The 288,358-nt window shown below is 43.5% G+C and overlaps 2 protein-coding genes and 2 long non-coding RNA genes across 6 annotated transcripts; all 4 read right to left on the minus strand.

The window, feature by feature from the left end:
* Positions 1-77,672: 77,672 nt before the first annotated feature.
* Positions 77,673-157,998, minus strand: TGFB2 (transforming growth factor beta 2). The gene is made up of 7 exons (XM_083733639.1): positions 156,211-157,998; positions 99,730-99,893; positions 85,715-85,847; positions 85,489-85,599; positions 83,101-83,275; positions 81,412-81,565; positions 77,673-79,048 (listed from the first exon to the last, which is right to left on the minus strand). The coding sequence occupies exons 1-7, from the start codon at positions 156,554-156,556 to the stop codon at positions 78,890-78,892; spliced, it is 1,242 nt and encodes a 413-aa protein (XP_083589765.1). The 5' UTR covers positions 156,557-157,998; the 3' UTR covers positions 77,673-78,889.
* A 13,686-nt stretch (positions 157,999-171,684) lies between these two features.
* Positions 171,685-200,636, minus strand: RRP15 (ribosomal RNA processing 15 homolog). The gene is made up of 5 exons (XM_083733798.1): positions 200,329-200,636; positions 194,436-194,710; positions 190,895-190,992; positions 188,728-188,929; positions 171,685-172,220 (listed from the first exon to the last, which is right to left on the minus strand). The coding sequence occupies exons 1-5, from the start codon at positions 200,399-200,401 to the stop codon at positions 172,059-172,061; spliced, it is 810 nt and encodes a 269-aa protein (XP_083589924.1). The 5' UTR covers positions 200,402-200,636; the 3' UTR covers positions 171,685-172,058.
* Positions 200,637-209,186: 8,550 nt separating this feature from the next.
* Positions 209,187-254,133, minus strand: LOC310842190. Its single transcript, XR_014562981.1, has 4 exons — positions 254,067-254,133; positions 241,354-241,452; positions 217,774-217,969; positions 209,187-209,356 (listed from the first exon to the last, which is right to left on the minus strand). It is a non-coding gene; the product is annotated as an uncharacterized lncRNA (long non-coding RNA).
* A 7,302-nt stretch (positions 254,134-261,435) lies between these two features.
* LOC310842153 lies at positions 261,436-280,031 on the minus strand. Of its 3 annotated transcripts, none has more exons than XR_014562937.1 (4): positions 279,943-280,031; positions 277,232-277,479; positions 263,370-263,478; positions 261,436-261,520 (listed from the first exon to the last, which is right to left on the minus strand). It is a non-coding gene; the product is annotated as an uncharacterized lncRNA (long non-coding RNA). The 3 variants fall into 3 exon arrangements; XR_014562938.1 differs by lacking the exon at positions 279,943-280,031 and adding an exon at positions 279,001-279,605; XR_014562939.1 differs by lacking the exon at positions 279,943-280,031 and adding an exon at positions 278,322-278,475.
* Between the last annotated feature and the right edge of the window lie 8,327 nt (positions 280,032-288,358).

Raw genomic sequence — 288,358 nt, forward strand, 5'->3', positions numbered from 1 at the left:
CCAGCCCAACGCGAGTAGCACAATCAGTTAGGAGGCAACTCCTCACTCCTGCAAGCAAGGGTTTACTGCTGGCACACCTGCCCAGGGCAGTTGGAGAGCCTGTGTGCCACTAGCTCCAAAGCCGCTGGCCTCAGCTGCGGTTGGCACCCACTCAGAGTGGCAGTTCGGGCTTCCAAGGGGAGAAGTCTTGGGCGGGACCCCATTGGGAGAGTTCCTGTTTGCTCTTCCAGGTAGCATCAGCGGATTAAGATTGCTTCTTTAACAAACCACAAAAGGGGAAAGGAAGGTGGTGTTTTTTTTTCCTAGTGGGGGAATAAAAGCTTTGTATTAAGTCCGCCTCCCTAAGCATCAGAGTTGTTCCGCCTGGCCTTTGGCTTGGAATCAACTTGATCCCCTTCCCCTTTTTCCTTTCTCTTTCTGTGATGGAACTCCTATTTCGGGACTTCCCTGGCTTTGTTCTGGCCCACATAGGACCAGTCTGAATAGTTGGCCTTGGTGAAGATTTGACATTTTCATCCCCAAAAAGTTTTTGATTTGAGTTTCTACTGAAATGACGCTGCATTTAAATGTTGTATTTTAATCTTATTTTTAAGTTGTATTTTAATCAATTGTTTATATACCTGGTGTTAGCTGCCCTGAGTCTTGGCTGGGGAGGGTGGGGTATAAATTACTATTATTATTATTATTATTATTATTATTATTATTATTAGGGGGCCTGAAGAGTCTGTCTGATGCAGTGCTTTGTTTCCCGCACTGACTGAACAGATGCCTCTGTTAAAGCAGAGCCCTCCCTGGTCTCTAGGCACCTGCTCTTCAGAGATAGGCTGATGCTGAATGTGGAGGTTCCATCTAGCCACCTTGGTGGTACTCAGTGGTATGTAGTAACGGCTACCTTTTTTCTAGGAAAAACGTGCTGCATGCAACGCATGTCTCAGTTACATCTAGACTGGATTGCAGTAATGGGTCTGTGTGCTTTCAGACGTCGGGAATACTGTGTTGGTTTTCCTGGGGCGGATCTACACATGTGGTTTTTAACGTTAAGAAAAGGTTAAGGAATGTTTCTGATAACGTAGACAGACACATGATGTCCTACTTTTTATATTCATAATGTGTTATTACCTTGTATGTTTTATTGCATCAGTTTTAATAGTTTTATGTTGCTATATCAATGAAACACTGCTCATATGTCCCTATATAACATCTTACCTTTCTTTTACTGCTTTCTTTCTTTCTTTCTTTCTTTCTTTCTTTCTTTCTTTCTTTTTTGAATTTGCATTTTATTTATTTGTTAACATTCTTATATTACATCGGTAAATGTTGTCATATTACATTACAGGACTTACTATAATATAATTTCCCACATGTACACAAAAATTATATACAAATTTTATATACTGTCAGGGGTTCAGAAGGAGAGACACAGGAGGGGGAGCAAATGGAGAGTGAGGAGGAGGAGTACGAGGGGGGCGCAGGCAGTGACAGTGGCCAGAGTTATTCCACAAGCCTCTCTAGCGAATCGGAGGACTCACAGAAGGGAGCGCCGGTGGCCAGAGCAAGGGAGATTCCAAGGGAGAAACCTCAAGAGGGAGGGGCCAGCGGGGAGTCCCTGAACAGCAGCTGGAGATCAGGGCCAGCGTCTCCACCAGAGCGCAGTGGGGAGGGGGAGTCCCAGGAGTCGGGACCAGTGTCCTCACCACCAGAGGGAGGAGAGGAGTCAGGTTTGGCAACACCCACATCAGGAAGCGGGGAAACGGTCAGAAGGAAAGTCACCGGCTGGGCGCGCGCGCCAAGTTCAAATGTACAGGAGCGCGGCACAGCGGGGAGCCCGGGAAGGGAGCCAGGTCCTAAAGCCCGCCGGAGGGAGGGGCAAGACTCAGGAGGCTCCGCGTCAGAGGAGTCCAGGAAGGAGGGAACCCCAGAGGGCAGAAGGACCCAACGCAGGAAAGAGCAGCGCAAGAGGTGGAGAATCTTAAACTGGTGTGGGTGGAGCAGTGAGTCAGAGGGGACTTAGCCGGTCTAGCGTTAAGACGTGGGCATGCGCGTCAGCCACGGTGGACCTGGACGCGGTGCGCCGCGCGCTGCAAACGGACTCGTTCGCCCGAGCCAAGATGGAGGAGGTGTGCAGTGGCAAGGCGAGGGGCGACGAATTCCAAGTGCGCGACGGCCTGCTCCTACGCAAGGGAGTCCTCTACGTACCAGGAGACAGCCTCCGCGCGAAGGTCCTGCAACAGCTGCACGACGCGCCCAGCGCGGGGCACTTCGGCAAGGAGAAGACGGTGGACTTAGTAGCCAGAGACTTTTGGTGGCCTAAGATGCGGGGGGATGTCGCGGACTATGTCAATAGGTGCGACACCTGCCAAAGGGCTAAGCCTGTGCACCAGCCGCCGGCGGGCCTGTTGGAACCGCTACAGACACCGTTCGTACCGTGGGAGAGGGTGGCCCTGGACTTTGTCACAGATCTACCCAGCTCAAGGGGCAAGACGGCAGTGCTCGTGGTAGTGGACCTGTTCACCAAGATGGCCCACTTCATTCCGTGCGCGAAGGTGGCCACGGCCGAGCAGACCGCTAAGATGTTCATAGACCACGTGTTCAAGGTGCACGGCCTACCACGGTCTATTTTGTCCGACCGGGGGCGCCAGTTCATCTCCAACTTCTGGCAAAAGCTGATGGGATTCCTGAACGTCAAGGTCAGCCTGGCGTCGGCGAGACACCCGCAAACTAACGGGCAGGCGGAAAGGGTCAACGCCATCATGCAGCAGTACCTGAGATGCTACGCGAACCAGCAGCCATCGACCTGGGTGGACTATCTACCGTTGGCCGAGTTTGCCTACAACAACACGAAGCACGGGTCCACGGGGGTGACCCCATTTTTCGCCAACTACGGGAGGCATCCCAGAACCTTCCCGGGTCTGGACACAGTGCGGGAGGGGGAGCCACAGGGAGCAGAGGACGTGGCAGCGGAGTTGCGGGAGATCCACGAGCAGCTCAGGAGGCAGTTAGAGTTGGCAAAACAGGCTTACAAAGTGCAGGCAGATCGACACAGGAGGGTTGGGGAGGACATCCAGGTGGGAGACTGGGTCTGGTTGGCAGCACAAGCAGTTCCAGCCAGATCGTTAGCCAAGAAGAAACTAGGGCACAAGCAGCTAGGGCCTTACCAAGTAGAGGCGCAGATCAACCCAGTGGCCTTCCGGTTGACACTCCCGGAGGGTTCCAGAATGCACCCGGTCTTTCATAGATCAGTGCTCACGCCCTACAGAGAGCCCCACAGGTTTCAAGCACCGGGGAAGGCGCCAGACCCGCTCAGAGAAGCGCCCCAAAAAGAGGGGTCGCCGAAAGGGGAGCCACTTAATGAAGCCACTGAGATTTTAGACTCAAGGTGGGGGGAGGACGGGATTGAATATCTTCTCGCCACAGAGGACACCCCGGCCAGCGCCAACAGGTGGGTGCCGGATTACGCAGTGGAAGAGCAGTTGCTCAAGGAAGAATTCCACACACTTTTCCCGCACAAGCCTATGCCGGCGGGCTTTTTCGAGGATTGTTTGTTCACACCCACACTCTCGGCCAGCACTTTCCGGGGTTTCTCGTCAGCTGAGGACTCGGCTCCGGGAGGCAGCTCTCCGGAGGGATCACTTTCAGGTTTTGGCACGGGGGGATCTTATTGGTGGGAGGACCAACCCGAAGTGGGCTGGCGCAGAGACATGCCGAAGGGGCCCTGGGAGGTGGACCCCCATCAAGCAACAGGGGGAGGAGGGCTCTTGGGTGAGTTGGGGTCGAGCGCAGATTTCGAGCACACCGCGCAGGAGATGGAAGCGGAGGAGGTCGTCGTCGACGAGCCCATGGGGGACTTCCCGGACTTATCTCGATGGTTGCAAGCCTCAGGGGACGAGCTGTATCCTGGACTCACCCCTACAACAATGGAGCACCCGGAACCCGCACCGGAAGAGGGGGAGGGGGGAAGGGGGGGCTTCGAGGGGGGGATGGATGTCAGGGGTTCAGAAGGAGAGACACAGGAGGGGGAGCAAATGGAGAGTGAGGAGGAGGAGTACGAGGGGGGCGCAGGCAGTGACAGTGGCCAGAGTTATTCCACAAGCCTCTCTAGCGAATCGGAGGACTCACAGAAGGGAGCGCCGGTGGCCAGAGCAAGGGAGATTCCAAGGGAGAAACCTCAAGAGGGAGGGGCCAGCGGGGAGTCCCTGAACAGCAGCTGGAGATCAGGGCCAGCGTCTCCACCAGAGCGCAGTGGGGAGGGGGAGTCCCAGGAGTCGGGACCAGTGTCCTCACCACCAGAGGGAGGAGAGGAGTCAGGTTTGGCAACACCCACATCAGGAAGCGGGGAAACGGTCAGAAGGAAAGTCACCGGCTGGGCGCGCGCGCCAAGTTCAAATGTACAGGAGCGCGGCACAGCGGGGAGCCCGGGAAGGGAGCCAGGTCCTAAAGCCCGCCGGAGGGAGGGGCAAGACTCAGGAGGCTCCGCATCAGAGGAGTCCAGGAAGGAGGGAACCCCAGAGGGCAGAAGGACCCAACGCAGGAAAGAGCAGCGCAAGAGGTGGAGCCGGGCCAGAATCTTAAACTGGTGTGGGTGGAGCAGTGAGTCAGAGGGGACTTAGCCGGTCTAGCGTTAAGACGTGGGCCTGCGCGCCCAGAGCTTGGAAATGGAAACTAAACTTCAATAAAGACTTTTGTATATAATATCCACTGGGCGTTGGTCCTCTGTGAGCTGGGACCTAGCGGCAGTCCTGACATATACCTTTACTGCTTTCAAATTCATTTCCCCCCCCCCATTGTATTCGAGGGGCGGTGTTCAGTTCAGATAACAAAGGACAGGGAGGGAGGGAGGGAGGGGTAAAGGAAGAATTGACACCAGCGGGCGGACCAGAGCAACCAGCGACCAACAGCAGACAAAAAAAAAAAACCAAAGTAAAAAACATTTTAATTAACAAGAATGCCCTGTGATGTCTAATATTGTTCTAATAGGGGTAAATATCATTAAACAGGTCGGTGTTGATCCAGCCCTGGTTACAATGCTGGTCCTTCTGTCCAGTTTTCTAACATTCCTTTCCACCGATGTACCTGATCTGTTATGGAATTGTGGCCTTTTGAGCAACAGGTCAGCATGTTGTGCCGAATTTCATTCACACTGGTGGGTGTGGTGTGACAAAGCAACAAAAGTCATCAGGCAATGTAGCTACTCCCCCACCAGAGTGAAGTTCCCACCTTGGACTTGAGGATGGAGCTATGAAACAAGCAGTATGTGTAGCCTGACCCTGAGATTTGTTGACCCTATTCCCCATGTGTAACAAGAGCAGGTTCAGGATAGCAGCTCGTGCAGGATTATGGGGGCGGGCGGGCAACCTTTATTCTCACTATTTTAAAAAGGGTGTGTGTGTATGGGTGAAATGTGCCTCCAATTTTCATTCAGAGGGAAAGTGTGCCTCAGCTATCAGCAGTCTGAGCAAGACCTTCCTTAGCACCTCAGAGTCTCCCCACTCTCCCCCAGCAATGCTGGCTTAGATTGAGTCTGCAGCCTTACTGTTTACTTTATTAGTATCCTTGACATGGGAGCATATTGTCTACCTTTCTAATATAACAAAAGTGGGGTTTTCTCTGCTGATGTAAGTTGGCCTTGCTCCAGAGGAATCACATCTTCCATTTACGTGAAGTCATGATCCAAAAATAAGAGGGAGGGGGTATATGGATTTAGTCAAAAGGAGAAGGAAAACACACCAGTTCACGAGACTGTCTGAAACAGGCTAATCTGGATCAAATTTCGTCAGTGAAATATATTCCACAATCCATCTTGGTGCTAGAATAATAGCACCCGTGAAGACAGGTAATAACTGGAGAACCGTCTGGGTCTGGTAACATGAGGCTTTTTCGCAGATCCTTTGGCTAAGTCAAATGCACAGAGGGCTGTCGCTCTCAGACCAAGCTGTAGATTTGGTGTGATGCTCATTAGAGGGCTCCACATCTTAAGAGCAATTCACTACATTCCTTTTAAGGAATTGCTTCATACACAAAAGGAAGCAATTCGTCACTCAGTGCACCATTAATTTACAGAGTTCCTCACCAAAGGATGGCCAGTCAACTGGAATCAAATGGTAGGGATCGGTACTAACCTATTTCTTTCCCATAGCCCTCCTTTTCTCATGCCCCTTCTCCAGCCCCCACTGAACCGATTTTCTTCAACCCCATGAAGGAGTTCCAGCTCAGGTCAAGTCTTGGACAGTAACCCACAACCACACAGTTTCCAGGGCGGAGTGGCTGCCTCCTTGCCAATTTGTCTATGTTCCCATCTCTGTGTGGTTTCTCCTATACAACGTTCTTAGAGAACTGCTGTCATTTTGATCTGAAGAAAGAACTTGGCGATTTATGGAGTTGGATCTCCTTGTCACAGATGTCACTGCCTGTATAAAAATTAAAAACTTGTGAATGGTGGTTTCGGCAAGCCTGGTTTTATGGTAATCGGACAAGCTTTCGCAAACAATATGTCATTGTTCAGCAAAGGGCATGAAAATAATTAATTTATAACTTGGCTGTGGTGAGGAGTTTACAGGATCCATTTCATAAGACATTTTATTGTCAAAATTGTGTCTAACATCTTAGCAATGTGTTTGGCTTTTGTGTCTGGCAATAGAGAGGCAAAAATGTCAAAGCCAGAAATGTCCCCAAAGCATTAAAAATAAAGTACAAGTTTGTATCTCTATTCCTGCTGTAGGTCTTTGAGGTTGGAAAAAAAATTGCTCCAGTGGCTGTTTTATGATTTAGTTTGATTTGTATATGAGTAACTCTGACATTTCAGCTGTCAGACATTTCTATGTTTTACCTTGAATTACTAAAATACTGCCCAAAAATGATTTTCAAGAAGTTACGTCAGTTCTGGAAGCTAAAAAAAAAAAAGTTAGTTCGTTTTTTGTGAAATACATCTACCTACATGTCAATGGGGTGTGTGCAGAATGGGAACCTCTTTGACAGTTTATGATTTGTAGGCTCAAAATCAGACAGAATTGAGCTACATTTAAGAACCTAAGAAGAGCCCATGTGGGTCAGGCCAGGCCTGTGGGAAGTCCTCAAGCAGCCACCATGGGCAACTGAACTTTCCCTACTTGTTATTCCCATCAAGTGGTATTCACATGCATATTGCCTTCTCCCTGACTTGACTAAGAATGTTCATGTGCACACCAAAATAAATTCATCATCCCAAGCGTAGCAACCAACTCCTAGGAGCTGAGGGGTCTTTGAGCCCCCCCTCCGTTGATGGCCATTACCATTCAAATAGTGTCCGTGCACTGTGTCATGTGATCGATTATGCAGGGCGGGGGCTTAGGCCCTCTGTCCAATATTTTATTCAAGCTGGCATCCCTGGTCCCAAGTGGCCTCTTCCTGCTACTCTAGACAGTTCATTACCCCCTTGGGTCATGGCCGTTATATAATAATAATAACAATATTTTTTATTATTTGTACCCTGCCCATCTGACTGGGTGCCCCTTCCAACAGAATATTAAAAACATAATACAGTGGTACCTCGGGCTAAGAACTTAATTTGTTCTGGAGTTCTGTTCTTAACCTGAAACTGTTCTTAACCTGAGGTACCACTTTAGCTAGTGGGGCCTCCTGCTGCCGCCGCGCCACCGGAGCACGATTTCTGTTCTCATCCTGAAGCAAAGTTTTTAACCCAAGGTACTATTTCTGGGTTAGCGGAGTCTGTAACCTGAAGCGTCTGTAACCTGAAGCGTCTGTAACCTGAGGTACCACTGTAAAACATTAAGCACTAAAAACTTCTCTCTAGAGGTCTGCTTTCAGATGTCTTCTAAAGGTTGTATAGTTATGCATCTTCTTGTCAACTGATGGGAGGGCATTCCACAGGGTGGGTGCCACTACCGAGTAGGCCCTCTGCCTGGTTCCCTGTACCCTCACTTCACGCAGCGAGGGAACCACCAGAAGGCCCTTGGAGCTGGATCTGTGTCCAGGCTGAATGATGGGGGTGGAGACCTTCAGGTATTATATATGGCAATTATCTAAGGATGCTTTCAAAAGACTACAAAGAGTAATCAGTTTGCCTGTGTTCCACCAGAATGAATTTGTAGTGGGATAATTGCAGAATATGTAGCCCCTTGCAGACAATTGTCTTCTTCAGAAGGAATAGCTATGGCAGGGGAAACTTCATCCACCCTCCATTTTAACTAAACTGTATGCTGCTGCCTCTGCTTATGTAAAAAAAGGGGAAAGTCACTGACTACATAGCTAAATCACAGGGCAACTGCTGCTTCTTTGGAAATTTAACTTATTCAGACCTTCCCTTTAAAACCTCCTGTACCTTTACTGCTGGAGGGCCAAGAAAGGAAAGAGAAAAAATGAGGAGAAATTGACAATAAGAATGTCACTTTCATTGTTGTTGTGGTTGTTGTTGATATATTATTATGGAATAGGATGTTGGAGGTTATGCACGCTTGTTTAAATAAAGTGCTTCATTTTATATCACTCCTGCCTTTTGCTCCTTTGCACACTATCCCCCCCCCCCCTTCTTTTCCTCTTCTTGCCAGTTTAGTTGGTACCAGAGGTCCTCTTCCTGCAATGTGCCAGGAGTTTTCATCTCCTGGAGGGGAATTCTCAGCCCAATGTGCTCTACCTCCACTGTGTTTTAGAAGGCATTCCATAATTAGGAGGATAACACCTAAGTAAGCACAATTTCTGAAAGCGTGTTCTCCATCACGGAGAGTACGTGTTGCGGTTGGGGATTCCAAGACACCTTGCTGTTTCTGGGCAGATGGTTTGGCCAACTCGTAAGCAGGGGCGGGCTGTTACTGGGGAAATTTAGATGTTGCCATTTAGTGATTGACAGCCCTATCTGTTAAATACAAGGCACGCAGCAACGGACATCCTCTTTCGCTGCATGCTTCGGATCACCCGCCCTCCCTTCCCTAATGTTAGGCTGTTTGCTTGACCTTGCTATTGCTTGTCATGGGGTTGTCTGCTTTGGGGCAGGGGCCTAGTAGGAATTTTGCCTACCGCGTAGCAAATCATCACAACTTGTAAGGTGTGCGGTTAGGCATTGGTCTGGAATTGGTTGCTGGAGGGGTATGGATTCGGCTGCGTCTGCCCCCCAAAATGCTGCTGCTGGTGGAGGGGTATGGATTTGGCTGTGCCTGCCCCTCCAAAATGCTGCTGCTGCTGCTGCTGAAGGGTTTTACTGTTAAAGGAACCCAGGGGCTCCCCATGCTTTTGTCCGAAACCCCCTGGCAAGGGGCTAGGGCCACGCAAGCCCCTGGGATCATGCTGGGGAGAGGTGAGGCATGGTTCCCAGTCCCGTCTCTCTCCCCAGGTGACTTACCCTTCCTGACTTCGCGGGGGGTGCAAATGTCAGGGGCAGTTAGTGCTACCAATGCCTAAGCAACCACTCACATTGCTGTATTTGAATAAAGTTGTTGCCAAAATTATGCCAAAAAATTTAAACAAAAATTAAGTGTCAATTGTGTTTTCCTTTGGGGTGTATTGGGGACCTCAACACGCAAAAAGCTGAACTAGTACAGTTGTTATTCAAGTTAATCAGAGGACTATGTTCAGGGAAGCTGAGCACTTTGTCCTAATTCCATTGTATGCCCTTGCTATTATTATATGTAGTGCACAAATTCATATTGGCAGTCTGGAGACCAGCTGTTGTCTTAAGCCACTTGGAATCTTAGGCCTCCAGTTAAAATACGAGTTTCATCCTAACACTAGTGACTTTCAGCATGGCTAGTCAACTGAAGCACAACCTCCCCATGAAAGTATGAGAGATCTATTAATCATATTAATGGAGTTGCTGCTTTAATTAGCTGCCCCAGCTGCCATAACATGTCATACCTGATCCTAAGTCCAAAGCTACTTTTAAAATCCCAGTGAATTTGAGCACACTTTCTTTCTTGTTTACAGCAAAGCATGGCTAAAGTTAGTCATGTCTAAATCTTGGCTACCTTACAATAGAAAGCTAGATCAGAGTTTTCATTCTAATGATTCTTGTTCTGCCCCAAAGGAATTCAATAATTTAAGAGGAATGGTACTAATTGCAAAAGGGGTTCTGATCCAGTGCTACATCAGCTTAGAAATCCTGGACACATTAGAATGAAACCCAGTGAACTGCAAGTTCTTGGATGCTTAAGTCCTGTTGACATCATCGTTGTTGTTGTTGTTGTTGTTGTTGTTGTTGTTTTATTGGATTTAGAACCTTATGTACATTTTGAAATCCAAATCAAAGCATAAATGGGCTTGAGTGTATTCCTGCACAGCTAATAATATGACTGTAGAATTTATTCCTCTGGTCAACATTTTTCAGATTTCTTTCTTTTTCTTCCCAACACCTTTCATTTGGGAGAAAACCTGAACTGTGTATGTGCTAATCTAAGTAAAATCCCTGTTGGATCAAACAAAAGGCCAATCTTATCCAGCATTTTAGTAGATTCTATACTATACTATACTATACTATACTATACTATACTATACTATACTATACTATACTATACTATCTGTATTGGATTTGAAACTGTTTTGATATATGAAATTAGTTTATATGTTGTTGTTGTTTTTAAAGAATAATTAACTGTTTTACGTTTGTTTTTATTGTTGATAGTTTTTATTGTTAAATCACTTCAAGATGTCTTATAGAAAGCAATTCATGAATGGAAATAAAATGGTGTAAAAGAGTAGGCCAAATGAACCATAGGAGAGTAAAATTTTGCTTCTGATTTATAGCTGAGATGAATGATCTATAAGACATTTACAAAAACACACACACAAAAAAATACATACTATAATAACAAACAAAAGCAATAACCCCCCACAGTTTAAAATATAATAGATTGCTTAATTAGCCAAAGGCTAATCACTTGGTCACTGTAGCTATAATTGATCCAGATGGTCCAGATGTCAGTCAGATTCAATTGAGGTTCTTCATCTGAGGTGAGATGCAGCAGAAAATTGAAGTTTTCTTGGGGTTTGCTTTGTATCTAAGACAATGGAGAGATGTATCCTTTGACAAGTGAAAAAGAGAGCAGTCTTTTGCTTTCTATCAGTGCAAAGACCAACTGCTAAGAAGGGATGTTCTGCTGTTGTTGTTAAATTAAATACTGTAGCTGCTGTCCTGGAGTTTTTCCCTGGTGTCCCCCTCCCCCCGCCGGTTCAACTTCATTTTTAATGGGAAAAGAGCTGGAGATGTATCTGATGTTCACTTCAGAACTAAAGTTAATCCAGCTGGAAGTCAGCCTTCTGACCCTGAGCCTCTAAGTGCCTGTGATCTTAGCAAAGGCAGGAACATTCTAGAAGGCTGGATTTCCCATTATGGCTGGTCTGGCAGTTGCTGGGAGCTTTCTTCCGGTCTTCAGGCCAAACCATCCTGACATGATGGAAATTTATATTTGCTGCTTACTAAAGGAAGGGAATACTATTCAGATAATGGGAATTGTGGCATACCCTCTGAAATCCCTCAGATGAAAATAGGAACATTTCTCACCCCCACCCCAACAAACCTTCCTCAACACACACACACACACCATTTTTGTATCCTCCCCCCCCCACAATGCCTGCAGAATATTTCCTATCAGAAGAAGTGCCATCACCAGCACATATGCTCTCCACCCTGAGAAAAACCTTTAATCCCGATTTGATTTAATTCTTTGCGAAACAGTGTGAAGTTGTCTGTCATATTCAGAGCAGAGCCATTGAAACTAACGGCCATGATCAGCCCAGGCACGTTAATTTCAGTAGGCTTACTTTGACTACGGATTCTCACCACAGAGCAAATCCTGTAGGATGTGTGGTTGGGGCTACTAGCAGAGAAATACTAGAGAAAACCTGGTATTTAGCTTGGTATATAGCTTTGTTCCCATGGTTTAGGATGGGAATTGAAACCCAGAGAGAGAGAGAGAGAGAGAGAGAGAGAGAGAGAGACAGAGAGAGAGAGAGAGAGAGAGAGAAACTGTACTGTACCCTGCTTTTCACCATGTCTGGATCTCAAAGTGGCTTACAAAATAAAAACATCAAATAATGGTAAAGGCTTAGAGCAGGCTTCCTCAACCATGACCCTCCCGATGTTTTTGGCCTACAACTCCCATGATCCCTAGCTAGCAGGACCAGTGGTCAGGGATGATGGGAATTGTAGTCTCAAAACATCTGGAGGGCCGAGGTTGAGCAAGCCTGGCTTAGAGCTCCGGAGGGGGTCTGTGGGTCAGCTATCAGAGTCTGGGGGCCACAATTATCATATTTGCAAACTTTACAAATTATGCCAACAGAAGAAAGAATAACTTTACTTAAAACAGACAACAAAATAACTTTATAGTTCCTACCCTGCAGTTTTTTTTAAAAAAGCTGCTGCTCTAGGTTTTCTATGCCTTCATGGCGTTCCCCAGAACAACTTTCCTCCATACAACTAGTTCAGGAAGCACTTTGTTTCCAGCTATGCATCACTAGAAAACAATCAACAATAACAGCAGTTAATGGGACAAATAGGTTATTCCTTATAATCAGTGCAGTCAATGAAGGGTCGTAGCTCAGTGATAAATCAACTGCTTTGCAGGTTCAATCCCTGACATCTCCGGGTAGGACTGGCAATGTCCCTTGTCAGAAACCCTGGAAAGCTTCTGACAGTCAGTGTAGACAATATTCCAGGTACACCTTTATGGCGTATTGCAGAGATGGAAGGAAATCAATGACTGTGCCTATGAGTGCAAGCATATTTAATCTGTTAAAAATCACTGCAGTTAATAAAGTGTTTGGACTTTCCCTTCCATCCTGTTTGCTTCACTGGCTGTGATTCATAATGTGGGTGAAAGGAATATAAATCTGGCATTCCTCCTCCTGAAACCAAGTGCCCATATATGTGTGCAACGCATAAACAGCCTGTTTGGCGTGTCAAAGGTTCTCCGGCGAATTCCTTCGCTTTAGCTTGATGATGGCACGACTAATTAGAAGGCGCACTCTTGATTAGCAATGGCATGTGCACCATTGTTTCAGAGCACGTGCTGCTATTCAAAAAGAAGAAAGAAACTTCGAAAACAGCACGGCAGCGCTGAAAATCGTAATCACCAATTTTATTTGACGTATTACAAATGTCGGATGGAGCAAAGAAATCATTTCCAGGTGCGAGGGGAAATTGCTTGTCTTACTTCATCTGATTGTCAGGCAATAGTAGATTTCCAAAGTGAAATTATGTGTGCATCCTCAAGTGGAAATCCATGGGGAAAACTCACTGAAATATGAAGTCCCAACAGGTATTGCAAGTTTAGGTTTCTTGTTATTCCTATGTGATGATTACTGAAAGTCCCCTGGGGGCAATGCAGGCGAGAGGAGATGGACATTCTGTTGCACAAGCGAAGTCTGTTGCACTAGTGCAGTGTTTCCCAACCTTGTGCCTCCAGATGTTTTTGGCCTACAACTCCCATCATCCCTGACCACTGGTCTTGCTAGCTAGGGATGATGGGAGTTGTAGGCCAAAAACATCTGGAGGCACAAGGTTGGGAAACACTGCACTAGTGGAACAGCAATGTTGGATACAATGCAATGTGTCCAATGACATCCATGTAACTTTAGAGCTTGGGAGGGGGGAAACTCTCAAAGAATGCTCCGATACATTTCCTGAAAGATTTCTTGTTTGAGTTTCTCTTGACCTCTTGGAGAATTTCAATTCCTGCTCCCTTAGAGAATATTTGGTGAAATAATTGTTTTAAAAAGGACACAGCAGTAATTTCAAAGTGGTAGGGAGCTGCCCATGGCATTTGCAAGATTGCAAAGTCTCCGCAAAACAGTTCCATGCTTAAAGCTGAAAAAGAAAGAGGAAAAATGTTTATTTAGTTTTTAAAACCTATTTCTACTTCATCCTTTAGATTTAAAATGGGGTTCCCAAGGCAGCTCACTATTATAAATACCAAATATACAAATCGTACAATAAAAGCTAGAAGCATAAATCGTTATCTACCAACTAGGAGCAAATTAGTTCAAACTAAACAACGAGCAAAATGAAATGGCCTTAACAGCTTGTCTAAACACTATATGCAAAGAGGCCAACAGTGTCTGTCTAAGGCAGCGATGGCCAAACCTGACCCTCCAGCTGCTTTTGGACTACAAGTCCCATTATCCCTAGCTAACAGGACCAGTGGTCAGGGATGATGGGAATCGTAGTCCGAAAAACAGATGGAGGGCCAAGTTTGGCCATCACTGGAAGGAGATAGTTTTCCAATCTGGTGTTGCAACCAGAAAGGCCCTGTTTAATGTCCCCACCATGAGGTGGCACCATGGTCTCCACCTTTGTCTCCAAGGATGTGGAGGCAGTTGTGCTGTCTGCTTGCTCACAGGAGTTTCTGCTTGTTTACCCAGACCCGAGACTCAGGAAAATAACCCCATGACTACCTGCCCCCCCCGCCTTCACTCTTCTAAAGGGGAGCCTAGAGGACATGCCAAGTGTTGAAACAAGACAGGGGCATACTTTAGTAATATGGCACCCTGAGCGAGGACAAAATTTTGTGTAAACACCCTAAGTATTTCTTATTTTCACAATAATTCCCTTTTGTAAAGTTGCTTTTTGTGGATCTTCTGAGTATGTACCCTTAGATGGTATCATTATCATTATTTTCTCCCTCAGCTTGATGCCCTGTACTGTGGAGCTGCCCACAGTGCCAGGAACAACATATTATGTACTGAAGAGCTCTGCCATGCTTTAAGCAACCTGTAACCTGAGCTATATTGGGACACTGTCCTGATTTTGGAAATAAAGCTTTTAAATCAAAATATCCTAGCTGGGAGTCTGAGTCAGCAAGTGGGAACCAGGCAGGAACAGCCCAAGTCATTTTGCTGCCTGAGGCAAAGGACGAGATGGTGCATTCCCTCTTCTGTGCACAAAATCTGACTAGACTGGTAGTTGAATCTTACTTCAGCACTGATGATGAAACAGAGTCCTCCACTGCACCCTAGGGGCAGCAAGATAGCTAAGGGCTGCAGGGCAGACCACATCTGCACCTTCTAGCCACTTCTGCACCTCAGAGTTTGCTGCCTGAGGCACCTGCCTCATTCTGCCTCATAGACGAGCTGGCCCTGGAACCAGGACTGGTATAAACCTGCTTGTAATATATATATATTTCACTGGGGGAGGGGGCTATTTTTACAGATCAGGACAGTACAAAGAGTATCATTTCCACAGTGCCATTTCTTTTACCATGGCTGATCAGTCTAGCAGATGCAGCTTGTTAACCAAAGATTGGATAATAGCTGAGGTGATGATGCCATTACATATTGATTGTAATGGCATGGAGGTCAATCACTTGAATGCTCTGATAAGCCATGAGATAATGGCTCACATCCTTCTAATCTAATCCAGTTTTCATCCGCGCATCTTTAGGAGGTGATGAGTTTTGATCTCATCATGCATCGGTTCTGTGCCAGAGCATTAAAATGAACAGTCCCAGACCAAAACAATAAGCATTGTGAGGATGATTTAAGAGCTTTGAAATCAGAGCTATGCAGTTTCAAATGTTCACAATTCCGTACTGTAATAATCAACACAATTACTAAATATTTACTGCTGCAGCAATCAGGAGAGAAGGGGATTAAATCTTGTTTTGTACTCCTAATGAACAAGAATCCTAGCCTAATATTCTTCGGTTATTTAATATTTCTGATTGATGCCAAACTTTTCTTTAGGAAACAAAACAAAACCACGCCCAAATTTTAGATATTTGGACCAGGCGATCAAAGACAGTCAAATACTGTATAACTCTAGGGGTTAGGGGAAGAAGGAGAAAGTTGGATTAGCGTTCTGAAATTACTCACTATGATTCTGATGTTTAAAATCTTTTTTTCTTTGTTGAGAGATTCCAGGAAAATTTCCAGTATCATGGAAAGTTGTTGAAATGCCTTGCCTTGTTAACTGCAACATTTTTGGAAATTAATAAAAGACAAATGTTTGAAATAAGGAGTTCAAAAATGTAGGTGGGGGAGGAAGGTATTTATTTTCCTCACTATGATATCATTTTGCCCATTGCAGACAGTGTTGCGTTGGTTCCTGCTAGCTGTGTGAACTACAAGAATACCAGCATGGCTAAAAGCAGAATGTATTGTATCATCATCACCACCACCGATGATTTATTGGTTGTCTCCTCAACCACCATCTCAATGAGATTTACACATGATGTACACATGTTGGGAGATGACAATTTTAGGGGTCAGGTTGCTTGAGGAATGGGAACTTTTAGAATTCTAATACAAAGTGATCTGATTCGCACCTCATCAGAATCTCAGAATCACAGAACTGGAAGGGACCACAAGGGTCATCTAATCCTCTGCTAATATGCAGATCAGAATTTAGCTACCCGCCAGCTTTTACACATTTTACATTTTCAGAATATTTTACAGAAAGGCCGTAGCTCTGTGGTCAAGCATCTGTTCTCCACACAATAGTTCCCAGGTTCAATCTCTGGCTTTTCCACATGGGGCTAAGAAAGACTCCTTTCTGCCTGGAACCCTGAAGAAGCATCTATAGACAACGTGGACCAGTAGTCTTCCATCTTTTCAGACCCAGAACCCACCTCTAAGTCAAACATGCATTTGGGGACCTATTTCTTAATTCTTCTGCCTGTATTAGCATGGTGTTAGTACTGCTCTCACAACCCACTTAGATCAGGCTGGGTCCTGACCCACTAATTGAAGGCCAGTAGCATAGATGATGCTGAGCTAGATGGAACAATGGCCTGATTCTGTATAAGGCAGCTTCCTATGTTCCTGCACATTCAACACAGTTTTCGGGTAAAATAAATAAATAATACATCTCTTCCCCCCTTTTAAAAAATACATTTTGACAGAAAATATATTTAGAAATGCATACCTTGAGAGAGAGAAATGTGTTTTTAAAAACATATGGTACAAGAAGAAGAAGAAGAAGAAGAAGAAGAAGAAGAAGAAGAAGAAGAAGAAGAAGAAGAAGAAGAAGATATTATATGCCTGGTTCCCTGTAACCTCACATCTCACAGTGAGGGAACAGTCAGAAGGCCCTCGGAGCTGGACCTCAGTGTCCGGGCAGAATGATGGGGGTGGAGATACTCCTTCAGTATACTGAGCCGAGGCTGTTTAGGGCTTTAAAAGTCAACACCAACACTTTGAATTGTGCTCGGAAACGTACTGGGAGCCAATGCAGATCTCTCAGGACCGGTGTTATGTAGTCCCGGCGGCCACTCCAGTCACCAGTCTAGCTGCCGCATTCTGGATTAATTGCAGTTTCTGGGTCACCTTCAAAGGTATCCCCACGTAGAGCACATTGCAGTAGTCAGAGTGGAAGATACCGTAACTAAAGCATGTACCACTCTGGCGAGACATTCTGCGGGCAGGTAGGGTCTCAGCCTGCGTACTTGAATGCTTAATACTTATTTAAATCTGTGTTTCAACTGTAGATTAAAATCTGGGTGGGTGGAAGCAAAGGTCCCACTGGGTGGAAGCAAAGGTCATATGGGCAGGACTGGCCCATGATATTTTGCTTCCCGGGGTTAAGATGGACAAGTCATCACCTGTCGCCTCCATTCCATGTACAGAAGCCAACCGGGTCAATTTACTTCAAAACTGACACGGAGATGGTACAGCTGAAGGCAGGATGCTCAGCCCTCTGTCCGTTCAACTCCTCAATACCACATCTGACCGTCAAGCACCTGTTGCCTGCGGTGCATGCCTCACTCTGCCCAATGGTAGGTTCGGCCCTGTATAGGACCCAGAAATAGTTTCACTCATCCGTCCATAGTTTGCATGGCAGATTTTTGTCAGGTGTCTTAACAACCCTGAAGGTCGTATTCAGGAGGCAGCCCTTGAAATAAACAGGCTTGATGCTATTTGGATCAGGAAGAGGGTATTTGATGTGGGCCCAGCTGGCAGGCAATGCTGAACACAAAGCATGGAGAGTATGAGAAGCTCCCTTGGCTCCCCTTTGCTTCCCGTAATTAGATAAGGCTGACTGGCATGTGTGTGCTTTGCAGGCGAATACAGTGCACAAGCAACCTATGGCATATTCCAATGCACCCACTTTGGGGGGGGGGAGTGAGAGAAAATGATTACTGCCTGTCATATAATTATCATTCATTACTTAAAGCAACATGCTTTATGTAATCCAATAAATAAGACGGGTAAAACTAGACAAATGCATTTGGCACCAGTTGACTAATTTCATTCTCAAGCGTACAGTATTAGTTTAACACTTGAGAGTCCTAAAGCCTCGTTTCATTAATATTTATTCTTTGTCTGAAGTGGGTTACTTATTCTGTTGACAGAACGGATGGATATGCAAAACCAGGCTGGGCAAAGCAGCTGAAATGTTCCCCTGTATTATTGTAAGAATGCCTTAATCCGCTTTCAACCCCTCTTTCTTTAAACATCTGTCACATAAAGTTGCCTCTGGCCAAAATTCCACATAATGTTGGAAATTCTTTGCCTGGAACACACACGAAAATATGTCCAGTTCCCACTGGGGGGTGAGGGGCGGGAGAGAACCGATGCTCAACTTTCTTGGGAGGGTGCAAAAGAATTCGAGCTGCAATGTGGAGATTAACTGCCTTTCTTAGAAAACCCCTTCCAAAGTTTTCCTCGTGCATCTTTTCTATATTTACGACGGTTATGACGCCTCGGGTCTAAAGTGGATCAGCAGTCTTAAAAGATCTATTATATGTTTACATAAGGATTCATAACTATAATCTGAGTGGTAGCATATATGTACACCATTTTCTTGGAATGGCATATGGGGGGGGGGATCAAAATTATTTAAATATGCTCAGTGCTTTAGCAGAGTGCTACTAAGGAATAGCCTCCCCCCACCTTAAGAACACAAGAAGAACCTGTTGGCTCAAGCCAGTTGTCCATCTGGTCCAGCATCTCTTCTCACAGTGGCCAGCCAGATGTCTGCAGAAATCTGCAAGCAGGATAAGAGCACTCTCCACTCCCAAGGCTTTCAGCAATTGGTACTGAGAACCATTGACCCCTCTCATTGTGGAGTCAGAGCATAGCCAACATGACTGGAAGCCACTGGTAGCTTTACCCTTCATGATTCCAACCCTCCCAGCACCCCACTTTAAAGCCACCCACAACTTCAAACCATAATTTACACTCCTGGCTTGTTCAGATATACCCTAAACAAGCTGTAGTTCCTGTTTTGGACGTAGTAGCAAACTGAGGTTAATTGAAAACCCAGACATATGTTTCTGACTTCTTTCTTGTGGTCACACCGGAGAAAACGAGAAGAAGGGGAGCATACATGTTGGAGACATTGCACATACTGCCAAGCCATAGTTTAGTGTCACATACCAGCCGGTCCAATGAAAGGCGCAAAGCACTTATCACTTATTTCCGAAAAGCTGTTGTATTCTCTGAATGAAGTTCAGGATCTTAACATAATAAACTAACAAGCAAATAGGTTTAGGTATACTTTGAATTTCATCAAGAAACCTGTTGTAATGTTGCTGTTCAGGATGTCAACATAAATTGTAATGAATTTGTTGGTCTTCAAAATATTACAATATCAGCCTTGGTGCAGAAGCCATATGAAGAGATGATGGTGATGAACCTCACCATACATCAATCTAATCTTAGGGCTGAGCGATAAAGTCTAAATTCTATCTTCTAAATTCATAACATAGAATCAACTGTGACTGTGATGCTAATGTCAGTGTAATCAACAACGGTTTCCATCCAAGTAGGATCACCATGACAGTTATTTTAACATCTGCTTCATAATTCAACCAAATGGATGAATCATGCAGAAACACATTGTTTTGCTCTCCCCACCCCCAATATTTTTCCTGAATGCCAATTCCTTCCAAATGCTTGGCAGATTTTAGACACAGCTCTTTGTGTACATTGCTTTAAATTCCTTTATATACTATAAATTAGCTAATGGATACTTAGTCCCTGTGAGATAATGCTTTCATGAAAGTGTCTGAAAACAAGACATTGTGTTCTAAGAGGGGAGGAAGGAATATTTTGATTTTGAGAAAAGTGACTTCTGTCTTTGTGGGTGGGTGGGTGAGAGAGAAAGAACACACATATGATTGGAAGTACAAATGGTTTTTCTTTAGTTTGCATGATCTAAAGAGGGGATTTTAACCCAGTTTTGTCATCACAAATCTCATATTACTATAGTGTGGAACTTGGAAATTTATACCTGAGTAGATGTGCTGAAAATTCCTGTAAAAATCAAATACAAACCTGGAAGTCATCCCACTGAGCATTGTGGGGCCTTCCACTAAGTAAACCTGCGTAGGGTTGGCTGCCATCGTAAATGAATGGAGGATGAGTCTACTGTTGGGTCTTAGTCTAGGGTGGCCGTGTGAAACATAGGAACCTGCCTTGTACTGAATCAGACCATTGGTTCATCTAGCTCAGTATGGCCAACACTGACTAGCAGCAGCCTTCCAGGGTTTCAGGCAGGGAATTCTCCCAGCCCTGCTTGGGGATGCCAGAGGTTGAACCTGTGGCCTTTTGCATATGCAAGGCAGAAGCTCTAACTTTGAGCTACAGCCCTCTGTCCAAGCATGTGTCTTCTGCTTTACGGAAAACAGTCCTCTACTTGAAGGTCAGCTCAGTCCAAGACCAGTTTAAAGGTAAAGAACTCTAAGAAGGGAGGCCAAAGGCTGTGCAGTTGCCCATCAATGGTTACCCACCGCTAACACCTGGACAGCAGGCTGAGCAGGTCACCTGGACATAGTCTTTCCTACTATGGTGAGGTGTCTTTCTATTCAACCCATTGGAATTTATTTCTAAATTCACATCTGTGCACATAAATTACTACAGTGGTACCTCGGGTTACATACGCTTCAGGTTACATACGCTTCAGGTTACATACGCTTCAGGTTACAGACTCTGCTAACCCAGGAACAGTACCTCAGGTTAAGAACTTTGCTTCAGGATGAGAACAGAAATCGTGCTCCGGTGGCGCGGCAGCAGCAGGAAGCCCCATTAGCTAAAGTGGTGCTTCAGGTTAAGAACAGTTTCAGGTTAAGAACGGACCTCCAGAACAAATTAAGTACTTTGGGGGCGATGTGTATTCTCGTTGTGTGGTGATGTGTAAATGGCCACCTTATACAAGCTACAATAGTTCAATGAAGCTTCTGTGTTTGAAGGCAGCATATTCAGGATACCTCAATCAGCAGAGAAAGAGACTCTTGATCTCAGGGTTGTGGGTTTAAGCCCCATGTTGGGCAAAAAGATTTCTGCATTAGATTAAGAGTCTCATGCTCTACCGATGGAGGGAGTTGAATTAGATGACCCTTGTGGTCCCTTCCAGCCCTGTGATCTTGTGATTCCTTGCTTTCCACAGGAATCTCTGGTCGGCCACTGTGAGGACATGATGCTGGATTGATCTAGCAAGGTTCCTAGATGTTCTCCAGATGTTTTGGACTACAACTGCTGTCACTTGGCTGGAGCTTGGAAGTTGTAGTCCAAAACATCTGGAAGGCACCAAGCTGGGGGTGGAGTCAGTTAGGAGAAGACCATCACCCTTATACATTCCTCGGGGCATCTGGCTGACCAGTGTTACAAGCCAAAATCCTGGACTCAGGCTGAAATCTTATGCACACTTACCATTCAATTCAATGGGACTTACTTCTGAATGAACATGCCGAGGATTGCACTGTAAATGGACATTTGATCTGATGTAACTAGCAAATCTTACGTATCCATCGTGCACCTGCAAAACCCTGACCCTCCCTGGCCCCCCAAAAGCCTCTTCTTCTTCTTAGTGTGGCACCAGTCACGCCCTGAATGGAAACATCTTCCCTTGTTCTTATTGACTAAATATAATCTGTCTTCCTACGTCCTGAGTTGCCATGCATGGATGCTGATCACATTACTTCTGTCAAGCAACTGACTTCCATCTTCCTTAATGCCCTTCTGCTAGCTTCCAGACACTACAAGCAGTCCATCAACATCCAGGCCAAAGAATGTGTTCCGTTTAGTTCCAGCAGCGCTAGCCATTTGCCAAAGTGGCTCTCAGGATTCTTCACTTAACCCTGTGCCAAACACCAGCTAGTCTTTCTTGCAGCGATGACAGAGCCACCGCGTCTCAAAGCCAAACTGGAGAGAACAAGATATCCTCATTACGGCTGGCGGATTTGGGGATGATTGCTTGGCGCTGGTGCCAGCTGAAGAACTGCTCTTTGACTCCAGATCATTAGGCACTTATCGAAACTGGCAGAGTGAGTTCTTCTCAACGCGTGCCCATTTCAGATTCAAATACTCATCCAAGGAAAAGTACACCTGGGGTATGAACAAACTAACTACCCCCAGACATGTAGCTGCATCCAGTTGCCATAAATCACATCACTGTCATTTCAATCTGATGTGTTATTTCCGCATATGACAAGATGAATGAACACCACAATGGAGGAGATTGTTCTACTTTGACCATCTTGCTGTGAGGGCTAGAAGACTTGATCCCTGCTTTGCAGGCCTTTCTACCTGGCCTGGGAGGGTGGGGCCCGGACTGACTCCAACTAAAAAAAGCTGAGGCTGCTGAACAGAATCTTGGGCTGGAGTTCAGGGAGTTTTATTGCAGAGGGGGTGCTGTTATTGATATTATTAATTTTTAAATCTTTACTTTTGATCTTATTATGGTGTTAGCCACCCTGAGCCCGGTCTTGGCTGGGGAGGGCGGGGTATAAATAAAAATTATTATTATTATTATTATTATTATTATTATTATTATTATTATTATTATTAATGTGTAAATCTGGATCTCCCCCAACCTTGCTGCCACCTCACAGTGCTACCTCCCCACTCCCATGACTGACATCTGACACCCCTCCCTTGTGACCAGATTTCATCTAAGTCAAGGATGGGAAACCTGTGGCCCTCCATATCTTGTTGGACTTTAACCAGCCCCAGCATGGCCAGTGCTCAGGAATGATGGGATATGTAGTCCAAGAACATCTGGGAGTGGCAGATGTCCGCCTGCCCCTCAATTTAAGAGAAATCCCGAGACAAACTGGAAGATTCCTCCAAAGGTAGAGCATCTGCTGGATTTGCTCCCCCCCCAAAAAAATAAAAAATAAAAGATGAGGGTAAGATGAGTGACATTTCCTAGAGAGCTTTCACACATCTCTGCAACATGTGCTGGCAAGTTCTAAAAGGGGTGGTAACAGGTGATTTCTTGCCTCCCCTGAATTTCCCACCTCGCTGGTGCACAAATAAGAAAATATCATTTGGGAGACAATATAAGCCCAGAAAATGCTCTGAGACTTTGTACAAAGAGACATCCTATTCCTCCAAATCCCCTCACTAATCCAAAAGGCAAGCAAATCTTGATAAGCCCAAGTGGGAACCATCCATCTGCCACCTATTAATGTGAAAGCTGAAACACTTGATTCTTTCTGACTGAACTGAGCGAAGAGATAACCGACATTAGTTTTCTTTGTGTCTTCCCAGTTGCTGTAACCTCATTATTCTTCAAATTATCTTGCATTGTGGTCTCTCTTTTTTTTAACCTTTTTTTTTTTTAGGTTGAGCTGGTGCCATCAGGTCTGTAAAACTTTGCAGTCCACATTACAATACAAAGAAAGGTCAGTGCACCAATCATCTTGCATTTGGTGGGGGCTTCTTTTTTATTATTGTTATTATCCTTTAAAAAGCTATTTGCTATTCCCTACCAGCTATTTTTCATTCCTTGGTAATTGTCTGATATTATCCTGTCCAAGTAACTCAGCAATAATGCTATCTGAAAGCTGTAAAAGATGCCTTGCTTTGGTATTTAAGCCACTTCCATTACTCACTCCCATTTGGTTCCTGTAACTGGAACGAGATAACTAGAGTAGGACATCATGGCTTATCTCCCCAACCACATTCTCAGCATGTGGAGGGGGGGGACTTATTATCCTGTGGTTTTGTGATTTGGGGACATTTATCAGGGAATTTAACTGTTTGACCTCTAACTTTTAAGTGAAGCAAAAGACAGAAAGAAGAGAACTGATTTCAAGTAGCCCACCCCAGCACTTCTACATTTCCAAAGGGTCTTCGTTTTCTGATTTCTGTTTTTTTTTTAACAGTTTAAACACTACAAAAGAAAAAAATTTAAAACAAAACAATACAGTACAGTACAAAAACAAAGACACTACATAACACTAACACTAAGACATTAAATAACAAAACAAAACAAAAACAATTTCAAACACATCCAATAATTTCAATATCTTATCTTTCATTCACTTGTTTCAACAACCTCCTCACACCTTCCTTTTTGTATTCCACTTCAGTTAGCTGTTTCAGCAATTCCTTTCCTTCTTCCTCTGTTTTCTGTCCTGTAATTTATCTTAATATATTCTAACCTTGTTTTTTCCCTTTAATACATTAGTAATCTATTTGTACTTAGTTCCTTATAACATTTCTACTAAAGCCATATAACTTCATTCCAACATTTTTCTAACATTCATTGATTTTACAGTATTTCTGTAAATAATCTTTAAACTTTTTCCAGTCTTCTTCCACCAACTCTTCTCCCTGGTCTCGGATTCTGCCAGTCATTTCCGCCAGTTCCATATAGTTCATCAACTTCATCTGCCATTCTTCCCAGGTGGGTAAATCTTGTGTCTTCCAATACTTCACGATGAGTATTCTTGCTGCTGTTGTTGCATACATAAAAAAGGTTCTGTCTTTCTTTGACACCAATTGGCCGACCACACCCAGGAGAAAGGCCTCTGGTTTCTTCAGAAAGGTATATTTAAGTACCTTTTCATTTCATTATAGATCATCTCCCAGAATGTCTTAATCCATGGGCATGTCCACCAAAGGTGAAAGAATGTACCTTCAGTCTCATTACATTTCCAACATTTATTGTCAGGTAAATTATAAATTTTTGCAAGCTTGACTGGTGTCATGTACCACCTATAAATCATTTTCATTAAATTCTCTCTTAGGGCATTACATGCCGTAAATTTCATACCTGTGGTCCATAACTGTTCCCAGTCAGCCATCATTATGTTATGTCCAACGTCTTGTGCCCATTTTATCATAGCAGATTTCACCATTTCATCCTGAGTGTTCCATTTCAACAGCAAGTTATACATTCTTGACAAGTTCTTACCGTATTTTTTGCACCATAACACTCACTTTTTTCCTCCTAGCAAGTAAGGGGAAATGTCTGTGCGTGTTATGGAGCGAATGCTTGCAGTTAGCGGTGGGGATCTGCTGCAGTTGTGAGCAGAGGATCCATGGTTCCCCTTCCTTCCCTCCTCCGTGGTTACAAAGCATGGATCCACATGGATCCTCAGGATTTTTGCATTGGGCTACTCCAAACTCACTGTCAGATCACATGCCTGTGGCCACAGCATGAACCACAAAAATCATATATCCACTATTTCGTTTAGAATATTTTTTTTTCTTGTTTTCCTCCTCTAAAAACTACGTGCGTGTTATGGTCTGGTGCGTGTTATAGAGCGAAAAATACGGTAATTTTTGAATCTAACAATTGTTTCCAATTTTGATTTTTCCACCTGGAAATTGGTTTTCTGATTTCTGTTGCCTCCAGGCCTGCTGAGGTTACCCATTTCCAGCCATATGGGGGGAGAGAAATAATGATCAGTGGGCACATGCAAGATGCATGACTTTATAAGTTACACTGAGGTTCCCCAAGGAGGACTGAGGTGCATCTTGAAAAAGTGAGCAACAGTGTTGGGTGGATCCACCATTCTGTGCCACCAGATCCAGGAGATTCTGGCTGTGTACACTCTATGCATGTAAAGCACACATACACAGCCAGAATCCTGGGAACTGTAGTTTGTTAAGGGTGTTGGGCGTTGGTGTAAGCTACAGTTCCCTGGATTCTTGCAGGGTGGTAATGTTAAATGTGCTTTATGGTGTGAACATAGGCTCTGTGAAGCTTTGATCTAGAAGTGTTGTGGGAGAAAGAGGTTAAACTCCCAGTTGTCCTCAGTGTCCTGGCCCTGAATTTTATTGGGACCCCTTGCAGGTGCTTATAATGTGTGTGTGTGTGTGTGTGTGTGTGTGTGTGTGTGTGTGTTTAAAAAAAAACAAGATCCTGTTCTCTCTAGTTCAGTCTCAAAGGTGTAGAAAACTCTCAGAGTCTGGGATCAGCAGCACTCACGGATGCTGCCATTTCCGTTCCTGACACCTGACTTGGTTTATCTTTTTGTCCTAGTCTCACAAATGAGAGGCGGGGGAGACAAAAATCCTGATCCGGATGAATCAACAGGTAGCAACAGTTCTCCAGCAATTAAGTTCGAAGGCCTGAAAGTAAACAGGCGGGGGCTGAAAAGAGTTTTCTCACCTATTTGGCTTTGTTACAGCTGCTGATGAATCACTGTCTGGAAATGCATCGATTTGGAGAGTAGGTTATATTGTCTGATTTCGCTGTATGAGAACTGTATCTGAGCTGCATTCACTGCCCCAGCACAAAAGGGATTTTGCTGGGAATTACCTGAGTGTGTCTAATAAATAAATAGAGCCCAGGTGATCCCCAGCACCCACCTCTCATTTCAGATATGCACGTCTTAGTCATTTCAAAGCGTTTCTGTCCTGCTCTTTAGCCAGAAAGGCTCCCAGTGTTGCTTGCATCTTAATAAAGGTAACACAACCTCGGACTTTCTGGCATGAAAAGAAATGGGGATGGGGAGAGAAGACTCAGGTATCAGATTCCTAATGCTAGTTATGACGTTCTTATAATAACTAGCAGGGAGGACACAGGCTGCTCATAGTTCAAACAGACCTTCTGCTAGCAGCCTTTCTCAACCTTGGGTCCCCAGCTGTTTTTGGCCTACAACTCCCATCATCCCTGACCACTGGTCCTGTGAGCTAGGGATCATGGGAGTTGGAGGCCAAAAACATCTGGGGACCCAAGGTTGAGAACCACTGTGCTAGAGGGACCCATTAGTTAAATCTGACCTTCCCTTCTGCTCTCATAGTAGACAACCAGAAGCCCACAAGCAACAATGTTCTCTCTGCTTGTGATTCTCTGCAACTGCTACACTGCATCCGACAGCAGGGGTTCATGGGGAGGATGTGAAGAGACCCAATAAGGAGTAGGATGGGAGAAACCAGCACTGGATCCTTTCCCATGGTGCAGAACTGCTTAAGAAGCAGCCAGGATCTCTGGGTTGCAACCTGAAACCTATCTGCCAGATGGGATGAAATGACCGATCCTGTTCACTACATCCATCCTGTGGAATGGACAACCTGCAGCCCACGGCCTCGTTTCATGCAGGTGGCAAGGCGGGAAAAGCAAAGGAAAGTGGGGGCAGAAAGAGAGAAGAGGCTATAGGCTATGGGCTCCACCCAATGGAATTCCAACTCCACCCAGTGCCAGATTCCACCACTGACAGATTCTCCTCCAGGGAAGTAAGGTTTTCCGTTCCATACATCTGTGAGTAAGCTCCACTCCCACCTCCACACTGAGGAACCAGTGAGTGTGTTGCTATTCCCATCTCCGTGCATTTTGTTCTGTGTAAAAATTTTGTGTAAACAAGACTATGGACGCCCAGAGGGGCCATGGCCCAGCAACAGACAACACTGATTGTGCACAGGAGGCCGCTGGTTCAAACCGCAGCACCAGCAGCTAAGGCTGCAATAGGCCCTTTACTAGAGAAAAAGCTGGTGGTGGTCATCAGTGTAAACAATACCAAGCTGGATCATGACTGATTCGAGGCAGTTGGTTTCAAGCAAGCATTTGCTGTGGCAGAGCAGTCATAAATATCCTGGAACATGCAAAGGCCGTATGTTGTGAGGTGCATAAGGGAAGGGCCATTGCTCAGGGGTAGTATCTGCCTTGCATGCAGAAGGTCGCAGGATCAATCCCCAACATCTCCAGGTAGGGCTATGAATGTCCCCTGCCTGAAAACCTGGAGATCTGCTGCCAGTTAGTATAGACAAGGGGTTGTCAACCTGGTCCCCACTGCCCACTAGTGAGCGTTTCAGGATTCTAGGTGGGCAGTAGGGGGTTCTACAGCACAAGCTGAATCCTTCTTCCATCGAGCAATGGTGGGTGGTAAGGAAATTTTACCATCAAGAAAGATGCATTAGTGGGCTGTAGGTATAAAAAGGTTGACTACCCCTGGTGTAGACAATACTGAGATAGATGGACCAATGGTATTATGAAGTATAAGGCAAATTCCTATGTTTTCATGTCCATGCAAGAAGTGCAAGTGTGGATCAACCATGGGGAGAAAGTCATAAGCTCATTATCATTCACATGATGCTGCTGCCTTATTACAGAAGGAATAAAGCAAGAAACATATATAAGGAAGTTTTTAGCGTTTGATGTTTTACTGTGTTTGATGTTTTAATTTGCTGGAAGCCACCCAGAGTGGCTGGGGCAGCCCAATCAGATGGGTGGCATATAAATAATAAAATGATGGTGATGATTTATGCACACCTTTATACATATGTGTGTTAACTATTTCCTGCAAATCTGCAGTACTGATTTTTTAAAAACTAATGATTCTGTTTTCATTGCCTCACTTCTTGTGCAAAAGAAACTTTAATAATAAAATTGTATCTCTGACAGATGATGATGATGATTTTCCGGTCCTTTTGCTATTAGCAGATTTTTTAATAGGATTCTGGGATAGTTTTTATGTGGGGGGGAAAAAGAAGTATCTCAATGGTGGTAGTTTTATCAACACGTTTTGAAAAGGGCTTAGACTTCAAGCCAAGGCTTTTCAAAAAGATTAACTTTGCTCTGAAACAATTATATTTTCCAGTTATAATGAATTGCCTCATATATCGCAGTCCAAAACATTGTGACCTGAAAATAAGCCCTATTGATTTTTAATCAGAATCACTTCCAAAAACAAATGGGCTTCAGTTTGCTGCATTAGTGCCATCAAAAGCAAGACTTCATTGCAGACAGCAGAATCCATTTTTTCATGCCAACTGAGAATTCATCAAGTAATCTCAGTAGCATGATGAATGGATCCTCCCTGCCCCAGCAACAAATGCCATCAAATGCATTTGATTAAATCTTTATATTCCTGATGACCACAAAAGATGATCAGCAAAGGAAAAAGTCCCAGCAATCCTACATTATTTGGGATAGCATTTGCCGCATTGGCTTGCTAGGATATCTGAGTTCTTCAAGACTTTAATTGGATTGGCTAGAATTAAGCTGAGTGCCCATTTTTTTCTGAGAGGATAGGGTAAGAGTGGGTACTGTAGGCACTGGAGGGGGTGGCGCAGGCATGGGAGTTGGGGGTGAAGTGGGTGCAGCATGCCTGGGCGACATATACAGACATAAAGCAGAGTTGCTGGGAGGCTACTTCACTGTGATATGAGTCTATGTCCATAGCTCCCTCCTGAGGTGACTCCCCCCTCTCTCTCTTGAGGCTCTGACACAGGCTGCCCTTCCACATGTTCCTCAACTCATCCAACTCTTCCAACCCCCTCCCTGGTCCAACCAGGCCCTTCATGATGTCTTTTCGTGGGACTCATGACAGAACGAATGCCCCTCAGGATTTCATCTTCTTCTTTTGGACTAGCAACAGAGAGAAGTTTTATCAGGAAATCTTTTATTTTATTTTATGGCAGAACTATAAGAATATTATTTCTTAGTGAACTGTGTCATGGAGGAGGTTGCCAAAGCAAGGAAGCATCCGGCAAATGACTTGTAGGAAGCCTTTGCCTTCTCTCATAACTTTATAAGTATCCGAGGGATTTTGTCTCTGTTTTTCAAGATGGCTACAAATTCGATCCATGAATGGCGACGATTATTTATTTATTTATAAGCCAATGAGGTCATCGCACTTACAGGAGAACTCCTTGAAGCACTCACCACACGGCCGTCTGGTTTTGCTCAAGTCCTGGTGCTCAAGAACCGTCATGATGCGTCTTTCATTTCATTGCATGCCAAATACCCCCCAAAAGAAGCAAGAGCTAGCAGGGTGAGGAGGCAAGGAGCACATTTGTACCACATTCTTATATGAGGAAACCTATCTTTGGAAAGCTTCCTTGGAACTGAACATTTAAAATCTCCCCCACCCCTCAGCCCTTTTGCTTTATTATCCAAAGGATATCAAGTTAGAAGAAAGGAGGGAAGTTTCAGTGATGCCTCATCCGGAAAGATAAAAGAATAATATTTAATTGCTTCCTAGCCAGATACAAAGAGAGATACTCTCCTAGCGATTTATAAACTGTTTTGGAGCCCAGTTTTCGAGGAAGGAACTTTTAATTCTAAGCCTCCAAACAAAACAATTTTGGGGTGTTTTTTGAAGAAATTCCAGGGAATTAAAATATGTTTTAATGCTATTAGAAAACTTGAGCCTGGAACAATTTGAAATTACGGGAGGGAAATTAACTATTAATTGAATGCTCCGTTTAAGTTTGGAAGTCGAGACCAGCTTTCCACAGCCAGATGTCTCCTAGATGTCTCTTAGATGTACAACTCCTATCACCCTTGACCATTAGAATGCTAGCTGGAGCAGATGGGACTTGTAGTCCAAGCCAGCCTACCCCAACCTTGGGTTTGCTGTTGGACACATATTCCCATCAGCCCCAACCAGCATGGCCAATGGTCATGATGATGAGATGCTCAACAGCATCTACAGCTAGAGACCAAAACAGCCAATGTCTCTCAGTAAGCTGGTTCCATTCAGCTACTGTGGTGAACAATAGTTTATAGACAGGTTCGCCAGGTACCTTTGGTTAAAGGGGAAAGTCAATACAGTGGTGGGATGCGGGTGGCACTGTGAGTTAAACCACAGAGCCTAGGACTTGCCAATCAGAAGGTCGGGTTTGAATCCCCGCGACGGGGTGATCTCCCGTTTCTCGGTCCCTGCTCCTGCCAACCTAGCAGTTCAAAAGCATGTCAAAGTGCAAGTAGATAAATCGGTACCACTCCGACGGGAAGGTAAACAGCATTTCCGTGTGCTGCTCTGGTTCACCAGAAGCGGCTTAGTCATGCTGGCCACATGACCCTGAAGCTGTACGCGGGCTCCCTTGGCCAATAAAGCAAGATGAGTGCCGCAACCCCAGAGTCGGCCACGACTGGACCTAATGGTCAGGGGTCTTTTACAATACAGTGGTACCTCAGGTTACATACACTTCAGGTTACATACGCTTCAGGTTACAGACTCCGCTAACCCAGAAATAGTGCTTCAGGTTAAGAACTTTGCTTCAGGATGAGAACAGAAATCGTGCTCCAGCGGCGCTGCAGCAGAAGGAGGCCCCATTAGCTAAAGTGGTGCTTCAGGTTAAGAACAGTTTCAGGTTAAGTACAGACCTCCGGAACGAATTAAGTACTTAACCTGAGGTACCACTGTAATATCTATATTATTGAAAACATTGCACGTACAATATCTTGCAAATCCTTAAATCCGGCTAACTTTGGCTATTGTTATCTTTATCAGGGATGGAGAACCCGTAGCCCTCCAGGTGTTGCAAAACAAAAATTCCCATCATCCTTGATCATTGGTTAGTCTGGCTGGGGTGATGGGAATTGATGTCCAACAACATGTGGAGAGCCACAAGTTCTCCACCCCAACTCTAGGCCACATTCACGGCATACTTATAAAGCACTATGATACCACTCTATACAGTCATGGCTTCCCCTAGATAATTATGGGAGCTGTAGTTTCTTGAGGTTAGTTAGGACACCCTTATTCCCCTCCCAGAGCTACATTGCACAGTGTGGTTTAACAACCAACACCTTTACACAAAGAACAGTGAAAGAAAAGCATTCTTAGGTGTCTTTCTGGGGCTCTTTAACCAAAGTGGGGAAATGTTAGCCAAGTAATCAGTCTCTGGGCAAGTAACATTTTTGACTCTGAAAAGATCTGTTATGGCCACAGGTGGTTGAACTGGACACTCTTCACGGCACTTCCTGTGGTGCCAAGCCCAGACTGTAGCCACAGTTCGCCTAGTTCTGATGAAGCCAGCTGGCAAGGAAACTGGTTTACAGTTGAGTTCCTTCAGCTCAGAGCACAGCTGAGACGGGTTATTCAGAGAGTGCTGGAGCTCAGTTCCTGCAGCAAGTGAGAGATTTAAAGTGTTTTAAGTTCCACATGGGCATATGAACCAAAGCAGAAGTAGTGCAGTTCATTGGGCTTTTAGGAAGAAATGCAACCAGGGCCATCTCCAAAGAACTTCTGCAATCTACACCTTGTGAGGAGCTGGGCAGATATTTATACTCCCAGTTTCAGGCAGGGGTTCAGTGTCCTGCAGAAGTGACCTGTTCCAACTATGCAGAACTGGCAAAACTGGTGTAAATTGCGGGACAAAGACAACTGTGACTTTAAAGAAGAATGGGAAGCTTTTACAGTCTATTTTAAAAAGACAACAAAAGGAAACGGAACTCCTTGGCAGGTTTTAGCTGCTGTAAAGATGAATGTATTGCCGAAAATGTTATTTTTGTTTCAGGCCCTACAGATCGTGGACAAGGTGGAATGTTTTGGAAAGTGGCAGAAGGATATTTCTAAGTTTGTTTGGCAGGGCAAAAAGCCCCGAATAAAGTTTAAAATATTAACTGATGCGAAAGAAAGAGGGGGATTTGCCCTGCCAGACTTGAGGCTATATTATGAATCTGCAGCCTTCTGCTGGTTGAAAGATTGGATTTTATTGGAGAACACTGACGTCCTGGATCTGGAAGGGTTTGACAATGCGTTTGGGTGGCATGCATATTTGTGGTATGACAAGGCTAAAGTGCACAAATTGTTTAAAAACCATATTGTCAGAAGAGCAATTTGGAGGGTCTGGATAAAATACAAAGACTTATTGGAGAGTAAAACTCCGAGGTGGCTCTCACCGGTGGAGGCCAAGGCACGTAAGAGACCCAACATGGAGGCCCATTGGCCTAAATATTGGGAAATAATTGAAAAAACTGTAGACAATTGGAGGTTGCTAAGCTTGGAGAAATTGAAAACTAAGGTACGAGATTGGCTGCACTATGCGCAAATTCAAGAGGTATTTAAAATAGATAAAAAAGTTGGATTCCAGGTGGAAAAATCGAAACTAGAGACTGAATTGTTAGAGCCAAAAAGTAAACTACTTTCGAGAATGTATAACTTGCTGCTCAAGTGGAATACACAGGATGAGACAGTCAAATCCGCTATGATAAAATGGGCTCAGGATGTGGGGCATAACATTATGTTTGCAGACTGGGAAAGGTTATGGAACACCGGTTTGAAATTCACGGCATGCACTGCCTTGAAGGAAAATATTATGAAAATGGTATACCGGTGGTACATGACCCCAGTCAAGTTAGCCAAGATATATCATCTGTCTGACAACAAATGTTGGAAATGTGGAGAGGCGGAAGGGACATTCTTTCATCTCTGGTGGACCTGCCCGAAAGTGAAGGCCTTCTGGGAAATGATCCATAATGAACTAAAAAAGGTATTGAGATTTACCTTACCTAAAAAACCAGAGGCCTTCCTTCTGGGCATGGTGGACCAGAGAGTGCTTAAGAAGGACAGAACCTTTTTCATGTATGCTACCACAGCAGCAAGGATCCTGATTGCAAAATACTGGAAGACACAAGATTTACCCACGCTGGAGGAATGGCAATCGCAGTTGATGGACTATATGGAATTGGCTGAAATGACTGGCAGAATCCGAGACGTGGGAGAAGAAACAACTGAGGAGGACTGGGAAAAGTTTAAGGACTATTTGAAAAAACACTATAAGCTGTATGAATGTTAAAAAAAATGCACCTTTCAGGAAATTCTAGCTTCAGCAAAAGTAAGTTAATGAAATGAAAATTAAGACACAAGAATTCAGAGGTAAAATAATGAAATAACTTTATTGTGTTTAATATAAAACATATAAGAATTGAGCGATAGTAAAATTAAAAATAGGGAACATGATAAAATGGAAGTTACAATAAGTTTTGAAATAAGTTAACAAATTGCTGATGCTTTATAAGACAGAGAACGCAGGGTTCGGAGGATGTGGGGAAGTCCTATAGGTTAGATGGAAAAAGAATATGGAAATTTGTTATTTATATCTTTTTTTCTTATAACCACTCTTTATTCTTTTTTCTGTATTTCTATATTTTTAAAAAAAGCAATAAAAAAATGTTTTTTTTAAAAAAAGGAACTCCTTGGCAGGTTTTGAATAAACATACACAAATTTATTGGGTTAATATGTTGGATAGATAATATAAGGATGTGTACAATTTTATAATATGCAGAGAACAATATGAGATGAGAAATCAGAGAGAGGAGCTGAATGAAGTCTTGGGGGGAGGAAGGGTTTGTTGGGGAGGTGGGGGGAATGGAGAAAAAGATGATTTGTATTGTTGATTTGTTATGTTGAATTTGTTAATTAAACCTTTCCCATTTTGCCACCTGAGGCAAAAAGGGAAGATGCAGCTCCCCCACAGCCCCCCGCTGTCACAGCCCTCCACCAAATCCTCGCTTACTGGGGTCACACTGTGGTTTCTGGTGAGATCTCCTGAGATTTCATGGAATTCTTGTGAGATCTCGCCAAATGCCAGCTGCAGTCTTTCTTCTTGCTCTGGAAGTAGCAGGGGCGGGCAGGACATCGCCCCATGGTATTCCACTGCCCAAGGCAACCAGATCCTTCAAATGTCCATATTTTCCAGGGACAGTCCCAGATTGACAGGAGCTGTCCTGGTTTCTGATTTGATCCTGGAATGTCCCACTTTTCCTTAGGACGTCCCTATTTTCATCAGAGAAATGCTGGAGGGTGTGGAATTACACAACCCCTGAGCCAAGGAGATAAGTAACTAGACAACCTTTAGAAGACATTTGAAGGAAGCCCTGTATAGGGAAGTTTTTTTACTCTTTAATGGGTGGTGTATAAATAATAAAATTGTTGTTGCCGCTGCTGAATAAGATCTCCCTATTTTCATTGGAGAAATGTTGGAGGGTATGGGCAACTGGTTCAGTCCTTCTCATGAGCTGGCTGGCCCTGCCTGTGAGTCTTGGTTAGTAAGGATTTCACTTTCTGTGTGGATGCAGGATGCCACGTTAGAATTGTAATTTTTCCCAGGTTGCACCTTGCATCATTTCCTTGGTATTCATCATCTGAACTTATTTTTGGTTTTGCAATATAATAAATAGTGGCACAATCAGCAAATACATTCCATTAACTAAAAAAAATCTACTCAAAGAAACCTCTTCATTAAAAAAAGAAAGAAAGATCCTACCATCAGCAAGAAACCTGCCATAGTGTTAACAGTGTTGGACTAGAACCAGGATAAGCCAGTTTCAAATCTCCTTTGTCATGAAGTTCACTAGGTAACTGCAGGCCAGGCACTATCTCTCAGCCTAGCCTACCTTGCATGGTTGTTGAGAGGATAAAATGGGGGCGGAGGAAAGAAGAACCGTGAACACTGACTTGCACTTCTCAAGGTAGGGTAATAATGTAGTAGATTAATTTTTATGTATGTGATTTTATGGATTGTTATTAAAATTTTATGTATTAATTGTTGTGTCATTGTTTTCATTTTTAAAATATGGAATTGCTTTTAATTGGTTTTATACATGCAACGTATTTATTTCTGTTTTATAAACTCAAATTTTGTACATTTTATTATTGTAAGCCATTTCGAGACCTACATAGTAAAAGCCAATAGTCATACATGCTTTTATTTTGAAAACATTTCAGGATGCCCTGAAGTGATTCATAAATGAAATTATCACTATTACTATTATTACTATTATTTAAATGTGATTTGAGTAGCTCATTCAACCTTCATTGAGTTTATGGGTTAGGTCTTACACCCAGGAAACTGGGTATGGGATTGCACCCTTAAAAACTGGACAAGTAATTTTTTTTTTTTAAAGGCAACTTTCTGTGATCATTTTTTTAAATTAGAAGAATCATGGAATTGAGCAAGGAGAGAAAGATAGTTCTCTAGCATCAATGCCAAGTAATTAAGTAAATAGTACTCCTGGATCACACAAGCAATTCTGAAGTTCTGCAATGTCTGAAAATTGGACCCTTATTCCTTCTAAGAAATTAAAGATGACTGTGTGCTTTTGCAAGTATTGCCTGCATGCTCAAACGGCAACTTGACAAGTTTACTGTTCTGTATCTCTAGCAAAGCAGACCACAAATTATTTATACAATAAGCTTTATTAATGAGGTGTCTTCCCATAGCCCAAGTAAATACAGCCAACGAGAAAGGGCCTGCCTTCAAGGTGGCCCAGCCAGCAAGATGCTCTCTGCTGACATGAGGCAAACAGTGATCTTTGCTTTCCAGGGCAACCATAGAAACCTATTGCTTCCAACCTCACAGAAACTCGGATGACATTAATATCCCCCTTTTCTGGAATAAGCATGAATTTTATAGAAATCCTCTACCAAAGGAGTCCGTGATGAATTAGAAATGTGACTGTCTGTTGCCAGACCCAAACCCAGTACTTTTTCCACAGGAACACAGAGACTTTCAGTCTCTCAACAGATATTTGAGCACCTAGTCCTCTCGCTTTATGAGCACTTGTAAAAGAAAGGGGCGGGGGAAAGAATCCTTAACCAATAAGTACAAAAAAACAACACCCACCTGTATCTGTACTCTCTGTTGGCTGCTGCTGGTGAAAGAACCATTGATGGTGGCTTATTATCTGCTTGGACAGAGGTGGAGTTTCTGCTGCACTGAACTACCTATTAAAAGCAGTATTCTTCAGCACAGATGAAGGCTAAGTTACACTATGAAGCACAATGGATACGTACCCTCCAACATTTCTCTGATGAAAATAGGGACATCCCATTCCATAATGAATTCCATATTTATACCCCACACATCTTATTGGGTTGCCCCATCCACTCTGGGCAGCTTAAAACACATATAAAAACATAATAAAACATTAAACATTTTTTAAAAAACTTCCCTATACAGGATTGCCTTCAGACAGTTTGGGGGTCACATAACTCCACACCCTCCAAGATTTCTCCAATGAAAATAGGGACATCCTAAGGAAAAGCGGGACATTCTGAGATCAAACCAGAAACCGCAATGGCTTCTCTAAATCAGGGACATCCCTGGAAAATAGGGATACTTGGAAGGTTATTATTATTATAAGGTTATTAACTTTTCGTAGACCTCTGAAGGCAACCCTGCTTTGGGAAGCTTTTAATGCTTGATTGGTTCTCTCTCTTCCCATCCCCACCCCAACCTTTCCCTCTGTAATTCTGTTAGAAGCTGCCCAGAGTGGCTGGGCTTTAAGAAATAAAATAATAATAATAATAATAATAATAATAATAATAATAATAATGCAGAAAGGAAATGTCATTTTACAGCACCATCCTATACATGCCTACTCAGAAGTAAGTCCCACAAAGGTCAGTGGGCTTACCCCCAGGTAGGACTGGGGCAGAAATCTATTCAGTTCACATTGTATTACAAACCTACCTACCTAATCTACACTTCCTAAGCCAATACAGAGAGCAAAACAGAGTGCGTCTTCAAAAACTGAGTCTTCTCCCAGTTTTGCAGAGCAGTCAACCAAAAAATGCATCCATAAATTTATATGTTGAGGGGAAAGAGTGCATAAAACTGTCTATGTTGGTGAACATAACATACAAAAATGCACCACACTAGGGAAGATTGCTTGCAAAAAGGGTGGATTTGGATACAAAATACATACCGGTATATCAGGAGAAATGCAAACAAGAATGCAGGCTAGTTTTTGTGATGACTTTTTAGAAAGCACAAATGAAAGTGCAAACAGGATGAACTGAATTTAAGAACGGGGGAAGAATGAGAAACTGAGAGAGAGAAATGGCCAGCTCCACCCATACCTTCTTCCAGGTAAGTGGGTTTAGGACTGCAGCCTTAATGAGTGTTTTGTTCAATGGCTGCAATTTATTTTGCTAAATATTGGCTTTTCTCTCTGTGCGAATGTTGAGGGTGGCAGGAGAGGCTATACTGATTATTAATATCCTTCCTAACTTGCACTAGCAAGTTTCTTCACTTAGCAGAGTACATTTCCCCTTTACGCAGCAGAAAACTGGTTGCAGACTCGTGTGAGCCTCTTAAGACAATAAACAATGCAATCTAGCTTGTCCAGATTGAGCTATGTTCTATTATTCCTGGTAAGACCCCTTTGATCCCTCCTAAAAGAATAAAAACACAACAGTCTTATTCATAAGAAACAAAAAGTAGTTTTACTCACTATCAGGCGGAGCACAGTGTGATCCCTGAAGGCAGGCTTTAGGCTTAAAGTTACAAACATGTATGAACAGGTTTACCCCATATGGGAGAAACCTAGGGAGACTGCTGACCGGCAGCCAGCAGTCCAGTCCAGGTGAATCAGGAAGTTCGCAGGACGAAAAGGAAGATTGAAGAGAGGGGGGTGGCTGCGTGACTTGGCCTTTTACCAGGTCTGGAAAGGTCACACCCACCTACTAGTCACATGCAAGGAAGGATGCTCCAGCCAGGTGTAACAGGCGGTTTGACTGGCTGGACCAACATCCCCTGCATGACCACTCTAGCAAAACAGGTAATGTTGTACTTGACTGCTCTAGTGGTTTACATCCCACACTCTCTGCATTCACAGCTTTCATACATCTTCCTCTCGGTAGCCTTCCATGTGAATTTTTTGGTAGCAACCTCTTGATCTCTATGGAAACCTTGATATGGATTTCTGTTATTCTAGGCTAGGGGTTGGGTGGAGAGAAGAAAGAGAATGGGATGGGCAACAGAATAATCTTCAGAGTAACACGCAGCAGTTGTCCCAACCCTCCATCCCTTGCAAGCGTTATTTCTGCTGAACAGCCCTTGCACACAAGAATAGTTTTCTTAACCTGGTCCAAAGTACACTGTATGCACTGGCCGCCAAGACTGTATGCATGGTGCGTAAGAGCTGTGGAATCTGGCTTATTTTCTGTTCGAAGCCCAAAACAAATAGCAGTCAATGTGTTTTGTTTTGTTTTAATTTTGAATCTTGCCATCTTTGAGTTTGCACACTTTCTGCTAGGTCTTTCATGATGCGTGGCCATTTCTTTTCCACTTGGGGAGATTCTAATGAAGAAGAAAAAACCCCAAAAATCCCCCCAGAGCTGCCAAAGTGCTGAATGGCATAAAAAGGATGTAAATATGACGTGTGTCAAAGTTGATGGAAGTGAGGGGCGCAGCGAGGAAGGAAAAGTGTTTGAGGAGCACACTTATTGTATAGGGGGTATAGGAATCTGACAGGAACAGGATAATAGAAAATGGTTCTAACCCAGCAATGACTGCCACACAGAGAGGCAATCTTTGGCATGTACCAGTGATGAGGATGCACAGGTGCCTCTGAGTAATACCTCACCCATGGCAGAATAGTCCCCTATTGAATGTGCCTGGGCGTGTCTTCCAATGTGTATATTCAGGAATGTGCTTCTCCATTTATGGCCACCGGCTGTGATGTGTGATGAGTTGCACAGAACTACTGCTGGATAAAGACCAATGAATTCTATTAGTCTAGGGCTGTAGTATTTGCCTTTCTTTCTTTTGCCTTCCCCTTCTCCCACAATATTTTATTCTATTTTATTAAGAGCATTTCTAACCCAGCCTTCATAACAAAGTGATCTCATGGCAAACAAAGCAATTCCAGGACTGACATATCTTTTGGAGTGCCTCTTTCTGTATGAACCTACCTGACCTTACAGTCTTTAACTGAGACTCTTCTTTGGATGACCCTTTAAGGACATTTTGGACAGTAGCAACAAGGGAGAAGGACTTTTTGGTTATGGCTCCCAATCTATGAAATGCTCTCCCCAGTAAAGTCTGCCCGGTACCACCATTAACATATTTTGGGCACCATGTTAAAAATTATATCATCTCCGTGGCATCTGAAGGATGATAACAACCCAGTTGATGGCCTATTGAATAAAATGTTCTTGCTGCTGAGGTTCTGGCTGTTGTTGTTTTTGCTGGGTTTCTTTATGGGTTGTCGACATGGCTTTACTGGGAAATATTGTTTTATGTGTTGACCTCCCATAATCATCCCTGACCACTGGTCATGCTATTTGAGGCTAATAGGAGTTGTTCTCCAAGACATCTAGAGGGTTAGGGCTGGGGCTGGGGTATGGAAACTTGGGCATGGGATCTAGGGGTGGTGTCAATGAGTAAATGTGGACTTTTGAGCAGGATGTGAAGGAAATAAGAGTTATGGCATCTTGCACCAGGCACAAGGAGGCAGTTCCCAGCATCTGAGACAGCAAAGGAAAAGGATTATATATTTTGAGGGAGTAGATCTTTGGATGGGAGAGGGTGGTTGAGCTGGAAGAGAAAACTGCCCAGGCCTATATGCATTAGGACAGAGCCGGATTTAGGTTTGATGAGACCCTAAGCTACTGAAGGTAATAGGGCCAGCTGTATGTCCAGCTGTCCTTTGCCAACAACAAATTGTCACTGTTTTTGGTAACGGCAATTAACGGCTATACGGTAATTTATGGACCTAATAGGTATCTAAAGCCATTTGCACATAACAAAATATGTATTTTATCAAAATAATTGTTGAACTGAAATACAATTAAGAAGAAGTATATTAATAGTGAAATACAATTAAGAAGAAGTATATTAATAGTGAAATAATTATTAAGCTCTAACTGTATGTAGGTTTTATTTTATTAGTTTTTTATCTTATATTTTGGAAATGTACATCCAGGGTTTTTTTTTCTTTAAATTTTTTTTTGGGGGGGGGCCAACAGAGTAGGGCCCTAAGCTATAGCTTGTTTAGCTTATACGTAAATCCGGCACTGCATTAGGATGTAAATGCGCGGCAGAGGCCAGAAAGGGCTTTGAGGGAAAACACAAGGAGTTTTTGTAGAAAGTTAGGGAGGAGTATCACGTGATCAAAGCCCTAAGAGAAGTGAGAAGTTTGAGCTGTAGATTGCTGGAGAGATGGGGATGGACTAAGCGACAGATGGACCAGAGACTACTGCAGTAGTCTAGATGAAACATGACCAGGGGCAGGGACCAGAGTTATTACCAATGGAGCAGGGTGGAAATGCTGCAAGGTTGATAAGTGTTTTAATGGACTGAATATGGGAATGAAGAAGAGAGGGGCATCAGCGGTGAAGGCAAAGCAAGAGAGAAAGCTGTAGCTGGGTCTGAGCTATTTGCCTTCCATTCATCCCTACCCGCTCCCCTTGTGGAGTGAGCTTTCAGTCCGGGCTTTTATATACAGAATGTATCATTATTTGCTCTCAAGAGAAAGCAGCTTTTGATCTGAGGAAAGTGATTCATCCTTGTTAGTTTTGAAGAGGGATGTGTCAATGCTTGCCTTTTGTTGACCTTTTAATTTTCTATGTGATTATATATATATATATATATATATATATATATATATATATATATCCCAGACATTCCACCCGGTAGATTTTCTTTAATCATGCATCTTTTCTGTGTACAGAAAACTGGATTCTTATTCACATACAAAAACAAAGCATCTCCCACAAGTCTTGCCTCTATTCAAGATGATCCACACTGACGATGAGAGTCAGAAAAATTCTTTCCAGGAGGGGCTTTTTCCCCACAGTTATTGTATGAGAGAAAGAGAGAGAGAGTCCATGGGTCAGGTAATGTAATAAAGCAAGAGGATAGAAAACTGTTGCCAAAAAAAAGTGTAGCCACACAATCTGTTCAGGAGGAGGGGATTAACTGCAGTGACAGATATTCAAAGTGTTCAATTTAAAAACTCCCAAAACCTAGTGTTGACATCCAGATGTTGGAAACTGCCACATCTTAGTTAACAAAAATATTCTCTGTCCCCTCAGATCTCCCTTCCTTATTTTGATTGCAAGTCAAGTTAGAAAGAAATTCTTTCCCACTACTGTCCACTGATCACATTACGAAAATATTTTCAAAGCTAAACTCCTTTCCTATAAGGAAAGAAATGGAAAGCACACCCAGAAGTATTTATAGTACTGTCACTATTTATTACTGGAAGCTTATATCTGCCTGTTTATGGAATGGCAGCAGCACCATACCATGAAATCTTGTAATACGGTTCCTTCAAGCACTCGGGCACTGCAAGGCAGCCTCTCTATCACCAAAGCAGGGGAGGCTGCCGTACGGGACTTTCCAGAAGCTTCTGTCTGGCATTTAGAACATCCCTTGGGCCTCCTCACTGGGTTCAACCTGCCTGTGCTTCCTAAGTGTCCAGATTTTGAGAAGTGTTTTGTTGGCTTTGTGGACGTTGTGTTGGCACAATGGCTGTGCCGTACTCCACTGTCAGAGGCAGTATGCTGGGAATCACAGGTGAACTTTGATGCTTCCCATGGGATCTGATTCACCAATGTGAGGACAGGATGCCGTGCTAGATGGGCCCTTGGCTGGATCTGGCGGCACTGTATAGTTGTGGGTGGAAGGCAGTTGCTTGAAAACTATAGGCAATAGCCAGTAAATGACATTTTTTCCTCACTTCCTACCAAACTCACAGAGTTCTCCTTTGTGGATCTATAGCAGTGGAAAGTTGCATGGTAATTAGCTGGAGGGTGAATGGAACAGAGCAGCAGTGAAGAGGCAGGAAGGAATTTTCTGTTTTGGAAATCCAGCTCCTTAATATCCTTCCAGTTTTCTGTTTCCCACAATATTATTATTATTATTATTATTATTATTATTATTATTATTATTACCCACACTTCACAGCAAAGGTCCAATGCTGGGCTACAACAGTTTAAAATACAACATTAAAAACACTTTAAAAAATCTTACGCAATCACATGAACAGGATGAGTCCTGACATCTCAGGTGTCCTGACACTCTTCTCATAAGAGTGGCAGACTATGGGCATTAAAAATTTCAGCAGCACTCTGTGTAACACCAAAATTCAGGTAACACCTCCACTTCTTGCTTTCCATTGCTTGTCGTTGTTGTGGTGTCCTCTGCAGTTCCCTCTCAGCTGGGTGGCTATTGCGGGCACCTAAATCTGCCTCTGCTCATAAAGAGACAGAGAAGGGAGCTCTGGAACTTGGTATCGGTAGAAAAGAGGTGAGTTTTCCCTGCAGGGACACTTGTCAATGTGAGCATTGCTGCTTGAATAACTACAATCAAAATCCAAGGCGTGTAGGGCCTGGCTTGAGCAGGCCCCCTGCCTCAATTCGGATCAGATTCCAGAGTCCCAGCACAGCCCTTCAGGAAACACCATCAGGCCATGTAAAAGCAGGGTTCCCCCACCCCATGTCTGCCACCCCCAGTCCGTGTACAAACGTGAAACTGACAGGCGGTGGGGTCACAGCTTCCTCCTTGCTTGAGGGCAGCAGGCTAGTTCATGGAGCGTAGGACATGCCCTACAGCACCCACAGCTCTGTCTACCCAGGACAGGACTGGCCAGCAGTCATCCACTGCTGTCCGACAGCATCTGCCTAACTGGAAGGCTGGTGCCATCTGCAGTGGCGTAGCGTGGGTTGTCAGCACCCGGGGCAAGGCAAGTAATTTGCGCCCCCTAACCCGGGGCAAGGCAAGTAATTTGCGCCCCCTAACCCCTAACCTGCCGCCACTGCCAGCTTCTTCTTGCTGCTGCCTGGTCTGGTCTGGTGTGGTTCTCTCCTGCGCTCAGCGCTGCGCTGGGCGGCCGCTCCACTGTCCCTCCCCCAGATAGTCCTTCGCTCTCTCTCCGCACCGCACGCCTGGCACCCACCCCCTCCACAGTGGGCAGCGACCCGGCGGCTCGGATCGGATTCGCACAGCCAGCACTGCAGTGAGAGAGAGTGAGTGAGCCAGGTAGGGGCAGAGAGCTGCGAGCGTGAGCGCACTCCCCCCCAGATGTTGCGCCTGGTGCGGCCGGCCCCCCCTGCACCCCCCACGCTACGCCACTGGCCATCTGGTATGTCAGTGATAAACTGCTTCTGAACAGGAAGGTTCCATTTGAACAAAAGCTAAGCAATCAAACTTAACTAGGTTAAGCTGGGGTGAAGCCAGATAGAAGAGCTTCAGGTATAAGAAGTCTAGGTGTGGTGGTGAGAGAGGTTTGGTGGGTAAGGATAGAAGAGTCCCGTCTAAAGTTCTGGGCAGCCACCGCCAGTCACAGGGTAGGCAATGCTGAGCAAATGGATCAATGGTCTGAGTCAGAATAAAGTGGCTTCCCTGTGTTGCTATGACTTGCTAGTCTCAGCGTTTTGGAGTCCCCTGGGACACCAGGGCAGATTGAGCCGCATCAGAAGAAAGTAAGGAGAACCACTCTGCCTACGAAAGGTAAACTGTTCTGGCTGTCTCCAATATGCTGCTCCTGAGAAAGCAGGTTAAAAGCCTTCCCTCAGTCCCCCTAAAGGCATCCTGTTGCATTCTGGAAGTCTGTGGGTTTGATTTTGACACCGGATGTCTCTCTTTTAATCCGTCTAGCTGTGCTGAAATCGGGAAGCTGATGGGTCTTAATCATGCCAGCTGTTTGCCTTGGGGCAAATTTTTGTCTCAATTCCTGTTACAAGCCAAGCACCATCTTCCTCTCTTCTTCACTATAGACAAAATGTACAAAGGCTGCCACCAAGATCTCCCAGAGAGGACTTATCTATTGAGCATTTGTCCTGATTTGCTTACAGAACACTTATATGGAGGTTATACCATGCCTGCCTTTTACTGAGCATTCATTCTGCTTGGTTGGCAGTGAGGTTATACCGCAGTGAGCATCCATCCTGATTTACTTGTGCAGAGGTTACGCATCTTCTTGCCAATCATCCTCTTATCCTCACACCTTTTTGTGCATCTCCCTTTTGCTTTCCTAACCACAAAAAAAGGATATTGGTGGTTGTTTTTAAAGTGGATTTGTTGAACTGGAGCATTTTAATCTGCTTCCACTGTGCTAACCTAAACCTCTGGAGTCTGCGATTGAGTCCCTGTCATAAAATAAAGAGGCAATCACAGCCCCACATTCAGAATGCACTTTGTATAGATGAGACTGGAAAACTACTTTGAATGCCCCCATCCTGTTGTTTTGGACGCAAGCCAAGCAGAGAGAGCATAGCATAATGTGATGATGCATGCTTGGCATGCAGAATGTCTCTGGTTTGATCCCTTGCTTTCCATTTTTAAAAAGGTTCTCTTGTTGTTGTTGTTGTTGTTGTTATTTCTACCCCGCTCATTTGGCTGGGTTTCCTCAGTCACTCTGGGCGGCTTCCAACAAAAGATTAAAAATACATTAAAACACCAGTCATTAAAAACTTCCCTAAACAGGGCTGCCTTCAGATGTCTTCTAAATGTCATATAGTTGTTTATTTCTTTGACATCTGATGGGAGGGCATTCTACAGGGTGGCACCACTACCGAAAAGGCCCTCTGCCTGGTTCCCTGTACCTTCACTTCTCGCAGTGAGGGAACCGCCAGAAGGCCCTCAGAGCTGGACCTCAGTGTCTGAGCAGAAAGATGGGGGTGGAGACGCTCCTTCAGCTATACTGGGCCGAGGCCATTTAGGGCTTTAAAGGTCAACACCAACACTTTGAATTGTGCTCGGAAATGTACTGGGAGCCAATGTAGGTCTTTCAAGACCGGTGTTATGTGATCGCAGCGGCCGCTCCCAGTCACCAGTCTAGCTGCCACATTCTGAATTAGTTGCAGTTTCCGGGTCACCTTCAAAGGTATCCCCACGTAGAGCGCATTGCAGTAGTCCAAGTGGGAGATAACTAGACCACTCTGGCGAGACAGTCTGCAGGCAGGTAGGGTCTGATCACATTCCCGCCTTACCCCTTAGTGAAGTTGTCCCCTCCTTGTACATTTCCCAGCTCCTCCCTCCGCCCAGCTCTTCACATCAGCACAGCTTCAATTTGTTCCTGTCTGTGTGCACAACAGGGGTGGTTGATGTGGGGAACATGAATGCCTTTACCCTATACCAAAGTGTCTACTCATTGGCTAGAGGTGAATTAAGAACAGCTGAAGGACACCAATTTATATGAAACTAGTTGGAGAAAAACAGCATCAAACATTAGGATTTTATAACAAAAGTACGGGATACGTATGCATTTTGGTTAATGTCTTGTGAACAAAGATTGAAAATCCAGTGCTGGAAATGCAGTGAGGGCAGAGTAGACAGGAGCAGCAGAAATGCTAAGTGTGATGTATAATGCAGGCTACTGTGATCTCGCAACCGGAATGTATGATTTTTTTTTTAATAAGATATTTATTAAGATTTTTTAGAGAGATACCTAAGAACATATAAGAAATAAGACAATACAAAACATAAAACAAAGAAAATAAAGAATACATAAAAAAGAAAGAATAACCATTTTTCCCTTTAAGGTTCTGAGTTTCTTAACCCTGTTTCTGGCTTCCCCACACCTCCCTTCCTTGTGTTCCTGTTTACCATCAGATTCAGCAAATCCCTGTCCTCTTTCAAATCTCATTATCTGTTAAAATATTTAAGTAAGTCTTATTTCCATATTTTCATCCCTGTTACATTCCTTATTGCATAATCATAGCTTATTCACTAATGCCATATTATTTTATATCTCACATCATTTTAACATTCATGGATTTTACAATGTGTCTGCAGGTAGTCTTTAAATTTCTTCCAGTCCTTTTCCACCAAGTCTTCTCCCTGGTTTCGGATTCTGCCAGTCATTTCTGCCATCTCCATATAGTCAATTACTTGCATTTGCCATTCTTCCACGGTGGGTAGATCTTGCGTCTTCCAGTGCTTTGCGATAAGTATTCTTGCTGCTACTGTTGCATACATAAAAAAGTTCTATCCTTTTTTAACACTGATTGGCCAACTATGCCCAGGAGAAAGGCCTCTGGTTTCTTCAAAAAAGTATATTTAAATACCTTCTTCATTTCATCATATATCATTTCCCAAAAGGCCTTAATCCTTGGGCATGTCCACCAAAGGTGAAAGAAGGTACCTTCAGTCTCTTTACATTTCCAACATTTGTTATCGGGCAGATGATAGATTTTTGTAAGCTTGACTGGGGTCATGTACCACCTGTATACCATTTTCATAATATTCTCTCTTAGGGCATTACATGCCGTAAATTTCATACCGGTGGTCCACAACTGCTCCCAGTCCGCCGCCATAATGTTATGTCCAATGTCTTGTGCCCATTTAATCATAGCTGACTTAACCATTTCATCCTGCGTGTTCCATTCTAACAGCAAGTTATACATTCTTGATAATATTTTAGCTTTTGGATCTAGCAGTTCCGTTTCCAATTTTGATTTCTCCACCTGGAAGCCATTTTTTTTATCCAGATTATAAGTCTCTCTTATTTGAAAATAATGTAACCAGTCTTGCACTTTATCTTTTAATTTCTCGTAACTCTGCAATTTTAATTTGTCTCCTTCTTGCTCTAAAATTTCCCAATATTTCGGCCAACTGGCCTCCATATTGAGTTTTTTCACAGCCTTTGCCTCCATTGGTGACAACCACCTTGGGGTGGGAATGTATGAATTTTTTAAAGGTCACTTGTCCTGTTACCTCTCCCAACCTCAGCTGCCATTTTATTATTTATATTCTTCTTTTCTTCCAAAGGATTTGAGGAGGACATGTAAAGAGTTCCATCCAGCCTTCCATTCGGGCCCTGAGCAGCCCCAGATTTCTTTAACAGATCAATTAAAATAGAAATGCATACACTACTGGTGAGGAGGACACCTGTGAGCAAATAACAATATTATCAATTGGTTTCTACACTGCAAACCCGGAAGTAAGTGTTCCGGTTTGCAAATTTTTTTCAGAAGCAAAATGTGCTCCGTTTTGAGTGTTATGCATCCATTTTGAGTGCCACACTTCCGTTTTGAGTGTTCTGCTGAGGTCAGTCTGTTTTTTGTATTTATTTTGTGTTTTTGTTTTTGCGGCTCTTTTTGTTTTGTTTTGTGTCATTATGTGGAACCCAGTTCAGCTACTGATTGATTGATTGTGTGACTGCAGTACATTGTTTATTGCTTTCATTTTATGGATCAATGGTCTTGTTAGATAGTAAAATTCATGCTGAATTGCTGTTTTATGGGTTGTTTTTAGAAGTCTGGAACGGATTAATCCATTTTGCTTTACTTTCTATGGGAAAGCGCACCTTGGTTTTGGAACGCTCTGGTTTTGGAATGGACTTCTGGAACAGATTAAGTTTAAGAACCAAGGTACCACTGTATTAGTATTTTTTCCTCTCTATGCACCTTTTTTTGTCCAACAGCCCTCAATGGAACATGCAAAAGTTTCTTCATCATCATCATCATCATCATTATTATTATTATTATTATTATTATTATTATTATTATTATATTTCTATCCCACCCATCTGGCTAGGTTGCCCCAGTAATCAAATGTAATAAATTAATTTATTCAATTTTATTATTGTTAATTATTTTATAAGTAACAAACATGTAACCAAAATTAAACAAATCCACAAAACAGCAACAAATTCAACAATGGTTGAACATGCAAGGCGAAAGGAAAGGGAAAAGCAGGTAAAAAGAGAGTCGCTCCCCATGTATCCACTCATCTAACCTCAAGACAATGAATCAGAGCCCTATCAAAAGGTTTTCAGTGGACAAACTGGAACATATGGGGGCAAGTGGCCCTTCAGATTAGGAAAGGGCCACAGCCCAATGGTACAGCATCTGCTTTGAATGCCAAAAGTCCCAGGTTCAATCCCTGTCATCTCCTAGGAATCTTAGGAGGCCATTGTCAGTCTAGACAATACTGACTTGGTCTGACTTGGTGTAAGGAAGCAGCCTCTGTTCCTAAGGCAGCAACTCACACACAATATCTTCAGCTGACATGCAAGACAGCATTGGTTATTATCCTGTCCTGGGTAGTTCACTGAAGGCATTCAATGGGGAGACCAAGGAGACTGGGAACCTTTTATTTCTGGAGATTTGAGAGGGCTGGTTATAGGCGGGCAGAGGATTTACACATCACGGAAAGCCAACTCTCCTTGGTGTCACATCCCTGGGATTCTTCACATGTTGTTGTTGTTTAGTCGTTTAGTCGTGTCCGACTCTTTGTGACCCCGTGGATCAGAGCACGCCAGGCACTCCTGTCTTCCACTGCCTCCCGCAGTTTGGTCAAACCCATGCTGGTAGCTTTGAGAACCCTGTCCAACCATCTCGTCTCTGTCGTCCCCTTCTCCTTGTGCCCTCCATCTTTCCCAACATCAGGGTCTTTTCCAGAAAGTCTTCTCTTCTCATGAAGTGGCTAAAGTATTGGAGCCTCAGCTTCAGGATCTGTCCTTCCAGTGAGTACTCAGGGCTGATTTCCTTCAGAATGGATAGGTTTGATCTTCTTGCAGTCCATGGGACTCTCAAGAGTCTCCTCCAGCACCATACAGGGAGGTGAATTTGATCATCCGCATTTGCCAGCCTGAATGGAGTCACTGCCTTCCCAGAGTTTCTTATCAGGAACATCCGCTGTCTGAGAGAGATACTTTGGACATGACTTTCTATTTCTTAGTAAATGGTGTTGGGAATTTCTGAGTGCAATTTCTGAGTGCAACGAGATTAAAGTACAGAGAGCAGAGAGAGAGATGTCTTTTTTGTTGTTGTTGTTACCGACACAAAACCACCCATTCCCACTGTCCCTTCACTGAGATGATTTCTTGGTGGAAGCAGGAAATGAATAAGTTCTGGGTGCAGTGTTGGAAGTATTAGAAACACGCTGCAGAAATCAAAACCCCACACTTCTTTTTTGGCAGGTTTCTCCCATCTGTAAGGGGAAAAAACGCTACTGCTTATTTTAGGCAGTCTGGTTATATCATCATTATTTTTTTATTTTAAAAAGGAGCCAAAAAGACATTTTAAAAGGTTTAAAAATGCAAAAGGTTCTGGGATTTGTCAAGCTAAAAGAAAAGTGTGATTTCTCAAGGCTCTGTTTCACCCACCCGCCACTCTCTTGTGTTAAGAGTTTTGGGAAACTATCAAAATGTAATTTTAAAAAGTGTATTTGGTGGGGGGCTGGGGGAAGGGGACTTTCAGCTTCTTTGGCTAATGGAATGGAATGGATTCTGCTCAACAATGCTTTTTGGCATTCTGCTCACACTCTTTTTCCAGGCCTCCATTGCTCAGTTGCCCTCTGCTTCCCAAACACCACCTCCTTCCCCCCACAGACCCATAGATGTTGAACAGTACTCATGCAAACTGTGCAAGTAAGAGAGGCGCAGGTCTCCATTCTTGGCTCTGGGATCTAAAAAAGTCACACCAGGAAGCAGAATAAGCACACCCTTATTTTAAAAGGTATTTCCAAATATCATAGGTAGGTTCATAAAGTAGATTCCATTCCTTATCAAATGTCTGAGAAGCAGGCTTGTTCCACCACAAGGACTCATCACCACCAGTTGGAGCTACCCCTCGTACCTGTAAGACCAACTCCATCCCAACAGACCCTCGCTGGTGCTAAGATTGGCAGAAGGGGGCCCTATTGGCTGTTTCATCACCCTCAAAAGTTTGGTGGCTTGCAGCCTGTAAGTGGGCATTCTCTGTGGCAGCCCCCAAAGTTGTAGAATTCCCACAGAGGTGTGTCTGGAACCTTCATTATACAGCTTCCAGTGTGTGCTGAATATGCACTACTTCGCCCTGGTCCTTGAGGTGTACAGTGTTTCCTTGGGTTACATACGCTTCAGGTTACAGACTCTGCTAACCCAGAAATAGTGCTTCAGGTTAAGAACTTTGCTTCAGGTTGAGAACAGAAATCGTGCTCCTGCGGCACTGCAGCAGCGGGAGGCCCCATTAGCTAAAGTGGTGCTTCCGGTTAAGAACAGTTTCAGGTTAAGTACAGACCTCCGGAACGAATTAAGTACTTAACCCGAGGTACCACTGTATATATATTTTCAAGGCTCACCTCATTTCTGTGAGTGTCATTTGCTTTAAACCATTCTTATACCCTAGCCTAGGACCTTAGGGTGAAGCATAGGCGCCGAGTCTGAGGGACTGTGGGTGCTCCAGCCCCCCCAACATTCCCCATGAAGGGGCAGCGCACCCACAAATTTTTACGCGGGTCCAGCTGAGGAGAAGAGCGGCAACGCTGCCATGACTTTCCTTCCTCTCTCTGCCTCTCAGGTCAAACCTGACCCAGGAGCGGTGCTGAGACTGGGTGTGAGGGAGCTGGCTGCTCCCTCGCGTGGGCACCCCAGCGCAGGAGAGGGGCAGTAACGCTCAGCAGTGGAGGAAGCCCCTTGGGCACCAGGGACAGCGTACCCAGGGGCAGGGAGAACCACCCATAGGGGCCGGGCATGCGGCACCCATAGGGGCAAGGCAGCCTAGGGCTGGAACCTATTGGAGGCAATTGTCACCCATTGGGGGCGCTCAATGTGGCGATTGGCGCCCAGGGAGCAGGGCGGCAATCCACCCATGAAGGATTTTGTCACCCCCCCCCTCAGAGATGACACCCGGTGTGGACCCCCCCCCCCACCGGCCCCCTTCTTACACCACTGCAGCTGCCGCCGCCTCTCCTCCAATCCACCTTTGGGTCAGATTTGACCCTTGAGCGGAGCTCCGCCTGCCAAAGCCAGGCTCCAATGAGGGAGCGGGAGGGGGCACCTAGTCACACCCCCTCTCAAAAATGCAGCTGGCCTCAGTAGGCGTACTGGCATCAGACACACGTGTGTACACAGCCCTGGAGACCCACTGTCCCAGGACTAAGCCAGCAGGCCCTGGGGTGAAGGTAAAGGTAAAGGTACCCCTGCCCGTACGGGCCAGTCTTGACAGACTCTGGGGTTGTGCGCCCATCTCACTTAAGAGGCCGGGGGCCAGCGCTGTCCGGAGACACTTCCGGGTCACGTGGCCAGCGTGACAAGGCTGCATCTGGTGAGCCAGCGCAGCACACGGAAACGCCGTTTACCTTCCCGCTAGTAAGCGGTCCCTATTTATCTACTTGCACCTGGGGGTGCTTTCGAACTGCTAGGTTGGCAGGCGCTGGGACCGAGCAACGGGAGCGCACCCCGCCGCGGGGATTCGAACCACCGACTTTTCGATCGGCAAGCCCAAGGCGCTGAGGCTTTAACCCACAGCGCCACCCGCGTCCCTATGGGTGAAGGAAGGGTAATAAATTATCTTCATCATCTAGGAAGGCCATGACTACTTTGTAGAGGAAATTCCTGTTTAGGTGTCCTCTATTTTACAAGCTCTCCAGTTTCAAGGTAAAGAAGGGAGGTGGGCAGGGGCAAGAGCCCCCAGGACTTGCTTATTCTCTCTTCTCTGTTACAACCTGCTTGTTCACTCATGTCTCCCTTTGGACCAGCAGTGGTGAGAAGGAGGAGTGGCAGGTGGCCTTTCTGACTTCTTCACTGGCCCTCCGCCTGGCAAGCAAACAGGTGGTGGCAAGGATGAGGAAGAGCAGCCGCCTGCTGTGAGAATGGTGATGAAGAAGTCGATACACTGAGGGTGGGCCTTTCAAATCTTGGAGCCATCTCTGGCGGGGCCTGTGAAGTTAAGCCTAAGAGCAATTGCTCCCTCCCATTTATTGGTGCAATTGCTTGCAGTTAAGTAAACGAGAAAGGCAAGAGGCACTTTACACATTAAGAACAGCTTGTACTGTACTTTGGCCCTCAGAGACAGTATACTTGGCTCGATAAATTATTAATTCGTCCCGATTTAACTTCCTGTGGACTTTGTGAAATATATCACCTGGAAAATATTTATCAATAAAAGCAGATCACTGGTGGCAGCTTAGCTATGAACATGCTCAAAAATAAAATTTGTATATGGTCATTTTGGCTTGCAGGAACATTACAAGCTCATCTAGAGCTACGGTCATTTTCTGCTTAGATCACACCCTCTGTTTCCTTGTGCTTGTGACTATTTTCGACAGGTCTAATGTTTTGCTCAGGAAACTCAGTAAGGTGTCGCTCGCCTGCCCTCTTGGCCCCCAAATCTCACTGGCTTCCCTCTCTCAAGCTTTGTGCATTTGGTGTGAAAGTCTGAAGGGAGATTGGAACTGTGTTCCATTGAACCACGATTAGAATCTTTCCTGCAACCTGGAATCTGTTAAGTTGAATGTGATTAGGTTCTTTAGGATTTTCTGCAGATTTTTATGCTCACACAGAAAAGAGATGGGGATGGGGAGGTGAACACAGGAACGTTGGGGCACAGGTGTGTTCCCCCACCTGCTCCATGCCCCTATTCAAAAGGAGTCCTCACTCATTCATTTGATGCCTGAAAAGGGCTTAATTTACTATGCAGCCCTATACATATCTGCCCAGAAGGAGGTTCCATTGAATAACCTTAGAACACAATCCTATACATCCACTCAGAAGTCAGCCTGCTCATTTCAATGGGCTATACCCCCAGGTTAAGTGTGCATATGAGAGAGAACATTATATGCCATTATACACTGCCTATGATTTATGCTATGGCAAGATTAATTGTTCTGGGAAAAGTCTTGCCATGTGCTTATTTAACCTGGGTTTTTTTTAAGAGCCCAGTAAGGGAGATTCCCCAGGCTCCCACGGGCAATTTATTTTGTTGCCTATCTGTTCCTGGTAAGACTGTTACAGTTCCTAAGCTGCTGCCCAAGTTGTTCTTCCTATACCATAAATCCAGCTTGCCCTCTCCAAAGAGGCCAAGCAGAACAATTGTATTTTTGCATCATTTCATTCCAGATTTTTACATAACTAAAGACTGTGGCCATGTTCTCTTTCAGCTCTCAGCTCTTGAGACTAAACATTCCCATTTCTTCCAACCTTTCCTCAGAGGTCTGGCATTCTGAATCTTTTATCATCCATGTTGTCCTCGGAATTCTTTCCAGTTCATCTTCATCTTTCTCAAAAATGTGTGGAACAAAAGCACGGACAATTCTCGTAAAGCTGGTTGCTCTTATACATCATCGTTTGGTTAAGAGGACGTGTCAACATAGTAACTATTTTCTAGCAACAGCATCAAATGTTTAATTCCTCCCACCACGAACACAGCAGCTACATCAGATGTACCTGAGTTCTGGCCTTCATGTGGGAGCTTTGGGTGTATTATGTGCTGGCACATGTGGCAGGAGCCCTGATGTTCTCTTTCCTGAAAGTAAGTCCCATGACAACCATGGAATTTACTCATGTAGAAGATGCATAGACTTGGGCTACACCTCTCGCCATCACACCACTTGGAGGGAGCTTCAGTGGCCTCTCTAGCAGGGTAGGAGAATGTTGTTGGACTTCAGATCCCATCAACCCCAGCCAGTATGGTCAATGGTCAGAGATTATGGGAACCAACCACATTTAGTAAGCCATAGATCCCCAAAATCTGTCCTAGAGTGCCCCTTCTTAAACTGGAATCTTGTTACAGTGGTACCTCTGGTTACGAACGCTTCTGGTTATGAACGCTTCAGGTTACGAGCTCCACTAACCCAGAAGTAACTGCTCCTGCTTGTGAACTTTGCCCCAAGATGCAAATGGAAATCGCGTGCCAGAGGCAGGCCCCATTATTGAACGTGTGCCTCAGGATAAGAACGGTTTCAGCTTAAGAACAGACCTCTGGAACAAATTAAGTTTGGAACCAGAAGTACCACTGTACTTATCTTTTCTTTGAAAATTCAGATAGACCAGTTTCTCTGAAGTCTGGAAGTGATCTCTAGATTAGACTTCCTATAAACTTTTAAAAGTTATGAATTGGCCTGATGCTTGTCATCTTAACACTAATTACCCTGGCTTAACCGTGTTGTAGTTCTCTGGCTAAAACTCTGATACAAAGAACTAAGGAGCCTTCTGAGTCAATGGTGAGAATTGTCTGGTGACATCTTCCTTGGTGGGTCTTTTTAGTTTTTTAATATAAAAAACCCCCAATGAATAAAGTGGTAACATAACTGAAGATCTTATTGTGCTAAAGTGTTTAAGAAAAAGCAGTGTGTAATCCCCCTATCATAGTTCCTGTGCCAACCCAATAATTGCATCCAGATTATTTGCAATTTTCTTTGAACATTAGTGGCGCTGGAAAGCGTTAGTGATCCTAATTGCAAAACCTACCATGGCTCAGGAGGATCAGCAAATGCACTTGCCCTGCTTAAATGACAGTGTTAAGTATGCACTGAAAATACCACTAAAATAAACCTAGTCAAAAGCACACAAAACTACTAGCCTGTTCAATATGCTTGCTCACCCAACTTAAATCAAATTTACTTCCATTATTTTCCAGCCCTACAAGCTGCTCCCGGGGAAAACAGCAGGTTAGATAAAGCACAATGACCAAAGTGCCAAAGCAATGTCACAAACTGTGGCTGTTGCACTAGCACTGTAGACTATGTTATGTGTTCCACCATTTGGGTCAATGCTACCATTCTGGCAACCACAATTTTCAAAATTGCACAGTAAAAAAATAGCAGTTTTAGAAGGTAGAATTCATATTTGTGTTAGGTCTTTAAACTTCAAGTGTGCAGATTCTGATAGGGGAAACTACATGTTCTCTTTACTATTATTCATTAGAGTTTTCCTCCAAGTCTATTACTTTCCTAATGCCATTTTTTTAAGCATCAGCACTATATGTCAACCAATGGCATTGTAGGTCACTAGGCCGGCTTTCGGCTTAGTGACCATATAATGGATTGTTCATGTATGCACAGGCAGTTCAAAACTAGCAATGTCAGAATAGCCAAGGGGCAGAGGTCAGTATGCAAAGCAGATTGTAGGCAATCAGGAAATTGTTTGAGTGATCTGGATCCAAAGCATCAAACAGAGTCAAAATCAGTTTCACCAAACCATACTCATAGTCCAGGTGAGAAAGAGGTGATTTAGAGTTAATGGCAGGAATGGCCAGGTTGGGAGGGGGAAGAGGCAGCATGCAGTACTAAAGACCTGTATACAATGGTGATTCTTAATAGTATTCTTATGACCCCTAAATTCCTGGGTCCAGTAAGTTTTGGTTTTAATCAAGGTTTGTATGTGTTAAACTGGATTCAAAACTCCTAATCCCTGGACCCAGCTTCCCATGTTCAGGAGATCGCCTGGGAAATGGACCATTGAGAAAACAAAGGAAAGGTAATGGGTCATTAAGAAAGCAAAGGCGATCAGTGGACGGGGCCATCTCAGAGTCAGCTGGAAAACAAAGCCAGAGTCTGAAGTAGAGATGAGAGGTGGCTGTGATGTGACCTAGAGGAGGAAAAAGTTGCAGGCTGGGAAAGGCCGGAGAGAGGATCAGAACACAATGGTTGATTGATGCTTGAATCCAAGGCTGCAGCTATAGGAGAAACAAGACCTTCTTAATGCTGCGAATCCCTCCATCATGGGCTCAGGTTGTATATATGTATAAATAAACCATATATCATAAAGAAACCACAGTCTCCGCTGTGCCTCATTCCCGAAAGGAAACACAAACCCTGGGTAAGCTTGCCTGGAATCTCACACTGCTGGGAGACTAGGGTGGCGTGTAGCAATATTGATTATCTTTCTTACTCATCCACCCTCATAAGGGCAGGTTACCAAAAAAAAAAAATTACAATTTTAAAATCCTGTAAAACAAATTACAGAAATGACAAATTACAAGAACATAGAGTGAGTCCTAGCAAGAGAGAAATGGTGATGAAATAGCATATCTGGAAAACACATAAGGAGGAAGGAGAGGAAGAGAAAGTGTTTCCTTGTAACCTATAAGACTGGCAGGGCAACTGACAGGCACCAGAGCAGGGTGTACTCATGCAGAGGATGTCATCACAGCTGCATTGATGGTACCCACTCTGTGCACTCTCACATATAAGTTTTGAACTTATATTGCCTTGCATATAAGTTCAAAAAAGTTTCTAGTCCGCACGTTTACCTCTCCACCTGTCCCCATATACCTGTATTATTTATATGTAGCATACTGACAGTCTAAGTGGAAATATGAAGAAACCAGTTCTTTTTCCAATTTACAGAAGATTCCTTGCTGCTCACTTGGGGAGGATTTGTACTCACCACTGGTGACTATGTGAAGGGCTATTTACACACCCAATATAAAGTTAATCCTTGTGGACTTCACCATTGGCCTGGGCATCTCAGCGAAGCTAGATGCTATTGAAGCCAAGAACTGTTCCCCCCCAGTGCATTCTCAATGGAGGCAGCATCTGAAATGCAAAAGTATGGAAAAGCATTTAGATATCATTTTGCTGAAAGAATTACAAGGAGCCTCTTGCCACACACACACGGGCTCTGTTGACATGAAAGAATAGCTGACCGTTAGTCTGAATAAACTATTACATAACAGCTAAGCTATAATAAAACCCTGATTCCAAATCAAATAAGTCTCCCAGACTGCTTTCAATGAGTCACCAACAGCTTTATAAACATACAAAATACTTGACAAGGAAGTCTCTGATAATTTTTTAGCAATTATGTCTGCGAATTGTTCCTTGCTGACATCACCGTTTGAAATGGTTTCCCATAAGTTTGTGTTCCCTCTTTATGTCTGCTCATTAATCATTACAGCTTGGAATATTTCTTTTTCCTACCAACAGCCCCCCCCCCCCAACAAAACCCATTATCAGAGCGTTTTCATGGCTCTGAAGCCAGCTGATGTGTCAGATTCTAAATTATCAGTGGCTCAGGAGAAACCATTTCCCCCTTTCGGCTCTGTAGAAGGAGGAGGCTTTTGTCTATACAAATAAAAGGACTGCATGGTTAGAGCAGCTCCATTGTAGTGGTTTGCAAACGTTTCACGATGAAATAGATCTTTCTGCATTGACCTGTCTTGCCGCCCACCTGTCAAAATTGCTTACACTGCATTGCAAATCTCCTGCACTCCTGTCTGAGCAAAAACACTCTTTGAAGCAGCTGCCCCTTTTCCTTTAAACACCACTACCCATCTGCTTGCTCTAATGTTTAAAGGAGGAGGTGGCTGCTTCAAAGAGCACATTTGCAAAGGGCTTCTTCCTTGCATCTCTGGTGTCAGAGGTGCAAAGCAGAATGGGGGAGGATCCCACAGGGTTTTCACTTCATTCTCATGTGGCTCTTTGCCACCTCTTATGTGACAGATGCACCCCATTTCCATCACAGAGCTACAATTCCAGGAGTTCACTGGAAAGAGGGATGGACTGTTAAACCACCCTGAGAACCATAACTTTCTGAGGGGAAATGAATCACCTAACAACTCTCAGCACCCTTAACAAACTACAGTTCCCAGGATCCTTTGGGGGGAGCCATAACTGCCTTGGCTTTGAATTCCTTTTCCCCACAGCATGTGTGTAAGTGGTAATCGTGGTTATGGAGAGACACTCTGCATATGTCCATTAGGAAACCTCATTCCGAATACTCCACAAGGTTCTCTAGCTAAGGCCCCTGTAGCCCTAACTCCAGTTACGCTCCAGGAGAGTGGAGCACAGCAAAACATCGTCTGATTCCTGCACAATTTATCTCCCTTATCTTGGACAAGCGGCTTGACATTTTGCAGCAACATACAATTAAGAAGCAAAATCAGAGCCGCCAGCCCCAAGTGTCAAATGGTGAACTCCATAATATGGCCTGACACAACCGATGCAAAGGAAAGAGAATTTTAAAAAGCACACCAAAATAACAACAACATCAAAGGCAGAGCCATAGGAAATGGCCTCATAATGTTGAATGTGGACTAGAAAGGCCCACGCAGTCCAGTCATTCCTTCAGATCTGAGCTTGGGAACTAAGAAGTTGCTGAGTTCAAATGGGGGACTGAGGCACCAATCAGTGTGCAACCTCAGGCAAGACATCTGATTCTCGCTGAGCCTCGGTTAGCCCCGGATTCAACTGGAAACCAGATGTTGCCTGTGCACTGAACCAAGTAAATAAGTTGTAAGAACATCATACTTTCAAAACATGCCATCACTGGGGGGGGGGGGGTTACTAATGGCAGGCCAAGTTGTGCACATTTCTTATGGACATGTGAATGCTTAGTAATGGTTTGAGCCAGGGATGGGGAACCTGCGGCTATAGTGAAGCTGTGCTGGTCCTCAAATTGCCTGCTCATTCCTGTGCAAGAGGCTGCTGTTAAAGTCACAGTGGCAGAGGCTGGCTGATCATTTGGCAACAGTGCCCAATTCAAAGGCTGAACCCTACCACCATTCCAACCATTTTCAGTTACAACTTAAATGTACTTCATAACACAGATCTTCAACAGTCAAGGATTATAGTGTCTACCATTTTAGGTTGCAGGCTGTTGCCTGTAAGACTCATTTTTTATCACTGCACACACTCAGTAAAGCTACTGAGCCAGTGTGGTGTAGTGGTTAAGAGCGGTAGTCTCGTAATCTGGTGAACAGGGTTCGCTTCCCCGCTCCTCCACATGCAGCTGCTGGGTGACCTTGGGCTAGTCACGCTTCTCTGAAGTCTCTCAGCCTCACTCACCTCACAGAGTGTTTGTTGTGGGGGAGGAAGGGAAAGGAGATTGTTAGCCACTTTGAGACTCCTTAGGGCAGTAATAAAGCAGGATATCAAATCCAAACTCTTATTCTTCGTCTACAAGAACATAAGAAAGCTTCTTACTGAATCAGACTAATGACCTATCTAGTCCACTATCCTGTTTCCCACAGTAGCCAATCATAAGCCTCTTTGGAAGCCCAGAAGGAGTTCCAAGTCACAAGTATGCTCAAGTGTGTCCAAGGCTCCTATCTTGCCCAGCCAGTGTAGCTTTTCTGGTCTTCTTCCACATTGTGACACTCCAGGACCTTTTGCCCAGCCAGGCTCTCACCTTTTAGGAATAAGTACAACTCAAAAGATCAGGAGTGGGGAAGCTGTGGGCCCTCCAGTTGTTGTTGGACTCCAACTCCCATCAGCCACAGCCAGCTGAGCCAATATTCAGAGATGATGGAGGTTGTAGACCATCAACACCTGCATACCCTCCAACATTTCTCCAATGAAAATAGGGGAAAGTGGGACATTCTAAATCAGGGACATCCCTGAAAAATAGGGACACTTATCTGGAGAGCCACACCATAGCATAGGTGATCTCAAAGAAGAATGACTTGCTTTCTCTGAGATACTTGATTTCAATCTTCTTTCATAAGGGCAAGCTAAGAAATATTGAGTGAGAAGGAAGATTTTTACTTAAAATCTAGCCAGGGCTGTTACCAGAGGCCAAATTCAGTAGCCAGTCTTAGCCCACCCTTCCTGAAAAGATTGCCATTGATTTCAGGGGTGTTGCGACTATTTCCGAACGAATTACCATTGCTTATTGGAGAAGAACTTGAAATTCTAGCATAGCATTGGCTTCGAAGATTCTGGAATTTTTATGGCGATGATGACTGAAAGGCCCATTTTCACAGCAGCTAAGGTCAGCTCCGCATGATGACTCACTTACACCACTGATCTACACAAATAGCATGTGCTATGATTGTCATCTGGTATAACAATCTGCATCACAAGACTCCACATTTCCTGTTCCCCAGCGTACATCCACTGCAGGCCTGAGGGAAAAACTTAGCAAGTTTCCCAAGTATCTTTACAGAGTGAATAATGTCGCTTACATGGTGTTGGAGGAAGAGTGATGGGAAGAGAAAAGGGGGGAAATTATGAGGTAACTCCCCTTTCCTTTGCCCCTCCTCATGATGCTTGCCATTTCAGAGAAATGAAATCTATGTAATCAACATCCTACCTGAACAAAGAAACTCTAGAGTGGTGCGGAGTGACTCCTTCCTTAAACCCTGAAGGCCTGCTGCCAGTCAGTGTAGGTAATACTGAACTAGAAGGACCAATTTTCTGACTCACTATATGTTTCAAAATAAAGAGAATGCTTTGCCAAGAAGGATAAATTACAGCGTTGTATTGGAGAGGTTCTCAGACCATGGTCTATCCATGCAGGGGGAAATGCAGAACAGTTGAATATATATATATATTTGACAACACACTTGATTTATTTATTTTGATGACAGAGATTGAGGCTGTTCTGTCCAGGGCCAGATTTAGCATGCAGCATAACAACACCCAGAAATGAGGACCTGTGATACTTTCACAGTGTAACTGGGGCACTCTACTAATTTCCTCCCCTGAAAATTATCGGCTAAAAGGCAGAACTATGGTTATCAAAATATGAGTTATGGATATAGGTTGAATTGTAGACACCCCCCCCAAAAAAAAAAAGTTTATTAAGAGGTCCACCACAGCCCCCTGCAAGAAGGTTGGACTACAGTTCCCATCAGCCCCAGCCAGCATGGCCAAAGTGAAGGATGATGGGAATTGTAGTTCAACTACATCTGGAGGGCCATAGGTTCCCCATTCCCTGCTTTAGGGCATAACCTCTGTTCATATTAGATTCTAAACAAGGAGAACATCACATAGTTCCAGGCTCTACTGAAGACATGACAGAACCATGTCATTTCAAGCCAGTGTGGTATAGACTGTTGGACAAAGACTTGGGAGATCAGGGTTCAGATCCCCACTCGGCCAGGAAGCTGACTTGGGCCAGTCCCTGCCTTTCTGACTAACCTACTCCACAGGGTTGTTGTGAAGATTAAATGAGGACAGGGGAACCATGTATGCCACCTTGAGCTTCTTGGAGAAAAGGTGGGATATAAATGAAAGAAAGAAATACAAGTACAGAGAATTTCTTTTACACTACCAAATTTCCCTCCATGGGCTCATGACGCCAAAAGACAAGAAATTCCTCCTCTGTCAAATAAAATAAAGTTAGATACGGAATGAGGTAAATAGAAAACAAGCTACTAAATGTCAGGCATTATGCAAACAAATGAAGATTCTGGAAACCTTGTAGGTTTCTGGCAAAGGACAGCCCTAAGCTCAAGAGGTCAATGGCGTCTTTCAGGGAACAGCTGTCAGAGCACGTCGACCCAGGGAAAAGGCCTCACTGAGATTTCAGAGATTTCATCTTTCATGAACATTTCAATCAGGCTCTGACTGAGGAAAAATGACCCTTTTAAGGCTGGCTTAAGGAAAGGCTGCCTCGTCCACTCGGGATCCAAGAAAACAATTTAACTTTATATTAATTATATTATATTATTTATATTATATTATTTATATATATTATATTAATTAGAGGTGGTGGGTGTTGATTTAACATAATTTGTGTTGATTTAACCACACTGTGCAGGTGAGGGATGCAGTGGCAGAGACTCTGCCTTGCAGTCAGAAGTTCCCAAGTTCCCTGGCATCTCTCGGTAGGGCTGGGAGAGCATTCCTTCCTGACAGCGCCACAGAGACACTGCCAGTCTATGTAGAAAGACTGAACTAGATGACCCAATGGTCTGATTTGGTATACGGCAACTTCCTGTGTTCCTGTGAGGGCTACTTGTAGAGGCCATCTTTTCAGGAAGCCCCTTCCACACAATATAAGTATTGGGCCTTCAGTGTTGTGGCACTTTTACCTCACAGTTGTCTGAAATGGCATAAAGCCTGTTTTATTAGAAAAGCAGAGAGGAACTTGATGTATGCACCTATCCACCCCTAGACTGGGAGGTGTGGGGGGGGGGGGGGAGAGAAACTAAAATATATTGAAACAAAAAAATTCCTTCCAGTAGCACCTTAAAGACCAACTAAGTCAGTTCTTGGTATGAGCTTTCGTGTGCATGCACACTTCTTCAGATACACTGCACACGAAAGCTCATACCAAGAACTGACTTAGTTGGTCTTTAAGGTGCTACTGGAAGGAATTTTTTTGTTTTGACTATGGCAGACCAACACGGCTACCTATCTGTAACTAAAATATATTGTGCACTTTTGAGTTGTCTTCTGAAGCATTATCCACAATGATACGCTCAAGCAGAAAACAAACAGCCAGAAAGCCAGCAGCACTGCCAGTTAGTCAAGCTCCTACGGCGCCCAAACCAATTTGTAACTCCATCCCCTTCTGCATCTGTCAAATTTCGTTCAGAACGGAGCAGTCCCTGTATGAAACCCTCTATTCCCACGGAGAATTACATTACAGAATGATGCTCCATGCGAGTAGTAATTTTGTTTTATTTGCCTTTCGCATATGGGAATATTTATCTTCAAAGTTTTCTCCTCTGGCTCAGAGGCTGCTTTGTAAACCAGATGGTCTTGTGTGGCCCTAATTGTACGATGATTTGTTGTGTGATTCAGTAGCATTGTTTATTTGTACAGTGGTTTGATGGAATTTGTACACTGCATAATATTGTTCCACTGCGCTTTCTTTCAGGAACAAGTCCCATTTCACTCTTAACGTTTGTGGCTGCGCTTGTAATTAGATGGGGTTCTGAAGATGCTTTCATCTCGGTTCATTTGCAGTACTGAACTGGCAAAACTAAGGCAAGTGAGTCCTTTGGGAAATGTTGGCACAATCTAGAAGTCGCTGACATTCAATGTTGTTCAATGTGGAGCTGCACTTCTGGACAGTACATGCATCTCTATAGATCTTTCAGTTTGGCAGCACTTATACTTTGAAACTGCCTGCCTATTGATATCAGGCAAGCGCCTTCCCTGTACTCCTTTCCCTGCCTGCTAAAAACATTTTTGTTTAGACAAGCCTACCCACATTTCTAGAAGGTTGATGCATGTTTTAATCTGTTTTTGATGAAATTTTAATTTTTTAGGTTTAAAATGGTTGTTCTTAACTGTGTTTATGGATAATTTTATTCTTTTTGTAAACCACTTTGAGGTCTTCTTTTTTTTTTTTTACACTCATGTGGTGTAGGAATTTCTTTTTTAAAAAAAATCCCCATAATTTTATTAATCTAGATTTTCCAAGATAGCCTACAAAAGAGAACCATAAAACAAATATAAAACAGATCAGAAACATCAGAAACAAAAGTAGTTATCGTAGCAACAGTAAAAATACAAAAAGTAGTAGATATTTTATCAAAGTTACCCTGCTTGCCATAGGGCTGAGAAAAAATCCGCCAGGACATGATTCCCAGATGTATGGCAGCTTTGGGCAGCTGTGTGGGTGAAACCAAGCTGATGGGCAGCAGTGACTGTGTGAAGATGAGGAGCAGGCCCGACTGAGAGCTGCAGGGCCTACTGAGATCCTCTTGCCCAAGCATTCACCAAAGTTGGATCCATCACTGATAACAACCTTCACTTTCAATCCAGCAGAACTCACTTACACCAATCACCTGCTAAGTGCTGTGCAGAGAACAAAAACAGGTCAGTCTCTCTACCTGTGAGCTGCATTCAGTCTTGCTCAGTGTTCCCCGGCTGTTTTTTGGACTACAACTCCCATTATCTTTAGCTAGCAGGACCAGTGTTCAGGGATAATGGGAGTTGTGGTCCAACAACAGCTGGAGACCCAAATTTGGGAAACACTGAGCTAGCTGATCATCAGTAATGGCCAACAGGGCAGCGTGACCAACAGGGCTTCCCAACATGGAGGACGTGGCCAGTAACCAAGAGGCAAAGTGGGAGAGGTGAGGTGGACTGAAGAGCTGTCCCCTCACCACACTGAGCTCCATAGCACCTTGCCCTTCTCCCTCTCAAAAACTGGCAACAACCTCCACGTTCGGAAGCCAGGTAGGAAACACAGTCTCACCCCTCTCTGCTCTGCCAGCCACTACCACTAGTCATAAATGTTGCATGGACGTCTTTTTGAGGCATAAGAATTGCAGCCTCTTTTACAGGCCAAGAAAACTTTTGAGAAGTTGGAGAACAGGTTTCGGCACAGCACTAGGTGTCTGGTGGGCTCAACAGGGGTCCTGGCAGCTACCCTAGGATACCAGGAGCTGATTCTTATAAAAAGGTCCTGAAAGAATCTGGCTGACCTCCCACTTTTCCTTGAGATATATACACTGTCGTTGTTTTTTCAGCTCAGTCTACAAGCCGGTACCATGAGGAGTTATCATTGCCAACTGGCAGTCTTTCAAAGGAGTCCATCAAACTGAAGGGACAGGACTGGATTATAAAAGAGGTGAGAGGAACTCCAAGCCAGGCTGCATTTGCTCCGTGAACTTCCCACCCTGATGGGAGGCTGTCATGTCATCCTTTCATATGATACAAGTAAAAGAAGAAGTGGAGAAATGTGTACTAAACTGTTGACAAATTCTTGAGAAGATTTTTTTTCCTTAAAAAAAAAAAGCAAACTGATGTTGAAATGGTAAGAGCTGAAGTCAAGATTGGAAGAGTGAGAAACTGAAACCACAATTGACAGCATCATCCATCCCTTCGCGCAACCCACAGCCACCTCTCAACAATAAGGTAAGCTCAGCTTTTGAAATTCTTCACACATAAATTCTTCAAATACAGATCATTCCCCAGCTTTTCTGCTATGGAGGAGCCATCCAGCTAACACATTTCCCTACTGTTGGTCTTGAGTTGAGAGACTGACTACACGGAGTTCATTCTAAGGCCTCTGTCAGGCTACCTACTGGGTCAAGTTTTGATATGTCTTTTGGGCACATCCACACCCAGAGCAGCCCGTGTATGAGGCAGGGGGAGGCAGCTGCCTTGGGTGGCACTCCGTAAGGGACGGCACCCCCCATTCTGCCATCAAGCTTTGCCGCTGGTCTCCCAAGTCTCTGGGGCAGAGAAAGGCCGGTGACAAAGTTCAACCCTCCTGCTGAGTCAATGAAAGGGAGGCATTCTGCCACTCAGATGTACCACTGGGTGGGGTGGGGGGAGTCCACTCACCACCTAGCAGGGTGACAGGGCTTTAAACTGGCTTCTCCTGAAGGGAACAGCCAACACAAAACCCCACCTCCAGGCAGAAGGGTCCTGAAAGGATCTCCCCCCCCCACACACACACCTCATGGAGAAGCCCTTGTGGAGTTTGCTCCCCCTGTTGTGGGGGCAGAAGTGGGGCAAAACACCTCAGGCTGCCCCTGTCCACACTACAGAGGTCAACTGGTTTAGCAATCAATCCCTCTTCCCAGGGAACTCTGGGAGTTGTAGTTCTGTGAGGAGGGTCTCTCGACAATTCTCAGCACCCTTAACAAGCTACAGATCACAGGATTCTTTGTGTGTCAGGGGAGGGGACAACCATGACTGTTAAAGATAGATATAAAATGTATAATGTGGATGCTACTTTCCCAGGATGGAGGCCACTTTGAAGCACGCAGGTGTGAGAATGTAAGAAGGCATTGTTTTCTGCCTGCCCTGCATTCATCACATAAAGCACTGTCTCTGTTCTACTGCATCAGTCATGAAATTAAAAGACGCCTGCTTCTTGGGAGAAAGGCAATGACAAACCTAGACAGCATCTTTAAAAGCAGAGACATCACCTTGACGACAAAGGTCCATATAGTTAAGGCTATGGTTTTCCCAGTAGTGATGTATGGAAGTGAGTGCTGGACCATGAAGAAGGCTGATCGCTGAAGAATTGCTGCTTTTGAATTATGGTGCTGGAGAAGACTCTGGAGAGTCCCACGGACTGCAAGAAGATCAAATATATCCATTCTTAAGAAAATCAGCCCTGAGTGCTCCCTGGAAGGACAGATCGTGAAGCTGAGGCTCCAATACTTTGGCCACCTCATGAGAAGAGAAGACTTCCTGGAAAAGACCCTGATGTTGGGAAAGATGGAGGGCACAAGGAGAAGGGGACGACAGAGGACCAGACAGTTGGACAGTGTTCTCGGAGCTACCAACATGAGTTTGACCAAACTGCGGGAGGCAGTGGAAGACAGGAGTGCCTGGCGTGCTCTGATCCATGGGGTCATGAAGAGTCGGACACGACTAAACGACTAAACAACAACAAGAATACCTATTTAGCTTGGAATAAATCCTATTAAACTTCTGAGTAGGGATAGATCTAAGAGATTAATATGCATGGCTGGTTGATGTTATCATAGACCAGTGAGATTGGTCTAGCTCAGCCACCACATCCTTCAATTTACAGTGGAATCCAGTCACATGTATGGACTTTTACAGCCCACTAGTTTCAGTAGGAGGTCTAAGCACATGGGGAAAATGACTTTGGTTATTTGAATTCTGGCTGAATCACGCCTCAAAAAGAGAGAGATCCCTTTGAGAACTGGAACACTGAGATCTTGGCACATTCGTCTTCTTCAGTAGCATCCTTACAGTGCCAACTTTGTACATGTTGGATTTGCAGTTTCATAACAGCCATGTAGTTTGTTCATGGATAAATTATAGAATCCTAATGGCGGGGGGGAAATATTCCTCTATTTTCTTCTTCAACTGGGACTTTGAAGCAGCCAGTTCTAAGCGAGATCAATATTGCACAGGGGAGAGAATTTTAAATAATGATTAATAGTAACATAATATGGTCTGGGATTGGGTAGCAGCATTTACATGTCCATCACCTACCCCTGAAAAAACCCTTCTACTGATTTATGAAGGCCTGGATTCTTACACAGCCACTGGATGTTTTTCCCAGGTTGTGCTTAATCTTCCATATACAGAAAGTAGTTGAGTAATTCTTCTTTGAATAGTAATGTATTAATAATCTGAATGCTCTCATTCCTTTTCACAGAATTACATGTTTTGTAATATCCTAGGCTGCATCAACAGAAGTCTAGTGCCCCTATCAAGGGAAGTCATAGTCATAGTTCTGCTCTATTCTCCCTTGGTTGGGCCACAGTTGAAGTACTATTTCCACAATTTAAAAATATTATTGACAAGCTGGAACGTGTGCACAGGAGGGCAACCAAGATGATCAAGGGTCTGGAAACCAAGTCTTATGAGGAATGGTTAAGGGAGTTAGGTTTGTATAGCCTGGTAAAAAGGAGATTGAGAGGAGATATGATAGCCATCTTCACATATCTCAAGGGCTGTTACATGGAGCAAGTTTGTTTTCTTCTGCTCCAGAGGCTAGGACCCGAACCAATGGATTCAAGTTACAAGAAATGACCTTCTGACTAAACATCAGAAAGAACGGTAAGAGTTGTTTGACAGTGGAATGAACACCCTCAGAACGGTCATGGACTCTCCTTCACTGGAGGTTCTTAAGCAGAGGTTGGATGGCCATCTGTCATGGATGTTTAACTGAGATTCCTGCATTGCGTGGCATTGAGTAGATGACCCTCGGGGTCCCTTCCAACTCTACAATTCTATGATTGTATCCGAGTCTTCCTAGACTGATCCAGGCAACTGATCTAGCATAGAAGGTATCTGTATAGAATGTCAGTTTATCAAACAGTTACAAATAGGTAGCCGTGTTGATCTGCCATAGTCAAAACAAAAAAAATTTCCTTCCAGTAGCACCTTAAAGACCAACTAAGTTAGTTCTTGGTATGAGCTTTCGTGTGCATGCATCTGAAGAAGTATCTGAAGAAGTGTATCTGAAGAAGTGTGCATGCACACGAAAGCTCATACCAAGAACTAACTTAGTTGGTCTTTAAGGTGCTACTGGAAGGAATTTAGTTTATCAAACAGTTCTATAGAGTTTCCATGTTTACATTTCTCTAAGTCTGAGAAGTAAATTGTTATCATGTAATTAATTATGTGTACTTGCACCAGTGTGGGATTTTCGGCAATAGGGTTTCTCTGTCTTCCGAGTAGTGCCATGGGACCTAAAGTACAACACCATATATCAAATCAGTGTATTGGAAGGAAGGTACATCTACAAAATTGTCAGGTTATTTTCAGAGAAGACGCCAGGCCAAAATGGATGCCTAATAGAACAACAACTTTATTGCTAAAAAATAGTCTAGAACAGCAGCAATTCAGATACAGCACCACCTGTGGTTGGCATAGCAGCATAACAGTTAAGCTCTCCATTACATCTCCTTTCCTCCAGTTACATTTAACCCTTGCTATATAATCATGTCCTACTTTACTAATTCAAAATGTGTCAAATTAGTAATTAATAGTCCTCAAAATGAACCAATGTCCTGAAATCCCAACTATCATTAGTAACAACTTGGTCACCAGTTTTTAAGACTTTAAGTCTCTTTTAAGATATGAACTGAGAAGCATTGTCTGCTACAAGCTTTTTCAGAAAGTCCACAGTGTGCAGATATGCTCTGTAGCCTGCCTGTTACATTATTGACATGATTCTCAGACATACTATTTCTATATAGTTTGTGAAATAGTCCACCATCACCAAGTACCGATTGCTATTTACATACACATACACCATCTGCTAGCCTCCCCATTACAAGAATGATGTTCTGAATTTGGCAAGAATAAGGGTGTAGAATACTAAGGACCACCCCATACATTTTACCCACCCCTCATTCTGTATTGTGTAAGCACTCCAGACCCTACTATTTAGTTGGCATGTGGCTAGTTTAAATAACAGCAACAAATCTCACAGCTTTAAGACACAAAAGATGAATTACTTAAACACTGTAAAAAAAGGGGGGGCCTCTGGATTCCAAATCTACTTTATAAATAGTAAGCATTGCTGAAGTATGTGCAAGCAGAACAAAAACCCAGGAAATAGTGGTCACAGGACCTTTCTTGCCAACTTTTTGGTTTGGCATTAAATGGTTCATTCAAAGGCAAGATTAGATTGTTGGACCAACACAACATGGTTTCTTTTATTCCCCTGAGACTCACTCTTGGATTCCAGCAGGTTACTTCATTAAACTAGCATATCAAATTTGATTGGGAGTTCTCATAGTTTTCTGTTCCGTTTTATTTTATTTTATATACAGATGAAGAAATTACTGTTACACCCATACCCAGTGACAAGCCAACTACATGACTTCACATCTACTTTATAACCACATATAATTACATAACCTTGCAGTTTATTTTCTCCCAGAACTCATGGCTCCTGATAGACTTTGTTCTGTCTGATCTAAGAGGCAGATTCTGGACTTCTTCTTCTTCTTCTTTGGAAAAAGAAAGTTTTCAAGACACTTATACAATTAGGTCCCCCCCCCACCCTCCGTATCAAATATTTTACTTTTATTAACGACATACTGACTCAACCAATATAGAAGGAGTGTAGGGAAAGCGAAAAGACAAGCACTGCTAGCAGAAAAATTGGCACATGCACCCACCTTTTAATAACACATAGCTGCTTGTTCACAGTGATGGGACAGTTCTCGTATTTCCAATCCTACATCATAAACTCTTTTCAGAGTACATTCTGTTCCCCTTATGAAAGTCCCCTCCCCCACTTATATGTATTGCATGTTTTGTGTAGCTTATATAGTTTTGGACATGATCTTAACCTGTAGTGGCAAATTCACAGTGCTATTTTTCTAGAAAAAGAGGTGCCGGAACTCACCATGAATGTTTCCCTTGTTCTCTTATAATGACAATGGCCCCCCACCTGAAAAGTACTGAAACTGAGTTCTGGCTGAAAAAAAGCATTGCAAATTCAGAAGTGGAGGATCCCTTTGTGGTAGTCACGGCCACACCCCTTCTAAGGTTATATACAATCTTCTTATTTTTTAAGAATTGTTTAAAATTAGTTTTCTAATATACCCCCAGGGAGGCGGATGGCGCTGTGGGTTAAACCACAGAGCCTAGGACTTGCGGATTAGAAGGTCGGCAGTTTGAATCCCTGAGACGGGGTGAGCTCCCATTACTCGGTCCCTGCTCCTGCTAACCTAGCAGTTTGAAAGCACGTTAAAGTGCAAGTAGATAAATAGGTACTGCTCTGGTAGGAAGGTAAATGACATTTCCGTGCGCTGCTCTGGTTCGCCAGAAGCGGCTTAGTCATGCTGGCCCCATGACCCGGAAGCTGTATGCCGGCTCCCTCGGCCAATAAAGAGAGAGGAGCGCCGCAACCCCAGAGTCAGTCACGACTGGACCTAATGGTCAGTGGTCCTTTAATATACCCCCAATAATAGCCAAATTACAAGAAAAACAATTAATTCCCAAATTATACAATTATCAAAGTGCCAATCAACTTCCAGTTAATACATTTTAGTTAAAGTGGCTCCCGCATGATGATTTGGGTGTATTTCTGATCTTATATCACTGCGTTCCATAATCTTAATGAATGTCAGTCACATTTCAGTTATAATAATAACACCTTAGTCTAACAGCTACATAATTAATGATTTCTATTTGTGATGCTACAATATATACATTTATAAAGCTTCAAGTGAGGAACTCAAACTATTATCTGTCTTCTGCCCTGCCCGTGAAAACTGTTATATCCATGGAGATCCTTCTCTCCATGCATGGTGTTGTCGCTTTCACTTCCTAGCTTTTGTTTTCTCTCATTGTGACTTGGGGCGGAATTGAATATCGGATTTCTCAGAGGTCTTATCTTTCCGTTCCTTGCTTCGATGTCTCGGAACAGGCAACGGTCTGCTATATATACTACATACAAACTTCTAAGATTAGGAAATGCATTGCTAAATCAATGCAGATCTCCCTGTGCTTCAGTGGGATCTATTATTTTCTGTGGTCATACATGAGCAAATGATTTAAAGTGCTCTGGTATCTTCTTTCAGAGTGACTTAAGTTGTGTTTTCCATGTAGTTCCGTTGTACATATTAGAACTTGCATGTCATTGTCTTGAAACTGAAGCACCTCGTGTTTTTGGTGTTCCTATATGCTAAGTTTTTGAGTATAAAGCTCCTCTTTAAATGCTGATTGGATGCCTCTAGAATGCTGGTGAGGGGGTCCCTCCTGCAGAAATAGTAAGGAATTGTGACCTCACATAACCAATGACCTGATCTCAACACAATTATTATTATACATATTTTTGATTAGAGATTTCTTGGTTTACAGAAGTATGTGCAATGTCTCTTTTTTCAAGTTACATTTTCTACAGATCAGTTTCATTTGTTGAGACATTAGTGTTACATTAGGAAGAAAAGGGGGGAAGAGGCATGGTGAGTGGGGGGTGACAATGTTTCTGTTCTTCTTGATGTATGTGTGGGGTTTTGTGTCAGTCTCTCAAGTTGACTAACCTTTGGGAAGACAAATCGAAGCCCCCGTGTATATTGCCTGCTACTCTTGAAGGAAGGACAGGATACAAGAAGTGCTCACTTAGAACACCGTCTCCTGCATTAACTTCTTTGTGCACTATGTTCAATATCTGTCCTCTGCTTCCAACCACCTTAGGAGATGTGTTCAATGAAGACATGAGAGCAGACCTTCTTGGCACTGTCGCCCAGATTGCAGAACTCTCTCTCAAAATAATGTGGTTCATGAGAAGGTGGAAAATACTTTTATTATTCAGCTCTGTAGCTGACCCCAGCAGTAAGTGTAGAGTTGTGGAATAATGTATGGTAACTGAAACATGCCTTATTTATTTATTTATTGCATTTACATCCCACATTTCCTCCCAAGAGAGCTCAAGATGGCATACCTGGTTCTCCCTGCCTTCATTTAATTCTCACAACATCCCTGTGAGGTAGGTTAGGCTGAGAGGCTGTGGCGGACCCCAGGGCAGAAAGCTTCATGGTTGCGTTGGGGTTTGAACCCTGGTCTCCTAGGTCCTAGTTAAATACTTTAACCATTACACCACACTGGCTCTCTCCATACTGACTGTCTCCTGTAATTAAGAAGCACTTTGTACACTGGGGTCAAGCGCAAGCGATGGGCAATAATCACACTACACTTCCAACATTACAGTGCCAGGGAGAGAGGATTGCCAAGTGTCAGGGCACGTGTAACCATGCACACTCTGCATTCCCAGTTAAAAAGCAGCTGTGCTAGCAATGAATCCAAAATCAAGTCCTGTTTCTTGCCTAAAACATCCATTGCCATTATTCTGATATTTGATTTTCCATTTTAAATTATGACACTCATTGATTTTTTTTATCAGTTGTTAAGTTATGCCAGAAATCCATTCCCAGCAAAGCACAATTAGCTTCTTGCTTTTCCAAATTGGAAAAGAATAGCAAAAATACACAAGCTTTGATTGCTTCAGAAAGGTTTATTATCCTTTATCTCTACTTCAGCAAATCGTTTTCATTTCGGTTTTAAACTAAATAAAGGGGATTCCGCTCAAGGAATAAAGGGGATTCTGCTCAAGACATAATGTAAACCTGTGAAACCCCCCCCCCCCCAAATCTAAACTCATCTATTCATGGTAGTACACTATGAACTATAGCAGGCTTCCTCAAACTCAGCCCTCCAGATGTTTTGAGACTATAGTTCCCATCATCCCTGACCACTGGTCCTGCTAGCTAGGGATCATGGGGGTTGTAGGCCAAAAACATCTGGAGGGCCAAGTTTGAGGAAGCCTGGACTATAGTAGTACATTTTGCTGTTTGGGTCACTTAGGCAAAAATGCATATATATCCTTCATGAGCAGTGAGATGTCAGGATGGCTATGGACTTGTGTGGGACCACATTTTGGTCTCATTGAGACTGGCCTTCCACATAAATCCATTTTCACAAGAAAAAGCAAATTCATACCCAGTTCAGAATCTCATGTCCTGCTTCAGTCTGAGAATCATACATATGTTAATTGGAGATACACAGGTTGAAGTGCAACTTGTTTAAACTTTTCTTTAATGGCATAGGAGCCGAGATTCCATTGTCTCCATGTCAACAGAGCAGGAGGGGTTGGAGCTATCCTGTGACCCTCCAGATATTACTGGACTACAACTCCCAATACCCTTCCCCAATGGCAGTGCTGACTGGAGCTGAAGCCCTCAGAAATGGCTGCAGGGCCTCAGGGACCCCATCTCAGCTGTAGGCAGAAATCTCTCGAATTTAAAAGGATCCAAACGGTTTTGATTACATACAGTGGTACCTCAATTTTCGAACGTAATCCATTCTGGAAGACCGTCTGAGTTCTGAAACATTAAAAAACCAAGGTGCAAAGGGTGGTCCGCAAATTTAATAGAGAAAATTGAGAAAAATACAGTGGTACCTCAGCGGAAGCCATTTGACTTCCGAAGTGTGTTCGGAAACAGAAGCATTTACTTTCAGGTTTACGGTGTTCGAGTTCTGAAACGTTCGTCAATGGAGACATTCGAAAACTGAGGTACCACTGTACTTCTGTGCCAGTCCTTGAAAATAAACCATTACAGAATCTGACAGACCTTTTCTATATGGAGAACATCCAAGACAGAACGACCAAGCTACCTCAAATATCTAAGTTATGTCCACTAATATAATGTGACAATCCAATATCTGTAGTAATAAACCATTTTTTGTGGAATTTAACCCTGTTGCTAGAAACAGGCTTCGTATGAAACTGAGCTATTAGATACCTATTCCAGGTAACCTGCACTGACTTCAGTAAGAGTTACTGCCAAGACTAGAGTTGGAATCGAAATGTCCATCTGGTCTTCTCTTGGGGATTTTGTACTTAGACCTCCAGCTCAATGTGGAGAGTGTGGGAATCCACATGGCAGCCATCACAGTTGGAAACCGCTTTTCAAAAGGTTGTCCTGAGGAATGTGAAGAGCTTCCACATCAGCCTCTGCGGCTGCCAACTCGCAGTGTTGATTCTGAGCATTTACACATTATTTGGTTGAACCATGAGGAAAGCAGCTTTCAAAACATCACAGCCGGCATGGAGTGCAACGTTTCTCGAGCCATTTTTTGGCAGTCTCCGCACAAGAGCTGTAACATTTGATCCAAAGCTTACGAGCCTCCGGAGAACGAGAGTGTGGCCATTATTCTGGAAAACTTGTTTCAGTTTCCAGTCATTCTTATTGCAACAACATCCCTCTTCACAAGAACTACCCACACATTGAATCAATGTGCGAGTGGAGTCATGCCAAGCGACTCCTCCCCGATTTCCTGGTGCTCATGCTGTGCTAAGGATGCCAAGAGCAGTCAAGTCAGCATGCAGGATGCTGGGGGCAGGGCTGGTTGGTGTGGCTTCAGCATGCAAACATGGCTTCAACGTGTGAGTGGTTCTTGGGAAGAGGACTTATTTGTACCTGTTTCAGTGTTTCATGAACCGATTCAGCATATATCATGATTTGGCCCAGGGCAAATAATCCTCTTCTGTGAGAAAGTTAGAGTATGGCTAATGTACCTGCACAGAAGTAAAACCCAACAAAATCCCCATTTCCAAATAAAATATTTGGAAGTCTATTTCGGGACTGTTTTCTTAGAGGGAAATGACATTTTCATTTCATTATCATATTCCTATAGACACTAATGCAGAACCATTCAAATCATTAATGTACAGTGGTACCTCGGGTTACATACGCTTCAGGTTACAGACTCCGCTAACCCAGAAATAGTACCTCGGGTTAAGAACTTTGCTTCAGGATGAGAACAGAAATTGTGCTCTGGCAGCACAGCAGCAGCGGGAGGCCCCATTAGCTAAAGTGGTGCTTCAGGGTAAGAACAGTTTCAGGTTAAGAACGGACCTCCGGAACGAATTAAGTACGTAACCAGAGGTACCACTGTAATAGTGAATGTCTGAAAGTTGGTTGATCTTGACAAAGCCTTAAAAAGGAATGTAGTTTTATTCATGTCTTTTTAAGAGGTAAGTTCCATTTTGTTCAATTGGGCTTGCTCCTAAGTAAGTATGGACTAGGCACACTAACCTGAGAGCAAGCCTAACTGAATGCAGTGCGACTTATTTCTGAGTAAACATGCACAGGATTGTACTGTGTAGATAGATTTTGGACACTGACTGAATCCTTTTGGAATGGTCAGAAATCACATATGAAAGCCAACATTTATTCACATGTCTTCCTAAAAGTAGGAACGGAATGCATTTGATAAAAGCCAATGTACTACTTTCAAAATAGTATAAAATAATTTGAACAAAAAGGAGCTTTTGTGTGGTTCCTTTTGCACTTTAATGAAGAAAAAGAAAAAGGCGTTATCAGGGGAAGCAATGAATAAATTATGTAAGACAAAATAAAAATGCACAGATGGAAGGCCTGATCCTATAAATCATTTGAGAAACTGGTCATTTGCGGACAACTTTGAAAACAAATGTTCATCATCTCCAGATAAGATAGGCAAAGCTGAACAATAATAACCCTGGGTTCAAATGACTGTCCTACAGGTATATTTTGTCATTTTGCGGGGACAGAGTTTGTAGCCCTCAAGTTGGCTCTCAAAATGTAATCTGTGTAGCCTTGTGGAAAAGCACTTTAGCAGTTTGGCACTTGGGTCAGATTAAAACTATTTAAGGCAGTGTTCCCACTGTGGCTGTGTAGGCCCAACCAAACACAGTGGGACTTACTCCCAAGTAAACATATGTAGGATTGCACTACTGGTTACAGTTTAAACAAACTGAATGTTATTTACTTAAATTCAGAGTTAAAATGATGTGATTTTAATATGGATTATTTTAATAGCATACAACCATACAACTAATGATTTATTTACCTCATTGTGAACCCCCATATGCATAGCTTGTGTTCCCCTCAAACTCAAACCTTCCTGAAAGTATGAATCAAATCTCAATCTTGAAACCGAACACACGCTTGACTGTATCAATTTAAAGGCACTATTGTGATTTTTTAAAACACACCCTGGATTATTTAGGACTAAAGACTTGGGCATGTGATGCGCAAACCTAGCTGAGGCTGTATGTGCAGGGAAGCAGGTTTGGGCTATGTGGGGAAGTGTGAGCACAACTGTGCGGTACAAATGCCATTCCCCCATTTGAACCAGCTGCAAAACTTTTCTTTAAAAACAAACCTGAAATCTTCCCAGGCAAGCTAGATGCTTCTCCTTCCCCATCTAGCAGCTAAGTTGGCCACTTAAAGGTAAAGGGACCCCTGACCATTAGGTCCAGTCATGACCGACTCTGGGGTTGCGGTGCTCATCTCACTTTACTGACTGAGGGAGCCAGCATACAGCTTCCAGGTCATGTGGCTAGCATGACTAAGTTGCTTCTGGAGAACCAGAGCAGCGCATGGAAACGCCGTTTATCTTCCCGCCAGAGCGGTTCCTATTTATCTACTTGCACTTTTGGGTGTGCTTTTCAATTGCTAGGTTGGCAGCAGCTGGGACGGAGCAACGGGAGCTCACCCTGTCATGGCGATTTGAACCGCCGACCTTCTGATCATCAAGTCCTAGGCTCTGTGGCTTAACCCACACATCACAAAAAAAGACAAGAGATTTGCATGGACTTTGCATGCGTTAATTTATGTCGCGATGCAAATTTTGGAAATAATTTCTAATTTAAATAGACATACAATACATATTGCCAATGTGTAGAACCCTGCATTCAGCTGCTAACAGTTATTGGGCATCTTTATGGCCCCGAGTCTTCCTGTTTTTATCTTTAAGCCAAGCTTGGCCTAGACAAGAGCAACAGAGGACTCCTTCAAATAGAAGCCTATTCCAGCAGCCCTTCAAATACAGGGCTGTATGGGATTGCAAAACAGAATGCTTTTTCCTCCCAGGAGCTCAAGGCGGCACACATGCCTGTTATAACCCTGTGAGGAAGGCTAGGCTGAGAAAAGGCAACTAGCGCAATGTCTACAGCAGAGCCAAGATCCAAACCCCTGCGGCTGCTATATCAGAATGGGGGTGTAGCGTGTGACTTTCCTCTTTTCATTTTGACTGCGGCTGAACTGACTCCGATAACCCGTTATGGAATTAAACAGAACAGGAACTAATCAATCCCCCTAAGTGGAAGAAGTGAGGCTGCATGTGTAAGTGGCCTTTCCCCTGCATATTGCTGATGCATATACACAGTCTCATGCAGACCCCCAGCACCACCGCAGCGCTAATCCGAAGTGGCTGGATGTGCCCTTTGACAAACTATGGGTGACTACAACTTGATCAGGCCAATGAATGGCTTATTCAAGCAGATCAATGTTAAGTCCAGAAGTGCAGAAGTCTTTGCTTCTGTGTTGTCCCTGCCATCTGGGGAAAAAACAGAAAATTGCCTTCTGTTCCAGCACCCAAAGAGAGGTTTTAAACTTCAACATTTTGAAGCCTCCCATTTTCAAATGTATGACTAAGGGGGTGGGGGTGGGAGTTTGCCTTGCCTTTTGTTTGCTTTGTTTTTACTGTACCTTATTTTCTTCTTCTGAAACAGAATGAAATTGGAGTCAGGTAGCTTATATCGTCAGGATGAAAAACAACATACAAAGCTCATGTATAGCAAATATTACAAAACATGTATTTGTAGTGCAAGTTGGGGGGAAAAAACAAAAAAAAAAACAGGGGCTTCACTCATACTGGCCAGCTAGAGGGAAACACACAATTCCAAGTGATCAACAAGAGCCCCTAAGTTAAAACTCTTCAGAGTTGACAGTATTAACAGAGTACAAAAATATGGTGAAAATTTACACGTTACACATAAAGTACTTAATTTTTTAATAGTTTACAATAGAGATCTACAGATATGTTTCCAATTAAGCTGGCTTCTTACTACCCACCTATTGTAATACTATAGGTACGGTTACATATACAAAACAAAAAAAACAAAAGAAAATCCCGCGCACACACAAATAAAACAGACAAACAATCCCAAAGCAATAGCTATACAGCAACATATTAGGGTCTGAAGATTAGACCAGTACATGTTAAATATTTCACTGGTTTACTAAACTGACAGTTTAGTTCATTTACAGTCACCGGTGGTGGTGTGTTTGCATGTTTAAAAGAATCTTAATAGACTTGTCTTTGAGACTGAAACAAAAATGTCCTTTATTGTTAAGATTTTCAGTATAAAAACAAATGGTGCGAGGCTTTGCATAGGCTCTCGGCAAGAAAAACAACGGTGTATGTGGCTTTTTCTTTTTAAGGCAGACTTCCTGAAAAATAGCGAACTACTGTTTTAACTGAGCTAAACAAATCATGGTTTGCAGGATTTTTTTTAAAAAATCTCTTTTTTTGAGCTCAGGTTTCTAAGGAATGAAACCAGGTTTCTTGCAGTTTATTTGGTCTGCTCGTTTTTTGTTTGTTTTTTTGCTCCCTCGTTCCCCCCACCCCTCCCCAATGGTAATAACATGCTCCCTCATTTGATCATATAACACAAAAATAAATAATGCGCTGTTAATTCCTAAGAACTACAGGGAATGGGTAGAGCATCTATGGCATAACACGGAGGTCAAGTAAGCCACGGAACAGATACAGCAACTCCACTGAATGGGATATTTTTCCTGTTTTTTTCCTTTCACATAAGAACTCTATCAAATTCTTCCAGTGTTTATTTTTTTAAAAGGTTTTTTTTTCATTTTCTTTTCTTTCTTGTTAGTATTTTTTTTTGCTTTTTTTTAAAAAAAGAAAATTCCTTCTTGTCTATCTCACTAACCAAGTAGTTGAAATGTAGGATAAGGCCTTCACGGTTTTTGCTTCAGATGATGGTGTGTGGTTTTTTTGAAAACAAAACGCAAAACAATGAAACAAACTCTCAAACGATTTGGACTAGTACCGCTTTTTTTTCTCCTTTGTTTTTTTTTTTTAAATCACTGCTTGACCCTATGTGTTCTTTACATTTCTTCTTCTTCTTCTTATGTTTTGTTTTCTTCCTTTCTTTTCCAATGCACTTGCTGTGCTGCTCCGGAATATCCCTTAGCTGCATTTGCAAGACTTTACGATCATGTTAGAAAGTTGTTCGATTTTGGGTGTTTTTCCAATGTAATACAAGATGGTGAGGGGCTCCAAATCTTGGGATACACAGCATGGAGATGCAGAGGCTTCTGGGTTGATAGTGTTATACAAGCTGAGAACCTGGAAAGAGAGGAAAGAGAGATGAAGGCATTTCCTCCAGATGGTCAGCAACACATTTCATAGGTTCCATAGATTTCAGCTTTGTTTTACAAATGTGAAGAACTGGGACACTGGATCAGACCAAAGGCTTATCAGCCCAGGATCCTGTTTTCATAGTGGACCGTAATTAATCAATTCATTCATTCCTAGTAGACAACCAGTTGCTTCTGGGAGAACCACAGGCAAGACACGGGGCCAACCGCCCTCTCCCATAGCTGCCATCCATCAGCTTTTTATGCAAGAGTATACTAAAAGCAGGGACGCCGGTGGTGCTGTGGGTTAAACCACAGAGCTTAGGACTTGCTGATCACAAGGTCGGCGGTTTGAATCCCCGTGATGGGGTGAGCTCCCATTGCTCGGTCCCTGCTCCTGCCAACCTAGCAGTTCGAAAGCACGTCAAAGTGCAAGTAGATAAATAGGTGGCGGGAAGGTTAACTGTTTCTGTGCATTGCTCTGGTTCGTCATGCTGGCCACATGACCTGGAAGCTATACACCGACTCCCTTGGCCAATAAAGCGAGATGAGCGCCGCAACCCCAGAGTCGGCCTCGACTGGACCTAATAGTCAGGGGTCCCTTTGCCTTTATACCTTTACCTTTATACTAAAAGCAGCATATAGCCATTGTCACGCATAGCCACTGAGAGTTCTAACCCCCATTAACAGTGAATTCCACAATCATTTATACCCACTTTCAGTTTAGAAAGGGGCGCAGCTCAGGGACAGAGCATGCGCTCTGCAGAAGGTGCCAGGTTCCATCACCCAGAGGTAAGGATCTGGCCATAAAAGGTTCCCCACTCTGAGATAGATGGACCAATGGTCTGACTCTGGATGAGGCAGCGTCCTGTGAGGATTTTGATCTCTTGAAACCTGGGCTTATAGTGAATTTCAAATTCAAATTTTATTAAACGGTCACAGACCAGATTAACTCGTACAGCTAGTCAGCGAAGCATAACACCGGAAAAAACAAAGGACAGTTTCAATACAGATTAGGCCATAACAGCAATTTAGAATTAAACAGCATAAATAAAATTAAGTATTTGCCTTCGCCTGCATATTGACATTGGAAAGCTCTTGTTTCCTGCGCCTAATAGCGGCTACACAGAATTTGGCAACATTGATCGTAATTTCAGGAACCTTATCTTCTACCAAGGCTCTCATACGTTGGGGTTCTGGTTCATTTTTAAGCTTTTGTAGAACTGGGGCAATAAAGGTCAGGCGTGGATCTCTTACAGTGAATTAAGACTGTTTCCATTTAAAAAGGAGACTAGGATGGCACTGGAATAGGACGGAGAGAAAGGGTTGAGGTGGCACTGGGACAGAGCAGAGGAAAAATGGCAAGGGGGTTATAGGTTATAGGGTGTAGAATTGGCGGCAGAGGAATTACAAATGGCAGAGCGAGAGCCACCCTTCCCAACCTTTCCTTAGCTCCTCAAATAAGCAGGCGCTGCCCCAAATCTTTCAAGCTTTCTCTCTGCAACCAAGAGAAGCTGGCTTTTGTGTTAGTGATGAAAGCCAGGATTTTCAGGGTGCCAAAGTGTGTGCCAGACCCTAGATTCTGTGCTGGGTTTTCACAAGCCAGCACATGGAACACACCCAATCCTGATCACAGCTGCCCAGGAGAATTCCTTTCCCTAGAACAGGCCTCCGCAACATAGAAGTCCCATGTGTTGTGCAGGCCTGCCCTAGAATGACTTCCATGGGTGGAGTCAGTGCATTAGGGCCGTGTGGAAGATCAAAACCTGGCCTACAGAAGGGCCTAAACTGATTTTAGAACAGGATAGGCCCAGGAAACTGTTGCTGCTACTCCTCAGACATCTGCTTCAGCAGGGAGAAGGCACTGAGGTTGGAATGAAATCGCCCTGGCCCTGCTTGAACACTGACTGTTTTAGAGCATGGATGGGGAACCGGTGGCCCTCCAGATGTTGCCAGACTCTAATTCCCATAATCCCTAGCCACATGATGGGAGATGGAGGATATTCTGCCAGAGAGTGTGCTGTGCAACTGGACTTAAAATTACAAGGTGTTAAGGCAGACCTGTGTTTGAAATATGTTCAGTTGGTGTGCAGACTAGACATGTTGCACCAGTTATTTTTAAAAGACTTTGGCAGCGCCAAATTTCATTGTATTGGAAATGTATTGTGTCAATAATACACTAGTATAATGCACTAGCTGTCAGGGGGTTTTTGCAGGGGGAGGACAAAGAAAGACTTATTTTTATTATCAGACATCCTGCTTTTCTGCACCCACCCCCACCCAATATAGTATTAATATTCTATCAGGAAACAAATATAACCACCCCCGCCCCCTGCAAAGGAAGAGACTTACTCTACTATGCTGAGTATCTGAGCTCCATAAATAAGGACAAGCTCCTGCACAGAAATTTGCATGGTATCCTTTAGGTTCATGTATCCATTTCCATCCCAGATCTCTCTTGAAGTCAATATAAAATGGGCGCAGGCAGCAGTTGTCTTGCACGTTCCTGAAAATGCAATTGCAGACAAGCATATTATTACAGTCACAGCCACCAAAACTGGGCTGGGGAGCAAGAAGCTGAGCTCAATGCAACTCTAAACAGAGATTCTTTGTAAGCCCTATGCAGTGTTTCATCAAACTTGGGTGGCCATGTGCCATGGATGCTTTCGTCGAGATTCCTGCATTGCAGGGGGTTAGATCACATGACCCTTGGGATCCCTTCCAACTTTACAATACTATGATTCTCAAAACGGATGCTTTTTTTTTTTTTTTGAATTAGGGGTACACTTCTGGGCCAGTAATCAATCCAGCAAATAATTATTTACATAATTAATTCCATAAAGTCGCACCACAGCAGGCAGAGAGATGACTTTACTTCAGAAACTGAACTGCAGGAGAACAGAAACAGTGCTGGATGCGATGAACATGGGTTGGAATGGAAATCAATGCCTTCTTAAATCCCTACTCTTTCCATCAGGAGTGAATGGATGATTCAAACAAACACAATGCAGAAATGTGACAGCATTATTCGTCTCCAATGGAGGCTGATCAGTGGGAAGCAAGACTAGAACAGCAAATAATTCAGAGATACAGTGGGCAGCCTGCACTGCAGAGGGACTTAGAGGAGACTTTCATTTTTTTTATATTCACTTAAGTTTTAGGGGCACACCAGGAGGTTCTCTCTTGGCATACTGCAGCGCCTTCCTGTGCACTGTATTAAAAAAGAAAATCTCACAAACTCAGTGCGACTTTCTCCTAAGCAGGTGCACATAGGATGTGGGCTAGCTTAGCTTGCTTCCCATGAGACCAGAACTCAGGGAAAGACAGCTTATTTAACTTATGGTTAGTGACGACACATCAGGTTCAAACTGTTGTTTCAGATCCTGGGCTATTAGAGCAAACCAGCAGTAGAAGAGAGATAGAAATGTATATGCAAGCCCAAAGCTCATCACAGGTTGTTCCATATTGCCAGGAAATACTGTTTCCTGCTACAGTGGAACCTTGGTTTTCGAGCATCTCAGAAGCCGAACAATTTGGAAGCCGAACGCAGAAAACCTGGAAGTAATTGCTTCCATTTTCGAATGTGCTTCGGAAGTCGAACAGCTTCAGCTATGTGTTTTCCCATTTTTTCAATGGATTTTACTGACCGTCCTCGGTTTTCGAACGTTTCGGAAGTTGAATGGTCTTCCAGAACGGATTACATTCAAAAACTGAGGTTCCACTGTACATCTGTGCATGGGCTTCTTGTTTTCTGCGGGGGGGGGGGGGGTAGTGGGAAGTAAATGTGGTCCTTTCATTACAACTAAGGCCAGTAAGAGATAAAGGAATTTACTGGGAAGAAAATTCAAATTTTGTTACATTAAATCAGTTGTAACGCGACTATAAGAACCCAGGTGTTCAACTACTGCTCTTTGTTCATACCCAGCAAGAGGCATTTTTTAAAAAATAGAATCATGGAATTATGGGGCTGTATTTATATTCTATGAATGTTAACCTATTTCTACGCATGCAGGCAGAGACAACGCCTCAATCCATAATTACCTAAAACAATAGGCAGCATCTAGAGCACGCTTCCTCCGCCGACTGGACTGTTGCGACTCAACTCTGTAGGAGGGCAATAACATTAGCAGAAGATGTGGGGTCTTCCCACTGTTTTTTTTCCTACTGGGCTTTAAAGATTTCTCACCACTGGGATATGTGTAGTAGTCATCAATACCTTTAAAAAATACATTTTGGTAATAAATATTGTGCTGCTCTTCTGGAACAAATTATATAAACCAACTTTTTACAAGAAACTCGAACCACAGAAAAAAATCATCATAGGGCACTGGCATTGGGTGGGAGCATTTATCGCATGCTGATATGCATATGTAAATTTCATAAGAAGTTCTCATTATCTTGATTGCTGTGGCTCCTTCGAGACAACCTTCCAAACCTTTGTTTGGGGAGTTTTATAGCACCGCCTTCCTTCATCACACACCAACACTGTTTATTTTACTATAGTATGATGTCCGAGTTGTAGAAACTATGGTTAATGCTGAGCCCCAAACCATGTTTTGAAATGTGCTTGTAAACCATGCTTTATAGGTTAGCCCTAATCATGGTTCGGCATAGGATATCATGGCAAACTATGGTTAGAACAACCCAGAAATGGAAGTTGGAACTGGTGTACAACAGAAGATAGAGGCTGTGTGAATCCATGGCATGTTCCTAATCTGTCAAGTTGTGGTTTGGAGAAGTATCCAAACTGAACACATATTCTGCCCTCAATCAGATAAAATAAAATAAAATGCAATTTCAGCACATAGCAATGCCAGGAGATGAACTATATCATAAACTTCATCTGCATTCATGATTAGTCATTTAGTCAGTTGTAATACAATATATTAATTTTTTTCTTTCTTTTGCAGTTATTTCAGTACAACATGCATTTAGATATTTATTTAACTCAAATATTAACTCTACACTTCTGATACACTCTACTAATCTAAGCTAAAAATGCTGTGCAGTCCAATCCTAACCATGCTTACTTAGAATCAAGTCCCACTGAGCCCAATAGGACTTAAATCCTAATATGTATGCTTAGGACTGCAGTCTAAGGCTGAAAACAATAGTCTGACTCACTGATTTGTATGGGGTTAGATTGCACTAGAAGATAACAGGAAATAAATTTTGACAGCATACTGAAACCCACCCAGGTATCATCACTAAAGGAAAAACAACAACCCAGTCTCTGTACACAAGCACACACTCATCCTTCCAGATCCCATTACTGTATTTGAGATCCTGTAAACAAAAGCAGCAAACTCAGAGGTGAGGGCTTGAATTAAGATGGACAACGGAATGGGGACCCTTCATCTTGCTTTCTCAGGCAACTTAAATTATCACTGAGTTTGACTCCTCTCAATTTTGTTGTAATTTTTTGTTAAATCGATTTATGGGTTCCTTTATTGTTGCAAGATGGATTTTTAATTCCAATGTATTCCACCCTGAAACGCTCTTGTGGATTGCAGTTTTTTTTTTTAAAAAAAAACAACCTATCCACAAATGTTTCCTTTGTTCTCATTTGCTAGTACAGTGGTGCCCCGCTAGACGAATGCCTCGCAAGACGGAAAACCCGCTAGACGAAAGGGTTTTCCGTTTGGAGGTGCTTCGCAAAACGAATTTCCTACGGGCTTGCTTCGCAAGACGAAAATGTCTTGCGAGTTCCTGCGGGTTTTTTTTCCTCCCCCCCCCTTTTCCCCAAGCCGCTAAGCCGCTTATCAGCTGATCCACTAAGCCGCTTAACAGCTGATCCGCTAAGCCGCTTAACAGCTGATCCGCTAAGCCGCTAAACAGCTGATCCGCTAAGCTGCTTAACAGCTGATCCGCTAAGCTGCTAATCAGCTGATCTGCTAAGCCGCTAATCAGCTGATCCGCTAAGCCGCTTATCAGCTGATCCGCTAAGCCGCTAATAGCGCTAATCCGCTAATGGGCTTGCTTCACAAGACGAAAAAACCGCAAGACGAAGAGACTCGCGGAACGGATTCTTTTCGTCTTGCGAGGCACCCTGTACTCAATAACCACGACCCACTTGCTCCCACTTGATTCAGTTGACGAATCCACTTGGATTTGGGTGTGGAGCTGGTCAGGGATTTGCATCACACTTCTGGGGAATCCCAGTTATCATCCAAACAATATTTGGCTTCAATAAACTTTGGTGTTACCATGAGCATTCCCTCTTAGCTGCACTGGAGAAATCCTTTCTTTCAGGAAGGAGACCAAGATCACTCTTTCTACACACACACACACACACACACACACACAAACACACACACAATAAACACACAGAGCTCAATCTTTTCAATGAACTGGGTTTTTGTATTTTCCATGTACTGTAAAAACTCCTCTTATCACATAACAATTTTAATTTTTATGTTTTGTCATTACCTGCAAATCTTGCCTCTAGCTCTTCACTTTTATTTGGGATGATATAATTATTTGAAGGCACGAACGTGCAACATGGACAGTGTAAACTTATTTTAAATCCAAGATTCCTGTCTGCAAAACATAAGGGAAGGAAGGGGAAATTGCCTTTAGATCCAGTGCAGACCTGAAACCATTTGGATTTAGCATAGGCAGGCTCTAAATGATCAAAGGCTTAGGATATGGTCACCTCGGTGGTGGAGCCACTCGTGTACTGCATCAGTTACATCGAAAGATAGCCACTCGCCTTCAGCTCTGGTTTTAACTACCTTGCTATCAATGTAGCGCTGCATAGGTGATGTTAGATCTTTGGTTTTCAGAACCTGCAAACGAGAAAAGACAACATACATTCTGTTGGTTATGGGCTTTCAGGATTTCACTGAGAAGAAAAACTAGCTCAAACTAGTTCAAAACAAGATGGCAATGGTACAGAAAATAACTGCAGCACTCAACAGGCTACAAACAATCACATACAGTATAGATAGATATAAATACATTGAATGAAATTGGATTCCAACATTGAGCCTGCAAATTTTGATGTTGCAACCAGACCTGGTGGCATCCTGCTTTTCATCTGAGCTGCTGCGTATGTTCCTGTGTTGCAAATGAATATGGCAGGAAGGTTAGGGTTTTAAAGATCAGAGTAGCTTTAACTCATGGCTCCAAGATTCTTTGCTCATCCCAGAACTGTTTCCCTCCTGGCTCGATCTCTCTGTGCATTACAAAGAGGTAACAGAACTGAGATCCAGGCTTTCAAAGCCAGAAGTTACTACAAACCACAGCAAAGTGGGCTAGAATTTCATCATTGCCGGGACACTGGAGGAAAATAAAAGCACATTTCAAACCCAGACTACATCCTCTTTTACTTGTGTTGACCTGCTTTACGTATTTCTGATATAACCCAGAGTGTGTTAGTTTTTCAAAAAGCATATAAAATTCTCCACAATGTGACTCAATAAGATCTTGGAAAATAAAAACGCTAGTCTTGCTTTCACTGATTTATTTACTAGCAGAATGTCCATCATGACCTGCTTAGCTTTAACAGTGTACCAGCATCTCTGCCCAGATACCATTTTCCATTGCCCAGAGCCAGATTTAGTGGCAGGTGCCCAGGTGACTGCCAAGGTGCCAGGCTTGCATTGCACAGGGCTTGGGAAATGCCTTTCATGGGCTAGATACTCCCCTGTCCAGTGATCAGCTGAAGCAAATAGTACTAACAGTTTGAACCATGGTTCATTCATTTACATCCCATCTTTTTCTCCAAGGAACTCAAGGCATACATGGTTCCCCACCTTCTCATTTAATCCCTACAACAACCCTGTGAGGTAGGCTGGGCTGAGAGGAAGTGACTAGCCCAAGGTCACCAAGTGGGGATTTAGACCCTAGTCTCCCAAACCGTAGCTAACCATTACAGCACACTGATGGGAAAGAGACAAAGTGAGTCGGGGTCTCTGACTTTCATTTTTTAAAAATTAACCATACTTTCGTGTGCTGTCCAAACCCTAATTTTAACCGTGGTTTGTTAAAGCAGGCTAATTTCAAACCACAGTTTGTCGGAATCAGGCAAAATGAAATCTAAAAAGGAAACAAGACCTTCCCCCCCACTGCCTCATGATTGCATTGGAAGAGGAGGTGGGGAACAGAACACACCAACCCAAGGCCCACAGCTGCTCACTCTTGTCAAGATAAACCATGGTTTGTTGTGATATCCCAACTTGCCCAGTGCTTTTGCTTGTAAAACTGGCAATCCTGACCTGCGCTGCCAGTGTCACATTGACATGTTTTAACTTGCAGGGAAAAGTGCAACATCCATGCATGCAAATTTCCCGTCTTATGTGGCAAGGGAAGTATAATGAGCTACAACTGCAATACTGTACGATGCAATACTAAAATAAGATACAGTGGTACCTCGGGTTACAGACACTTCAGGTTACGGACGCCGCTAAGCCAGAAATAGTACCTCGGGTTAAGAACTTTGCTTCAGGATGAGAACAGAAATCGTGCAGCAGTGGCATGGCAGCAGCAGGAGGTCCCATTAGCTAAAGTGGTGCTTCAGGTTAAGAACAGTTTCAGGTTAAGCACAGACCTCCAGAACAAATTAAGTTCTTAACTCGAGGTACCACTGTACTTTAAAGCTGAATAAAGGAAGGGCGACAAACTGGTGCTGTACCAAGTACCTATGTGGGCAAAGCTGGGTTAGATCAGTTCCATCTAGATCTCAGTAATACATGCCAAGTCACCTCCTTCATCTACAATCAAAAGGTGGAGGAGTAAGACTTCATTGTTAACCAATAGAATACTAGCAGGCCAGAAGGCACAGCAGCCATTCCACAAGGTACCTGCCTAATGGGATGGCCTGTAGGCCTCTGAGTCTCCCCACATAGTGTCTCCACCTTAGTGCCCCATCCCCCTACCCACAACCACCATTATGGGTACCACCACCCCTCCCTCTGTCTCACACCCAAAGTACAAAATGATGACCTCATGCAAACCTCCAAAACCTATACTGTAGAAGAAGAAGAGGAAGAGGAAGAGGAAGAAGAAGAGGAGGAGGAGGAGGAGGAGGAGTTTGGGCTTGATATTCCGCCTTTCACTCCCCTTAAGGAGTCTCAAAAGTGGCTAACCATCTCCTTTCACTTCCTCCCCCACAACAAACACTCTGTGAGGTGAGTGAGGCTGAGAGACTTCAGAGAAGTGTGACTAGCCCAAGGTGATGCTTACTTGGTTATATAAGCGACTATTTGTGAGCAGTGTATGATGAGAATACAGAGTTCAGCTGTACATTCCTTAAGGTCACTAAGGTGAGCAAAAATCCCCAGGTATGCGCTTCTGAACCCAGCGTCATCGATAAAGACATGAATGCAACTTTCAACTACAAGTTGACTTCTAAGTTACATCGGTCACACCATAAACACATAAACAGATTTTATACGCACAGGGGTGGGGAAAACATGTTCAAAGCAAAATTGGCAAGTTTAACTTGCTAGTACCTTCATCTACCATCTTAATTGCTAAAGGCTGGCCCATGCCACAGCTGGGTTGCAGTGGTTGGAGCACTGGACTATGATGGGAGCAGATCCCGGTTCCGCTGCCCACTCAGCCCTGAAGCCCATTGGATAACCTTGGGCCAGTCTCTATCTCTCAGCCTAACCTGCCTCAGAGGGTTAGAATCATGGAAGTGTGGAGTTGGAAGGAACCATCTAGTGCAACCCCCCGCAATGCAGGAATCCTTTGTCCAACGTGGGACATGAACCATGAGCCTGAGATCAAGAGTCTCATGCTCTACCACCCAAACTATCCCAGCTGTTGTGAAGATAAAGCGGGGGTGGGAGAGAACCATTTATGTTTCATGAAAGGAGGGGAGAAACTTGAGGTTTCAGCTCTGGTGTCAACTAATCCTATGTGTTTGCTTCTCTCTTCTGGGAAAGTGACTCAGGTTGTCCATCACTTACTGCAAAGCCACTCCAGCACATTTTGCACGGACGTCATTCAACAGGGGTTCAAGCAGGCCTTTTTAGGCAACCAGGCCTACCTGCCAAACCCTCCAGGTCCTGCTCTTCTGTCGGCCAGCCTTGCGTAATGGTGTGCGATTGCAAAGGGGAATGGCATTGCAGCCACGGAAGCCAACAGGGGTCTTTCCCTTGGCTTCAACGAGGTTTGGATCTGGCAATAATTGAGAGCAGAATGTGGTCCTTATAAACTATTGTACGAGGTGCAGAGTTCTTGCCAAAATACAAAAGGTACATATGACTTGCCAAATGTTTTAAAGCCTATAGTTCTGTGATCCGCTTCCTGAGAAATTGCCAAGCACGTTCATCATGCAAGTTTGCAAATAAAGAGTACATGCTGCAGACACAGACCAAACCCAATTACGGCTTGGGTGGGTGTAGCAGCCACATTAGTTCACACAGTCACAACAGGGTTGCTTCCATCCTCTGCACCCATGTTGAACAATACTAAAAACCAGACATGTTTTTAAAAATTGAGTGTTACTAGCCCTCATGACTGTGAGAAATGGTTTTCAATGTGTGCAGAGATCTGTTGACAAACTACAATGGGCTGGTGGGTTTCCTGTCCCCATCCACAGCTCATTTCTTTCTTTGGGTGCCCCATCTTTTCACTGCCAGCTCTTAATGCTGGCTGTTATGAATAATACACTTCAGGGCCTGCTATCTGCAAAGGTAACACTGCATATACAGAACTGTTCTGTGTCAGTCTTTTTCCTGGAGCGGACAGTCTGATCAAAGAGCCACATTTGCCAACAATATCCCATTTTCATTGCCTGCTACAACACTACACTGTCTAATTTTAGCCTATTTTGGAAATGATAACTCTCGATATTGCCAAAGAGTGTGTTTAAGGGGCAGGTATATGGAAAGTGTGGAGAGCAATAAAGAATAAGGAGGGGTTGCAACTGCAAGGCTGTATCCTTACACATGACAACTACCTGTGTGGCAGAAAATGTAGGCAGTGGTACTTCAACAACCATAGCACATCAGTAACACAATCATATGGGCTGCTCATATGTTACCAAGCCAAGTTCAAGGTCCAATCTTGGGTCCAGGACATCATAAGGCCTGTTTGGTGCCTTATATCCCTGCCTGATCACTGAGATATTCAGGGGAGTCTCTCATGGGTCAGACACACAGCTCGCATCCACCAGAAACTGTGTATTCAGATTTGTGGGCCTAATTCTCTGGATTTCTCTCCCGGCTATGATCACACAGGTCCAGAAGTCAGAGCTTTCCAAACTTTTCAAGTTGGTGACACTTTCTGGACAGGCATCATTTTGAGACACAGTAATTCAGTTTTGCATCATTTCATGACACAGTAATTCAGTTTTACTAGCAAACTGGAAGTGAAACGAACCCTTTCCAGCCCCAGGAGGAGTGCGGGGAGCATTTGTGCGACATACCTACACACTGCAGCTGACATACTAACGTGTCGCGCAACACGCAATTTGAAAAGCTCTACCGTAGGTGCTAGTTCCTGGGGGCGGAGGCACTTTGGGCCCCACATTGTTCAGAGGGCTTTTGGTTCTACCCTCTGCCTCCATGCATGATATCAGGGCCCCCTCAGTAATCCCAAGAAGCTGGTGCCTCTAGACAGGTCCCCTTCCTTTTGAACACCAGGTGTCTGATGAAGACTTTTAAAGATTTCAACAGGCATTTTAAGTAAGCTTTTCTGGTTTAACAGTACATTTTAACAAATTTTATCATTTGCATCTCTTTGTATCTTCATTGTACACTGCTTAGAAACAGTAGAATCTCGACTTACCACCACTCCTACTTACGAACAAATCGACTTGTGACCGCAGCAAACCCAGAAGTAAATATTGGGTTTGCCGTGATTCACGTACATGCAGAAGCGGCTTCTGCCATCTGCACATGCTCAGAAGCGGCTGCCACTGTCTGCACACACGCAGAACGGCGCTTCTACCAGCAACCCGGATTGACTCACGAACGGACCTCCGGAACAGATTCTGTATTGAGTAGAGGTTCCACTGTACTGTATAAATTTGCTGAAACTGATAATTAATCAAATAAATACCACATGACATCAGTGTTCTTCCATGTGGACTAGGTTATTTCTCACTAACCTCCATAATCTGGTACCAAAACAACAAGTGGAGATCCATGCAAAACATTTTCCTTAATCATGTCGCAGGATAATCTCATGGTAATGGAATGAGTTATCGATTGTGGGAATACATTGCAAAGAAGTCACTAACCATCTGGCTTTGGAGTAGGCAATATTATGCCCTCCAGATGTTGTTGCTGGACCTCAACTCCCATCATCCTTTGCCTGCATGGCCCATGGTCAGGGATGATGGGAGATGTAGTTCAGTAACATCTGGAGGCCACCACATTGGTTGGCTGCTACCTCTGATCTAGCTAGCGGAGCAAAATAATGTCTACAAAGCTGGGAAGGCTTCCCAACAACTCGCCCTTGTTTCTGTCTTCTTCACTTTACAGTTCAGCACAAAGCAGTCTCAGTACCGTCAAGCAAAAAACAGACAAACAAAGCTTCACCCCAGGAAAATGCCGAAATGCTCGGTGCAATTTCCTGAAGTTGAGGGAGATGTCGAGATTGTCAGGAACGAAGATGTCATGCAAAGCAAAACAAATAAATCTCGGCAAAAAAAAAGGCATGAGCATTTAGCTGTAGCTCGCCTGAGGCGTGGTAGGTTTTATTAAAACATCAAGCCATAGAAGGCAAAGCCACTAAACTAGAGCAAGCCCTCTTTTTGTTTTGTTTTTAGGGATGCTGATTGACACACTTCTTCCAATATCTGGAGGTCACCATTCAGTGCCATCGCATCCCAACATGAGAATTAATAAATAAACTAGGGTGATAATTTGATGCTAGATTTTATGCCCAATATAAAGCCTGGTGTGGAATGGCTCTTGCACAATCCTGTCTTGGCTTTCCTCTAAGTCACATACATTTGCTGCAGGAAGACTGAATGAAGCCAAGAGACAGAGCTTAGTCATCAGCATTTTGGTGACAAACAAGTGAGGCTACACAAGAGGAATCCTGTGGACAGTTGCAAAGTCTCACAGCTGTATTAACACCAATATCTTAAGGAGCAATAGTAGCAAACACTTAAGACGATCAATGGGTGCAACCAGCAATCTTGATTTCTAGACAGATGTCAATAAACAAGGCCCCTGTATAGCATGTCTAATTTCAGCTGGTAACTTATTCCAGAGGGCTTATTCTTCAGCAGCCTGTGTCATCTCTGCCTCTTGGCTGCCCTCCTCTCCAGCCCGCACTTCTGCCTCTGATTCTGGATTGACCTCTGCCACAGCCTCTTCCTGCTCACTAAACCCTGTTACTTCTTCAGATTCTGACCACTCATCGTCGACCCATCACCGATCCCCTGGCTCTGAGCCTTCTTCTTTGTGGGTTCCCCAGCTGGTGCCCCCCACCAGCGGGTGGCGCAGTGGTCTAAACCACTGAGCCTCTTGGGCTTGCTGATCGGAAAGTTGGCGGTTCGAATCCCCACCACGGGGTGAGCTCCCATTGCTCTGTCCCAGCTCCTACCAACCTAGCAGTTCAAAAGCACACCAGTGCAAATAGGTAAACAGGTATCACTGCGGCAGGAGGGTAAATGGCATTTCTGTGCGCTCTGGTTTCCGTCATGGCGTCCTGCTGTGGTTTAGTCATGCTGTCTGTGGACAAATGCCAGCTCCCTCAGCCTGAAAGCCGAGATCAGTGCCACAACCCCATAGTTGCCTTTGACTGGACTTAACCGTCCAGGGGTCTTTTAGCTTTACCTTTTACCTCTCACCACTCCTCTGCATCCAGCCAGTCCATTCCTTGCTGGTGCAGGGGAGAATTCAAAAAAATATGGCCCCCACCCACTCCCAGCATAGAGTGGTACAGTCCATTCTACAACACCCACCCACCAAACTATTCCACCTTATTCTGCTCTTTCTGGAGCCCATCACGCAATCATGCTCCTCCTGAGCGGTCTCTTCCCGTCTTTATTTGAGCAGGATCTGAAGGAATCTGGTGATCCGAAACCCACACCAGTGTAACTGAGAGCAGAAAAATGCCTTAAACCTTTTGCCTCCTCAAGTCCTTCCTTGTAATATAATGTCCCCCCTGGGGTCCGAGCTGCCGCTGGAAGCCCAGTGCAACTCAATGCGTCCCCCTCTCCTCCTCCTTCCCTGTATCATCGCATTCCTCCCTCCCAGAAGCCTATCAGGTACCTAAGCAGGCTAAAGCCTCAGATAACAGTAGTAATAAAACCCAGAATTTCAGCTCCATTCCTCATGATGCTTTATGATGTGTTACCAAAACATGGCACTGTTTCCATAGGAAGTCATTTGAACACGTTATTGTTTTATAGTCTGTAGCTAATAAACTGCCATAAAAACAATCTCGCTGCAACCACTCCAAACAACGGATAGAATTTGTGCCCCGCTCTGCTTCCTCCCTCCACCCCACAGCTTGTCCTACTCTGCCAGGGGTACCCTTTCAGGATGCCTATTCATAAAAAGAAAAAAAGGAAAAATGGGAGCAGAGGTTTATTTCTAAATACAGAAGCACCGTAATAAAATAAAGATGTGGTGAAGGCTACCAAAGGGGCCGCCAAGTCGACGGGTTCAAAGACATTCCCACAACATTCAAATTTTTATCTGATCAAATTCCAATAAATCCCGCATTTGGCATCAATCTTTCAAAACATAGCAAGAGACACTGGTGGATGCTTGAGCTTGTTTGTTTAATCATTTTATTTCCCTCCCCCTTCCCCCTTTTAAAGGACTTTTATCCATCTTATATTACCTAAAGTCTTGGTCTTTTGTTAGAACTTATGTTGAGTACAGTCTCTTATGTTGTTGTATAGTCGTTGTGTCCGGCTCTTTGTGACCCCATGGACCAGAGCATGCCAGGCACTCCTGTCTTCCACTGCCTCCCGCAGTTTGGTCATACTCATGCTGGTAGCTTCGAGAACACTGTCCAACCATCTCGTCCTCTGTGGTCCCCTTCTCCTTGTGCAATCAATCTTTCCCAACATCAGGGTCTTTTCCAAGGAGTCTTCTCTTCTCACGAGGTGGCCAAAGTATTGGAGCCTCAGCTTCAGAATCTGTCCTTCCAGTGAGCACTCAGGGCTGATTTCGTTCAGAATGGATGCATTTGATCTTCTTGCAGTCCATGGGACTCTCAAGAGTCTCCTCCAGCACCATAATTCAAAAGCATCAATTCTTTGGCGATCAGCCTTCTTTGTGGTCCAGCTCTCACTTCCATACATCACTACTGCGAAAACCATAGCTTTAACTATACGGTAAACTCCCGTTAATGGGAAGAGACAAACACAGGAAGGCTCTTTAATACATTTCGGTTTCCACTGGACAGCTTACTATTATGAGGGACAGGGGAATTCTGTGCACCCTGCCTGGATGGAGCAAGCTTGTTTTCTCCTGCTCCGGAGGGTAGGACCCGAACCAATGGCTTCACATTATAAGAAAGGAACTAAACATCCATAATAACTTTCCATCAGTAAGAGCTGTTTGGCAGTGGAATGGATCTCTTCGGTTGGTTGTGGACTCTCCTTCAGTGGAGGTTTTTAAGCAGAGCTTGGGTGGCCACCTCTCTGTCTTGGATGCTTCAGCTGATTCCTGCATCATGGAGGCTGGACTAGATGACGCTTGGGTCCCTTCTATGATTCCTTAACAACAATGCTATGTAGCTCTGAGGCTAGAATGACATATTGGGACTGAAATATGGCTGCCAACAAAACAGTCTCCTGCTAAATCTGCTTCATTGGCTGATGACTGTGAAACACATTGGCGATGATGTCATGGCATAGCATGATGATGTCATGGCAGGCATGTTTCTTGAGACACATTCTCCTTTATCGTCCATCCAGGGCCCTTGTCTCACTGTTAAGCTTGTCCCACTGGGTTGTGACATGTGCAACAGCTACCTCTGTTGTGGGTCCCTACCTATGGAACACCCTACTGCCAAAAGAGCAGACTACAGACCCTGATAGATTTCCACCATCAAGGGAAAACATTCCTATTCTACCAGGCATAAACCAGCGAAGCTGCTTTCTGTTTACAGTAATTTTAGGATGCTCTGGGGTGTTGTTTTTTTAAAAAAATTAGTTTTAAAGGGTGTGCATAATAAAATTGCAAATAATACACAGCTAAAATCCACAAAAACTATTAGAAAACCAAATATGCATAAAATAATCATCATTAAAACAATTAACATTTAAACAAAAATAAAATTGGTAAAATGTTGAGAATGAATACAGGTAACTAATTCATATGTCTGGTTAGGCTTTAAAATGGTTTTAGGTGCTGACACAGTCTACAGACTGATTCCTTGAAAATGTGGAATGAACATTATTTGGCACTTGTAAAAGGGCAAGTTCTGCAGGCTGAAATTGGTTGAGAAGGAACGTCTTTATATACCAATAGTAAAACACTCAACTTGGCCCTGTAACAAAACAGCAGCCTTTGCAGATCTTTGAACAAAGGTGTAATATGCTGACAGAATCTTATTCCTGTCAGCAATTGGGCTGCAGCATTTAGCATTAACTGCAATTTTAATGATAGTTTTAACTGGGGTGTGTGTGTGTGTGTTTAAATGATGTTTATTTTATGATATTCTGGAAACTGCCCTGAGATCATTATAAGTGATGAAGGGTGGTCTACAACTCTAGATAAGGAATAAATAATATAAATAATATAAATTACTAAACATTACTGGAGGGGAAAGGAGACATAGCCACTGTTTTTGGTGATTGTCATAACATCTCGTTGCAGCCTGATGATGTATGTACAGTAGTCAATGGGACTGTACACAAACGGTCCCTATTTGGAAGGACTAGCATTCACACATCCGCATTCTAGGATTACTTTCCATCCATGGAATTGCCGCTTCTCCAGCCTCAAATAAATGTGGAAGTGGTAAAATAAATCATCTGAGCACATTTATCAAAGGCCGAGATGGCAACTGCAAGTGGCTTTTTGCAGACAGTAAACCGGTATTAGAGTCCATGAATAAACCATGAGATGGTCTCATTCTTGATCACTTCCATATTCAGTTCAGGCTATGATCGTATTGACTGAAACGTTTGCTAATTGTTAACACTTGTCATTACGGCGAGTCACTCAACACTTCGTTGGAAAAGTGGAATGCAAATTTTAAATCAAGTTTTATTATATCCAACTAAAAAGTCACTGACTCTTTCACACAAACCAGGGGCTGTACCCCCGCTTTCCTGCCTGCCAACCCTACCTATCCACACAAATCCCCTACCTCCCCAAAGCCACACACCCCCCAGAGCTTACCAAAGTCACCCCCTGTCCTCCCCCCTCCCCGAAGCCAAGATAACCCAATATGTTTTCGTGTCTGAAACATAAAAATAGAAATGGTATCTCATATGGTGGTGAATTATAACAACACAGAATATAATCAACAATCTGTAGTCTGAAGCCTGGCAGCCATGTGGTAAAGAAAACAGAAAACAGGGTTCAAAACAAAGGGCTTAAATTATATGAATTAGCTCAGGGGTGGTGGTGTTATTATTATCTGGTTGAAGATGTAAGAACATAAGGCAGGCTCCTAATTTCAATTAATCATTTCACAAATGTCGTTTGAGGGAAATGGCTAAACACAAAACGCATGAAAAATCACAGTGAAGTTAAGCTGAAAATGCTGTGTCCCTGTTGCTGGTTTCGGGGGGACTAAAAAAAAGGTAAAGGACCCCTGACAGTTAAGTCCAGTCGCAAACGACTCTGGGGTTGTGGCGATCATCTCGCTTTACTGGCTGAGGGAGCTGGCGTTTGTCCCCAGACAGCTTTTCCTGGGTCATGTCGCTAGCATGACTAAGCCGCTTCTAGCGAAACCAGAGCAGTGCATGGAAACGCCGTTTACCTTCCCACCAGAGCGGTACCTATTTATCTACTTGCACTTTTTGGCGTGCTTTTGAATTGCTAGGTTGGCAGGAGCTGGGACCGAGTAACAGGAGTTCACCCGGTTGCGGGGATTTGAACCGCCAACCTTCTGATCAGCAAGCCCAAGAGGCTCAGTGGTTTAGACCACAGCGCCACCCGTGTCTCAGATCTCAGCACTAATCCGTCTCAAATCTCAGCACTCTGATTTAACTGAATTGCATATGAAGATGCAAGTTCACTATATATGAAGTGCCACAGACATCGGCAAGAGAGGAGGGGTAACTCCATCAAACTCCCATGAGGGAGAACTCTAAATACCGTCACAATAGCTGTCTGAGGCAAGAAATGTATGGCAGGAACTGCCCTCCTGGCCTGGACACTGTCACCGACTCTGCTCCTGGATCTGAAGAGGGAGTAGGAAGAGTGCGTCAGGGAGGGACTGTGCTTTATCGTGGGAAAGACAACCACTGACACTGGCAAGGAGCTGCTACTTTAGACGGCCAAAATCTGCTTGAATAAAACTATATAACTGTGTTGAAAGCACTTGTTCTGGAGCTTGCTTTTTCCTCCTCCCACCCACTCCTTTTTCCTTATGTGCCATGTCTTTTTAGATTGTGAGCCTGAGAGGGCAGAGATTAATTTAGTACTGATTTTTGTAAGATGCTCTAAGAGTCTTTCTTATTTTTATTTTTGCTAAAGGGTGGGGTATAAACGTGTTAAACAAACAAACAAGTGAGTCAATGCTTCTTCTTTTTTTAAAGTCAGTTAAGTGACGGAATGGTTAGAAAAAAAATAAAACAAACTCCCAGGAATGTATAGCAGCATCAATAATCAAAGACGACAAAATGGGGTCAGACGGGTTGAGGATGAGATAAAGACTCCACCCAGCTTTCGGCTCTGATTTTTAACAAACTAAGGCTGCAATCCTGAGCACATGTCCTTGGGAATAAGAACTGGACTGGCTTCTGAGTAAATGTTTATAAGACACAGCTGTAAAGCTGGGATCCCATCCTTGCTTAACTGTAGAAATCAGTGGGGCATAGTTCTGAGTATAATATAAATGCATGACATTATTTATATGTATTTATATTATTATACTTAGGGACGTGGGTGGTGCTGTGGTCTAAACCACAGAGCCTAGGGCTTGCCAATCAGAAGGTCAGTGGCTCAAATCCCCACGACTATTGTGCTTTATTGCATTTGTTGTACGCAAACATATTTTATGGGACGTGGGGGCGCTGTGGGTTAAACCACAGGGCCTAGGACTTGCCAATCAGAAGGTCGGTGGTTCAAATCCCCACAACAGGGTGAGCTCCCGTTGCTCGGTAATTGCTCCTGCCAACCTAGCAGTTCAAAAGCACATCAAAGTGCAAGTAGATAAATAGGTACCACTCCGGCGGGAAGGTAAACGGCGTTTCTGTGTGCTGCTCTGGTTCGCCAGAAGCAGCTTATTCATGCTGGCCACATGACCCGGAAGCTGTACGCTGGCTCCCTCGGCCAGTAAAGCGAGACGAGCGCCGCAACCCCAGAGTCGTCCGCGACTGGACCTAATGGTCAGGGGTCCCTTTACCTTTTTATATTATGGATGCAGCCTCATTAATACTATGTTTGATATTAGTTCAGAATTCTTATGAAGTGCTCACCCTAAACCTCACTGTTCAGGGGTGCTGTGCTATCACCATGCCAACAGGAGAAAGACACAAGTGAAGAATGAAGTATTATTCAAGCAGAGGAATATAGGAGCTGCCCTATACTATTATTGGTATATCTAGCTCAGCATTGTCTACGTTGGGTGTCAGCACCTCTCCAGGGTTTGAGGAAGGGTTCTCTTCCAGCCATACTTGGGGTGCTGGGGTTTGAACCTGGGGCCTTCTGCATGCATTGGGTTGACAAGACGCCACCATTTCCCTGTTAAGGGCATCTCTTCAATAATATAGTGCAGTGTTCCTTAATAAAATACCCAGTGCAAAATACTCACACAGCTACTTAGTTTCAGCCCACCTAATACAGTGGTACCTTGGGTTACAGACGCTTCAGGTTACAGACGCTTCAGGTTACAGACTCCGCTAACCCAGAAATAGTACCTCAGGTTAAGAACTTTGCTTCAGGATGAGAACAGAAAGTGTGCGGCGGCGGCGGCGGGAGGCCCCATTAGCTAAAGTGGTGCTTCAGGTTAAGAACTGTTTCAGGTTAAGAACAAACCTCCAGAATGAATTAAGTTCTTAACCTGAGGTACCACTTTTTTAATTCTACCGTAAAAGCGTCTTAAGGAGAAACCTTGTTTTCCAGCTCCCAAGAACCTAAGACAATCCCTTCTGGATCAAACCAAAGACCCATCTAGCCCAGTGAGAGGGAAACCATCAGCTCCAATCAAAATAATTCAACAGACTATGGCTGTTTTCACATCTGAGGCTTAAACTGTGGTTTCTAAAGTAAGTGTGAAACTGAATTGGCTGGGATACATTTTCAAGTTGTTCTTCCCATTTCTCTCATATCTGACAGAAAACGTGCAAGAGTTGCTTGAATATGTTAATACATACACTACAAACTTAGATCTGCTTTATACTATTTTTATTGGTCTGGCTTCTCCCAAAGGATCCTGGGAATTGTAGTTTGGTGAGGTAGTGAGAATTCTGTTGCAGATCCCCAGACCTGCCTCACATGAACTACATTTCTCACAGTTCCCTGTTGAGAGAGAGCGTATATTAAAATCAGCCGAACTCTACATTGCGCAGAAAGGGTCACACAGGTAACAGTCATGAGATAGCAATGATCACCACAGTTTTACCTGATACAGTTCTATCCGTTGTTCCGAGACACGAGCCTTTGGATTCTGCAATCGAAAGACTCTAAATTCTGCCTTCACCAGGTTGGAAGCGTTTTTTTCCATCGCCGAGACATCAAATCTCACTCGTCTAAAATAGGGGATGGGGTGGTTTGTTGAGATGAGATCTGCAAGAAGTTAGTGTAATGGTTTAAAATTATGAATATATTGTTCTTTTACAGGCCACAGCACAAGGCAGACTCAAGAAACAGCGACGGAAATGTCTGCTGGATGATTCAGCTTCCAGCAGCCAATTTCGATATCATTAACAATTTAACCAGATAAACAAACACATGTGTTTGATTATAGAAACAGCAGATTAATAGAGATCAGCAAGCCATTTCCAACTCTCTTTCGGGGCATGCATTTAACCCTGTTCTTTGAAAGCAACGTGGAAAATCCTGGATGATTATAAATTGGAACAAACTCATGACAGCTGATGTTTCACAAATGACTCCAGACTTGCATACGCTTAATAGCAACTGCCAAGAAAATAGAATTTAATGACAAGCAGTTTGCTGTGGGTAGCTTTATGAAAGAAAGAAAAAAAGTCTGGAGGAAAAAAATATCTAAACTCTTGACAATATGTTTTGTCTTTTAAATATTTCGACTGAATCTCAAAGAAGAGGAAAGGAAACAGACAATTGTATAACAAATCTAAGACTTTACACAAAGCAATAAAGTCCCTCTCCTCTAAAGAAGGGGGGGGGATAACCAGTTGTATTTCATCATGAAACTGAAAAAATCATTTCTGCACGCTGATGGGCATCTGAGCAATAATGTAGACTCCTTCTTTTAACAATTTGTGTAGCTATACTTAAATATTAAGTGCTGGTTTAAAATGTTAAGTGTTTTAATGTTCAAGTGAGCCTCACTTTAGATTAAGAGCCATTGTCATATTAGATGGTAGTGAGCCATATTGTCTCCATGGCAATTTCTAAAACAGGAAGTGTTCCTTGAGGAGAGGTGATTAGAAGTGCAAGGGAGGGAAGAATTAGGCCTTTCTCTGTACATAATTTCCCTGCACCAAACTGCCCTGTCCTACCCCTTGACATTCCAGAATGTTTCAAATGTCCCAAAAAACAGATCTGGAATTCCATAGGGAGGAAAGCTGCTCTCTGAAGGATCTCTCTGAATTAAGTACTAGTAAAGGAGAACGTGCAACATGATCAAAAGAGACTGACAACAAAAATACCTAGCGATTACTATGAGCTCCTCAGTCAAGGATTCAGAATTAATTATATTTATTTAAAATGTTTCTCAGACTCCTTTAAAGCAGGGGAAACTATCTCAAGTTTTTTTTAAAAAAAAGTATACGAAAACACGGTTAGAACAACAAAGCCATGATCAAGAATGCAGTAACAACACACAACCCTAAAAATCTGAAAGACAAAAGTTATCAATAACCAAAATTAGCATTAGAGAAACACAGCAACTTAGGGGAAAGGCTACAAAAACAACTGATTCTGTAGGGGTCTCCTAAATATTTGTAGGAATAAAACTTGTCCAATTGCAGTTGGTAACGTGACTCAAGAGATGTGGGGCTACCATAGAAAAGGTCTTCTCTTTGTCTCTCATACCCACAAACTTGGTGACACTTTGAGGCCTCTGTTGCTATCTTCAAGTGCTGGCAGGCTGACAGAAGTGAAAGTGGCCCATCAAATAGAGAGCAATGGTGCAAAGTTTTTATTCCCTGAAAACCAAGAATCCCCGCAACTGATCTGTAAAATGCAAAGCCCACTGATAGATCTGATTTCAGGGGATATGGAACTTAACCCAACCCTCCCTTGTGCCCCTCAAATAAATGACAATGTCCCTCAGGAATAGACCTCTGGATCAAACTGTAGATCCTGACTGGCATCCAGCAGGTGCCCCTACTGGGATTCTTCACCTCATCTCCTGGAACATTGCTGGATGGGAGGGGTATATTCAATTGTATATTACTTCAAGAAACCTGGTTAGTGACATTGCTGGGTTCTCTTCATACAATCTACCCGCTCATAGACAATTCTCCAAAGGTCTCCACAAAGCTGGCTTATTGATCTTAATCAGATCTGGCCTGCCATTCAATACAACTCCTTTTGGCACTTATCCTCCATTAGCCCAAGCTTACCTAATAACTATGAATAATCAACTGGTAAATTTGGTAAATTTCTACCTCCCTCCCTCAGGAGATGAGATGATTCTAACTGCTAATTGGGACAAGCCAATTGGGCTTTGAACAACCAGATATAATACCCACTCCATTGTCTGTTTCCTGCCCCTCTAAGGATAGATTAACTAATAGAGCAGAGTGAAAACTTATGGATTTTTGTATTGCCCATAATGCAGTTATATTAAATGGACCAAATAACTTACCTGGTGATGATGAGTTTACTTTTATCTCAACAAGGGGTCAAAGTGGAGTTGACTATTCTATCTATTCTCTAAGCCAGGAATGGCCAAACTTGGTCCTCCGGATGTTTTGGGACTACAACTCCCATCATCCGTAGCTAACAGGACCAGTGGTCAGGGATGATGGGAATTGTAGTCCCAAAACAGCTGGAGGGCCAAGTTTGGCCATGCCTGCTCTAAACCTATATTCTGATGTCAACTTCTTTTCTACTGGAGTCCATACAGAAAGTGAACACCCCCCCTTACTTCTGACTATACAATGCGGCCCAGCTAATACGATCTTGAAGCCTGCTAACTCATATCAGGCCTCCCATAGTATTCTAAAAAGGATTAGATGGTCCCTGCAATTCGAAGGGGTGATCACCAAATTCCTGGACATGGACAAAATCTTACAAAGTCGTGGTTAACTTCTGAAATAATCCCAATTTATTTTAAGAAAAAAGGCGATCCTGGGCAGCTGTGTAATTATTGCCCTATTAGTCTTCTGTCCACTATAAGTATACTCTACTCTAAACAGAGTGCTTTCTATTGGATTGGATTAAAATGAACAGAATTATTGGCCCTAAACAGATCAGATTTACAAAACAGAAATCAACTATTGATCACTGTCTCTCACTTGCCTTTTTAGCAGATAAGTATATGAAATCCAAAAGGGGAAAGTTCTATCTAGCTTTTATTGATCTGTAAAGTGCTTTTGACTTGATACCCAGGGGGTTGTTATGGGAGGAATTGAATGCTATTGGGCTAGAACGCCGACTACTTTTCTTGATAAAAAAAGCTGCATACAAATATTATGTGTCAGGTGAAGATTTCCCTGGACGGTCACTTATCACCTAGCTTTACAACTACTAAAGAAGTCAAACAAAGCTGTATTCTTGCTCTACATCTATTTAATGAAACAACGTCTACTTGTTGTGAATGGCCACCCTCCTAGATTAGGACCTAAGGCAGTTCCCATAGTTTTATATGCTGATGACACTGTCCTCCTCTTCTGCACCAGAGTTGGGCGCTTTTAGATGTCTAAAAGCATTCCTTCATTACTGCCAAGGAAATCACCTAGTGATTAATTACTCAAAATCCAAGATCTTGGTATTTTCAAAGAGTTGGCATTCATCTAAATGGTGTATTGGTGAGCAAGAAATCAAACAAGTTAAAAGCTTTAAAGACTAATGGATCACCTTTTATTAAAATCTAAAATGGGTGACCCCTTGTAACAGGATAACCGACTTAACTAAATGCTCTGCAGCATGAATTAAACAATTCTAATTTTTGATGGTAGTATGCCTGCAGCGGTTAGGGGCTATAGTGCAAAAACTGTTTCGCAACTCCTTTATGAATAACTGACTTTAACAACAAAGTCGAAGGTGTACAGGCCTCCTTTCCCCCCCCAAAAAAAATCTAAGAGTTCAAAAATACATCTCCTATCTTGCTATTTGTGCAGAGTTATGCCAGCATCTCTTAGAATCTAGGGGCTGGATTATGACTTTCAAATACTGCTTAAAAAATCACTTTAATACAGACCCAGAAAGTTTACTAACTTCTTTGTTGAGAGATACACATCATTTTACATTTTCTTCTGATATTACCTTCAAACTCAGGCAAATAAGGATTGTAATAGATTCCCTTCTTCTATTGGATGAGTCACAAATCTTCTCCCTCATCATGCAGAGGCTGCTAGACCATGAAATCCAAAAACTCTACCCCTCCCAGCCTTTTGTATGTTCATCTGCTTACCTAGGATTGCAGCCCCACCATGGAGCAATGCCTAATTACCTTTATAATTTAGATACTCCATTGCATCACAGAGCTTTTAAGCTAGCTCATCTAAATGCATTCCCCTCATCTGTTTTGTTTGGAAGTTTTCAAAAAATCCCCTTCCAGTACAGATTTTGCTCCTGTAGTAAGAAAACACCAGATCACAAAATTTTGGATTGTCCTAGATAGATAGATAGATAGATAGATAGATAGATAGATAGATAGATATAGATAGATTAGATAGATGATAGATAGATAGATACATGATAGATAGATAGATAGATAGATAGATAGATTAGAGATATAGATAGATGATAGATAGATAGATAGATAGATAGATAGATAGATAGATAGATGATAGATAGATATAGATAGATAGATAGATAGATAGATAGATAGATAGATAGATGATAGATATAAAGGTAAAGGGACCCTGACCATTAGTTCCAGTTGCAGACGACTCTGCGGTTGTGGCGCTCATCTCGCTTTACTAGCTGAGGGAGCTGGGGTACAGCTTCTGGGTCATGGGGCCAGCATGACTAAGCTGCTTCTGGCAAACCAGAGCAGCACACGGAAACGCTGTTTACCTTCCCGCCGGAGAGGTACCTATTTATCTACTTGCACTTTGACGTGCTTTTGAACTGCTAGGTGGGCAGGAGCTGGGACCGAGCAACGGGAGCTCACCCCGTCACGGGGATTCGAACTGGCAACCTTCTGATTGGCAAGCCCTAGGCTCTGTGGTTTAGACCACAACACCACCCGTGTGGTATATACACACACACACACACACACACACACACACACACACAAATTCATAAAGAAAACATCAAAGCGGTTCACAGCAAATATACATAAAATGGTACCATAAAAACAATATTTAAAAGTTAGACTCAGAAATCGGATATCTGTTGTGGAAATATGTATCAGTTATGTTCATGGTTCCATCTCAACTGACTGGGGTAAAAACACCTCAAGTAAGAAGTCAAAGCCCTGGACAACTAAGATTCTGGCTCAGTATTTGAAGTGGAAGCTCCCAAACCACACTAAACAGGAGTTATGAAGTCTGCAAAGTCACCGCAACCAAAGTTCACCAAAACTTGGAAAAACTCCACAGAACAACACTTACAGATGCAATAGCAGACAAGGAAAAAAAATTATTTATTTATTTTACTACTGTTTTAATGGGATATTGAGTGCACCATCCACATGCACACATGAATTAAATTCTAACAGTTTCCCTCTCAAAACATAATAGCTCAAACTGCTACTTATTTAAAAGCAGCTAACTGATGCTGGTGCTAACACTACTTATATTCACAGTCTGAAACTGTGAGGGGACAACAATGCAATTTCCTAAGCATGTGCAACTTGTTCTGTCACCGCTCCTGAAGCAGAAATCCAGCTGGTGGCCTACTGTGGGCCCTTCCCCTCCAATGCATGCTAATCTGCAAGGGGCACAATCTGCCAGAAAGTTTTCCTGTTAAAAAAAAACCTTGTGAAAGGAACAAGAGCTGTGCAGGAGCACGACACTGCGCTGGTTTTCCAGTTGTTTATCTCCACTGGGCTTTGTCTCGTACTTTCTGATAGAGCACACCAAGTTCTTTCTCTGTCTCCTAGTTTGTCATTGGTGGCACCCATAAGGAGCAACCACTTCAATTTGTCTCCTGGTACAGTCACCTCTAGTGACAATTTGAAGCTGCTTAGACCCACTGCTTAGACCTTGCCAACAAAGGTCCATATAGTAAAAGCTATGGTTTTCCCAGTAGTGATGTATGGAAGTGAGAGCTGGACCATAAAGAAAGCTGATCGCCGAAGAATAGATGCTTTTGAATTATGGTGCTGGAGGAGACTCTTGAGAGTCCCATGGACTGCAAGAAGATCAAACCTCTCCATTCTGAAGGAAATCAGCCCTGAGTGCTCACTGGAAGGACAGATCCTGAAGCTGAGACTCCAATACTTTGGCCACCTCATGAGAAGAGAAGGCTCCCTGGAAAAGACCCTGATGTTGGGAAAGATGGAGGGCACAAGGAGAAGGGAACGACAGAGGACGAGATGGTTGGATAGTGTTCTCGAAGCTACCAGCATAAGTTAGACCAAACTGCGGGAGGCAGTGGAAAACAGGAGTGCCTGGCGTGCTCTGGTTCATGGGGTCATGAAGAGTCAGACAACAACAAGACCCACTGAATTGCAGCCAAATGCCACGGTGCTGGTCCACAAGGGTTCCACATGAACAACAACGGCGAAACAAATGATTATTGCTATTATGCCCTTTGGAAATCTTTCAGATTTGATGAGAATCCCTGCTGATGTGTGTCTGGTCCACTTCAACTGCAAGTGCAGCTTTCCCTGCTAGAGAGCAGACACATCAGCTACTCTTTGATAGACTATCCTAAGTGAGTGGAACTAATTCAATATGTTTCCTGTTTTGGGGAGACATAAACAACTTTCTCTTTGTTATTTGGGCGGGGGAGGGGGGAGTCAGACCATCCAGGTTGATTTTTTTACTATTTTGCAATCTCGCATCCACACACACACAGAGGGAAAGCTGAGAGCCCCAACCCGAGCCTTCCAACGAAAGGGGGCAATAAATGTTCCAGAGATTTATTTTTATTTCTTTTCGTGTTTGTTAAAACTTTGGCGGGCTCCCCTCTTCCTCCGCATGTCTGCTCTCTCCTGGTGCTCTGCCCATCCTTAATCCAAGCAGCCACAAGCCACGGCGGTCCTGCTTCTTTCCCCTTTCTCTTTCATGACTGAATCACATGAACGTACGAGGCTTTGATGCGGCATATATGCAAATATTTATAAGAGTCACTTGATTGTGATTAAAAGTGGTTTGCAAAGCTCTCTTTGCTCTGGCTGGCTTCCCTAGACCTCTGCCTTGTAGGGCTCTTTCAGCTGTTTAAGTTTCAGCCGATAAAACACACACACACACACACACACACACACACACACGAGTTTCAAAAACAAAGCAGAACTTCTGTACAAGGTGGAAGAACTACTTCCCGCCCTCTGTTTTTAAAGCCTGCTCCCTGATCTGCATATGGGATTCCATCCAGAAACATCTTCTCCTTCCATAACAATGAAACAACGGTAACTGATACTGCTTGCATAGAAGGCAAATCTAAAGGAAGAGGTTATTAGGCCATCACCACATGTCTTTCCGGCAAGATCCTCTCCTCGCTGTGAGGCATGCGAGGGTCACGAACCTTCTCCCCTTTTTCATAGGAGGCTTCTCCAAGAAATGAGAAGTGTGTGTAGCGCAGCTGGACTTCAAAAACTGCTAATTACCACTGTTCACCCCTTGTGACCCTGATGCTAATAGAGGGGCATGCACAGGGCTATTTTTCTAGGAAAAGAGGTGGCAGAACTCACCAGGAACACCTCCCTCGTTCTCTTAAGAGTGACAATGACCCCCACCTGAGAGAGGTGCTGGAACTGAGTTCCAGCGAGTTCTGGCTGGGGGGTAGAGTGCCCTGGGCATGCATCATATATGAAAATAAGTACAAAGGGGCCAAAAACCCCAACCCCCACAAAAATTCTGAATTTCACATATATCTTAAGGACCAAATCACACACACAGATGCCTGTGATGCCATCCCAGTTGTCATTTTTGAAAAAGAAGGGCCACTTCTGAAGGGGCGATTGAGATTGGACAAGCAGCGGGGAGGTGAGTATTTTAAATTCCCCCCCAACTTGCCATTTTCAAATCCCCCCCACAGCGGGTTCACCGCTTCAAATGAGTTCCAATAGGAAATTTGCATCAGCAATCCTTGTAGTGGAGGGCTACTTTGAAGTGTGGGGGGGGGGACTACCAAAGGAGGTTTCTCTGTTTTAAAAGGGTGCAATGCAGGGGTGGGCGGCCTGTGCCCCTCCATATGTTGCTGGACTCGAACTTGCATCAGTCCCATCCTGTAAGGCCAGTGGTCAGGGACGATGGGACTTGTAGTCCAGCAGAATCTGAAGGGTCACAGGTTCCTCATACCTGATGCAATAATACATGTGTCTGAGGGTAACATCTAGTTTGGATGTGTATATAGACTTGCTGTGACTACCCAGAAAAGAGAAACTGGGGTTGGGTTGGGTAGTTCTGTGAAACTGACTGGTACTGGGTGCAGGTTGTTTTTTCCTTTGCAGGCACCTACCAGGGAGAATGCAGCTACCTGAATGGTTTCAGGGCATGGACACATATACGTGATGGAAGGCAAACAACTAATTTAGGGCAAAAGATTTCATTTGCCAATCCTCCATTTGGCTTTTTTCGAAACCTGCAAAACCGATTTGGCTAGAAATGACAGTGGGACAAAAGAATCGACTGTGTGAGCACCGAGAAACAATGACAACCTCCTCCAAGTATCTTAAAACCTATTGTCACGTGCCAGCCTATGTGTTTCAACTGTCTTCCAATGGGGGGGGGGAGAGAGAGACCACATTCCCAAGAGGACGGGATGTTTTTATTTCTCTCTGGCGAAATCTGTGATTGGCAACTGAAGAGATGCATCCCTAATCTGTTTACAGTGGCAGCAAAGCATCTGCCCACCAGATCATTCAAATTTAATAACCACATTTCCAGGGACTGTTGTTTTGAGTTAAAAATAGCTGCTCCCTACTTTACACGGCACATTCACCATATTCACAAGCTGCTGTTATTTTAGCTAAAGAGCTTTTAAAAAAAAATTTAAAGGCTTCTGTGTACATCCCAGTGGTTGCTTTGAGTAGGCGTCTTCAGAATTAGCAAACACCCAGGAATTGATGATGTGGTCTCCACCATGTTCTAAATTACAGCTGGGGGACAAGTGGTCCTCCATATGTTATTTTTTTCCAGGTCTCTTTGGCCTCAGCCAGTACCAAAGGACAAGAGGGTCCCCCATCCCTGTTCCAAGTCACCTCTCTCTCACTGAACAGTAAGTACTTCTTAAACGGATAATAAATTTTCACACAGTGTACCTGGCCATGCACAGACAAAACACAGCACTGTTAAACACTGCTCCTTCTCAGGTGCCTTTGCACCTAGTCACATGGAAATATTTACTCATTAGTAGAGCTGCACGGTCAGAGAAAAAACAATGCTGTCCAGGGTTGTAAAGACTGCGGAAAGAATAATTGGGTGCACTCTTCCCACCTTGGATCAAATCTACGCTTCCAGGTGCCATAAGAAAGCTGCAGAGATAGTGCAGGATACTGCACACCCCGGAAATGATCTCTTTCAGCTTCTGCCTTCTGGAAGAAGGTACAGGGTTATAAAGACTAGGACTAGCCGCCTGAGAAACAGTTTCTATCCAAATGAGATTTTGGTTTTAAACGCAGTGTAAGGTAGTCTTTATGTGAGTATATTGTATTCAATTATGGGGTATCAGAGTTTTTAGGGGCTAACCAGGCTGGGATAGCTGGGACAGCGGGCTTGTGGGTTTTTGAATGTCTGATGTAGATTTTTTTCAATTTCGTTGTTCTGTATGGGACAATGACAATACAGATTATTGTATTGTATTTGCTTCCCCCAAATGTACACTGATTGGCTCACCAACAACTTCTGCCCAAGCTATTATTCCCCTTAAGACTGGAATTTGCTTGGTCAGGATGGGTCGGGGAGATGATGGCATTGCTTTCAGGGATCTTACACTGAAGATTCCCTGCCTGTCTCATCAAGCTGCAGGCTGGCGCTCGTCTCACCCATGGACCTCACACAAGCATGTGCCCCAGGCTGCCACCTGACAAGTCATTCAGGGCTGCCAACTGCAACAACAAAGAAATTTGCAAGAGTCTACAGGGGAAACGTTTGCTCTTCCTTGACCTAGAAATCATTTCGTAAGGGAAAGCAGGTGTGTGGACCCAGCCCTAAGAGGAGAGGGCTTACAGGAAAGGGACACCACCATGGTTCTGTCTCGATCCTGAGATGCAGACAGACCTACATCTTGACTCTTCTAAGCACTGGTTGCCAAATATTTGCAATCCACTGATGGAACTGATAATCCATTGATGCATTCACACAATGTAGGTGACTAATTTTTGTATACACACACACACACAGAGAGAGAGAGAGAGAGAGAGAGAGAGAGAGAGAGAGAGAGAAATATGAGAAAGTGTGGAAAGAAAACAGGAAGTAAGGATTTTCCCATTCGGAAAGTTAAACAGGCAAATGATTTGATCTTCCAAAGGTACAACGGATCATATTACATGCACTTTACATTAAACTTGGCAACAGTTGTCTTTTCTGTAGCTGGCTTTCCTCACTAGATTATAATGTACAGCAGAAGTGTTTGAAGACTGTTTCCAATTCTCTGTCCAGTAGCTGGATATTCAGGGTGGTCTGACAAAAGCTTCTATTTGGACCTCCATTAGCACACTACAACATGCAGAGTTATATATTGATCAGCAAGTTTTCACATCTCTCCTGCAGTTCTCCTGAGCTTTATGTGGGTGTGCTCTTTCCTGACAAGCGCTGTGATTTTGCGTTCTTTGATTTCCACCACAGAAGTTAACAGCAGTGGTCTCAAAGCGAGTAAGGGGGGGACACACAGTAGTAGAATGGAAGTGAGATAAATCTGGAGCTTTTATTGTTTGCTGAAATCTGTCTTGGCCCATTGGCTATATGCCTGAGATATATGGCAAGTTGGTCTAAGTCAACTTAGATTGCAATCCATTTACTGGGCAGTAAACCCTATCAAACATAGTGTCTATTTAAGCTACATAAGACCAAAACCCTGTTCAACCCAGTGAGACTTGCTTCTGTGTGGACGTGTATAAGATTGTGTCATTGGTGGATTAATGCAAGAAGGACATTTGGTACAGTCTTCCCCAATTTGGTGCTCTCCAGACATTTTGAACTACAGCTCCCTTCAGCCCCAGCCAAAATGGTCAATGGTTAAGGATGAGAGTTGCAGTTCAGTAACATCTGGAAGGTGCCAGATTGACGAAGGACAATTTATATTATTATTATTATTATTATTATTATTATTATTATTATTATTAAGATAATTTCAGAGCTAGATTTTCAACTGAGAATAAATCAACTTGGCAATTGTCAAGGAAGCCCAACAGTCACTCCAGAAGAATGAACTCTCCCAAAATGAGGAGATAGGTAAAAAGGAAGGTGAAAGGGAAAATGAAGATGGCCAAATCTCTCCAGAAAGCCTGGGTGTTGTTCAAAACAACAATAATAGAAGCTCAGCTGCAATGTACACTGCAGATCAGGAAATGAACCACCGGGACTGAGAAGATACCTGCAGGAAGCTATTAAAGGCAAGAAGCTTTCCTTCAGAAAATGTCCAAGTCTTGTCCAAATGGGGAAAACAAAAAGGAATACAAACTTTGGCTGAAGAAATGCAAGCAGGCAATAAGGGATGCAAAAGAAGAAGTAAGGAACACATACATACATACGTGTGTGTGTGTGTGTGTGTGTGTGTGTGTGTGTGTGAAAGGAGGCCAGCAAAGGAGACCATTGGACCTTTGGATAACAAGGGAGCCAAAGGCGAGCTAAAAGAGGAAGAGGAGATTGCAGAAAGCTATGGTGTGGCTGCACTTGGAATACTGTGCATAGTTCTGCTTGCCTCAACTGAGAAACAATACTGTCAAGATTCAAAAGGAAAATGATCAAGGGGCTGGAGCAACTCCCCTAGAAGGAAAGGTTACAACATTTGGGGCTTTGTAGAACAAGGAGGTTAAACCAGGTTACACAATGTAGGGCATTACTGTTCAAGTAATGCTACAATTAAGTAGACAATTGGCATTGAACATAAACAAGTAACTGGTACAATTGGTGCTACTTTAAAAATTACCTGAGTGCCTTAGCAGCAGACATGTGTTTCTGCTACTGGGGAGATGGAAGTTGCAGTGCATTACTTTTGTGTTGTCCCTTGAATAGAGATCCCCGGACTCATTTTTTTTGGGGGGGAGGCTTTTTTGAAAGCAAGCGCTCATTAGGCCTTGACTGATATTATTTGTGATCTGTTGGCAGACCACAACAAAACAATAACAAACAAGGCGGCCACCTTTGCAGTAGTAGCTCAAAAATTCACAGTCTATTAGTCTGAAGTCTGTCATTTCCAAACAGCAAAAAGATGCTTTATCTTCCCTTTATAAGTCTGAGCTGTATTTTCCAGTGAAGATTTCTGTTTCTGGTGGTGGGTGGGGAGCAATTAAACAAACACTCTTTGCTCTAGCAATATAACGTTGATTTCTACTAGGGCCAGAAACGTACATTTAAGAGGACAGATTCGTTATAAAGCAAAACATTTACAGCTATTGAAAAACAAAGCAAAACCCTGAGTTCTGGATGGTTACGAGCAGAACTCTTAATCAATATTATGTATCCAAACATTTCTAGAATGCCAGGTCTGTGGATTTTCTCATTTTTGAACTGCGAGCGGGAAGTTGTCTGCAGTCTCCTCCAGAAAAACTACGTTTCTTTCCCCAAGTTATCCATCTTCTAAGTCTCATCTTTCTTCACCACTGTGCTAGACTATTATATTTGCCATGTGAGTGATGGATAATGTTACATCTTAGGGATTACAGAATGATTAATGAAGTTCTATATCCCTGCCCAGTGAACAGGGAATGCATCTGGGACTAAGCAATCACTACTGGTGGCGCAGTGACAGATTGGAGAGTTGGCTTGGCGTGGCCAGTGGTGAATGTGGAGCCTTTCCCAGGTTGTGAATCTCCCCTACTACATTACACTTTCCATGCTGAGCAGGACAGGGAAAGCATTCATTGGAGGGCTTAATAATTATGTTCTTTCCCACACCTGCCCCTTCTCACCCCCTTCGCAAACCCAGAAGGGTCAATTGGTGGCCGCTGTGTAAAGGCTTGTAAATTTCTTGACAACCAAACATGGATTTTTCCTTCTTACATCTGCCAACATGGTGTGTCCTCCAAATGTTGTTGGACTACAACTCTCGTCATCGGCTGTGCTGATTGGGGAGGAGGGGAGTTGAAATCCAACAAAAGCCAGAGGGCACCACATTCACTACCCCCGTTCCACATATTCTGACACTGTCTCCAAAACAGTTTGGTAATAATAAGAATCCTGAGGGCCTGTTGCCTGGATCAAAGTGGCCTAGAATTCTATGCCACTCAAATCTGATTGGTTGAATGGTAGGCGGGCTGGATAGTTCTTACTCTGTTCAGAGGGAGTGTGAGACTGTCTGACACTATGGACCACAAGAAGCAGCTAGGAGAGAAGGCTGGATTTGAAGCAGGTGGAAGATAGGAAAGCAACTATTGAAGAGGCTAGGAACAGCCTGGTAAAATAGCCTGCCCTCCCCACAAAAGAGCCGAATCACTATCTTAAGCTGAAGATTGGCAGAGAGGTCATCAAAGGACTGTGAGCAGCAAGGAAAAGTTCAGCAAGGACCAGAGAGAGAACTGCCTGCAAGCTTGGCTAATAGAAAACCAGCAGAAGGCCTCTGTGAGACTGACTCCTGGCAAGACTGACTATCCTGAGAAAATGGGCTACGGGTAATTACAGACGCTCCAAGGAATGTCCCAAATTTAGAGAAGCCGCCCCGGTTTCTGATTTGATCCCAGAATGTTCCACTTTCCCTTAGGATGTCCCTGTTTTCATTGGAGAAATGTTGGAGGGTATGGAATTATCCTACCCCTGAGCCATCTGAAGGCAATCCTGTTTAGGGAAGGTTTTTTTTAAAAAAAATGTTTCATGTTTTATTATGTTTTTATATATGTTGGAAGCTGCCCAGAGTGGCTGGGGCAACCCAGTAAGATGTGTGGGGTACAAATAGTAAAATTATCATTATGTAATGGGATGTCCCTATTTTCATCAGATAAATTTTGGAGGGTATGTAATTAGCACAAAGGATTTAATAGGAAAATAAACTAAGATTTTAACAGCAAGCCTCATGCAAGCTTTTGTATTTGCAAGCTGTTGCTAATTATAACAGTAACCTTACAAGTGCAAGTCTTAAAAGAAACTGTAACCAATATACGGTATGTATAGTATTTACATTTCCCCCTCTTTTTATGGTTAATAATAATGAAAGAGCAACTTCTTCTTTTTTTTACTTATAACTTGAGTTGGGCTGATTTTGTACCACGTCTACTGGGTTATAGATTAAGGCTTTGACAAACACCATGGTTTAGATACATGGCAGCAGCAGTTAGAAGGTTTTGAAATTCAACTAACGTGGTGGTGGTTGGCATAAAATAACAGCACACACACACACTGGACTTATCAGCAGTGACAAGTAGAAGCTGGTCCATCACATACGAAGTGGGAAGACTCTCCACAATGATTGACGCTACACCTGTCCTAATGAACAGCAGTTGATAAATAAGGGATATTAGGATGTTAATAACCCAAGATTTGGGACGCAGGTGGTGCTGTGGGTTAAACTACAGAGCCTAGGACTTGCCGATCAGAAGGTCGGCGGTTCGAATCCCCACGACAGGGTGAGCTCCCGTTGCTCGGTCCCTGCTCCTGCCAACCTAGCAGTTCGAAAGCGCGTCAAAGTGCAAGTAGATAAATATGTACTGCTCCAGTGGGAAGGTAAACGGTGTTTCCATGCACTGCTCTGGTTCGCCAGAAGCAGCTTAGTCATGCTGGCCACATGACCCAGAAGCTGTACGCCGGCTCCCTCGGCCAATAAAGCGAGATGAGCGCCACAACCCCAGAGTCGGTCAAGACTGGACCTAATGGTCAGGGGTCCCTTTACCTTTAACCCGAGAGTTAGGCTCTCTGGAAAGGGCTACAGCTCTGTGATGGAGCAGTAGGTCCAAGGTTCAATCGACGTCATCTCTTATGTAGTGCTGGGAATGTCTCTTGTCTAAAACTCTGGAGAGCCACAGCCAGTCAGTGTGGAAAGATACTAAGCAAGATGACCCAAAGGCTATAAAGCAAAGTATAAGGCAGCTTTTCTTGCACCTAAGTCAAGTTCTTGGCAACTGAGGCTGGCAGAGGCATTTCTAGCACTGTCTAGGCTGTCCATGTTCTCCTCTGCTATTTCAGACGAGCAACAAAAAGTCCTTCACGTTTTGCCAGAACATCTGAGAAAGGCAAAGCTCCTTCCAAATCACCATCAGACTCGCATCCTTGGCCTGCAATATCCCAGGCTCTCATGTATCGCTGCCGAAATCAAATATGCAAGTCAATGTGTGTTGTGTTTGGAAAATTCTCAGGTACGCACTTTGCTATTCTGCTTATGCTGGAATCTTCTTTTTTTTTCTAAATCAAATAAAAATATATACCCAGAACACTTTCATCTTCTTCCATGAAGCGCTGCTCCTTTTCCATCTCGGATTAATGTGTGTGAGTCACAACCCTGTCTCCTATCTGCTCCTAGGAAACAGGAGGAGGAGGAGGATGCAAGCTGAGCCTCCTTTTACTGGCAAAAGGTAGATCTTCAAGCTTGGTTGTGCAAAGTTGGTTGAGCTGGCCACTGAGCTAGTGTAGTGTAATGGCTGAGAAACTCAGTTATGAACCCATAAATGCCCATTTCAAACTTTTACTCTGCCATGACCTCACTAGGTGGCCTTTGGCAACTTATTCTCTCTCTCTCTCTCTCTCTCTCTCTCTCAACATCAGGGTGAGTATGGATGATCATATATTGGCTCAGAAACTGAGATATGACCTTCTGACCTGGACTCTTTGCTCAGGCCAGCCAACTAGGATTTTTTTCTTCCATTATCTAAAGTTTCCCAGTTTGTTTGAACTATTGCTGTGGTTTACAGCTTCAGAACAAGCCAGGAAGGCTGCTACCCAACTTCAAACCATGAGTTAATATTCAGACTTGTTCCAAACAGTTAGCCATGGTTTACTGATTCATATGAAATGGCAAACTACAGTTAATGGAAGAATCCCTGCCTAGTTTGCTTCTTTGCACAAAGGACTGCAATATGCTTTATATCTTGGCTTTTAAACCAAGATATAACCATCCAAATGCAGTTCCACTCTCCCCCTCTGCAATGTGGGGAAATAATAATACTGGCTTACTTTACACTGTGGGTAAATCTAATAATATTTGACATCTACTCAGTGCTTTCGGGTGTTCAAACTGGTTCATGTGCATTAGCTAGTTGTAATCCTAAACTTGACAGGGTTGTTAAGGATTACAACTACCGTACATAATGCACTCCAAAGTGCTAAACATATGTTAAGTATTATTATTATTAGATTCACCCACTGCCATATTTGCAAGGAGGAGAAATGTTCTAAAATAAAAGCCTTTTCTTAGTGGCTTGATGGCATGGCATCTAAAATGACATTTTCAAGGGTTCTCTTTCTCCGCTGAAAAACTGGAACAAAGAAAGCTGTCCTATAACAGGTCAGACTACAATTTGTCCATCTGTCCCTGTGTTATCTATGCTGAACGATTCTGGCTTCATTTGCACATTATGAGAAACCACACTTTAGGGCTTCACCACAACTGCACCTTTCAGGTCCTTTTTACTCCACCGTGCTCTTGTATAGATGGAACAAACCACGATCCTTGGCTTAGTGTTGTACCCAAACCAAAGATAGTGGTTGCTTTTGCTCCAACAAGCCACGATCGGTTAGATCAGAAAGAGACTGTGGTTTGTTGGGAGCATATTAAACATAATCCCCAGTTCAGATGGTAAAACAAGCAGGAATTAAGTCTCAACAAAGCCCCAAATTTGTGTGCCCCTTCCTCTCCTCCTGCCATGTGCCCAAGAGAAGGCCTGTGTTCACATTTAGTGTCACTTTCCATGAATGTTGGCTTGTCGTTACGTACGCACAAAAGATTGCAACTTAAATTGTAGGGAGTTTAACAAGACAGTTTCTTGAACGGTAGGCTGACGTATGCTTGCTTGTTTTAAACCATCGTCTCTAATTTGTACATCTCAACAAGCCAAGAATTTGGAAAGTGAAGCTAACAGCAAACAAACCCCTTCTCCGGCCAGTGTGGAAAGATAGAAGGCTTAGGCCTTTTCCAGCTCGTGCACATAGCACTAAATCGTAGTTCAGCATTACCTGTGAACTAGCCCACTTACAGAGCTAGTAATGTGCCTAACCTCTTTGCTAGCTTATATAAAATCATCATTTTACTTTTTGCTGGCTCCTTCCTGCCCATTTGCTTATATGTTCTAGATATAGGGAGTCATGAAGCAGAGAAAGGGAACATAGCATTGGGATTTGCTTTTTGAACTAGCCGAAATCTACACAAACATTCTCAGTTCAGTATGTAGGTCATAATATTTGAGGATTCTGGGGGCCATCCAGCAGGTTGGGAGGGAACTTCCTCAAGTCTCCAGAAATTGCACCACTCCTCTCGGCTACAAAAGTGAACACATGCCTCAGCCCCGACTTCAAACGCTAGAGGAGGAGATGAGTGAGGAACTTGGGTTTTTTAAAAGAAAATAATGAATTAAAACCAGAAGCCCACTTTATTCTTTCACCTGGACATTTTTCTTTTAGAATACGCAGGAGTAAAAAAACACCTACTCTCAAAGGAAGCGGGGCCCTGCAGTGCTCTGGGCTTGCCCTCATTCCAATCAAGGAATCATGGCTCAGTGGTAGAACATATGCTTTCAGGCGGTCCCAGGGCCAATTTGCAGCATCTCTAGGCTTGCGTGGTGTCAGGGACTGGCTGGACAAAGAGGAGTGGGGTGGCCCCAGCTGGAGAACCCCCAAGGGAAGGGGACTGGTGGTGGGATGGCGATGAGTGGTCAGATAGAGAAGAGGGAGCAGGCTGGAAGGAGGTGTCGGAAGGTGAAGAGGTAACAGGGTTTAGTGAGCAGGAAGAGGCTGCGACAGAGAGCAGTCCAGAATCAGAGGCAGCTGAAGAAGCCAGGGAGGTTCCTCCTCCTCTGAAACCAGCTTCCCTCCCCTGTGGTCTCCCAGAACACAGAGAGGAATGAAGAGGGAAGAGCAAAGAGAGGCAAGACGAAGCTGCCTCAGGTTGCTAGAGAAGGATCCGAGGGGGGAGTCTTAGAGAGTGGTTGGAAGGCAGGGACCTTCAGTCCTTGCAACTGCCTTCTTGGGACAAGACCTACTGTGATCACTAGGCCTGAGCTGTTTTGGATTCTTTGAATAAAGAATTAACTTTACAGACACTGGGTGTTTTATTGCTGTCTTGCCCCTGACTCCGGCTTCTGACAGCTGATGCAAAAGATCTCTGCCAGAGTCTGCAGCGTTGCTACCAGTCAAAATGGCAAATATTGGGGAGATGGAAAAAATAAGTCTGGCCTGGCACAGTGCAAGTTCCTATGTAGTCCAGGTGCAAAGCTGTGAACCCTGGAGAAATGTATTTGTGGATGGCTACTCTGGGCTCACAGGAGTTCTTTATTCCAATACACCTCCCAGAAGTAAGTCACATTAAGTTCAATGGGGCTTACTCCCAGGTATAGGGTCACAGCCTGCATAAATTTATTTTCAGTCAGTTAATTGCCTGACACTGACAGGTATCTTGCAAGCACAAAGTTATCTGGACTGAATCATGATTCCACCACAGATAAAACTCTATGATGCTGAAACTGGAATAACCTGGTTCTATAAGGTTAGGTAACAGGCACACCATGCATTTAAAACACACTGCTTCCTCCACAGAATTCTGAGAACTGTGATTTGCCAGCGGTGCTGGGAATTGCTGTGAGGGATAAACCACAGTTCCCAAGATTCTTTGGAGCTTTAATAATAATAATAATAATAATAATAATAATAATAATAATTTATACCCCGCCCATCTGGCTGAGTTTCCCCAGCCACTCTGGGCGGCTCCCAATCAAGTGTTAAAACCAGTACAGTGTTACATATTAAAAACTTCCCTGAACAGGGCTGCCTTAAGATGTCTTCTGAATATCTCTTTGACATCTGATGGGAGGGCGTTCCACAGGGCAGGCGCCACTACCGAGAAAGCCCTCTATCTGGTTCCCTGTAGCCTCACTTCTCACAATGAGGGAGCCGCCAGAAGGCCCTCGGCGCTGGATCTCAGTGTCTGAGCTGAACGATGGGGGTGGAGACGCTCCTTCAGTTATTGTGTAGATGTGACCCAAGTCTTACAAATAAGGCATGAGAGTAGGGTCCAGGCACCTTACTCACTATGCCACCAGGACAGCACTGAGGCTTGGGGAGTTAATAGCCTGATCTTTGCTGAGGAACAGTGTCACCTATATAATGGCCAAAAAGGGCAGAGTGACTCATCAGCCCAGCCAGACCATGTGACATTGGGATTCAAGAGTGGTTGGAAGCACTACAGATACTTCTTCAAGGTTGCTTCCAGAATTTGACCACCAGCTCATTTTAGAGCAGCCGCCCAGAGTGGCTGGGGAAACTCAGCCAGATGGGCGGGGTATAAATAATAAATTATTATTTGTTATCTTTAGCCCATGGGATCCTTGTCTGTCCACTCTAAAGCCTGACCTCTGACCTCTCCTCAACCATGTTGCTTGTCTGTGGTCCTGCCATGACCCAAGATCAGGCAATCTGACTTACTTCACAGAGCTGAGTTTTTCTTATGTATTGCTAGGACAGTGGGCTCCCTCTTTGAACAAACACTCACAGCTTCATTATTATAGCTGCCTGTGTCAAAGGACTTGTAGCTACAAGTGTAGTTCCACATCCAAGAAAATGCTTTGAACACCACTCTCTCCCACATCACTCCTGGGAAACCAAACCAAACCCGGAGGTAATAAGAAGAGGACAGATAGTTACTCTTCTTACATTGTATGAAATATAAGGCACAGTTGAAGCATGCTGTGCTGGGGGAAAGACAAATTGAAAACATTTTGAATTATTTAGAGAGCTAAATAAACTTTCTCCAAATCCAATTTTCTCCAGCAGTGTCACAAGAACCACAAAGCCGTCATCCATGACAAACTTGGTAGTGTTGAAATCAAGGAAATGGCAGTAAAACGACATTCTCAAGCTATTTCACAATTCAGCTGGGCTCATTATACTGTTGTGTTTATGTGTCTCCACCTTAGTGCAGGGGAGTCCACCCCAAATCTGCTTCTTTCAACCCTCACAATGTTCTTGCTTTTGTAAAATGTTTTTAAACAATAAAACCCTAGAAACATTTTAACTGTTTCTTGATTAACCTCCAGGGACATCTGGATAACTGGAAATAAATGTGTGTGGGATGGAGAGATGAATAAAATCATGATGAACAGCATGCTGGTGATAGTAATTATTATTACTAAAGTAATAATTTACATTTACGGAAAACTCAAGCCTTTAGCTATATAGCCAAATGAACTTCAGTTTGAGGGTTCTCCTGAAAACTAAACTGAATAAATTATTTTTATAACTTTTTAAAACCAAGGCCCGTGCCTGATAGGAGTGGGGGTAGAATATAGCTTTAGTGATTAAAAACAACAACAACTGCTGGACTGCATCCCTCTATTTGTCCATAATGCAAAACTGTATGTAATACTATCCTGCCAACATCCTTCAATAGTGTACTGCAATACTACTCCACAGAGCACAGAACGACACTCTGCCAGCATGCCATTTAACCTGTCTACTCTAATTCACGGTTTCTTATCCTTCTTCCATGGTCATTATTTCTTGATCCCTTTCCCGTAATCCAGTCACAGTATCCAAATCCTTCAGTATCCATATCCTTCTAGCAACGTCATGAAGGGGCATGCATTGGAAGCTTCCTTAATAAAGGACTCAGACCAGTGGTCCGTCTAGGTCTTTACAACGACTAGCTACAGATCTCGCTATGGTTTCAGATTATTTCAAAGAACAATGGAAACTGTTAGCTCTATCATAGTAAAAAGGTAAAGGTACCCCTGACCGTTAGGTCCAGTTGTGGACGACTCTGGAGTTGTGGCACTCATCTTGCTCTATAGGCTGAGGGAGCCGGCGTTTGTCCACAGACAGCTTCCAAGTCATGTGGCCAGCATGACTAAGCCGCTTCTGGCAAACCAGAGCAGTGCACGGAAACGCAGTTTACCGTCCCACTGGAGCAGTACCTATTTATCTACTTGCACTTTGACGTGCTTTCAAACTGCTAGGTTGGCAGGAGCTGGGACTGAACAACGGGAGCTCACCCCATTGCGGGGATTTGAACTGCTGACCTTCTGATCAGCAAGCCCTAGGCTTTGTGGTTTAACCCACATCGCCACCCTTCTATCATAGTAGTTTCTGTAAATAATTCTTACTCCAGAGCTTGGTTTAACTGTAAACCCTACGAACGCAAGATTTTTAACTTTAGCATGTGCATTTCTCATTTCTTCTGTAGTGGCGTATATTAGATACATTTACTAAAGGAAAAGGAAGCCTGGGTGTGTGGTAGGTACCTGGACAAAGAATTTGCTTTCCAGCTGTAGCCTGGGTGCTGCTTTGTTTGGAATGTGAGGCAGAAAATAGCCTGGTCAGGTAACCTCCAGGTGACATTACTGCAAATGTGTTGTATGTGGGGCTGCCTTTGAATCGACTTGGGGATGGGGTAGGGATCAGTAATACAAACAAATGTCTACATCCACCTGCTGATGCACTTCACATTATCTGCAGAAGCCTTTCCTGAATCTCCCTCCTCAACTGTCTGAGGTAAGGCTGGCAATGACTAGGAATGGGTCTTCTCAGATTGGGTTCCTGTCTTCTGGGTTGTTCAATGCAAGGAGACGCCTGCATTTTCAGGAGGCTGGAGAGGAGGAGTGCCAAAAGGCAGAGCTGAGGAAGGCTGCTGAAGACAAGGTGGCGAAGTATCAGATTGCTTGGGAAGTAACTGGAGGAAGGAGGAGAATTAGGAAATTGTGGGGAGGCAAAGGACTTCAGCCCCACATTGGGGCAAGATCTACCAGGAAGAGTTGCTGTGCTCACTGGGTCTGGCCTCCTGAGCTGTCTTGCTTCTTTGAATAAAGAGTTAACTTCACTGGCACCATGTGAGTCATTGCTGTCCTGCTCCTGACAGTTGTTTTGGTTTTTAATCAAAAGCTTTTATTGTTTTTTGTTTGTAAATAATGATGATGATGATGATGTGACTTTGTTAGTCATGCTGGAAACACATGCATTGAATGGCAGGATATAAATGTATTAATTAATTTAAAATATTTACTGGTCAACAATACTATACAGTGGTACCTCGCAAGACGAAATTAATTCGTTCTGCGAGTTTTTCCGTTCTGCGAGTTTTTTCGTCTTGCGAAGCACGGATTCCCTGGGTATTAACGGTTTTAAGAAAAGGGAAACAAACTCGCAAGACGTTTTCGTCTTGCGAAGCAAGCCCATAGGGAAATTCGTCTTGCGAAGCAACTCAAAAAACGAAAAACTCTTTCGTATTGCGAGTTTTTCGTCTTATGAGGCATTCGTCTTGCGAGGTACCACTGTATAGACTAACTTCACTGCTTGTTGGGCTGCCTGAGTCCATGTAAAAGATGACTTCCATCCTTGAAAGCAAATCAAAGAACTTAACAATACACTTTTAGTTTTGAAGCAGAGTTGGACCTGTTTTTCTACCTTTTCCGAAACAGCATGTGTTTCTGGGTTTAAAATGCCATGGTATACCTGCATCAGCAAAAGTGGCCATCTTCATCTGCTCCACCTGCAATAAAACATGTCTCTCCCGTATCTCTACAGCCACAGCGGGAGCTATAACTCTCCAACAGTTTAACTTCATTCCCAAAATGTGAGCTCTTTCATTGTCTCCTGAGACAGGCGGTTGCCAACCAATATGCAAATATCAATAGTACCTGCTGGGCTTCTATCTCCCCTTGTAAGGTTCCTTCTTAAAGATATTTGAACTCGACTCTGGCTTTTGGCACAGGTTAGGTTTTCAGGTGTAAATCTAAAAACGTAGAAGGTAAAAGAAACACGTGGATTCAGGTTTGCCACTGTGTAATGGCAGCTTTCCACAGTTGTCTGCACTGCTATTAAAGCAGGAACATGAATCTCTGTTGAGAAGTTCTCCTGCACTGGCTCTATTTCAACTAAGAAGTTCTTGAATTCTGGGGTAGGGTAGTCATTAGAGTGGTATAGTCAATTTCAGTAGCAATTATTCCACTTGACCAGTGGTTCGACTGAGTTATGAACCCATTTTCCCTTGGAAAAGCCTTATTCCCAGGATATGGTCTGAAGGCACATGAGGCCACCACCTTGTTGAAGCTAAGCAGATCTGGATCTGGTCAGTGTCTGGATGGGCGGCCACCTGGAAACCACATGTGTGCCAGCTTGGAAAAAAGGATGGTCTATAATGGCAGGAAAATAAATAAATAAATACATAACTAAATGTTCCTCCCTCTGAGCACTGAGTCACTTCCCTCCTTAATTAATTCCTTACAATAAAAACATCCCTTGTTCTTTGATTTATGAGTTATTTTCAATAAAACTTTTTTTTTTTTTTTTTTTTTTGCAGCACCTTCCACAGACTGCAGTTTTGAAAAAGCTAATATGTTTGTCTTGTCTGGAGATAACTGGCAACTTGCTCCAATTCCTTTCAGTTCTAAAGCCTGGGAAACGGCCATATTTCTTCTTTTAGAACTGCAAAGATGGTCAAACACAATGCAGGATTCGTGACATCGGACTGTCACAAACAAAATCAGCTTATGGCAGCCATTTCCAGTTGTTGTAATTCTAATTACTAAAGCAAATGAACGGAAAATGACTTGGGCTCATTATTCATTTGCTGATCCTATTTTTGAACGCAAATGTTCCAGCGATGATCAAAGAACTACCTTCCCCATTTCCATCCTTGGAAAGTATTGTGGCTAGATGCGCTATGTGCAAATGTATGCTTTCGCATACAAGGTTATTTCCTACAGAGTTTCAAACCAGCATAATAGGAATTTTGATTTTAATTGTTTGATCCAATAAATTTATTCCACCATCAGCAGGGCACTGTTTCAAATTCCTTACTCTGGAACAGGCAACCCTTTCAATAAATGAAGATATATAAATGAATATAATCTAGATTTCCTCCACTTCCCCCACTCCCAGAGGAGAGGTGGCAACCCTAGTTACAAGGACCAATCCAATGTTGCTTATGTTTGACAGCAGTTAAGGCTATCCAAGACACACATAGAGTTTGGCAATAGCTCTGAATACCTGGATAATAGTACTGCATCTTTAGGTGCTGACCCTGCCAATGCAGCTGGGATGTTATTGGGTTGTTTTTGTTTTCATTTTGATTATGTATTTTGTGGTTTTGTATTCTGATTTTATCCTGTGAACTGCCCTGAGACCTGCGGGCATAGGGCGGTATACAAAATTTAATAATAATAATAATAATAATAATAATAATAATAATAATAATGCAATTTATTGGGCAGTTTGTAACAGCCCTTTTGTGAAAGATGCAAAACTGCTACCAAGGGGACAAGTTCGCATCCCCTTGCCTCTCTTCTACCAAGGCAACCAGGCTAATGCTCCCCAAAGGTCTGGCCCACAACGTTCTGCTATTTGAGGAGCACCAGCAAAGTTCTGCATTCCCACATCAAGGTGCACAGTACCTACAGTTAGCCAAGTTAATTCCACAAGTTTCTCTCCCATCCCTGGCAGTAAAAAAAGCAATACAGTTGTACCTTGGAAGTTGAATGGAATCTGTTCTGGAAGTCCGTTCAACTTCCAAAATGTTCGGAAACCAAAACATGGCTTCTGATTGGCTACAGGAAGCTCCTGCAGCCAATTGGAAACCGCGGAAGCCCCGTCAGATGTTTGGGTTCCAAAAAACATTTGCAAACCAGAGCACTCACTTCCGGGTTTGCAGCATTCAGGAGCCAAATCGTCCGAGTACCAAGGCGTTCGGGATCAAATGTACGACTGTAATACTAAGTTAAAAGGTAAACAACTCCTTGCCCTTTCATAACTGCCTAGTGAGATGGCTCTGGTTCATCCTCTCAAGGACAGAAAGTGAATGTGGGTGTGGATCTAAATATACATCCCACTGGATGTTGATGGTGGGGCACTGCAACGCTGGGTTTTGGGTCAGTGGGGTGGCCTTGCTCCCCATTTTATGTATGGTGGTCCAATATGTGACAAATACATGAAAGGGGCGTGAGGTGTAACCCCATCAAGTTGTAGGGAGTTGAACCAGATCACCCTTGTAGTCCCTTCCAACTGTACAATTCTGTGATTCTATGTTCGCTACAGGATTCCTGATGGCTAATAGGAGACAGTGAAGGCACCCTTTCATGTATAAAAAAGGAAGGAGGAAAACAAAGCAAAAACTAGGCACGTAACCACTATCGGACATGAAAAAATGTGAGAAAACATGGAAGGTAAATTCATACACATCTCCCCAATCCACTCAGATGGGATTATACTAAACTTGTGACATGCAGATTGGCCCTGAATCCCTACCAGCCCACACAGCAGAAAACAGGAACCACAGATTGCAATGGATGGCACTCTCCAAATAAGGAAAATGGTTGTGCTGCCACAGGAAGCCAAATCACCACATTTTTGTTTTAAGTTAGGCCATGGCTTATCTTTCCTTCTTTTTGAGAGAACTGTTTCTCACATTCTTTTGCTGAAGTAGGATCACAGTCCCTAAGTGAATGTTCCCCTTGCCACTCCTCCTTTACAAAAGGAATCAGCAATTGGAGGCTGTAAATGAGGGGTGAACATTGTAACCCAAGAAAACAACACAACACCAATTTGACAAAAGCACCAACTCCATCTATATCAGAGCCACTCTTTTGTTCTCTCCCTGCTCTCCTCCTCCCCCTCCCCGCCCCCAAACGGTCTTTCTGCATTCCCAGCTGAAGTGAAACCTGGTAAATATTACACTTGCAAGAAAACAGGTTTGGAATTTAAAGCATCCAGGCAGAGTCTCTTCTTGGCATTCAACTGCACAGACATGGTTGCCTGGTGCCAGACTGTATTCAACCGGCTGCAGAGAATTCAGATAAAGACATTGAACCTGTGGCCATAAAAGCAGCTTCTGTGCTCAGTGATGCAAAAGTTACTTCCTAGTGACTTTACACAGCAATACCAGTTTGTGCACAAACTACTTTTGCTGTTGCCTAGAAGAATACATGTTTAGGAAGAAGAAGAAGTGTGCATGCACACAAAAGCTCATACCGATAACTAACTTAGTTGGTCTCTAAGGTGCTACTGGAAGGAATTCTAATTTTTTTTTCCAACTATGGCAGACTAACAGAGTGCTCACTGGAAGGACAGATCGTGAAGCTGAGGCTCCAGTACTTTGGCCACGTCATGAGAAGAGAAGACTCACTGGGAAAGACCCTGATGTTGGGAAAGATGGAGGGCACAAGGAGAAGGGGACGACAGAGGACAAGATGGTTGGATAGTGTTCTGGAAGCTACCAGCATGAGTTTGAGGAGTGCCTGGCGTGCTCTGGTCCATGGGGTCACGAAGAGTCGGACACGACTAAACGACTAAACAACAACAACATGGCAGACCAACATGGCTACCTACCTGTAACAAGAAAAACCTTGACATGGAAGACCAGATGTCTTTCCACATGTACCTACCTGGGACCTGAAATCTATATTCAAAGTTCTTCTTTGGGGACCTCTTTTACAAGTTAAAGGGGATTTTCCAGTGGTGGAACCCTGGTAGTGGAATATACTTCCCAGGAAAGCTCACCTGGGACCCTCTTTGGACTGCAATTCTATACCACTACCCAGGAGTGCAGCAAAGTCTTGTGGCTCCTTGCCTGGAAATAATTCTAAGTGACACAACTGAGTAGACATGTCTAGGATCATACTGCTATTGTCTTTTCAGGACCAAGTGAAACTCCTCTCTTCTTAAGCTTTCAAAAGCTAGCTGCAACTTTTTCTTAGCTGTTTTATTCCCTGCTCTTTCATCTTGCTCTGTATTTTAGCTTGGAGCTGTTTTAATGCTGCAATCTGCCTATTGCGCTGCATATTTTTATAGTTGTCTTTAAACTGTTTTTATTTTGTGAGCTGCCCGGAAACTAGCCCTGGTGTATGAAAGGGCAATGCAACCAGTACGGTATACTCCCAGCAAGCAGCCCCAATCAGAGTCCCCCAAGGGAGTGCAGCCTTTGACAGGAGAAATAAAACCCCACCTCTACCGTTCAGGTTACTAAACAGCTCTGGAGAAAAGCTTACCCTGCTGAAGTGAGGAGGGATACAGTACCCTGAAATATAAAGGGCATCCTTCAGTCAGCTAGGCTGGGAAGCATGAAATTGTGCTAGAGGTTGGAGAACTGATGAGCTCTCCCAACATATGAGCAAGGACCCCCTGACTGCAGTGCTCTGAAAATTCACATGATGCTGTCATGAAATTCATCTTATGCATCATGAATATTTACAACGACGTATGTTTCAGAAGTCCCTTTTCTGGTATTTTATGTCCCGGACCTGGAAAAAAATGCTGTCTAATTCAGCTACATCTGGAGAGAATTAATCTCCAACACTGGCACTCAGTGGGTCAGAGAAACCTAGAGGGAAGGCCTGGCTTGCACACCGGGTGTCTGTAGCAAATCTCCCACTGAGCTGGAAAGTGAAGAGAAGGGAGACCCCAGTGTTTGACTCAATGAGGCTAAAGCAAACAGAAGAGGAAAGCAAACAAGCAAAAGATAAGGTGGCAAACTGAATGCAGATGCAAGCTCCTAACGTTTTGTGCTGTGGAGCACAGGGCAGTCGACACTGGGCTTTATTCAGGAATCCTTTAAATTAAGTCAAACTCCTGCTCCCCAAAAACAGTGCAAAGTCATGGTCTTCTTTCAAAGCTGAGAAGTTATTCAGATGCAGAGGTAAAGGAAACCTGGGCAGGAGAAAGCTCAGGAAGCACTCCAGAGTGCAGCAGGTGAGTTACCTGTAAAATGTCTTAGGCAAAGAACCTGACTGCTAGGGTAGGGAAAGGAAACACCCCTGTGTTGTCAAACTCCAACTGCAATCAGTCCCTGCCAGCATGGCCAATGGTCAGGGATGATATGAGTTGTGGTTTGGCAGAGAGTTGCAGTTTCTCCATCTCTCTGCTAGGGAGACATTAAATACCATTATACTGGTGATTCAGAAACCCTTTGCAGAGAGGAGTTTTGAGGCCTTGGAAAACCTCAGTGATCCTGGGCCCTATCAAGGAAGGTTTGAGCAAAACTAGATAAAAGAAGACCACCACCTCAGTGAGCCAGCTGCCATCCCATTTCCAACTACCATAGTGTGTCATTAGTTTAAGGCAGTGGTTCTCAAACGTTATTCTCTGGACCACACTTTTCTCTGATAGTTCATATTTGTCAGAGTTGAAATTCCCTGTTCACAACAATATGTCATGGGGAACTTTAGAAGAATAGCCAATGCTCTTGGAGTCATGTTTCTGGTTGTAAATCCAGATTTTTAAAATTTATTTTGATACTATACTACAGGCAACTCCCAATTTTTGTGGGGTTACGTTCCAAGGCACCTCATGTTTAAATGAAATCATGTATATTTGAAACACCACTGAAAATGCCAGCAAACCCCCATTCCACCCTGCACCTCCCCTTTTTGTGACATTTTCTGGTCACTTCCGGATTTGGTGTGATGCGCATGTGCGCAGTGAGTCACATATTGGATGTGCCTAAACTGGTCGCTGCCTGTATACTATGCTATATTACAGCTAATGTAATAAATCAATTCCAAACTGGCTTGTCAGGATAAGCCATAGTTAAAACTAGCCACATTTCCAAGTTTTGACATGATGACAAACCATATTTAGTTGAAGAAAGGAGCAGATGCTTCATTTCTCTTCCTCATGGCCATTCCAGAGGTGGGACAGTAGGTTCACGCATCTAACACCAAACTATGGTTTACTAATATGTTCAAATGGAAACACTGAATAAAGAGGAAAATAAACTAGTTTTACTTTTTTATTTCTGCAACCTGACTTGCATATATATTTCCACAGAAATTCTATCCTTCCATGACAATTTGCTGAATATGCACATTAGAACAAGCCTACCCACTAAAAACCACTGGAGCCCACTGGCTAAAAAACAAAACAAAAAAACCCAACCAAAAGCAAACTCTAAATGGCCTCTTTTCATTATTTATCTATAAATCTCAATTGCCACCTTGAGTTGCACTTTGCCCATTCAAACCAATCAATTCAATGCACATTTTGTCAAAGTTACCCAAATACCTCCTTTCGGCATGTTCCTCGACACTAAAAGAATTACGTACAGAACACTGCTGATTTGACAAGAAGAACTATTTGTCCTTTGTAAAGAAAAATGGCGACCACAGCAGTGGAGACAGAAAAAGAAAACAAAAACCTTCCCTTGAAGTGAACGGGTGAAGGCAAAGTAGTGCAGGCCCCAAATAAGGCTGAAGGGATATGTTCACAGAAAGCGAATGCCTCTCCTAGCCCAGCCCCCCTTTCCCTCAAGTGGATGAAAAGTTAATATTTCAGGCAAAGGCTCCAGGGATCTTGGTTAGCTCAAGGTCAGGCATGATATTCTGCGAGACTACTGGGTCAGCAGCTGGAAACTTAAACAGCTGCTGAATTCATTCAGTATGCAACTATCAAAACAGCACCATTTATGCTTCTATCAGGGTAGATTCATCCCTTGGATAGCCCCGCACACCCTTGAGATCTGCTTCAAAAATGGAATTTCCATCCTAAAGAAAGTTCTGGTGTGCCAAAGGTTTTCTTCGTTCTTAATGGGGACAGAATGTCAGAACATTTCCATTTAAAAAATAATAAATCACAGGCCAAGCGCATAAGAAATGGAGAGGTAGGGTTTCTCTTCCCACACTGTTTGACTAAAAGCATTCTGAAGTAACTGACTGCTGCTTCTGATCTAGTGTGCTAATAAAAACACCCAACGTTGGATAAACAACTGCAAATAGATTTCCTTATGTTCTCTTTCCCAATTTTCTCTTCTACTTGGCAGTAGTACAGTGATCCCCAGCTTAGAGGACACCCCACAGATAGTGGAGTTAAAACTCTCTTACACAGAAAATTTATAAAGGTACTCCCTGAACCCACACAAAGACATCATACAACAACCTTTAATAATCAAGAGTACTTTTGTTTTTAATTTATTTCCCAGGGACATAGTGTCATGAGACATTCGTCTGAGATAACCTGACCACCTCCATTTTGATAAGGTTTCTAAATTTAAACATGTCTTGGAGCCCAGCTAAAAGAGTTCTGTGGGCTAACTGAAGGTGATAGGGATTTAATTCAACATAGATCTATGGTCCATCCCACAGCTGGGGTAACACAATGTATTTTTTTAAAGTTTCTCCATCACACATAGGGTTCTGGTATCAACACACGTTGGGGTGTGAACCACTTTATCCTGTCAGCTTAACATACATGCAATTCAGACTCTCATGCAGATTCATCTTCAACTTTGTTGATAACACAACTCGAGCAACAAACAACTAGTAGGTGTAGCTGATCAAATACTTGGTTGGTTAACGGGTGGTTGAGTCTCGGTGACCCAAAAGAGATAGTATGGATGAGGAGAAAAGAAAATGCAAGGCCAGGTCTTCCAGGCTGCAGCTCAAGTGGCCGAGAGCAAGGCCATTGGGAGTCTGTTCTTCTGAGGAGAACTGAACTGATCTAGATATCCTCCACAGGAACAGCTAATCAATGCAGGGCACTACATAAGAGTACAGTGGTACCTTGGTTTACAACCATAATTTGTTCCGGAGATCCAGTTGTAAACCAAAACAGGTTGTAACTCAAGGCGCGATTTTGCTAATGGGGCCTCCAAAAAGAAATGGGTTGTCATCCAGAAAAGGGACACACACTTCTGGGTTTGACATGGTTGTAATCCAAAACAGTTGTAATCCAAAACGGTTGCAAACCAAGGTACCACTGTAGATCCACAGGATGCTAACAGATCCAGAGGCGAAATGAAAGAAGTTCTAAATACAGAGACTGAGGGGGCAACATAACAAATAACAATGCTAAGCAGGGGCACAACATTTGCACATTGCATTCATTTATTCACCTTGCCTCATCCAAAATTCTTTGAGGCAACTTACAAGTACAGTCGTACCTCTACTTACGTATCCCTCTGGATACGGAATCTTTGGGTTATGGCCACAGCAAACCCGGAAGTGTATACTTCTGGGTTTCGCTGCACACACATGCGCAGAAGTGCTCAATCGTGTTGCGTGCGTGCAAAGAGCACCTCTATTTACATAATTTTCGGGGTGCGAATGGACCCCCATAACGAATTAAGTTCGTATCCAGAGGGTCCACTGTATAAAAATGAAGCAGAAAGAAGAAAAGGGCATTTTAAAAAAGCATAGTAGTGACAAGACAAAACACTCAAAGCAGTATAGGATTAGATGTTGAGTCCAAAAGGTGTTTTGAGTTCAGATCACCTGCTATGGATGCAAAGGCAAGCCTATCCTCTTCTTCCCCTTACAGCTCTGAACTGTGGGGTGCAGTGTTTTGTTTTCCCTGGGATCTCCAGCAGAAACTGAGGAAGACCCATGTCCGAAACTCTGGAAAACCATTGTCAGAGTAGAGAATACTGAGCTAGGTGGACCAATGGTTGGCTTGGTATAAGGCAGGTTTCTATGGTTCTATCCCAGTTATTAAATCGAAGTGGCTGGATTTAATCTGACTTAGTCCTGGTGATATCCCTCACCGCAATTCAGGGAAACAGCTCCAGGTCTTCAAGCGGCAATGGCGTTGTGCAAGAGAACACAGACAGCTCAATGTGCTTGTAAGGCTGTGAGCCCCATGCATTAGTATTCTGTTCACTGCATCACAGCTAATGGAATAAATTCAGGCTAAGTGCTGCTAGCATGAGCTTCACTCCTCTTCCTCCCTCTCCCCAGTAGACTGGGGACTAGAAAGAGCAAGGCAGAGGGAGAAAATTCTAGAAACCACACCTGGAAAGTATGCTATTTGGTACTGGCTGAATCCCAGCTCACCTGTGGACTCAGTGGGTCAAGTTACCATGCCTCAGCCTTATCTGTAAAATGGGAACAATAAATATGGTCTGTGGTGAGGTAAGGACACACTGGCACCCCAATCCTCAATGCACTGGTCTCCATCAGCAGGTGCCTGTCTGTGAAAGGACTTAGGCTGCTGAATTCTAATCCCCAGGTTTGCTCTGACATCCACTATAGTCCCACAAATTTCAGTGGAGCATATTTCCAAGTAAATATATTTAAGAGCATGGATGCTGACTGTAGTTTTGCACTGCAATCCTATACACGTCTACACAGAAGTTCAATGAACTCAGATCAATGGGCCTTATTCCCAGATAAGGTTTGCAGCCTTAAGCCTACTTGGAAGTGAAACAGAAGTCTGACTTTCCTGATAGAAGGGAGTTGGTTTAAGGAAAGCTAAATTATCTGCTAATGGCTGCTTACTTCCCTTACAGGTGAGCGTGGTTGCGGCCTGACGCAGCACCTCCTCCATCGGCCCGGACGCACCGCACCATTTTGTCTGTGTGCGTCCCCCTCTGAGGCTCACAGGTTCTCACCAACCCCCATTTCAAATTGGACCAATCCATGGCAGCCTTGGGGTGTGTTGCTTGGTGAGCGGACCTGAGTCAGGCAGGCTTCACTCAACTCCTACTATATATCTTGACTGACACTGTGCTCTTTATACAGTTGGCCAGGAGCGTCACTCCCCCCTTCCCCTCCCTACTTTAATTCCAGTGTGGTGTAGTGGTTAAGAGCGGTAGTCTCGTAATCTGGGGAACCGGGTTTGCGTCTCCGCTCCTCCACATGCAGCTGCTGGGTGACCTTGGGCCAGTCACACTTCTTTGAAGTCTCTCAGCCCCACTCACCTCACAGAGTGTTTGTTGTGGGGGAGGAAGGGAAAGGAGAATGTTAGCCGCTTTGAGACTCCTTTGGGTAGTGATAAAGCGGGATATCAAATCCAAACTCTTCTTCTTCTTCCTTGCTGCTTTAACCATTTTATTTTCAGCTAGGAGGGCTTTGCTTTGGTCTGATTTGGGACCAGGAAGGAATTGTCTCTGTGCGGCAGGTTTCGCCTTCCCCATATCACTATTCACAACTTGGCGGTTTAGGCCTTGGGCAGAATCCTATAGTCTTCCATCCAATCGGGGTGTGGTGAAGTGGTGACTCAACCCCCCCCCCCCAGTCTCTGCAATGGCGATAACAGGGTACCCCGTTAAATGGGTTTGTTGGGAAGCCTCTGTCCAAAGAACCAGTTGCGTGGGGCCAGTGGGCCACAGAGTCGCCATCTGCATAAACCTGGGGTTTGCGATGGATCTATTCCTGAATAGTCCCTGTCATGCCTCGGTTCCCACAACCCCAGTGTGGAGGGGCTGAGAGGGATATACGGCCAGTGCCTATGCCAAGGCTTCCTATATCTAAAGTCAATAAAGTTGCGGCCATTTAAAATCCCAGACTGTTGTTGTGTCCATTCATTTCCCCACTTTAGCAGTTAGGTGGGGACTCTGCAGCTGGGCACGCAATCACATGTGTTATCACATTTAGCTTGGCAATCTTTGCACACGAGGACATCTCAAAGGACTCCGACAGTGAGTGGGTCAGTAGCTCACCAGCATCTGACGAAGCACTCTTAATTCACAATGTTTGGAAAAACCCACACAGAGGAGATTATGGACATTGCTGCAGCTACTTGTGTGAAAGCAGATGCTAAATGCAAAATCTACTTTAGTCTACCAGAGGCATGCACGACTTGCAAAGCCAAAGAGCAAATCACTAGGCATGCCATGTAGCCTGCCAGGCGCTTGGCAAAACCTTTGCCATTTCTGCAGGCGACAAAGCCAAGCGCTTTATCGAGCTTCTGGTGTGCCACCATGGCTAATGGGCTATGTTAAGTATGGCACTGTGCTCTCTAGTTCTCCTGTTATCATGGTGCCACCCACTATGATTCCCAATAAGCTCACCTGGCAGTAAACAGTGGTGGTCCCACAGCTGCCATTTAATTCTTCGAGAACGCCCTGAACACAGTATCTTCCAGAGCACTGTAGAAAATCTAGCCAGACCTCAAAAGATCCTGGGAGAGATTTCCCCACTCCAAACCTCCTCAGCAATTAATACTGCCGTGTGGTTTCCTGAAACCCGCAACTGCTATAGTCTTGCCTGCTCATATCCAGACCAGGGGATACATTTGCATGTTCAAATTTTTCCCTACGGCCATGAAAGCAAGCCAGGGGCATGCCCTCCTGCTCTTGCCCCCACTGAAATGTGGCTTCCCCAGAAGACCCCCCTCAGGGGCAATTACTCCCATGTTCTTTTATTCACATAATAAAAAGAAGCTGCGATTTTAGCCATTTCAGCACCAGGGTCTTTGAAACACAAGCATGAAACACAAACTGAACTTACTTGCAGTGCAGTTATGACAACTGGCAGCACGATAGGAAAAAGTGATTCTGAATTCAGGGGCTTTTGCCTGCCTTGAAATGTACTTATACTTGGTTGCTGTTTATTTTGAGCGACTTTGATTAGCATGGCATTTTAAAGAGTTAATGTAAAGCAATAAAAGAGAGATGCACAAATTATACCACTGTTACTATTATCAGCGAGACATTTTGAGCACAGCCGTTTGAGAAGAGCCAGTTCATGCAAGGTGATACTGATGGTACTGTACTTCACAGCGACTTGGCATAGCAAATTTTCCCTTAACGAGTCCTCAAAATCACACTCAGGATGGAGAAATTCACTCTTAAGCTGGATGCCTGCCCCTTTGGCACAGGCTAACTTAACATTTTTACTCAATTACTATTTATAAAGGGGGGGGGTGGCGGCGAAGGAGAACCAAGGAGCTTTCCCTTTGTCTTTTTCAAAACGGGACCTCGATTGTCTAGTAATTTGTGAACAGAAAACGTTAAAATCGTCAGGGAAAGCGTAGCATCCTGATGGAGAAAGAGATAGAATGATGCAAGAGGTTTCTGTTGCACAGATAAATTCTGTTCATCAAACCTCCGCTCCCCGCGCTCTCTCTGCCAGGAAGAACTCCTGTTCTCTTTGGCACGCTGCAGCAATGCTGGCTTTGGAGAGTTCTCTAAGGGCTCCAAAGAACAGAATTTCCAAACCATTCCCTGGCTACAGAAGGAAATGAAAGTCAGTCATTTTCAAGAAAAGCAGGTTGGACTGTCCAAAGTTACTATTCTGCGCCATTAAAACCAACACGAAGTTTGCCACCGATGTCTATAGGTGTAGGACCGCACTCCAAGCAAACTTTAGGGGAAGTTTAGTATGTCAACCAAAGAACCAAATTCGAAAAGTTCTATGAAACTGAAAAACAAATGTAGGTGATGGCTAACTAAATGATGAATAAACCCAAGCCAAGTCACACACACACACACAAAATTGCAAATATTTTAACAGCAGTATAATCCTGGTGCTTTTAGTTTCTTTCCAAAAGTCACCAAAGAAACCAATGTACACTATAAGTAGACATTGGATTTACCTGTTTAAGGGGGGGGGGACTTGCTTGTAAATTTCGCCGTGAATTTTCCAAATGAACTATATCTCAGGCATTACCAGTACCTTTCATGACAATACAGAGAACAAATTTATAAGCCATGCAAATTCAAGTAAAAACAAGGGCAGGAGTCACCTAATGGGTCCCATCAGTAGAAGCCCTTTGTAAGGACTTCTGCTTGCTCAACAGGGTTTCCCCCTTGCTCCCTGCATGCCCCCCCCCCACCATCAGGAGAAGCCCAAGAACAGCACAAGGAGAGGGGAGAGGGGGAATCATTCCATCTGCACTGATGGAAGGATCAGAATAGCATGACAATGAATTCCTCCCCAAGTCTATAACAATTTGGATCTGCCAGCAAAACAGGGTTGTAGCCCATCCAATGCTAGCCTCTACCCAATAGTAGAGCCATTGAAATGAATGGCCGTGACTCATTTAAGTCCATCAACTTCAAGGGGTCTACACTGAGTAGAATGAGCAATGGCTACAACCCAGAGATACTGGTTAGTTACAATATCACTCATGGCTATACAGTGTTGTATCCATTTACAAACTGTGCATCAATAAAACCTTCTGTTCACACACAAGAGGGGGAACAAGGTGTCCACTGACCCCACCCACTGCATCACCCTGGAAAACTGTTAGTGCAAAGCCAACCACGGTTCCAGTGCACGTTCAAATGAAGTGTGTCAAATTACTTAAGTGTAAATGCCGGCCTTTGCATTATTATTGAGTTTGTATGGAGCTAGCCACTTCCAGCATTTGAGACCCAATTTCACGGTGTCAAAATTGCTAATGAATTCCGATTCAGCGGCTTCAGGTCAACATGTCCTTTGAAACTTTTTATTATTTTTTTATTGCTGGCGCACAGCAGCTACAGAATCTCCTGGAAGATCGAAACGCTCCCCAGCGGTGTTTTTCATGTTACTGGTTTGTGTCCATGTATAACGAGTGACCTGTTTGGCCTGTGTATAAATGGCAGAATGACACGGTTGGCAGGCGGTGCCTTGTATCAATGCGAATCCCAGATCATTTCAGAGTTACAATGTATTTGTTACTGTTTTGGAGACTCCCTGGTTGTACGCTTGGCTGATGTACGCACATGCACAAAATATTTTCTTCCATTCCAAAACAGGAATGATGTCAGTTAATTAGCAGCTATAGAAATGGCTGCTTTGAAAGTGTTTTGAGCAAAGGCTGCAGTCATTAAGTAGATTAGTGTGCTAGTCAGTCTTCCACTAGAACAGGAAACTATAGGGGCCTTTCCCATTTATATCAAGCATCCCCACATCAATCCAGATACATGGGACATCATATTTAGACTTTAAAAATCCTGTGCTCTGCCAAAAAAGTAACCATGAAAGCAAACAATTTTTAGACCATCTATGTATTCCAACATGGAAACCAGAGACAGAGGCTATACACTTCTTATTACAGGGGAGAGACCAGGAGCTCACCAAGACAGTAGCTAAGTTCCTCTATTTGATTTTTTGTCACCAAAGTACGCTACAGGATCCTTGCTGGAGACCCACAGAGATGAAATAGATTGCTCGCCTCTTCTTCCCTTGCAAATGACTGCACTGTACTGTTGAAATGGCGATGAGATCACACTGGCCTATTTATTCTGAATGTTTGTATGTGATGCCAATAAAGGTTTGATGATGATGATATAGACCAGCATGACTTTTTTCAGATGGAAATTCCAATGGAATCACAGAGTTGGAAGGGACCCCCAGGGTCTTCTAGTCCAACTCCTTGCAGTGCAAGAATCTTTTGCCCAGTGTGGGGCTCAAACCCACAACCCTGAGATTAAGAGTCTCATGCTCTACCAAATGAGCTGTGTTGGGGTAAATGCCTACCAAGAAGGACCAGTTCTTGACTTAGAAATGCTTCCTCACCCATCCCTCATTGGCGATCACTGGAAGTCATTAAATCAATGGTAACAGAGAAGTACTCTCTCACACAGAGTTCCTTTATCACAATATACCTTAGAGGACTGATCCCTGACACTGCACCCAGGTTTTAGGGTTAAATCCCTGTATGTCACTGGGACTGATTCACAATATGCCCAGAAGTCCTGCTTTGAGGCAGCCCAGGAAGCTCTGGTAGGTCATTCATAAAAGGTACCAATGGCAACCAAGCTGTTTGGTTTGTTTGTACCCTTAACAAACCTGATACTATGGACTTGGCTGGAATGGATGATCCCTTGGTAGGATTCAATACGCAAGGTTATGCAAATGGCCCAATGTGGACTACCATTTCCACTGCATCAGTTTACTTCCCAAGCAACTTCCTTGATATTATAGACCACGTCATGCAACTATCATCACGATTATCATCTGTTTATCCCACATGTTTATCCCACATAAAGCCAAACAACACATTTCTCCTTGGCACACATGCCTCGTTCTGAAATCATATTGCTTCTAAGATGCCTGGCAAGGCTTGTACTTCTGTTGCCAGCTGACTCCATTTCTCTCAGTCAAAAGAGGCTGGCGGATGTTATCCTTGCTTTTCTTTCTAATCATAGTTGCCTATTTGTAGCTCTTGGAAGATTTAATGCTTATGCATGTTAAAAAGGTGCGAGTTTGCATTTGTTCCTGGAGAGCCTTTCAGATATACAGCCCACTTCGACTCTTAGATGAGTAACAGCTTTGGGAGAAGGAATGATGGAAAGACATTAAAACATGTTTATTTGGAAGGTCTTCACGGTCAGATTATCATTTATTATGGGAAGGAGTGTGCGTGTAGAATACCAGAAAGGTACAGTGCATAAACTTGTGCTTATTTCCCTGAATTCCGAAACCACACGCCATTCCCATCTTGCTGCCATATGTTGCTACCAGATGACAACTGCTATCAAATGCTGCTACCAGTAACCTGCCACTCTGTTTATTTTTCCTTTATTTTTTTAACAGCTCATGTAGAACTACAGCTCTGATGGTAATTCATCAAAGGCAAAGAACCACATTTCAAAAAGGTGTTCCAAAATACCTCGCAACTGGGGCTCTTTCTTGAAAGGGTGACTACAAATGCACGGTGCCATTTCTTCAACAGGAGCACAACCAAGCCCAGATGGCACTCATTTTACTCCCTTTTGCCTGGCCAGATTGTATCATTGAACTGTGATACGGCCTCTCATCTGCCTGGATGCAGAGATTTTTTGAGGATGGCGGATAGAAACTTCTGGATTTTGCTTGGCTAGAATGTCACCTGTTGTACAAAGGTAAACATCGCATGCATTGCCCCACCCACCACTGGGCTAGCAGCTCCCCAAAGTCATGTGGCCTTCAGACTGAAAGAGATTCCCCATCCCAGCTCAAGTGACGCAATGAAGGCCTCACATGAAGCCACCTTATAGAAGTTCAGACCATTGCTCAGTGCAACAGAGCTCTATATTGTCTACGTTAACTGGTGGCAGCTTCCTAGGGTTTCAAAAAAGGATGTCTCCCAGACCTGCATGGAGATGCTAGAGATTAAATCTAGGTTCTTCTGCATGCAAAGCACAAGCTTTTCCACCAGGCTACTGCCAGGAGGCAAATGGCCACACCACTGCAAACCCATCGTGCCTCTGAATGGCAGTTGCTAGGAGTCACAGGTGGGCAGCAAGCAGGCATCCTACAAGTATCTGGTTGGCCACTATGAGAACAGGACACTGGACTAGATGGGACATTGGCCTGAGCCAGCAGAACGGTCTTATGTTCTTATGGTCAAAAATCCAGGGGGAGGAGAGGACATGGCGACGCTTATCTCGGCATCAGATCTACAACCAACCAGAACTTTGTGCAATCAGAAGTGCCATGTGGGTATCAAATTGCAAATGGCTGTTTGGAACTATTCTGAGAATAGCAGATGCAGATGGTGCTACAAGTATTCAAAGGAGTTGTGTGAGGGTTCAAACTGTGTATGGGTGTGAGTGGCCACCCACTCCCTGTGACCAGGAACCCTGTGCAATTGGGATTCCAAATTGTGGGAGAGACTACTGTCCCTGCTGAACTTCATTTTCAGTGAGCAAAAGGCCAGGGGAAGGAGGGGTTGGGGCAGTACACACAAGGATGGGGACAGGAACACACTGCACCACAGTTAGAGCTCTCTCACACATCGTTTTGGTTCTGCATGACAATTAAGGGCCAACTCTGATATCTGAAAGCAGCAGAAGGAAAAGAGATAGACATAGCTTTGAACGTCTAGAGCCTTGCTTTCTCCTCTTCTCTGCATGGGCACTGCCATAAATGAATGAGGGCAAGAAAGACAATACTGTGTGGTCATCCACTGACGGAAAACCGACACAGAGGAACTTCCTGCTTTTTACTGTAGCCAATATTCTACCCCCTAGAAGAGGTATTCTCAACCTGTTTGAGTTTAGAGGTTATAAATTGAAGCCAAATGTATAACAGTCCCTGATAATGCATGAATTAGACTTAGCGGTCATGGGTAAGAAGAATATCTACTTTTAAGATAGCAACTCAATACTTTCTGGCCTAGTGGAGATGTTCTTGTGTGCTTCATTTTTAAAAAGGGGGGATTGGGGCCTTTTCTTGCAAGATATATGAAAGTCCAGTGATCCCACATTTTTCGTCTGCTATTCTCCTTTCACCATAAATCTGCTTCTCCTGTTCTATTCTCTGCCCGCTGTCTTGTGTAACGCTAAACCATGGTTCAGTGCTATGTAGCCAAGCCTGAGTGAAGAGTCAGGCTCACAAACTACCCCACGTGGCAGGGAGGAATTCAGCAAGTATTTAGTTTCACTTTTTTAAGGATCTCGGTTGAGCATTAGTAATGGTTAGTTGCTAAACAACATGACTTCAAACCATGAGTTATGATGCTGGCTTTTTAAACTAACCATTGTTTGTTTTAAACAAGGATCCCTAGGTTTGAACATAAGACTAAGCTGGGATCCTTTCAAAGGTGAATTTTTATCTGCCAAACCCCTTCTCTTGGCCATGTGACAGGTAGAAAACCCAGCACTTTCCTTGTTCTCACTCAGGCTCATCCATGCACTGCTAAACCACAGTTAAATGTTACATGGTTAAAAGGCATATGGATACACCTTAGGTGTTACTGTGGTACCTCGGTTTTTGAATGTCTCCATTTTTGAACATTTCAGTTTTCAAACGCCGAAAACCCAGAAGTAAATGCTTCGGTTTTCAAACACACCTCAGAAGTCAAACATGCCATGCGGCTTCTGTACTGAGTTTTCCGTCTTGAGTTTTCGAACGTTTCAAAACTCGAACGATCTTCCTGAATGGATTACATTCGAAAACCAAGGTGCCACTGTATCTCTTTTTCTTTCCTTTGGCACCCCCCCCCCCATCGCTTTTGTGCATTTTAAAATGTGCCAGTTGGATATCTCAATTCTCTCAGTTGCTTCAAGTCAGTTTGCAAACTTTTTATAATGTACTGGGGTGGGAATATTTACTGCTTCCCTCGAAGGTTTTTTAGGCTGAGTGGAAATGTAAGTTTTGATCGCATTCCATTTGTATTGACCTCTTTGCCTCACAGACCATGTTGCTTTTCCTGGTGCGTTTGTCCTGTGAATCTTTCAACTGTGCACATGCACACGATTTCTCCTCTTTTTGCGCTTCCTGTTTTAAAATGAAGTAGATGGCATCTTCACACAAACACACACACAGACACACCAGATACCAGTCACCTAGGGATCTGCTCAAACCCACTTTGGCACTCGGCTCTTGTGTGTGCCTGACATTCCTAGTGCCTCTATTGGTATCCCTAGTGTTTCTATTGATAAGGGTGCAAATCATTTCTGTGGACCTCTGTGTTAAGTATCAGAAGCCTGTCACACTTCGGAACATGGCACCAGCGTTTTCCATTCCTCACAGACCAGATACTATCCTCATATTTGTGAAGAGATGTAGACTGCTTTGATTCCCTACCTTCCAGGCAAGGCAGTGTGACAGATGCTCTGTTTTTTACCCACAAAACTCTATCTGAGCCGACCAAGCTGCTGACTTGCAAATGCTAAATGTAAACAAAAAACAGAATCAGAAAAACCAAAACGCCTTCAGCAGCAGTTGGGCTGCCTTTTAAAATTCAGGGCAGAGTTTTGAATGAGAGCATGCCAGTGTAAACACCCTGACACTGGCCAAACAAGGAAAATATCATGGATTTCTATGAGATGGAGAAAGGGAGTTTGAAAGAATGAGAGATTTACTGCTGCATTTTGCTGCGGTTGTAATAATCACCACCGGCAGACTCTCCCCAGGAAGTGTCGAAATTCCCATCCATCGCTGACACTGATCCAACCGCTAAAAATTAAATTATCTTTCCCAGAACATTCCAATTTGGGCTTTGGCAACAACATATGTTTTGATGCTGTTAAACAGATATACACGTACTATCTAAAACATATATAATACAGTGCTCTCTCCCAGGCAAGACTTCCCTCTTGGATTTTTTGCAACAACTTTTTTTTTTTTAAAAAAGAATCAATTGGACATGAAAAATTGAGTGGCGATTCAGATCACAAGATCTGGATCCAGCCCCAAAAGATGCAATCCAAAATTGTGAAAGGAAGTAACGAATGGATCCTTATGAGAACCTGGCGTTATGAATGAACGCCTGCAGATGTGTCAGGGCAGATGCGGCATTTGTCAGTACAGTGTGAATTTGACAGTGAGGCAAAGAGCCAAACAAACGTGGCCAAGGTCAAATTCACAGCATTTTTCCTCCCCTCACTTTCCTCTTGCATTTGACTTAGAATAATGTTACCGGGGTTACTGAAATTCAATGTGCAAGCCAGTATTTTTTTACCATCAATGACGGGATTTTATTTTCAATCTTTTAACTTTACAATAAACGCCATTCAGACAGCTTATAGAAATTTAAAGAGGGAAGGTACCTCAAAGGACATCGAGCCTCACCCTCCCTGCTCAGTGCAGGAATCTGCAACATTCCTGGCAGGTGGCCATCTAGCATTTGCTTAAACACATCCTGGGAAAGAAGTACAGTGGTACCTTGGTTTAAGAACAGCTTAGTTTATGAACAACTTGGATTAAGAATGCTGCAAACCCGGAAGCAGGTGTTTTGGTTTGTGAACTTTGGCTTGGAATAGGAACATGTTTCGCTTCCTGTTGAGTGTGTTCCATTTGTAAATTGAGTCCCCCGCTGCTATGGGAAAGCATGCCTTGGTTTAAGAACGGCTTTCCAGAACGGATTAAGTTTGTAAACCAAGGTACCACTGTACTTGACTTTATAATATAAAATGCAAATGGAGCTCTAGACTGCTACTCTGGAGTTGACCGCAGGAACAAATTGCCAAGGTAGAAAAGAGTCAAGCACACTAAAATTTCCTTTGGAATGATTTCCTCAAGGCCTGACTGACCTTGTACATAAATGATTACGTACTGGAATCTTACCCTTAAGTCACATTGGCTACACATGATCAGAACCCTGTGCTTTCCTCTACAGCAGGAAACATCCAGATGTGGTTAGACTACAGCTGCTGGTTCAGGCTGATGCGAGGTTGAGTCCCAACAACATCTGGAGAGCCAGAGGTTCCCCATGTCTGCTGTATACCATGCTTGAAGTACCTCAAACTATTTGCTCTGCAATTCCCTCTCAGGTTCTTATAGCACACGTGTGAGGAACCTTTAGCCTTCCAGATTTTGCTGAACCATAACCCCTATCATCCCAAGTCACTGGTCATGCTTGCAAGGGCTACTGGGAATTGTAGTTCAGCAATGCCTGGAGGGCCGAATGTTCCCTGCTCTGGTTGTGGGAGGGTTCAAGTCCTGTAGGGGTATGCATGTCCCTTGCTGTTTGAGCTGCTAGAGTGCTGAAAGCAACGATGGCCCTGCCTTATTATAATGCTTAACCTTGCAATTCTTGCAACCAGGAGCCCAGGATTCAGAGGACTGTGGAAATCTGTGAACGCTTCCCACCAATTGCCTTTCAAGCAGGACAAATGTCCTCTGAAAACTCCAAGGTTTTATCCTCTAATGTAGTGCCATTATGGAGAGGTTACCTGAAACAGCAATTTCTCTTTTTAAAAGACACCAAGCTACTTGAACAATGACAGAATACTGGCCAGTTCTTGGGGAAATAGCTACAGAATTAGGCACAGACCCCATGTTTACATGAATACAATATTTTAAAAAGATACCAACACTCATCGCACACCAGATTGTCATACAAAGATGCTGTGGCCACCATCAAGGATTTAGCTACTGACCCCGCATCTGCCTTGCCTCTCAAAACTCTAAGTCTTTGAGAGGCGGTTCCCTCACTGCAAGAAGTGAAGTTACAGGGAACCAGACAGAGGGCCTTCTCAGTAGTGGTGCCCGCCCTGTGGAACACCCTCCCATCAGATGTCAAGGAAATAAACAACTATCTGACTTTTAGAAGACATCTGAAGGCAGCCTTGCTTAGGGAAATTTTTTATGTTTGATGTTTTATCACATTATTATTACATTGACTTTACTTCTGCCCTTGCAAATTATACATATATGCATTTACAAGGTGCACCAATCCATCCTTCCACATGTTCTTGTGTGTGCGCAGAGCTTCCCATTTCAAAAGGGTGGTCCTATCCCATTTCAAAAGGGAGATCCTATCCACAGGCACAACAATGAGCTCCCTCCGCTGAAAGCGTTGCTCCTTTCCAACAGAGTAACCTTCTGCAAGTATCAGAGCTCTCCTGACTTTTAGCAATTGATGACTCTGCAGATGTGCATTCAATGTTCGTCACTGGCATGAAAAGCCCAGCAGTTCTTAAAATGGCACTCTGGTGCAGAGGTAGACAACGTGGTTTCAGATGTTCTTGGGACTCTCAACTCCCATCATCCCTGACGACTGGCTATGCTGGCTGGACTGATGGGAGTTGTAGTCCAATCTGAAGGGCACCACTTTAGCTACCCCTGCTCTAGTGAATCACAACAGGGATGGAAGCATTGCTTGAGAAGTTAAGCATCCATCACCCTAGGCTCATTGAGTTCTGCCACTTCTCAATATATGGATAGTGGCATTTGTCCTGAGGCTCCTGGCAGGATTCACTGACAGTTCTTTTTATACCTGGTAGGGAATCCCAGAAGCAACACAACTGTATTCAAAGCGTATACCTGAACCTTGACTTACCAGGCAAAGGGACACACAGAACACCAGGAGGCAATTTTAACCAGTACCAACTTGCTGAGAGCTGATTAAGGAAATGCAGGTGTATCTTTTTGAATTTTTGAATTTAGCAAGTGAAGTGCTATTCAAGTTACAGCCTAGGAAAAAGAAATACGCTGCTGGTATGAAAAATTTAGGAAACCAGCTCAGCTCAGTTCATGTTAGGTGAATGAATCATGGATTCCCACACTCCCTTCCTTCTTGTCCTGCAAAAAGACATCTGTCAGAGATGCTGTGGGCTTATATGTTCATTGTAGATTCTGCACTGAGCAGGAAGTTAGGTTGCTTGACTCCCAAGGTCTTTTCCAATGCCCTAATTCTTTTATTCTATGTAACCACAGGCTAACTCTACATGGGTGGTCTGTATTATTTTATTAATACTATTGCTACGAGTTTGTCATGGCCTTTGGCTAGAATAATAAATTTATGAACTAGATTGTAACCACAGTTTGCATTGAGCTGAGCAAACTATGGTTTGCTTGTGTACAAGCCAGTACTGGAAATCACACTGTGTCCATTTATGATTTACAGACGTACTTTAGTTTGTAATTACTGGACGTAATTAGGATTTGCCATGACAGAGTCAAGGGTGCAATGAGAGAGGGAGGAAGCATGTAAGTCCAGGACTTCTTTCTGTAACACTAAACCATGGTTTAGTGTTTGCATGCAAATTGAGCTAAGGTTCCCATCATACACATTCACTAAACGGCACCCTTCCTATAATCTCTTTGTCCACTGCAGATGTTGCATTCTTAGTCATTAAATCAAAATAATGTGGGAAAATTGATTTTGTCAACAAAGAGAAACAACTATTAGAAACTGAACCATGCTGAAAAGCACAGTGATAGAAATCATGCCATTAAGCACTCGAGTCGTGGATAGCATCTTTGCAAAAAGAAGCAAATAAGAAAGAAAAAAAAAGCCCACAGTTACAATCGGGAAGCAAACACACTCTAAGCAAACGAGCAAAGAAATGTGTTTAGTCTAAACAATGCTGTTGATGCACTTATTAAATTAAAATAATACCTGGGGAACATATCATTCCCATGCTGAAAAATGCCTTTGGGGAGGGCAGTAAGAGAAAGAGAGAGAGAGAGAGAGAGAGAGAGAGAGAGAGAGAGAGAGAACGAAGTATAGCATATGGTTTTGCAACAGAAGTGGAAACATTTGTGTATTCTCACTAATGACTTGTTTTGTCAAAGATGAACTGGGAACTTCCACTGAATCTGTAGCAGAGAAAGACTCTGGGGAGAGACACTATACACGCCAAGGCAGCAGCGGGCCAACTGGAAGGGGCTCCTTAGCTTTTCCCAACCTGACCCCCCCTTCAGATGTTTCAGATGGCAACAGCCGTCAGCCCCAGAGGGCACGGTCGTTGTAGTCCAAGATATCTGGAGGGCACCAGGTTGGCCAAGTCTGCTCTCGGATCACACTGTCCCTGAAAGCAGAAAAACTAAAAACGGAAGACCTAGTATTTCATTTCCTATGATGTTGATGGTTAGCAGCCCATGCTGTGTGAGGCATTTCGCTAACTGTTCACTCCTCAGAAGGGAGGTGGAGTTCTCCAATAGATTCATCGTGCATATAAAGTTCCTGGGTTCTCTGTCTACACTCTAGAGCAGAGGTGAAAATTAGGCTCCGGCCGTGCCTGACATCACAGTGGCACAAAGTGACCTGAAGTATTTTTTTACCACTTTGAGCAGCAGATTCCATTGGGGCTTCCTGTGTAAGAAGTCCTGCTAGAAGTCCTGCTATGGGCAGGGGTTGGCTGCACTGTGGAGTCCCATGATTCTCACCACCAATCAGCTAGAGCGGGCAAGAAAGAGAACTGAGCGCCAGGGTAGCAAATTCAGGTCTTCATGGTTTTCGTGAAATTGAATGGGACAGCTTTAAGTGGGTGACCCCCAGCAAGAATGATGGGTGGGGGAACCCTATTTTCTCTCCCCCCCCAATGGATATGCCAGGGACAAGGGTAACCCCAACCACAAATGGAGCCCCTCTAGGCACAGACTTCTACTTTCTCCCATATCAGGGAATGGCTGCCATTCACTCCTGTGATAAAAAGGAAACTGCTGCAAAACCTGCCCCCTTCCCTCTTGCGAGGTGGCCCAGGCTATCAGATGGCCCTCTCTAACTCTTAACGCTTTTGCAGAAACGGCAAGGTTTTTATTCTGTTATTCTGTCTTCATGAGCACTAGAAACTTTACAACACACACATTTTATTGATGGGCATTTTGCCAATATTCTTCTCGGAAATGAGTTAAAACTCAGAGAGTCTTGTGATTCTTTATGAAATGCCAGGTTCTTATGAGCTACAAAGGTTACTTCAGGTCATGCAGAATTCGACACTCCTTGCTCCCACTCCACACACATAAAATCATTCTGAAGTCTCAAAAGTCAATGGGAAAAGTTTGGCGAATCATGACTAAATCCTAATGATTTCAATGAACAGCTCCAATTCCATACACATCCACCTGGGAGTAAGTCTCAGTGGACTCAACAGACATGTCATCTGTCATGGATGCATTAGCTGAGATTCCTGCATTGCAGAGGGTTGGACTAGATGATCCTTAGGGTACCTTCCAACTCTACAATTCTATGATTCTATGCACATGTAGCTTTAAGCACATATATTTAAGTCACGCATAGGCAAACTTGGCCCTCCAGATGTTTTGGGACTACAATTCCCATCATCCCTGGCCACTGGTCCTGTTAGCTAGGGATCATAGGTGTTGTAGTCCCAAAACATCTGGAGGGCCGGGTTTGCCTGTGCTTGATTTAAGCACACCTAGGCTATGCAGAATAGCTATGGTTATCAGGGTAAGGGAGAAAGTCCATCAAGCCCCAACAGTAAGAGCAGACCCCAAGTCCATTTAGTCTGGCATCCCTTTTCCAACAGTGGCATGTAGGCAATAGCCCTCCAGGTGAAAACGACGACTACTTCACCCAGAGACAGCTCATACATTTGACGGCTGGGATCTTAGAAAACCGCAATAGGGAACCTGTGACCCACCAGATGTTACCATTTCTATTAAGACATTCTTTATTGGAGATCCAATTACTCTTTTCATAATTTAATAAGGAGCAGTGAAGAACCCTGACCCTCTTCTTCTAAAAGCCTCAGCCAGTTTAATGTGAAGGCACTTTCCCTCTCAGCAGATCACTGTGCCTGGTGACTATAGTTTTCACTTTTTACACTAGAGGGTTTTGGTACAAATTGTACTTACAGCCTATAAACCTTTCCCAGATATGACTCATTTTCAAGTGTCTGGATTTAAGTCTCTGTTCCAAAATGAGAGAAGCTCATCTGAAGCCAATTCCCCCAATAGGCTCAGAATTAAAGACATGTTCTACCATTGGCACGTGTGATGGTGTCCCATGAAAAAGTCATAATGCATGTTTTGCGTAGCAGTGCCAACTGCAGACAATGGGGAGAAGATGCACTTCATTTTTCAAGTATCTGTATTTAAGTCTCCACTCCAAAATGAGACAAACTCCACTCCAGGCAACTTCTCAGGAGGATCAGAATCCAGGTCCCAGCATTGGTTAGCTTCCTTGATTGCAAGCCACCTTAGATATTTTGTTTAAAATGTATAATATAAATGCTAACAATGAATAGTAAACTGCCATGCATGATGATCTCCTATGGGCAGCATTGCCAGCTGCAGAGAATGCTGCAAAAGGACTAATCAAGTATAGTCACCTGATGAAGATGCTTTGAGTGGTGGCTGGTGCCTTTTGGGTAGAAGGCAAGGAGACTTAGAGTAAGTGGACCAGCCTCCACTGGTTGAGGTACCAAATCTAACAATGTTGCATAGTGATAAAATACATAGCACAGGAAATCAACATGGGGTTCTTCAGATGTTATTGGACCCATGTTCCATCAGCCCCAACCAGTATCGGCAATGGTCAGGAATGATGGGTGGGTAACTTCTGGAGGGTCTCACACTGGATGCCCCTTATACAGAGACCTGAAAGACCTGAAGGCAGTGCTATGCATAGGAGCATCAAGATGGACTTGCCTTGCTATATGGAATCTTGAATGCAGCCAGCACCACCTGTGTCATATCTTGTGGGACATGGGTGGCGCTGTGGTCTAAACCACCGAGCCTCTTGGGCTTGCCAATCTTAAAGTCGGCAGTTCAAATCCATGCAACAGAGTGAGCTCCTGTTGTTTTGTCACAGCTTCTGCCAACCTAGCAGTTCGAAAGCATACCAGCTCAAGTAGATAAATAGGTACCGCTGCAGCAGAAAGGTAAATGGTGTTTTCATGTGCTCTGGTTTCCATCACGGTGTCCAACTGCACCAGAAGCAGTTCAGTCATGCTGGCCACAGCTGTCTGTGGACAAATGCCAGCTCCCTCGGCCTGAAAGCTGAGATGAGCACCACACCTCATAGTCAATTTCAACTGGACTTAACCGTCCAGGGGTCCTTTACCTTTACCATATCTTGCAACACAAGTGGGATGTATGGCGGCCCCAAGAGCCAGCTACTTCACTATATGTAAAGGATTCACTCATGAGCTTTATGGGCAAATGCATGAAGCTAGTCCCTATTTATCTCAAAATATGATTCAACAACTCGTGGGCTCTGGGCAAAGTTTAGCTCTCTTGAGTGATACCACATCAGAACGAGTGGAGGAGTATAGAGGAGTAGCATCTGAGGCAATGGGGTGACACAGCAGACCACTGTGGGGACCCCCATGCTTCACTTACTTGTCAAGGTGGTCTCTCTGTCTCACAGGGTGTTCAGAGTTTCAGAGAAGATGGTCCCACAACTTTCCTAAGCAACATATTAATACAAACGTAGCCAAGTTGGTGATCTTCAGATGTTGGTGGACTACAGCTCCCATCAGTTACAGCCAGCATGGCCACCGGACAGGGATGTTAGGGCATGTTGTCCATACACCACCACTTTGGCTACCGTGTATTAATGATTCAAAATCTGTTTTGGCAAAACTTGAGAACTCATTGCACCTTACCCATCTCCTTCAAATGTGCTGATCAAAACTTATGTCCTCAAATTCCAACAGATTCCTGACTAGTCTAGCCTCTGCATCTTAGTTAAATTCTAGAATTCACTCCTGCAAGAGGTAGTGCTGGCCATCAACTTGGATGCTTGGATCAACTTGGATCAACTTGAATTTAAAATAAATTCAGAAGGGTTTGTGGAAGATAACGCCTGTCAACGACTACTAGCCATGATGGCTATGTTCTAGCTCCACTATCAGAGGCAGTATGCCCCTCAAGGCAAGTTTCTGAATCACAATTTGGGAGAACGCTGTTGGGCCTTGCTTGCAGGCTGGTTGGACCTTGTGAGAACAGGATGCTAGGTGGACCACTGGCCTGATCCATCAGGCTCTTATGTTCTTTGCTATGCATCTGTCCACCTATCTGGCACCTGTTACAAGAAGCACTTAATCTTACTTCCACATGAAGAAGAGGAATGTCACTCCACGCCAATACGTCCCCCTCCTCCAAACACCAGAGCAGCAGCACACATTCTGAAGCTGTGATATCTCCCATTCCCTTCAGCCACTTCTCATTCCCATGACCCAAATTCCCCGCAGCCCAAATCCTTACTGGAAGTGAGTTCCACAGAATTCAGTTACTTCCCAGTAAGTGTGATTAGGGCTGATATCTTAATTCCCCCATTATCCATTCCACCCTGGTGGGGCTGTGTAACCCTCTGGAAAACAAAAGCCCACAGCTACTTCTGTACTCTACTAGTAACCCAATTCCTCTGAAGACAAGAAACCTACACACATATAAACACTAGTAAATCAATTCCTTGTTGATAAAATAGAAACATGCCATTGTATGTAGCTGGTTTATAATGTTTTCTTTCATTAGGTAAAATACTCAGCAAAGGAAGGGGGGGAGACTACGTGAAGCAAATATTCATGCAACAGAGCTAATGGAAGGATAAATCACACCGGTGGCTCTCATAAAATTGAGGTGTAGACTAGAGATTCAATTTAAGGAGTACGGTTGTGCAGGGGGTGGTGAACTGTTCTGAATTAAATTAGTTAACTTTCATGTGGAACTGCTACGAAAAGTATAAACAGTTGCAGTTTTTCAGGACTCTGTAAATTTATATCCCAACGTCCAAACTTCAAAGGGGTAAGTTATTCTCTAAACTTAAGCCCAGCTCTTACTCAAGCAAAACTCTCATTACAGAAAGCAAAGTTTTTCCTCAGCGAAAGGAGAAAGAAAATACATAATTGGTCCTTTTATAGCTATTAGAAACAAGGTGTACAACTCAGGCTCTGGAAAGGTACATTACTAATTCTCTGGAGGAGGAACTAAATTCCCATGTCATCCTAATTTGCTTTCCAGTGTTTGATACTAACACAGAAACCATGAATGTGGTCCTGGTTAACCTCAGGGCTAAAAGAAGTTATGAAAAAGATGCAGTCCCATAATTTAAAGGTCTCTAATGGATCAGAAGATCTGGAATGTTTTTATGTGGCTACACGGTGGGAATTTTTTTCTTATACTTTTGGAACCAATACACAAAATCTGCCCCAAATGAGGAAAATCTGGTTGTCCTGATGGACTCTTATCCTCAATGCCCTGTGTATGATATGAGGTTTGCTTTTATATTCCACTCCTGTAATCCTGTTATCTTTTCAATAAAGTTTATTAAAGGAAGAAGAAGAGGAAGAGGGGAAGGAGAATTGATACTATAACTAATGCCAAAAAAGCGAGGATGCAATTCACATCCATTAAAAGCTAGAGAGGCTTTGTTGTTGCTTTCAAATGGGTAACTGATGCTTGGAACCAAAATGCTGCACCAGATTTTGCTTCGTCAGCACTTAAACTACCAAGACCAGCCCTATCACACACAGTTCTGCTTGTGATTCATGCATCAATGTTTGTGGACTGCCTCTCAAATGATGGCCTGCATCTATCAATAGCCATCAAAGATGCAATACCCCACATTTCGTCCTTCCAATATCATGTTTTATATCCTCTTATATCATTTCAAACACAATACTTTCAACAGACTCCATCTGCACACTCAGGGACAAGTAATCAGGCGTGCATTTATTTCTTACTCATTTAAAAGCTGTTTAGGGTCATGCTACAGGACAGCAATGGGGAACCGGTGAACCTCTAGATGTTAGTGGGCTACAATAATTTCCATCATCCCCGACCATTTCCTCTGCTATCTGAGGCTGATGGGAGTTGGAAGTTCAGCTACAGCAGAGGAGCCCAGGTTGCCCATCCTTGCTATACAGGACAGCTTGCTCTCTGGACATCTTCCAAATCACCAGTCATGAAGGCATCTTCTGCTTGCAAGATGCCCATAGCATCTGGTTAGCCACTGTGGCAGCAGGATGCTGCACTAAATGGGCCTTTGGCCCGATCCAACAGGTCTCCTCTTATGTTCTTAAAATCATAATTCCACACACAATCAACACAGGTTTTGCAGCCAAAGAGCAACAAGCCCCTCAGAGCTAAGGAGGAACACAGATACAGTGGGACTGCAGGGACACATGTTAAGCCCCTCCCCCAAGGCTTCACAACTGTTGTATCTATGGAGGCTCCAGGGGGATTGAGAAAGCCTGGGAGATCAGGGTTCTCAATCATGTCCAACTCTTCCAACTCTACAATTCTATGATTCCTAGATAAAGAGAACTGCTATTTATGTTTGTGGTGTTTATCTAGAGCAGGTGTGGCAACCTTTGGCCTTCTAGATGTTCTTGAACTACAAATACCATCTACCTTAGCAAACATGGCCAGTGCTTTTTTTCTTTAAAAATGTTTAGGGGTACTCTCATTTTCCTACTCATGTTGAGGCCAAACTTAGATTCACAAAATGTTTAGGGGTATACGTACCCCTGTGTCCCCTCAGAAAAAACAACAACACTGACCATTGGCCAGGGATTATGGGAGTTTGTCAGTAACATCTGGAGGAACAAAGGTTCCCATCCTTGATCCACAGCTATAGGACCCATGGAAGTCCATTAAGCTTTTTTCATTGACCTCCATGCAATGTACATTATAGTTGTGAACTTTGTGTAACCTCAATTGCAGCAAATTTGAGACTTGTAAGGGAGACACAGAGCACAGCTAATGAAAGGATGCCCCAAGCCACTCAGGGATATTCCCTTGCCTGTATCTTAGAAATCTAGGCCTGTTAATTCCTGATACACATTGATTTCCATGCCCGACCCGAGTCACTGTCTCCTTTTGTGCTCCCACAGACCATCATGTAAAAAAAGCCCAGTGCCCTTTGATTCCCTTGGTGCAAACTATCGGCAAAACCTTAACACAACTTCGCTTTGAGCCTTAAACTAACAGCACGTGAAAAGATTAATACGAATAAATTCTGAGCTAATCAGATCCCTTCTTTAAATGTTGACACAGTATTATTTATATCCCATAAATACCTTCTTGACTAAAATTCATCCCAGGAGATTGGCAACATGCCAAGGCTATTCATATTTACTGTATTTATATAGTACAGTTGGCCAAGGATAATATTTAAGACAAAATATGCCCTGGGATATATACAATATCTCTTTGCGTTTTCCTTTTAAATCTCTCCATTGCTAAAAATATTTAGACTGAATGTTACAAATGTCCCACAAAGACCTATCAGGGATCTGCTTAGTGATATATAGCCGACTGTGAGTATAATTAGAGCATATTTGCAATACTTGGGCCATAGTCAGTTACCAAATGCTAACATCTCTGTGGTAAAAAAAGAGGGGGTAGTTTTTAAAAAGAACTCTGAATGATGGCTCTTTCCCATGCCTTTCACTCTATGACCTCAGTGTGTTTGCAGAGATCTCCTTTCTCTTCCCGCATCACTGCCTGCTCAACTAATGCAGGAACTGGAGAGTTTAAAAAAAAGCGAAAAAAAGACCCACCACCCCGTAAGCCTGAAGGAAAGTGTACAAAGCAGTCCAAACCTGCATTTTCAATTCACTCATTCAGATTATATATTTCTTCTTGGCTGTATATTTTTTCTTCCTTAGAATGGCTTGTCCAGCCCAGCGTATATAACTAGACAGTGGAAAAACAGTTAACCCACTTACTGTGATCTTCCCAACCAAGCATTTCCACAGTAAGGCTGGCTGAAGCTGGAGAAGGGGCCTCAGCTCTTAAACTCATGATGCTCTCTATTGGCGGGTACCTGCAATATCCGCACTTGTCCTCCAAGAGCTGTTTTGCCTACAGCCCCAGCTTTGGAGGAGATTCTCACAGGGTTTTTAATTATTCCCCGGATCGCAGCTTGGATCGTTTACATTCTCCAGAAGGCAATGTTTAGCCAGGCTAGCGTTGCCTCTTTACGGGGAGGAGAAGTGTGGTTAGAAAGATGTCAGAAACAAAACAAAACAAAAATCTCCAGCTAAAAGGTGATAAGCCTAGATCAAGATGCTGCTAGGATTATGGATTGGCTGGTAAACAGTCTCAGAGCACAGACTCCTGTGGAACAAACAAAGAGATCTCCAATGAGCCAGCGGAAGATCAGTGTGGGTGGGTGAAACGTCTATTTAAGAAGGGGGGGGGAACCAGCCTTGCCGTTCTCTTCTGTGTCTCAATGTTATTGCTACAAATTACGCTAGAGAGTTTGCGCATACCCACTTGGCTCCAGCACACTTGACAAAGTCTTCCTTCCCTCGGGGCAACAAGGGTGGAGCACATTTATCACAGACATTCTGGGTGGTGCCTTAATTGCAATAATAAAACCCTTTGATTGCCAGTGGTGTCCTCTTCCAGAGATTGTCATTTTTAACAAATAAAAAAGGGGGAGGCAGCAGCACAAGGAGAAAATGGGGGGGGGGGGGTTCTGAGTTCTCTGGCTGGCATCCTGGGACTCGCGCTAGCAAGTTCCAGCAAGCCTCAAAAAGCTACACCTTGGTTGCCTTCAAAATAAATAGAAGAGGCTACAATTAGAAAGTCTAGGTTAAAGCTGCCAAGGTGGCTGCATTACGCATTTCGGAAAGAGGTATGCGCTTTTCAGAGACAGACCAAGTATATGAGTATCAAATAAAGTTATAGGGGTGGGGGGGAGGGGAGGGGGAAGACTGGAAAACAAATCAGGGAAAAGAAACACTTAACCTAGGCATATAGTAAAGCTGCCTTATTTTTTTTCTCATACGAAGTTTCCTACAATGATCGACATTGGGGTTTGATTTTCTATGTATTCTTCCCTTCCTACCCACCCACCCCAGCTGGCAAAAAAGGTGAACTGACTACAGTGGAATGTGAATGGGTCCATTTTACAGCTGAAGAGACTAAGGCTGCTATCCTTGTTGAACGCAGTGGGACTGACTTCGGAGTAAGCTTGTAAATTACTGCACAGCAAGGCTGGAATCCTATGCACACTTACTTGGGTACAAAACCCACTGGGCTCAATATTCTGAGTAAATGCATAGAATTCCTCAGAACGGCTGCTAGACAAGTCAGCCGGCCAAAGCCAAACCAGCAAGTCCAAGTCGGAGGTGGGATTTGAATTCATGTCTCCCACCTCCAAACACTAAGTCTCTGGACCACAGTGGCTCTGGCCCAATGCACAGAGCCAGCTCTTTCAAGCTCTAATTTATTTTTCAGAAAAGAGTGCACATAATCAGTTCCAGCTGAAGCTTTCACAGACTGTGTCCAGGAAGCTGGACTTTAAAAAAAAAAAGAATTAAGGGAGTATCATTTTGTACCTGGAAATAAGGTCATCACAAACGGGAACGACTAAATTGAAAATAGGATCTAAAGAGGCACTTCCTGGAGGATCTGTCCTTTTTTTGCTTGTACCAACTGCAGCAGCCAGCTTCAAAAGAAACTTGGTTTTGGGGTGGATACACTACTGAGCTAGATTGCTCCCCTCTCTCCAAGGTACATTGGAATGGACCACTGCCCATATCAGACACAACCCAGCAGTGGGAAGTGATCAGCTTTGGAAGCTACCAACTGAACTGAGGGGGGGGGGCTAGGCAGGTGATAAGAAAAGAGCTGAGAGAATACTTTTGGGGTGGGTGGGGGGTGGCCTTTAACAAAGTAAACTAATCCTATTAAGGGGAAAGTTTGTTGACCCAGGTGTTGGCCAAATACTAAGGGGAAACATACACTGATTGCTGGCTGGCTAGAGGCAGGCAAAGACTGGATGGAAAGCATCCAGGGAGAACAGATTGAGAAGCCACTGTTCCCACCCAAAGTGGGGGCGGAGAGGAGGGCTTTGAAAAATAAACAGAGGGAATTTGAGGATGAGAACAGATAAGGAGGCTTATTAATGTATCTGGCATCGGAAGGCACCAGGCACTGCCAAAATTGATGGGAGTGAAGCAGGAGAACTGCCAGATGTCCCCTTCTTTTCGAAGGGTGATTCCCGGGTGCTTAGATTCCAAAATGAGAGGTGCCAGAGACAAAGATTAGGTGGGAGTCGCACAGTATTCCCAGGAAGTCCTGAACTCTGGATCTCAGATTTGCTGTCCAGTAGAGAGGCAAAGGAAAAGCACTCTGTATATGCTCTGGAGAATGCCCTTCTAATGACTATGTGTCATGTGCCAGGACTGAGGTCCCACACAGAAAAACAAGGGGGGATCCCCAAGACAGAGGAGCCTGATCTCAACATAAACCCCAGCAAGGATCCCAGATTTCAGTTCGTTAGACCTCCCTCTGGTGCAAAGGTGCTTCGTTCACCTGCCCTCTCCTTATCTCATCTCCACCCTAGCATCACAGAACCAGATCTGGGAAAATATTTTAAATGCGTAAATATTTAAAATTGGGAGGGGCTTCGGTATTCTTAGAGGCAACCCCAAATTTTATTTCATTCTTGGGTAGCTGTACCACTGGGCTGTGTTTAAACAGGCAGGACAGCCTATATTCTTTTCTAGAGATTTTGATCCGGCGGCAGCAGCACTTAGCAAGGCTCGCTTTGACCGCGTGCGCGTTTTTCTGCCCCCAAACAGCCGCAGGCGCGCGGCGCGCATTCGCACTTACTTGCGGACTGGAAAGTAGGCTGCATGTCTACTTTGTAAACCTCTTTGGCGTAATACTCCTCGTCGCTCCTCTCCTTCTCGCAAGTAGCTGCCCTGTGGTTCGCCTTCTCCTGCAACAGGTCCCTGGTGCTGTTGTAGATCGAGATGACCTCCGGAGGAACCTCCTCGGGCTCCGGGTACTCTTCCGGAGGGCTGTTGAGTTTCAGTTTGCTCAGGATCTGCCCCCGGATCGCTTCGATCCTCTTGCGCATAAACTGATCCATGTCGAGGGTGCTACACGTCGACAGGGCGAAGGCCACCGTGGCCAGATCCAAGGTGAGGAACACGCTCCACAGGTAGCAGTGCATTTTTAGGAAGGTTGAGAGAGAAAGCACCAAAAAGCACGTTTTCTCACTCTTCACCTTCTCCCCTACCCCAAAAAAAAAAAGTGACCGGTTTCCCCCCCTCCCCCCTTCTTGCTTATGTGGGCGCGTGAGAATAAGGCTGAGAATTTATATATATATTATAGATTTTGGAGAGAGGGGAGGAATGCAACAGATCGCTAGTCCAAACAGTAGCTTGCACCGGATTTCTGGCCTCCAAAATGCTGGGATTTGGGTCGCAAGATTGCGAGCGGCCGTGGCGTTGCAGCAGAAGCAGCAAGTTCAACCCGGCAGTCGCTTCTTATTAAAAACTGCAACAGGTTGATGAGCGGTTTTTCTTTTTTCGAAAATAGCTGCAACAGGTTGCAAAGATTTTCTTTTTAAGCAGGTTGTTACCACCACAGCAAACAGATTGCAAATCAGCAATGGTAGCTGCGCTTCCGCCAGGAAGGAAAAAAGAAGAGGGGCGATACTGATTAAAAAACAAACAAACCCGAAAGAATAATAATAATGATAATAATAATCACGTCAATAGTTTCTTAGAGAGCTGAAGGGCTTTGGGCGGGTGGAGAGAAAGAGAGGCAACTGGCCACCAATTCAACTGCGGGCTTCCGAGACGCGGATCTCCGGCTTCCCACGAGCTCTCGCGCTCCTCAAGTGAGATGGCACCGGCTGGTAGTCGGAGGGAAGCCCGTCCAGGGGGGATGCCGCCCCCCGGTCCTCCTCCTCCTCCTCCTGCCGGAGACAGTCCGCAGCTCCCCCTTTGGCCGAGGGGCCGGCGCCCCAGCGCGCTGGGAGGCGGCAAGCGCCCACGTGTGTGCGTGTTTGTATGGATGCGTGTGCGCGCACGCCGGGGGAGCAGCCGAGCCGTGCCAGGGGCGCGCGGCCGGGAGCCTTAAGGTGGCTGCGCCGGGTTCCCCGCCGTCTCCTGCACCCGCGTGGAGTTGCTCCTCCTTTTCCCCGGGCCCTCGGGCTGCTCCTCTCGCTGCTGCTCCCCAAGCAGCCAGCTAGTCTCCCTCTTCTCCTCTGGCTACTTCTGGCTGCCCGACTTTTCCAGGAGCTCCCTCCTCTTCCACAATTAAAAAACAAAAGGAGAGAAGAAGGGGGGAAAGCCAAGACACAGTCAAGCGAGCTGAGCTGCTCCTTCCCCAACCTCTTTCTTTTTTTCTTTCGAGTGGACTGCAAGAGTTGGAGTCTTCCAGGCAGCCTCTCTCCTCCTCCTCTTTTGCTTGGCACCTTCCTCCCCCGAGTAGGTGCTTTCTTGCTGCTGCCCAGGACTTCTTCCTCCTCCCCGGCTTGAAGCGCAGCCCCAGGTCCGCCCCTCTCGCCACTCCTGCCCTAGCGAGAGAGAGACCCTTTCGCCGGCCGAGAGCAACATCGCGGGCTTGGGCCGGCAGAGGGAGAATTTATAAGGGCTGCCCGCACCGCGTGTGTGCGCGTGTGCTTGGCCTCCCCGGCGAGGTGACGCGCGGGGGTTGCCGGCGGAGGCGGCAGCGGAAGATTCCTCCGCCGTCGCTTTCTGTCACTGGTGGGGCCGAGGCGCCCCTCGACCCCGGGGCCAGGGAAGGAGACGGGGAGCCCCGTCCGCGGCCAAGGGAAAAGAAGTTTCCTTGGGCCAGGCCAGCTCTCAGCTTCAAGATTTCCTCCTTTATGGAGAGAAAGGGCACACAATTTCACGCGTCTTGAAATAAAGGAATTCGGTGAGATTTAAGGAGCCCCTACTGTTAAAGCCAGCTTCGAAAAGATAAGAGAGACTACGCAAAAAGTTGATTTCCACCAGGGGTGCCAACTTGAATAATATATTGGGGGGAGGGGGTCAGGTAAGCCCCGCCCTGCATAATTGGATACGTGCATGCACATCATTTAAATGGCAAAGGCCATCAATTTTGGAGGGGGAGTAGCCCTCTCAAATATTTTATTGGGGGGCCAAAGGGACCTCGGCCCATAGGAGTTGGCTCATATGGTTCCCACCTCTTTTTACCATCTGAAGGAGCCATATATAGTGGTACCTCGGGTTAAGAACTTAATTCGTTCTGGAGGTCCATTCTTAACCTGAAACTGTTCTTAACCTGAGGTACCACTTTAGCTAATGGGGCCTCCCGCTGCCACCGCGCCGCGATTTCTGTACTCATCCTGAAGCAAAGGTACTATTTCTGGGTTAGCGGAGTCTGTAACCTGAAGCACCTGTAACCTAAGGTAGCACTGTATATGACATAAAATATGTCTCCTGCATCTGTTTTTAGAGCCACCGCAGGTGCTACAACCTACCAACAAACTGACCGCACCTCTCCATTGCCTCCCAGGCAGTCGGATGCCAACGAGGAACAATGAGCTGTTTGGGACTTTATTCAGAATTACACACATACAGACAGTGCTTGGGTAGTTATTGTGCAGTAGGATCCCAATAAAGGTCTTCCCTCCAGATGTTTTTGCCTGCAGCTCCCATTAGCTTTAGCCAGCACAGCTCTTCTGGCTGGGGATGGTATGGTGGGTTGTTCCAAAACATCTGGAGGGCACCAGGTATGGGAAGGCCGGCATAGCATGTAAATCTTGTTTTTACCTCTTCATAGTCAAGACTGTGGAACTCATTCTACCAGGAGGCAGTCATGGCCACCAACTTGAATGGGTTGAAAAGAGGCTTAGACAAATTCATGGAGGAGAGGGCTATCGGTGGCCACTAGCCAGGATCACCACGCTCTACCTAGAGGCAGCAATGCTTCCAAATACCATTTCCTGGAAACCACAGGAGGGGAAAGGGCTCTTGTGCTCATGTTCTGCTTGCTGGTTTCCCATAGTGGAGGACAGTGCGCACCCCGTAAATGATCTCTTTCAGCTTCCGCCTTCTGGAAGAAGGTACAGGGTTATAAAAACTAGGACTAGCCGCCTGAGAAACAGTTTCTATCCAAATGTGATTTGGGTTTTAAATGTAGTGTAAGGAGTTTCTAGAGGGACACGGGTGGTGCTGTGGGTTAAACCACAGAGCCTAGGACTTGCTGATTGGAAGGTCGGCAGTTCGAATCCCCGCGACGGAGTGAGCTCCCATTGCTCGGTCCCTGCTGCCAACCTAGCAGTTCGAAAGCATGTCAAAGTGCAAGTAGATAAATAGGTACCGCTCCAGCGGGAAGGTAAACGGCGTTTCCGTGTGCTGCTCTGGTTCGCCAGAAGTGGCTTAGTCATGCTGGCCACATGATGACCCGGAAGCTGTACGCTGGCTCCCTCGGCTAATAAAGCAAGATGAGCACCGCAACCCCAGAGTCGGTCACGACTGGACCTAATGGTCAGGGGTCCCTTTACCTTTACCTAAGGAATCTCTATGGGAGTATATTGTATTTAAAAATGGGGTATCAGAGTTTTTAGGGGGCTAACCAGGTTGGGATAGCTGGGATAGCAGGCTTGTTGGTTTTTGAATGTCTTATGTAGATTTTTCAATTTTGTTGTTCTGTATGGGACAATGACAAGAAAGATTATTGTATCATATCGTATAGGCATCTGATTGGCCACTGTGAGAACAGGATGCTAGACTATTCTAGCAGGCTATCCTTATGTTCTTATATTGGTTTGGTTTCATTTGTAGAGTGGTGGGGTGGGGTGGGGGGGAGGGTTGTTACAGCTTGCCCCAAGTATAAATGCAATAAAGCCCATCAGTTATTGAATTCTTACAAACTTCCTAATGTCACGGGAGATCTCTTCACATGAACAATGTCTGCAAATGGTTGCTACCTGGAATAAATATAGATTTATCGTCCAACAACATCTGAAGGATCACAGCTTCCCCTTACCGGACATATGTCCTGATCATCACTTACAGACCACTTGATGGGACGCAAGGAAGAATTTAAATGCAAGATAGGATAGAGAATCACATGGAAACATTCCAGTTTAAAGCACCTCGCTGCACTTTATGGTTCAAAGCAGGGAATTCAAGTCCCCCGTCAAACCGAGGGATAAAAGGAAGAGCAAGCAAATCATCGATGCAGACACAAAAGGCTGGCATATTGTGGCTGTAAACCATTCATGAATCCCCCACTCCTGCTACAACTACAGAGGGTCTGTGCATGAATTAGGCCTGTGAATCAGCGTGGCTGCTGACCTCTTCCTAAACATAGAATCCAGAGCAATTATTTGTTATCTTTGGCAGAATCCTAAATATCTCAGCACTCAGAAATAGCAGCCGAAGTTTAGTCATACAGCCATACTTCTTGCATGACAAGAATCCCACAGTAGCTTGATTTGGTAAGATAACGTCAAGCCATAGGTGAGCTCTTGTAGACTTAAGTGAACCCTAAAAATATAGACCCTTCCGAAAGAGAGGACAGCACAAATTGCATATACATCAACACGCACATTACATCCCAAACATGATGGGTGGCAAGCCTATGTGCCCAATCCTGTACTACATCTATAACAACAAAGAATCCTGAGGTACATCTCAAGATTAGCAAATTTAGAGTCGGGGTGCCAACTTGAATAAAATATTGGGGGGGGGTCAAGTAAGCCCTGCCCTGCATAATCGATCACATAATATTGAGCACGGACACCATGTGAATGGCAATGCCCATCAACTTGGGGGGCAGCCCCCTCAAATATTTTATTGGGGGCCCAAAAAACCTCTCGGCCCTTAGGGGTTGGCTCCTTAGGAGTTGACTGCTAGAGTTTCACTCGCTTCTACTTTTCTATCAGGAAATTATATGCAAAGATCTCATTTCTCTGTAACTAATATAAGTTTGACAAAAGAGGAAAGAACTCTTGACATGAAGGCTGACATGACATTTTTCTGTTTGGATGATGCCTGAATGCAGGCTTTGATGTCCTGAAAGCAAATGCCTCAAAGGACAGCATAAGTATCCTCAAACTAAGCCCCCCATTGCATTGCAATATGTTCCCCAATTAAGCAGTTAGCGGCAAAGCATTTGCTTTCCTTTAATTTCACTTTCCTTTCACTTGTTTGTTTTACATTTAGGCCTAAGCAGGCCCCAAAAGAAGTATGGGTCTTGACTTTAATACATTTCTGAACTCTGCATTCTGGAAAGAGATGTACTTTTCTAAAATCAACTTCCTAACATACATATTCCACCACAGGCATGTGAATACAATGGTGTCCTTTTCCACATACTTATTATTATTCTCTCGCTCTCTCATGACAAAAATAGGGACACCTGGAAAGTTACTTTATTGAGCATAAGGATCTTCTGTTTCCTGTTAACTTAAAAATTAAGTGATCCTGATTTTTAAAAACAATCTTGTGGTTTCTTTTTACATTGCTAAGTGCAAATGCACTATGTAAGATGTAAAGGTAAGACTCCTTCTGCATCTGCTGACGACCAAGTCATTACATAAGAAGGCTGGCTATGTTTCGTACACTAAAGACCATTGTTGGAGGAAAAATATGTTTTGGAATTTAAGAGGTAATTTTCATGCGCTGCACAATGACAACAAGCGTCAGAGAATTGCACAATTTCCCTTCTCTGTGGCAAGGTAGTTACAGTCCTAAGGCAGATTGAAGTCTTATTCAAAAAACTTTAATTTGTGTTCTTTCTCTCTCACTCTCTCTCCAAGTTGTATGCTGGGACTAAGATGGTTCTTGTAAACAGTTGAAAAGTTGAACAGTTGGCTCTCCCCAACAAATACAATTTTAGAACACAAAACCCTCATTGTAATGACATAAGATGAAATTTGGCAGCAATGTGGAAGCCTTCCCAATCATTGCCTGTGACGCTGTGTTGTCATCCTCATGACCACTCTAACCGCTTAATTCTAAACAATGGATCATCTGCCAACAGCTTCAAGTGAGGGAGGTGGAAGTTTGTCTAGGAAAAGCTTCACACTGGCTTTAGAAAGGTAGGTATGGAAACTGAATAGTGGAAAGCCTCACGAGGAAGAAATCCTCTCTTTGCCAGTCTTAAAAGGCAGAAGATAGTCTTGGCAGGGCCTGTGAGAGATAATCTGCTGCCCAGGGGCAAAGCATAAACTGGGACTCCACATCCTGCATACAGAAACTGACAAAACGGGGAGTGAAATCTTACTTGAACACTGGTAATGGGGCAACATAGCTGAGGGGACCAGGCTTAGCTTGATCCTACAGGGCAGACCATGTGGTATAAACCAGGCATGGGGTACGTTTGGCCCTTCAGATGCTGCTGAACTAGAACCCCCATAATTCCCAGCCATTGACCATTCTGGAAGTTGTAGTCTGGAGAAGCAAAGCTCCCACACCTGGTACAAACAAAATTGTCCACACCTGCTATAAGCTCTGCTCCACACTGCTGCCTGAGGAGGCTGCCTCGCTCTGCCTAATGATAGGGCCCGCTCTAGGCAATTCAAGAGCACAGTGTGGTTCAGGGGACAGCAGAGAAGAGTCATGACAGAGGCCAGGCTGATTCAGATATGCTGCCTCAGCAGCTTACAGCAAGCTGGCATAGTGGGCAATGGAACCAGCATTTCTCTCATGACAATAATAGCTTTGCCTTCTCAGCAGCACATCTCTCATCTCTTTCACATATCCTTTTTTTAAAACAACAACAACCCAAAAACTAAACCTGTCATATAAATCAGTATTTTCACTTTCATTCAGCTGTTCTGCTTATTCGGTTTAGAATCCTGAGAGATTGTTCTATAGCATTCCCAAATTAATCCACCTTTAAAATAAAGTGGCAAACAGCTGCAAAGGCCACCCAAGCTTATAGTTGGCTCTCAGCTGTCCCTCGTTCAAACCTCACATTTACTCCAGGCTCCATGACTTTGGTGGAGCTACTTTTATGGCCTGCAAACCAGTTTGCATGTGGAGCACAAGAGCCAAGGAACGAAAGTAAGAAAATGCACATTAAGTCACCAGATTTTGCTAAACGTGGAAACTGGCTTGAAATCTGGGGTTTTCATAGCCCCCCTAGTGCCAATATTTCAGAATACAGTGGTACCTCGGGTTAAGTACTTAATTCGTTCCGGAGGTCTGTTCTTAACCTGAAGCACCACTTTAGCTAATGGCGCATCCCGCTGCCGTTGCGCCACCGGAGCACGATTTCTGTTCTCATCCTGAAGCAAAGTTCTTAACCTGAAACACTATTTCTGGGTTAGCGGAGTTTGTAACCTGAAGCATATGTAACCTGAAGCGTATGTAACCTGAGGTACCACTGTATATTGATGCGACTTTAGAAACCACTGACCACCTTCATCTACAACCTACAAGTCACTTCACCCAGTGGCCTAGCATTGCCTTGGGCCTGAAGAAAGTGCCCCTAAACAGCTATAAACAGACTCAAGCAAGCTCCTGATCCATGTATTTCTCAGAAACTCAGGTGCTGCTAGAAGGGCCAAACCTCTTCATTATTTAGAAACCTGGGACCAATGAAGAGCCAAATGAAGCCCAGGTACCTACTTCCCCACGAACAATAGTTGTAATAAATATTTGTTTTTAGATGGTAGCCTGGGAGACTTCAGCTGTGAAAAACGAAGGGTGGTTCCTATGAAGCAGTTCATAAAAGGGCTTCAGGCTGCAGAATGGACTATCTCTACCTTTCCCACACACTGCTGTATGTATATTCTGGGAGTCCCCCAACCCTTGAGAGCTGATGGCAGGGGTGTAAGGAGGGGGAGGGGATCATTGCTCTAATGAATCTGCTTCATTGGATACTACTCTTTAAGTATTTGGAAATGTAGGGAAGTTGGTAGTTCTCACATGCTATTATCTCCCATCCTCAAAAAACTACCCCTTGTCCTACCTTAACCTATTGGCCTCTTGCCTCCCTTTCCTTTGTGTTCAATTTTAGACTGTAAGCTTCTCAGAACAGGGACCTATCCTTTTCTGGTCCAAAACATGAGAACATTACTGTATCCTTATTTACTAAATGTTTGTGTGGCCATCATTTAGTGCTCTGGGCAGCTCACAGAATACGGCCTATTAAATGCCAATTCAACAGTTACAGCAGGCACAATAAAATAGGGGGGTGGGGGGAATATTATTATGCAACGTATTTAGTTTTCCACAAATAGATCTCCCATTAATGAGAGTTTCCTCAGGAGGTGATAGTGAACAATGTAAGGAAGGCAGGGTTTTATTTTTGCAGTACAACATATACTTTGCTGTTTTAAAATATTTATTTATTTAATTTATATACCACCCTTTATCCGAAGACCTCATGGCAGTGTACAACATTTAAAATATTTAATTTACAAAGCATAATAATAATACTGAAAATTAAAATCACAGAAAAATGGTAACAGCCTTTTTAAAGGCCATAGATTGTTGGGTAAAGAGGAATGTTTTCGCCTGACACCTAAAGACACGTAATGATGATGCCAGACGAGCCTTTCTGGGGAGAGCATTCTACAAATGAGGAGGCACCATAGAAAATACCCGTCCTCATGTTGTCATTCTCCAAAACGCTTGGGGACACACAGATAAGAGCCTCGGATGACAAGTGCAGGGTCTGGGCGGTTCATATGGGGAGAGGCAGTCCTTAAGGTATTGTGGTCCTCAGCCCTATTTAGAAGTGTCAAGATGTGGTTGAAATTTATGATGATTAAAAAAAATCTTTCATCATGTCCATTCTTTGGAGAGCACAACATAAAATAGTGGTGTCACTGTAATATGACTAGGGTTAAATAATATAGCAAACAAACAAACAAACAAACAAACAAACAAACCAAACAACCTGAGATTTAATTGGGGGAAATGCAAAGCAGATTTGAACTCCCCCCCCCCAATTAATAGTGTAGGTGCAACAACGTTCAAGCTTACTAGTTTCAAACATTAGACATTACTGGTAAGAGTTTAAGAAGCTTGTAACTTCCACCTTGACTTCCATCATGGAAGAAAGGCAGTTCTATAGATGTAATTACATTAAAAATAAATACCATAGGTTGAACTGGCATATTTCCCTAGCTTCCAATGCAGAAAGGACAAAATGATTGAAGGTATCATTACTGGCAGAATGATTTGATTAATCAAGGAAGTAGAATAATTTGGCAGAGGAAACTGCTGAGCCAGGTTTGCACAAATGCAACCTCAGTATCAGGAACTATTTTAACCAGTCACTCCAAATGCAACATAAATATATTGCTTTATTACATCTCAACAATGTTTTAGATATTCCCCGAACCTGCTTTCAGGGGCGAACAAAGTACTTCCACCTGAGGCATCCCTGCCACCCACATGGATGCGGTCAAAATAATATGCAGCCTGGCACATCCAGGCACAGTTCAGCCTCCTGATGGCAACTCTTGTGGTTGCAATGCACTGTAAAAGCTCTCCTAGGACCGCAGGTATCATTGCCGGGCCGCATACTGGGAGAGTTCAGATTATCATTTCCCATCTTAACAAGCCAAGATATGAACAATTTTGGCCAGCCTTGCAGCCCTTTCGCTCCTCACTTTATGGCGGGAACAGACAAACCAAGGCTGTCTTCCATTAGCTAGAGTTTCCCGTTTCACTCAAACTGGGGAGCCGCGGTTAACAGCTCTAGAACAAGCCAGGATGTTAAGCCAACTTCAAATCATGGCTTAACCTCCTGGCATATTCCAGTGATGTTAACCATAGTTAACAAAATGGGAAACTGTAGTTAATGGGAGACTTGGTTGGTTGGTTGGTTGGTTGGTGGTACAAAAACCGCATGCATAGCCAAAAGGATCATTACTATCTTGGCTTAGTAAAGTGAAATAAGGTCATCTCCCATGGCTCAATGCCTTGGAAAAGTTACACTGGACCACAGGCATCATTGCCGGGTCACATAATACGATTGTAAGTCTGGGCAAAACTGATGACAAACCACGTTGCATTGTATGGAAATGCTTTTGACTCTCTGCTCTGGCCCCAAAACATCCTTCATTGTTCGTTTAAATTAGCCAGCATTAATACAAACATCCAATGAATTATTCCCTGATTAACCCCTAGTCTTGCACAAGCAGACAAGTATTTAGTTTTTTATCAACAGGTCTACATGTGGGAAACAGTGAAAAGACCAAAAGTTTATCCTTATCTGTGTTTCATCAAAATCGGAATGGCCAACAATCCCCAATTGGGTCTATACATGTCTTCTAAAGAAAATGTTCAGATCTGCTCATTGCGCTCAGTTCCTGACCCAAATGGTCTTCATTTGGCTTTCTTTAATTCTTCTGCTCCCTGCTGTTGACATAACATTCACATTTACTGTCACCAACCATGCATGCTATCTGGCTGGAAAATCTAACTACTTGAATAACATGACTTGCAGGGAGAAGCAAATTAATCTAAATTACACTTTGCCATTTGGATAACTTTATTAGGATGATGAAAGCAGGTTAATTAGGAGGAGGAATGGCCTGGAATTCCGATGATTGCATCATGACTGAAAGATTCTTTAAAAACATAAAACAAAACAAAAAACGAATGGCTGAAAGGAGTAAAATAATTAAGATTTATTCACAGCCTTTTAGGAACTGAAAAAGCAATGCAAAGCGTCGATTACTGGTCTCAAGTTGGCTCATTACAGGAACACCAGGACTGATTTCATGATGCGTCAGGGCAACAGACAAACGCAAGATAAAAAAAGGAAATGGCCCCCACATCCCACCAGATGTTGGACACGGACATGGGATGTCTGGGTCTAAATCAGGGATGGGGAGCGTTTTCCAGTCAGAGGCGGCAGTCAGCCATGGGCAGCCATCAAGTGGCAAAAATGGGCTAGGACGGCAGATGCCACCACTGTCTTTGTACAATTCTCTCCATCCCAGTCACACAGGAGCCAGAGGTTCACAGACACACATCCCTCTCTATCTTCATTTTCCACCCTGGTCCAAATCCATAGTCAGCCGTAGCCTTATTTGTAATGGTTTCAGCACCTTGTCAACATCAAGTTATTCCCATTTTACAGATGAGCAACTATTTCACAAGGTTACTGCAAGGCTCACTGGTGGCCAAATTACTCACTACAGACCTTGGGTTGTATTCAACATAGTGTAAATTATTGCATAAGCAGAATGACTTTTTCTTGCCCAACAGATTTCCCCCTTCCACTGCATGCTTCTTAAATTTTGTTTTTTGGGTCCCTGCCCCCCAAGTCTCCAGAGCAAATTTGGGTGTGGCGCAAGATGCAGGCAGGGGTAAGGGAGGAGGAAGCAAAGCGAAGTCGTTCCACTTGCGCAAGGATCTGATTCAATGGAAGCCCCTTGCTTCCATTTACAGAACCCAAATTGAGCACCTGAGCAATGCACATGCCCACCCAAGGATGGAAATCACAGGAGAGCAACAAAGAGGTCAAATACTATTTGGGCATGCCGAACAAAGCAAGGAATGCTTCATAAACCATCCCAAAGAAGAATTAGCAGTATCAGCTACACACATTTCAGTAAAACTAGATAACCATGTATTAGAAGTCAAACTGCCTAAGAATCAACCATCCCTTTGACAAATATGCTTTCCAGTTTCAAATCACTGCCACCATGAGGACAACCTACCCTTTCATTATACGAAGAACATCTCCTAGGAAATCAAGTTCTGTTCCAGAATCTATGTTCTACAGTGCAGGTGCAGACATGCAGTTCTTAAAACTACTCCTTTTGGGGAAATGTCTTATTCTAAATATGTTTAACTTTGCTTTTTAAAGATTGTACTCCTTTTTATTTTATAGCTTTGAAGATTGCTCCAAAGCAAAGTACTATTTGTTGCTGAGCAGCCTATCTGTGAAGGGATCTGATTCACAATCTGTTCCAGAGCCACTATACAAATGAAACTCACAACTTGAAACTGGGTTTTAAATCCCAGCACCTTTTATACATGCCTCACAAATGCATAAACTAAGCTAATGTTGGGTCGATACTACAAGAACTTGGCCCTAGCTCAACTTTTCAAAAACTGATTATTTTAGATCAATATGTAAAGGAACAAAGAGTCCTATGGCACCTTCGAGTATATTTATTTAAAAGCATTTCTAAGTGGCTTAATATTTAAGAATCTTTAAGCAGTATGCAAAAATACCAACATAGAATCTTAAGAGTTGGATTTTGGAGAACTATAATTCAGGTGAACTATAATATGCAGTTGATTAAGATATTTAAAGGACCCATGGAGGGGAGGCCTAAGATTCAGAAGAATCTTGTTTGATTTTTAAAAATGTAATTATGTTAATTGTGTGATTTATTTTGTAAGACCAATAAAAATTATTTCAAAAAAAGAAAAAGGAATCTTAAGAGTTGGAAGGCACCCAAGTGTCATCTAGTCCAACCCCCTGAAAAAACAGTATCGGGGGGAAATTGTAATAACAGGCTCCAAACTTATAGGTCAGAGCAAAACCATAAAAGTAGCACAGTTCACTAAAATTAGTAGGGTAATCCTGGATGGATCATGGAGGCTTAGGTGGAAAGGTCCACACAAAGTGGCTCTCACTATTCTAGAAATTTCACAAAATATAATTTCAATGCACTGCATGTATATGTGAGTGACTGCTTATACTCAAACTCGTAATTACTTTCCCCACATTGCTAGGGGGCTACCTTGCTTTGACCACACCATCCATGCATCAAGCCGACAAAGCAAGGGTGTTTTTGATGTGTGTGTCCCCCCTTCCATCTTTTGAACATTCACACAGAAATCGTCCCTTGAAGAAGTGCTACAAAATGGAATCTGGGTTGCCCTAGGGTTGGTCAAAAGCTGAAGCTGGTATTTGGAATTCTGGTATTGACATTGTCTGGGGTTTTACTCTGATGTTTTATATTTCAGCTGTTTCCGTTTAATCGTTTTGCTTGTAAGAACAGTTGTAACCTGCCCTAAGCCCTTAGTTAAAAATATATATATCACGAATTAAAGAGCGCTTGCATCTGCTGCTACAGGAGACGTATACTGCAATACCTGGCAATTTACCATCCCATCCAGATGCTCAAATGTAATTTTCCTTTGGTGCCCTACTAAAGAGGAAGATTAACCTCACCTCTCCATGCATTAGGAACATCAAACAAGGATTTCACTAGGAATAATTGGTGCCTTTCTACTGAATTCAAAAGCAGGCTTGTTTATTGAGAGCAAGTTTCTTGCGGTTTAAATCAGTAGCGCCATATTGGCACTAAATGATTAAAGATGCAGGAGGCTGTTTTCAAGCTCATATAAAAAAAAGCACACCTAGAAACAGAATCTAGTTTCAGATAGGTTACAGTAGGAAAATTGTAGAAAATTTGTCCATCCAAATCTCCCAGCCATCAAGCATGAAGGCCTATTATTATAACAGACATTCCCATCCATCTACTTCATTATATAGTGATCCGCAAGTGGGTTTTGAAGCCTGTGCACATGGGGGTCAAATCCAAAATAACTGTTGCTTTTAATCCTTAACTGGTACAATAGATGGGCCCTGGTACATCTGCAGCAGCACAACTGGACACCTTCACCTGCCACAGTTGCAACAAAGCAGTCTCTACATCAGGAGCTGCCACCGCCCAATGGCTTGACCTCACCCCCAAAGATTCATTGTCTCCAGAGACAGACGGGTGCCAAGAAAGAACCTATTACAATCTTTAACTGTATTGGTCTATCATAAAGCTGCGTTGACGCAGGTAGCCAAACTCAGGAGACACGCGAGTCTTATCTTACATTTTAACAACTGGTAACTGCTCTCTGGTTGTAGAGTTGTTTTGAGTGGCTGTTGCAGCTTACCTCTGAGGTGAACCGCAATCGTCACTCAAAATAACTCCCTGTACAAGCGCCTTGAGGTAAAGTGTCACCAGTGCTTTTCTTCTAGAAAAATAGGTACTGGCACTCACCATGAAGCTGTTACAGTAAGCGCCACACATTTTAACAATGACGAAAAAGAGTACCCCCTGGAAAAGAAAAAAGCCCTGAGTGTCATCACATCTGCCACCAGTGGAGGGGGGGGGAGGGGGGAATCACTGAATAGTTTGGGATGGACACCTGAAGGGCTGAAAGTGGCCAGCTGCTCCCTCTACTAAAGGAATGTCGAAAACACCGGCAGTGATCTACCCATTGTATGGACCAGAATTGTTGAGCTTCTTTTGGGGGGGTCCAAAGATCGACCAGGGGCACCCTTCGATCAACCAGTAGATCACGACTGACCTGTTGCGACAGCCCTGCTCTACTTGAACCAAGACAAAGACTCTGCAGTGGAGGGAGGTTAATCTTGCTCATCCTACTGCCCTTCAACTCTTAGAGAGTTCCTTGAATTAGAGGGATCTTTCCACTCAGTGGATAGACCCATCAAGCAGTGGTCAGGCACCAAGACCAAGACGCACCCAGTCAATTTCTGGCCAGAAAAGGGAGCAGGAGCAATTCACTCCAATTCCATGGCCCTGCAGAAGAGGACTGGGGAAGCCTCAGCGAAGAGTGTGTTCTCCAGGCGTCATGTTGCTATTGGGTTAGGATCTCAGACGGGAGATGGGACAGGCACAAGAATGCCAAGTTCTGTCACCTTCCTCCCTTCGGTTTTTCTGTTGTTATCATTGCCCCAATCCATTGGGATCATTTTCATTCCAGAAATGAGAAAATTCTGAGGACTCAAAAAATTTAGCTAGGCCCAACAGATTCCGCATGCCTAGATGGCTTTTATTTGTTTTTTAAAAAACCCAACCACTACAGATTATGGCGGCTTTTATTTCTTGCTGTATCTGCTGAAGGATCTGCCTAATTTTATTTGCAGTTTAACACACTGTTGTTGCTCTTGTTTTATTTTGTTTGCTATTTACCCAACAAAGCTTTTGAAAAGAAACACAAAAACAGTCGTTTCGCAACAAATTGTTTTTGAAACTCCGCTCGGCTTCTAAAGGGATGCATCACGTAGCATAGAAATCCCAAAGTCTCCCTGGGTGTGTGGAATTAGTTACACAGTCTTTTGGATCCCAGCCCTGGTATCTCAAATTTCAATTAACTTTCAGAGTGCAAACTCAATATATTAAAGAGGATTCAAAGCCATTGCCCCCTCCACACGCAAACACACATATGGAAAAAGGAGAGGACACAGTATGGCTACATTTCCTGGCTTTTCCTCCTCCTTTTAAAATTAAGTTTTCATGGTCGTCTCCAGTTATATCAACGCTCAGAGACCAAAATCACACATTAATGGTTGCTTTATTACCTACAAAGCCTTACGAAGCCAAGAAAAGTTAAGTCTCTATAGAAGCAAATAATTTTACATGGTAAGGATATTTCACTGTTTTATTTTATGAACTGATAAACACCTAGCAAAGTTACAAACAGAGAGGTGGAAATGCAAGCATCATGTTAATATTTAAACTCATAGAGACCTTGGCAAAAACCCCTCCCTTTTTCCGACTGGGCAGGTGCTGCTGTTTTGACTGTACAACTTTTGTTTTGGAAATATGTATAAATTAGACATCTTTAGAGAGGAAATACTGCAGATTTCAGGATTGTTGAACGATGCTTTGTTAAAACGAGTTTCCCCTCAACCTTCAAAGAGACTGTCTGTAAGAAAAAGGCATCCTTGCTTGAACCAAGAATCTTTATATTAACCACCCCCCAAAAAACCCCCCACTAGTTTTTGAATCACTTTGGATTTCATCTGTCTGAGTCACTTTCACTCTCCTCCTTGATTCCACTGTCTTCTCCAGCAGCGTTTTCCCCATCACTCTGTTTATCCCAGTCTTTCATGGAAGCTCCCATCATGAAGTCGTCTCGCAATATACTCCACGCCGGTCCATCTTCCGATCTAGATTCATCCTGAGGGTTGGGAAAGGAGACGAGTGTGAATGGTAATATCAAGCAGAAGCAAATTAAGTTTCCTTAACTGGAAGCATCCAAGACAAGACTATATTTAGAATTATAGATATGCTACCTGATCCCTACAGGGATCTTGCTTTAAAAAGTAATGGAAACCTTTAAAAAGTAATGAAAGTACCCCCACGCAGAGGGCCTTCTTAGTATCACAGTAGTCTCTCACCTACGGCTGTGGAACACCCTCCTCTCAGATGTCATGGAACTAAACAACTATCTGACTTTAGAAGACATCTGAAGCCAGCCCTGTATAGGGAAGTTTTTAATGTTTGATGTTTTACTGTGGTTTTCTAATCTGTTGCAAGCTGTCCAGAGTGGCTGGGACAACTCAATCAGATGGGTGGCAAATAAATTGCTATTATTAATATCTTCACTCAAACCCCACCTTGCGTAGCTCACATCTGACACCTACTCACATGGCTAGAACTTACAAAAGAAATATCCAATTTAAAAAAGAAATTAATGTACGTAAGACATTAAACCATCTTAAAAGCAAGAAAATCGGTAAGTCAAAGAAGCATCAAAGGGGTCTTTTTCTCCAGTAGCTACCCCTGACATCCCATAGAGTGGCGGTACTCAAGAGAAGACTTTCCTCTACTGAAGGTCTTAGCAGGGAGTCCTTCACAGTCCTGAAGTCAACTAAACCCAGCTTGCAGAGCTGACAAAGCACTGCTACAAACCGATCATGTTGCCTGGCCCAGGCAGCCCCGTTTATGGTATTACAGTAGCCCAACCATCAGGTTACTGAAACATAGGTTATCAGAAGAACATAGAACACTGAAGTTGGGCTATATCTACCCAAAGCAGACCTATACCTGGCATGCCTGCCAACCTAAGCTGGTGAAAGGCAACCTGGCCTACAGAGGCAACATGTGGCCTCACTGACAATGCTGGAACATCCCCCAGGCAGCCCGCCCCTTTTGGGGAGAGCACAACCCTGTTAAGAACAGGGTGAACCACCCACCAGGAAGACACCAAAACATGAACGCAACCGAGTAGAAGAACAGTCTGCCAGCACATCTTTTGGAAGAGGCCACTGAACAAAAGCACTTGAAAATGGTGCCTCAAATTCCAAGCCATAGGATACCATGGTCAATTGCATTTAAAGCGACCGAGGAGAATTGCACGCAAACTCCTGGTGGTTTTGGTCCCTTGAGGTGACCAAAAGCAGGCCTAAAGTCTACATGAAATGTCTCTAGAAACTCAGCCCTCATCCAAGAGTGCTTGGCACTGTATGGCAATCACATAAGCTCCGTGAATCCCCAAAGAAGGGTGATTCCCACCTCTAAAAACTGAAGATGTTTAACCGGAGACTTCTTCAGTAAATAGTTTACAGCGTACTCCATTATCCAACATGTTAGAGAGCTTATTTTGACATCTGTAAGAAATGCAGCATTTTACTAGTAATCCGAGGGCTGGCTCATGCATGACATACATCACTTAATCTCTCAGCACTCAAGGACTAGCAGATGAACGCAAAAACTACATCTGGGATCTACAGGAGAGCACTGCAGAGTGTACAGGAATGCACAACGACATCTCCCCCATACTCCCAAATCTCTCTTGGTGGATCAAGTTAAAAAGCTTTTGGATCATGCGTGCAACTCCCAACTCTGTGTCATTCCAAGAGATTTCAAAATACATGTGAACTGAGGACCGGCTTCATTTTATTTCTGCAAACAAGGTGCATGCAAGGACACAGCGTTGGGTGCTTAAGTAGCAAGAGTGCTGGCTATTTTCAGACAGGCTACAAGCATGGCATGGTATACTTTGACCTCCCCCCCCCCCCATATGGATTAATCTATAGTTAACCCAGGGAACAGTGTCTTTTTAAAAAAGCTTCTATGTGGCAATCTAAGCTGCCTCTCTTTAATTACTCTCAAGATACAGCTTCATTAAGACATTACCTGGCACATTGCACCAACACAAAACATGGGTTTCATAAAGCCCTCAAACAAACAACTCACCCCAAAGTTAACATTTAGTGTATCTGGTTAGTTACCCAAAAGCCTCCTTGGTGTCAGTCAGTCATATGGGGCAATATCTGATGATAGTCACACTCAAAGGAGACCCACTGATTTCAATGGGTCTATTCAGAGTATGACTTAATTGTCTATCATAGCAGAAAGCTGCCATGTTGTTGTTGTTCAACAAGTTCATATCTGGATAGCAATACACTGGTAATTTTACTCTGAATTTGTTTTTTTGCTTGGAAGCAAGTGGTATAAGGCTACTTAGAGAAGGTATAAAAAAGACAGAAGTTTGGTTTTTACTAAGGATTTAGAACTTCATTAGTCGTCCGTTATTTGAGAATGAAGAAGCAAAAAAGACATTTTCTACAGTGCAACAGCACCACTTTGTGGTGGCTACAATTCAAGCAGCAGCATACCAAAACATAGCCTTTGCAGCAAAAGCTAAACGTGTCCTGTGGCTTAACAAATTTAGTTTGCATTCCTATATACAATTATGTGGGGGGATAAATCCCACTGAACTCAATGGAGCTTACTTCTAGATAGAAACATATAGGACTGCAGTGCTATTGCATCAACAAGGCATTTAGCGCTTTCTTTTTAATAAACATTTACCAAAGAAAATTTACAGAGAGATCCACGGTTATGATTCGTTTTCAGTCCCATTAAATACAGCTCAGCTGTGTTCAACATCAAACTAGCAGCATAATTCTAACCACATCTAATCAGAAATTCCCAGGTCCTGTTGAGTTCCCTGGTATGCAGGTATAGTGGGACTGCAGCCTAAATATTTTTTTTAACTTAAAGGTAAGTATTAATGAAATACCTCATATACATGACTGCTCCAGAAGGATGTAATCTTGCAAAAAAAAAACCAGACCCATCTGCATTCTTCCTTCCCCCTGCTCCTCACATCCCACTATTAAAATTAAACAGCATTTTTTTACAATTATTGTTAGGTTCCATTGTAATTAATTCTATGGATTGGTTGGTTTGGTAAGCTTTGAGGCTTACACAAACCCACCAAGAGAGTTCTTGCTATTACCAAGAACCATTGTCAAGCTGTAACGCTCCCTCCTAACCAAGCCCCATCACCATTAAAATCACTTCCTTTCTTTCCTGCAGGGTAGAAACCAGCACAGATCTCATGTGTCTAGCGTTTGATGGGTGCACACATGAATTCATGAAATCAGCCAGGCACTAGGTGCAATTCTTCAGCTGGCTCTTGGCCACTTGCAACCAAGTCAAGATGCCTGGGCATCTCCACCATCGGGAGGTGCCTGCCTGGGGACCAATGGATCTGGACTGTTTTCACACACTAATACCACATCCTGTAGAATTCTACTAGTTACAGTGGTACCTCGGGTTACATACACTTCAGGTTACATACGCTTCAAGTTACAGACTCTGCTAACCCAGAAATAGTGCTTCAGATTAAGAATTTTGCTTCAGGATAAGAACAGAAATCATGCTCCGACGGCGTGGTGGCAGCAGGAGGTCTCATTAGCTAAAGTGGTACCTCAGGTTAAGAACAGCTTCAGGTTAAGAACGGACCTCCGGAACGAATTAAGTACTTAACCCAAGGTACCACTGTATATTTTTATCTGAACAATCAGAATGAATGTCAGAAACCAAAATGCTTTTTTCTGTGCAGCCTGAGCAGGAGCAGTGAACAACATTATAGTTAATTGTTGTATCTTGTCTTCACTTACCCCAGCCCCTGCTCACAGTTGTGAAGAATATCCTTATACTATGAATTGTCTGTGTCACCCTTAAGAAGAAGGGGATAGGAATAGGCCAATAGGTATGTGGACTGTCCCTGGATAAAGTGACTTTTCTTATTTTAGTTCTCAAGGGTTGTCATCTGAAGTAGCCAGATGTTTAACTGATAATCAATCAGAGTCAGTAAAACATTTGAAAAACAAGGCTTTAGAGCTGTCTTGCCCCCAAATGGCAACTAGACATTCTATTTTGGTGACTGTAACCTTGGTTTAAGGAGCTATTTGGCATCTAGCTTATATATCTGAATTTCTAACACTGATCTGCTATATGTACAGTGAGAAGTCCTGAGTTTCTGCACATCTACATAGCAAAATAGACATATGCACTTTTCATACATCACTGTGTATATGAAGAGTATATGTGATTTTCTACATGGAAGTGACAGCCACATGGAAAACTTGTTTTGTGGGAGGACACCCACTGACAGAGAAGCACCTTGGGCCACCTAACATATTTTTAAAACTCAAAGCCCACAAACACAAATCAGCACGTCTGATGTGCTCATTGACTTCACCCCATGGGCCAACATGTGAATCGATTCTGACCCAGTTCTCCTAAAAGAGAAGAGAAAGAGTCCAAAGAACACAATAAGGTCCTTGTCTACATGATTAGCAATTAGCTCACATCGACTCTCCCTCTGCAAAAGCGTATTATCTAATGCCAGAATCCAACTTCCTCTAACAAACTTATTCCTGGCACCTGCAACATGACGCAACTTTAATTCTACCTTATTAAGCCAAGGCCTACATTCCTTGCCTTCCAAAATGGCACATTCCTGAGAAGCCAAAACAATCCGTATCTTGGCACAGCAGTGCAGAGAGGTGTATATTCACAAAACCCCACACCTACATAGGCACTTCTTTTTGCATTTTTGTAATAAGAATGATACCATCATATGGCTGAAGGAATAGTGTGCAAAATTCCTTACCCACCCACCCAGAAAAGAAGATGACTGGTCTTCTACGTTTGCTTCATTGGTGCAAAGCGAAAAAATTGTAAATTTCATTTGGTGCTTAGATGCAGTGTCTCATCTCTGTTCATGTTTTCAACAAGTTGTCATTTACTAGGCATCAAAGCATGCAAAATTTCAATGGGGACTGGATAGTCTTGTCTTATTTCCTAACATTATCCTTGCAGCAAAGGCCTGCTTCTGGTTGAACAAACTGCAGTTTCTTCTACACCAGAAGTAGAAGCTTTACCTCTCCTCTCCTCATACACACAGAGCACAATGGAGGGCTGAAATCCCAAGACTGGTGCTCATAACAAACCATTGTTTATTGTTGCTTCCCAACCAGTCCAACGTGTATGTGAGAAATACTTCTTAGAAACGGCAAACTTAAGCTCTTGTACTGAAATCAAAAGGACTTACAAGTAAACATGTTTTGCAGCAGCTTTTTGCTCATTACTCTGAGGACTCATTTACCAGGGCAAACTAATCTCCATTTAGTAGAAACATATTGGCAGTCCAAGCTCAATTAGTAAAATAAAAATAGAGACAAGACAACCCTTTGGAGGCAATAAAACCAGCCCCAGTTGGGGCACTGCAATTTTTACAGGGGGGCTGAATGCCAATCATTGGAAAGCATTCAAACCTTCATCCAAAAAAAAAAATTCTTTGGGGGGTGGGCTTGTGACTTGTCTAGTTAGGTATGTACCGTATTTTTTGCTCTATAAGACTCACTTTTTCCCTCCTAAAAAGTAAGGGGAAATGTGTGTGCATCTTATGGAGCGAATGCAGGCTGCACAGCTCTCCCAGAAGCCAGAACAGCAAGAGGGATTGCTGCTTTCACTGTGCAGTGATCCCTCTTGCTGTTCTGGCTTCTGAGATTCAGAATATTTTTTTTCTTGTTTTCCTCCTCCAAAAACTAGGTGCGTCTTGTGGTCTGGTGCGTCTTATAGAGCGAAAAATACGGTAAAATCTTCATTTGGCCTTGCACAGGATTGTGACCAAACTTTGAAGCTGGGAATTTACCTAGGAATTCTCTTGTCACTGAGTTTGCCAAACCACAGCACAAGTGAGCTTCTACCCATTTCCCCCGCTTTAATTCTTGATTGCATGAGCAGTCTTTGGATGTAAAAACAAATCAAGTTTTTGATAGGCAAAGACATCAGCTGGGACATTGAGAGAATGCTATATACTAAGAATGGCTAAATACAACCGCTGCAAGCTTGAACATTTAAGCTCCCTATGAATCAGTGGGACTGAGACTGAAAAGGGCATTGCTTTCCCAGCTGTATCGACTTAGCAGCTCTCCATAGCAAAAAGAGATTTAAAGGAAATCTTACGATGGCTTTTCCTTCCCATCTGCATTTGTAGCTACCATGTACGTTGCACATCAGCAACAAACTTGACCTCCCTCACCCACCCCCCTCCTCAGTAAAAATAGGTAACTGAAGCAAACAGCAGGCAGTGGGAATCAATGGCAATACAGCATTTAAGTGTTCCCTAATGCTGGCTGAAAGGCCTTGAACTTGCTTCATTCTTAAGCCATTTTGACTTCGGTGCATTACTATAATAATCACTGTATATCCCAGGTCCCCAAAATGAGGAGGAATATTAAAGACAACTATTTCTTTCATGTGGCAACTTTGGTTTATCAGGTCATTTAGAATTTCTACGATGAAGAAACAAAAATCCCTCTAGGGCCTCAAAGGGGCATTACAGCTTTGGAAATAGGCAAAATGCATTTAGATTTAAGCAAAGGCAAGTGATAAATCATTTAAAAAAAGGCTTCAGTCAGTTGAGAGCCATACTGAAAATAAACTCCAGTCCTCTCTGCAGAATGCAATTTCAGTTGGTGGGTGGGTGATGGAATTGGCCACTGCTGTCTTGGAACAAAACCCAAGCAGCAAGTTATACTGGCTTCAAAACACAAATGTGAAAAATGATGTACACAATTGAACACCCACATCAGCAGCTCTTAATCAGGAGGCTCTGCTACAGCTGCTGGAAAGCATTCCCAGTAAGCAAACATCGCAGAGAATTGTTTACAACACCTGGTCTCCATTCTATTCTGGATAACTTCATCTCCAGCACACAGAAGTGTTGTGTTTGTCCTGCTTTAATTAGCCACAGAGCTGTGGAATTACAGGTTCGCCTTCTGAGTCTTTGCTGGGGGACCACCCAAGAAAGGCAACCTGTCTCCATGTACACCCAATATTTAACAGCCTCACTTGGGTTCTGTTTCAAACCAGGCGAATAAACGCATGCTTCATGTTGACACTGACCAAGGATGAAGCTCCTGCAAGCTTAAGCCCAGCACTTAATCAGAAACATGCACGGAGGGCATCAATGGGCCATACAGCGCTTCTAGGATCAGAGGAAGCCTGCCTCTGAATGCCAGTCACTAGGGAATTGTAGCAAATCAGGGATATCGTGCTCATCGCCCGCCTGGGGTGCTTTCCCAAAATATCTAGTCTCCCACTGTAGGAAACAGGATGCTTTGATGGACAGGTCTTTTGTCTGATCTGGCAGGGCAAGCTAAAGCACGATACAGGTGGTGGACGCCACAATTAACATCAGGCCTTTGGATGCAACCTTACTTACTCCCAGTTTCATCCCACCTACCTTGCTTATGACAGAGTTCTTCCCTGGCCACATTCACTCCTTATCAGCTGGAATGTGCACAGTTTCTATAGCAGTTCTTTGACTTGGAGGCAATGGCCACTTTCACACCATGCTGCTTTAAATGTATGTGGACAGAAACTGCACAATCCAACTGACAGATGAGTATTCCCAATTAAGATTCAGTTGCTTCCAATACTATTCCTCTCCAGCTGCTGACTCTTCCATTTTTGGTGTTCAGGATTCAGCAGCAACCCAAGACCATCACCCTTGGTTTATGCACTGGTACATGTCAGCGGCGGCTCATTTAATCAGGTCAGATATTCAGCACATACATAAAAATGGGCAAATAGCTCATGTTTTCCAACCTCCAGTCCAGTAGTGTTTCATGCCCTGGTTTTCCCTGCTTCCTCCTCTACAAAATTAATACTAAGCCCAAGGAGCAGGATGCTGATGGGCAGTGCCAACCCCTTGACCTGGTTGCAAGGAGGCAGACAGGTAGAAATTGAGGGCAGAATGTGTTTGGTGGGGCAGTAAACAGGGATAAAACTAGACTGCTTTCCAGCCTACAGAACTTTACTTTGAACAACAAAATGGCAGTAGAATTATAGAAATGAGCATGCATAAAGTCACGTCAAAGAAAATACAGTTAAGCAGCAGCAGCAGCTACAATGGCTTTCAAACTACAACTCAATGAGCAGACAAGTGGCAAACTGCATCTGCAAATTAACCTGGGGGGCCTTAGAAGCAGCGTCCTAATTATCCTTTTCAGTCCCATGGCTCTATGAGATTTGCAACATTGCCAGATAATTTCCATGTGACCCACCAGTGTTCAGCGCTGTTCCACCCCTGGGATTCCATGTTTGAAAATATATACAATTAGTACTGGGGCAGAAAAGCTTCATTGTTCCATAAAGGAAAAAAATACTTATTAACTTAAATCTGCATCACTAAACTTGAGATGTTTTCAATAGACCAAGATTCTCTGTAGAATTCCCCCTACTTTTAAGAATGCACTCCTTATTAGGGGAATATGTGCAGAGCCAGTTGAGAGACTGGCAGTACTAGGGTCTAAATTCTCTGTTCATGAGCCAGGTAGGGTTAACGAAGGCGTAATGCTTTGTTGAACATCTTAATCCCGACCTGGAAAGATCAGACTGTCTATCGGAAAGAATCCATTTTTATGCTAGCTTAGCCCTTGGCCTCCCTGGAGAAGAGCCTGCCAATCCTGGCCATTCTGTACCAATTCCTAAAGTGTGATATGGACCATATAAAAGGGCTTGGACTGCGCTTGGCCAGTTAATTCAAAAGCCTCTATGATCCTTCCAGGTTGTTACTAAGATGCAAGCTCAATAAGGCAGGCAGGCAGGCAGGCACACACACACACACACACACACACACACACACACACACACAAAAATCAAAACTGCTTCCCAAGGTGCATTGCTTACTGATGGCTAAACGTGAGGCTCTGATAGCAGCAGGCTGGCTACTGAAAAGCAAGAGGATGGTGGGTGCAAAGTCTCATAAATGAGGACACACACAGCTCGATGCACTACAAGCTAAGGAGCAGGGGAAGAAAAAGACATCTTCCTTCCTTCCCATCTTCTTCTGACTGGTTTGCCAGAAAAGGCCTTTTCTTGACCACCTTCTTAAGAAGTAGGGGGGTAAAGTCACACCTTCACTACCAAGGCCTTTCACTCCACATTGCTGAACAAATTTCCATGACCCTGAAGAAATTTGAAGGCAACTTTATGCAAGAAAAAGGCATGTTGTCTATCTATACAACGGAGCCCAAAGCTAGAAGTCAATTTGGAATTAAAATGATACCTAACGAAAGCTTGGGAAGTTTATATTTCAGAATTTACTATCGTTACAGATGTCCACAGCAACATGACTCAACAAAGATCTGAATGGTGCCATTTTCAGCTTCAATGTAAAAGACAGCTTATGGTTAAAGGTAAAGGTAAAGGGACCCCTGACCATTAGGTCCAGTCATGGCCGACTCTGGGGTTGCGGCGCTCATCTCGCTTTACTGGCCGACGAAGCCGGCGTACAGCTTCCGGGTCACGTGGCCAGCATGACTAAGCCGCTTCCGGCAAACCAGAACAGCGCACGGAAACGTCGTTTACCTTTCCGCCGGAGCGGTACCTATTTATCTACTTGCACTCTGACGTGCTTTTGAACTGCTAGGTTGGCAGGAGCAGGGACCGAGCAACGGGAGCTCATCACGTCACAGGGATTCAAACCGCCGACCTTCTGATCGGCAAGTCCTAGGCTCTGTGGTTTAACCCACAGTGCCACCCGCATCCCAGCTTAGGGTTAGGGGAGCCTAAATGAGAGATAGCGCAGGTGAATTAGCATTCAAGACAATCATGACCACAGGAATAACGGAAGCTGTTAGTATAATACTGTCAAGTTAAAACTCAAATAAAATATATGTGACTATCATGCTTCTAAAGTTCAATAAAGCAGTCCTAATTGAATTAGAGATTTTGGATGTCTGTGCATAATGCATGTACTAGATCAAAAGGTGTGTATCGCAGGTTGTTCCAAGTTGTTTTATATACCATTGCTATATTTAAACAAAAAAACCATTCTGGCAGTAATACCGGGGGAAATAAGGTAACAACCCGAGTTCCCCTTGCAAGATATTTCGACACAATGGATAGTACTGGTTGTTAATTTAAGGTCATGCATTACATATGAACACATGCACAAAACAGATCATGTAATTGTTGATTTATCACCACTATGATTTAATACACTTTTTTCTCTTGCAAGTTTCTACAATGCAGTCCTGTTCTTCAGGCTACTTAACAAGTTCCAAACATCTCCCTAGCTCATATATTATAATAGCAGAGGGAGATTCTGGTATGCAGACAAGCAGCTACAGTGCTTCTAGCAGAGACACCCAGCAGAGGCACCTCCACTTTTGCACAATTGTTAGGATATATGAGGTTCAGCTACACTTCGCAGAACAAACTTTTAAAAGCACAGAGGAGCAAGCCTGACTACAGAGTGCAGATATGCAGATACTGACGTACAACAGAACTGCAGGAGCAAGGGGAGCAAAAACACAAACTTTTCCAAATTGCAGAGAGGATCAATTATGATGAACAAGGGAGGAAGATCCTGACAGTAGGGAGGGAGACGCTCTCTGAATCTTGCATCTAGCCTCAATAGAAGAGGGGAAGTGTAGAAATCAATGCTACGGCACAGCCTGCCCCTCTTCATTCTCCACTGCCAAGTTCTTGCATTATCTCCCTCCAAAACCACGCTGTGCTCATCCTCTATCTCCCAGAAGATTGTATCTTAGTACTCCCTGTGCAAAGGGGTCCAAGGCAGGGTTGGTATTCCTGGCTGGCCCTACAGTGGGCACTGGAGTGGTGGAGATAAAACTCTTCAAGTACTGGGGGATATCCAATAAAGATAGAGTAGACTCAATGGACTTAAGTCCCCATTATGTCTCTGTGACAGGCCATGCTCAGAATAACTCAACTCAACGCTGGGAATACAAATGTTCCAAGCCTGCCACCCCTCAAAGCTACCACACTCTAAATAGCACGGCACAAACAAACCCCACTGCCTTCCCCAAGCAGGCTTTCCAGATAAGGAAGATGGGAAGGAGGCAGAGACCACAAGATCCTACCCAGAAACAAGCATTATGTACCTTGGAGAGAGAAAAAAATATATTACAAAAGTCAGCAGGTTCAGCGAGGATTAAGAAATACTTTGATAAACCGTTAATGATATGAAAGGCAAAGTCCTTGGATCCCGTTCAAAAAAATAATTACTCCCATCTGAGCACAGAAAATCTGCAGAGAGGGCTACAGTTTTTAAAGAAGCATGAACAAGTTTTCAAACACCAGACTGTGAAACCTCACTGGAGCTGTAGAGGAGACAGGCGATAGGAAAACCCTTCTCTGCTGGTGAACGTGAACGAGCATGCACAGGATCTGCACAGGCAGCAAAATTAGGTGGCACGATAAAGATGGTATCAGATTGTAAGCAGGGGTGGGGAAGGAAATCAAACTGTGGTCTCTCCGCCCCCCCCCAACACAAAACGCTGGCTTTCTAGCTGCATACAATTTTAGGCAGGGAAACTTCCCACACTTCCCAAATTTGGGACTTTACCACCTTATTCCGCTTCATGTAAAGATCTGCCTTCCATCTTTCCTTTTTCCTTTCTCCTTCTGTGATGGAACTCCTATTTGGGGACTTCCCTGGCTTTTTTCTGGCCCACATAGGACCAGTCTGGATAGTTGGCCTTGCTGAAGATTTGACATTTTCATCCCAAAAAGTTTTGGATTTGAGTTTCTACTGAAATGAAGCTGCATTTTAATGTTGCATTTTAATCTTGTTTTTAAGTTATATTTTAATCAATTGTTTGTATACCTGGTGTTAGCCACCCTGAGCTCGGTCTTGGCTGGGGAGGGCAGGGTATAAAGAAAATTTATTATTTTTAAAAATTGTTGTTGTTGGTGTTGTTTTGCAGTTGTAGAACTCCAAAAGCTACAAAAAAATCAAAAAAATCCAGCTCACAATGTAGCGAGGAAGATGTACCACAAACCCTTCCTAGGAATGTACCCTCCACGGCATTAAATTCCTCTATTAAAGAAAAAACAAGGCACTTAGGTGGCAAGGCTGGTGTTCAACTACTTCAGACCCTGCTTGTGCTGCTCTCTTCAACCTCGGGTCCCCAGATGGTGTGGGACAACTCCCATCATCCTTGAAAGCTGGGCAAAGCTAGTCATGGATCATAGGAGTTCGAAGCCAACAACGTCTAGGGCCCAAGGTTGAAGAATTCTGTGTTACAGCATGCTCTATTCACTAAGGATCACATGTGCTACTTTGAGAATATGGTGAGATATGGTGTATGCTTGAGCACAAGCAAAGCAGTTCTAACCTGCAGCATGCAGTTACTATATGGAATTGCAGGCACTGGAGAGGTCTTGCTCTCTGTTTCAAGGTTTGTTCAGCAGCACATCTGCTGCCCACACGACTGTTCAGGCTACGGTGTGTGCTGCTGAGTAGGCAGTGTCATAGCGGAGAGGCAAAATAAATACTTTCTTCATGACGAGGGCTTCTGAATGATCTGTGGCTGACCTTAAGCTACCATAGTGTAGGAACTGATAAGATTCCTTCCCTGTGGCCTTGAATATCGACACTTACAATTTGGCCTACCAGAGCATTCATTCTTCAACTTCAATCAAAACATTTCAAGTTCAATTAAGACTTGTTTTCCAAAGCTGGACTTGCCAGGTTAAAAGAGAGAGCGAGAGAGAGATGCTCAAAGCAGTTTAGAAACCTAATAACCATGCATTTGCAGGCATTCCCACACCAACAAAAGGACACAAAGTGGTGGTGCACACTTTTGGCAATGCACGGCACAAAAATGTGCACAGTTCTGACATCTACTCATTGCACGGAGCTGGAGGAAACTTTGTGTTCCCCACTTCTCTCTGATCTATGGCCACAATCAAGCTTCATAGCCCACCCCCCCCCAAAAAATTAATACATTGAAACAATACTTCTCCATTGCAGACTGATTACCCTGGAGATATTCATGCAAATTCCATCTTTCGCAGTTCCACTCAAGAGTTTAGATGCATTAACAACCTACCTGTCACATAAAGGCTGCAGAAATCCATAAGGAAGGAACGCTTAATATGCATGTCCCCAAAATACCTCCATCCACAAATATTTGTGTTCTGAGGTCAAGTTCCTACCTGATGCTGAACATGTCAATTCCCATTTATTTCTTTAAAATGTGAAGGGTGGGGAACAAAAGCAAAACCAAAGCCAGCCTTGACTGAGAGCCACATGGCAACCCCTCCCCCCCCCCAGAGTTGGTTTAGTTGAATAGTAGGAAGAGATTTAGAGTTCAAAAAGTTGCAGGAAGTGAAAATGGGGGGGGGGGGGGAGAGGAGAGAATAGCCACAAATACCAAGGCATTACTATAAAGACAGATTTTGCTGCAAATGCATATGATCTAAAAATCCAGGATTTTGCACACCTCCCCACCAGCTTTATAACATTATTTCAACTAAGGGGTTGAGGGGAAGGTATCAGATGTTAGGTTTGGAAAGCTGACAAAAGCTTCTCCCATCCAAAATTGATTTTCTGAAATACCTACCAAGCAGGGGGTGGGGGGTGGGGAGAGAACCAAACACCCCACATCGTACTTTTTACCATGCAAAAAGACAAACAGGACATTTCAGCCGTACAGAAGCAAGATGTCCTCCAGCACCCATTTCGTTCATCAGTTCCACGGGTAAAATATGTACGGGGCCTAGTCAAACCACAGGAGTCTCTGCCTGGCAACTGGGCATATTGGCTAGATACCGTGCACAGCACACCTGAATGTGCTGCCGAGTTGTGCACAGTCTCCATTTAACCCACAGTAAAACTGAACACACAGAGACACACACACAAGACTTCACAAGGGAAGAGGAGCTTGTTCTCTTCTCATTCTGCAAGTACTCCAGGCAAAAGGAGAATGAAGACCCTCCCAAATGGGAGCCTGCCCAGTCCCCATCCCCCCCCCCCCAATATACCATAATGGCATGGGTTTCGTTCTCCTTGGCTAGGCCACGCTTGCATATTACCCCCTCCTTACTTCCATATAGCTCCTGGTCTGCCTTCCCACCCAACCTCAATGATGTTTAGTGACAAGACCTGCTCTGTCAGCAACCAAAGCACCAGCTCTGACCACAGTGCTAGCTATGCAACACGCCCTGTAAGTCAGTTTTAAGTTTCTGTGTACCAACAGATTACGAACAGCAGCGCTGGAGAGCTTCTATTACAACATCAAGCTTATTATTCTAATTTTTCCAGCCTTTGAAATCAAGCAAGCCGGACAGATTTAAGGAGAAATGGAACACTTGGCAACAGTCTAAGTTACTCTTATTACCCAATGAATTTTTAAAATACTTTAATCGTACACTTGCGTGAAACTCAGAGGGTTCTTCATGCCACGGAGTGTTTCGGCATGCTTCCCGAAAGCACACTAAACAAAGAACGCATGACAAACTGTTGTCTCTCAACTGATTAAAGTATTTCTTGCTGGCACAGGAAAGCGCTTAGTTAACTCCAATGGAATGGGGCCAAGAGAAGTATTCCACCCACTAGCGAGCACAAAGTTCAAGCATGAACGCAAATATGCATTATGAACATGCAGCTTCTGAAATTCTAGATTCCGAAACCCCAAGTCCTGCTCCCTTTCGAATCTGACTGATCCAACATCTTTGCCCTTGCACGACTTTTTAAAAGCAGATTCCTCTCGGAAGGAATTATTGTATCGGCAGTAACCTTGCAGCTAGGCTGGAACACAGGTATCTCGGCAGAACTTTTAATGAAAACTAAAACACTGCAGATAAAGTCTGTCCCTGATTCAAACCAGTGTGAACAAATGTCATTCTGAAGTCTGAGGTCAGCCCCAGAACCAAGTCATTCACAAGCCCACCACAGATACAGTCCTACCTCGGGTTGAAGTTGCTTCAGGTTGAGCCTTTTCAGGTTGCGCTCCGCGGCGACCCGGAAGTAATGGAACGCGTTACTTCCGGGTTTTGCCGCTTGCGCATGCACAGGCGCTCAAAATGACATCACGCGCATGCGCAGAAGCGGCAAATCACAACCCGCACAGATGCAGGTTGTGTTCGCTTCAGGATGCGAACGGGGCTCTGGAACGGATCCCGTTCGCATCCAGAGGTACCACCATAATGGTAAGTACCAGATGAAACGTAGGAAAGACAGAATTTCTAACCTCCAACCTGTCATTTCAAGTTTTCAACAGTCTTAATATACAGAATGTAAACAGTCCTTCTGGTTCAGATCAATGGCCCATCAGTCAAGTATCCATAGCCAGAGTGGTTGACATAGGCTGGGTTGATACACAACACAAACCCATGATTTGCTTATTTGAAACTGTAGATCCATAATGTCTGAATGTGAGCCTACTCCCATTTGGAGCTATCGAACTCAAAGCATGGCTTGAAGCTAGGATAAGCTGTGGTATACTTTTATGTTTGAATTGACAGATCACTGATAAGCTGCTCCAGCTCATGAGGCTACTGCAGATAGAGATGGGAGTGAACTTTTGAAGCTGGATGATGGGCAAATAGGAAACAATTCAGATAAGAACCATCGGTTGGCTTCTTAACTATAGCTTGGCAGTATGCCTGAACTCAGCCAATGCCTGTCGCAAAGATGTGCGGAGAAGGACAACAGGGGATAGGCAGCACCATAAAGTGGACCACTTGAAAGCAGAGATGGTAGCTTGGAGCAAGAACAACGCTGCCTAAGATCTCATTTTCCCTTTTCAACCAAGATGAGAGAGCCAAGGTTTCCTGCAAGTGCTGACATAGTTTCTAACTCAAATTTCAATACCATTTCCCAGAAAAAAATAATCTGTCCAAGACTGAACACCGAAGGACCAAAAAGGGGAAATCTGTCTTAGAAAGTTAGCAGTACTGAATATGTTCATCTCTCCTTAAGATGCTCCAAAAGAAGATACCCAGAAAATGTGAAGTGGGGACTTCCAGTGGGGCATTTGGTGTCAATGGCTGTGTTCTTCTAAGCTCCATTGCCCCACCAAGCCCATTCAACGCTATCCAGACCCCAAGGAGGACAAAACAAAAATGTGAACAAGGTAAGGACTTTGCTTAGGGAAAACCTTAGCAACTGAAACTGTAAGAGCACTTTGAGAGTGGACTAGACCACCTTGGGAAGTGGTGGGCTTTACTTTCCTAGAGGTATCCAAGCTAGACTGCCATCTGTCGGGGGTACTGCAGCTGCAGAATCCAGCACTCTCTAAAAGGCAGCAGCAAGGGTCATGAAACACAGCATGTCTAGGGAACCTTGGGCCCTCCAGGTGTTGCTGAACCCTCATCATTGCTGGCTACGTTTGCTGTGGCTGACCGGAGTTTTAGTTCAACAATATCTGGAAGGCCAAAGGTTCCCCAGACATGTTATATAGCTTCCAAAACTGTGAATAACATTCAAGCAGTAACGTACCTGACACTGAAGAAGTTCCATAATCATTTGAAGCCAGGAGAGCAAAATTACACAAACACGCAAGTTGAATGGCTCACTCTGCCACATTAGAACCACTGCTCCAAGAAGTGGTACCTACCTGTTTGCTTTTCAAGGTCTTCCTGGCAGCATTTTGCTCTGTTTCCATCCCTTCCATTCCTCTCAATACATTGATAAAGTCTCTCTTTGAAACAGACGAGATCAATTTTGCCCGTTTTCTTTCGGAACTCCCTGCTTCTTTCACCTTCTCACTGACATTCTGTTGATGCTTCCGGACAGCATTAAATAGCTGAACGACGCCCCTGGCAGATGAAAGGAGGAGTGGTTAGGCACCTGTTGTTTCACTGCCACACCTGCTAGGTAGCATGGCTTTGATAAAGCGTCTCCTCAGCCCCACTGCGCCAGACACACGAGATAACGACAAGAGGAGTCAGGGTAATAAGTCAGAACGCAAGTGGGTTTAAGACACCATTCAAAAGCCAAAAGGGATCCAAATCATGCACTTTTCGTAAAATCAAAGAACAGTGAAATGTAAGGACACCGCACACAGTCACCGACCCAAAGGCTAAGAGACCTTGGCCCACAATTTGTGGCGGCAACAATGTGTACTCCTTCTAGCACCCAGTAAACATTCTAAGCCCAGTTTCACACCACACTACAGTTTGCGCTCGGAGAGTAGCATCATGATAAGGAAAATCTAATTTAGAGACACCGCAATCCCATGCTAATTGAGTTTCACGAGCATCAGTTATCTTCAGGCTTGCTTGTAGCCTTAACCAAACACACAGACCAGCGTCGCCACAAAAAATGATGAAAAAGCAAGGATTATTCCTACCAATGGCAGTGTCCTATGAACCAGGCTGTTGATGCCCATTTTGTGTTAGTGATTTTGGTTTGAGTGCCGTTTGCTGTGACAGAACTAAGCCTCATTTCCAACACTTTTGTCCAGTAGGTTGTGTGGAATTATTTTCAGTAATTTACAGTACCTTTCAGATGGCCTATAAAAATGTCTTATTCCTGAAACTATTTATATGGATGCGCAGGATTCCTCCCCTTCTTTTATAGTGCCCCTGGGTAACCGTTCTCGAAGAACACTGGGCTTAATTCATAAGCAGCATATTTTTAGTGCACTGTAGGGGTCACCTCCCCTATTGTTTTAGTGCCTCTTCACTCCCCCCCCCCCCCCGTTTCTGGGAACCAGGTGGCCTTCTGTGGCACCCAGTTTGAGAAAAGACTTAGTAAAAGTTACTGGTCCCACATTTTAGCAATTACTGGAAGAAGTGTGGATGCCTCCCTCACATTCCAGAGGAATCTCAAGCAGAGTTTTTTACCATCTCCCTTGGTCTGAGAGAAGTAGCTATTATTAGCTGCATCCTCCTGTCCTTAAGTCAAGATGCAAGTCGCATCTTCCTCCAGGACAGAAAAACCAAAGAACCCAAACACGCTCACATACCTTAGCTCTGTAAGCAAAGTCAGCACAGAAAAGGTATTTGCTTCATGCAAAACCTCTCTTCTTGGCATGGAGTGCACTCACTGGGAGAGTATCTGTGTGAATGTCTACGCAACCTGTCAGGTGTGTATATGCACACTGGAAAAATTATCAAAATGCTTTTATTCCTGCTAAGGGTCAGTGCATGCAAAAATGACAGAAGGGAATAGGAACTCTGAAGCAGTTCGGCCAGACACCAACAAGTAGTAAACAAACTGAAAACTGTGACACTAGGTTTTGGGACATGCCAGAGGAGTCAGCCAATGACTTAGCACACCCACCTACGCAAAGTTCAGAGGCAAGCTTTTAAAGCAGTCTCTGTGGAGGTAAGGATGTCAAAAACAAGCCCACTGATATGATCAAGAAAATGCACTGGTTATGTGCTAGACCAGAGCCATGTGGTGCAACGCTAGGTTAATGCAAGACAGTAATCTGACCGCAAGAACAGCGAGTTTTGGTGAATGCACTTTAGAGAAATACAAAGAGTGGGAGAAGTGATTGATCTGTGTATTTTCTAAGTATGGAATTAACAAAAACGATGAGCTCAGGCCCAGAACTCCTGCTGGGCGAACACTTAACACGTTATAGTCTTGTCCAAATTTTAAGCTTTCATAAGACTTCTGAAATCTTTTGTTGAACTTGATACTGTACGAGACAGAACTAGGTATAAATCATTTGACTCCCACGAGTCACTTCTTAAGAGTTCAATTTGATTAGAAGCAGATTACTCAGGCATGCCTTTAGATCTGTTTTCAAAAGCCCAAACACACACTCTTACCTCGTGGCAATTCTCTGAAGGCTTCTCTCCATTTCTCTGTCTTTCGCAACATCTGGCTTCACTCTGCACATCATTTCCCACTCCCGCTTTTTATCAAGCTGCATCATAAATATTGTTATGCGAAAGAGCATTAGGCATTTTAAAAATGCAGCATGCACATATAGATATTTCTTAAGAAAACCAAGCTGATAAATCATGTAGGACGACGTTAGGTGAGGATGGGGAGAATACCACTACGCTTAACAGCATCACTCCTCTAGTGCCAAGCGATAGGCCCAACAGGTCAGTGGTGTGGATTTTCACATAACAGGCTCTCCAGCGAACCTTTCCAACTACATTAGAGCCAATGGATCAAGCGGATTCCTGAGCAGGGATGTTCTGGGCGTTGAGTTCTCCTGCCAGTCAAAGTCAACAACTGCAGTGTGACCTGGACATTTGGATGCTCACCCAGGCAGGCGATTATTTGTTCTCACCAAGAACAAAGAAACTCAGTCAAACAACATCACACCTACTTTGAACCATTTATCCTGGGCAAGCAAAATGTTTAAAGCTGATCGACAAGGTTGAAATAGTTAACCTAGAGCATAGCCTCTTATGAAATGAATTCTAAACTAGAGTTGAAGGGTATGCAGGTCCCAACTTATTTGTGGGGCATTACCCCCTTCTCAAGATGGTTTGCAGCACTATCTGACCACCACAGATGAACAGCGCAGCTCTTCAAGAATGACTTGAGTACGTTTGCCCGCAAATAAGCAGTGGTGCCCAGTGATAGTGACCTTGTATTCAGACTCTAAATATTTTGGGAGCAAATGAGCAACCTCAGTACTCTGACAATACATGCGACTATTGCATTTTACGGGGAACCTTGAACAATCTCCAAGACTGGGAATCATTCCAATGGTACAACCATCCAAGCCTGAGACACTGGAAGCAAAGGAGCTTCTAGATACACTAATAAACACAACTTTAAATTGGAGTATAATACATACTATAGCTATGCTTAGCTATTGTCCAGACCTTTCTTCAACTTTTAAGGAGGTATGACAGATAAGATACTTCCTTCCAAGACTCAACTCCCAGTGTCTGTTTTGAAATCTACCTGTCTTAATGAAGCCGAAACGTTTTTCAGTTCATCCGCTATTTTGTCAGACACTTTTAAAGTTGTTTGACATAGCTCAGAACAAATGCAGTTAGTTTTTCAAAAACAAAAGGATTGCCACAATTTTTAAGTAGGGTAGAGCCATCAAACTTCTTCATACAGCCAGACTTCAACTTTAACACAATTATAGCCGCTTGCTAAAAGTTTATATTAAATGTGTAACACTTAGAGAAAGTTATACAGTAGTACCTCGGGTTAAGTACTTAATTTGTTCCAGAGGTCCGTTCTTAATCTGAAACTGTTCTTAACCTGAAGCACCATTTTAGCTAATGGCGCCTCCTCCTGCTGCTGCGCCGCCACAGCACGATTTCTGTTCTCATCCTGGGGCAGAGTTCTTAACCTGAAGCACTATTTCTGGGTTAGCAGTCTGTAACCCGAAGCGTATGTAACCTGAAGCGTATGTAACCCAAGGTACCACTGTATATTTAATATAACATGAACAAATTGTTTTCCAGTAATTATATACAGTTTATGCTTTACATGGGGGATCAGGCAGCTTCAATGCCAATATGCAGATCTCTGAGCTGCAGTTCCAAAGCAAATATGCAGAAGCTTGTTCATTAGAGATAAAGAGCACTATCATGATTTTTGGAATACTGGAGACATTTCCCACTTTATTTTAACAACGTAGCACTTTACTTATGAAGATTAAGACTGGGATTTATTATATTTTGAGATAGCCCAATGTTTTGTGAGAAAAAGAAACCAACTTCAGCGTGTAAAGATTTCTTGATTTAGACACGAAAACCAAACCCAATCACGGTTCCTGTCTTTATCGACAGCAATGTCATACACACACAAACACATTTGTGTACACATCTATGTATATTATCCTGCCTTTCCCTGCACTCTGCTTTAGCAAAACTGATGGCCATGCTTCTTAAAACAATTGAACAGCAAGTTAACATTGTTTGAACCCTCTTAACACTAAGTCTCCATTACCCACAGCCTCTTTTTATGAAGTTATAGAAAACTCTTATCTTTATAATTCCAGGCAGACCGCTATGAATTCATGTCTTGATGACTATGCTCTGGCCTCTGATCAAACAGCTAACCCTATTTTAGTTTTCCATCAGCATGGAATCAATAAAAGGCAGGCTGTTTCAAGTTTATCTCATGATGAACAAATCAGTTTATAGACTAACAGCACACCACCAATTTGTGGTACCCCACATATTTATCTGATAAAACCAGATTCAGAGAGCAAACAGTGACTGAATAGATCCTATATTATAGCCTTACATTTTCATCCGAAAATATCGGGAGTAAGAAAAGCAGCCACCGTGGTCTGGTAACACAGTGCTATTGAAATGAAGCCATTTCAATACACATTAGAGCTTCATTAGATTCATACCAAGTAAGAGCAGCTGACTTACTTGGTACCCTGACTTACTTGGGTAGTGAATCACACCATATAAATCAGTTCAGTTTATACAGCACCACTGTGCAGTCATTAAAAGATGTGAAACACCAGACCCTAAAACTTTAGCCCACCCTATCCCAGATACACTGTCAATAACAGAGTGGAAAACCAAAGTGCCTTTCTAAAGAGACTAGTACTTTGTTCACCAGGTGTATCAGCGGTGACCTAAGGATGTCTTATTAACTCCCTGAAAAGCACTGCTTCCCAAAACTTTACACTTTAACACAGGGAGCACTGACAGCCGTAAGGACCAGGAACCATGCAAGCCCCGGTCCTAAAATACAGGCTACCACATTCTACACAAATTATTGGCTCATTTACAGGGCCAGGAAACCAGCATCCTTCAAACAATAAATAACTTTAATTCACCAAGTGGCAATCAATGGCCAGCTTTGAATTCTGATTTAAGAGTTGGCTTACTGAGGGGAGGGGGCTGCTCCTTCCTGGACTCTGAGACACAACAATGCAAAGGTGAGTATGCATCATCTGTTTTGAGCGACATGTTCATTCTGCATAGATAACTTGCCAGAACTCGTCCCAGTTTCGGTTTTCCCAGTGCTAATATGCTAACTGAGATGGAAACCATAGTTCGAGGTTGAATTCAGATGGTACTTTTAGTAAATTACGGGTACAGTCCCAGGTCAGCAGCTAGGGAGCAAGCTTGCTCCTCAACGAGCTTTGAACTTCTGCACAAGCATAATTTTGCTTATGTTTTGGCTGCTAGTTTTTACCCCTGGAGCACACTAGCAATCCTACCATGACAAGCCAAAGCATATGCACAGAGCGCAAGCTTCATAGTAACCCAGAGGCGTCTCTCAAACTGACATTTCATAAATCACTGCCTGCAAAAGTTTAGCAATCTGGCTACTGAGAGTAAGTGTGAATAAATACTAAAGGGGGGGACTGTTTTTATGGAGGACATAATGTATGGTATCACGATGTTGCATCTAATTCCTTACCTTTCTCCTCTTCTCCAGCCTCTCCTGCTTTTCCTTCTCTCGTTCCTTATCCCGCTCTTTGTTTTTAACCAGTATGGTGGGCTTACTCTTGGGAACTTTCTTACTGAGCACTTTTGCCATGGCATCAGCCCAGCCAGCATTTCCTGCATCTTTCGACTCTTCTGCATCTTTGGCTTTCGTGTCTGGAGTCTGAGGCTCATCCTCATCGTCGCCATCAGGTTCTTCACCCCCCGAAGAGAAGCTGTCCTCTGGAATGCCAGAGCTCCACTCAGAACCTAGAAGAAGAGCAGAGTGGAGAAAAATCAAACTCAGTAAACATGTCTGCAATGGTCTTGCTCTGCTAGCAAAAGACGGAACGGAACGTTCCTCCACAGCCCCTGGGGGCGAACTCAGAAGCAGATTTTAGGAGCACAAAGCAGGAGAGGAAGGCGAAGTCCCACTACACTTGCAGAGTTGCAATTGTAGAGCTTTGGATGCAACCCTTCATATTTCAAATGGATTTTCCCCCCTCCAAGTAAATTACAAGTTTCCCTTAAAGGATACCAATACAGTGGGATAGCTTGGTTGGTAAGAGCATGAGGCTCTTAATCTCAGTCATGGGTTCGAGCCCCACATTGGGCAAAAATAATCCTGCATTGCAGGGGTTTGGACTAGATGCCCCTCATGGTCCCTTCCCTTAACTCTATGATTCATGTTAAAACAATTGAAGATAAGTGTGTTAGTCCTAAAGTTCACCTCTAAACAGAACCAATGCCTCTATTACATACACTGAGATAAGGAAGGGTTTTCTCCACAAACAACGAACCAATCAAATCACTTCTTAATACATAAACTTCCACCTACCATCCACACCCAGCCAGGTATTTCACGTTCACCTAAGAATAAATAAAGTGTTCAAGTTTGTCCAGCAACTACTCAGAAAGTGCTTCAATCTGTCACTCAGAGGGTTTTGTAATGTTTTCTTTGCTTTCTGTTTTTGTGAGGGTGCGATTGCGCCAGCAGAATGGAGCAACTCTGGGAAGAGGAAGTAAAGTTTTCCAGTGCTCACGGTTCCTATATTCCTAGACTTTGCCGCACAAACTGCCTTGGCTGCAATATCCTATATGGCAGAAGTCTCTATCCCAAGGCTACTTCCATTCTGGACAAGCTTCCTGGGGGCACATGCCAGGCAAAAGTGGGCAGAGCGATGAATGTGAGTTCTGCCTTTGTACAATAGGCTGGCTTCTACCCACACCCCTCTCTACCCTCCATCCAAACAAGCAAGAGGCAGAACGCGAGGGCACATTCCAGCCAGGCAAAAATGCTTAGGGCGCAAAGCAGAGTTATGGAGGAGAGCATTCCTAAGGGCAGAAAAAGAGGCTGTGTATTTGGCCCCCAGGTCTGATGTTCTCTAGCCCTACCACAGTCATACCTTGGTTTTTGGAACAGCTTAGTTCCCAAACGGTTTGGCTACCGAACGCCGCAAACAGTGACTGTTCTGGTTTGCAAACTATTTTTGGAAGCCGAACGTCTGAGAGGGCTTCCGATTGGCTGCAGGAACTTTCTGCAGCCAATCAGAAGCCACACTTCAGTTTTCAAACGTTTTGGAAGTCGAACGAACTTCTGGAACGGATTCTGTTTGATTTCCAAGGTATGACCCTATTTGGAAACATTTAAAAGATATTCTCTCTAGAGGTAGAAAAGCAAAGCACGCAAAATTAACACATACCATACAACAAAGCAATGTAGTGGCTAATTGTAAAAATGAAACAATAGTGCAAGTAATTCTCCAGTAAGCTTTTTTGTTTAGTGGTCAAATTTTCACCATTAAAAACTATCTACAGGAACCTTTATTTAATTAGACAATAAAAATTGGCCTGTCTCCTTGCTGTTAAATCATGATTTAAACAGCAATTCACCCTGAGAGGAGGTATGCCCAGTTCCTTGCTACTTGGACAACATCTTTAACCAAGGATAATTTGTCCCAAGTTACTGGAATTCAAAGGACCAGTCACCACTTCCTGCTGTAACTAATCTCCAACAAACTATTTGCAGCAAATTGAGCAAATATGAAGATCCACATCACGCAAAATAAAAACAAAAACAAAATCCTCTTCAGAACAAAGATTTCAGATGAATCAACAAAACCCCAATATTTTATTATGGAATTTATAATGTTTTGGGTAAGAGCAGAACATTTGCGGGGGAAATGTGCTTCTGGTTTATTTTAAAGAGATTACAATCACAACACTGACATCTAGTGTTGAAATGCCAAAATCAAGATAGATTAAAATAAACATGTGATACAAGCCAATTCAGCATATACATGCCAAGTGCACCACTGATTTCACTTGGTGCAAGTTTGATTAAAACGGTCACTGGTATTTTCTCCATACAGAGAAGATAATATGAGGCTTCGTTCTGCTGCAATTGTCCATCCCTTCTATTCTGATACCTCTTAAAGGAATAAAGCTAAGGCTATTAGAGTTGATTAAACATGAGCTGTGTTTAGTCTTTTCTGAAATGTTGTTAGCTAAGGGTTGTGAGGATTTTGATTGGTGGTAGGCTGTGGCTGATGTTGCCATGTACTCAATCTGTCAAAAAACAAGAAAGCTGTACCAAAGTGTGTTGAAAGGTGTTTTGGCTATCTTTTCAACCTGCTTCCCTGTGGGGTTTTCTGAAACTATTGGGTGGGAAGAGCAGTAAGAAGATGTGTCCTAGTAATCTTTTCTCCTTTCCCAGTGGACTGCTGGATGTGTTCTTCCCCTTATCAACCACTAACTAACTATAAATTCTTATAGCCTGATCAACTAAATTCTTACAACATAAATGTTGAAAAGATAGCCAAAACACCTTTCAACACACTTTGGTACAGCTTTCTTGTTTTTTGACAGATTGAGTACATGGCAACATCAGCCACAGCCTACCACCAATCAAAATCCTCACAACCCTTAGCTAACAACATTTCAGAAAAGACTAAACACAGCTCATGTTTAATCAACTCTAATTCTCATACAAACCTCAGTCATTCTACAACACAAATGATGGGCAGAAGAATGTACTTTGGCACACAGCACAGAATTTGCTCCCACAATATACAGCGGATAGCACTTTCAGTCTGTGAACTGGCTGACAGACATCTGCCACAAGAAATGTTAAAGTGACAATGCAGTAATAAAAATTAATAATAATAATAATAATAATAATAGTAGTAGTAGTAGTAGTATTTATACCCTGCCCATATGCCTATGTTTCCCCAGCCACTCCCATCAATAACATTTTCTCATAAATTTCTGGCTACAAACAACATATGCAAGTCTGAGTAACACAGCACTCTACATGATGTGCCTGACCTATTATGTATGATATGTTTTCAGAGAACAAAGTATAAATTGTCCATATTATCCTGTCATGATATTTACTTGCCAATCATCTGGGAACAAAGTCCCTCCAATACCCAAGGTGCAAGCTTGCTTACAAGGTACCTACTAAAATTCAAATACAGTAGTGTAGACCACGGTCAATCTGTCCAAAAGCAGACATGAAAAACACTGCTTAGCATCTGGTAACACTGAATGACCCCATCCATCTCTATGAAGGCCAGAGTATGCAGACTAACACTAGCCAGCCACTAGAACCAAACCAAATTAACCATGAATCCACCTTTGACATCCAAGGGGGTTGCGGGAGAGAGCATTTTGCCAGTTCAAAAATATTAAATGGTTTCATTCTAGTGAAAGAGCATCAGATTAATTCTGCATCTGCACACATATCTACAAAGATTAGCATAAAAACAATATGTGTTGGGTCATAAGAAAAAACCTGCTAAGTCCTCATGTTTGTAATACTTTTATTTGGGCCAATCAAAAAATCACAAAAATGTGGAAAGTGACAACCCAAAAATGGACTGTAAGAATTAGCCTATTTTCCTCACTGCAGCTGAGCAGCACAAATATATTCCTAAGCACAATAAAATCATTTCCTCAGCAGCTGAAGTTCAATATTGGCAAGTACAAGCAGTTCCTGGCTCAGTTAATAAATTCACAACAGGATGCCGATTTATCAGCAGCCAAAAAACATCCCCTGACCTAGGAGAAAGTTAACTCATGAGTTTCACCATTATTTCTAGATTGCAGTACATGCTTTCAAGCACTTAATCCCAATTATCCTTAGCGTCAAGGTATTTCTTATCACCATTTGACAGACTGTAATTTGCCAAGCATCAGGTGATATCACTTAAGTAGATGCCAGCCTCAGCTATAAAGTAAGAGAGAACTTGTATAGAAAGCATGTTCAAGATCACAAGTATATAAAAACATGAGAAGAGGCCAGCTGGATCAGAGCAAAGGCCCACCTAATCCAGATTTCTTTCCTCCCAGCAAACCTTCCTTTGTGTAGGTAACTGTCTGTACAACACAAGTGCATGTCTGATGGCATGAGCCTATACAAACCTATCAAGGAGTAATTTCCATTGTGTTCCATGGAGTTTAACTCCCAAATGGGTACAAGACTGCAGAATTAAAATTAGGGGTTTTAACAGATAGCCCTCGGGGTCCCTTCCAACTCTACCATTCTTGGATTCTAAGTTACAGAATCAGTACACAATCACACACCAAATTTGTCTTCACTTGTTGCACTCTATATCACCTTTCATACCAAAATTTTGTAAGGTGTAAAACAATCCTGAACTAGCTAGTAAGTTTTTAATAAGGGCTAAATCTCTTTTGACACTGGCTACTGCAGTAGTATTGGGCCAATAACACACTGGGTGATCTTCTATTTGCAACTACCTTTACTTTTCCTAGTCGACACCTGAGTGCTGCTCCATTTTTGTCCATTAAAAATGTGTGAAATCTAAAGGCTTTCAACTTCATCAGTAATAAAAAATAAAATAAAAAATAGTACAAATAATTTGAAGGACTAAAAAATGAACCAAGTCATCAGATTCTGTCTCCCAAAGCGATTTCTATTTCTACAGAATGACGATATGAACCAGAGCAATAATACGGCTGCATCATTAGGGAAAGCAAAGTTCATTATTGTTCCCTGCTATTCAGAGGAGAAAGCCATCCTACTATTCTTTCTCCTTCTACTACCCACAGCGCGGCTGGTGCTGTCTCTCCGAGTGTGCTGAGAGAGATAGAAAAGGGGTATATGAAGAGCGGAGAGGGTAAATACATAGCAACCTTATCTTCGGAGAGGGAGAGACAGAAATCATAGAATTGAACGCCCCCCCCCCCCAAGGCTCATCTAGTCCAACTCCCTGCAATCCAGGAATCTCAACACGTGGTCCCCGATCCAATTTGAAATCATACCCGGCCCTGTTTAGCTTTGCAAATAGGCTAGCAGGTTTTTCTTCTTGTTTGCTGCACCACATAACCCAGGAAGCTTAGAAAAGGCAACGGCGATCAAGATTCAGGCATCCTGGATAACAAGTTCGCGTTAGGCACAGAAATGAAACCAGCAGTGCTTTTTTTCCTGGGGGGACGAATACCCCTAAACATTTTGTGAATCTTTGTACTTCTGTCCATTTACTGTATTTATTTCCCCCGATGTGAACTATATAATGGTGATTTTCTTGAGTCAAAATGAGAGTGCCCCTAACCATTTTTTTTAGAAAGAAAAGAAAAAGCACCGGAAAGCATCAAACAGTGGGCAGAGAGAAGAACACGGAACTGTGCAGAAGGCAAGAATGAGGCGTAGAAACAAAGAGAACGGGGAACTGGGGCGAAGACCGTACTCGATCCCAGGCACTTTCGCCCCATTCCACCCTTCGGCGGTGCAGAGGAGCGAGTTTCTCCATCGCTGCCCATCCTCGCGCCCCGTAACTTCTCCCTTTACAACCCCTGGCCGCCACCCCCTTCCACCACCGGGGCTCCCCACCCAGCGCAAACAGGATCCTCGCGCCCGTTACCGCTATCGCTCGCTTCGACTTCGGCTCCGGCAACCTCGGCCTCCCCACGTGAACCCGCCATGGCAGCGGCCATCTTGCCTAAGGTATGTCCCTCTTCCTAAGCGGCCCGGGTGACCCGCGCGGCTGTCACGGACGTTCCGGGAAGAAACGAGATGCCTGGAAAGGAGCGGCGGAAAGGAAGCTCTCGCGGGCAGCAAAGGCATGCCTCGTTTTATTTTAAAGCAGCTACCAACGCAGACGCGCCTCCGCTTCTCAGTGAGACGTACTCGGGGTGACGGGTACGAAAACATGTTCCTTATTACGTCGATGGGAACATAGAATGGATTACCATAGAGGCATGGGGCTAGACCGGCTCCCTCGCGTACGGCGGTACATATTGGAATATGACACAGGAAGCGAGGGCTGTGCTTCCACTTCTCCTTCCCCCATCTCTGTGGTGCTTGGAGGTTTCCGCTTCATGCAGAGATGGGGCGAAGCTGAACCCCTCCAGATGTTGCTGGACTCCCAACCCCAACCAGGAGTGCCAGTAGTCAAGGATGGTGGGAGCTGTAGCCCTGCTGCAACATCTAGAGCAAGGATGTCGCCCCCTCTCCAATCCCTGATCATTGTACTAATTGGAGCTGGTGGGAGTCGATGCCCTGGCCATATCAAATACTATATCATATTTATACCCCGCCTTTCCCCCCAACAGGAACTCCATCCCTGGATTAATCCATGCAAAAATCATAAGTGTTGCCTCAAGCCTGGGTGGACACTAAATTGTCCATCTATTCTAGCATCCTTGTTACCCATCTATTATGGCCGTGCAGATGCATGGGCTGTTTTGGGGGCTCAAGGATACAAGCAGGGCCAGCCAAGGGTATGACCTGGGAAATGTTCTGGCCACCAGAGACAGGCCCAGGATTGAGGTCTCCCACACTGCACAGTAGATCTCCACATTGATATTGTTCAGGCCAGATAACTCTCGGTGCCTGAGTTGTAAAATTCAAATAGTGTCCCCAGTTTACAGTGAAAATAAATAAATACCACTTTACACTGAGGCGGCTACCAAAGAAAGGGCCCTCGTGATTGAGGCACCCCAGTTACGAAGCGTTCTCCACAAAGAGGTTTGCCTGGCATCTATTTCAATCACTCACTCATTGTTAAAAGTACTTGCATTCTGCTTTTCACCCAAAGGCCCCAGGGGAGAAAATTACAGAGTCCAAATCAAAAGTTCAGTAATAAAATTTAAACACAACAAAGCAAAATACAGTACATAGTTCAGCTCTATAAGCAGCAGAAGAAGTTCAAATTCCCAATATACCTCTACCCTTCTTCAAAAGGCAAAGAGGTGTCTCTTCACCTGCTGACAAAAAGGCATCAGTGTCTTGGTTAGATGCAGGCGTCATGAAAGAGAAAGCTTGCCAGTGGGCCCTCGCACCACGAATCTCATAAGGCTGTTGGGACCACCAGCAAAGCTTCCCTTGCAAATCTTAAAATGTACGTAGGTCGATGGAGGACAAAGTTCTCCTTCAACTACTTGTGGCTTAGGTCATTTGTGGTCTCAAACACAAACACATTAAATTGGGACTGGCAACCACTACAATTGTTTTCAGAATTTATTTATTTATTTATTTATTGTGTTTACATTTCAAATATCCTCCAAGGAGTTCAAGGTAGTGTACATAGTTCTTCGCCCCATCCCCCATTTTATCTTCACAACAAACCTGTGAGGTAGGTATGGCTGAGAAATGAGTTAGATTAGAGGTAGGCAACCTAAGAGCTGAGGGCCGGATGCGGCCCAATCACCTTCTAAATCCGGCCAGCGGATGGTCCGGAAATCGACGTGTTTTTACATGAGTAGTATCTGTCCTTTTATTTAAAATGCATCTGGGTTATTTGTGGGGCCTGCCTGGTGTTTTTACATGAGTAGAATGTGTGCTTTTATTTAAAATGCATCTCTGGGTTATTTGTGGGACATAGGAATTCGTTCATCCCCCCCCCCAAAAAAAAATATATATATAGTCCGGCCCACCACATGGTCTGAGGGATGGTGGACCAGCCCACGGCTGAAAAAGGTTGCTGACCCCTGAGTTAGATGACTGACCCAAAGTTACCAAATCAACTTTATGGCTGAGTGGGGATTTGAACCCAGGTCGCCCAGGTGGAGGTCTGACACTCTATAACCACTACCCCACACTGTTTATTCCAGGACACTCGCTAGCAACCTGGCTGCAACAGTTGCAACTTCCAGACCATTTTCAAGGACAGCCCCATATACAGTGCATTTTCATAGTTCCATCTAGAAGTTCCCAGAGCATGAATATCCCACCTGCCTCTGTCCAGAAATGGCTAAAGCTGGTGTACCAGCCACTGGAGCCAAATGGTGAGCCAGTGTAGTGTAGTGGTTGAAGTGTTGGACTAGGATGGGAGACCAAAGTTTCCTACTCAGCTGTGAAGCCCACTGGGTGACTTTGGGCCAGTCACCATCTCTCAGCCTAACTTACCTCACAGGGTTGTTGTGAAGATAAAATCGGGAGGAGGAGAATTCCTTGGAGGAAAGGTGGGATACAAATGCAATAAATAAAAAGTGACAAAAATGACTCAAAGAGCCACATGCCTGTACCTTCAAGGGGAAGGCAGCCCTGTATAAAACAGGCTGCCCCACCTATGCCTGTACCCACCCACTCACAGAATCTCCATAAATTTCCACCCTTGACCTATGCGCATCCATTTGAAGATTGAAGAGGGCCTGCATGGGTACAACTTTAAGGAGAAATATTGCAACTCAGTGGGAAAGCATTGCTTTGTAAGCAAAAGGTACCAGGCTGAATCCCTGGCATCTCTAGGCAGGGCTTGGCATGCCCGGCTGCCTGAACTCTGGAGAGGTGCTGCTAGTCAGTGTAAACAGATACAAAACATGGTACAGTGGTACCTCAGGTTACATACACTTTAGGTTACAGACTCCGCTAACCCAGAAATAGTGCTTCAGGTTAAGAACTTTGCTTCAGGATAAGAACAGAAATAGTGCTCTGCGGGCGCGGCGGCAGCAGGAGGCCCCATTAACTAAAGTGGTGCTTCAGGTTAAGAACAGTTTAAGGTTAAGAACGGACCTCTGGAACAAATTAAGTACTTAACCCGAGGTAACACTGTACAGTTCTCCCGTTGTTTTGGCTGTGGTGGGAGTTGGGGATGGTGGGAGTCATGGCCCCAGAAAACTGGACGGCTGGGCACCAGATTGGAAAAAGGTTTCTGAACATTGAGAGGGAGCAGGCTTCTGACTAACAGCTGCAGCAGAACAACAGCAGAAGGGAGCAATTGCCTTTGTGTCCTGCTTGTGGGCTTTCCAAAGGCATCAGCCTGACTACTTTGGGGCAAAAGGAAGCTGGGTAGATGGACCACTTAGTGTGAGCTGGGAGAGCTGCTCTGAGGAACAAAGGAAGCTGCCTTTAGCAACTCAGGCCATTGGTCTATCTAGTTCAGTATTGTCTCCAGGGTTTCTGAAACGGGTCTCTCCCAGCCCTACCTGGAGATGCTGGGAACTGAATGTGGGACCTTCTGCAAAGTGAATCCTCTAACACTTAGCTACATCCCTTCTCTATTCTCCCCACACCATCATCTTAGATTTTCAGCAAAATAACTGCTCCTATCTTATATGCAGGGCAATTTGAGTGCATAAAATTTCACTGCTGGACCAGGCCAGTAGATATTATAGCAAAGGACTGTGTGACATCATTCCCAGATCAAGCCTGAAAATTAGGCTCTGTGCTTCCAGGGCTGTGACAAAGATAAGAAAATATTATCCAGACCCTTTTAAAACTAATTATGAGAGGTGTGCGTGAGAAGCCCTGATGGAACCTTGCAAAAGGCTGCCTCCTTTTTGTCTTCAGAACAGGGTATCCCTTTATATTCTCTGTACAAGTCGATGGCATGTAGCTACGTAATGGATTCTCGCCTATCTCTCTCTTTTTATTTGCATGTGTTAGCCTTTTTTATTGCAAATAGGGTTCTAAATCTTACTTTCGAAAAGAAAATTGCACTGTATAGGAGTGTGTGTTCAAAGGAAGCTATCAATAATGTTAGTTATGAAAACCTGATCATAAGTGTTTTTAGTCCATTAGCCATTCCGGTTTATTTATGTCCCCTTTCCGGCAGAGTTTGGAGCCAGTAATTCAAGAAATGAAATTTGGAAGAGGCACACAGTGCACAAGGATATAAAACACTGACATATCCTTTATGCTAGAAGATCCTTTTTATTTTCTTTTAACTAAACTCTGCAGACACCTACTTTGGAAAGACCACGGGATATTAACCTTCATCTAATCTTTGTTTTTCCTGGTGCTGTTAAAGCATAATACCTCTCAAGGATCAACTGGAAGAATTAAATCCAAACTAAAGTAATTTCCTGTACAAAATTAAAGCAAAGAAGCAATATTAACCAAGTAAGCCTCTCTCCATCAGACCTGGTGGCTAGGACAGAATTGCTCCTTACTGCCCCTCTCTGGTGCTAGCGGAAAATACATTACAATGACATAGCAATACTGTATCCTTATTTGTATTTATTTAGTTTAAGGTAAAGGGACCCCTGACCATTAGGTCCAGTCGTGGCCGACTCTGGGGTTGCGGTGCTCATCTCGCTTTATTGGCCGAGGGAGCCAGCGTACAGCTTCCGGGTCATGTGGCCAGCATAACTAAGCCGCTTCTGGCGAACCAGAGCAGCACACGGAAACGCCGTTTACCTTCCCGCCGGAGCAGTACCTATTTATCTACTTGCACTTTGACATGCTTTCGAACTGCTAGGTTGGCAGGAGCAGGGACCGAGCAACAGGAGCTCACCCCGTCATGGGGATTCAAACTGCCAACCTTCTGATTGGTACGTCCTAGGCTCACAGCGCCACCCACGTCCCTTATTTATTTAGTTAGTTACTTAATTATGCTGTTGGTGTTTTTACTGTTGCTATTGTAGCATTGTGTTTTTATGTTGTATACTGCTTCGCCATATTTGCAGTGCGTTTTACAAATAATTAAGTATTTATTTAGTTACTTAATTATTTGTAAAACGCACTGCAAATACGACGAAGCAGTATACAACATAAAAACACAATGCTACAATAGCAACAGTAAAAACACCAACAGCATATCAACAAAAACCGGTTGGTTAAAAACACACACAAAAGAAATAAATCACATTCTAAATGTGAATTACAGTTTTTAATCATCATCTGAGAGAAAACTGAACTTCTGTTAGCAAGAAGTTCCACAAGGCAGGAACTCAGTAGCTCTGACGGATAAACTACATTCCTCTGTATGTATGAGTATGTGTGTGTTTGTGTGCGCTTTCAATGTATGGGGGGGGGGGGGAAACAAAATTCCAACACCCTAAACCAGGACCATGCAACAGAAGACAGGTTGGGTTGATTTCTCCCAACTCCACATTTTCCGAGGCTGTGGTTATGTTTTACGAAGGGTAGTAAAAGAGAGGCTGACAGCAATTAACGAAGAAATGTTGCTGTGAATCAGATTTTCTTTGAAATGTTACCTTTATTCCCCAATTCAAGGATGGTCTTCTTTTTTTGCTCTTGTTGGCCTGAGGGCTTTCAGGGTTGGTTTGTTTTTTGTTTTTTAATGCTTTAGTTAAATACTATACAATAACACAATTTGCCATTTACAGTGGTACCTCTGGTTACATACTTAATTCGTTCCGGAGGTCCGTTCTTAACCTGAAACTGTTCTTAACCTGAAGCACCACTTTAGCTAATGGGGCCTCCCGCTGCTGCCACGCCGCCACCACGCAATTTCTGTTCTCATCCTGAAGCAAAGTTCTTAACCTGAGGTACTATTTCTGGGTTAGCGGAGTCTGTAACCTGAAGCGTATGTAACCCAAGGTACCACTGTATTCCACTGGGCCATGTTCAAAGGCACAGTAACCTCTTGCAAGTAAGGGTCATACCAAGCGTCAGCTTTAAAGTTTGGTGGATGGGAGTGGAAAACTTGTTGGACGGAGCCTCTCTTAGCTCCCGTCTTGAACTTCTCTTCGCTGGTCTTGGACTCAGGAGTCTTGGCCCTTGGATTTTCAATCAGGGTCTTCTCCGCCAACCCTTTGCCTCATGAGAGCTCTAGGTCTGGATTAGCTCCTTTCCTGCTGCTGAGTCTGTAACATTATTTTGCTTAATAAAGCTCACTTCCTTGTTCTTACAGTATTTCATATCAGTTATATACCACTTGATTGTAGGGGGTTGGGAACCTTAAAACAGTTTACAGTGGTACCTCGGGTTACATACACTTCAGGTTACAGACGCTTCAGGTTACAGACTCCGCTAACCCAGAAACAGTACCTTGGGTTAAGAACTTTGCTTCAGGATGAGAACAGAAATCGTGCTCTGGCGGCGCGGCAGCAGCAGAAGGCCCCATTAGCTAAAGTGGTGCTTCAGGTTAAGAACAGTTTCAGGTTAAGAACGGACCTCTGGAATGAATTAAGTTCTTAACCTGAGGTACCACTGTACAAGTAAGAGCGTCTGCTGACATGTTTTGGGATGGGAGTTAGGAGAAGCACCACCAAGATGGTGGAATGCATTCCCAAGTGGGACTCATCGTAACTCAGAATGCTGCAGCACGATTGCTGACAGGAAGGAAGCCTTCATGTTACACCAGGCCAAATTAAAGGTTACTATTTGTATTAAAAGTGTTTAATTGCTTGAGACCAGTTTGCTGAAAGGATCACCTTATTTCATATATGCCCACTCAAGTGACTTCGATCTGCGGAGCTGCCATTTTAACATGTAATGTTTATTCCACACTTATAAAGAACCAATCTTTTTGCACCCATGCTCTGAAACTCCCTGCTCATTGACATCATGCAGATGCCTTCACTGTACTGTTTACGGCGGCTGCTAAACACCATATTTAAAGGCAAGTCTACCCAGATATGTAATGCTAATATGTACTTTACTATGCATTTTTATTTCATTTTTTAAACTGCTGTGTGTATTTCTGTTTTGAAAAATCTTTTACGCTTACTTGTTTTCAGCTTCTGACTTTTATCGATAATGTTAATGTATCTTTTACATAACCCACTTAGAAGTTTTTACAATTAAACAGGAAACAAATTCTGTTAAATAAAACACACAAATAAATCCTGATTTATCTTTTTTTTCCTTTTTAGGTGATGTATGTTGCATCTGGGTTCTATTAAGTCTGGTTTTGGGGTGTATTTAACTGCTGTTGCTTCTGTTGGTTTATTTATTTTTATTTAAAAAATCAGTCACTTCAATTTGTTTCTGACCTATGATTTTCAGTTAATCTATCATGTTAAAACATGGTAATGTTGTTGTGAGCCACTGTGGGGGTCTGTTTGAGTCAAAGCGCAGAGAGATATACCCTATACAAGAAAGAAGATTCCACCTAAACATTAGGAAGAACTTCCTGACAGTAAGAGCTGTTTGACAGTGGAATTTGCTGCCAAGGAGTGTGGTGGAGTCTCCTTCTTTGGAGGTCTTTAAGCAGAGGCTTGACAACCATATGTCAGGAGTGCTCTGATGGTGTTTCCTGCTTGGCAGGGGGTTGGACTCGATGGCCCTTGTGGTCTCTTCCAACTCTATGATTCTATGATTCTAAAGGAATAGTATAAAGACAGACAGACAGTGTTTCAGGGATGCTAGTGTTCTCATTGAGGAATCCTTAATAAGCTTCCCAAACTCCTCAGGCACTGCTGGAAAACAATCTGAAGACCCTTCGTACACAAGGAGATCAGCTGCCCATTGGACCTGGGAGCACGTCTGATTAATACCTACTTAAAAATCCACATTTTAAATCTCCAGTTAAATCAATTGATTAATTACACCAATTAATCAGATAACGCTGCCAGCCACAATAAAAATTGCATTTGGGTGACATAAATGGCACAGCCAGCATTTTTGTGATGTGTCCAGCTCCAAGGCGGAAGTGCAGGGCATTTTTATCTGCATGGGGATAACTTCCCATATAACTTCCAAACTCGTTTCATTGATGCCACACTTCTGGACGCATAATTTAGACGAAAACGAACGCAAAGGCAAGATCCTTGAGTCACCTAGTCCTTCTCACCGGAATTGTTTCTAATTGAATGTTAAGATCAAAGTTTAAGTTTATAAGAGTGAAAAACAAGCACAGATAAATAGTTATTATCTGACATCCTTATGAAAATTCATGACCTGCAGCTTTATCGGGGACCTTTTAAGAATTCTAATTGTGAAGTATGCAGAACTGTTAAATGGCTAGTGCTCCAGTCTCTTGATAAGAAGCGAGTTAAATAATTGTCCTGTTTAACTTGTGCTTGTTAACCTTTAAGGTCAACTAGTTTGAACATACGTTTAATGAAATCCTGGAGCCAGAATTTATGATACTGCTGCTGAATGTTAAATTGGACAATTTACATAAGCAGGACATTAACCTTCTGAGTACTAAATAGCATTTTAGCACTTAGCCGCTGGGGACAATAAGGGACATGTTCTATATATTTGTGATTAGCTTGCCTGGAAACTCTCATGATGACCAATTGGCCTACCAAGTTTAGCAGCATAATTAAATGAATGGACTCAGCCTAAGTAAATTATCATTGCTGTGTACAGTATATCATTATAGTCCTAAGGAGGAGGGGGAGGGGGGGAGAAAGGATATGAATAATTTAATATTACATTACTAATTTATCAATGCTAAGTGACTGTGAGGAGACTCTCTGTAATTCATTGGTTTAAATTTGATATTTGATTTACTGGTGGTGTGATTAAACTTGAGCCTACTTAATTTCTTTATCAGAAATTTATGGTAACTCAGAATTTATGATAGCGCTCCCAACTGCCCCCTCCACACACACACACACACACACACACACACACACACACCTTCCCATTCTGGCAACGGATGCATTTTTCGTTTTCTTCTTCTTTGTTAATAACAGCAAATGCAAAATATTACGCATAATCAAGCTTGTCATTAAGCCATTTTTCACAGCTCGCGGCAGCTACTTCCCCTCCCTGGCTGAATCTCTCGTAAGAGCCACCTTCAGCTTCGCCTGCGGGGAAAGCGGGATACAAATTTAACATGTTAGCCACCTGATAATAATTAAATAAATGAAGTGCCAGCCTTGGAAATCCTCTGGGCTCTAAGCTTTCCCTATACAAAAGTCATGTCTCCAGGGAAAATGTCCCAATCGGATCTAAAAGATAAAGCCAGCCTGATAACCTGCTCCCTCTCCCTGCCTCACACTTACCTTTTCGGCTGCTCCTCAAAGAGAAAGCTCATTGTAGGTGCCAAGTTTGATGAGTAATCAAATTTGTCATTTTTCACAGCTGGCTGCATCTTGCTCCCCCTGGCTACACACGGCTTGAATCATAGAGGTGGAAGGGACCCCAAGAGCCATCCAATCCAACCCCTGCAATGCAGGAATCTCACGTAAAGAATCCCTGGAAGATGGCCATCCAAGCTCTGTGGGAAAATCTCCAATGAGGGAGGTCATTCCAAGGGAGTCCATTCCACAGTCATACATCTCTTACTAGGGCCATCTTTACCCGGGGGTGCAAGGGGTGCAGGGCACCCAGGCGCCGAATTCTGGGGGGCGCCAGGCACCCGCCGCTGAAGCCGCCTAAGCATATTGTATTGGGCTGCTATGTGGCAGCAGGGTCAGTGGTGCCTTTGACATGACTGCTCTCCTGCACAGGCTCTGGAACCTTCCCAAGAAGGTTGTGCACTCGCAAGGGCCCTCCCAGCTCCTCTAGAAATAAGGTTGCTCCAACAATGAAAGGCTACCCAAGATGGCTCTCCCATGCATGCGCACAATGCCCACCCGTCTCATCTTTCAGACACCTCCCTACGACCGTAAGCGCAGGCCTGGAGTTTTTACACTGACTCCCAATGTGTTCTTTGTCTTCTTTGGAAAAGCTGGTTTAAAACACAAAACACAAAAAAAACCCTCCTTTTGGAGCCGCACAGGCGTGAGCACTATTTATCAAATGATAATAGTGACATAAGCATAATAAAAGTTAATTTGGGGGCTAAACTAAATTTGGGGGCGTTGGGCGGAACTTTGCACCCCAGTGGCGCATATCCTAAAGTTCTGCCCAGACGCTGAGGTCCAGCTCCGAGGGCTTTCTCATTGCGAGAAGCAAAGCTACAGGGAGCCAGGTGGAGGGCCTTCTCAGTAGTGGCGCCCGCCCTGTGGAACGCCCTCCCATCAGATTTCAAAGAGATAAGCAACTACCTGACATTTAGAAGACATCTGAAGGCAGCACTGTTCAGGGAAGTTTTTTATGTGTGGCATTTTAATGTATTTTTAATCTTTGTTGGAAGCCGCCCAGAGTGGCCGGGGAAACCTAGCCAGATGGGTGGGGTACAAATAATAAATTACTACTACTACTACTACTACTACTATGGGACGCGGGTGGTGCTGTGGGTAAAACCTCAGCGCCTAGGACTTGCCGATCGCATGGTTGGCGGTTCGAATCCCCACGGCGGGGTGAGCTCCCGTTGTTCGGTCCCAGCTCCTGCCCACCTAGTAGTTCGAAAGCACCCTTAAGTGCAAGTAGATAAATAGGTACTGCTTTATATAGCGGGAAGGTAAACGGCGTTTCCGTGTGCTGCTCTGGTGCCGGTTTGCCAGAGCAGCTTTGTCACGCTGGCCACGTGACCCAGAAGTGTCTGCGGACAGCGCTGGCTCCTGGCCTCTAGAGTGAGATGAGCGCACAACCCTAGAGTCTGTCAAGACTGGCCCATACGGGCAGGGGTACCTTTATCTTACTACTACTACTATGACGGCCTTGGCTCTTAGCATTGGAAAGATATTCCTAATGCTGCAGACATGACTCCTTTGCACACCCAACTAATCATTGTGCTGTGTGGGAGAGGACATCCTACAGATACTATCATATCAAGAGGTCCAATCCACATTGGAGCTTTAGTGTGACAGCACCTGCCCCACATTGCCTGTCAGACAAGCACCTTCTCTATTGACTTTCCATTGGCTGCTAAAATATTCCACTTGGTTTCTGTCCTGGATCTAAATTAATCTTATATATGTACTGCTGTTGTTTTTTATCTTTTATATTTATAGTTGTTTTCTTAGATTGTTTCAATATGCAATACGTTTTTGTTTTTTGTTTTTTACTTTCCTATTCAACAGCAACCCCAGCTGCTTTTCACCACCTAGAGAGGAAAACCCCTATGTATTCCCCCTCCCCACATGAAGAAAAGCAGCCCAGAAGGATTTTGAGTGGGAAAAGAGCCCAAAGGAGAAAGGGCTGAGTAGCCCTTCTCCGTAAAGTGTTCAGCTCAAAATGGTATCTTCCAACCACATTTCTTTCAAAAGGGGGGCGGGCGGGAGGGAGTGAGAGAGAAGACTCAGGTAAATTTACTTGCAATTGCATGCTATGTATAGTTTGGCCCTCAGCCATTAAGGTGACTCAGGAGTCCAAACGGAAGAACTGAGCAAGGCATGATGGATGGCAGTTCAAGAAACCGTGCAGGCTTCCCGGCTGTTGCTGCTGTTCCTTATATAGGCAGAGCAGGGCAGTTATTAGGCCCTGTGTTCAGGTTAAGCCTTTGTGGCTCTGATGAAAGGAGAGACGGTGGGAAGGCCATGACTTGCTCCCTAGAGTCTCCATTTACGGCAGACATGGCGGCGATGGGAAAGGAGCGCCGAGGCTCCATAGCCTAAATGCTCTTCCCAGTGCCTGCTGCTGTTCCTTAGTCATAGGGGAAGGGGGAAGCCAATGGGGTTGCAGGACCCCGATGAAACCGAATCTGTCACTGTCGAAGCACGAGAGCAGAAACCTCACGAGATGATTTATACGCTTCAGCCTGGATGTGATGGATCATGCAGATGCCGAGCCCAACTGCATTAGCCCAGCAGCCAGGGTGGGCGAGAACCAACCAGAGACCAACAATGGCACTTGACAGGGAGCGGGGGTGGGGAGGAAGGAGATGTCAACATAAAAAATGGCAGTGTTGACATTTATAGTCTGAAACCGATGCAGTTTTGCAAAAGCTCAACAAATTGCTCCAGGATGGATGCATGATGTTAATAATGCTTCTCTCAAAAAACCCCGCTCATTTATAGTGGGGTTTGAAGTTATGCAAAACGATCCTATTTCAGAATCAGAATACTACATGCATTGTTTATAAATGCATTGTCTCAGCGGCCGTATCAATACTGGAGGAACAGCTTGTCTGTGATGTTCAAATAGCTCCCTCTCTGACTGCCTTCCTCTGGCTTCTGAATGCTTTGCAATTATCATTTCTGCGGGCTTTTAACTTGACACACTGGAATAGATGTTTTATGTCCTGGCCTTTGCTTGGTTGATTTTGCGCTTCTGATTTCATATTGTGATTTTAACCACCGCAAACCTCCTTAAGTAATGCATGCGTAAATATCAGAGTATACATTTTTATAAGAAAAAACAAACACACTCAATCAAGGCTGGATTAAAGGGGCAAGGGCTTTAGGCTGAAGCATTTTCTTTCGTCTCTCCCATCGCCAATCCAAACGCTATACATTGTTTTCATTAATTTTCCTGAGACAAATGCCACAACGAGCACCTATGTGTGTATAAGTGCACACACACATTTTCAACTTCACAACTTCTCCTCTCGCCTATCCTGCTCTGTCTTCTAGAATGTTCTTTGGTGGGTTCTCGGATTCAGACCATTTGGGAAGGAGGCCAACATTGATTTTTAGCATCTTTATGCCACATTTCTCTGCTACAAACGGTACTCAGAACTGTGTGCACATTTTAAAAACATATAGTAGAACAACCCAATAAAAACCAGCACAGCTAAAACAATTTGCAGTCAAAGTTAACAACACGACAGGACGACAGCAAAGGAAAAAGAATGTTCAGTGGGCACCTTCTTAGGCAGCATGCAAAAAAACCCCACAATGACCGCTCCCAGACGGGTGGAGATTTTGCAGGCATATTCTGCTGTGTGTCACTGAGCTGTGCATTTCCGGGGGGGGGGGGGCAGGACGGAGGGCCGGGTCCCCTCAAACTCTATGATTCTATGGTTGTTTCAATAATAGTGCATTAGTGCTGTATTCATACTGGATCATCCAAACAACGGCTACATTCATACCATACATTTAAAGTACTGTGATACCACTTCAAGCAGTCATGGCCTCCCCCAAAGAGTTCTGGGGACTGTATTCTGTTAAGAGTACTTATCAGGAGACTCTCTAGTCTCCTCACAGAACTACAAATCCCAGAGTTCCCTGGGAAGAGGAATTAATTGTCAAGCCGTTCTGGAATTATAGGTAGCTCTGTGAGAGGAATTGGGAGGCAGACTCTCCAATAAGCAACCCATGGATTATTCGGGATACAGTGATTTCTTAATTGCCTTGGATAGGGAAGGGATGGTGAATAAATAGCATAAATCCTCAGCGATGACCCACTGACCCCACGTGAGAGTAGAGATCTCTCCACTCATTTGCACAGGGGAAGGCACAGACCCATGTAAAAAGGGCAGTTTTTAATTCCTCCCCCAATTGGGGGCCTTAGGATTCACGGTGATGAAAAGCTTGACCTGTTCCTCAAAATGAAAGATCTCCCACTTCTCCACCCCTCCCTTCTTGGGGTCAGGATGTTTTTTCAGCCTGCTTGGTCTCATATCTCAGAAGGTGGGGTGTCCATGCACTTTCTGGACAACCAAGTCATACATCCTCCCAGAAGCTTAAGAAGTCCATGATCTGCATCAAGACACTTAGTTAACAGTGTGATTCAACTCAGAAATGTGAAAATCACCCCCAATTCAGCCCAGTTCACCTGGTATGGGTTTTTTAAAAACCTTTTCATTTCACCAGCTGTTGGCATCTGTCTCTCTCAGGAGACAGTGAAAGAGCGTGCCCATACTATCCATATCCACCTGAACCATTTGTTAATTATTTGTTTCTTCAATGTAACTGTTATGTACTGAGCTGAATCCTAGAACGATAGGATCCAGAATGCAGCAGTCTGATTGGTCCACAGGAACCACCCAATCCAGCTCAAGGTGGAAGTGAATCAGCGACCTGATTGGCCTGCAGGAGCAGCCAATCAGGCTTCTGGAGGAGGTGAATCCGCAACCTGATTGGCCTACTGGAGCAGCCCAGAAATAGCCAATCACACAGGGCCCATTGTGTAAATAATGTATATATAGCTAGACGTTTTGGGGAAAGTTTCATTCATTGCTACTATGAGCTGAATAAAGAGCATGAAATTCACACTCGACTCTGAGTATATTTCAGTAACATCAACTAAGCCTGTGCAGCGTTGCAATGGAGATAACAAAGAACAAACCAGGGAAAGACAGGAGTGCCATGACTTCCATATTGCAAACTTAGTTTTATCTGTTTGAACAGTGGGTTCCTCATTAGTATAAAGGGTAATGCCCTTTTACTTTTCTTTTACTACTCTTTTACTTTTACTGTGACAGCTTCCCAGGTGAAGTGCAGCCACATTTTCAACTAACCATTCTAGGTGCTAATTCCTGTTTAAGCCCAACAATAACCTTGGACCACATTCTAAATATTTTTCAGGGCTCAGTCCTGAGGAGCAATCCGGAGTAAGTCTTAGAAACTGGGAGTCTGAAGCCAAGAGACAGGGTTGGAAAACAGGCCTGAGCGGCCCCATCCTCCTAGGCACTCTCTGGCTGGGAGGGATGTGGCAGCTCGGGCACCCTGCAGGACCAGCGCTGCCAGAAAAAGCAGCATGGGGCTGGCACATGCCAGCCATGTCCCTGCTAGGTGCTGCAGTCACTCCAGCATGCCCCCTGCCCCCTAGGTGTGCCATGCCCTAGACACCAGTAGGGCTTGCCATGCTCCTGATGAGACACAGGTAGACCATGTTGCTCAAGCAAGACTCAGATGGAAAAGGAAGTCATTTTATACTCCTTCCTGCAACTTGGCTCCCAGTATGTTCAAAGTGTTGGTGCTGCCCTTTAAAGTCCTGAACGGCCTCGGTCCAGTATACCTGAAGGAGCCTCTCCACCCCCATCGTTCAGCCCGGACACTGAGCTCCAGTGCCGAGGGTCTTCTGGTGGTTCCCTCACTGCGAGAAGTGAGGTGACAGGGAACTAGGCAGAGGGCCTTCTCGGTAGTGGCACCCTCCCATCAGATGTCAAGGAAATAAACAACTATCTGACTTTTAGAAGATATCTGAAGGCAGTCCTGTTTAGGGAGATTTTTAATGTTTGATGTTTTATTGTGCTTTTAATTCTGTTGGGAACCGCCCAGAGTGGCTGGGGAAACCCAGCCAGATGGGCAGGGTATAAATAAATTATTATTATTATTATTATTATTATTATTATTATTATTATTAGCAACAGGATAAACCAGTAGCCAACCTGGATGGGTAGGGACCAGCCATCTTTCCAGACAGGCTGCAGTTATGCTACAGTTGTGCAAATTGGTGGTGCTTTTTTCAACCCAAAGGGAGAAGGCAAGCAAATAGGGAGTACTATCAGGGGCAAGGAGAAGGTGGCCCAGTCAAACTGGGGTTGGAGGAGCTACTGAGGATACCATGTAACTGGGCCTCCAAAACAGGAGGTGTGCAACATTTTTGCTACTAGATTGTTTCCCTCCTGTTATGAGACTGAAGCTGATGAGGGGCAGGGTGACATATTTTAACTAATTAATTTTAACTGGAATTCAGTGACCCAGCAATGGCTTAAAAGCAGTGTTTGAATCTCCCGTTGTTCTAGGTGCATTTTGTGACAGGGAATTTCATTAGCCGTGAACAGCTTCTGAGCTCTGCGCCTAAGATTTCAGATTAAAACTTGCAGAATGGAAGGAGAGGAGGACCTTTTTCTGCCTCCCCACTGCCACCTACTCTCTGAAGACCGGAGAAGAGAATATTAGGGGGGTGGGGGTGGGCAGAGGAAGGACTAGACCATGTGAAAAATGAAGATAATATTTTAGCTGCAGTTCATTCATTTTGAGCTTTGTATTCTTGTTATCAAAAAAGCGCACCTAGACATTCTTCTACTTAAAAAACAAAAACAAAGGAAAACCCACCACCTTCTGAAGTGTCAGTAGCTTGCACCACCAGGAAGCGCTCCCTCATTCACTTTCTTGTAATTCAAAGTCTTACTCTCTGGAGCCACAGAAAAGCCACTTTCACCTCTGGTCCTGCCCCATGGAGGTTGTGCAGAAGGGAATGTGCACCTCCCAGCTGAAAAATGCCCCCTCCGCCGCCCCAGACCAAAGAGATGTCCACTGGCGGTTGCAGTAGAGAGAATACATCTAGGTCAGCAAACTTTTTCAGCCATGGGCCGGTCCACTGTCCCTCAGACCTTGTGGGGGGCCGGACTATATTTTTTTTTGGGGGGGGGGGGTAATGAACAAATTCCTATGCCCCACAAATAACCTAGATATGCATTTTAAATAAAAGCACGCATTCTACTCATGTAAAAACACCAGGCAGTCCCCACAAATAACCCAGAGATGCATTTTAAATAAAAGGGCACATTCTACTCATGTAAAAACACACTGATTCCCGGACCGTCCGTGGGCTGGATTTAGAAGGCAATTGGGCTGGATCTGACCCCTGGGTCTTAGTTTGCCTACCCATGATCTAGGTGGTCAGATCATGGTCTGACATGTTTGAGTTTGAAAGCAACTCAGTGAAGGGAGCACATTTTTTCTTATAATGACACCTCAAAGGAATCAGGGCCGAGTATATTTTGTACTAAAAGAAATCCAGAATGCTGCAGCAACATTGTCCAAATTATTTGCTCGAAAAGACCAAATTCTCAGAACAGTACAAAACCAGAAATTCTGTTACTGTATTTTTTTAAAGAAAAACGAAAAACATGTACACACTTTAAAATGTCAAATATAGGAAGCACATCTGAAAGCACACGTGCCGTCCAATGAAAACACACTATCAATACTTCCAGTAATCAGTCACCGTTTCACAGAGTATAAAAGGTAAAGATCTAAGGATTTATTACCATCTTCTCATTAGTCCCATTTCATCGTCAAGCAGAATTGAGATAAGCTATATGTTTGGCCTAGTCATAACCACTAAGGGAAAGGGTTGTGATTGTTTGCTCCTGTACCGTTGGCTATATGGGACAAATTGTCCTGGATACTATTTCTAATTACCGTATAAGCTGTATATAAATTTATTGACACCAACTGGGAGCTTGCTTCCAATGCTAACTGCAGTATGTGTGGGGTGAGAGCAATTTCCTGCAAGATCATAGCTATTAGTGTCTAGATTGATGTTCTTAGATATGTTTAAAACTGCTGTGTAAATGATGTTTTTATCAATCATACTCTCCTTTGCACTCATCTGTTTGTTGCACATATTCATGGCACTGTTTGCAAAATGTATGGTTTTGCATTGACGTTTGAAATGAAACTGGACTGGACGGAACCCCCAAGTCATACATCAGCCTTCTTTAGCTCAAGAAAGTGGTGTGTGTGTGAGAGAGAGTTTTAAGATACATTGCCTGTGTTACCTGGCTCTATTTTTCTCCTTTGTTGTTGATGTCACTGCAGTGCATCGGTGCTTTCAATCAGCTGTCACCAGGAGTACAAGGAGCAGGGGTCCTCAGAAACAATTTGAAAAGAGCTGTTCCATGTCAGACGTTCGCCTTTCCTTTCCCTTGCTCCGCCTTCCAGGTTATTCTTCACTTGAGACACTTCTTCATACGTCTGGAAAACGTTCTCAATGAACAAACAAACAAACATCACAATTCGATACATCAAAACTTTGCACTTTTCCACAGAGGTGAAGAAATCCCCAAAGCAATGCATGGACAGAATGTGTTCAGCAGTTATCCCAGTATGATGAGCTATGAGAGGATATTAGTGTGTTGTGGGAAATTATGCTGAAAAATTAAGAGCATTGACGGCCCATCAAAGGCCCCCGTCTGGCCCAGCACCCTGGCAGAGTATTTAAAGGCAGATGCTCTTGCTTGGAGGGCTGCTCAGTGTGCTGCCTCACACACAATGACCAGCCAGGTGCCTCTGGGAATCCCCAAAGCAGGGCAGTGAGGCAGTAGCTCTCTCCCACCATTGCTCTCCAGGGACTGGTTTTCCGGTTCCTTACCACCAGCCCATGCACGAATCACAACTCTCTGTGAGTCATTGCTCTGGCATTGAGCCAGTGTGGTGTAATGGTTAAGAGCGGTAGTCTTGTAATCTGGGAAACCAGGTTCGCGTCTCCGCTCCTCCACATGCAGCTGCTGGGTGACCTTGGGCTAGTCACACTTCTGTGAAGTCTCTCAGCCCCACTTACCTCACAGAGTGTTTGTTGTGGGGGAGGAAGGGAAGGAGAATGTTAGCCGCTTTGAGACTCCTGAAGGGGAGTGAAAGGCGGGATATCAAATCCAAACTCTTCTTCTTCTTCTTCTTCTTCTTCTTCTTCTTCTTCTTCTTCTTCTTCTTCTTCTTCTTCTTCTTCTAATTGGCATCAGTTGGAGAAGAGCAGCTCTAAGGGAGATTGAATGGCTTGGCCAAGCCTGTCCAGTTTACAGAGATGAAGCAAAATTGCATGTCCTTGGAGGAGTTTGCCAGTTGCATCTCTGCATGATTTACTGCTCTGGACTTGTCCCCTTCCAATCAGCTTTTGCTGTGGGCAGGTCATTCTGCAACACACCTCTGAACTGGTAAATCTGGCTCACACAGTCGCTCCCAGTGCAGAGACACAGTAAACAGGTTTGCCCTCAGCAGAGGTTGCCCATCTTCTCTCTGCCTGAGTTACTGCACTGAATTTGCCTTTTTCCAGTCAGAAGGCACATGCAGAACCGTGACTCATGCAGGACCAACTGTGCTGTGTTGTGGCAGTTCTGTGTATTGAAACATAGAACCGCACTCGTCACTTAGAAAGGGAGGTGGGGTGGAAATCTGACATTTCCTAGTGAAAGGGACATGACTGCAATACTTTTGAGGGACCCAGGAAAATTCAAAAGAATATTTAGCTCCATATTAACTTGTTTAGAATCAGCATACCAGTTTTATTAGAGGACATTAAGTTTGTCTCCCACTTCCTCCCCCTTTCCCTTCATTTCGAAGAAATTATTCATCTGAGCAAAAGGTTATGTTTTCCTTCTGAATCTCTCTCTCCGCTGTGGTATATCGAAGTATTTTCCAATGACGCTCCTCAAGAATTATTTTAGATAAAAGCACCCATGTAGCAGATTGATGGAAGGTAATGTTTTTTTTAAATAAAAAAAAATCTCTCTAATTCTCTTCTCTGTAAAAACCCTCGCACAAAACAGGCTCCCCCTCCCAAAAGAAGAAAGAATCTCCCTCACACCCAGCCTGCCCCCCCCCCCCCCGCTTTACCATGTAGTGTTTAAAATGCATAATCTCTTCTGTTGCTTTGGCAAGTCAATCACACTAACAGGTACAACGGCCTCAGGCTAAGTACAGCAAGTGACAAAAATGCTTTCAGGTTGTCATGTCTTAAAGCTGAAAGGTTGCCCCCCCCCTTCAATCCCCACTGCTTATTCATCTTCATCGGCTTGAATAATGCTTTTCCCATGTTGTTACGTGTTGGTAAATTAAAGAAGCCTTCCAGACAGTTCTGTCAACAATTTACTGAAATGTACCTCATTAGTGAGGTTGAGCTGTCACATGAACATAATTTAATCCTACCGAATTATCACTCAAAACTACTAGAATATCCAGACGAAGGAGGCGAGGTTTCGGGGAATGCTGCCACATTTTCCCCATGGATGAAGTTTCACATGTATTCCTCCCCATCCCCATTCCCCCCCCCTTAAAAAGGTTCTTGCAGTTTAGTTTACAATACAACACACACCAGCTCCATATTTCACAGCTTATCAGTGCAGATTTATGTGTTTTTACTCAGAAATATTCCCCACGGTAATCGATGGAGTTTACTCTCAGGTAAGTGTGCACATAGATATGCAACCTGATGGATGTTTTGGTTCTGTGCTCTCTGTGCTATTTTATCACACTGGTTTTGTATTTGATTTTAACATGTGCTTGTCTCTCAAGCTACTTGTGAATTTTTATTGCAGTGTGGTTTTATTGTTGTTCGTTTATTGTGGTGTTTTATTCTCATTTCTTATTTTGTATGATGCCTACAGCATTTACTTTATGAGGTGTCTCATAAATAATAATAATAATTAATACATGGCTGGTTCAAATACAATAGATTTTCTGCTTAGTTCTGGTGGTAGTGGGGAACAATGTGTGAAGATCTCACACGTGTTTAATTTGCCTCATGAACATGGTTTGGGAAATAGTGGCTTCTCAAAATATGCACAGTCTTTACACATGACCATCTGTATGGCCACACACATATTTTCCCCTGTCTGTTGTACTTTGTCTCCAAACAGGCACTAATAACTGGCTCATTAAGTAGAGGCTTTACAGAGCACTCAGGCAGGCCTCTAAATACAGGCCTGCAGCAGGGTTTGTATTAGACTAGGGATGACAAACTTGTGGCCCTCCAAATGTCACTGGACTCCAACTCCCATCAACCCCAGCCAGCATGACCAATGGTCAAGTATGCCGGCATAAGAATATCACATGTGTGAAGTGAGCCAAATAGCACCAAGGCTATGTGTGAAATATATGAACCGCTGACGCCCACTTGGCACAGCTTGTCACCTAACAAACTAAACACAGTTCACCAAGCATTGCTGCCTATCCTACATTTATTTAATTATTTTCTCACAGAGGGGTGTACACGAGACTTTCCAGATGGTTCTCTATGCAGGCACTGACTGGATATAGGCCCACTTAGCTTCAGCAAGGTGGTAGCCCCATGTGCAATGCCCTGAAGGGTATGTAGCTATGGGCTGCCTCTGAAGACTTCTCAGAAACTTTATCTCTCTCTCTCTCTCTCTCTCTCTATATATATATATAGAGAGAGAGAGAGAGAGAGAGAGACATAACACTCAAAACAGTAACACACATGTAGGTAATCTGCAGTCTGTGTGTGGCTCCCTTGGGTCTCTCCTGCAGGTCCTTGAATGTATTCGCACTACAGCAAATATGGCCGACATGGAAAACCAGGTGCAGGGTGAAGAATCGAGAAGAGCCTGGTAAACAATGTTCTTCCTGCTTTCTCCATCACCTCTGTGGAAATTTTCATTGTTGTGGATTGACTGCTGCTTTGCATATCAGGAAGGGCAAATAATAAATGATTCCCTCTACTTTATGCCGTATTTCAGCTGAGAGGCATTTGGCCTCTTTTGTGGAAATGGCCGCTCATCCCTTCTCAGGAGGGTGGTGGTTGTGGACCCTGACTCTGTCCATCCTCCCCAGCAGCTAGGACTCACATGTCTTGTTGGACTATAAGAAATTCCCTGGCCGGCAGAATCAAGGAGTGGGGATTCATTGCCAAAATGTGGGCTTTAAATGGGCCAATCGGAAGCCCCAGATGGGCAGTACCTTGCTGGCTGGCTGGCTGGCTGGCTAAGCATTGTTGGAGCTCATTCTATCACACCTCATAGTACTCACTGCATAGGGGAAGGTGGTACTGCGACAGGTACAGCAACCAGGAAGATAGGAACACGGGAAGATGCCTTATATTAAGTCAGAGCTTTAGTCCGTCTAGCTCAGCATTGTCCATACTGCCTGGCAGTGGATCTTCAAGGTTTCAGAAAGGGGAGATTCCCACCCCTAACTGCAGATGCTGTGTAAATAATAATAATAATAATAATAATAATAATAAAATTTATTTGTACCCCGCCCTTCCCAGTTCAGGAAACCAGGCTCAGGGTGGCTAACAACAAATTTAAAACACTTAATTGATGCTACAAAAAACCCCAGCATAAAATACGATATAAAGTGTAAATAACAATAAAATCAAAAATCAATTTAGGGGGAAATCCATCCAATAAACATTTGATGATCACCAGGGATAGCTGGCTAAATTACCGGTAGTCCCACTTGGGCCAGCAAGGAGACCGGGGGAGAACCAGATGTGGGATCCCAGAGTGGGGAATCTTCACAAAAAGGGGAGGGGGAGGAAAGGAAGGGGAACAAAAGATCAGGCCAGGTTCAAATTGAAAGCCAGGCAGAATAGTTCTGTCTCACAGGCCCTGCAGAAGGAACTTAAATTATTTAGGGCCCTGGTCTCCTGGGACAGAGCATTCCACCAGGTCGGAGCCATCACTGAGAAGGCCCTGGCCCTGGTGGAGGATAATCTAACTTCCTTAGGGCCCGGGACCTCTAAACTATTAAGGTCCTCTGCGGGGCATATCAGGAGAGGCAGTCCCGTAAGTACGAGGGACCTAAGCCACAAAGGGCTTTAAAGGTCAAAACCAGCACCTTAAACCTGACCCAATACTCCACCAGGAGCCAGTGCAACTGGTAAAGATGTGGTCTTCTGAATGCAACGCAGATTCTTTACCACTGAGGTGTGGCCTTCCCCATAAAGGGCTGATTTAAATAGGGACATAGGAAGCTACCTTATACTATCAGTCCAGGGAGCTCAGTATTATCTGCAATGACTGGTGATGGCTGTCCCTGGTCTCAGGCAAGAGACATTTCCAGCCCTACTGGGAGCTGCTAGTGATGGAACGAGGGACCGTTTGCATCCAAAGGTCTACCATTAAGCTACAGCCCTTCTCCCAAGTCCTCAACTGCACAGAGTATCCCTGCATAACTTTCGTTGCTGTTAGCTCTGCTGGCATTTTTACAGTTTAGGGGTTTTTTTAGGCATTGTAAATTAGCAGCCTTCCAAGCCCTTTCAGACCTCCTTCCACCTCCTCGCGTTGTACCTGCCAGGCTCCACAGGCTGCCCTCTAAATTGCAGAAGGGAGAATTGCTGGCTTAGCATAACATAAATTTACAAAGTTAACAGAAACATTGCGTTTCCATAAAGATTGCACAAGGAAAGCCTCAGATGCTTCTCCTAACTGGAGGTGAAAGAGCAAAGGTCTGTCTTTGTGTGACTCTCAGGCAATGAAATACATGCTACTTTAAAAAGGCAGCTGGAGCCTAGTACCACATACTTTCCAGTGGGAATGAACTTTCAAAGCTTTTATTCAGGAAAACTGAACTAGCGTGCTGTGTTTTTTAAACCACTGCTTGGAAAAATTCTGAGGTTTTTCTAGCAAGCTTATCAAGGGTTTCTCAACGGACTACATGTCCTAGGTAACAAAGGAAAGCCCTCTTTTTTACATGTCTTTATCGGGTTGTTTGCAACTAACCTTTACTTAGAGTAGACCCATTGCAATTAAAGGACCTGTTAGTCTACTCTGAGTAAATATTAGTTGAATACAACCTAATAAAGACAGACCAATTTAAAGGGTGTTTCCTGTTTTTGTTATTAATTTTAACTGATTTATGCAATAGACGATTATAACTTTTTTGGACACTGCTTTGGAACTTTGAAGTATATAATTATATATATAAATAAAAATGAGTAATATAAGGTGGTATATAAACACCTTAAATTATATATATAAATATCAGTCACAGACTGAAACCATACCACCTTTTTAGGTTGTAAACTATTTTGTTTACTGTTCAACCAATATGGAAATTTCATATCACAGTTATTCTTCAAGGATTTTTTTCCTTGTGCAGATTTTGTTTGTTTTGTTAACTAAGGACCAAAAATGGTCAGCTACCTCATGATTCTTCATTGCCGGTAGAATGATATGGTTTTACAGGCACACCAAAAAACAGACCTTTCCACAATAAACTTTTGTGTGCATAGCATCCAGGACACAAATTTTGCCAAAGGTCCACTTACTATTAGTGCTGAACTAAACCAATTTTTTTGCTTTTTTAAAAGAAAATCAAAAAGGTTCTGTGTACTTTTTCAATGACATTTAACAGTTCAACTTAAAAACACAGAAGATAGCATTACAAGTTTTGCCCCAAATGATTATGGCAGCCATTTGAATAAAACACAGATTTTGCAAGCTGTAAAGCATATCATTAGAACACATCCTGGCCTAAGGTTTGGTTCACAAACTACAGTGCTCAAACCAAGTCATTAAATCTATCTAAAAGGGCCTCATTTGAGAAGCAATAAAATTTTTAATCATTTTATTATTAAAAGAGTGTTTAATATGTAGCTAATTAAATGCCAAAGGCAGGTTATCTGAGTTTAACCTTCAAAAAGAAAATGATGTATCAAAGTGTGCCTCTGGCATCATGGGATAGAAATGTCATCCTCATAATCAATGCGTGACAACTAGCTAGTGGCCTTTTCTGGAGGTATAGTTAAATTACCTGATTAAATTAATAGCCATTTAGATGTTTTAGGAACTGCACAGACCTACACTAAATGAAAATTAGGTCCATTACATTTTCTGAGTGGGCTAGATAGACCCTAAAATAAAACACGTATGCCATTGTCCACATTTCTGAGATTAAGCAATTAAAAGCCCTTTCTAAAAAGCGACTCATTTTCTGTAATGTGCAGACAACTAGATTTGTCCTAATGATCACAGATATGTTTCTGTCTCCTCGGCTTTCCTTTTTATGCTGCTGGAGTGAAACCGCAACAGAGCTTGTGTTCGCTGGAAGGGTTAAATTTCACACCAAGATTTCTATGGACCTTCTGTTCAAGCAGCAGCCTACAGGGACCAGGAGCTAAACACAGAAGCATTGTGCTAAACACCACATTAATGGGGGGGGGGGGAGAGACCCACCTTGTGGTGGTGTAAGTTAAAGGTAAAGGTACCCCTGCCCGTACGGGCCAGTCTTGACAGACTCTGGGGTTGTGCGCCCATCTCACTTAAGAGGCCAGGGGCCAGCGCTGTCCAGAGACACTTCCGGGTCACGTGGCCAGCGTGACATCGCTGCTCTGGCGAGCCAGAGCTGCACACGGAAACGCCGTTTACCTTCCCGCTGGTAAGCGGTCCCTATTTATCTACTTGCACCCGGAGGTGCTTTCGAACTGCTAGGTTGGCAGGCGCTGGGACCGAGCAGCGGGAGCGCACCCCGCCGCAGGGATTCGAACCGCCAACCTTTCGATCGGCAAGTCCTAGGCGCTGAGGCTTTAACCCACAGCGCCACCTGCGCTGTAAGTTACCTGGTGTAAGTTAGGCATGGGCAAAAGGTAGACTAATCTACAGCTTGATTAGTCAGATGGGTGGGGTATAAATAATAAATATTTATTTATTTATCACCCTCAACAGATTGGGAAAGGTTTCTGATTGCAAATAGTTTAAATCCAGAGCAAGTTTTTTTTGTGGTTTTTTTTTTAAACCATTATAGCTGCCTTGTGCTAATCACTTCTGCCTGAACCTCAGCGATCCTCACCTGTAAAATATGAGCATTAATTGGCTGCTTCTCAGTAAATCTTTGCATAGCTCTGCTGGCTAGATCTCAAATTTTGCACAGGAATCCCTAATATGAAGTAACTCAGATGCAGAACTGCATCTCAATATATGGTTCATGGGGTCAGGGCCAGTGCTATCATTAGACCAAATAGGCAGATGCCTTGGGCGCAGACCTCAGAGGGGAGCCGTGCTCACCTTTGAGGGACATGGTTTCATATAGATTACACCTGGATAGTGTTGTGCTGATAATGCCAAGGTTGCAGGTTCAAATCCTGAATGGAACAGCTGCATTGCAGGCAGTTGGACAAGATGATCCTTAGGGTCCTTTCCAGCTCTACAATTCTATGATTAGTTTTTGTTATACCCCATCAATTCGTGATAATATTTTATATTTTGAATAATTTTATCATTTCTACAAGTTTTTGAAAACCGAGGTTAGCCATTTTTTTAAGGGGGTGCACCTGTGCCTTACCTATGGCGCAAAATAGACTAGCACTGGGGTACAGAAGATGCCTTTATGTGGGCGAACTCAGCAACACACAGTACGGTGGTACCTCAGCTTACAGACGCTTCAGGTTACAGACTCCGCTAACCCAGAAATAGTACCTCAGGTTAAGAACAGTTTCAGGTTAAGAATGGGCCTCCAGAACGAATTAAGTTCTTAACCCGAGGTACTACTGTAATGCTGTTTTTTGAGGGGTAGCTCCAATGTCTTGCATAATATGCAGTGCTGCCTCTGTGAGATCTACTAGTCACCCACTGTATTTCACTGGGAGCATCCAGGAGAAGGGGCTGTGCCACCACAAGGCCCCTTGAATTCCTTGGAACTTATACTGCATAGCTAAATTTAGGGAAACGTTAGCTGGCATTAGGGAGCTACAGAAACCAATACATCTCATTGGAAGAAAGCTACCTCCTTGTTACAGTGTGCTTGTGGCTGTAGCAGAATGATTTACACCATGGCCTTGGGAGAGGAAGGAGTAAAAGACTGCAAGCTGTGAGGACTCAGGCACCACCCAGGTAAGGGAAAAGATAAAAGATAAATCCTCCTCAAATAATTTTTAGTAGCCCTTGGGATAAAAGTCATCCCTGACAGTGATGATTTAACAGTATCTCGAGGTGGGAGGGAAGCGCCTTAAGACTCAGTGAAAGCTTTTCTCTCTCTTTTTACTTCCTTCAAGAACTCTCTGCCTCTCGCTCACTTTTACTTTTGACACTCAGACATTATCCTTATGTTTGGGGTCAAATAGGGAATTGGACGAGTGCAGGACTCCCGGAATATGTCCCTCCTGCGAAATAACCGTTCTCTGTACTGCCGTTCCTAGAAAGAGAAGCATTGGCGCACTGAAGGATATTTGAAATCACATAATAGCCGATATTCGGAGGGAGGGGAGGCAGGGGAAAGTCTTTCATCTCTCCAGATCTCAAAGCACTCCGTGGCTTTGGAGAGCCACCATGGGCAGAGGAATCACGTCAGCCCCGCCAGAACGGCAGCATCTATTTATCAGAGCACAGCAAGGCGACACAGAACAATCTGTGACAACATCTGAAGAACGACAGTGTGAAGGCATGCAATTACCACAGCGGGCAGCACATAAGGACACACCAACTCAAATCTGTCCTCCTTTTTGTGTGTGGATATTTCTTCCCATTAAGCAGGAGGGACTAGCCTTTAGGTCATAAACCATTAGCTTGTGGTGGTTTTGTTTTGCTGGGAAATAAAATGTGCACATGACAAATCCTGACTGCGTTCTATGGGGAGATTTGCACAGGCGCAACCGTGGTGGTATCAGGCGGAGCTTATCCCCTTTCTAATCTCTGCAAGCAGAGGTTAGGCTGCTGGAAGTAAAGCCCTCAGCTTGGGGCAGGATAGTCATTCTAAGCCTCCAGAAAACAATAACACCCCCCCCCCCTTTAAAATACTAATAGGAAGGAACAAACAAGCCTTATGAGCCAGCTGGGGAGAAAACTGTCAGACAGCGTTAATTGCACCAGCTGTACGAGAACATCACTCTGAAAATGTCCGCCAGTGATTTCCAATATGCTTTTGGGGGGAAGGGGAAACATATAATTAAAGACGTCAGAATGAGGACATTGTTTTTTTCCCTTTACAGGCAGAGGTGGGGCCAGCCCTACCATGAGACAAAGTGAACGAGGTGCCTTAGGAGGCAGGGGAGCAGTAGGCAAGATGCTGTAGGACTAAATTAGCGCCTCCCCAATCTCCTGTTTTATTGTGAGTATATTCTGATAACGGTGCATTAGTGGTGGCCAAGTTCTGCTTTTGTTTGTTCTGGGGTGGTTCCCCAAGGCAGAGGCAGATTTAGGGCAGTTCTGTCACCCTGGGTGCCAAGCCTAGGGGGCACTGCAGGGCATCACAATGATGACATGCTGAATTGAGTAGAATGGAAGGCCTTGCACAGGCGCCACATAAATTTGAAAGGCCAATGTCCATTCCTGCCCTGGGCTAGGCTACAACATTACTGCTGCCCAGAAGGGCTGTAGCACAACAAAAGCAGGGCAAAAATAAACCTGAATATCATACCCTCCAACATTTCTCTGATGAAAATAGGGATACCCCATTCCATAATGGTAATTTTACTATTTATACCCCACACGTCTTACTGGGTTGCCCCAGCCACTCTGGGCATCTCCCAACATATATAAAAACATAATAAAACATTAGAAAAAGCTTCCCTATGCAGGATTGCCTTCAGATGCCTCGGGGGTCAGATAACTCCATACCATCCAACATTTCTCCAATGAAAATTGGGGCATCCTAAGGAAAAGTGGGACATTCCAGGATCAAAGCAGAAACTGGGATGGCTTCTCTAAATCAGGGACGCCCCTGGAAAACAGGGACACTTGGAAGGTCTGGAATATTGGTGGTATAAAAAGTTACAGGAGTTCAGCAGGAAGTGATGGGACATGCACTGATCAGAAATGAAGCCGTGTGAAGGCAGCAAATATCTTAAATATGACACACACACACCCCTTATCTACAGATCCTTTCAGGTAGGAATGTCAGCAGGGGGAGCCCTATTGGCAGTTCTGCCTCCCTCTGAAGTTCAATGGGTGGCCCAGAAGAGGTTGTTCTTTGTGGCAGTGCCTAAGCTGTGCAATTTTCTCCCTACAGAGGCATGCTTGGCTTCTTCACTCTGCGGCTTTCAGTGAATGCTGAAGACATGCCTCTTTATGAGGCTCTTCGATACTTGAGATGTGTGTTTTTAAGCCCCACTCTATTCCTATGACCAATTTGTTTTAACTACTACTAGCCTTTATTGGCGTAAGGATTTGTTTTAACTGTTTTATATTCTGAATTTTACATTGTTGTAACCGACCCCGGGACCCGCTAGAAAAGGGTGCGTGGTAAATTTAATACTAATAATTAAATATTCTGCAATTGCACTCACATTTGCATTGTGAACACTGGAGATGTGATTTTCTAACAGCAATGACAAGTGGAGAGGACTATTGCACTTGTGTCTTGCTTGTGGACTTCCCATGGGCATCTGCATAACCACTGTGGGAAACAGGAAGGTAGACTTTTCTTTCAGTTTTTATTGAAACTTTTTTCAGCATAAAATACAATAAAAAACAAAGTAATAATAATAAAAAAGAGTGAAGAAAATACAATGCCCTCTCTCCAAGATAGATATTTTATATTGTGATTTTATGTTGTGAACCACCCTGAGATCTATGGGTATAGGGTGGCATACAAATTTAATAAATAAATAAAAATTGATCTTAATCCTTGTCTCACACAGAAGGGGTGGATCCTCCCAGCTCTCACCCCAAAAAGATCTTCCCTTCCCTGCCTCTCACACAGGGCCCTTCACTTTCATGTGTGCATAATCCCCTCAGAGTAGAGAACACACACCAAAAATCCCCAAAAAAGAAAAGAAAAGATAAAAGAAGAAAAAGCAGGGAGATAAAAGCAACAAAAGAATAAGGAAAGGAATGAAAGGGAAAGAGAGAGAAAATAAAAAGGGCTTTCAATTCTCTGTCTGCCAGTTATATGTAAAAGGATTATTCAAAGTATTTACTCCAAGATGGTGGACTAGATGGGCCTATGATCTGATCCAAGAGGGCTCTTCTTACAGGTGGGGAAGCTGTGGCCCTCCACGTGTTCCCAGACTACAACTCCAAGCATCGTTGACATAGCCTTGCAGATGTGAGAGTTTCTTATCCCATGCTACAAAAGGGGGTCAGAAGCATTCAGAGCAGCTGAATAACTGTAAACTTAAAATAAGAATAAGAATAATAGGGAAATAAGTGTGCAACCCTGTTATGAAAGGGCTGGTTCCCCCTCCCCACAAGCCAGGATTTTTAAGAAGAGGGATCATTTGTGAAAAAGGCACAACTCATTCATAGGCATAATCAATATGACAATGAACACTGACCAAAACAATACAAAACGCTTATCAAATAGAGCTGCACAGCAGTCTTGCCAAAGGCTCTTCATTATCCACCAGTGGCCTCTTAAGAACAGAAATCTATTGCTTTAAAGAAGCCACTTGAAAGAAAAAAAGGCTAGGTTTTGCAAAGCAGCTGAGGGTAAAATAGGATGCTTTCTCTTCCTATACAGAGCTCCCATTAAAAGAACACAATGACTCAAAGAATCTTTGAAAACCATCTCAGATATCACACACATCCCTCTCACCAGATATCAAGAGAAGACTGTTTTCCAAATGCATGAAGGGATTTTGTACTTTAAAAATGTTTCATAGAAGGTCATTTTCTTTCCTTCAATGAAGTTCCATGGATTTTGGTGTGGGTGGGTGTGGAATTGCAGGCACATTTTGGGCCATCTCTTACCCCTTCCTTTTTCTTATATAGAGGAAAATCCTGGTGTGGGTTGGAGCCCCTTGCGCTTGCTACTTCTAACAGAAAATGTGGCCAATCAAGGACATATAGGACCACCTATAATTTGGCTCACAGCTCTTGTACTCCATTCCTCTGCTGTCCCACAGCAATCCTGGGTTGAACCATTGCTATGCATTGCAACTGCATTGCTTCCTTAACCATCTGCTGCAGATTGTCATTTTCTTTGACACACACTCCGAGCATTACATCTCAGAATGTAACAAAGAGACTGAATGTTGGGAACTGACCATTATATGTAGAGATAATGTACTTCTATTTGAGTTTTCCGTTTACTTGGACGGAAACAGTCATCCTAAAACGCAATTCTTGATGTGACTTATGCTAACTGCCTGAGCATAACCTTCATCTTTTACACTCCTGGCTTGGAGATACAAATATGCATGGCTTACCCTCCTACCTGAGAAGCATGTTTATCATTTTTATTATTGAACCTTCCGCCTTGCAGTGTTGATGCAAATGCCTCTAACACTGTTAGGAAACCTGTGTATTAGAGCATCTGTGCAATATCATCCGTCCTCCAAGGCTGAGCCTGGAGCTACAGTGTTTAAGAATTTATATGGCTGTCCTTCTCCTCTCTCTCGCTGTGGCAAAAGCAATAATGAAATGCATAAGCTACACCCTTCGAAAATATAACCGGGCTATTTGTGATTTTGATTCACTGTTTAGTCCCCATCAAATAAATTGTTTTACAGGTGTTCATCTTTAATATTTATTTGTTAATGGCTAAGCCCTAGACAGATTTCCTCCTCACAGTGTAAGTATTTGAACTTGGAAGAGAAAACGAGTCCTTCAAACAAGTTGATTTCTTTCAGGGATTCCTCCCCCACTCCCCCCCAGTATGGGGGCTTCACTGTGTAGTGACTACTCATAATATTTTCTGTTATCATCTTGTCAGGGTTCAATTCATTATTCCATTCATTATTCAATTTGTTGGGCTATGAACATCTGAATAATTGAAAACGGCAGAAGTATTATAAATTATCATGTCTCTATGAAAAACCCCTTTTAGAGATTTTATGACAGGACTTTAAAGCACACACGCACACTCCACTGGAATTGGCCTACAAGCACTCATCTTGGAAGGACAGTTTCACATGTGTGTGTGTCTGTGAGAGAGAGAGAGAGAGAGAGAGAGAGCGCGCGCGCATTGGGAGGAGAGATTAAAAAATATTTTCTGCATATGCATAAACACACACAGCCCCTCAAGTGCACTAAACCTCATACTCATTATGTGCACATTACATCATTTTAATTACTGTTGCATTCACAGCAGTGAACATTGTAGTCCAAGGCGGTAACATAAATAACCGATCCATAGTGATTATTAATGAAAGCAGCTTTCCTCTGGTTAATATTGGCATGTCAGCATACAATCCTAACACTACAGTGCCCTATATTATCTCAGACAAGAATGCAAAGCAAAACAGTACCTTTAAATTGGGGTGGCTAAACCATTTTTGGGCTGCGTTGACCCAGCTTGCTTTGGGCTGCATGTCAAAGTGAGTGGTATGAGATGAGGTGTGGCCCAAAGTGGTCGCAGTGAGTGTGGTGAGCACCTTTTAAAGCCTCGAAGTTGTGCAGAAGACAACATTGCCAGAAGAAGGCAGACCTCTTCTCCCAGTTGCATCTGGTCCCCCAATATGTTTCCAGCTGTATTTCATAAAGCTGCAGTGAGAGCATTTGTACCGGATGTTAAATCTGCCAAATTCCACCTGTCTCAGAAATAAATGGAAACCTGAATATTCATTCAAGGAAGATGTTGTAAATCAAAAGCTCCTGTCGGATTTATCCTGGCCACCATTTGTTTCCAGAAGTGTAGCAGTTAAAGGTGCAACAAAAGGATCGACTTCTGTTCCCCCAATAATAAATATTTATGTGGAATGGCGATTCAAACAAATATTGTATTACTTAAGACACTGTGCTGCTTTTCAAACCCAAAGTCCTCCCAAAGCAGTTGTCCCGTTTCAGTCTATGAGTAGTCAGATATCTGGGCAACCTAGAACTGCACGACCCAGGGACTGAACCTGCATGCGAAGGAGGAACATAGGAACACTGAAAGCGGTCAGACCATTGTACCATCTACCTGAAAACTATACCCACTGACTGGCTGTGGCCCGCTAGAGTGTCAGACCAGCATGTTCCAGTGAACAAGCTGATAGCTTTGCCCTGAAACCAAGTGAATACATAATGAATGTCTAGAAACCAACTCAAAGACAATGTAGAGATTGAGAAAAGCAAATGTGGTGTGTCACTTTGTCCCAGGCACCAATATGTCCCCGCCATTACAATTTGGATAATTCTAAGAGAAGTTCTCATTATAAGATTTAGTGCTATAGTGATCTGGAGAGTTTCCATCACGTATATTAGAGGGTGTTCACTTAAACCTCCCTTTACATCACTGTAATGTGCTATGTTAAATCTGGAAAAAAAAACCCCCATGTATTCTGTTGAGTGGGGCTCCAGACATCTGCCCCCAAGTCCTACTTTGATGGCATGCTAAGGGGACCCACAGCCCTCAACCCTGTCATATTTGGCTCCTGCCCTAGAAATGTTGCCTGAAATAGGTCTTCATATAACAAGCATGCCCTGATCTGCTCATACAATCTTGGATTCCAGTAATTTAGAAGCCTTCCTCCAATGCAAATCATAACTGTATTCATAAATATCAGCAGCCGCTTTTAATTCCTATTGGGGGTGGGGGCAGATTGTAAAGGTTGGCCAAATATCCCTATAATGGAAATACAGCCGCAGTCAGCTAAAGAAAGCCTGCTATAATTCCATAATATTACTTGCAAAATTGAAATCTAAAAGCTATTTTGTTTACTGTTGGAGAAGGATTGTGGAATGAAGACATAAAAAGCTACTGAGGGGTGATTTTTTTTTAATGCAACTTTTGCATAAATCTTGTATCTATAACCTGATCTTGGTGACATAAATATTAGCAGGCTTGTTTCCATTTCATCTCCCATAGAACCAATGCTGTCCTACAGCAATAACCAGCCAGAGAATAGAGCTATTTGCTGCTGTCATAAATAAGGAAGGGTGTCATGGATGTTTTCATTTGACTGAGCAGTAATGGAGTTAATTATACTTCCAGTCTCTTTGTTTTTGATCTGTGTTTCCAAAGTCATCTTGGTGTCCTGAGTTCTCTCAGTACTTTTAACCTTTCCTACTCCCACCACCAACAGTAATTTTTCCCAGTTTGATGATGAATTTGGAAGTGTTATTGGTGAAATCTTGCAATTGAGTATCTATAGAATAAATACCAGTGAAAATCTTCATTACTGTAGAAGTACCCCAAAATGAAATGTTTTGCCAATAGTTATAGGCTGACAAATGAGATGTAGAAAATGCTACTGAATATGTTACTTATTAATATATCAGTACACCATTAAGAGAAAAGGCCCCTTCTAGAAAAGCACTCTGTGCTAGTAAGAAAATAAGAAGAATCAGTTATGATACATTGGGCTAAGGATATTGGTTATAATATACAGTTAGAAGATCGGGTAAAACTATGGAAAGATGGAATAAATTTTATGGCTTGCAGTTCTCTTAAAGAAAATATAATGAAAACGATGTATAGATGGTACATAGCACCAGTGAAATTAGCAAAAATGTTCAGAACAAATAACCAATGCTGGAAATGCAGAAAGAGGGTACCTTTCAACATATGTGGTGGGTTTGTAACAAAGTGAAGGCTTTCTGGGAAATGGTTTATAATGAACTAAAAAAAATTGTTGAAATATACATTTGTAAAAAAACACCAGAAGCCTTCTTAATTGGTATTGTAGGTAATGAAATACATAAGCAAGGGAAAAAAAATGTTTTTCTAGGCAACAACTGCAGCAAGAATATTATTAGCCCAACAATGGAAGCAGGAAGAGATAGCAATGAAGGAAGAGCGGTAGATGAAATTGATGGATTACACCGAGTTGGGAAAATTAACTGGGAAAATTCGGAACCAGCAAACCCAGCCTTTCCTGAAAGACTGGAATAAATTTATGGTGTATCTAAAAGACAATTGTAAACAACTAACATAACTAGTAGGGCTACAAGAAGTTTTGTAAGGTTAATTTTATCAATTTTTGCGAAGTATAATTTATAATCTGTTTATTTAACAGTAATAACTATAATAACAAAAGGCAATATCAGAAAGTAAGTTGGAAAACCATCAGGCGAGGAGGATGGAAGTCTTAGGCTGTTATACCCAAATGTATGTTATGTTATATATAAGTTGGATGTTATGTTTAAAAATATGTGTAAAAATAATTAAAAATTATTATAAAAAAAGAAAATAAGAAGAAGCTGCTGGATCAGGCCAGTGGCCCATCTAAGCCAAGCATCCCATTCTCACCGTAGCCAACCAGATGCCTATGGGAAGCCTCAAAGCAGCACCAGAGAAAAACAGCACTTCCTCGCATGTGATTTCCAGCGACTGGCAATCAGAGGCAAATTTCCTCTGACAGTGGAGACAGAACAACATAACCGTAGCTAGTAGCCATTGATAACCATGAATTTGTCTAACCCTCTTTTAAAGCCACCCAATTTGCTGGCCGTCATTACTTCTTGTGGAAGCAAATTTCATTGTTTAATGAAATTAGGAAGCACTTTTTTGTGTTAGGAGGTACTTTCTGTCCTGAATCATCCAACATGCAGCTTCCTTGGATGTCCAGAGATTCTTCATGTGTTATGAGAGAGAGAGAGAGAGAGAGAGAGAGAGAAAGCTTTTCTCTATTCAATTTTTTGACACCGTGCATAATTTTATGCTCTTATCATGTCTCTTAGTTGGCTTTTCTCCAAACTAAAAAGCACTGAATGTTGTAATCTTTCTTCATAGGAATGTTGTTCCACCCTGTTGATCATTTTGGTTCCTCCTTTCTGAACCTTTTCCAGCTCTAAAATACCCTTTTTGTGTGTGGTGAGGCGATCAGAACTGCATACAGTATTCCAATTGGCACTGCACCCAGTGCTATTTTTTCTAGAAAAAGAGGTGCCAGAACTCCGCATGAACCTCTCCTTCGTCCTCTTTGAGTGGTGATGTTGCCCACCTGAGAGGTGTTGGAACTGAGTTCTGGCAAGTTCCGGCTGAAAAAAAGCCCCAATTGCACCATAGATTTCTGTAATGGCATGATATTTGCAGTTTTATTTTCAGTTCCTTTCATTATGATCCTTAGCACGGAATTCAAATTTTTCACATTGGGTCAACATATTCACCAAGCTGTCCACTGCAACCCCAAGGTCTCATTCCAAGTCAATAGCGACCAGTTCAAACCCCATGAGAGTATCTCTCTGTGTGTAGGTTTATTGTTGTTTTTCCCCCTAATGTGCATAATTTTAGACTTGTTTCCACTGAATTGCATTTGCTGTTTTTTTCTGCTGATTCACTCAGTGTGGAGAGAGCCTTTTCAAGCTCTTCATAGAATCACAGAATCTTAGAGTTGGAAGGGACCCGGGTCATCTAGTCCAACCGCCTGCAATGCAGGAATCTCAGCTAAAGCATCTATGACAGATGACCATTCAATCTCTGCTTAAAAACCTCCAAGGAAGGAGAGTCTGTCAGCTTCACCTTTGAGCCAGTGCCAACAACTGGGTTCATCCTCTTCAGCCCCGACTGGGCCAGGCGAGCTGGGAAAACACTCCCAGAGACCTTCCACTGCAGGGAGCAGGTCTAAGTGCTGTGGACCCACAACTTTGAGCTGTGAGCACCAAACTCAGTTCCAAAGTCAGCGGAGCACAGCAGAGTATGAACTACACGAACGACGGCTCTGAAGCATAACTTCTTTATTCTTTTGCAGCTACTGCAAACTAGAAATAAACTAAAGGCTAACGACTATCGGAGGCTACTGGACTGCAGTTGCTTAAGCAGTCATCTTATCTCTACACAGATAACACTTAGACTCTCACAGAGTCAGGCTGGAGCGGAAGAAGCGATGAGCAGATTCCGCCCCCTCCTTTCTGAAAACATTGTCAGTAGATTCTTGCAGTGGGAGTGTGCTGGTCCCGGGGGGACGGTTACTGCTACCGTAGTCAAGGTTCAGTCCTGAGTCACTAGCCTGGAAATAGTCCACAAGGTGCGAGGCGAGGTCCGTAGCAGGGAGCCGGGCAGGGACAGGAACACTCGAAGATCAGAAGCAGGAAGCCGGGCGGGGAACAGGAACACTGGAGGAACAGGACTGGATGCTGGCCGAAACAGCTCTTCAATGATGACGTTGCTCCCGCAACCTGGGACCGGGCTGACTGGCCTTTATCTTCTCTGAGGCCAGGGGTGGTCCCGGCCCCCAGGAGCCCCGCCTCCCTTGGCCTTAAGGCGAGCACTCCTCCTGGGAGAAACCAGTTCCCGGACATTGGGTACAATATCATGTTTGCTGACTGGGAAAGGTTATGGACCACCGGTTTGAAATTCACGGCATGTAATGCCTTGAAAGAAAATATTATGAAAATGATATATAGGTGGTACATGACTCCAGTCAAGCTTGTAAAAATATACCATTTGTCTGATAATAAATGTTGGAAATGTAAAGAAACTGAAGGAACGTTCTTTCACCTCTGGTGGACCTGCCCTAGAGTTAAGGCTTTCTGGGAAATGATATATAACGAGTTGAAAAAGGTATTTAAGTATACCTTCCCTAAGAAACCAGAGGCCTTTCTTTTGGGCATCGTCGGCCAGAGGGTGTTAAAGAAGGACCGAACATTTTTTATGTATGCAACAATAGCAGCAAGGATACTTGTAGCCAAGCACTGGAAAACCCAAGATTTGCCCACACTGGAAGAATGGCAGATGCAACTGATAGACTATATGGAGCTAGCAGAAATGACTGGCAGAATCCGAGACCTGGGAGAAGAGGCTGTGGAGGAGGACTGGAAGAAATTTAAGGACTATTTACAAAAATATTGTAAATTGTATGAGTGTTAAGAAAGATGTAAGATTATTAACAATATGGCACCATTAAGCTAGTTAAAAGGAATATGAAGATAAATGAAAATATAAGAAAAGATAAATTTTGGATAAATATTATGCTAAAATAAAGCTTTTAAGGTTTGGGTAAAATTATCTAAAATTAGGGACACAATATTGGAAAATTATAATATAAGAATTGAAACAAGGTGATAAATTGCTGGGTAAAGCTCGAAAAACTTGGAATGCAGGAACGAGAGATGCGAGGAAGTCCAAAGAAGTGAAGAAAATATGGTTATTGTAAAATTATATGTTATTTTGTTTGTTTTTTCTATTGTATTAAGAAAATCTGTAATAAATATCTTTTTTTTTTAAAAAAAAGGAGAAACCAGTTCCCTTCGCCTCTCTGCCCTAAGCCTCTGCAGTTCAGGAGAGGCTGAAGGGTTACTGGGCCCAGGGGGAGACTCACCTGCAGGCACTGAGTCCTCAACCACCTCTGGGGCCAGAATGGATTCACCTGGTGCCTGCTCCTGAGGATCCAGCCCAGGTGCAGGCTCCTCAGAATCAAGGCCCTGCCTCAGTTCAGCTGGCCCTGGAGGCGGGGACTCCTGTGCCAGCTGGGATTCCTCCGGTTCACTCTCAGACTCGGAATCCCAGGCCATCACAGGGAGGGGTGAAATATCCACAGAGTCCACTACCTCTCGTGGGAGTCTGTTCCACTCCCAAACAGCTCTGACTGTCCAAAAGTTTTTCAAAAAGTTTAGTCGGAATCTCCTTTCTTGTAACTTGAAGCCATTGCCTCAAGTCCTACCCTCAAGAGCAGGAGAAAACAAGCTCCCTCTTCCATGTGATAGCCCTTAAGATATTTGAAGATTGCTATCATATCTTCTCTCAGTCTCCTCTTTTCCAGGCTAAACATACCTAGCTCCTTCAAGTGCTCCTCATAAGGCTTAGTTTCCAGACCCTTGATCATCTTGGTTGCCCTCCTCTGCACAGGTTCCAGTTTGTCAACATCCTTCTTAAACTGTGGTGCCCAGAATTGGACACAGTACTCCAGGTGTGGTCTGACCAAGGCAGAATAGAGTGGTACTATTACTTCTCTTGATCTGGACACTACTGTTGATGCAGTATCTTTTTAGTTTTAACCAGCCTGACCCACTTAGCCCTGTGTTGAAATTTGTCCATCAATTTCTTGAAACTTTTCTTTCCCTGTGAAAGAGCTTTCCACTTTCCTGCATTATTCTCTGGGTGCTTTAGAATTTTGCTTGGCGCTGGACTGAGACTACCTTATCATTTCAAGATGTAAATGGATAGCGAGTGTGATCATATTTACACCACACATTTAAAAGCACAGTTATTACCTATTCCTCTCACAGAGCTACAATTCTTACAGTTTCCTGGGAAGAGGGTTTGTTTGTTAAGCCAATCTGGAAATTGTAGCTCTGTGAGGGAAACAGGCGTCTCCTAACCACTCTCAGCACCCTTAACAAACTACAGTTCCCATTATTCTTTGGGGAAAACCATGCTTGTTAAAGTTTTATATAATGCTTAAAATATGTGGTGCTGGTGTGGTCTTTTCTTTCCACGGTGCTCTGCAGCCTCCCCAGCTGCCTGAGCAACTTGAACCTTGGGGGCGGGGCACCGATGGGACAGGATTTCTCCCTGTGAGTTTTACCTGAAACAGAACCTCAGGGCGGCTGAGGCGCCTGAGTGCACACTCTGATGTTGTTTTTAAGGGAAGGCCTTCATTTCACCTTTCTTTTTCTTTTTAAAAAATCCACATGGATTTTTAAAAATAATAAACATCTGCCGGGGCACAGTAGGCTATCTCCCCAACTTCTCATGCTTAGAAGAAAGCCCAGTGAAGGATATCAAGAAGTTTCCCCAAAGCACAGGCATCCAGGGAAGGTGGTAATATGCAGAGTACCAGAAAGATGATTTGAGGAATTAAAGAAAACTTCTTTGCTGCCTCAAAAGTAAGGCAAGCACAACCAAAGCCCTGCATACCACACATAAGAATTTCACTTTTTTTTTTAATTTTCACTCTCTCCTTTGATAATTTTCAAAAGCATTGTTTCATCATTAACTGATAGAGAAAGGTAAAAGAAAGTGGAAGACATTTTCTGCACAGCACTACCTTATGCTCATAGTATGATTTCACCCACCTGACCCCCTGCCCTCAACGAAGCCATTCTATGAGAGTAGATTACAGTGGTACCTCAGGTTACATACGCTTCAGGTTAAATACGCTTCAGGTTACAGACTCCGCTAACCCAGAAATAGTACCTCGGGTTAAGAACTTTGCTTCAGGATGAGAACAGAAATCGTGCTTCGGCAGCGCAGCGGCAGCAGGAGGCCCCATTAGCTAAAGTGGTGCTTCAGGTTCAGAACAGTTTCAGGTTAAGAACGGACCTCCGGAATGAATTAAGTACTTAACCCGAGGTACCACTGCACATGTAGAAAGGTTGTGTTGGAATATGTTATTCTTGTGATTAGTCTGTGAGCAGGCTCTGGCAGGAATTTAGGATTAACCTCAGTGGATTGTGGAAACAGTATATGAATAACCAGTTCTGATGCAAATCCTTCCACATGTATGCACCCATGGGATCACTTTGGAAAAGGTCGTTCATGGGCAACAAATTGGTAACACAGACAAGTGGGACTTCAACAAAATGTTGCAGTGCGGTGTGTTCCAGTTAGTTAGCCATGCCCTTTTCTCAGATATTCCATTCTTCCTCCCACCTAATTCTTCATAAATCATGTCCCAGAATATTTTTCTTGTGGGGCACGTCCACCACATGTGGAAAAAAAATCCCTTCTTTTTGATTACATTTCCAGAATTTATTACTAATTTTTTATTTATTTTAGCCAATGCTTTGAATAAAACAAATAAAGGGGAGCAGGACCCTCCAACAGATCTCCACACTGAAAGCATCCCTAAAGAGCCAAAGGACCAAAGAAAATAAAAATAAGGTGCTTACAGTGGGAAGGATGATGCTTGTTCTACTGGAAAACAGGTCCATGCCATTTCGAGACTACATTTAATGGGGGGGGGGGGGTAATGGGAATGGTATGAAAGAACTGCTAATGGGAAAGAAAACCTTCTTAGACCCAATGTTTAGAATTTGGATGCTTGTTTAGATACAGGAGGTCACTTGGTCCTTTTCTTCTTCTCTGTCATTGTGTTGCTGCAGTTGTGAGGCCTCGTGTTATTTCTATCTTTTCTAAAACATGCAACTTTCCCGTTTGGGTTTGTGAAATTGCTTTAAGTTTATCTCTCTCTGTGTGTGTGCATGTGTATATATACTATACATGCAATCAGCATCCCCTGGTTTCACTCTCTGATCTTTCTACAAAAGCAGTGAAAGAGACAGAAGAAACTCAACCCTCTGAGCTCCAAAAAGCTCTCCTGTCTATAGTGATAATGGATTTATCCAAGCTTTGCCCTTTGTTAGGGAAGGTCAGGGTGTTGTGTTCTTTGGTGCGTGTGTGTTTGTGTGTGTGTGTGTTTCACTCTCTAAATTCTTCAAGGCTCTGAATCCAGTTTGCATATTGAGCTTCCAGGAACTATTTTCAACTTCCAAGGGCATTTGAGCATGAAGAACACATTTCTTGATGTCTTTAGCTACAAATTGGCACGCAGCTGGGCTTGCAGTAGCATCGTGAGGAGGGGGCCAACATCTTAAATCCGCTGTTTATTACCCAGGAAGTTCTGATCAAGTTTATGGTTCTAAAGACTTCAACATATCAACTCCACTGAAGAACAGGACAAGCTATTGTAAATATGAACCATCAAAGCACCAGCCATTTCAATGAAATGAAGCAAATCAATTGTTTTTCGCAAAGGTGCCTTTCAGATCTCCTTTTTCAGGTTCTCCATTACTTTATTGGTTTCAGCGGTTTTTGTATGTTAGGCTATTGAATGAAAATAAACTAACTGAAAGGGTCTCCCTCCCCTAATTAAACCTCTAAAGATCATTTGTCTCATTATGGCATCTTGACACGTTTTACTTGACCAAAACGAGTGGAGTTACCTTGAAATGTTGCAGACAGAGGCACACCTCAAAGATCACAATCTTGCAGAATAATGTCCTGCACGTCACTTTGAATTTTCTCCTCCTGGTGAGGGAAAGCTGAAAAACACAAAAAAAGGAAGGGAAGTAATGAACAGTGTTTGAGGAATCGGAAACCTTTCAATGGGGAGAAAGTGTCCAGCTGGTTCACCAGGTTTCCTTCACATGGGAATATCACTGATTTCCCTCACTAAGGAGGCATTGATGCCTTCTGTGACATCAGTAGCCATTCCAACAATCACCACATACATATCAAACCTATTTAGTCAAGGTACAGTATGTATGCATTCGCCCTGCCTGTACCCCAAATAGCGAAGCAAATCAGCATGAATTGGGGTGGTCTTTCATGTTATTGAGTGGCTTCATACTGTTATAAAGAGGTGTGAAGGTGGATCCGGGAGTGCCCAACCTTCCAAGTAGCTCTGCTGCCTCAGTTTTCCCACGAAGTTAAATCAATTGCAGATTCTCCCCACTCCACCCCCAATTTCTTTACTTTTCTGAGAAATTAAGCCAAGCTGAGTAGGGAATGCCCAGAGATAGAGAGGGGAGGGTCCTCTCCACCCAGCCCAGTGCAGCAATGGTCCTCTACATTCTTTAGAGATCACCCCTTCTCAAGGCTGGCCCAACTGTGAAGCAAAATGGGACAATTCTCTCCGGCCAGAGGTGCATGGATAGGAGAAGTGAATTGGCCCTCACATGTCTCAGAATTGGCTGTCCTGTTTTGCAATTGGCTAGCCAACCTGCTTGCTCTCCTGTAGTGGCCAACATAACCAGCAGCCCACCCACTGAGGCAAGATGAGACTGGCTGCTTCCCCCTCAACTCCCCTCTCTGAGGAAGTGCAATGGCCAGGATTGTGCCTCAGCTGTTGCAGAGGTTCATTGCCACAGCTAAAAGTACAATTAAAGCTTTTTTAAAAGAAGAAGAAGAAGAAGTTGTAAATAATGTTCATAGAACTGTAAAGTTGGAAGGGACCACAAGGATCATCTAAGTCCAACCCCCTGCCAACTTTGAAGTAACTTTTTAATGAAGCTTAAATGGGATTTGTAGCCACAGTTTTAATAGTATTAAAATGACATTTAATGGCACTTCTGTAGCAGCAGCAGCAGCAGTGCAGGGAGTCACCCAGTCACCTTGCCCAGAAGGATCCCCTTGGTTCCTTCTTGGTGTGATGTGGGGGGGGGGGGCATGTTGAGAAGGTGACAGAGAAAACTCCTGTGCTGCCACCAGCAATAAAACAGCAAAACAGCAAAAAAGCTGGGCAGGAGACATTGATTGCTGGGCCACTCTGGGAATAGTAGCTCTGGGAGGGGAATACATACTTTTAGGCGCCAGGTGAAAACTTTCTTCTATCACCAAGCCTTTGGCTGAATAAACAACCGATTGCCTTTTAAATGTGTTTGTGGGAGGGCTTTTTCCTGTTTGTGTTGGTTATGCTATGTGTTTTCATTTTGTAGTTTTATGCTGTAAACCGCCCGGCAATCTTTGGATGAAGGACAGTATAGTCAAACCTCGGCTTCCAAACACTGAAAACCCAGAAGTAACTGCTCCGGTTTTCGAACGATTTTCGGAAGCCAAACATGCTACGCAGCTTCCATTTTGAGTTTTCCTGTTGTATTGAGGCTTCCACTATCAGTTTTCGGTTGTTGAATGTTTTGGAAGTGGAACTGTCTTCTGGAACGGATTACGTTTGACAACCGAGGTTTGACTGTATATAGATTTAAATAAATAAGTAAAACAGGGTTCTCCTAACAATTCCCAGCACCTTTAGCAAACTACAGCTCCCATAATTCTTTGGGAGAAGCCATGATGGTTTAAAGTGGTGTCACGGTGCTTTAAATGCATGATGTGAATGTCCCCCCATCACTTGGAGCTGATTGAATTACATGGCAAGTCACCATGTTATGTTGCATTGTATTGTGGCAAAATAATATAAACTATCTTGGAGATCGTTTGACTAGAAATCTGATATATAAATCCTCAAAATACACAAATAAATGCATGTTATTACCTAGGACGACATGGTGAGATGAAAATGCATTTCTGGTCTGGAGAATCCCCTCCAGTCCTGTATTTTAGGTTATAAGGCAATCAATTTCTTCTTGAAAAAAAAATGAAAGAGATCCAGGCTGAAAGAAGAATTAACTAGGCAAAATAATGGCTCCTGAAGTTGAGATGCAATTATAAGCCTCTTCTTGGCCTCATACATATAATGCTACTAGCATGTTCTCCTCCTGTTCACCTGCTGTAGGGGAGGATGCTAAATTGCTTTCTTGTTTGTATTTTGGTATAGTGCTCGTCTCTTTATTACTAAAAGCCCTCCATTGATTCAGCTCCCCCCCCCTTCCCGCATTCTCCCTGTGGCACATGCATTAGGCAAGGCTAAGTGGATAATGGAGCAAGAACAATCATAAGGATAATGGTGGGTTATAGAAACAATTATGTAAGGAATAACACATGACAGGTGATCTAATCCAAAATATATAGGCTTGCTGCCATCTCCGCGGGAAAATTATGAGACTCTGGGACAAAGGGCAACTGCATTTCACCAGGTACACCCAGCATGTTTGTGTTAACACCAGCTACTGTTTATCTGTCACACGGGAGTATTCTTATTATTACTGTTATTAATATTGTGCATGCATTTACATTCCTATCTCAAGAGTGTAGGAGGAGCCCTGCTAGTACAAGCTTAAAAAGCTGATATAGGCCACATTCACACCACACATTTAAAGCGTGATGGTAATAATAATAAAAAAATTTTATTTATATCCCGCCCTCCCCAGCCAAAGCCAGGCTCAGGGCGGCTAACAACACTAAAATAGTGCAACATTATAAAAACATTATAAAAATTAATTAAAATCAAAATTGATGGCAATCATAAACTAAAGTTCTGTAAAGATTGCCAAAAGAGGGAGTCAGGCTGCGCCCTGACCAAAGGCCTGGTGGAACAGCTCTGTCTTGCAGGCCCTGCAGAAAGATGTCAAGTCCTGCGGGGCCCTTGTCTCTTGTGACAGAGCGTTCCACCAGGTTGGAGCCACAGCCGAAAAAGCCCTGGCTCTAGTTGAGGCCAGCCTAACCTCTCTGTGGCCTGGGACCTTCAAGATGTTTCTATTTGAAGACCGTAGGTTCCTCTGTGGGGCATACCAGGAAAGGCGGTCCCGTAGGTACGAGGGTCCTAGGCCGTATAGGGCTTTGAAAGTTAAAACCAGCACCTTAAACCTGATCCTGTACTCCACCGGGAGCCAGTGCAGCTGGTATAGCACTGGATGAATGCGATCTCGCAGCGAAGACCCCGTAAGGAGTCTCGCCATGGCATTCTGCACCCGCTGGAGTTTCTGGGTCAGTCTCAAGGGCAGTCCCACGTAGAGCGAGTTACAATAATCCAGTCTGGAGGTGACCGTCCCGTGGATCACAGTGGCTAGGTCAGGGCGAGAGAGGTAAGGAGCCAACTGCTTAGCTTGGCGGAGATGAAAAAATGCCGCCTTTGTTATAGCTGCAATCTGCGCCTCCATGGAGAGGGAGGTATCAAAGATTACACCCAAACTCTTAACGGACGGTGCTGGCACTAATTGCACCCCCGCAAGAGATGGGAGTTGCCCCCTCAATCCTATATCATCCCGTCCCAGCCAGAGGACCTCTGTCTTCAAAGGATTTAACTTCAACCGGCTCCCACGTAACCATCCAGCCACAGCTTCCAAGCATCTGATCAGTGTGTCTGGGGCTGAGTCAGGATGGCCATCCATTAACAGATAGAGTTGGGTGTCTTCAGAATACTGATGGCAGCCCAGCCCAAAACTCTGGACAAGCTGGGCGAGGGGGCGCATAAAGATGTTAAAAAGCATTGGGGAGAGTATCGCACCCTGGGGCACTCCACACACCAAGGAGTGGCGCGATGACAATTCCCCCCCCCCAAGCGCCACCCTCTGTCCCCAACCAGAGAGAAACGAGCGCAGCCATTGAAGGACTGTGCCCTGGATCCCCACGTCGGCAAGGCGGTGGTCCAGGAGTTCGTGATCAACCATGTCGAAGGCTGCTGACAGGTCTAGAAGAATCAGCAGCCCTGACCTGCCTCGATCCAGCTGCCTGCGGAGATCATCTGTTAGGGCGACCAGAGCCATCTCGGTCCCATGACCAGCGCGGAAGCCGGACTGGAATGAATCCAGAGCTGATGATTTATCCAGAAACCTACCAAGCTGTTCAGCAACCGCTCTCTCAATAACCTTACCCAGGAATGGAAGATTCGAAACTGGGCGGTAATTGGATAGATCTAAGGGATCTAATGATGTTTTCTTTAAAAGCGGGCACACCACTGCCTCCTTCAGTTCCCCTGGGAATGTCCGGTGCCAAGGGACAAATTGATGATATCCCCCAGGGGGGCCTGCACCTTGTCTGGACATGCTCTAATCAGCCAAGACGGGCACGGGTCGAGAGGACAAGTGGTAGGCTTTCCAGCTCGGAGGAGTCTGTCCACGTCGGCTGGGGATATCCGATCAAAGTGGTCCAATACTGGACCCGAGGACAGTCGAGGGGCCTCCAGTTCCTTTATTGTATCCAGATTGGCAGGGAGGTCATGGCGGAGCAACACGACCTCCTCCGCAAAAAAGCTCGCAAATGCCTCACAGCTGTGTGTCAAATTGTTATTTAAATTTGGCTGTCCTTCGAGGGATGTTAAAGACCGAATTATACTAAAGAATTGTGCCGGGCGAGAGCTAGCGGATGCAATGGAGGCCGAGAAGTAGGACTTCTTAGCGGCCTTCACTGCCATCTCGTAGGTTTTCATAAAAACCCTATAAGATGTTCTTGAAGCTCCGTCACGGGCACCCCGCCATACTTGCTCTAGCCATCTGAGGTCCCGCTTCATTTTCCGGAGCTCCTCGGTAAACCAGGGAGCCCGGTTTCTGCGGGGTCGCAGAGGACGCTTAGGTGCGATCTCATTGATGGCTGCCAGGAGCTGGGTATTCCAGCCCTCAACAAGCTCAGTCAATGAGTCGCCAGGGGGAGAAAGGTCCCGCAAGGCTTGATGGAATCTATCAGGGTCCATCAGCCTCTGCGGGCGAGCCCAAATCGGCTCGCCACCTAAGCAGGGTGGGGGTGGAACGTCAATCCTGGCTTTCGGAGTGTAGTGATCAGACCTTGGCACCTTCATCGAAGGAAACATGATCACATCTATACCGACGCCAAAGATCAAATCCAGTGTGTGGTCTGCTTGATGTGTGGGGCCCGAAACAAACTGGGAGAGCCCTAGTGTCGCCATGGAAGACACCAGGTCCAGAGCCTGTGAGGAGGGAGTGGCATCAGCATGGATGTTGAAGTCCCCCAATACCAATAGGTTAGGGAACTCCAAGGCCCAGCCAGCCACTGCCTCTAGCAGGCCTGACAGGGTGGCTGCTGGTGTGCTAGGTGGCCGGTACACCAGCCAGACAGCCAAGCTCACCTCGGAGCCTCACACTAGGCCAACACATTCAATGCCGGGGATCGATGGCAATGGTAGAGGCCTGAAAGAACAATCTTCCCGGATTAATGATGCCACCCCTCCCCCCCGGCTCACAGTCCGCGACTGGTGGAGGACGGAGAAACCCGGGGGCACCATCTCTCGTAAGGTAACAGTTTCCCCTTCGCGCACCCAGGTCTCCGTCACACAAGCCAGGTCGACCCCCTGCGAGGTGAAGAAATCTCGCAGGGTGGCGGTTTTGTTGCCTATAGACCTGGCATTGCACAACACCAGTGACGGAGGTGAGTAATCCTTGCTCACCCTACCCTCATCTCTAGGGATGGGGCGCAGATTGGAAGGGGTACGAGCATATCCGTATCTCGATCCCCTTCGCCTATGACATCTGCCCCCACCGCCATACCTCCCTCGCCCCTCCACAGTAGGAATCCCAAGCCTCATACTCGCCTCCATTTACAAAATATAAAAACAAACAAACAAACAAACAAAAAACCAATTATACCAAAACAAAACCAATCCCCACCCCACTCAACAACCATCCCACCCCAACCCAAAATAAAACAAAACAAAACAAAATAAAAATACATGAATAAAAACCACCGTTTATAGTGGTACAACAAAGTAAAAAGTAAAAACACTTTTAAAACACTTTAAAATATATAAAAACATTTTAAACATTTGCTGCAGCAGCACCAGTGTCCTTAACGTTGTGGCGGCGGTGAGTATGGGCCCCGCCCCCTGGCCTGGTGGAGTGGGCTTGCAGGGGGAAGAGTCCTCCCCACAAACTCATGGCGAAGCGGCAGCAGCAATGTCCCGAGGCCTCCTTGGAGCCTTATATGCTGAGATGGAGTATGGGGCCCGCCCCCAGGCCCAAGGTGGAGAATGGGCTTGCAGGGGGAGCGGTCCTCCCCAAGACTCACCGGCAAAGCGGCAGCAACCACAACTTTAAAGAGGCCTGCCTTCCCCCAAAGGATCCTGGGAGCTGTAGTTCAGGCATAGGCAAACTCGGCCCGCCAGATGTTTTGGGACTACAACTCCCATCATCCCTAGCTAACAGGACCAGTGGTGGGATTTGTAGTCTCAAAACATCTGGAGGGCCAAGGTTGGAGGAAGCCCGATGCAGGATAACCTTAGCCTTTCAGGCTGATTGAAAACAACAGCATGCAGAACAAAACCAAGTTTTCCTATGCCTGCTGTAGTTTGTTAAGGGTGCTGAGAGTTGTTAGGGCACTCCTTTTCCCCACACAGAGCTGTGGGGAAAAGGGGCATCCTATCAGCACGAGTCAACTGTCAGGGATAGTCCTGCAACATCTGGAGGACCACAGGTCCCCCAATGCTGCCTTGAGCCAGGCTTCCTCAACCTTGGCCCTCCAGATGTTTTGAGACTACAATTCCCAGCATCTCTGACCAGTGGTCCTGCTAGCTAGGGATCATGGGAGTTGTAGGCCACAAACATCTGAATGGCTGAGGTGGAGGATGCCTTCCTTAAGCTCTGTAAGGGCGCTTTTCAATAAAGCCAGACTTGATGGCTGGGTGAAATGGAAAAGTTGTAGCACCAGTTTATAGGCAACAGCTTCAACTGCATTAGTGATTTTATTCCTGTTGGGCAGTCAGATGTGATGCTCTTTCTGAGTCCTGACAGAATAATTTTTACACCAGCCCCCACCCCCATCTCACCAATTGCCTCCCTGGCAAAGTGCCACCTGGAATCAGTGCCCCCATGGCGTGTCGTTTCAGGTCTTTGTGGGAAACTAAAAGCGCAAGCACCTTGCGGCCTCCTGCCAACTGAGGTAAATTCCAAGCCCAGGGAAGCATGCAGGCTGGCCCAAGGAAGCACAGGCAGCAGCATCCGTGGAGAGTTGGCAGCCGCCCAAAGATGCCAGCGCTTCCTGAAACTACAGCAGTGCAAGTGCTACAGATCTGGCCCAACTGCTGCCAAAGCAGGACCCTGGGATCAGAGAGCAGGGCTTGCTGAGAAACATTGACGCCTTCCAGAATTATGAGAAACGGTCGTAAGCACATTTGTAACCTCTTACAAAGCGATGCAAGGGGATTGGGGGGGGGGGGGAGAGAACCTCAGGTCTGGGGGATGAATGCTGCTGTGTACTCCTTATAACACTCCCTAGGCCACACACCCTCTTGTCCAGGCCTGTTTCACTTCCCAAGGGTTTTTGGCTGGCTGCAATGGGTCCTTGAGTGCTGATATTGCTTCCTGAGTGCCTGGATAGAGGGCACAGAGGTGTGTGTTTGTGGAAACTAGCCAGTAGTACAAAGGCAAATTTTACACTTGTTGCTCTGCCCACTTTTGCCCTCGGCTCCTCCCACCACTGGCATGTGTCATCCAAGTGGTTTCTCAGAATGGAATGTGGCCCTCAAGCTTCTCCACCCCAGGACTAATGTATATGTATGAGTAACCATAGATGGCAAAGCCATTCCCTCTAAACCATGGTCACTTGTCAGTCAGCTGATGTCAATGGATGAAGTTAGCTGATTGTTGTTGTTTAGTTGTTTAGTCATGTCTGACTCTTTGTGACCCCATGGACCAGAGCACGCCAGGCACTCCTGTCTTCCACTGCCTCCCGCAGTTTGGTCAAACTCATGTTCGTAGCTTCAAGAACACTGTCCAACCATCTTGTCCTCTGTCGTCTCCTTCTCCTTGTGCCCTCAATCTTTCCCAACATCAGGGTCTTTTCCAGGGAGTCTTCTCTTCTCATTAGGTGGCCAAAGTATCGTAGCCTCAGCTTCAGGATCTGTCCTTCCAGTGAGCACTCAGGGCTGATTTCCTTAAGAATGGATAGGTTTGATCGTCTTGCAGTCCACAGGACTATCAAGAGTCTCCTCCAGCACCATAATTCAAAAGCATCAATTATTTGGCTATCAGCCTTCTTTATGGTCCAGCTCTCACTTCCATACATGTCAGCTGATAGTGGGGTTCAATTCTGCATTGGCTGTGCATGCCAGTTCCCTGCTTAGACCCTTGCAGAGATCAGGCTTGGAGTCTCTGCTCATCATCTGAGCTCAGATGCTGAGGTAGACTCAGCTGAAAAGTGGAGCATTCAGGCCTGCCAGGTGCTGCTTTGCCAGTGTGTTTCTTGCAGGAAATGTACTGACAAAGCAGGTCAACCTCCCCTCATCCCTGCAAGTTAACTTTGACAGGTGAGTGGGACCGCCTGACGCCAGATGATTGACAAGTGATTGGCCCTGCCTACCTGTGAAAGTTGGCCCATGAGGTGAGGGGAGCTAAAGATCTGGTCACTAGGCCCAAAAGGCCACCCCCTCCCCAAATATAGACAGACACTTGAGATCAGCTCTAACAGACCCATCACTGATTCACTCATAGAGGTATCAGAAGACTTGTCAGAAGGGTCCTGCATGACCGCTACACGAAATAAGAAATCTGAAGGGAAAAATAAAGTCCTTCAGTTAAAAAAAAGTTTGTTTATTCTCCTTTGTAAAAAGTATTAGGGGCTTTAAAAAAATATATATTGGTTTCTTTGCCTTCCACCTTGTTTTTGTAAATCACTCTGGAAGCTCTTTGAACAGAAGTATTTTCAATATTTTTTAAGAAAAACCTTGGAAAGAGGTCCAGTGCTCATGGAATTATGGGCTGCGGGGGGGGGGGGAGGTTTGTACATTTATACACATCTCCCACAAAAGGAGGAACATGAACTACACCCCCAGACAGTTAATGTACTTTGACATCAGGTAGAAAACGGCTATTTGATATGCATGTACGCTGCACCCACAAGGTATTAGTGGTATACCAGCAATTACTAACAGTTTGCAAAGAGTTCTACGCCTGCAATATTCTGAATATTATTTTTGTTTCCAAATGCTTTCATTTCTGCAGCAGGCTTTATAGATAATGAAATCTACTACAGGAGAGGGATTGTGAAGCGTGCCATCTCTTTAACATGATGCGCAGGTTAATATATGCAGGCTGAATCTAAAACCGGGAGGACGGCAGCAGAGGTTCGGCAGAGAGCTTTATCCCATATTTCCATACGTAGAAAGCAGGATGCATTCTGGAACCATAATAATTGCTCACAATGGGGTGCAGGGGGTACGAGGTGGTTAAGGCACAGCAGGTGGGCAGCTAACACAGGCTCCACTTCTGGGAGCATAGCTAGCGTGCAGCTTATTAAAAAACAGCCTGATGGGGTCAGTAGCCCAGTCTCAGAATACCACCCAAGAACAATTCAGTTTTAATAGCTTTTACTATGTATTTCATAAGCATGCCCATTGAAATTGAGTCATCAAAGCCTCCCGGTTCCTCCAAGACAGATTTTAGCCCGAGAGCTTGGAGTAATTATCCCACTGGATGTAAGCCTGTGTAGCTATTTCAACCTCGTTCATCATTTCAAACAGCTACATACTCTGCCTGCTAATTTCATCAGATGGATTAGCCTCTCTTACTTGTCTATCTTTTTTTTTTATTTCTGGGGGGTGAAATATTGCCTTTTCCCCGTTTTAATAAGCTGAGCAGGCATGCACCGCTGCACCGCTTCTGACTCCTATTTCTTTCAGCTCAGGGAATGATCTACTGAGGGAAGATGTGAGAGTAAATGTGAAGGTGAAAAACTTGACCACTCTTACCTGCAGGCTCAAACCAGCTGTTTCAAGCTGTCTTAAAAAAAACCCCAGTAACAACACATTGGTTCATCTTTTTTCATCTGTTCCACATATATACAAAATGGTTGGCTTTCAAATTGTTTTTGCTTTTACTTTTTTTTAGTTTCTCTTACGGGAGACAGATAATCACATTGCAGGAAGCTGAAGTTGATAACGGAGGGTTGCAACTCAAGCAGCAGTGCAATGCTTAACTATTCAGAAATAAGTTCCACTAAAGTGCAGAAGGCTTATGCTCAGGTAGGAAGGGGGGGGGAGAGAGAAACTGACATTTTAAACTCAATCCAAAACAATATTAGAACCAAAATACAGCCAGCCTTTGAAATATGCACTGCTCCTAGTTTTCTGATGCTGTTCTCTAACCAAAAAGTCTTTATGCATATATATGGGAAAGTGTGCACAAATATGAAAATTTTGTTGGAAATGACATATATTAAGGGAAATTGATTGAAAGAATGTGTGTATTATTAAAATCTGCATATGAAAATGTGTTTACAGTGGTACCTCGGGTTAAGTACTTAATTCGTTCCAGAAGTCCATTCTTAACCTGAAACTGTTCTTAACCTGAAGCACCACTTTAGCCAATGGGGCCTCCTGCTGCTGCCGCGTCGCCGGAGCATGATTTCTGTTCTCATCCCAAAGCAAAGTTCTTAACCTGAAGTACTATTTCTGGGTTTTCGGATTCTGTAACCTGAAGCTTATGTAACCTGAAGCATATGTAACCCGAGGTACCACTGTATTAGGATAAGTTTGCACCAAAATTTTCATGATAGTTTTTTTTAAAAGCAAACTGATGCAGAAATGTGGAGAATTGAATTTATGACCAGACAAATGAGAAACTGAAAGAACTGAAAGGGACAGATACTTCCATCTTTACTCCCAGGCAACCGGGTATATGCAGAACAAACTTAGTTGGTCTCTAAGGTGCTACTGGACAATTTTTTATTTATTTTTTTATTTTGAGTGTAAAAAAAAATGTTATGTAATTAATCAAGCTTAGGTTGGTTGAATTGGCCGTGCTATGGCAATGTTAACCCTATTGTACCAGCTTCCCAGCACCACAAGGCAATAGGTTCATCTATTTGAGTCAGTGCTTTTTAAATCCTGGGGGGTGCAAATGAAAATGGTCGGCACGGTGAATTTTGTGTCAGTTCAGCAGATTGGACTTGATTACCTTCGCATTGCTTCGAGACTTAAGAGTCCATGCCTCTAATTATGGGTTCCAAAATTTATGAATGGCAGGCATGTATCTTTAAAGCAGAGCAGGTTCTGCTCTGTAGGGAGCCATCTCAGTGCCACCAAGAGCAGAAGATGACGGCAAACTAGAGTTGAAACTTTCAGATAAATAGTTGGAAGTTCCATTGCTATTGCTGCCTTGTGAATCCATATAAGTGTTTGACTTAATACTAATGATCTTGATACCGGTACTGAACCATAACTAATGTTACAAATTTGCAAAAATTAAAAGAACATCACCTAAAATATCAATGAGTCCTAAGATCAAGGTCGTTGCAAATGATATGGATCTTGTCTAACTACTTGGATAATTTAGGTATAATTGAAGGATCTCTTTCCAGCATTTCACTACTTCCTAACACTGGTTTTTGCCTTCCTGCTGGTACAGGCTACAGTTCAGTTTATTACTAAAAAGGACTTTGATTTTAGTATATTAACAATCAGACAGCATCCCTTCCCACAAAATTTGTTATTTCTTTCTTGCCCATGAGTAAATAAAGTGTGTTTCCTCCCCCCACCTGATGACCACAATTTACACTATAATTTCACTTTTGTGTATTCAATGATTTGCACTATTCATGCTCCCTCCGTGGGCCAGAAGCACAATTCATGTCAACAAGGAATCAGGTTTACAATCAATCCCTCTTCACAAGGAACTCTGAGAATTGTAGCTCTGTGAGAGGAATAGGAACCTCCTAACTCTCTGCACTCTTAAGGAACAACAGCTGCATCTCGGAGGTTGCCTCCATGCCCCAACCCCCCCCAAAAAATCAAAAAGCGGTGCAGAAGCTCCACACCCAACACCCACAGAACCTGGACTTCTGCCTACCTTGACTTGAGAAAGGAAATCCATGATTTATAATACTGGACTATGTACATTGTAACATAGGAAGTCGCAGTGTGCACCAGCCCCAAGATTTGATTCACTTCAGGAAGTGGTACAATCTGTTCTGAGTCACTCCATAGTCTGTCCGATTCAATTCACGCTTCAGGTTCAAAGCAGCTTCATTAAAAACAAAGCTCCATTTCCCATATTTCGCTATTATGGAGAATCAAAATATGGCTATAACTTTTTCCCTTCTTGAAAGAAATGGATGAAATGTACAGCCTAGCAGCCTCTCCAGGGTGGCTTAAGCCCACCAAATTGCAAGCAAATACCTCCAGGGTTTGGGGGTCTGGACTCTTTGATTTATTTATTTTTAGAAGGAGGAACAATCTCCTTGTTTTATTTTGGGAGAGCTGGATGGAATTTGTAGCCATGGTTGCCCCTTTGGAGTGCACAAACCCTACCAAATCACAGAAGAATAGCTGCTTTTCCTGCAATGACACCTATGACAGTTTGAAGTGTGCCTCACTTACCTGTGTTTTGTGGGCAAGTCCTCTGCAATTGCAGGCATGAGAAAGGTGCTCGTCAGTAGCATACCTGGCGTATTGCAGAAATGTAAGCCCAGGATTAGCTTTTGTGCTGTATGCATTTAAGGTTGAATGGGGTGAAATAAACAGGATTCACTTTCCTCCATGTGCTTCTGTTTATTGAACCATTGCGATTGGAGAGCCATGGAAAGAATTTCCTCTATTTGAAAATGAGACGTGTTGCTCATAAAGGAGTTCTCTTGCCCCTCTCCTTCTGAACTCCTGCCCATGTTTCCCTTATGCTTTATTAATTTTGCTTCTGGTAGGAAGCTCCAATCCATAGTTTTTCTCTGGCAAGACACACTATCATGTGCACTTTATTCAGGGTTGTTGTTGTTTTTGTTTAGTCGTTTAGTCGTGTCCGACTCTTCGTGACCTTATGGACCAGAGCACACCAGGCACTCCTATCTTCCACTGCCTCCCGCAGTTTGGTCAAACTCATGCTGGTAGCTTTGAGATCACAAAATGTCATGAGGCACTCTTTGGTCCATGATCTGCAATGCCTAGTGAAACCTGTGCTTTGTACTATCAATGCCACAAATCACCCACAGATCATCTGATACCCTCCAACATTTATCCAATGAAAATAGGGATGTCCTGAGGAAAAGTGAAGGAACGCGGGTGGCGCTGTGGTTTAAACCACAGCGCCTATGGCTTGCCAATCAGAAGGTCAGCAGTTTGAATCCCCATGACGGGATGAGCTCCCATTGTTTGGTCCCTGCTCCTGCCCACCTAGCAGTTCGAAAGCACAAAGTGCAAGTAGATAAATAAGTACAGCTCCAGTGGGAAGGTAAACGGCATTTCCGTGTGCTGCTCTGGTTCGCCAGAAGCGACTTAGTCGTGCTGGCCGCATGACCCGGAAGTTGTCTGTGGGCAAACACTGGCTCCCTTGGCCAGTAAAGTGAGATGAGCACCGCAACCCCAGAGTTGTCCTAACGGTCAAGGGTCCCTTTACCTTTAAGGAAAAGTGGTACATTCTGGGATCAAATCAGAAACCAGGATCCAGAACAGTCCCTGGAAAATATGGACACTTGGGGGGTTTGTCATTCTCAGTTTTCCTCTTGCCTTGGACTTTGCACAGATCAGTTGCATCATGACTAACAGGAAGCTGCTCTGTACCAACTCACACTATTTGGCCATTTACTCCTCTCCAGTGTCTCAGGCAGAAGTACTTCCCATCACCTGCTTCCATGATAATTTTTAGTGGAGATGTCAGGGACTGAACCTGCTGTCTTCTTCATTTAAAGCATGTGCTCTGACACTGGGCTATGGCCTTTTCCCATGAGAGCTCCCACATGCTCTGTGCCTGGGGTGGACTGGGACTAGTGCACTTACTTGGCTCCTGGTCTGCTTGGGCATCCAGGGGCTGGATTGTGCTTCTTATTGATTGGTTAGTCTTAATTGCAGGTGGCTAAGAGAACTGATGCAAGATGAAAGGGAAAGCATGACTTCACAATGCCTCCGAGTGACATAAACCTTACAAACAGAATAGCCAAGTTTACAGTAAGCAAGAAAGATGGCTAGGGTTAACTCAATATAATAGAGTGGGCTTTCAATCAGAGTTAAAATATGTCTTTTAAATGCAAATAAAGAAAAATGATGGGCATTCACGTGATTGACAGCCTCTCCAAATAGAAGTGTTGCTATAATTAAGCAATAATGTATGAGTGAGTGTACATTATGACAAATTGGAAGTTCGGCTGATTAGATTGAGCATATAAACTGTCAGTATAATTATCACATTTTAATCATTTTTCTCCATTTTTTTATAACAGCATTGTCTTCAGACTCATTTGGTGCTTATTAGATTGATATTCTAAGAGGAACCGCACAACATAAAACATGTCCTTTAACAGGATGAACTTTAGATAAGACTTCAGGTATGTCTATAAACATTTATAATGGTGGCTGTTGTGCCTTCACATCCTTTTTCATCCCGTGTGCCATTTAATGCCAGGCGCGTGTCCCTTTGATCATGATAGAATATGCTCAGCTTAAAATTATACCGTGAAATATGGCACTGGCCTACAATGAAATGCAAAGCGTGGAAGCAGTGTACACATGAGACAGCCTTGGCCAACCTGGTGCCCTCTAGATGTTTTGTAGTGCAGCTCCCATAACCCCCAGCTGGCATGTCTTGGATCTAAAAGGCACCATATGGTTGAAAGGGCTGTATGTGTTTAGCCTGGAGAGGAGAAGATTAAGCAAAGCAATGATCATGGTCTTCAGCTACAATGGTCTGTTTAATGTCTCTAGGAAGCCATGAGGTACAGTCATTTGAAGTGTTGGGGTACACTGATGACACACAGCACTATTGTATTGAGTCAGAAGAGGCTGTGTATTGTCTGGACTGTTGCTTGGGCATATAGCTTTCAACTTTCATATTTGAAAATAAGGGATCAGCAGCCAAAATAAGGGATCAGCAGCCTCACCTGTCCCAGGCACTGCTGTCTTCCACTGCCTCCTGTAGTTTGGTCAAACTCATGCTGGTAGCTTCGAGAACACTGTCCAACCATCTCGTCCTCATGGTTCAATGTTACTAGTGAGCAAAGTTACCCAGTCAGGATTTGAATCTTGGTCCTAACTTTTGGGGTTAAGTTAATTTTTAGCTGTCCATTAATACTGACAAACCGTATCTCCCATTCATCTCTCAGATCCCCTTGTAAATCTAAAGTACTGACCTCACCACATCCTGCAGTAAAAAAATTCCCCAAGTTAACTACACATTGTGTGAAGGTAAGTGTGTGAAGCTACAGCATTCCTACTATCAGCTTAAGTGACACATTCTTTCTCTCTCTCTCTCTCTCTCTCTCTCTCTCTCTCTCACACACACACACAGAGAGAGAGAGAGAGAGAGAGAGAGAGAGAGAGAGAGAGTAGATCCCCTCCAAGCCAAAGGCCCAAAGGCAGAAAGCCTAGCCAGCAGCCAAACGAAGCCTCAAGCGGTGGTTCCCACAGTGTAGCAACCCGGCAAAGGGATACAGCAGCAAGGAAAACCACACAGTCACCTCTCCGCTGGGAAACACTGAAGCAAAGGCGAGTCCCCAGGCAACGCGGCCGATTTGATCGGCACAAGGCATGCAAGCTCCACCCCCCAATCCTTCTCAGACTCCTTATTGGTGAGCAACGCAGCCAAGCAACGCAGTTGAGGAGCCTCCCTGGCCAGCAGGGAGGGAGAGGAGCTGCTTCCTTTGAAGTCTGGGAAATTTACGGGATATCAACAATCCGGGATAGCAGCAGGAAATGGCGCTGGAATAAGGGATTTTCCCACCAAATATGGGAAGGTTGACAGCTATGCTTGGGGACAGTGGTGAAGTGGATGCTAATAAGCAGAGCTTGAACCCAGGGAAGATGGAAGAGGTTCTCATGTCTAGGAGTATTGCTAGTTGTCTCTCTTCTGAATGGGGCTGTATTCCCTTTGAAAGAACAGGTTTGGAGTTTGTGTGTGCTCCTGGATCCATCTATTCATCGCTGGAGGCTCAGGTTACCTGATGTCATGGACTGGCTAGATACAGGGGAGTAGTGGGGAGTGTGGAATAAGGCTTCTGCTTCTGCCACTGCTTCTAGACATGTCTTTGCCACAGACTCTCCTGTTCACTATACCCTGTTATATCTTCAGCTTCCAACACCTCCTCTTCCCAGTCTTCTCCCTCTTCTCCCACTCATCACTCCCTACCACCACTCCCTGGGCGTTGAGCCTTCTTCCCTTAGGGGTTCCCTAGCTGGTGCCTTCCACAATTTCTCTGCATCCAACCAGCCCATGATACTGGTTTCAGCTTCCTCCTTATTAATCCCTATAGAAAACAAGGAGCAGGAAGGGGGGAAACTAGAATTAGATGGCTTCGTCTGTCATTGGCTATGGCTCCACCTGCTGTTGACCGTCCTACCTTCTGCCATTACCAGTCTCAATGGGCAGTAGTAGTACATCATTCAGAAGGCAAGGTTCACTGTGGATGTCCATTACAACACGCTGCCCAAACTAAATATTTTGGGGGAGAAAGGGAAATGCTATTTGCGCCTCTCACCCCTTCAAAAGATGGTTACTCTGTGTGGTATAAGAACCAAGAAAGGTGGACAACAAGAGAGCTGGTTTGGGTGGGAAGAGGACCAGTGAGTTGAAGCCCATGATCTATATAGCTTTGATCCAGAGAAGAACATGGCGGACACGTGTCTTTGATTAAGAACTGTCTTATTTCACAATAGGTGCTGCTCCTGCAGTTTTTTTTGCCTTCTGGTATAGAAATAGGGGGGGGGGGTTCCATGTGGAATGGGCAGATCTTCCCTCTGCTCTGGATTGGGGTGGTAAGCATGAGAGATCAGTTCTGCTTATTTTCAAAGAACTGAGTGGCATTCGCCAAATGGAACGAAACGAGAAACAAGTTCTCTTTCCAGAGCAGTTCTTCAAAGTAACTTCCCACGCACGTGTACAATATTACTCTACAGATTTGCTATTGAAATGAAATACTGCAGTGACCTTTTTAATTCCCCTGATTTTTTATAATCTTTGAAATTTAGCACAACAGCAGGAGTTTAATCATATTCACTGATATAAAAGCCAAAATAAGGCACCTCTACATTCAATTAGAGATATGACCTCCAAGGTGCCAGACTCTTCAGAGATTCTGTGAATGTCTCCAAGGACAATTACATCAATGAGGCATGGGGCTTCCTCCTCTCATTTCCTTCATCGCAACACAATCCTATGCATGTTTACATAAAAGGAGGTCCTGCTCAGTTTAGTAAGGCCCACTCCCAAGCAAATGGGCATAAAATGGCAGATTTAGAGCCAAATTACATGTTGTGTTACTAGTGTGTTTATTAGTGTGCACATTAATCAAAGCAGGCATTCTGCCACCAACCCCCCCCCCCCAAATAAGGGCTGCAGGATAGGATTAATCCTTCCTCCTCTCCAATTGTTGCTAAAAATCCTCCAAGATGCTACCCCCCACCCCCTTGCTTGCAGAGGTGTGCCTGCAAAAGGGTTCTCGGTATTATTACTATCATGATTTATTAATGATATCATATAATTTACTTGATATACCACTAATGCCAAAAATTGCATTCTAAGTGGTTTACAAATATAAAAACCAGTTATAGAAGCATTAATAGATCAGCATCCATAACTAAAATATGCAATAAAGCAAACCTATTTCTTATAGCCTGCTAGTAAATTTGGCACAAAAATATTGGCACGGTTGTTATACTGTATAACAAAATTTTAAAGTTTGGAAATGAGGTTGCTGTGATGATGATGATGATGGTTAAATCCACATAGCTGTGTATGAATCTATCTCCATTTTACTTTCACATGTGTGTGTGCCCATGATTTTTGTAAACCACTTTGAGGTTTTTCAAGTGGTATCTAAATTTTAAGAAGTAAATAATAATTTATAAGACATGACTTAATTCTGATGTTTTCCGACGGTGTAAATTTAAAAGTAAAACATTTACCAGGATCCATATTTCCCCACTAGAGTTCATTCTTATTTTTCCATGTTGGAAGAGTCACAAAAGATAAAGCTTTGCACACAGTTTTGTTCTGTATGCTGTTGTTTTCAATCGGCCTGAAAGGCCGAGGTTATCCTGCACCAGGCTTCCTCAACCTCGGCTCTCCAGATGTTTGGACACTACAATTCCCATCATCCCTGACCACTGGTCCTACTAGCTAGGGATTGTGGGAGTTGTAGGCCAAAAACATCTGGAGGGCCAAGGTTGAGGAAGCCTGTCCTGCATTATGGTGCTCCAGTATGTAATGTATCAAGAATTACATATGGCTTTTGCATGAATCTTGGTGCCTCAGTATTGAAAAAGCTTGTCACCTATACAAAAGTGTGAGATAGATTCCATTAAAAAAAAAAAAGGTGAGGGGGGAAACAAGTTTGAAAATAGACAACAAAAGGATTCAGGCATGCAAGCAAGAAACATGCAAGTAGAGTTTTTTAGTCTCACAACAACCCTGAGAAGTAGACTGAACAGAAAGCTAGAGACTCAGAATCAAAGAACTAAAGAATTGGAAGGGACTCTGAGGGCCATCTAGACCCACCTCCTATGATGCAGGAATCACAGCTAAAGCATCCATGACAAATGGTCACCCAACCTCTGCTTAAAAACTACCACGTTCCAAAGGAGTCCGTTCCACTGTTGAACAGCTTTTACTGTCAGAAAGTTATTTCTAAAGTTTAGTCGGAATCTCTCTCAAGAACAGGAGAAAACAAGCTTGCTCCATCTTCCATGTGACAGCTCTTTAGATATTTGAAGATAGCTATTCTATCTCTTCTCAGGTTTCCTCAACTGTTCATCATAAGGCTTGATTTCCAGACCACTGGTTGCACGCCTCTGCATACATTCCAGCTTGTCCATATGCTTCTTAAATTGTGGTGTTCAGAACTAGACACAGGACTCCAGACCAAGGCAGAATACAGCAGTACTATTACTTCCCTTGATCAGGACACTATACTTCTGTTGATGTAGCCTGGAATAGCATTAGCTTTTTTGGCTGCTGCATCACGCTGTTGACTCATGTTGGGGTTGTGTTCTACTAAGACCCCTAGATCTTTTTCACATGTACTACTAGTAAACCAGGTATCCTCGATCTTATATTTATGCAGCTTGTTATTCCTGCCTAAGTGTAGAACCTTACATTTGTCCCCACTGAAATTCATTTTGCTAGTTTGGGCCTAGTTCTCTAATCTGTTAAAGTCCCAATTCTGTCTTCTGCTGTGTTAGCTACCCCTCCCAGTTTGGCGCCATCTGCAAATTGGATGAGCATCCCCTCAATTCCTTCATCCAAGTCATCCAGGACGGAACCCTGTGACACCCCACTTGTCACTTTTTCCCAGGATGCTGAGGAACCATTAGTGTTCAGTCAGTCAACCAGCTACAAATTTATCTAACAGCAACCATGTGCAGCCCACATCTTACCAGCTTTTCCACAAGAATATCATGGGGGAGTTTGTTAAAAAAAACCTTACTGAAATCAAAATATACTATGTCCAAAGCATTCCCCTGATCCACCAAGCTTGTAACTCTATTTTCTAAAAAAGAAATGAAATTTGTCTGGCATGAATTGTTTTTGAGAAACCCATGCTAAGCCTTAGAAATTACAGCATCCTTTTCTAAGTGCTCACTTGCCTGAGATTACCCAGAAAGATTCATAGCAAAGAAAGGTCTTGAACTCAGATTTCTGACTTTCAAATCTGACATCTTTGCTGTTGTGCTTACTGTATCCCATTCATTAGGAGAACTGCAAGGTCAGAAAATGAGCATTTAGTGTGGAGCCCCTTAGTTTTTAAAACAACTTTAATTACTTGTTTTGTAGGTGTGCTCGTTTTGTTGGTGCATATGTTGAGATGTGTGCAAGCATTCATATACTGAACTGCATGCATATGTCCAGCCATTGCCTATCGAAGTGAAGATATCAGTAGAGTGATTGTCTTGTTCTTCCATACAATTTAACAATAAAAACATTCAGAGCCAATTGGATTTTTCATCAATCACCCTGATCACAGTGGCTGTATCAGCAAAGGGTTTAAGAGGGATGATCCGTTATGTCACTTGAGGCACGGGACAAAAACATCACTTTCAAAACATTAATGCCACAACAAAGCCGCTCCTTTTTTTGTCAACCTGGCATCAGTCAAAAGGCTTATGATGCAATTCCTGCCAAACAGGGTGAGCAGAAATGCTTGACAAGTCTCTTACACAGCTTGGCGAAATATCCTCTTCATTTCATGCCAGACATAAGTGGCAAACATTTTGGTCTTTACTCTGTATCAATCAGGGTGTATAACATTTTGCATTTGCAAAGTCAAAGTGGAGATTCTGAACGTTGGAAGGGTGGATGTTAATTTCCGCAATCTCTAGATCCCCAGCTTTCAGTTTGAAATTTTGTAATGATCGGCCACATAAACCATGGTTGTGCATGGTTTATCTGCCTTGACAAAAAGTGGCTCAACAGTCCTTAAACCCGTTTAAGTCTGGCTACAGTTCAGGATACTGTCATGCTGTTCAGTCATGCTGGCCACATGACCCGGAAGCTGTACGCCAGCTCCCTCGGCCAATAAAGCGAGATGAGCACCGCAACCCCAGAGTCGGCCATGACTGGACCTAATGATCAGGGGTCCCTTTACCTTTACAGTTCAGGATGCAAACCCACAGCTTGAAGGATATAATTATTATGCCTATATTGACATAATACTTAACCTGCTGGCATCCATCTGTCTTGAGAGACAGTGGAACGCACCTCCGGGGGTGAAGTCAAACCATTGTGTTGGCACCTAAGTGACCTCCCTGGAACACAAGCTTGGGCAGTATGCGTGGAGGTCCTGGGCTGCCCAGACAACAAGACTCCCCTCTCGACCTCGCTGATGCAGTCCAAAGGAAAGCAGAGCAGTATGTTCGGCACCAGCCTGGCTGCAGGAGTTGCCAAAAGGAGGCACATTACCCTTCCTCTAACACCCCATACACCCCAATAATATTTGACCATGGTTAACGCAACCCCCGTTTTTCTAATGTTGTATTTTAAAAGATCTGTAAGCAGCAGATCTCACTGGTGTGTCCCTATACATATTCTCTAGGGATAATTTAGCAAGATGCACCATGATTTCATTGTGCTATTTGGATCTTTACCAGAGTTAAAGCAAACATGGTTAGCATTTTGCAGGACGTCTCCATTTTACTAAAGACTTCTCAAGAAGCAAAAAAAGAGAAGTATTTGCCACAAATTTCCTGCTCAATACAGTATACCACTTTCCCTTCCAATAAATCCAGGAGAGTCCATGCTACCAACTTGCAAAGGATTCATGGTCAGTCAAACACTCCGTGACACACCTTTTGATAGATAGATGCTGTGATAATCTCATCTTCCATGCTATAGTACTTATGTTTACCATTAAGTCATTTGCCCATACTTATATCTTCTTGACATGTTTTGGTAGGCTGCAAACTATTAGAAAAATACATCAGAGTGGCAATAGCTTCTGAGGGGCTGAACATTCACACAGGGACCTTTAACAAGCAGTTTGTGGCCATTCATTACAAAATTTACTGCAAGATACTTTATGTGCTTCTGTATCCCACACATAAAGAACTGTGCAGTAGTTTCAATAAAATTTGTGTGAGATACTTTATGGGACTTAATCTTGGCAATGTGGTGCCATCAGGAAGACCTAGTATCTGTGTATTAGACTTCAATTTGGAAGATTTTCCTAGTAAATGGCTAAATCATTATTCAGTTGAATGATAACTTACTGTAAACAGTATGTTGCTTCTGGATATATCACTTTTGATCAATAGGTTTTCTGTCTGACTCTGCATCTGTTAATATTGTAGAGTGGCTGGACTGAATGCTTCAAACAGTCTAAGTGGAAGGAGAGAGTTCATTAACAAAGATTCACTTTTTAAATATATCATAGGATTCACATATAAAGATGCAATATTAAGGCTGCAATCATGTCACATTATATACCAAGATAAGAGTCGGCTAATTAGTACATGTAAACTCAAAGCAGAAACTCTTTTTTTGGAGGAAACCATTCTCCACCACCCTGAAATCCAAAATCTGCCATCACATTTCACTTTTATGTACCAGTGATGCCCTCCAAATTTCTGACAACAGCTGATACAATGCAGACAAGCATGATGCTGACTGGGCTGTTGAAAGTTGAATCAGCACTTTTCAGTGGATTTAATATAAATTTTGAAGTCACATTTCACAGATTGAATTCCACAGCCACGTTATGTGATGCCAGATATGAATGGTAGAGATGAAAGGGGAGAAAGAGAAAATGCCAAATCACATTTGAATTTAGACTTAAAAAATCTAAATTGTTTCTGTGGCAATTGCACGGACTTTTCTGGCAAGAAGTTAATGTAGCAGTAGGAAGTCATGGAAATTTTTCATTGGCTGGCTGACTGATTTGATTTCTAGGCTGTCTTTCAGTCCTGAAGGATTGCTAAGACAGTGTCAGGGCCCAACTCTGAGCAATAGCCTGGTTCTTGGAGAGCAACTCAGATGAAGAGGAGCCAGTCAGGTCCATCTGACAAGCAGCAACACAGGCAGAAATGCTGGAAAACTACATGGGCCCTGACTTTATGAGGCCTGAGCCCATTGGATTGGAAGCCTCTGAATCAGGGACTCCTGCATCAGAAATGCTGGAGTCTAAATCCAGTCCCGTCCTCAAAGAACTGACCACGTAAGAACATAAGAGTCTCCTAAATCTGGTCCAGGATCCTGTTTTCACAGTGGCCAGCCAGATGCCTGTGGAAAGCCTGCAAGGAAGACACAAGCACAACAGCATTCTGCTCATGTAGCAACTGGTATTCAGAGGCATACTGCCTCTCACTGTGGTGACAGAACATAGCCATCATGGCTAAGGACCCACGCCAGGGACCCAAAACCCCAGGTCAACCCATTAAGACAGCAATGAGCCTGGAGGGAAAATGCAAATGCCTTCTCTTTCTTTCTAATCTGTAACCTAACCAAGCCACCCATGGTTCATTTGACTGACTTAGAGGCCAGACAATGGAAGCCCCATGCCTGAGAAACTGCTGCCATCAGTATTCACATCAACAGACTTCACACTCCTCAAGTTACTGAGCCTATAAGAGTTATCTGCTTTAAAACATTATGGCCAAGTCTTTGATGGATGTTTCCTAGCCTCAATTATTTCAATCCTTATCACCTTGGCTTCCCTTCCTATTTGCGATCCCAGGTTCTGTCCCGAGTATTTTTGAAGAGTCACTGGCAGCCAGTGCCCATAATACTGTGATAAGCAGATCCATCACCTGCCTCAAAAAGACAACTTTTAATGTTCCACCATCTCCCATCATTGGCCTTTTCCTGGATGTTTCTATATAAGCATAGGCACCTTATTATTTAAGTGGTTGGATGCCTGATCCCCAATAATTCTTGAGGAACTGTTAGAGCCTCTTGTTCTGTCCAAGGCAGTGGTTCAGCTCAGGGATAATGTGGTTCTAGCCCAGTAGGGGCTTATGCTGAGCACAGAGGTCAGGGACACCAGATCATGTACCTCCAACACCAGTTTCAAATCCCAGCCTAACTCATATTCCAGCAAGGCAAGCTCAAACAAAGCAGAGAACAAGTCCAGATAAAGAAGGGCAGGGCAAAGCAGAGGTTCAAGATCAAAAGGCAAAAAATGTAAGGTGGGTGGAACCCTGGAAAGCTGGAAAGGAGCCTAGGCTTAACAGATGAAGAGAACTTTAAAAATTGAACAAATGAATAACAAAATCGGTCCAAGTGAAATTCCCACAAAGGAAATGTTCTTATCTCTTTGTTATTTGCCCACAATAAGCAGACTCACAACTAAATGTTGCAGTGTTTCCTCAGCCCCTAGAAACAAACCCTGTAAGGAGCTCCAACCAGCCTGGAACAGGAACCTAGAAGTGCAGATGTGCACAGATGTGGAGGCGGGAAAGGAAAAAGGACAGCCCTTTTTCATTTCTACCTTACTGAAACTACCCTGCACGGTGCTATTAAGTGCTCAAGGGCTCAGTGTTTTATTGCTGTATCATTTGGTATCTGGAGAGTGGAGAAGTGGCAATGTGCTTCCCCCCCTCCCCTGTCCCAAAGCTTTCACATACAGCATGGAGAAGATTCACAGATCCTCTTAACCCTAAGCTCCCTTCTAGGATACCACAAGCAGTTCAGGGATCAAACAAAGCAAGTCCTTCCATCCCTCTCTGAAATATACTCGGAGTTCAGTGCTGATTTCATGCTCTTTATTTCAGCTCATGGTAAACAGTGAGTGAGTGCTTTCCCCCAAAACCTCTGGTTATATATACAGTGGTACCTCGGGTTACATACGCTTCAGGTTACAGACTCCACTAACCCAGAAATAGTGCTTCAGGTTAAGAACTTTGCTTCAGGATGAGAACAGAAATCGTGCGCCGGCGGCACAGCAGCAGGAGGAGGCCTCATTAGCTAAAGTGGTGCTTCAGGTTAAGAACAGTTTCAGGTTAAGTACGGACCTCCGGAACGAATTAAGTACTTAACCTGAGGTACCACTGTACATTATTTACACAATGGGTCCCATGTGATTGGCTGATTCAACTCCCCTCCTGGAGCCTGAGTGGACTGTTCCTGCAGGCCAATCAGGATGCTGATTCACTTCCTCCTGGAGCCGGATTGGGCTGCTCCTGTAGGCCAATCAGGTTGCTGATTCACTTCCTCCTGGAGCCGGATTGGGCGGCTCCTGCAGACCAATCAGGTTGCTGCCTTCTAGGATCCTACTTGCCTATTGTTTTAAGATCCAAGCTCAGTACATAACACTCTCCACATTCCTTTAATCTGCAAAGTGAAGTCATCAACATTTCATAGGTCCTGGGAGTCACTGAGCATAGAAAGACCTGTCTTTTGGATTTTCAAAACTTTTATTTCCTATTACTTTATGAACAGAATACTTTAGGATTCCTGGGTTGCTCCTTGGTTATACAGAAACCTACCTGTTATGTCTGGCTGGCCCCTTTTTCTTTCAAACTGATGGTCGTGTGGCATGAGGCCACCCAAGTTTGCTAATAGAGGAAAGGATGCCAGAGCTCCATATCTGAATGTCTCAGAAAAGTATGAATAATACACACCATAGAATTAAAAAAATATCTATTTATCCTCTTTTATTCAATCTTTCTATTCTGTTCCTCCCTGGAGAACTATTTCAAAGGTTATCATGTTCATGTAGAATGGCACACACTGAGAATAACCACTTTATAACCGATGGATGGGTCAGTTTGTAGATTATTTTAGGTGTATTGTTTGCATAGCATCAAGTATATGAAAGTATCAGTTATCCTATAAAGCAATGGAAGAATGCAAGGATTTTTATTTCTAACCAATATCCCAAAATAACCATCCAAGAAGAAAGGGAAAGTCACGGCGCTGTATAGTTTTTGCCACAGAAGTTGAAGGCAGTTGCTTATAACTAGAGGCTGTAGAAATCTGCATGGCAAAACAGAGCTAGCCACAGCATTGGAGATACAGGGTGGGCAGGACAACCCCAGCTGATGTCAAGTTTATTTACATAATTTATTCTAGTTGCAGAACTTGTGGGAAAGTGATTAAATTCGGCATTCTAGAGACCCTTCCTTCCTTCCTCTCTGCTTGATGTGGCATAAAAACCCCTCACTTGTCTTGCTTTCTCCCACAAAGAAAGGTACTTTGAGATCAGAGGGGTAAATTCAGAGAAATGGCCATATGTTTTGGCACATAGACATTAAACCAATAGCAATCACCCCCAATAGCTCAGTTGGTTACAGCGTGGTGCTGATAATGCCAAGGTTTCAGGTTCCAACACTATGATTCTATTATCATTAGTATTATGACCACACAGAGATGTTGCAAGAACTCCAAATTCTCCACAGAAAAAAATTGAGAGGCTTTGAAAGTTTGTTAGGAAATGAAACTGTGATTTCCCATTTGCAATAAAACCAAGATTCGAAGCAGTCTTTCAACATTCTTGCTGCCTTTCAGGAAAGGCTGCCATTTCATTTCCAAGCCACCAGATGCCAGACGTCTACTGCAAATTTCTGTTCTATCACATATACAGGACAGACTCAGATGATCTTTCTATGCATTAATATATCCCTTCAGCAGAAATTCCCCGTCTTTTAAGCAGCGTGTTCTTGATGCTATTCATTTACTGTAACAATCCTTGATTATCCGCAAACTGTTTCTAAAGGTGATTACAATTTTGTCAAGGAATCCTTCTTTTTAAAGGACTGTGATTTTCCTCTTCGATCATTTCGCTTTACCCCTCTAGAACCCGCGCCAGATAATAAAATTCAGTCCTCAGTTGCATTAGGAACAATGGCATCTAATGTGTAGCAATAAAAGAAAATTAAAATCTTTCACATGAAAGACTAAATTAAATAGATTCAACAATTTAGCAGCCAGAAAAAACTATAAACATTACTCCTATACAGAGGAAGCCTGTCGTAAGAATATTTATTCTTAGATCAAGATCTAAAATGCAGTACATTTAAACCACATATGACTTTCATATAACAATTTTCTTTCCAATTTAGTAGCCATGGCATTTATGTTTTATTTGAAGAATAAATATTTTTTAAAAAAATATTTTGGTTCTTGAAATTGAAGTGGTTAAAATGTTTTTGGTTTTGTTTTCAAACGGCAGATATTCATTTACATTGTGGAGTGCAATTTATGAATATGCACATTTCCCCAACACATCCATAACTAAATGCTATTACGCCACAATTCATATGACACCAAGACTGTAAGCATGCAGAAAGACGTATCTATGAACAGAGACGTGTTGTTTTGGAAAAGAAAAAAATTGCAGCTCAAATAGCAATGTAAATTCTTTTCCCCGTTGCAACAGACACAGAATTTTGTATCGTGCTGTTTAAAAATAAACTTGTAATTCCATGTGCCAAAAGGACAGAACGGGAAGCTGGAGAAGGTATTTTTAAAACCCTCTTCCAATTAACAGAAAGGGATCCCCAGAGCCAAGTCATATTCATTAATTTAAAATGCTTGTACAAAACAAATCTTTCTAGATAAAACCCAAGTGTACTTGGATTAAAAAGATATATGTGCTGAAATGTATATACTGCAACGTTGCAGAGGGGGGGAGCACCTGTAAACACTGATATCAGACATTAATAAAAAAATATTCTGACACTTAATGCACAGTTTCTCATTAATAATTAAATTATTAATGATAATACAATAAAGCCATTTTGCCCTTATAAGACACATTCCTGCTGACGACTCGTTCTGTTTTCAACATTCCACTAAACAGAAAAATAAAAGGCTGGCTTTTCGAAAAGCAATACATGGTAAGATTATTCATCATTTATACTCAGCATAAAGTCTCCTTCAGAGTGAACTGTATTTTGGAGCAAATTATCCAATTAAACATATGATTGGTCTTTTTTTATATAAAAAAAATCACAGGATTTTATCACGAGTCAGAACATTACATTCAAATTTCTTTTCCGCATATACAGTTACAAAAAAAGTGAAGTGTGAGGAATTGTAATGAACCAGATAGACTAGTCTGGAGTCTTTTTTACATAATCCCTTCATGTAGAATCAGGACTTATTTGGGATTGACTGAATTGCCCGTGGATTTCAGAAATCATTGTTTGCTCTTGGTTCAAGGAAGAATAGTCTTTTTCTTGACATAAAAATGTCAAAAAGTTATATAATTATATTTTATGATACCATTATAATTTCTGTCCATTCTTTCAAAATATAGCATTAAGCTACTCCATTATCTTATCACTTTCTTAATCTTTCCCCTTTTACAAAAAGAATTGACAAAATTATCATTGATCTTCCACCAGATGTTGTACTGGATGCCCTTTTTTTTGCAAAATACCTTTGTTAATCTGACCTCTCTTAATGATTACGCACATATTCCTTAGTAACTGAATAAAACTTTTCTTTCACAAGATAGCAAGTGCTTAATCCTCATTATTGGGAATATGCTAAAACCTTGAATACTTGTCAAAGATTCATTTTATAATCCTGAGGTTGGTTTGCCTTTAGTGATTTACACAAGGGCTGCGATTACAATAATTGATTTATCCTGTACTTAAAATCTACTGGTGACATTAAAATGACATTAACCATTTTTTGCTGCTGGAGTTTGGATTTACTTTAAGGAGAGGTAAGATTTGTCATTACATATGTCTTAATAGAACACTTGTGACTTAAAACAGCTAGTTCAAATATAGCAGAATAGAAGAAAAGCTAAGTCTATCGAATTGAAGCAGCTTATTAAAACAACATCAGTTAAGGATGGAGAGCAAATTTGCTTTATTAACCTTTTTTTGCATGCTATCTGTTGACATAAAAACTTTGCTTTAAAGTGCAAGTGCTATACTCTCTAGATCTATTCCTCAAAAAGTATGAAAAGAGGAGATTTGCATAATAAAAAAGCATGTTTTATCTGGAGCGTTAAAGAATTTCAACATGCAAACATTCACATATATGTTCACAATTATCTCCTAAATGGAATATATAATCTGCCATAATTCTTCATTCGATATATTCTCATGCAAGAGGGGAAAGAATCATATGCTAGTTGTTGAAGCAATTCCTCACTGTGACATGTACTTCCATTTTCTTGAGTATGTTTCTTGAGGGTGTTTGACTTAAGGATTAGCTAAATGTCCCTCCCAAGGAAACTATGGTGTTTTCCCCCTCAGGTTCTGGTTTTCTGATAAGAAAAAGCTCTCACTGAATGCAGCAATTATTGCACCGAAAACTGGAATAAGGAATAATTTCTATTCAAGAAAAAAACCAGGATATAAATAATAATAATAAAAGAGTTTGGAACAGCTCTTTCCATACATGTCATGTTAGTTTTAATTATGCTTCATTAAAGCTCCTAGATAACTAATAGTGATTACCATGGTTGGTTCATTAACACTGTGATTTTAGCCACAGCTGAAAAACATGCTGTAAAAAGTTAATAAGGACCAAAAAAATAATAATCAAATATATTGCAGAAGGCACAGAAAGAACAAAGACAGTTTGAAATAATTATGAGGCCAAAAGCTGATCAGGTGAGCTGTCAAATGTTGCCAGCAACAAATCAAGTACAGTGTACGCAGAAAGAAATCTTGCTTTGCATATCTACTAACAAATTACCCATAAGGAATATACAGGAAGCTTCTCCATATACTTGAGAGTTTTGCAGATGCAGGGTGCCATGCAACTAATGTCAATGTGTGGAAGACTGAAAGGCATGATATTTTTGTATGAATGTTGAAGCTGGAAATAAGTTGCCTTTCCCTATTTTTTCACTGATTTGCATTGCGCTTCCATTTCCTATTAGGAACATAGGAAGCTGCCTAATATCAGACTACATTTGTGCTCCCCAGCCCAATAAGCCTACTATGACTGGGAGAGATTCTCCACGGTGTCTGGCAGAAGCCTTTCCCATCACCTGCTCTACGTCACCCTTTTTATCCAAAGAGACCAAGGACTGACGATGGGAGCATTCACATGCAAAGCAAGGCACTCGGTCGCTCACCATGGCCCTTCACCTGTTCTCAGATGTACCTTGGTCTCTACCGGGCAAATTAAACACAGCAACAGCATGTGTTAGAACTGGGTTGCCATCACTGCTATATAAAGCAAGGCAAAGCTAGGGTGATTTAAAAGTGCAGCATGAGTGAGTGGGTGGTAGAAATTATGTGCGGAACCTTTTCGCTTTCTTCATTCCTGCCCCCACCATTTCAAAACATGTCTCCTTTACTGTTTCTTTTGCCCATGAAACTCTTGTGTCTGAAAATAACCCTTAGTAGGAGAAAACTAGTGTTTTGGGGAGAGCAAAGTGGGAAGGGGAAGTTTCAGGACCTGCTTCTGCCTGTCTATGCCACACTGTAAATCCAGTCATCAGAGGCACTTCAGACATCAATTCTGGTTTCTCTCAGTTTCTCATTTTTCTAATCTTAAATGCAGGTCTCCGCATTTCCACAACAGTTTGCATTTTTTTAAAGAAGTCTTCATGAAAATCCACCTTAATTTTAGTGCAAATTTCTCCTAAAATACACATTAATATAAAATGTTTGCAAAGCAACCTTTCCCCAATATAATGCCTTTTGTGTGTTGTTTTCACTCATACATGCATTCATAGGGACACTTTACACTAGCATATGCATTTCTGTACACATTACTTGGCTAGAAAACTGCATTGCAAAATTCAGAGAAATTTGAATTTTGAAGGATTGCTGTGCTTCGGCTTGGATCTTTTATGGGAAAATGTGAATGAGGTATGTTTGCCTTTAAATGTGAACAGAATCAAATTGCTACCCCATTCCTATCCGAACCTCTTGGCCATCTGGGGTACACTGGGAAGTTACAGGGCACAGAACTTTTTCTGTGGAAATGCCCCAGCTTCGGAACAAGCTGTCCAGAGAAATTCACCTGGTACCCACTCTCCTGTCTTTCTGGTAACCTGCAAGGACCCTTTTACTTTCACAGGCTTCCTTTGATCTGTTGTTGTTGTTGTTGTTGTTGTTGCTGCTGCTGCTGTTAGAAGCCATCCTAACCACAATGGTTCACACAACCACCCCCCCACACACATTATACTTTGAAAGAAAATGTAAATGGCAGTGAGACGGGAGGGAGGAGCTCTGCCTCCTTCCATTGTGCTCTATGAGCCTCTGCACACATTCTCCATCCTTATATTTTTGCGTACACTGATGTAATGGGATAGCGGAGAGTGTCATTACTTTAGCACAATCTACATACATACAGTCTACATAAAACCTATAGGTGAGATTATTCATGGCTTTGGAGTAAGGCATTGCCATGCTGATAACTTCCAGGTTTGTTTGTGTTTTCAGCAAACTCAGGTGTTGGTTATGAAGCAGCCTTTGGCAGGTACGGCAAACTGGATGCTAACTTCCCCAGCAAGGGCCAGGAAAGGCTCCTCTCTGAAATACTAAAGAGCAACTGCTAATCAGTACAGTACAGAGAATATTGAGTTAGATGGGGAAACAGGTTTTTTTGTTTTAAACAGCAGTAGGAAACCCCTTATAGTCCATTTTGCCTGTCCCTCCAGGGGAAGGGAATTCCAAGACCGGTGAGCCACAACAGAGGAAGATCCCCTACCATATTGCCACTCGGTGGGCTAAACCCACTTGCAGTACCTGGGACTGTTTATATGGGAGAAGGCACTTTGACAGATAGGTAGGTCTTATCTGGGTCCAATGAGCAAGATCCTCTCTCAGTTTTAGCTGCATACCAAGTGTGTAGAAATCAATACTTTATCTTTGGTAGCCCCATTTGCACTCAACCACCTGTGCAGGTAAGCTGTGACTTAGCAAGGTATATCAGGAGCCAACAAACACCTTCAATTTCAATAGGACTAAGCATGTTTACTTAAAAGGAATCCCAACCAGGGCCAGCCCTACTGTAAGGCAGAGGGAGGCCAGGTAGCAGGTTCCAGGGGCGGCAGCAGCCCTCTGGCTATTCTTTCTAATCCCTCTGGTGGAGATGATGAACTATGGCTCACCTAGTCTGCTGTCCTTTAGGGGTACTGGAGAATGCAATCCTGTTGAATTCGGATTCAGCTACTAGTCTGGCCAGCTTCTGTTGTGGGTGGCACCTTGTCCTTTGCCTCAGGCAGCAAAATGTCTCCCACTGTGCTCAATGGAACTTATTCCTAAGTAAGCATGCATAGGACTGCAGCTTTACTTTATTTGAAGAATGAAACTATAAGCCATATCATGAGAACAATAGCTGTTAAAGTGTGTTGTGCTTCTAGGCAGTATTATATAGGAGTGGTGAAGCTCTGTTCCCAGTTTTGGAAACGGATGAACTCTGAATGTGCTACAGTCACAAATTACTCAAATATCCTCTAGCTATTGGGGACAATGTGTACATTTCTCAAGCACATACATTCATTGTATTTGCTGGTTCTCAATCTTGGCTGAAAATTATTATCCATTTTGTCAAAGGCGGAGTTCTATGTAAGTCAAAGGCTTGCATAATCTTACACTAAATTGATTTGCTTAAGAGATAATTTTAGCTATTTTCTATCAAGCGTATTTGGAAATAGTTGTACTGCTTTATGACAGGTGTGCAGATGCTAGCCATCCTATTTGGGGGGGGGGGGGAATGTTCTGTACAAACAGAAAACTGCAGGAAGCCTTGAGCAAACTAGCAAACCCAATTTCAGTTTCTTATTGAAATTCCCTTTCCCCACAACTCACTGAAACAGGTAAATATTACGGTGGATAAACTGCTTAAAAATGTTAATCAAATAAGCGTAGTGAATAACCAGATCTCTAGTCAGGAAAAACCCAAGTATGAAGTGCATTAAAGCAATCCTTCTTTCCTTCTTTATCTTGTCTTTGTTGATGGTTACAAAGAACGATATGACATGAGCTGAAACTTATTGGTAAACTTCTAAAAATGGGTAGGACCCAGACTTCACCTTCCATGGATGGGAAAGAAGGATCCCATTGCCAAAGAGAGAATGGATACAAAGGGAGGAACAATCATCTCTTCCTCCATGGATGGATGCATCATCCTTTGAGAGGAACTCGGTTAAGGGATGCTCCAGTTGGTGGAAGGGAAATCTGGATCCAACCCAATGGGAGGAATTCAGCTTGGCACTATATCCAAAGGTTAGCATTTCAGCTTGCAAGGTGGAATGATCCCCTTTTCTCCCCCACTGTTCTGGGGGTTTTCCTGACCGTCTCAAGCCAGTTTGGGAGCATGGGGGCACATGTGAGTGGAGATGGGGGAAGGGAAATGTCCTTGCATGAGCTTCTGCTAGTGAGACTCATTAGTTGAATCCGGTCCAATGTTTCTAACTGTAGTGAACTGAACCTCCATTTCTTTTCCATTTTCTTCCCCTCACGCTTTAAATTCAGGAAACTTTTGATCAACAGGCAAATTACACATGATTTAAGATTATTTTTCCTGAACTTAATCCATTCCAGAAGTCTGTTCCAAAATCAAAGCATTCCAAAACCAAGGCATGCTTTCCCATAGAAAGTAATGCAAAATGGATTAATGTGTTCCAGACTTTTAAAACTAACCCTTAAAACACCAGTTTAACATGAATTTAACTATCTATTGATATCTGCAATCTTACTATCTAACGAGACCACTGATCCATAAAATGAAAGCAATAATCAATGTACTGTACTATAAAACAAGTAAAACGGTATTGTAGATGATAAAAATTAAAATTAAAGCAATTTCTTACCTGCACTGATGATAGTCATTGTTTGGAAGGGGGCTTTTATCCATTTCCGCAGTCACACAATCAATCAATCTATCAATCAAATTAACTGAAAAAGCCTCAAAACCAAAAACGCAAAATAAATAGCTAAAACAAAAGCACCAAATATAAGCTCCAAATATCACCTCCGAACACTGCAATCAGAAACGGAAGGCTTGAATTACAATGGGGGGATGCAAATTAGCAGTGCAACAGGAAACACAAAAACCGAGGTACCACTGTAAACCCCATTTAAGCAGGGAGGGAATTCCAGGGCAAGGCTATTCACACCAACACCCTCTCCACTTCTACTGCTCCTCCTTTCATCTGACTGCTAGCTCTTCCAGGGAAATTCTGACTACCCTTCACCCTGTCATCTCAAGTACTGTATGAGATAATGAGCATGCTAGTGAGGATAGCAGTGTCTACCAGAGGCCAAAGTGAACAGCCACAGGTATCCAAAGTGTACCTCTTTAACCTCTCCCAATTTGTGTCTTATCTGGGTCAGAAACCAAAGTGCTAACCCACAATTTCCCATTAATTCCTGCTCCGAATTCCAATAATACTGTGAGTGAATAGAGCTTCTATTTTGCTTACATAGGGCCCTTCTGTGAGCCCCTAACTCTATGATATTTCCCTTTTATTTTACATCTGCAAATCCACAGCTTGGCAGAAGAATGCACATTACTTTCTCAGTTTAGCAAGGATCGCTGTAACCAAGAGTATTTTCATATTACACCAAAAAGTGCCTTTTGACTTTTTCATGGTTTTTATCCCATCTGTGATTGTTGTTATTGAGGTGGAATCTAGACACATATTTTTTAAAAGTCGTGAAAATGCTTTTTAAAAAAAATGTTTTGAAAAATATATTGAATATGCCATAGCTCATCATCCCCATCTAGTGTCACATTTGTATAATGCACTTTAAAACATTTTATTTGCAGCTGTATAGCTGAGTCCTAGGTGAGAATGTTTGGAAGAGATATTTAATTACAAGGCAGCCAGTTTAGACTACATAACACTTTACTGATATAAACCAAATTCAAACATGTTGATAATAATCAGAGAAACTCAAGTTATACCGTCATAGTTTAGGGCTCATCCATATGGGAGTTTAACATGAATTTGAAGCCACAAGTGCCTTAAATATTTGTACTTTGTCCACTTGATTCTCTCCCCATTCAGCAGGCAGCCTGCAGTTTCTCAACAGTAAATGTGGATTTTTTAAATTCTGGAAAAATCCGTATTGGGGGACTAAATACAATATAAAATTCCTTGTTACCCAACTGTGGATGCACTGTGTGGACAAGTTCTCTGGCAACATCTCCTACTTAGCCCTTCAGACTGTATTTTAAAATGTTGATTCTTATTTTACATTGTTTAGATGGAGCTGTTTCATTGTGAAACACCTAGATTTGCTTTTTTAATTAGATGATACAACTGCTACTAAATAAACAAGTTGTAATTTGTTTTGTGAATTAAACTCATAAAATATTCTGTTGATTATAAAAGGGTACCTGGTCTTTCTCAGAGTCTTTGAAATTCATTGCAACTATTCATTCTTTACAATTGATTTGACTTTGAGTTTCACTTGCAATGTGTTTCTTCAAGGACTCAAAGGAGGAAATAAAAACAGGTTAATGTATCTTTAATTACTGTGATAGAGGCCCATATGATGAACCTCCCAAGATGAGGCTGCCAAGATATTGCCTCTGGCCATAGCAGAAAACTGCCCCAGAGAACTTCCAAGAATAGGGCCAATTTGCCCTCCTACATCTTAACCTCTGGGATTGCAGGAAATGGTTGACCCAAGCCAACAAGAGTCTGCCTACAAGAGCTGCGACTGAGCTGCAGAAACAGAAATCAGAAAGCCACAGGACAACAAGGAGCATGAAAGTAGCAGATGAACATGCATGAAACAGAAACATGCATCAGATTTATACCTGAATTTTGAACAATTACTTTCCCCCTGTATCCAGTAGTACTTACCCCCAGAGTGGGAGGACACTTTTGGTACATGCTGCCTAGCCGGATTCCCAAGAGACTAGGTCTCTCAGAGATTCCTCAGAAGAGGCCCTTCATTTGCTACCCAACTCTCTCAGAAAACATTAAATTGATCCCACTCAGTCCACACAAGGAATTTGTTTTTCCATGTCATGGATCTTATGAGGAAGTGCTTTAGCTCAGTTTTAGGCTTTGTCTAAATTCTCGTTTGGCTTTTATTCTTATCAGTCTCATTTACAGGGATGGCTTTCTTTAAGAATGCCACCAGCAGCTAATGTTTCCTCCTAGGTTATATGGGGGGGAAAAACAGTTTCGCAGAAGACAAATTTTGTGTGAAAAGGGACTCCAGTTCAGTCCCTGACATCTCCCTTTACATACCCTCCAAGTGTCCCGATTTCCCAGGGACAGTCTCGTTATTACAAAAAGCCATCCTGGTTTCTGATTGGATCCTGGAATGTCCCTATTTCCCCTGCCCGCACCACTGCCTAGCTTTGGGGAGGAGGATGAGCTAGCGCTTGTCCTGAGCGACGACAATGGCAGCAGCTGTGACTTAAAGGAGCATCCTTTTGCCTCTCCACTCCCACTGGCCTCCTCCCTTATGAGTGTGCATCTTTCTTTTTGCAAATCTACCAAAGAATAAAATAAAATTGGGATTAACGGGTTTTCTACCAGTGTGGTAGCCAGTGTGGTGTAGTGGTTAAGAGCGGTAGTCTCGTAATCTGGGGAACCGGGGTCGAGTCTCCACTCCTCCACATGCAGCTGCTGGGTGACCTTGGGCCAGTCACACTTCTCTGAAGTCTCTCAGCCCCACTCACCTCACAGAGTGTTTGTTGTGGGGGAGGAAGGGAAAGGAGAATGTTAGCCGCTTTGAGACTCCTTAAAGGGAGTGAAAGGCGGGATATCAAATCCAAACTCTTCTTCTTCTTCTGAGGATGTTGGAGGATGTGCACGTTGCGTCCTGTTGCCTTAGTGGTGGTGGCACTCGCCCCTTTTCTGAGAGGAAATGCTCTGTCTGGGGCAGGCAATACAAAAAATGTGAGGTCTAGGAGGATCAGTTTGAGGGGATGGGGGCAGAGTGGGAAGTGTCCCTATTTTCATCTGAGGAATGTTGGAGCATATTCAGTTAGAGATGGAAAAGACAGCTAATGTCAGCCAGTTCTGAGGCAATGTGATAAGGCAGCTTCCTGGGATACGAAGGGCAGCTTCCAGACAAAAAACATTTTCAAGCATCTTGTTCGGTTTTCAGATCAGATTACCAACGAAGAGTGCAAAATAAATTATAAAGCTGCTGCCAAACTGGATGATAATGAAGTCATTGCAACTGCTAAAATGTCATTATTTGAAATCACATGTTGCAGACATCTCAAGTGGATAGGGAACTGCCTTTCTGGGCCTAGTCGTTCCACCTGGGCCCTGTCACTCCAAGAACCACAGCCTGCCCAATCAAGGCCTTGTCTTATGTTTTTACCCAAACACTAAATGAGCTCCATTACGAGGGTGGGTAATGGCTCCTGGGAAGCAGCGTTTGCTCTGGGGTCAGCTGCCCCAGGGACAGAGACAGACACAAAGCAGCCTGGTGAATAAAACTCATCCATTCCTCCCTACCTCCCACCCACCCAGCCACCCCCACTCCCCCTCTGTAACCTCTAAAAAGAAGCTGCTTTGGAGTCTCCTCTCATTTGCATGGGGAGATTTAATTTCCATCCCTTAAATATGACGAATTGCTGAGATTTCCTTCAGTTAATGCTTTTAACAGCTCCCAATAAACTTCATTAATCAGTCCAGCTCTAGGCCCAACGTGCAGCCTGGAAGCAGCTAATTTGCCTGATGAGCCTGAGACTTTAGTGAATAAACAGGTGGATAAGCTGAGGGTTTTATGGCCTTAATTACACTCTAATCAGTTCAACGCTTGGCGGGCAAAAAGGAAAGAGTGAAGAAGGAGGCAGCATGATCAGCCATCCCTTCATTATTATTATTTTTTCAACTGGTGCCTCATTTCTTCCACCATCCTCATCTTCTCCCGATTTTCTGATAGAAAAGGCAGGAAAAGGGGAGTGAAGTGAAACAGGGACATGTGTTTCTACGGTTTTAGGATAACCGACAAGATGGCTTTAAGCCGCCCTTCTACAATCTCTTAGTAATGCAACCTCTGTTGCCTTTTCCTCTGCATTTCTTTCACATTTCCTCTTTCTTTTCTTATTCATTCCTCAGTCTGTCCAAATTTACAAGAGGTCTTTGGGCTTCCTGGTTATATAGATCCATGTCATAGGACAGGGAATTATGTGGCCCTCCAGACCCTGTTGGACTACATTTCCTATCAGCTGCAGCCAGCATGGCCAGCTGTTAGGGATGATGGGAATTGTAGTCGAACAGCATATGCAGGGCTGTGGATTCCACATCACTGCCACAGGACAACAAGGCATTTATTTTAGAATAGGAGAGGATCTACATAACAGATTTCACAGCTGTGTTCAATGCCTTGAAGTTTGGAAATGCTTTCCCCTACTCATTGCCCCAGTTTTGTGTGGCTCTACCATTCGGCAGACTGAGGTGTCCACCTCAAGCAGCCAATCTTGGGCAGTCATGAAAGGGAAGCAAGTTGTTGTTGTTGTTATATTTTGAATTCCATGGTGCGGCACTTGTGGGGGTTTATGTCTCAGGTGCCAAATAACTTGGCCAGTCTTGGATATTATACACCCTAAATTGGTAGAGAGCTACAATCTGCTATTCAACCTCAGGCATCAAAATGTTTTGGCCCAGCACTGATGCAGCTAAATTTAGACACTGCTTTCTCAATTCAGCAATGTTCCCAACTCTAATATTATCTGGAAGCTTTGTACTCAAGGGTGATGTGCAATCCCAAAATCCATGAGCTAGTTTCACTTAAACAATGGTCAGGGAAAGGAATATGGGAATTACTGTAGAGCAGTGGTTAAGAGTGTTAAACAAGGACCAGGGAGACCTGGGTTCAAATCCTCCCTCAGACATAAAGTAGCTAGAGGAAAAGGGGGACAGAGTGTGAAGAAAGAGCTGTGAGTGGAGGGGGTCCCTCTTCCTATCCTTTGGACCCCTTGGGAAACTCAACAAACCTGTTGCACCTGGAACTGGGTGTGGCAAATGCAGATGAATGAGACCCAGCTGTGGGCAACCTGAGGAAGTACCATCCACCTTGGGTCTGCCCCTAAAAAGCAAGTCTAGAGTGAGAGACTAAGGGTGGATCTACACACAAGAAAAAAACACACTAAAAATAAGTCAGAAATTAAATCATTTATAACAAAAGAAAAGAAAACCCTATGTAAAAATCACATAGAAAATTTGTTTGCTCTCTGGTGCCATTTAGTGTTGCATGTCTACAACGCATTCAAAGTGTTGTTTGACTAATGCAGCTGAGTCCTAAAGATGATATCCACTCTTTCCAGGAGACTTTTGTGGGCGAGCTGAGAGTTTGTTTGTAACCTGGAGGCTGAGAAGGAAGGAGTGTCAGAAGGAAAATGAATTGAGATAGACAGATAAATGACAGATTAGTAACTTTGTATTAATGTAACATGTTTATACACAAAGGTGTATTTTTGTAATATTTTGTTTAAGTTGTCTGTTGTTGCTTCAGTTTTTTGTATATTGCTTAGACGTACAGTGGTACCTCGGGTTACATACGCTTCAGGTTACATACGCTTCAGGTTACAGACTCCGCTAACCGAGAAATAGTACCTCGGGTTAAGAACTTTGCTTCAGGATGAGAACAGAAATCATGCTCTGGCGGCGTGGCGGCAGCAGGAGGCCCCATTAGCTAAAGTGGTGCTTCAGGTTAAGAACAGTTTCAGGTTAAGAACAGACCTCCGGAACGAATTAAATACTTAACCCAAGGTACCACTGTATTTTGAATATTATTTCAGTGGTATAGAAATTAAATAATGAATCACTGGATGACCTTGGGCAAATCCCTATCTCTCAGCCTAACCTACCTCACAAGGTTGTTGTGAGGTGGAAATAGGGGCGTGGGAAAATAATTTTGTAAGCTGCCTTGAACACCTTGGACAAAATGCAAGATATAACTTAAGTAAATAAACATAGGTTCAAAGACACTCTCTTACACACTGAGTTTTAACATGTTCAAGAGCTCAATCCTGCCTAGTGCATATTTACCTCATATTAAGTAATGGACATCAAGTCTGCACATTGGGATGCCATATTCCTGAGGGTGTTTATATTCATGGCACCAAATGTATTTTTTAAAAAATAAATAATTTATTAAGACTTTTCATAATATATTACAATAAAAATAAACAAAAACAAAGAATTGAGAGAGAGAGAGCAACAAATGTACACCAAATATACTTCTGACTTTCCCTTGTACTATTGCACACAAGTAATTACTAGCCATCACAGGGAGACTGATGAAGGCCCTCAAATTAATAATAACAGAAGAACAGCTAAAATGTTGTTAATGCAGGCAGGTAACAGGACACTCCCCCCCCCCAAAAAAAATTCACTGTAGCTGCCATTGACACGGGAAATGCAACTCCCCTTTTTAAGAGCATATCCTGGGAGAGCTGTTTGATTCAGGTAGGCTTGCTGAATCGGCAGAATGTCAGAGGAAACTTGGATACATGGCAACGTGATGGAAGTGGAAACAGCTCAGAAACTATTTTTGGGTTAGGTTTCCCCTAACAGAGCTCAACAATTAGGGTTTGCTCCCCCCCCCCCAAAAAAAAACCTCAACAACTTGGCGGGTGACAGGAATTTCCCTTTTTGAAATATGGCAACCCTAGACGGAGGGCCTGAGCTTGCTGCGCACTGTGTGCCACTTCCAGGAACCAGGAGCGACGTTTCCAAACAAGAGCCATCATCCCTCAAGATAAAAGGGCTCGGCTGCTGTGCTTCCGCAATAATGCACCGCACCCTTTGCCACCCTCCTCTTTTCCCGGTTGCCTGGCCTCCCTCCTTCCCTCCCCGAGTGCCCTTCACCTTTCCCTTTGCCCCGCTTTGGCGACCTTCTCTGCCCCTGGCTTCCAGGTCCCGCTTCCCTCCCACCACATCGCCTCCCTGTCACGGCTAGGCCGCTTGACAAATCACTTCAAGGGCAGCCTAACTTCGAAGGACAAGACAAAGCTTTAGCATATGGTCCAATCCCCAGATGTTTGTCTTTCGCTCGCGCTCGCGCTCTCCCTCCTCCCCGCTCCTCTCCCTCATAAGAAGGGGCTACTTGGGAAGCTCAGCCTTCCTTCCTTTTTCCTTTCTCCCCATAGGTTTTTGTCGGGGGGTCGCTAACTACCAGCTTGAGCGGCTGGTCTCTTTATAGCCCGAGAAGCGAGGGAGGAAAGAGACTGGGGAAGCAGGAGGAGAAGAAGAAGAGGAGCTTTTGTGGAATGTAATGATATTTTTTTACAGCCCTGGCTGAGGGGAAGTCTCAGAGCTGTTAACGCAGGTGCCACGGGGGCACTCCTCACCGCACACGGCTAGGCCGCGGATGGCGGGAAAGACGAGTGTCGCCTCTGTGATAGGAATTTTGAGACCTCCGCTCTTTTTTGGCATTGGCAATAACACCCATGGTCGGGGCTTTAAGCCACGAGGCAAAGTTCAGTTCACTGCACCGAGAGTGAGCTAGGAAAGGCAGCTGGGTTGTGTGTGTGTGTTAAGTAGAGGACTTATTTTCCTGAGCTTAGAAAGACAAGCCTGCTGGGTGTCTTTCCTTTGCTTTCAGCTGCAGACCGAGGTCCGTTGCAAATAAATAAGCTCCGGGCAGACAAGGGAATGAATGCTTCTGCTGCAGAGAAAGGAGAAGATTGCAGGCTTCATTCTGCAGCTGCTTGGAGAGAATAGAAGGAGCAAGGGCAGAGGCCGCAGCCGGCATCCTCTGGTATATATATATATATTCACAGCGTCTTCTTTGCGTGCAGGAGAGGCACACGTACCAAGCTAGTTTCATTTTGGCTGATCAGTGTGTGTCCCCCGCCCAATTGCTCTTGATAAAGTTATAAAGGGAGGCAAATAGCACCCACACACACAACTGCAACTGACGCTCTTCCCCGACGTCTTTGCTCATTGTGATTTCAGAGAGACGAGGACAAGAAAATTTGTGGAAGGGGGTGCAAAATATTGCAGAACGTTTAGCCCACATTTCCCTAAGTTTTAATCTTCAGTTGCAGCAGCGCGCACTCCTAGTATGCATTCCACTGAGCACCAGCTGATTCCTTGCTCAAGAAACAATGACCTGCTTTTGCAAAGGCATTCAGCCAAAAGCAAGGGGTGGTGGGAATGTGTGAAAGAAGACATTTGGCAAGCATCTTTAACAATGGAAAACTAAGGGGTTGGGGTTCTTTCAATTAAGTGTAGCCTATTGAAAAAAAGGTAGAGTTTCCTGGAGGGTACAATCGCTTTTGTTCTCACATAAGCTATGAAGCAAATGCTTTCCAACACTGTTTGAGATGAAAATACTTAACGGGGGAATGTTGAGGGAATAAAAGATGTCAAGAGCACTGAAACTTTTTAAAAAAGAAGTTACTAAGAAAATGGGAGCGAACCCTGAAATAACAAGGTCCCTGATTCCCAAATTTTAGATTTGAAATCTACCTGTTTTTTATTATATCCCTTCTATTAGCTGATTGTTTTTATTACGATGATCATAGACTGCAGATTTGCATGTAATCTACTTCTTGAATAGTTTCAGAATTTGATTGAATTACAAACAGCAAACTCAATTTATATATGATCGATGCGGGATATTAATTAGATTCCACCAATTTATCCCCATAAAGACGACACGGCATTAAGCACAATTAAATTCCCAGTGTTCCTTTATTGCATGGATTGTAACGTGTTCTGCTTATACGATTTTTAAAAGAAAAGAAAAACCCAGATTACTTTTTAGGTAACCAGTTCCAAAAATTGTGAACATTACATTTATATAAATTCTTCGGTATCAAAGAAGAATTAAAGCGCCTTTTGCTTTGCCAGTTCTTCTCTGGTGTCATTTTCCTAACATAGATGAATAATGACTTACAAGTTCTGCTTATTTTATCTCCATTCCATATGGGCCACTGATGTCTCCATAAGATGAAAACTTCTCATTTTGGTAAGAGAAATCAAATGGATTGGCTGCAGCCTGCATTTTTCATTTTGCTACACCTAGACTAAATTGCTTGCACTTTCATACGATTACAGCATGTCAGTGCTGCAATGCCTCGACCGAATCCTGGTCTTGTTAGCTTGCAGTTCATTTGCAGGTCCTTCCGCAGCACCGGCCCGCTGACTAATCAAATGGAATTTAAATAAAATGCAAGTGAATTCATGGTTCCTTCCCACCCCCTGCTCTAAATTCTGAACATTCTCAAACCGGCCCTGGAGAAATACAAAAGCACAAGTGACAGGCGAGGCAGGCCCTGTGTTCAACACTCAATCATTTCCTGTCACAGGTGCAGCCTCTATGCATTATCCTGCCATGATTGATAGAGTAGGTTTGTGCAGACTGGGGAGCTGGGCATGGTTTAGATGGGGCCCTGTCATTCCAGCACTGTGCTGTACTACCTGTAGGGGGGAGAAAAGAGAGAAACTTTGCTAGGATTCAGCGACTCTGATAAGTTTTAGCTCTCTATATGCAATCAAAAGGTCGTATTTCCTAAAAGTTAAATATAGCTTCTAGGTCTAGCTTGCTTGTAATAATCCGAGAATCAAAAAGCTAATTGAATCAGGAGTGCGAAAAACGATTACTTACAGGCTAAGGTAGGGTTGTTGTAGTTTTTTAATTAGTTGGACATTTCACTAGTTGTTGTTTTTGTGTGTGTGTGTATAGCCTAATTTTTAAGTGAATCTTGCATACAATAAATCCAACTGGGGAAACTCAGTGCCACCAGTCACAAGCTTTTTGGAGGCTCAAGACACTTTCACTCTATTTAAGAAGGTTTTTCATTGGTTATTCTAGCACATTTGATGATGTTTTTATTTGAGGTGGCCTGTATGCTTCCTGTTGTTGCTTTTTAAAAAAATTAAATTTTGTGGCTTCTTAAATTGTTAAGACAGATTTAAAGTAAGCTGCCATGGGAACCAATTTGGTTAAAATTTGAGGTGGAAGAAATAATGATAATAAAAATAGTCTGTCACTGTCTCTTGTGGAAAATGGGTAAAACAACAACATCAACAACTCAAATGATCATAGTTCTTTAGCTATAAAAGAAGACTGCATTGAAATTCTATTCCCTCTGACCAGTGAATCTAAGTCAAGAATGGTTTTTGCTTTAGGAAACAATGTAATTTATGCAGTAGGTATCTTTGACAGTTTTATTCAACTAGGGAAGGGATTTTAGTTTTTGCTACCTATGATCATTCAGAATCTTGACTAATTGATGTAAGATCAAAGTTGACAACTATCTCACAAGTGTTCTGCAAAACTACAGCATCTTTTTGTTTGTTCATTGTCTCTGAAATGGCCAAAGGCAAGAAAATTTACATAAATGGTCTTCTATTTTTAAAATGCACTGTTTCTTTTAATGGGAGTATTAGTTAGTCCTCAGTGAATGATATTGACCTTACAAACTATATCAGAATAAATAAGTAACTCATATTTCATATCAGTTGCTAAATAAAATGTAGCATTGCTATAAAAAAATATTTCATTTTGAGTTATATTAAATGAAGGTGGGTTTCTATAAGGAATAATGGGACCAAAATTAATTAGAATTTTTTTTACACATAGCATTACCTGAAGCTCATTATGACACCCCACAGTGCATTATTATTATTATTATTATTATTATTATTATTAGTTTTGCAAGCAAAACATTTTATGAAACTAAAAAAGCCGCACTGAAAACCTCAAAATAATTTTGTTGATATTATAGATGAATAATTTTAACTGTCTCTTATAGATATGTCAAATAATCCTAGATGACAAAAGATTACATATTTATAATTTTCCAGCAGGGAAGCTAATGTTATATAGATACTTTGGTTACCAAAAAAATATAATTAAGCAAAAGCCATTCAATGAAAAATGTTTGCCAAAAATCCATTTAAAAATTGTAGATTTGATCAGAATCCGAAGACCTACTTTGGGGGCATCCAGCAGACTCTTAGGTGCTTACCTTTAAACTGTACAGCCAAAGGTATTTGCATGTATTGGGCTGCAAATCATCATTGAATATCACAAACTCCCTATGTGGCCTTGAGGGAGGGGATGTTACTTTTAAGTCCAGAGTTCCCTCAGATGCAAACAACTTGTGCAGTTCTTTTGATCCAGGCCTTTCTTCTCAAATGTTTGCATGGAGCTAAAGTCTTGGACACATTTAATTTGAACAGTTTTCTCAGTGATTTTGGGAAGACAAAGTGTTCTCTTTGAAACCTCTTATTATAAAGCAAGAACCATGTAAAAATGTCTGATTGATTTGGGAAAGCAACCAGCTATTTAAAGATTGCCTCATGCACAGTCTCTAGTATGTATCTTTAATAACTAAGGGTTTCTTTTGCATGCTGGTGTCACCTTAAAAAAACTTGGTAACAGTTCTCTTAATAAACCGTTTTCCTCACAATTTGCAGCTTTTCCTGAGTAAGGCCACATCAAGAAATACTTGGTTAACCCAAGTGATTGTGCCTGTTTGTTTTAAAAGGCGTCGGTAAAGGTTTCTAATTCACCAGAAAGTTTTCCTGTGAAAGCTCTGTTGAAATGAATGAGAGTACTACTGTGTAGTTGTTTGGCTGTAATGTCTTTCTATAGGGTTGTTCAGGAGACCATACTCTAAACCCTAAGACATTTTTGGATTTGTCCTATAGAGTTGTAATTGCACCAGTTCAGTGTATCCTCTCGCATTTTTGGTGCAAGGAGAAAGTTACCAAATGCTCACGTATAAAGGATTTTCCTTTAACACCTCATTTATTATTGCAAGATGAAAAATGATCTCTTCCATTTATTATATTATCTCATTAAAGGCTCACAAAGATCCTGTTTGTATATACACATAGAAATATAAGCCTTACTGTTATGAATGATCATTTTGTTACAAATGAAGTGGAGAATAAGATTCGAAGAAGAAGCCAACTAATGGTAGACTAGAATCCACAGCCAGGGATCAGGAAAAATATTATTTATTTATTTGCTCATTAGATTTTATACATGCAAATATAAGTACCCTTAAGAAATAGGAGGCAGAAAACAAACAGGAACCTGTATTGGCAGCCCATAGCCTTGATAAGCCCAGAGGCAGACCCAAAGCTGCCAACACAACTACTAAGTGAGCCTGCCAAGTAGCCAGATGCTACAGCTGGGAAAAAAACATGTTCATTGTCTTAACAGCTTCATGCTGTTAAGGGGATATAAAATACAGAATTAAATTCAATAATACCAAGGCATATTTTGCTACATACATGTGCATGTTCAACAACAACAAAAAATTTTATTGTACCGTCAGAGACCCAAATATCTATAAAGGGTTTCCCCCTCCATTTGTATGGAACGCAGGTGTCCAGGCATACGTACACTAGTTCCTGTGTGCAAAGCATCAGAGGATTGGAGTGCATCTTATCTGGAAGAGAATTGTATGCCCAGGGAAGAGATACAGACATGTAGAATGGTGCAACAGTTGAGTGAAGATGTTATACACTGAAAACTCATGTGAAGACCATATTGCTGGGAGTGCAACAGCAGGGATAAGGACGTAAGATCAAGTCCATGGCCTACCTAGTCTAGCATCCTGTTCTCACAGTGGATAACCTGATGCGCATGGGGAAACCTGCAAGCAGGATTTGAGAATGAGAACACTCTCCCCTCGTGTGGTTTCCAGGAATGTTCCAAAGCATTGCTGCCTCCAACTGTGGGTGCAGAGCGCAGCCTCCTTCTCCATTAATTTTTCTAATCCTACTCTAAATCCATCTGAGTTGACAGCATCACTGCCTCCTGTGGGAGTGTGCTCCATTGTTCAACTATGTGCTGCTCAAGGAAGTACTTTCTTTTATATGTCCTGAATCTTCCAACATGCAGCTTCGTTAAATGCCCACAAGTTTAGGGTTACCAGACGTCCCTGGTTTCCGGGGACAGTCTCCGGATTTGCAAATCTGTCCCCGGACAAATTCCGTCCCCAGAATGTCCCCAGATTTCCAAATCTGCCCCTGGGAAACATGGCAGCAGCAGCCTCAGCAGCCCGGAGCCAGCCTGTTAGCGCAGTTGGCTCTGGCTGGCTTCAGGAGCTGCTCGCTGCCGTGGCGCCCACCATTTTTCCTGCGCCATGGCAGCGAGCAGCTCCTGAAGCCAGCCAGAACCAACTGCACTACCAGGCTGGCCCCTCCTGGGCAACGACTGCCTGCCCGTGACTCCTGAGCCTCCCCTGATCTATCAAAACAAAGGGGGAAGGAGATCAGGGAAGGCTCAGGAGTCACGGGCAGGCAGCATGCCGTTGCCCAGTTTTTTAAAAAACTCTGTGCATTTATGTTTCACAGGGTGCGAAAGAAGGGCTTTACACCTTTATACATACAATATGCATGTGTGTTTGGGCCCAGAATCTTTTGCCTCACCATCCCCAC

This window comes from Podarcis gaigeae (genome assembly GCF_964106915.1).
Source record: "Podarcis gaigeae genome assembly, chromosome: 3".
In the NCBI taxonomy this organism is placed as follows: Eukaryota; Metazoa; Chordata; class Lepidosauria; order Squamata; family Lacertidae; genus Podarcis; species Podarcis gaigeae.

What these genes read in the sequence shown, in the direction of transcription:
- TGFB2 (XM_083733639.1), bottom strand. Translation starts at nt 156,556, where the DNA reads ATGCACTGCTACCTGTGGAGCGTGTTCCTCACCTTGGATCTGGCCACG. An exon ending in GCCTACTTTCCAGTCCGCAA is followed by an intron (nt 99,894 to 156,210) that starts GTAAGTGCGAAT and finishes AACTTCTTGCAG; the next exon opens with ATCTCATCTCAACAAACCAC. An exon ending in AACGGATAGAACTGTATCAG is followed by an intron (nt 85,848 to 99,729) that starts GTAAAACTGTGG and finishes TCTCGTTTGCAG; the next exon opens with GTTCTGAAAACCAAAGATCT.
- RRP15 (XM_083733798.1), bottom strand. Translation starts at nt 200,401, where the DNA reads ATGGCCGCTGCCATGGCGGGTTCACGTGGGGAGGCCGAGGTTGCCGGA. An exon ending in AGTCGAAGCGAGCGATAGCG is followed by an intron (nt 194,711 to 200,328) that starts GTAACGGGCGCG and finishes CTCTTCTTCTAG; the next exon opens with GTTCTGAGTGGAGCTCTGGC. An exon ending in AGACCTTGAAAAGCAAACAG is followed by an intron (nt 172,221 to 188,727) that starts GTAGGTACCACT and finishes CCCAACCCTCAG; the next exon opens with GATGAATCTAGATCGGAAGA.